The sequence below is a fragment of the Haliotis asinina genome, chromosome 6 (assembly GCF_037392515.1).
Source record: "Haliotis asinina isolate JCU_RB_2024 chromosome 6, JCU_Hal_asi_v2, whole genome shotgun sequence".
Taxonomy (NCBI): domain Eukaryota; kingdom Metazoa; phylum Mollusca; class Gastropoda; order Lepetellida; family Haliotidae; genus Haliotis; species Haliotis asinina.
Genome location: NC_090285.1, coordinates 53,315,948 through 53,576,703, shown reverse-complemented (window position 1 = coordinate 53,576,703; position 260,756 = coordinate 53,315,948). Strand labels below are relative to the sequence as shown.

The window sequence follows — 260,756 nt, the reverse complement described above, 5'->3', positions numbered from 1 at the left end:
AAATATTATTAGGTTCTCTTCAAATATATAGACTAAGACATTGTTATTGAAATTCAACTTTGAGATAAAAAAAAGAAGTTTGACTTTTTTCGGGCTAGATTCGTTGTCTCTTTCACAAAAGCCATGGAGTAAAACACAACTGAAGCGCCCGTCCAATCTTCAACATCTGTCCGACAGAATACTCGATGCGAATATTTTCCTTTCCAAACGACTAACTCATGTCGACAAGAGCCAAGTTCATGTCATCAATCACTGCTTTTCGTGGCACATTCTCGATTATTTCGAGACTGTCGTAATATCGGAAACACACTCCCAACTCCTGTGTAAATCAATATTCACTCGCTCGACTGTTGTGTAGATCACAGTTCATCGTGGATAAGGAACGAGCGTCTTTTCAGCTAAATGTGGTTTTCTTCAACGATATTATAGAATGTATTAAATGTTCCCCAAATATCACGAAATACAAATAGCAAAGAGATATATGTCATATTCACAATGGTTGCATTTTACGGTTACATTTTCGTCGTCTCACATACATTCTGCGAATGTCACTATGGTCGAGCAGAATCATATCATAATGGCGTCGTACGAGGCCGATATTAAACTATAACAGACATGCAGAGAGGTGCGTGAGGCCGACTTGCTCATGTCTGTTGCAGTCATCAGTGCCAGTTATCATTGTTTTCACAATATGGGGTCGTAAGTGAATTATAGCTCTCCACTTACTGAATACACTGAGATTGGGTTCACCATGCACTTAAGTTTAAATAACATGTTAACCACTTACTGGATTCACTTTTCGTGATGAAAGATACCTTTGTGCAAATGGTTATATGTACAGTGTGAACAAGAATAAGGGAAGAATGGATCTTGTGGAGGTGCATTTAGAAAGACTTCAGATCAACAGTCTCCACAGTGCGCGACGTCATTTCGAAATTACCTAGCGACCACGGACCCGTACACAATGAAGTAAAGGTAAATTTATATATTAATTAACTGGATAGTATAATGTATAATTTGTGTGTGTATCAGAATAAAACAATCTGTTATTTTTTTAGGTGAAAGAATCCCTTCAGCGATTGATGTTGATGGCGACCACCTCCTTGAAGGCCATGCCGTCTCTCTTCAACGAAGAGTTGTCAACCCTCAGAGACGGACCCTGGATAGACGAGAGCTGATCCCTGGTGGAGTACATGCCAACCTACCACAGTGTCAAGACCCTCTCTACCGTGCCAGACATTCCCTTTTCCCTGCTTTGCCTTCCCGAAGAAATACCATCACGACTCCGGATGAATACCAGAGGACACATTCTGGTGAACAGTTTCCGCTGATCGATGATGGTAATGTTTTTACACGCATCCAATGGTCGGACTTACGGGACCTAACCCTAACGTATTCGTGTTTCTATTAACAAAACCAAAAACACCACAAAATACACACACAAATAAATCAACCTATGTATAATCTGTAATTATATTGTACTAAGCTGAGTTTGATATCAATCAGTTCATGTGCAAGGTGCAGTTTGCCTTTCTCAAATATGAGTAAAACCACAAAATTACATTAATGCCTTAAACTTGTTTCGAGAAATGGGACAAGATCCCAGTAAATTCTGTATGAACACAGAATATACAATTAAATTTAGTTCTCATCTCTGCCTTTTAATAATCCATCTGTGGTCGTCTTGAAGTACTGTTCGTGTTTTTGGCACTACCTTTCTCATTTGCAAATGTTATATTTCTCAAACTGTTCATTGCATTTCTCACCTGAGGAACACGTTTTGCCTCAGTTCAAAATCATCGAACATCATCGCCTCATGATTTGCATTTAACATTTTGAAAGCTTTGACGAGGCTTTGAAAGAACAACCGAGTAGGTATACTATATTACGCTCCTTGAAATCTTGGTAAAATGGAATGCTTGATTGTACCTAAAGAGTTGTGTGCGGTGTGTGAAATAGGCATTTGCCCGTTAACCCGAAAATATATGAAAATATTCTTCCCCCTTGGGACCATGAGGAAGGGCTTTAGTTTGAGAACAAAGAGTTCTTGCTGGTGTGCATGCTTTAATCAGATCAGTTATGTATGGAGGGCCCTGATCGGACAGAAACTGGAAGACCAGACTAAATGATTTATAGGCGATACGCTGTTCCTCAGGGAACCAGTGAAGAGTATGGAGAGCAGGAGTGATGTGTTCCGATTTCAAAGTCAGTGGAACATTCCTTATTACAGTATTTGGAACTAGTTGCTATTTTGATGTCTTTAGTTGCAATTTGTTAAGCTGGTGTTAAGTTGCTCCAGACAGTGGGGAATCAAAATAATCGAGCCATGACACAATTAGTTAGCGACAGGAGTACTGGTATGGTGGTTCTTACGAAGTTTCCTATGGAGCTCCACAGGAAAATGTCCGGACAACAGCCATCATACAGTACTGACAGGACCAAATGTAGAAGTAGAGTTATATGGAAGCACTGGTACACGTTACCAATGTTCACGAGGACAAGAAAGGAGGTTTTGGTAAGATTGCTGACATGAAAATCAACTGAAAGATCCGAGTCGAGAGTGACCCCAAGATTCTTGACCACAGACAATAAAGGTACACAAAAGTCTCCAAAGTGGAATTCGTGGATTCCCGCCTGAACCCTTCTATGCTGAGGACCAGCGAGAAGACATTCACTCTGACTCATTCAGCTTCAGCTTGTTCTGAAATGCCCAAGCTTTAATATCCTGACAGCAACCAGCTACCTGTGACACTGCATGGTGAGCATCTGTAATATTGGGGGAAAAAAACCTTGTTCAGCTGTGTCGTCCGCATACTGCTGTCGGCTTCCTTTCAAGTGTTAGTTGTATGGCAACAGTAAAGCATGGCATTCCGAAAAGACTTTACCTTTACGGGAACACTGCGCTGATATTATTCACAAATGTCTGACTGGCGGAAGCTGACATACACCAGCTGTACCTGTGTTCGGGGCATGATTACTGCAATGTATGTACACAGTACTGATGATGGTTTTCATTTCTGAACTCCAATACACGAATGTGTACAAGATGTCCTTACGTGATCTGTATCGTTTTGAATCCTCGGCACTGTGACCTGCGAAAATTTCCTAAAGACAAAAGTATTATATTTCTCTGTAACTGCCTCTCGTATTTTATACAGAATGCAGATGTTAACAATAAGATATCGTAATTTCCAGCAACATAAACTTTCTGGTAATTTATCAAACCGTTTTTTTTGTAATATATGTACGATAGCAGTTCTGGGCTCGGATAGAGTAACTGCGGTAAGGTGAAAAGCGGGCATGCTTCCTGAAACCAGATATGATTTTCACACGGAAATGTCGGAAGGGGCAGTTTGGGCAAATTCTGGTAAGGTTTGGGATTGGTTTTCTTGCATTTTCGTAAGAAATGCAAACCTTTCGAACTGTTTCAAATGCCCCTTTAAGCTATAAAATAGTACTGTTTGCCTAAATATCAAAGCCAAATATCAAATATCAAACTGAACCTAATCTCAGGTGAGACCAACTAACACTTATATAATGAGGCTACCAGATCGCCTGACACATTACAGAAAGCAAAACAAGATATATAATATCAACATTTTATTTCATAACTTCATATGATATACATGACATTATTTGTCATACATGTTAAAATATTTTGCATGATAGGACCTGATACACAATACAACTATTCTGTTATCAACACATTTCCAGCTTCTGATTTCCACAGTGGAAACCTGCTGAAATGTGCTGACAAGGCTGTTGCAGTGACAAACACAAATAGCCAGATTACAAAAGGTCCATCTCTTTTACAGATAACAGTTGATAACAAGCGGATTTGTCTCGTTATCCAGGATAATAAACATCCTTTCAGAATATTAACCCAACATGATACATTGACTCAAAAAAGTGTTTGTTCCCATCAGAACCCCAATTCCCCCCAAATTCCACTAAATATATGACAAGGACCATCTGATTCTTTGATACACAGAACTGTCCAATTCATATATTACTCAGAAGAAACAAACAATAATAGTCGGAACAAAGACCCTTTCATATTACTATATTAGGTGGTATTTCACTTGTGTATGAAATGGTTATATGGGTAGTGTTTCAATAGTATATAAAATGATGAAATTCATGACATTCTGCCTCTGTCTCTCCCGTATCAGGCTCCATACTTTGCTGCAATATTTCAACTGAAGGATTAATATTGTTCGTCACATCATGGGTTTGAGGACATACTTATATTAATATTACTCTTTATGTTCGGTGGGAGAAAAATGTTTTGGAGGTTGTACAAGGTTCATGCTAATTTCACTGGGTTTCGTCAAATAACAATGACTAGATGGAGGTTGGTCTGAATTTCTGAGACTATCTCCAACTCTTAGTGATCACACTGGAATATGATGTGTTGATAAAGGAGGCTGAAATTAGATTTGACAAGAAAATCCAATCCGGAGGGGATTTAGAACAATGGACAAAAGATCAAACCTGGAATTTAACTTTCTGCTTGCAGCAGCTTTGGGCAGGTCCCAGGATTATTTCAGTTTCCATGACGACTAATGAACCAGTTTATTAAATGTGAAGTATTTGTGAATCTACAAGTTGATTTTAGGTGGAACATTTATTTTCACCAAGAGATCAAATTAGTGCAAAAAATGAGAGATCAACTCAGCATGCACTTTTGTATGATCTAAAATGTTTTGCCAAAATTTAATTTTAAGGATATGATATGCTACAATCTGTCATAGGATGTTTACCACTTTTTTAAAAACCAAATTCATGAGTATGCTGATAAACCTGGGAACAAAATCAGAGCAAATCCAGATTCAACCTGACAATGCATTTCTTGCATGTAAAGGGACATAACTTGACCTGAACATGCAGGGGGGATCGTATCACAAATTTCTGTCCATTTCTAACTGGTCCAGGTTTCTACGTTTGTTACTTTAGATAGCATTCATACAAATCAGTACATATAACAAAAAAAAGTCTACTAAACTATCAGTTTCACATGTGCAGTATCCATCATCTTATTGCTTGAGGTTTATGTCAATAGTGAAGACTATATTGAAAACATAATAGTACTGTCAAAAGGTAATGACAAGATAAAAAATGGCTTTGTACAAGGCCGATGCTAGTCTGTAGCTGAAGGCACTATATATAGAGAGACATTTCATCTCTGCATTAATTCTTCTGTTAAAGCAACAATATGGAATGAGTATTAATATGGAATCATATACACATGTCGCGCTAGAGTTCCATCATACAGTTCTATCAGACATTGGGTTCACCTTCTCACTTGTTCCTGGAACAGCATGAGCAGAGATACCAGCCCCAGAGTGATTCACAATAAGTGGGTCAAATTAAAAAAGTACTGAAATCAGTTTCAGATAGACAATTTCACTAAAATTATGTTTGTCACTTGGAATGATTCCAGTTCTAATAGGTCATTAAACTTAATGAATTGAAGGTACACTACCGAAAATGTATTTAATTGACAAGCATATGTTTTTGTCTAAATATCTGAATTTTAACAAATTTTCCTTAAAGTTTGTAGAATTTATAGTACAATCATATTGGTGTAGTTTGAGGCTTAAATTTGTAGAAACTATGATAAAATGTAGAGGTAGGTATCTCTGTGTACATCCCGATGAAGTAATGGTAGTTAACATGTCTATTACTAATGGTAAACAGTAAATTTATATCATTATCACATTTTATTTGATACTTTTCAATGCATGTGTTGAACTGTAAACAAGAAATAAACAGATGTTATCTGTACAATATCTCTCTGATCTTAAAAAATGCTGGAAGGCACATATGTTCAATATGGACAAAACCTATTAGACACCTTCTTGGACAAAACATAAGCAATGTGGAAATAGATCTTGAGGTACTTGCCTTTTTCTTTGTAATCTTTTTAATATTCCTTATTTGCACAATTAATATTGAACAACTGCAACATTTGTGAAAAAAATAGTGTGCATTTTCTTTAAAAATACCTTAAATGAAACTTTTCAACACTCTGATAGGTTTTGTTCCATCAGATATAGTAAATATGGAAGTGGAACTTAGTGGAAGAGTAACAAAGGCAGTTATTTAACCAACATTTACTTTCTATACCACACATGGAAGAACAGTACATGGATTGTCTCCCTTCGATAACCTATCCAATAACTAGGTTTCCAGCTCGAAGCCAAGAAGACTTTTTCAATGAAGACTTACTTTCACTAAGCATGAAAATACCTCAAATGATGCCTTATGCCTCACTCTACTCACAAAGCAGTGCTAAAAGTTCCTTATCATGGCTATGCAAAACATAGTACTATTTGTTATGCAATCCAGTGGAAAACCTCCAGATAATTTTTCATTCTTTGGAGGTCAAGTTTGAGTCTGTTTACCATATACAGTGACAACAGCGAGAAAGAGACACAATAAGAGCAGGTACTACAGACAACAGTGTACAAATATCAGTAACTTTACAGGCATAATGAATGGCACGATTCTTCTTAGAAAGGCACAAGATGCTAACATGACACTATATAGCTGATAAATAAAGTTACATGCAAGTGAATGATGTATTAAGCTGTTTTACTGATTTTCTAGCAGTATCAGGGCAATGAGGGGTCGACTGTTCTGACAATCATTGAGCACCACAAGCATTAAGGACCAAAGATACTGATGAAGATGTTGATGATACTGGGGATGGAATGATTGACTGTTGCACTGTTGTGTCATGACACTGAATCTGCAGTTGTATCAGGGCATATTTCTTTTATATGTATTTACAGCTGTAGCCAGTGAACACATAATGGAAATCCTCTACACAGACCTTTCCTCAGACCTCCTGACATTGAGTACCACTGCTGCCCCTTGTGAGACTACTTGCCAACTGCCCATCAGTGAATAGCTGTAATACCAAGCATGAGGTACCACTTATTCCTACAAGTAACAATTGACATTTTTTAATGAACTTATCAAACTGCTATATTTCCAGCAGGTAAACATCATTTGGATGATCTGGCCACTTATCTGCAGTTGAGCATCAGTCCAGTCCTAAATTAGAAACTGTTTTCATGTCAAGAGATTTTTCAGTGTCAATGCATTGAGACCCTTGATACCTGGACCCCAAATATGCGGTCCTTACAATCAATTCTTATGAAACTTAAAGAAGCTTGGCATTACAGCGGTCCCAGATCAATGACTGTAGGTACAAAAGTGTTCATGTGACAGATTCAGTGGGTTTCTTCTAAAACAAGAAGCTGTGGAATAAAACATTGAGGAATAAGTGACTAAAGCTGGAATAAGCAGGACAGTGGAATGCATTAAACTGAAACAATTGTCACTATACATGCTATAGATCTCCTCATCCTCTGAGAGAATGTAACATCAAAGATACTACATATAATCCACCTCAACAACATACAGACAATTTACAAGGGTTTCACCTGTGTGCAAGGAATGGAGTTTGAAGAACCAGAAATAAAGAAATCACAAGAAATTTGTAAAATTCATAGACAGCCTCAGCAATGTAAGCTGTCATGTCAAACTAACAGTAAAACCAAACTTTAAAATTAGTTAAAATTTCAACAAATCTTTTTCAAAAATGGGAACCTTATGAAGGTTCTGTATTTGTCATGTAAAGTGAAAGGTATTTACATAAGTAAATGACATCAACTCTTGTGAATCCAACACTATGTAGCACTAATACATGTACAACATCTTGAGCAATACAGACATAAGTAAAAGCAATGATATTGAGGTATCTGTACGGATATTTGCACATTGGGTTATTTGATTTGTACATGTTACTCAGCCATTTCTTTCAGAATACCTGGTTCACTATCCAAAAAATTCTTCTCTGACAGTTGACTTCTTTCAGAAAGCAAGAGTCATCACAAGATGACATATTCCCCTGGCCCCAACATATAAGACAGACGATATCATCTGACAGTTACTTGATGTATTTTTAGTTCAAGTTAGAATCGTTTTCATGGAAATCATGAAAACAAAAACGACAAAAATGTGTAAATAGCAAAAGGCACCACTTTTGGGCTTCACATATCTGACAAGTTTTTCTGAAAGATATTAAGAAGTTTTCGAGTTGTGGCTCTGGAACCGAAGTCCATCTCTCACTTTTGAGACCAAGTCCGAATCGTTTCCATGGAGACCCAGACAATAATCAGTCACAAAAGTCTGTATATAGCACAAGGCACCACTTTGGGGTCTGCCTCACATATATGCCAAGTTTTGCTGAAATATATTGAGAAGTTTTCAAGTTGTGCTCCAGAAATGAAGCCCATCCCTCAATTTTGAGACTAGATCTGAACCGTTTCCATGGAAACCAGGAAAAATAAACGGCATATATCTGCAAACAGCAAGAGGCACCACTTTGGGGTCTGCCTCACATATCTGCCAAGTTTTGCTGAAAAATATTAAGAAGTTTTCAAGTTCTGCTCCGGAAATGAAGCCTATCCCTCCCATTGGGAACTAAGTCCAAAACATTTCCATGGAAACCAAGAAAATAATAAATCACAAAAACCTTTAAACAGCAAAAGGTACCACTTAAGGTTCTTACTGATATATCTACCAAGTTTGGCAGAAAAATATTGAACGGTTTTCGAGTTATGCTCAGGAAACAAAGTGCACCTCACTCATTAGACTAAGACCACAACGTTTCCATAGAAACCAAGAAAAATAAAAATGTTAAAAATCTGTAAACAGCAAACAGCACAACTTTAGGTACAGTTTGTCTACCAATTTTGGTCTGAAAATATTGAGGGAAACAAAATGATGGATAGACAGACAAAGCAATGTCTCTCTGCATTACATGCCAGGGGAATAACAAAACAAAAACCCAACTTAAAAATTACTGAAGACAATGAATATTGGAAGTAGTGTTTAATTAACTCTAATATCTTCATTTTTTTTCAGCAATCAGTATTCTGATTACACTACATGTCAGCATTTTTATCAACAATAGATCAGGGAACCATGTAATAGAAAACAAAGGCTTGAGTACATAAATATAGATGATATATACAGACATACCATCCTAAACAACTACTGAATATTACCCATAATGCACTGTACCATTATGGTGCTTCCTCTCTTTGTGCTCCTATGAAGTACTCACCAATGGCTCACCTTAGTGACGTCATTTTATGTTACCATAATGATTATCCGAAATATTTTTTCGTACATTTTATCCAAAAATGACAATATGTAATAAACGAAATGGCCAGTTTGTCCCAGGTATTACAAATATTCCGTCTCATATGATTAATGCTGCTAGTTCCTTGCGAAATACAATGAAGCTTACTAATGATTCTATAGCCACCTTAACATCTAGGGATAATTAATTTTCTAAATTAAATATCATGAATTATGTGCTTATAGTAATAGTTCAAATACATTCAATCTCATATTCAAATAATACTGAAGCGTTCAAAATTTTGTGTCTGTTTTTAGATCTTTATTTAATTTTCACTAAGAGACTTTGTCTTTAAATCCATAACAATTTGTGGTATTTACTGTGAATTAAATGAACACTGAAATAATAAATATCAGGTTATGTATGATTGAAAATATGCTTTCATAAAAACAGTATGATTTGTATGATGACATGTACAACATTCTTCAATATATTTTTAAAAATCAATTTTCTTAAAAAATCCTAAAGAATGCAGATCTGATTAGCTCCAAACTTCAGAAACAAGACAAAAACAAGATAACAAAATAACACAGCCTTCCTCTTGAGATTTCCTTGTAGCAACTGTGGTTAAACATGGTGGCAAAAGCCTTTGTTGTGACCACACACTGTATATACATAAATAAATAATTCCATAGGTTTGTCTGTACAATTAGTTATAATATCACAATGGCACCATCGACTCATTCCCAGCATAGATCATCTTTCCGTAATGTTGTTTGTAATTTTTTCATGTCTTTGAGAACGTCCAGTGAAACTTGCCGGGAACTGGCAGTGTGTTGCCGAGATGCTCGACTTGTACAGCATTGAGTTTTGGGTTTGGAATTGGAATGTGAACTTTCACATGTTCTCCTGGCGGGAAAACTTGCCATGGCTGACTGAGGACGTGTTGGAGGAGCATCTTTAGATTTTTTTGTCTTCATTTTTCGTTTCATATCCTCAACCTGTAAACAAAGAATAGTTTCAGGTAAACGTTTCACATTGGACAGTAATAATTTCATAGTAATACTGCAGAAACAGACACAGACCCACCCATCTCAGTCAGTTCCTGAATAGCCCAAAGTTTCCTACTCTAAAGATACCATATTCATATAACACTTCACACATCCATGACGAATGGCTTCACTTGTGCCAGACACAGTACTTCTTTGAGGACCTGGGTTAGAACTGATCATCAGTAACAAGCTCGTGGTAAGAGGCAATCGAGTAAGGGATCACGGGTCAGGCTCAGTGACTTTGTTGATACATGTGACCGTATCCCAGTTGCAGATAGATGCTCATGCTGTTAATCACTGGATTGAGTGGTCCAGACTCCATTGTTTATAGACCGTGACCATATATAGCTTGAATACTGCTTAACAACAATCCAACCAACCAACATCTCTGAAACTGAGAGTCTTGTGCCAACAGTTTCCTACAAAAGAACCTAACATATGGTCTATGATCTTGATCTTCAGTCCCATAAACTACTCAAAGATCATGTACTTGTGTGCAACACACAATTTCGCAATTTTCTAAATCAAACATCTTGATAATTCCACATCCACTTTTAACTCACAGCCTCTAGGCACAAGTCTTATGTTAACCACTAAAACCTAAACTTCAATTGTCACATTTTTGTAGGGCTCCTACTTGTATCTTGCTGTCCAAATATTTCAACTAGACACCAGTACAGTGAGTGACTATGCAGCTTTTAGCAATATCCCAGCAATATCACAGCAGGGAACATCAGAAATGGGCTTCACACATTGTACTCATGTGGGTGATTGAACCCGGGTCGTGACTGGCCTGCAGCCAACCATGTATTCGCAAATTGGACTAACCTTCTGTTGATGCTGTCTGACTTTTGATATTTGCTGCCCTTTTACGTCCATCTTGACAATGAGACTGTCTAACTCTCTCTCCATATCTTCTCTTGCGCGCTGGTCAGCCACCTCGTTGATCTGCTTGACCAGTTCCTGGTGCTCACTGGTAAAGATTGTTTACACATAAGTCTTTAACAAATGAATTTCATTTTCGTACATTATCACAGGCATGGGCAAGGAATACTTACGGTTTGTGTGATAGTTTTAAAGGGACATAGTACTCACTAATGAATACATTCAGCTGATTAATTTCCATAAATTAGTTAAGGAGCTAGTTTTGCAACCCATGAATAACATGTTGGGATTTGCCTGACATCAACTGATGCAAAAGACTAAACTTTCCTTAAAGCAGACAGAAACCGAAACCATATCAATAACTGGGAAGCATGGCCATCATTGCTGAATATTCTTGCAGCAACATGGCAGTCAGCAAATGATGAAATCTGGGTCAGGCAATCAGTGATTCAAACATCTCAAACAAACATTAATTGCTGAAGACATGGATCTACTTCAAACATGGATCTCTTGGCACATAAGACCCGTGAAGGTCTGGGGTAGAACAGACCTTCAGCTACCTGTGCTTGCCATATAGGGCGACTAATGGGATCGAGTGGTCAGCCTTGCTGATTTGGTTGACACATGCCATCGGTTCCCAATTGTGCAGATCGATGCTCATGTTGTTGATCACTAGACTCGATTATGTACCGACTGCTGCCATACAGCTGGAATATTGCTGGGTGCGGCATAAAACTAAACTCACTCACTCACTCACTCTTGGAGCAGACAACAGGAGGCCATGTTATCTACAGGAGGTTGTTCTCACCAACTGAGCTGTCCAAACTCATCCTGCAGGGCTAGAAGGATGTCGGAGAGGTCGTTGTCAAGGCTATTACTGCTAGAGCTTGAGGAGGCGCTCTCTGTTCTGGGGATGTCACCGTTCTGGTAGTGCTCTGAGCACAGGGCAGTGCTGTGCGTCTTCATCCATGCCAAAACTCTTTGGACATTGGCTCCTACTGAATGGCTGGGGGTTGTTGCCTGTGTAGACAAAGTCATCACATCACATACATGGTGCCAAAAAACTTTGATAACACAATCAAACAAAATAGAAATACCCAATGCCTCTACCAAAACAGTTGTTGCATATCAGTTGGCACTAATTTACCAATGAGCTTTCACTGACTTCTGAAAGTCTGACTCCTGTAATGTTCTGATCTAACAGACTAAAAGAGTAATCCCATCAATGGAGTAGCAGTTCTGCAGCAGCCAATGAAATACCAGCAAAGTGGTAATAAATGGGCATTTCATGCAAATCAAAGTATCTTCAGTAAGGTGTGACCATACTAACCCTCCCAGCCACAAAGGGAATCTCTGCTAGATTTAGCCTGTAGTGCTTGGAGGGCTCAGCCTTCCTCGTGGTGTTGTTGCTCGTCTTCTTCGGGGCCACTACTTTCTTCTTCTTCTTCTTGGTTGGCTTCTTGGCTTTGACTGGCGGCCGACCATTGGACTCAGCAGCAAGGTATACTCTCTGAGCTGCAGCTTCTGTTTCCCGCTAGAAGATGAGAGGAAGACTATGTAATGGAGGAGGAATCATTGGTGAAAGCTATGAGCAAAGGTGTGCTGCTGATCAACAAGAGATCATACAGGCAGAGATGCCAATGCTGAATCTACTGAAAGCCAGACCGAACACTGAAGGGGCAAGGTGCGGTGAGTGCAGGCTATGACATGCACTTGGTTCAACTTCATCGTCAGTAACATGCACTCTACACAATTGAGAGCCGGAAGATCACATGCTAAGCTTCTGAATGTTTTTACCAATGTTGACTCAAATAAATAACTGATGACTTATGAAATTGTATATCATATAAATAAAAAATAATAAATAAATAAAAAATTTTGAAAAAAATCAACTTTTTAAGAAAATACAAAGTTGCAATGAATAAATAAATAAAGTAAGAAAGAAAGAAAGAAAGAAAGAAAGAAAGAAACAAACAAACAAATAAATAAACAAATAAATAAATAAATAAATAAATAAATAAATAAATAAATAAATAAAGCAGAGGCCGTCTTTTGTATTAGATGATTGGAAAAAATGCCAAAATTGGAGTGGTTGTCATCTCTGTAGTGTTCCTTGAATCACCAAAAAGTATAAGTGAAATGTTGCACATCAGACAACTGGCCTTCCACACCTAGAGATAATCAACCCATTTTGACCACTCAGAACATTAGTGTAACATTGCAAGTGTTCTGATACTACAGTCATTAAAATCTATGTTCAAAGGTTTAACTGACCAAGAGAGATCTGTAAAAGTTCTTTCTTATATATGGCTTAACTCTAATGGTGAAGTGAGTATTGTTCTCTTCTTTAATGCAATATTTGTGCACTATCACAGCAGCGGACACCAGAAATGGGCTTCCCACATTGTACCTATGGGGGGAATAGAACCCAAGCCTTCATGTGACGAGTGAATGCTTTAACCACTAGACTACCCCACCGTCAGGATAGTGAAGGGAGATGAGGCAGACTCATAGCACTAGTACAAGTAAAGATTCAGCTAAAACGAAGGCAGTAATCCAGTACCTCAGCGGCTCGCTGCTGTGCCATCCTCCTGTTCAACCTTTCATCCCTTAGTTTTTCTTCCAGTTCTCGTATCTTTGACTGCAGGAGAAACACAATTGTACATGTATTTAAAAATTGTCAAGAAATGGACATGGCATACAAGGAAATCCAGTTACTTGAGACACTACCATGATGAGTATAATGAATCAACTTTAGCATCTGATTTCATGCACCAACCAAAACAAACTTTCAGACATGTCTAAATGACCTCCCTGAAAAAGATACAAATACCCCTACAAGACTGCTGAATGTGTGCTTTTTGACACATGGCTAATTTTCAACCCTTGAAGATGACCACACCCGTAACAAAGATCAAAACAGCAATCCTGAAAAGTCTTAATCTAACATTTTCAAATGATGATTGGTTTTGAATTCACTTTGACATGATGCTACCGCCTGTTTTTGTTGTATGTGTACCTCCGCTAGATTCTGCGTGGCAGTTAGCTTGAGGTGTTCTCGTTCCAACTCAGAGATGCGTTCTGCCTGGATCTTGAACTTCCTGGGCAGCATCTCATCCCTCTGCTGTTCCACGACAACATTGCGGGCAACAGTGTTCAGGCGGTCACGCTCCACATTGTGCACCATCTTCCTCATGTAGTCCAGCTGCTTCTCCAGGATGTCACACTTTGTCTCCGCTGCCGACAGCTGTGACCCCAACTCTGAAAGAAGAGAGAGCAGTTACAGGCACTGAGGGATGAGCACCAGTGAGTGACTTAAGTTTTACACCGCATTTAGATACCCACCATTTAACGATGCCTTGCATGTTATTGGTTTGAAGATTCTAAAACGGAGGCATTTCCGCTGTTGTATCCTGTTACAAAGCGGAGAGCCTCTGATATAAAGAAATAGACAACCATCCATATCATTTGAGAAATCATTTTATAATGAGTGAATGCATCTAGTTGACTGGCATTGAAAGAGTTAATATTACTGCGCCAAGTATTTTTTTAGTGTGGTGAAGAGAAATGCAAAGTATAGACTGACGCAAAATATTTCTGGTTTACAATAGTCTGATAAAATAAAATTATTCATTTTGAAAGATAGTATCTAAGACAGGTTTACAGGATAGGTATCAGCAGAAAAAGGTACTAGCAATTTTACTGGAACATACAAATGATAGTATAAGTGAGTGTAAATCCATAGGTCACGCTTGTTTTTCTGCTGACAACTGCTTCAAGATGCCACAGAGGCGAGGTGTTATGTGTGCCCTTACCCTTGGTCTGTCTGTTGACGAGGATGCTGGTTGCGTCCTTATTGTCCTGCTCCCCCTGCAACATGTCCTTGTAGCGGGACGTCTCTGATGCTAAGGACTTCAGGTTGTTCTCCGCGGCTGACCTTTCCAGCTCCAGTTTCCGGACCTTCTCCTGAAGATTCCGTAGAGCAGAGACCACCGCTGCAGTGAGTGAATGAGTATGTTTGAGGTTCATGATGCAAGGTGAGTTAGCAAGGTTTTACTTTACTGTCATTTATAGGTTTCCATACAACAAAATCTGTTCCAATCAGCAATTACCTTGAGACAATATCACTAACATGAAACTGCACCACAATGTTTTGCAACCTTTTGGTTCATCATCGTAACAGATAACCTCAGTAGCATTGTCACAATCAAATGATGTCACTTATCCCTCAGTCACTTGTATGGGACAGGTTTACTTTCAAACCAAAGATACTGATTCATTCTAATCATACAGAAAATCTAATAAGACCTTGGTGCTTCAGTATTTAAGACAAGTTGTGACAAAATATTTGATATCATAAGATAAAGAAAACAATGGCCTCTGGAGGAAGTTCTTCCAACCAGATTCTTACCATCTCGGTTATTCTCAGGGTATGATGATGACAGTTTTCCCGCTGCTCTCCGGAATTCTGTGTTGATGAAGGGATGGGTGGAGGGGTACTCGTGGTACTGAGTAAGGCTGATGGAGTTGTCCTGGATGGACGTGTCGTACGGCGGCCCCGGTGACAAAGGAAACTTCTGACTGGTGCTCATTGCTTCCTGAAATACACCACAGCCATTGTTACAGCATGTAGAATTGTTTTTGGTATGGCGTCTTACACTCAGCACTCAGCTCAGAAAATACTGAAAGGAAATGAAATAAAATGAAGCAAATTTAGATTTCTTCAGATTCAGGATCTCTAGTCTCCCTGGCACTCCTTCCCAATTTAAATGGTTTGTTTGTTAGTATCTACAATAATATATATTCAGAGATTAGCATTAGTCTAACCCTGAAACAAACATATCCAGCCCATCCAGATTGTGTGGCAAATCTACATTTCCACAGTTTCTGAAAATGAAGGTGGTATCAGGGATCCTTTTCATTATAGTTTATGGGTTTTTTTTAAATTTTGAACGGGTTTTCTTTCATCTGTAAAAAACATCAATTTCTGACACAACCATTTCACCAGCACACCATCTACTGGCTATATGCATGCATTGTACACATATACTCTTGTTAAGTGAATTATTTTGAAATACCCACAAAGTAAATGTGAATCAACACCCAATTCATATGAATATTATCAGGACCAAACCCATGAAACAAATGCGAGCTAAGGATTGTCTGCTGTAAGCAATAAGCTGATCTGTTACAGCTTGCGAGATCTGTCACCTCATTGTGTAAACACAAAGGCTTGACTTATTAAACTATCAAATGTCCACAAAGGACACAGTTAATGTATAAACTTATCCAGAATTTCTGCTTGAACAGTCTAGTTACAGAAGCCAAATGATGATATAAAGAACTGGACTTACCCAAAATGCATTTAAGTATCTAGTTATCTGGGGTTTCTGGGATTATTTTTAGTGATAACTGTCTACTCATGAAGAGTCAGCTGTAATTCATGGCAGCCATCATTCGTAGATTGGTTAGTTTTCTAACTCTGCATTCAGAACAATTCCAGCTATATGGCAGTGGTCTGTAAATAATCCAGTGATCAACATCATGAGCACCAATCTACGCAAGTGGATAAGATGCCTTAGTCAACCAAGTAAGCAAGTCTGAACACCTGATCCCATTAGTTGCCTTTTACAACAAGTGTGACTTACTGAAGACCAACTGTAGAACAGTTAAAACAGAATAATTTTCAGTTTCATTAGATTTCTTTGTATATATAAACAGACAATATAAACCTATTGATTGTATATTGTTAAGTTCATATATTGAAGTTTGGGACACTATTTCCTTTTCATGATATGGTTGTCAATATTTTCGCTTAATCATAGTCATTGGTAACTATTCATTTCCTGAAGCTATGGAAATCTAGACTTGCCACATTTTCTAGACTTGCATGGGCTTTCTCGGATATGTATACTTCAGGGTCTGAACGACAGACTAATAAAGAGCTTGAGCTAGAAAACTGGAATTTGATAGTATCGACAGCTAGGTCCCACTGTGTCACGTGATACTCTCAAGTGCCCTATTACAAGAAGCAGTGGCAATAGTCATCTATTTACTTGAATCTTACCCAAATACTCAGCACTTGTACACATTAACATTAAACATTAACAAAAGCATCTTAGCATGCTCTTCTGTTACCATGGTTACTGTCGCTTACATTATAAACAATCTACAAAACATAAAGCTATACACCATGTTCAGATGTTTTAGATCTGCTACTTTAGGCAGCTGAGACAATTTTTGAAGTCTGGTTTATACCATCCTTGATAATCTCCGGGGTATGAATTCCGAAAATTATCCACTATAGCCTGGATGCATCTCGATAATTTTATTACCTGGACATTATCAAGGATGGGTTTATACATGAGACTAATGTACATAAAAATTATGGGAATACATCATTTCCAAGAGAAATTCTCCCAGACAATATTTCTCTGTACTGTAGACAGAAATTAGAATGACTGGATCTCTTGTGAAGTTTGCTTTTACGCTTTTTTTAGCATCATTCCAGTAAATTCATGGAAGGTCAGACACAAGAACACATTTTGCCTATGTCAGCAATCGAAAATGGGTCTTCACTGGACAAATGAACGCTTTACACCACAAAGCTACGTCACCGTCTTTACTATATTTCTACACACAAGCAACAACTCAAAACAACTTGATTATGGCCCCAATTTGCAACAGTGAAACATTTTGTGAACAAAGACATGCAAAGAGAGAAAAAAATCTTGTTTAAGGGCGAGACATTTGTCAACATAACTTCACATGTACAATAGGGTCATGAACACTGAAGCCAGATCACCTCCCACTCTACCACAGGAAATTCCACAACATCTTGTACGTAATTAGCCAACGAGGCCTGGATACCATACGTCTTCAACAACAAACTGAAACCAGGACATTTCCTTGGATGACATTCTTTAACATACTGAAGTGTTTTAGCAACATAATTCTGAATCTCAGAAACCGAAATAAGTTGAATCTATTTCCTGTCAGAAACTGTAAGAAACCCAGAGTATTGAACAAAAGCAGTGTTTGAACAGGAAACAGGAGTGTTGTCCCAAACTAGGAAGTATTGAAATAAGAAAAACTAACTCACATGACAACTTTAGCTGAGTGTGTTGTCCAACATGCTTGACACATCAGATATTGAACTTCACACCCAAATTTGATTTAGTGGACATTCAGAGCAATTTCACATTCACTGTCTTTCATCCGTTCCCTTATTTTTTTGGTCAGGAGATCTGATAACTGTATGGAGGAATCTTCATGTAATTACATTTTCTTTTCATGGTTTTCTTTCATTTTTGTTTCTTAATTTTATGTTACAGAAAGAATCTGACAACAGGCTTAGAGTTGAAACAGACAACACCATATTTTCATGAAATGTATTTGCAAAGACTCTCCAAGCTTTACATGTATACAATGCACAGCAATGTGATTGACATATTATATAAGGAAATAAAAAGTGCACTTAGTTGACAGAAGACTCTCTACACATGAAGGGACTGTCATTACAATATTGAACAGTCCATTATATAACATCCATTATGTTAAAAAATTTTGTAATGGAGACTGACAATAAAGTAATTTAAGTGGTTCTTTCAGACAACTGTCAGGACTTACAGAAAAACTGAATTTAAAAGTACCAACTTCAACATGTTCAATTTATCCAAAGTATATCGAGTATGTGTTCAGAACATTAAACCATGTTCAATTTGTTCAAGTTCTTGATGAAATTGCTGTTCTTCTCAGGAACAAATCCTCCTCTATTTAAGTTCAAGTACACTTAAGTACCTTCATGAAATCTGAGTGCTTCCTCGAGTTTGGACAAAATCTAAACATTGATTAAAAACAATTTCAGCTGAGTCAGCTGTCTGTGGGAGGACAATCTGGCACACAAACAAACATGGTGCATTGTTCAACATAGCACTCGGCAGTACTCCACTGATATCAAGGAAACTCACAAAGAACAAATATTTGGCAAGTTAAAGACTTAACAGAGTGATTAATAATCCACACAAACCATGTATAATAACTACACTCTAGACCTCTATTTAAGGACATAAATTCTACTTGCACCCAGTGCAACCTTATGTAGTAACCATGTTGCACCAGATGTAACAGGTTGCCCCTGCTGCTCAATATATAAACATTACATCAGTATTGGTCTTGATGACTTAGAGCATCACTATAACACATTTAGTCTGCGTCTTATCTCTATTTTATGTTTTATGATTTCATGACGTGAGCAGAAAGTTACTCCATCACTATTGATATCATCATCAGTTACCATTCAAAGCCAGTTCCTCACCATGTACTGGGTTCAAGAAGATATGAATAAATATGAAGTTACATTTTACAATTTTAGGTTGCGCCAGAGCAGGTTCTAATGTTCGAGTCAAGCCCTGATGATGTCAGTCGTTCTTCAACAGTGAAGGAAGCTGAACATTGAACTTACATCCAGACCATGTACAAAGAATAAATGCTAGGTGAGACAAATCAGTGCTTCAAAGCCAGTAACGCTGCATCACAGTTGCCAGTTAATCCAAACAAGTGGTTAAAATTATGAGCCACACCCAACATTGCGGAGTATTATGACGAGTCATTAAGTGGTCAAAACGTATTTTGGCCTGTTAGAAAATATTCTATGAAAAGTTCACTGAACCATGGACGACAGATTAATTATAATTAATCTGTTTCAAGTTATCTATCAATACTTTTTCAAAAACATAAACAAAATCCTTCTTCTTTGTCGAGTGGACATGTTGTGAGGTTACATTACATGTTATATAGATTGAAACAACTGCCCTTGTTTCCATTCTATCCTCTAAAACTGAAAACGTAATAAGTAATCTTGCCGTTTATGTAAAACATGCTGTCATCCTTAGAGGCAATATCATATCTTTACTGTAATATCTTTCTTCAATTGTCTGTAACATGTGCTGACAATATACCTGTATTACTTGTATATGGGCCAGAGGCCTTAAGCACAATAAATATCTTTGTCTTGTCTGTCTAGATTAATTAGATACAAATTATAAGACATCTTAAACAGTACTACCCAGGCAATGACTTTATGAAATGTTTACCCATTGGTAAAACAAACCAAACAGCCTCGATAAATGGATAAAAATATAATGAATGATCAAAGAAACACTCAATGTCTACATGAATTACCTTGAGCACTGTTCATGAAGTTCACATTTCTGCCTCAAGTGAACATCATACAGAGGACAGGTTCAGACCAGTAAAAACTGTGCCTCAAAGTGATCACAAGGTTCTTTCACCTTTGACTCATTAATAACATGTCCAATAAATTTATTCTGGAACCTAGCTTGTCTTGAACTCTGGCAGACTTGGTGCAGTCCAAACTGTCACAGTAAATAGGACTGTGCCTTTAAGAAAGTAATGTTTACGACATAAACACGATGATGTAATTATGAAAGAATAAATCAAAATGGTATTTGATGTTAATGTTTACTATACTGTTTATCGAGAAGTGATAAATAGCAAAGAAAGATAACTCTACTTTATTATCATTGTGATATTTAATAGCCACATTGTGAGCAGATATGAAATGAAATCCAAGTTATTATGCAGTTTGAAACCCTAAGCAGAAATTATCTAGCAGAACAGGCAAGTATGACATCATTCTTTGATTGCTTGAATTTGAAATGAAAACTGATGGACCCGGACGTCAGTGGTGAGATTTTTTTTACCCAGAGTAAAGTAACAATGGCCATCATCATGCAGGGTCCCAAAAATAGAAATGTAAGCTATACATTGCCATCTCAAAGAAAACTTGTGAACATGACACACAAATTATCTCAAATAAGTAGTGAATTTAGAAGCTTGGATCATTGTTGACACAGAGCTACTGGGCCATAAACTCGTAATTTACTGTTGTTTAAAACCACCACATTTAATATTTGCTAGTGCTTTACCTTGCTTGTTCTTATTAAACAAGCACAACTGATGTCTTGATGAAAGTTCCAAAGTGAAGTTGACTCCCCAAACAGGTTGATGATTCCCTCTCATCACACCAGGGAGTCACTGAGACAAGCAATACATTTTTATGTATTAAATGTCAAGCTTACTTTACAACTGTGAAACATCCAGGATCAGATGATGCATATGTATGTTCTCCCACCAACAAAATGTCACAAGTGCATGTATTTTCTCCAACACCTTTAACAATTTAACCAAAGCTCAAATACTGAAATGTTATAAGTTGCAATGTGAGCACACTAATACATGGCATCTCAAATGAGGCAAAAATCATTTAACCTTCTACACTCATGAATATGAATGGCCCACCCCCGAATATGAATAGCCCAACAAAAAATTCACTTTCAACCTGTTGAACACTTTGACAAACACTTCAAACCTAATCCTTTCACCAATGAGAACAGACAATGTGCATTCTTGACCTGTATAACAGGGTTTTATAAATCACTCAGTGTGTCTGTTTGTTTTTACTTATACCAACATTGACAAGAGGGTTCTCCATTATGAAAACTCTTCAGGTCGGGGTAAACACTCAAGTTCAGTCATGCCAAGGACTCCACAATGGAGGATTTACAACTGAGAGTTTATTATGCAAGGTATAGTGTTAGCTATTATCATGGGCAATGTATTCACTACATGATAAAGAGTACACCATAGGGTGGAGATTATCAATGCACTGAGCACGTATGTGGTTCTTATACAACCTGTTGGTTTGAAGAAAAGTGCATTCACACACGTACAAGAGATTGAAGATATTTGAATTATTTAGGATCTTGGATGTGACAGTAATACAGTGTTTCATTCATACTGTATACAAGATACACTTCTGAAGATCCAAAGAAAGTGTTGAGTATTGTGCAACATGTCTATATTTCAATTATTGACTTACAAACTTCTATATGCACTACTCATCAAAAGTTAAGCCTCACCTAAAGCACTCACTATAAGCAACATTTATATTTATACATTCAAGTCTCGTTAATCCGACATCATTCATTGCACAGCGAATTGTCAGATTAGAGAGGATGTCAGACTAAATAAATGAGACTAAATTATGTTAATTCAACTTGTTACCAACAAAAGTGTCTGAAAAAGCTATTTGTCGGATAAATGGAGGTTGGATTGATGAGACTTGACTGTATATGGTTACAACAATGATGACTTTCTCAACTAACTCACAAGAACCAACTGCAACGCTAATGCATATAAATCGTGCATCAAATTGTGGGAGAGCACATGCAAATATCATATGCTGCATTTTGGTATAACGGTTCGTTAAGAATTTGCTGATTCTAACTGAGGGACATTGCTTGTTGAACAAATGAGCCATGACAATAATCTGTACAATGTTGTGAATTTATTTACCTTTGAATAGTATGGAGTATTGTGAGAACTATAATGTAGAACAGTTGAGAGAGTTTGTGGCTTACATTTAGGCTAGTGAGTCTAAACTTTTGATGGATAGTATAACATGCTTGTGGGATGGCAGAGGTAGCTCTTCAAACTGTCATAGCTTAAAATAGGATATCCTTGTGAAAATGGTTACAAGCCAGACTTTGGAATTAGTAGCCTCTTAATACTGACAATAAGTGATTCTGCACATAAAAGTCATGGCTAAAGGATAAAGAGCTTTCTGAATTAAATGTTCATTTAGATGAAGGCTGTTCCATACCAGTCACTAAGATGGAAACGTTATGAACAAAGATCTAACAAGCTGTCAAATGACCACACTGCTAGGACAGGAATTGGTCTCAGACTACGAGAAGAACCGATAGTACTAGTTTCTTGATGGCACAATTTAGTATCATAGAGTTGGTTCAACATAAAATTGTTTTAATAAGAAAATGTGCACATAAATTTCACATCAATTTTTCTTTCTTCTTAGTACTCAGATCACAAGCTTTCACTTCAAGCATAGATTTCCTCTACCTCCCTCACATATCCAAAACAAATGGCTTTTGAAGGAATATGAGGTTTGTGTCCTGCCCTACAAGCCGTTCAAGGTTGACTATCCATGTGAATTGCTACCAAATTAAATGTCACTGTTACCTTCACCACAGAACCTCAAGAACACAGCAAGCACATACAGCTTGCCAAGTACTTTCAGGCAATGGTCATGTGTTGGAATGAAAATCCCTACTTCACACCCACCCTGTGCCTTGGCAAACTGACTTCCATTGTCCACCTACATTGGCAGCATGACAGAAAATCACTCCACACCTCCTTACAAACAATCAAACCCTTTCACAGAAGGCATTACAAACACCTCACAGTTTTCAAACCTTGTCACAGACGATTCATAGCCTCCGCAAGTTAGTATCCAGGTCGGGCAGCACACACTGAATTGCTTGTGGTTGACTGGATGAGTTGTGTAGTGTATTCCAGCTCACATACTAGACTACCCCGATCTTGCCCAGGACAGAGGTATTATTGCCTGTACCATGGTGTTAAATTGCATCTGGTGATCCTTTTAATCTACTTCTGGTCTGGGCGGATCATAAACATGCTGAAGATTTAATCAATCTGTTGGCATGTTTGCTTAAGAAGTTAAATGCTGTACACATCATAAATTTGATCAATATTAATTGTTACTAAGGGATGATAGTAATAGCTTAAGAAATGTTTAGGGTACGAAATCACGAAAATACTCATATTCACCCATCATCATCGAAAGGAGTGAGCTTCGTTTCTGCTGCTTTACACCAGAAATGGGTTTCATACAACATAACCCATGTTGGGAATCAAACTCTGATCCTCAGCATAATGAGCAAACTCTTTATCCAATTGGCTACCCTAGTCTCCACAGTTAAAACTACTGGCCATAAAATCATTAGGGAAACTTTAGCATGATGAGCAAATGTTTTAACCACTAGGGTACCCGAACAACCCCTCATGACTAAAATGACAGAAGTCAGTGAGTTAAAGTAGCTCTATATGATATGATGGCACTGTGGTCAATAGGCATTTCTGTTTACCTGTTCCATGATTTCATGTGTCCAATTGCCATGGGTTTGAATCCCAGGTCCATTCTAATTACGGATCTTGATCTGCTTGCACAAAAGTGTCAAATGTTCATGACAGCACAGCTTTTGGGTTTTCTCTTACATCAGGCTGACATGATGTGGAATGACTGAATCACTGTTCAAAGCATAATAAAAATTTACAACTGATTCAGTGCTTGTGATTTACGGAACAAGCCATTCACAGTGTACCTTGAATATGTTTCACACACCCCCTACCAAAAGAGATTAGGCAATGTCAACTCATGGACCATTTTCACCATATTAGCTGACAATGGATTGTTTGTTTATCCTTCCTTAAATATGAATAATTATTGAAGTCAGTTCTTAACAATAACATCAACATTTTGATTTTTTTTTAAAAATAAAATAGAGCAGGTTATGCAACCACCTTTCTGTGAAAAGGATTAAAGTTAAATGCAATCTCACACATAAAGTGCAACAAAACTTTGATTCCTTTCCCTAATATCTGAAGCAAGGCGAAATAGAAAGTGGTTTGGAGGGAGCAGCAAGACATCTGTAAACTTATCATTCAGTGGTCCTGATGAAGTTTTGCTAGACCAGCATAAATTTCACACAAAGTTTTTCTCAATTTTGACTGCATCTGTTCAATGCACTGACAAGTAAGCACTTGACACAAACCCGAAACTTCAAACAGTGGCATTTTCACAGCAGAATGAAGGATGCAATTGTATATCACTAAATTCCATGCATAGTTCTTGAACAAAGTAAACTTCATCAAATATACGTTCACAGGTAAGATAGAAATTTACCTGAACACTTGAGACACTCATGCTTGTTGGCATAGGGATGGTGAGTCTCTATGTTAAGAATTCCTCCGCTGTGAAGGTAATGTTCCTGAACTCCTCCACCTTGTTCAATGCGAGACAATACTTATGAGAGATTGATTTATTTTAACAATGAGAAAGCAAAGAGCGAGGCTTGTCAGATAGGGTAGTAAACAAACTCAGTTGGAATTGATGTGGTTTGATTACAAGGCCCTCCTGACTGGAAGAGGGGCCGTGAAAGGAGCGCATTCTGCAGGTTGGAACCCGTTTGTGTGGTGGAGAGATCGACTATTACAGCACACAATGTAGGTATAGTCAATAATGCCTAGGTCAACAAGGCGATACGGTGAATAAAGCACGCTTTCGGTGGTGTGTAAAATGAAGTGAGAGCTTAGAATGTAATCGGTGTTGGATCTAATTACGTTTGTCCCTTATCACTGCTTCCTTCCAGTACAGCCTGTAGCTGTTTATCATGTCTATTCTACATTTTGAACTAACCCTACAATGGTTGTTTGAAAATCCATGAAGCTGAGGTTTGGTTGAAAAATCTACAAGATTATGATTATTCCAGATCAAACTGAGATTAGGAAGGATTGCAAGAGCTAGGTCAGATATGAAGCAGATTATAACAGGATTACATGACTCCGTGAAGCATGCTGAAGTTGAAAGCATTGTATGACTACAGGGCGTTATGCAGTCCGACATAACCTCTGTCAGTGGATTACACATATCAACTGGCATGACATATTAAGCGGTAATGTGTTCCTTAAAGTATCAGGATAATATACCGTAGGAAGATAACAAGCAAAATCAGTTCTAAACCAGTTCCAGATATAGCAACAGGGTTAATCTGGTAATATAAGGCCACAAAAAAATTTCTTTCACAGATTTTCGTTTTGAAGGCCCAATCAGGAAGCAACTTAAACCAATATTGCTTGGTACGCTTTCACATAGTTTTCTGATTCATAAAACAATACGTAGACTAAAATCTAAATGTGCATTCATTTCATTTTGAAATTAACTTACTTCTAATCAAACAAAGCAGTTGTTTTCTTACTTTCTAAATGTTTGCTCCCTGGCTATTTCTTCCCCTCTAACAATTTATTACATTTGATTCAATGTATAACAGTCGGCAACTTAAGCCACTATCTTGAAGTCAGACTTATGACATCCTGTTTGGGCTACTACACTCAACTAACACTAGTTCTCAGGGAACCTATATCTACTTATAATGGTTCTAATAGTAAAGTTTGGGTTGGTAGACTTGCAAGCATTCGGCACAGAGTGATGATAGTTTGTCACTTAGAAGAACAAGCATCCCCAAAACAAGGTTAACAAGAGTCATCAGAAGATGAAATATCCCCCGGGCCCCCACATATTTGAAAGGGCAAATCATCTGACAGTTACTTATTGTGTTTTTAGACCAAGTCTGAATTGTTTCCATGGAATTCATGAAAAATATAAATGCCATATATCTGTAATCAGAAAAAGTCACCATTTCAAGATCTGTCTCATTTATCTGCCAAGATCTTTTGAAAGATATGAAATGGTTTTCGAGTTGTACTCCAGAAACGAAGTCAGCAACGTGTTCATGGAACCGATAAAATAATACATCATAAAAACCTGTAAATAGCAAAAGGCACCACTTTGGGGTCTGCCACACATATCTACCAAGTAACACTGACAGATATTAAGAAGTTTTTGAGTTCTGCTCCGGAAACGAAACACACCTCACACTTTGAGACTATGTCTGAAACATTTCCATGAAAACCAAGAAAATAATAAATCACAAAAAACTGTAAATACCAAAAGGCACCACTATAGGTTTAGACTGATATATCTACCAAGTTTTGCAGAAAAACATTGAACGGCTTTTGAGTTCTGCTCCGGAAATGAAGCCCATCCCTCCATTTTGAGACTATGTCTGAAACATTTCCATGGAAACCACGAAAATAATAAATCACAAAAACCTGTAGAGAGCAAAAGGCACCACTTCAGCTTCTCACTGATATATCTACCAAGTTTGCAGAAAAATATTGCACGACTTTTGAGTTCTGCTCCGGAAACGAAACACACCTCTCACTTTTGAGACTATGTCTGAAACGTTTCCATGGAAACCGAGAAGAAAATAGCAAGAGGCACAACCATAGGCTGAGATAACTATATATATCAAGTTTGGTCTAAAAATATTATACAGTTTCTGAGTTATGCTCCGGAAACAAAATGATTACGGATGGACGGACGGGGGACGGACGAGGCATGGACTATAATAAAAACTAGTTCATGTTTGAAAACTTTTGAAGCATGGCGTGTATTTTTTTGTTTGTGTTTATGGTTTTACTATCTTTTACCAATGTTCCAGCAGCAAAATAATGTGGGACAGCAGAAATGGGCACAATTTTCTGTCAAAACTTCAAAAAGTTTCATTTAGAAATATTAAAAAAAGAGTCATTAGAAGATGACATATCAACTCGGCCTCCACATAATTGTAAGGACAAATCATCTGACACTTACTTGATGTTTTCTTAGATTAAGTTTGAATCGTTTCCATGTAAGTCATGAAAAACATAAATGCCATATATCTGTAAACAGCAAAAGGCACCACTTCAAGATCTGTCTCATATATGTGCCAAGATCTGTTGAAAGATATGAAATGGTTTTTGAGTTGTGCTCTGCAAACGAAGCCTATCCTTCCATTTTGAGACAAAGTCAGAACTGATTCAATGGAAACCGGGAAAAATAAAAATGCCAAACCATTGTAAATAGAAAAAGGCACCACTTTGTGGTCTGCCTCAAATATCTGCCAAGTTTTGCTGTAAGATACTACAGTATGGTTCAAAATTATTGAGAATAGCTAAAGCATTTCATATTATTAAACGAGAACAAATCAGATAAAATTGAATGTATTGTGAAAGTGAACTGACCTTTTCATGTTGTGTAGGTAACAATTTAATATTTTATCAAGTCTCCTTGAGCTTCACGGCACAGTCTAAGACGGGTAGGCATACTTCCTATCAGAGAGGTTAGTGTCTCGTGAGTTATGCTGTCCCAGTATCGGACCACTTCTCTCTTCATGTCTTCAATTTTTGTCAACCCCTTTTGATTCACACATTCCTTCATCATCCCCCAAATGTTCTCAATGGGATTTAAGTCAGGACTATATGCAGGAAATGGTAATGCAGTCACATTTTTCTCCTGAAACCACTGCTTGGCATGTTTTGCGGTGTGTTTAGGATCATTATCTTGCTGCAAAATCCAGTCATTTCCATAAAACACATGTGCACTTGGAAGGGGAAAATTATCTAATATGTTAGTGTAGCGTTGACTTGTCAGATTTGCCTCAAACACACACAGCGGGGTCGTTCCTAATAAGGATATCCCTCCCCATACATGAAACTTTGGGCTGTATTTAGGTCGTCGATACAACGGTGCTGACGCAGACTTTGTCCATATTTTCACATTATTGGGATATACCCATATTGAGCTTTCATCAGTAAAAATCACATTTTCCCAGTCAAAGTTTTCATGTGCCAAACACCACTCAACACGCCTGTCTTTATGTTCTTGTTTCATGTGAGGAGAAGGAATTCCAGTCTTTTTCTCCCATCCAAGATCAATCAAATTTCTTCTAACTGTAGATTTTGATACAACTGTTGATCCCCTTTCTATCATTTCATACCTGATGTTGGAGATGCTTGCCCTTTGCTTTTTAGACGCTAAAATTCCCAGCCGGACGCGATCTGAGAAGTCCAATTTTCTGGGTCTCCCTTCTCCTTTCTGGTGCCCCAAATCCTTTCCCTCTTTAAAATTCCTCCTAATCCTATACACAGTAGAAAGAGGAGTTCCTGTTCTCTCTGCCAATGTATTTACATCATCAATTCCTTGATTACACAACTCAAAAATCAACCTTCTTTTATCTTCAGCAGACATTGTTGACAGTGCTGAGGAAAATGACGTCTGCTACAAATTCAGGGGAGGTAACTCTAATTGTACTATACTCAGTAGGCCAAGATGAGTTACCTCCCTTATACCATAACTTAGTTTTAAGTATCAGTGAATCAGTTGAGGTGTTAGGATAGCTCAAAGTAAGAAGAAAAATTCTCAATAATTATGAACCAGACTATAAATAGTTTTCTAGTTGTGCTCCGGAAACAAGCCCACCCTCCATTTTGAGACAAAGTCAGAATCGTTTCCATGGAAACTGGGAAAATGATAAATCACAAAAAATCTGTAAATAGCCAAAGGCACCACTTAAGGGTCTCCCCTACATATCTGCCAAGTTTTGCAGAAAGATATTTAGAAGTTTTTGAGTTCTGCTCCAGAAACTAAGCCCATCCCTCCATTTTGAGACTAAGTGCGAAACGTTTCCATGGAAAGACAGAAAATTATAATTCACTAAAACCTGTACATAGCAAAAGGCACCATGTTGGGGTCTGCCACATATATCTACCAACTTTTGCTGACAGATATTAGGAACTGTTGGAGATGTGCTCCGGAGACGAAGCCCACCCCACCATTACACTGACACAAAAATGTTCCCTAGAAAAACAAAACAAATAAAAATGCCAAAACTCTATAAATAGCAAACGGCACAACTATAGGTTGAGATTATTATATCTATTAAGTATTAAGATGACTTACAGGACCGGGTAGTCAGGCTCACCGACTTAGCTGACATGTCATAGGTTCACTGCACAGATTGATACTCAAGCATGCTTGATTATTTACAGACCTGTGCCATATATCTTGAATATTGCTGAATGTGGCATAAAACTAAACTCATTCACTCCATGCTGACCAGATCCCAAAAATGAACACAAATATGCATATCTGGAATAGTCACTCCCAATCAAACACAAACAATTGTTTTTCCAGTCCCAGTTTGAAATGTGTGGCCTTTTACACCCATGTACAGAGTGTATTAAACTATGTTATTATATAACAATACTCCGGGATAAGAACGTTTCAAGAATAAGGGTTCACATTATGAGAAACTGATCATCTTGTCTAACTCAGGCATTCTGTGACAAGCCACTTGTCCGAAACTTGAATCAAGTGAAACCGAAACTCTGGTAGGATCAGCTAAATGCACACAACAACACTAAAATGGAAAGAACCACAATACCAAGACCTAAGTGTGGATTAACTGACTTCATGAATACATTAGAAACTGCCATTTCACCATAACGTGGTTATGTCAGCTTCAAAAATCACAGGCAATGCTCCACTGAACATGTAAACTCAAGGACGCTGACAGACATGTTCAGGATGTAATGTGCTCAGACACTGCAGTTTTACTTATCAAGTTTATAATCAGTAAAATTGTTTTGCATAGTTCTGAATAGGAAGTTCTGAATGGATGAATGGCCACTGTGATGAAGACCGTCATACTATCAGTCAGGATAACCTGTTTCCTGCACTTAACATAATTAAACACACAATGGTCTGTTAAGTAGCATACAAGACCTTCAGCAGTTTCAAACAGCTGAAGATCTAAACATGAAAGAGATGCTTTCATATACAACAATCCAAGCTTAACTTTTCAGTCTTTCCTTGGACTTGTTGCTTGACATTAATAGAAGTCGAATTTAATTTTAATGGGTGGACTTTCATAAGAAATTTCCATCAATGTGAGTGAGAGAGAGAGAGTATGGCTTTTACACTGCAGTTTAGCAACATTTCAGCTATATCATGGTTGAGGACACCAGACATGGGCTTCACGCATTGTACGCATGTGAGAATCGATCCTGTGCCTTGGCTGGGACGAGCAAATGCTTTAACCATCAGGCTACCCCCATCGCCCTTTCCATCAAACGTACATGACCAAAAGACATTTCACCATACCTAGTCTTGGGAGTCGGACTAACAACTGAAGTCTTAGACTATTTCATCTCAGATACAATTTTTTTCTTCAATCTCACTGGCATATAAACCTACTAATGTCATCTGTGAATATATTTACTACAGAACAGCAGAAATTTATCAGCACTATCACAATCATGGTAAAAGGAATAATCATGAAATATTCATGCACAAGTTCCATACAGTAAAGAAACCAACCATTTCAACCAGGAATTCAACAGTATCCTTTCCACAAGAACAGAAAAAAGATCTGATCCATTTATTGATAATCAGTACGATCAATAGTGCAATAAGTTATTTGTATGGGCTAATGCAACAGACAAATGCAGAGGCTATTGACGGCAAACATCTGATATTGACACAAATGATTTATGACAACTGGTCATGCAACTCGGCCTCAGCTTGTGACAGGATATTGTCCTGTCAGTAATCTCAGCAGTTGGGGGCAAGGGGTTGCCTGGAAGTCTTCGACTGTATCACCCTCGTACCTGACTAATAATCACCATACCTCACAATTCATGATCATTTACAAACTACAGAAGTGATTTGTCTGGAATTCTTAACAAAATGTTGACTGCATGGAAATGCATTCAATACAAAAATGTCTATCTATGGATCAAAATATTTTCCCAATTATTACTGTTTACTGATTCTAATAGATGTTAAATAAATAAATGATACTTAGAAACATTACAACATACATGTAGAAAGACATTCATATTTTTTCCCTCTGCTATCTAACTATCATCTATGTGGGCAAATTGTTTAACAAACAATTCAATTAAAAAATGTTCACAGGCATTATCACTCACAGAAACGAAAATATGCCAGAGAAATTCTAAACAGTTCCAACAATGTGACTTATATTAATTCAGCTTGCCTATGAGGAAGGCAAGTTCTTTAATTCATACGCAAGTTTGAATACACAATGCCAAAGTGGAAAAATGGAGCACCTGTTAGGGATAACATTAGTTACATCGATGTTTGCATTTGCAACACATTGTTGTGTGTTTAACACTCTGGTGTTTTCTCTCATCTACATCTCCTAATTTACAAAACAAACAAATCTCTGACAAAATATTGTGATTAAATACATATTTTGGTATATTTACAACATATGGTTCCTTTTTCCACAAGAAATATCTTGAAAGCTCACAACTATAGTCCATTTGGCTCAAAAGCAGACCGATGAATTGTAATCTAACTTGAAAACTTAACAGACATAAAATACTCAATGAAACACTGATCTTAATCCATCATACCATCATACCAACTCTGTGAGTTATTTTGCAGATTTTTTGTCAAAAAAAATCTTAAAGTTGTTTTACTATCATGAAAATATTGACACAGTTAACTATTTGTTATGATGGAGGAGCGCAGAGAAAGGGACAGCCACCTCACCTCACAGGGCAATTTCTGCAACTTGGTTCAATTGAAGTACAATTAGGCATAACGAACTGTCATCTCATGGAATTGCTTCCTATGTATATATACTGAAGGGAAAAAATATGTGAGTGAGTGAGTGAGTGAGTGAGTGAGTTTAGTTTTATGCCGCTTTTAGCAATATTTCAGCAATATCACGTCGGGGCAAAGCAGAAAATGGGCTTCACACATTGTACCCAAGTGGGGAATCAAACCCAGGTCTTCGGCATCACAAGGAAACCTTTTAACCACTAGGCTAACCCACCGCCCCCCAAAAATAAGGGATCACATGAAAGCACAAGCTATGTGATAAAAAACTTGTGAAGAAACCTGGAAAAAGTTACAGGAACACTTTCATGTGGTCCCTTATTTTTTTCCCTCGGTATATTTCTTCATACATCATATATAGTGCAGATGAGGATGATCAGATTTGGACTACAACTGTTTTTCACATTTGTTCATTCTGTTCACTAACAAATCACATTCACAAACAAAGCAATGGAATCATATTCTCCTCAGCTGAACCTTTCAAAAGTATCAAAATCATGACAATACTATCTGAAACGGATGCAATTACAAATACCAGTTTTGAAAGGAAACCAGATTTACCAACTGACAAACCAAGCTGTATCCATGAATAAATCCAAATCTGTAAATATGGTCGTGGTAATTTCTGTCTTTACCAAGTCTTCAGTTTTCCATTAATGATGAAATTCCAAGCAATCAACTTGAGTGATGATTAAGCAATTAAGCATGACCATTAAGTCTCTTGATTAGATAGAAATACAATATATTTTATGTCAGGAACCACAAAAACAATTGATTATCTGTCTTCCGCATACTCCTGATTAAATAATTATACATGACAATGAATCTCTGGAAGATCTTAGTTAGTGTAAAATAAGTTAATCAACAGTCTGATCAGAGTCTATGTACTAATTAGACGAGTACTAAAAATAGAAATGTGAAAACAAAAGATTAACTATCAGTGGGACTGGGGATCCCTTTTTTCATTCCAGTGGCCAAAAATAAGGAAGACGTAAAAAAGAATTCACCTGCTTTCAGTTTAAATCATTACATTAAAACATTTTTCAATAAAACCTATCAAAAATATAACTTGAAAATTCATGCCCCCTTTATTTATTTTGAAAAAGAAATTCCTTAAGTTACATACCTATCATTTGGGATAATACAAACAACAATTAACATAGTTTCAATCTACCAACTCTACTTTCAAGTCATAAACTTGCTGAAGGTACATTCTCTAAAAGGTCTACATGATGAAAAGCATTTTAGAACATGATAACACAGCAAGAGATTAAGTGCAATACAATCGAAATCTTCAAACATTGACTGATTCATATTTCAATAACAACCTACCTCTATCAGTTTAAACAAATTACACATGTCAAGAGGTTGTATATAACTCACACAAGCATGAACTATTCAATCTACAAATATTCTGATCACTAAGCCACAATCACACATATTCACCACCCTTATCAATCCCTCTCTCAAAACAGCGACAGACAATACGACAGGGTTGAGAATAAATGGTTCATTTAGCAATGAGCAAACATTTCTTCAAACACTGATACAAGAAAGTGAAATTACAAACCTGTCTATGCAAACTCAATTCACACCAATTTCGTCTAAGCAAATAATTTGAAATTGACAGGGATCTATTTGAAATTGACATGGGACAAGCAAAGTGAACATCAGATGTCATTTAATAAAAAGGTGTACGAACACTGTCATTGACACGAGTACAAGTGAAACACGATTTCATACAGATCAGTAATAATCCAAACTTGCTGGAGCATGTCATGTACAATAAAGCCAGACTTCAATTTCTTCAGATCAACCGCTCTCTCACAAACCGCCAAACACCAATACATACTAGTTGTCAATGTGTCCAGTTATTATATGGACAGATAACACATACTCTATTCGTGTGTGATATGTATATGGAAACATTATGGCAGGCATCAAGTCCAATTTATCATAGTGGTAAATATTCAGTCTGTCATGGCAGGCAGATAACATTAACCTGTTTGTGATAAATTAGTAGAGTTACATTTTAAGAATACCTTGCAGAATGTGATATGGAAGACACAAAAGAAAGCTTAATTCATAACTAAATTATTCATCTGAAGTTATTGACTTCATTGGCAAAGACACATGGAACACTTGTCAGTAATGTTGGGAATCGGAAAGCAAATCCATCATTGATTATCAGAAGACTTGTGGTGATTATAACTGACATACATACTTTTTAATGTTATTACGATTTTAAGGGGTTTTGTCCAGGTGTTTTCTAATGTTTTGTTTGTTTTTTTTAATAACTAATAGTCATGTAATAAACACACATGTAAGAAAAACACTTGAAGTACAATTAAACAAAAAAAAGTGGTTTAAATTTTAGTAATTACATTCACCTTTTCAGTACTTCATCAGTGTATTTGCATATCACTGAATATATATACAATCATTCAGGAGTATCCAGAATATTAGTCAAATTAATGGTTAGTTTACTTCATGCAAGTGTGTTACACTACACCACAAAATTCTCATTAACCATTGTTTTTTACAATGAATAATCATTTTAAATGCTTCTTTTGAAGGACTCCACTACTTGTCACTTTCCTTTCCAAAACTAAGGAAACACCTATTTAATTCCAGAAAAATTGTCTTCACATATGACTTAAGAAAATTTCAAAACTACATTAACAGACTTCATTTGAGTTATTTTATTGACTTCAGGTTCAACACATTCATAAGTCACAATCATGATCATCAATGTATCAAAATATATATAAAACAGAAGGTGTGCTTTACAACTTCTTTGAGCATGGAGAGTTCTATGGATATACAACTTACATTATTAATGAGTGATGTTTCAGTGTACCTACTAACAGTTGCTTGACAACAATGTTACAATGTTTACGAATGGTGTTTCAAAGTAACAGGACATTGGGTCCTGTAAAATTCACAGGACCCACAGAATAAAATTTAGCACACATTTCAGATTTAACAGTTCTCATAATTGGCATTGAACATATTAACATTATATAATGACAAACATTCTAAACATAAACTTATAAACAGTGAACAAGTGTCACATGCCACAAATAACAACTTCAAACAAAGTCATTGTGATATATTTAGACACTGGGGCCAGCAGGTTGGGGACTTCCATCTGACCACTGGCAAATCTGCCAGATTTGTCAGAGGGTCAGACACTATTCGTGAACACTGATGTTAGTGGCTACAACGCAAACAAGCTCATATTAATAATATAAAGGCGTCAAATTCACAGATTAAATATATATCTCATGGTAAGCATGAGCAGAAAGAATTTGATGAATCACAATGAGCAAAAAACATTCAGGATTTTTCTCAGTAGCTATTTGAATCCAAGCAGTTTACAAACGTCAGTAAATAACCCTGATAGGAATTCAAATGTTCCCAATTCAGGTCATAATTCATAAATAACTGTCTTAGCTATACAAACACTAATCACACTTCAGTGATTATACTGCAGAGGTTAAAAATGTATATATGACAGGCCCCCCTAAGTAACTGAAGGAATTACGGCAAATTTGAAGGAACTGCTTCTCAAGGTTTCTGATGTTCAGACGTTAACAACCTCTGGGGGCATGACTTATGACATTCTTTTGCAATGACGATCTTTTCCCCGAGAAAATTATCAATAGCTCCGACAACACCTCATACCTAAACGTATTCAACATGGGTGGTCAAAGATGGTCAAACATGGATAATTAAAAATATGAAAACAGTAGAAACTAGAAACAAAACTCAACAAGACGGATGCTCCATCTAGTGACGCTATGTTTTGATGTGTGAGTTTCAGGACGCGACTGACAAATCATGGAACGGAGCTGAGAAATCTCTGAAGATGGCCGAGTGTGTTTCAAGTATTACTGGCATTGTTTCCAATAGGGGTGTTTAGGTTTTTATGTTATCATGGTTATTACCGCTAAACTACCAATATCGCTGTTATTGTTTCGTGAGTGGGCTGCGTTTGTTTGCATTTGAGATGCAATTCTTCAAATTTGCCGTAATTCCTTCCACTACTTATGGGGGCCTGTATGAGGTTATAAATGAGATACTGCACTATGGGATTTTACTGAAGGGAACAAGTGGAAGGTTGGATTTGTCCTTACCAATGAATCATATTACATGAAATGCTGGAATTTTACATATAAACAACAAACACAGAAACACATAAAGAGGTCTCCCGATGGAGTACTGCTTCTATGGTTACCGAAAGAGGCGAGTCTATCCTTTGACAGTATGGTAATTTAGAAAATCTGCAGTCAGAATACCAGCAAATAAGTTTGAATGTAAAAATTTGCCCATGAAAAGCCTTTTGTACTTTTAACATATGACACATAACTAATGACATCATCCAATAACATATGTGGTAATACAAACAGCATTGCTGGAAACTGTTCAGGTATATATATGTTATCATACAAATGGAGAACATCTTTCTTTCTGTCTTGCATTCCACAATTTAGTATGCGATACATTGTGACCTTTCACTTCTGTTTTCCCCTGTGTGAGAATTGTTTGCAAGGACTGTCCTGTCATTTACACAATAATCGTGAAATTATCTTGGATGGGAAAAGGAGACAAATTGCAGTTTGAGATCATTTTCGCTTTCAAAACAGATAACAGGGAAGTTTGTAACCACATGCCTTTTCATGACAGAAATAGCTGATATAGCTGTGTCTTCACCAAACATGCCAATCAGTGGCATCCCCATTTCTAGAAACAGTACCAATATGTGAGTGCAAGAAATATAGGGACATGTTCAACCCAAGTATTCTTTACTAGAACTGTGGTTTGAGAGCACTCATTGGACAATGGAAATTATCACAAATTATGCTAATTACTTCATGGTCAGCACATTTGTGTGTATAAGTTTTAAATAAAAAAATCTTTAGATGATGTACATACTTGATTTTGATATAAACAACCTTTTGAATAAATCATTCAAAGAGGTGAAACATTCTACAGGCTGAAAGCTTGTGGTAACTTATGGGTGTTTGACTGGAAACCTGTATCAGTTATCATGGAATGTAAGTGTTTATTCAAAGGGATACAAGGGTCAAGTTTTCAACCTGGCAAAAGTCAGAATTTTTTAACACTTTGGATAAAAGAGAGCAGACCAAGTCATTGAAGAGTCAGTCAGGAGGAATTAATGCCAAACAGTTGCACCAACTGAACTACAGCCTTGCTGTCATCTGTGTATGATTTAGTGTTAACGTCAAGTAATCGAGTGACATTAAAACTAATTTCCTTGTATTTTTTCAACTCATCCGACATTCACAATATAACTGAACCATGATTAGACTGTAAGAAAACCATGGTAAAACGTTTGACATTAACTTGAATTGTGAGTGTGACGTTTATGGCATGTTGAAACTTAAAAATCACAATCAACAGCACTTAATTAAACCTGAAACCTGATTGTTACAGCAACATATGATAGATTGCAAGATCAGACCTGTGAGTCGGTGTCAATAAAATGTAAATTCGTTGCGATCTGTCATCTAACGTGAGCACGCTTGACTCTAATGTCGTACATGGAACGATCAGTATGACATCTAACTTACTTTGGAATTAGAATCATCCATTGTGGAACGTTATCACACCAAATGATGAACTTATAACCATGCACAGAAAACTCATGTAAACATCAAGCTGACAGCATCCGGGCGACGGTATTACCGCTTAAAATGTAAAATTTCCTTTGATTGGCTGGAAGCGAAACTGATTGTGATGCTGGTCTTGATTGGTTAAAATTCTAATCAATCGCTCTATTATTGTGATTATACAACAATAATAATCCATTAACATCACAAAATAATTACAATGTACAAAGAGAGAATCATTACATGCGCTTTGGAACCAAACTGTAGTGTATTAGCCAAAATACAGAAAATGTCCCATGAAAAGCAAACCCGGTTAGACATGCGCAGACAGATGGCAGCGGAAATTTTCCACTTCCGTTTGAGGCCGTGAAGGTTTTGTGGCCTCAAAATTCATTTTAACCAAATTGTTTTGAAATTTTAGAATGGCTGCATTGTTTTCCTGTACGAAATGTCATAGTAGACACCCATTTGAAGAGTTATCTCAAGGCGAACAGTTATGCAAAGTGAGTGATCCCCCAATTCCTCAAAGTAAAACACATTTCCACTTGTCAAACAACACAAACAATGTTTAAATGTACATTCACATCATGAGGCGATTTTTAAAAACGGCTCAGAGGATTAATCCTTTATAAAATGTACAATATCTTGCATGTAATCACATCAATAATCCGATGTTATATATTGTCCGTATTAAGCTGATAATGTTTAAGCAGTAATAATCTCAACATTATTTATACCCTTCACTGGCTTCAGTGACAATAAATCTGAAAATTTAATTTTTAATAAAGTGATATATTATCTAAATATAATTCATCGAAAGGTCTTAGGGTCCAAACCCAGAGGAAACATACAATATGTTCATCACTGTTTCCATTGAAGTATTCAAGTGCAAAAGAAGAAAGTTTAGGCAATCCCACATTCGAAACGTATGTTTTGAAGAGGAGTAATAAATATGATTTTCCTGGTGCTCAACGATTTTGTTAACTCAAGTAGTTTTCAAGACTGGCTGTAATCTCAAGAATTTTTAGCAAACCCAAGGTTATTGCTCTTACCATGAACATGTTATTGGTTCCTTGATATATATGATGAGTACAAAAATTTAGAAAGCATCAAATAAATCATGGTTATTTACTCACCACAATAGCTTTTGTTTAGAATGACACAATGCTAAATTTAAATGGGGGGTCTTATTGCTCTCTGCTTTCGCGTTTGAAACCAGTAGCAATATTACCAGATCTTTTGCTTGCTGTCTTAGATACAGGTACAACATCTTGCAGTGTATGGAAATCCCAATAATACTCACATATATCTTTTCTAGGTTAATAAAATTCTTTTGTGTCGGTCTTCTGATGGAATCAATGTATTTTTATAATTATTATAACTAAACAGAATCTATCCCAAATAGATTCAGAAGAGAAATTTCATTATTTGGTATTTCAAGCTCACGAATGAAACTTTGAAAGAAATTCTGTGCAAAGTTAACGGTAATGGAGGTGAAAATGGTGAAGTCACAGTAGCAAAAAATTTCTGATGGTTGAATAGAGATGTAATGATAACTGTACTAAGCACAGTTGAAAATGGGGGAAATCCATGACTGATTTGACACATCAAGAAGGAGGAATATTATTTTACTGTCAGTAGTAAGGCAAACTGAAATGTGTATTGTCTTCAAAATAAGTGTTGTTATGGTAGAAGCACTTTTTTTTGCGTAAAAACAAATGACCCTGAAATCATCATATTCATACACCTTTGTTTTGGTCTTTACAATTTGTAATAATATAAAATTTTGTTTCAGGACTGTCGGAATAATTATCCTATTGTCAAGTGCACATATTGTCGAGCAGAATTCCAACAAGTCAAGTATGTATTAACATGATTGATTTTCATCTCTCATTTACCAGTTGATGCTGAACACATTGATTGCAGTCATTAGTGTTTGGAAACAAATTTAGTATTTATCCATGACAATGTTGTACCTCTTTCTTGTCTGAATGTATTACTGTTTGGAAAGCTATAGTTATTTTTGGAAAGCTATAGTTATTTTTGGAAAGCTATAGTTATTTTTAACCCTGATAACCATGGTTGTTATGAGAGATAGTCAATAAAAATCTTTTATCTATTCATATGGGCTTGATCTTCCATGCACAATACTTTCTTCTCATATTAAGTTTATAGTGGTTATAAAACCAGAATGCTGTTAACATTGTTTAAAAGGGAGGAAACCCAAGTTCAATATATCTGTCAGTTTTAAACTTTGTTTACAGTAATTGCTACACATCTCTGTGCCTTCCAGTTTCTTAAGTAATGGTACTTAAGTCTCTTTCCTGTGTTTGAGTAAACATCATGAACATAATAGTAAATCACTAAATGATATTCTATATTTCAGTAAACTCCTTTACCCTGATTACCACTAATCATAACAAAATTAGATTGTAGATCATGGTAGATATGTAGCTGAATCTCCCAGGTTTTGTCTTTTTCATTTTTCAGTAAAGGCAGCACCCACTCTATCTGTAAGAAATGTGCCTACAATGTTAAAGTATATGGGAAGGTATGTCATATTACACCTTGTACAATTTTGCATTGGAGATAAGCCAAGCAGTTCCACTGGAACATTTGAAGAATCTATTTATATTAAGTAATTAAAGTATATTAAGAAAAGAATCGATGGCAAGCTGAAGACAATTAGTCTAACTCTTTTAGTCACTACCAAAGCTCAGAAGGGTAACATAGATTTTGGTTGATAATAACAGTACCCCATGCTCCTCTCGTTTTTAGTAAAATGCAAGCAACCTCCTTTAAAACAGATATGCCCAAGAAAGGTTTCATGATTTTGCAGCCTTTTGTGACCATAGGCATCATGTGAATATGACTTACTGATGTTTGAAAATGTGAGGCCTTGGAGGTTACTATGCGGAAATGTAACGTATTATTTTGGGGATTACAGTTTCTCAATTGAGTACTGATTCTGTTTCCAGCCTACAGCCTGTGAATACTGCAGTGTGATAGCAGCCTTCATAGGTAACAAATGCCAGCGGTGCACTAACTCTGAGAAAAAGTGGGGCCCTCCTTCTACCTGTGAACAGTGCAAGCAGAAATGTGCATTTGACAGAAATGATGACAGTCGCAGAAAGGTATTATCATAGATTGTGATGTACCATTACATGATTAAGTGCTTGTAAAATTATAGCCATAGATGCATCCAAGGTATAGTGGAGATTTGTTGGAAGGTATACACTGGATATATCGAGGATGCATCATCATCATAACATTAGTAATAATAATAGAAGTGATAATAATAACTTTGCATTTGTTTTGGGCCATTGCTGTAACCGGACCTGATTCTGGAATTAGCAACTCCATGTTCAAATTCATGATATTGTGGAATATCCCTAAAGGTGGTATAACACCATACTCATTCACTCAGTTGTTTTGGTTAAATTTTGTGGGACATCTCCCAACTGTTTGACCATATACATATGCATGTCCCAGTTGATTAGATGGTCAATAAATACACATATTTCTTACTGGTTGCAATTTTTCAGGTTGATGGCAAGTTGCTCTGCTGGTTATGCACTTTGGCATATAAACGTGTATTAGCTAAAGCCAAAAGGCATCGAGAACACGATGCCCAGAAAATTGCCAGTGGAGCAAATCGAGCCAGTACTGACAGTCAGCCAGATAATTTACTGGCCAAGCTGGAGAGTAAAGTCAGTCAGAGTGAGAGTCGACTGAATGAAGCAGAATCTCGACTTGAGAAACATTGGAGCATTAACCGTCTGTTTAAACTGAGTGGCATTGACCTAGATAAGACCCCAACAAAGACTGGTTCTAGTGGTAGTGGTGGGGGTGGCGGAAGCAACAACCACCATAGCAACAGCAAGGAAGAAAGCCGTAGTCGGAGCAGTGAGAAAAAGGACAGGCACAAACATGCTCGACATCACGACAAACGAGACAAGTCACACAGCAAGAGTAGCAAGTCAAAATCACATCACTCAAAACATAAGTGAGTTGGTTTTGAGGAGCGAACAGAGATGAGATTGCATATTGGTTTAAGTTAATGTCAAAGCAAAGACCATGTACAGTGTGTGAAACCCATTCTTGGTGTCATCAGGGCTCTCATATAAAATGAAATCTGATTCGAGACTTGGAGGTTGTCAGTATGATTCTCATGAATTAAATGGTACTCAGAATGTGACAGTATAAATGTGAAGAATAGATTGTTTGTAATGAAAAATGCTTTTGTCAGTATTATAGAGTTTGGTTGTAATTATGCTTTCAAGTGTTTTGTGATTTTAGTTTTATTATCCATGTTATAATAGTGTGCACAAATGACATTTGGGGCTAAAAGGGGAGATAATTTGGACCTAACATGATGATAATCTTTGGTTTTTTCACTTAAACATGATGAGGTTACACTCATTTTGTGTTCTTTTTATTTCAAGGTCAGAAGATGCTTCATCTCCCACTAGTCCAAACAAGAAAGCAAGAACAGAAAAAAATTCCTCAAATGGTGTATCTACTCCAAAAAGGTAAGGGTATATCCAAGACAGTGCAAAAAGCTATAAATTCATTGTGTAAAGTATGCTGCTTTTACAAATAGTTTTCCAACAAAGTATCTCCCTTCCCACTGTTGGGACAGTATTGTCTGAAGTACCTGATTGGGAGATACATATTATTGATGCTCAGAAAGGTTATATGGAAACATCATGCAAAACTTAGGCAGTCACTTGTCCAAGGACAACACGGGGGTTAAAAAACTCCATTGCCTGAAATCAGGAACAAGTCAGTTTTCTTTACTGCCAATCAATCTTACTTGTCTGTGGGCTACTAGATAATTTCCACTTATGCTTTCTAACTGCAAATGAACTTGGATTTCATGTCATATCTGCTCAAAATGTAGCTATTAAATATCACAATGATAATAAAGTAGAGTTATCTTTCTTTGCTATTTATCACTTCTCAATCAGTAGTCTAGTAAACACACATCAAATACCATTTTGATTTATTCTTTCATGTTTAGCTCATCATGATTATGTCATAAAATGAGGGTTTTTCATCACGACAGGTCTGAACTAGATGACTGTAAAGTTCTCACTCAACCGGATATCCATTAACTCCTTGTTAAAGAGATCAGAGATCCAATAGTAGTGTTCCCCCTAGGCACATTTAGGAGGGTGCAGCGCCCTGCCCTTTGACTTTTGCGCCCTGCCCTTTTTCACCTCATTCGCTGTCGCTTACTATGACAAGTGTTTATTTTGAAGATGTGAAATGCTTTTTTCAAATTCTAATCTTAAAATACAAACTGAGAAGAGTAAAAACGAACTTTAGAATTGGAATTGTAACACAATTTGTTGTTTTTTCAATAATCCTCACCAACATGCCCTTTGAGGTTATAAAGTGCCCTTTTCCATGAATTTACCATGCCCCTTCTGAACCCTAGGGAGAACACTCAATTGGTTAAGACTTCATTTGGTTGATTGGTTGCCATCAGCTTTGGTATATTAAGTATATTCATCCAAAAACATAAACACAGTGTTTCCACCAGCGATGTTAGCTGACTAAGGCAACTGCAAACCAAGAAATGGGTTGCTAGGGAGTAGGGTACTGTCGGGGGCTGTTCAAAGCTGACATGTATTGTGACATCAGTTTCCAAGGTGGCAGACGTAGTGATGTCATTGCTGTGTGATGTCATGCAACAGTGTACAACAGTACAATGTTCTTCCACAACTTCTTTATGAAACCGGTTTTGGTTTGAAGCCATAAAAATTGCAAAAATATGCCAGTTTAATGCATGTAGATTTAGTATCTGACATCGCTTTTGCTATTTTGCCGTCTGCGATGTAAACAAACAAATGAGAGCATGTAGACACTACAGTGTGAGATGTTCCTGTTCTTAGTTCTGTTCTGCACCACACTCAGCAATGTTTCTGCATTATGATGGCATTAAACAACAAATCAACCAAACAACCAATTCTAAAACGAATCCTGAATCCTGTTGTTGTAGTACCAGCAGCAGTATAACAGACACAGCAGCTACGATGGACATTGGGTCCTCAGATCAGATGATTGCCATTACACAGCTTCGAGAACAGCTGGAATCTCTTAAGAAGCAGCTGCAAGGCAAAGACCAACAGCTCAAGGAGAAGGATAAAAAAGTAATGTGTTTTTATGTCAATATTGTCATGACCAGTAGACTTAACTGTAGGGTATGGTCAGTGGAATAGCCTGTTGGTTAATATATTTGATCGTCTTACTGAGAACTAGAGTTTGATTCCCCACATGGATACAATGTGTGAAGCCAATTTCTTCTCCAATAACTTAGATACATCTGTATTTACTTTAACATTAACTGTGTGAAGTTGATTTAAAAGTGTCCCCACTGTTTCCATTGAGTTTCTTATGTTGTTTATTTGCAATGTTATAAGTTGTTTGTTGCTTGAAAAGATGGTCCTGTTGGTTTCGAACTGTTTGCATTTTCCTTTCAGATTAATGAACTTAAAGCAGAAAAATGGGAATTTGAAAAAGATTCAAGAACAAAACTGAATACTCTACAAAAACAAAGTTCTGACACAATAGATACTTTACAGGTAAGTGTTTATAATTTCTCTGCTGGTAGAAATTACTCATATCACCTGATAAATGATGGTTTTGTCCACAAATGTTATGAAGAGCCATGAATGTACTCAATGTACCAGGGTACTCTTCTTGAAGTTGCAGGTGTGACAATAAACACTCTCACTCACTCTTTTAAGTAAGGAGCATTGTTCTTTTCTTTGTTTGTGTTTTGAAGAAAGTTCAATGAATGATTGTCATTTGTCTTGTTTTGTTTTATTCCAGGTCAGGAACCGTGAATTAATGCGTCAAGTTTCAGCCTTACAAAAAAACAACAAGAAGACAGTCATTGCAGAGAGTCCTCATTTATGAGGATTGTATCTGTTTTAGACATTACTGAATACCTCTGTGTGACCTTTGTAAAGTAGCAGATTACTTTAGTTTTCTATGAATGTAACGTATATTTAATGAACTGAGTTTTATGCTTACATTATTTCTTGCCAGCTCTTGTTATGATACTAATGAAGAACTTGGCATAAACGTGTCATTCACAGAAACCTTTTTCTGCTAACGTTTCTACTTTATGTCAACCCTTTTATTTCATGATCTTAGTCCAGTTTTACTTATTCCTATATTTTGTATTTTTTTTATGGCAACAATATTTGTTACATTCGTTCATAAATTAGTTCAATTTTAACTCATTTTATCAGGGACGTTATACATCTCTCATGATAGGCTGTTTGATCGACGATTGTAGACGTTTCATGACATACATAGAGCAACCATGAAAAATGGCTTCCATTATCCATTGAGGGTTAAGTTAGTAACCTTATCACCCCATTAGTTTCAGATAAGTGGTCAGTGCACAATGACAGGTCCAAAGCTCAAACTTCACTGTAGATTAGGGACTTGTATTTTTACATAAAGAAATCCTTTGGCATTATTTCCTGATTTGTGTTCACATGTGGCGGCTATGAGATTTGGTTTCTTAGAGTTATTGGAATTATTTTGGCTAAGCTTGAGGATTCCTGGGTAGACAGGCAGCTTGTTGATGTAATGATGAAACGTGTGACTGATTCTATGTTGCTGTTGCATGCAAGTGTAGGGAAGCCTTTACTACGATTATGACAAATATTGGCATTAACTTTGACCATTCTTCCACCTTGTAGGATGTCTCCTACCTTCATTATGTTCTTTCTGTTTCTTTGAGAAAATACATGACATGTTTAAGATTATTCATAAGTGAACAGTTCCTTTCAGAACCCTTTGACCCCTGTTAAAGTTTAAGGGTGTTGTCAGATTCTTATTGCAGAGGACTTGAGACCCCAGGAAACCGCTAATATCTACAACACTGTGTTCCCCTTTCATAAGGTTACTGAAGTACTTTTATTATTGAAACCTGTACTGTAACTTAGGCCTTTAGTACATCCCATTGATGGCTGTGGACATTGTCTTGAACTGGAGAATGTTATACTTCATTCTTTATCCTCATCCATCCTGGCACGATCTCATATGTTTTGATAGCCGTTCTTCACCTAGCCTTTGTTGGACACCAGGTGTTGTAATGTTTGGTCAGGATTCAGATACACTACACTGAGCAAGAGATGTATCCACTGGCAAGGAAGTCATAGACAGGGTCTGTGCTCAGACTCTGGGTCAAGTTAAGCATCTGGTGATGTGATATAGGGTTTTAAGGATGTATTTGAAGGAACTCTGGACTTTCATTGGTATTGTTATTCAACAATGCATCATGTGGCAGACATCAGTTCGAGGTAGTGTTGTGCTTCCTGCTGAAGAACCAACCCAAGGACGTCAGTTTGTCATCCAAGCACTATGGTGGGTTACAAACAAATTTTATACAACTTGGAAACACTCTTTGCTTGGTCAGTTTTAATGAAGGAGCAATTTACTATGTAACCATTTGTCTGTTCAAAATATTCAAAATGAACCCCTTGAACTATTTGATGTTGGTCTGTGAGACATTCAGATGCAGTTGAATATCTCCAGTTAGTAAACAGATATATTTACAGATGTGAATATTTCACACTTAAGTGAAAATCTGATTGTTTGGTGACACAGCAGCTGGCTATATATGCAGTTAGAAGTTTTCATTTGTTCTGCCCACTGACTAAAGTAGACAGGTCTCCTGAATTCATCACATAGTGTTAGATTTGGGTGGAATTTTGAGTGGGTCCAAATTGATGAATATAATGTTTCTGGACCCCCTCCAATGTTGAATAGATGGGCAGATGTAAAATAGAAGGGGTCCTCACTGATTTGATGAGTCAAAACACTCCAAAACCCTCTCTTGAGCCTACACTGCCTAGAGTAATTCATTAAGTGCATCTGAACTCCTAGCCAAATCACAAAAACAATCAGGAATATTATTAAGCATGAGTGCTTATATTTATCAACTGATAACGGGGGATCCTGGAAAGGATTTGTACATGCAGTAACAACAAAACTGCTGTAGTTTTCAGGAAGTACTGCATGCATCTTACATATTTTCATTAATTTTTCAACACGTAGGGTAGATTTTGCAGTCATGTGACAGTGAAGGTTATATTAAACCATGCCTCCATTTCAAATTAGGTCAGTTGAATGTACATTATTAGTCAGAATTCATAGAGCAAACATGTGGATGTATTATTTAAAATGCTATTGAGATGCATGCTAACTTTGTCAATTATTGCACGATATGGTAGCGGACAAATCCTGATATGTCTGAATGAAGGATTAGTGATCTTTGGCTTGAATGTTACGGGTATAGTGCAGCTGTGTGCTTCAGTTTGATCAGAGATCTGTATTGTTTCCTAGGTTCAGAAGGGTGGTGGGGTAGCCTAGTGGTTGAAACATTTGTTCATCACACCATAAACCTGGGCTTGATTCCCCACATGGGTACAATCTGTGAAGCCCATTTCTTGTGTCCCCTGTCATGATATTGCTGGAATATTGTTAAAAGAGGCATAAAACCTTACTCACTATTATTTTTTTATTAAGATAATGTTAGCCATAGTGCTTTTCTGCCAACTCATGGTACGGTGGTTATGTTTCATTGACTTGCAACGACTTAGTGTGTAAACAATTCACCTCAAAGTAGCTTTGGCTGTCTAGTAAATGTTTCAGGAAATGCATTTCATTTGCAATGTCTTCAGTGTTGCCTTTTTTTTTTTTTTTTTCATTTTATTTTTATTTTTATTTTCACCCTGGTGCAATTTTCCATTGATTGTTTTTCATCTATGTTCTTTTTGTGTTGTTGCCAAAAGCATATTAATATGACACTGGCCACTTAGGACATTATGGCTTGCTGAAGTGTTTAAAAGGTATTTGTTAAACAGAATATTATTTTGATCCCTTGATATTTATTTTAGCATGTGCAGCTAATAATCAGCGTTGAAATAGATAAAGTGTTTGATAACTTATGTCATAGGAGTGTTTCCACATCCCTTCCTCTCACATCATATTTCTCACATATCAGTAAGAGTCACAACTGTAGTTTAGTAGGGTTTGTCATGGCGGTCAGTCAGTCATTACTTTCACCATGTACAGAAACTGTAAATAACATTTTATTTATATCATTGTCAGGTGATACACAGTAGATTTTAGTGGACATATTGTTACTATAGAGGCATAGAGGTGTTGAAGATAGCCCTGTGTTACCTTGATGGAACCAAGCCTTGACCTCTCCTGAAGACCAGCTTAAAATGGCAATGAATTATGGACACCAGTATTGGATCAGTTGCTCACATCTTGGTTCTTGGCTATGAAAAAATGGCATTATGATTGGGTTTTACTGCCAGATACAATTTATTTTGTGTATTGGATTGTTGCCCGGGTTCATTTCAAACACAGTTAAATCAGACCTGTCTGGTTGTACAAATTTGCACATTTTGTAAACTATAGACTAAAACTATGACTATCCACCCTTCCTGCTTCATTTTTATCAGATCGATTTTAGTGGAAGAAAGAAATGTTACATTCGCTGTTCATTCTTATTCTTGTAATGCAGCCGTTCATGATGACTGAGTTGCAATGCTCAAGCCATCTCGTCATTTGAAAAGACTTCTCTTGGTACTTGTTTGTTTGTCTGAAATATTAAAATAACCAAAGGGTAATGTTATGAATGAAAATGGCAGCAAACAGAGGATGTATGACCATCCATTGAGAAAATAGTAAAAGGTTTTTATGTCTTGAATTATATACATGCGAGTTTAATAAAATCTGGGAATCGTTTGCTATGTTTGACGTAAAAGGACGGTAGATATGCTTCTCAAACTGTATGTAATAATGTTGATCTAGTTATTATAAAACAACAGCTGAAGTATGTGTCCACAATAGTTGTCCATTTGAAAGCAGGAGAAAGTTAACAATATATACGAATGTTTTAGTGACTTAGTGTTTTAGCCTTCCATGTCCCATTAATGTTTTATGAAACAGTAGTGCCAAATGATCGATGTACACTTAGGATGTTCAGTGTTAGATTTGGGTGAAATTTTGAGTGGGTCCAAATTGATGAAAATAATGTTTCTGGACCCCCTCCAATGTTAAATAGATGGGCAGATGTGAAATAGAGGGGGGTGGGGGGGGGTCCTCACTGAATTTGATGAGTCAAAACACTCCAAAACCCACTCTTGAGCCAACACTGGATGTTGCACCTGTCATCTACTGAAATTAGTTGCATGAAGTATATTTGAATAAAGACATTAATATTTAAAGCCAAGATCCTTTGGTTAGTGTAGTTTAATCATAGAAATCTGGACATGTTTTGTTCAGAGATGTGTGTACAAAGTTTGCCTTGCCTTTGTAAACAATTGCCCTTAAGATAGAGAGATGTTTATTTTTCTATTAAAGATGTACTCATTGCATACTTCATCAGTGTAGATTTACTTCTATCATTTCAGGTCAGTGCTATATAAGGGGATATCCAGACAACTGAAAAGTAGCTTTAAGAAAGTCAGACATTTCCTTTCATTTGTGTTTAGCACCTTACCTGTTCATGGTGTTCCCTTTGTGAAGTTGTTACTTTATATGTTCTGTATTAACTGCAGTTTCAGTGGTTCTCTTCAGATGAAGTCAGGAGCAAGTATTATCAACATTCTGAAACTTTGTGGTTAAAGATTATTACACATTATGGGTGTCACGATACACAAGTTTCATGAATCGATATGTATCACAATACCCATGTCACGATTCAGTATGTATCACAGTACCTATTTTTGAGGCTATATTGAGTAAATTTTGTTAAATTTTGAACATTAATATTCCATATTTAATAATTGTCCATGGAAATATCAACATTTTTCATTCTTAGAGGTTTAAGAGTTTTAATTTCCATCTTTATTCATTAAAAAATAAGCATTTATAATTCTCACATCAACAGCCATAAAAATTTCAAAATGTAAATGACACATAAACATATTTAAACTGATACATTCAAAACTAAATATCGATACAGTTTTAAATGTATATGTAATTATACTGTCTTAGAAAAAGTATTAATGTATTGTGGCATTAATAATGAGACATGGTTACGTGTACAACAAAACTGTTCTGAACTCCATACCAATCCACATGTAGTAATAGTGCTAAGACTATCAAAACTGCCATACTTTAACACTGGTCTACAGCAGGCCAAGTGTTGTAGTAGCCTTGTGAAACAGAGCTCTGGTACAATTTCCTAAAATGGTGTAATCAGTTAATTGATTATTGACCTTAAACGTTGACCTTGTCCCTTGTCTATTGGATCAGTACACATATTATTACACAATGATTTGTCACTCAATGATTTGAGGACATTTTTGTGAAAGAAGTACAATATAAAGCAAAATATTCTGTCTTTTCTACATTATTTTGTTATTGCTTCTGAGTTAATAAACCAATTAGCATAACAGTCTGTATTAAATTTCCTGTACAATTTTTAACAAAATGTTTTGAGACATGCAAGCAAATAATTATATTTTAATTGAGAAAGTTATAATATGTAAAATGGATCAGTTATTTGATGGACGTCTTTGTATCATATAAATTACCAGTTTCAAGATGTCTGTATCAAGTAATACATTGTATAGTATCAATAAATTTATATCAAGTACCTTTGTACAGCAATAGAACCACAGTACTTTGTATGAGGTTGACATAATTGTGTGTGGTTGCGTTAGCAAACAGTTTGGTCTTCATGGTAGTATTTGTTTATGTGTAAGTTACTGTTGTTATGCTAACAGAATTTAGTGTAATTTGTAAACTTTATAGTGATTTCTTATGTAAAAATTGATTTTATGATTTTTTTTCATCTCATTTCAAATGTTTGTTGCTGTATTGTAAATCTTCCCATAAAGTTATGAAAAAAAGAATTAATTGAGATGAATGATATGCTAACTACTATTTATTGTTAACTTGTACAGACTGTTTTTAATGGCAACAAATTTGCTGGTCAGATTGTTTTAGATTGAAAACTTCATTGGCTTAATTTGGCTCATTTGAAAGAGTGAAAATGTGTTAATGTTTCCCAGGAACTTCATTGTCATATATTCCCATTGACCATATTACCACTGCCATAGCAACCATCAACATGTTTGAATGTATGTAGACCATATTCATTATTGTCTGGTTGTGTACAGTGTAGAAGTTTTGTACAATAAACGAGAGATAACATAAAGCAGTTTTCGTTGTCTGAATGTTTGTGCAATGCTTTCCAGGTTGAATGTGCAACCTTTTTTGGAGTCTTTTGTTTGTTTATTGTTGAATGCTTCGATCAGTAATGGTCCAGCTGAGACTGCGATCTGTAAATAATCAAGCCTGGATCAGACAATCCTGTGATCAACAGCATGAGCATCGATCTATTCAGGTGGGATACATATGATGACATGTCTAAGTCCTCTGATCCTGTTTGCCACGTCTTATGGCAAGCATGTGTTGCTGGAGAAGATTCTAATGAGGATCTTCAAAGTGTTTTTCATAAGTATCTAGGATGGAGACCTGACATTAAAGGTACTGATGGACCAATCTCATGAAAGAAAAGTTGTTTACTTCTGATGATTCAAGCTAATTTTGTAGGGGTCATGAGCACTATAGTCTGATTTCAATGAGATTGCTGACAGGTGGAACTAAAATTTCAAGAACTCCCAAAGTCTCTTGAGAAAATATCCTCGACTACATTTGGATATCAGAATTATTCATGACTGTGGTGTAGTGGATAAGGTTCCGACTGGAAGGTAAAGAAATGGATGTTCAAGCCTTGGTCACGAAATCAAAACATGTGAAAAGATCCTTTCCTATCTTACTCTGCCTTACTGAATAAGGAGAAAAAAATCAAGGGACTGGCCAGCAACATGTCAAACCCTGTTTCATGGCACTTTAATGCAATATATGTTTGATGTTCTGGATCTGGCTTGGAGTCTCCCCATCATCCAGTACTTCATGTACTCGAACAGACACAGGTAGATCCCATATCACTGGCTGTCTACATAGTGGACATGATCAGGACACATTTGGAGTCTCCCCATCATCCAGTACTTCATGTACTTGGAACAGACACAGGTAGATCCCATATCACTGGCTGTCTACATAGTGGACATGATCAGGACACACTTGGAGTCTCCCCATCATCCAGTACTTCATGTACTCGGAACAGACACAGGTAGATCCCATATCACTGGCTGTCTACATAGTGGACATGATCAGGACACACTTGGAGTCTCCCCATCATCCAGTACTTCATGTACTCGGAACAGACACAGGTAGATCCCATATCACTGGCTGTCTACATAGTGGACATGATCAGGACACACTTGGAGTCTCCCCATCATCCAGTACTTCATGTACTCGGAACAGACACAGGTAGATCCCATATCACTGGCTGTCTACATAGTGGACATGATCAGGACACACTTGGAGTCTCCTCATCATCCAGTACTTCATGTACTCGGAACAGACACAGGTAGATCCCATATCACTGGCTGTCTACATAGTGGACATGATCAGGACACACTTGGAGTCTCCCCATCATCCAGTACTTCATGTACTCGGAACAGATACAGGTAGATCCCATATCACTGGCTGTCTACATAGTGGACATGATCAGGACACACTTGGAGTCTCCTCATCATCCAGTACTTCATGTACTCGGAACAGACACAGGTAGATCCCATATCACTGGCTGTCTACATAGTGGACATGATCAGGACACACTTGGAGTCTCCCCATCATCCAGTACTTCATGTACTCGGAACAGACACAGGTAGATCCCATATCACTGGCTGTCTACATAGTGGACATGATCAGGACACACTTGGAGTCTCCCCATCATCCAGTACTTCATGTACTCGGAACAGACACAGGTAGATCCCATATCACTGGCTGTCTACATAGTGGACATGATCAGGACACACTTGGAGTCTCCCCATCATCCAGTACTTCATGTACTCGGAACAGACACAGGTAGATCCCATATCACTGGCTGTCTACATAGTGGACATGATCAGGACACATTTGGATTCTGACAAGAACTCTGGAAATTTGTTCATGATGGTGGTGACCATTGATGTTAGCCTAGAGGTTAAAGCGTTCGCTCATTTTTGGTGTACCCTGCTGTGGTATTGCTAGAGTATTGCTAAAAGGGGCGTAAACAAACAATTCACTTACTCGCATGATGTACGTAAGACAGTCATAAAAGTAATATAAAGACACTGGAGAAATGTGATTACAGCCATGTGAAACTTTCACTTCCCATCACACAAGTTAGTGTAATGGTGGCAGCAGAAAGCTACTGGTGGGACATGGAGAAAGTAGCTGTGTTACATCCCTCTACAACATCTAGCTGGCACAGACTTATAACCAACATGTCAGAAATGGAAATGAACGATATAAATTCAAGTGTATTTTTATTTGCATTGTAACATTTCATAATAATATATAAAGATCATGAACAATTTCACTGATCTGTCATCATGTGTATTTACAAATATCTTTGAATATAAGTGAAATTGCTTGACTTCATGAACTGAGGTGTTCAGGCATAATCTAAACTTTTCTTTTTCTTTTTGTGGAAATAGCCAAATAACATTTACTGGTGAGCGATCTGTGAGGACATCTTTCATCAATGACAGGAACACAGTTAATGGCAAATACTGTCACGCCAGGTCTCTATACAAACTAAACATGCATATAACCAGTTAATCACTGTTTGATGCTTGGTGTTCATCTTTCTTTGAGGCTAGGTGTCCATAATTTTAAGAGGCTGGGTATCCATCATGATTTGAAGATCAATCTCAATCTCTATCTGCAGTTATATATTTTCCTCTCCATTTGTTGAGCCCTCCAGCTTGTTTCCTGACCTACTCTACACATGCATGACCCATTACGTCAGTTGGCACAAACGGCAGGTTGAGTTAGCTTCATTGAATAGGGGAGCAGAGAATGTACAGTGACCCTGTCTCAGCTCTTCGAACATGTTGACAATCAAGCTGAACAAACTGTAGGTGTCCCTCATGAGTTCAAGATCAGTCTCTCTCCATCAATGAGGCAATGTGTCCTCAACAGTGCAAGGTTAGATCTCCTTCACAGTTTGAAGGTCTGTCTCTATCACCATTCAGATTGTTCAAATCTGTTTTAGGTTTTAGTTCCATCACTGCTTGAAACTAACTGTCTGTAACTTTTCATGGCTAGATGTCCATAACAGTATGAGTTATGGTCATGGTTTGAAGATCAGTCTCGCTCATCACTGTTTGAAGTAATGTGTCCATTTCTATCTGAGGAAAGATGTCGATAACAGTATGAGGTGATGTCATGGTTTAAAGATCGGTCTCTGTCCATCACTGTTTGAGGCAATGTGACCATTTCTAATTAAAGGCTAGATGTCCATAACAGTTTGAGGGAGGTCATGGTTTGAAGACTGAACTCTCTCATCACTGTTTGAGGCAATATGTCCATTTCTACTACAGACTAGTTGTCAATAACGTTATTAGGCTAAGATCGGATTTGAAGATCGGTCTTTCCATCACTGTTTGAGGCAATGTGTCCATATCTGTTGAAGGCTTGGTCTCTCTCCATCACTATTCAAGGCATCACCAATAGGGAAGATGAGCTGTTAAAGCATTGGCTGGTCATACTGAAGACCAGGGTTCTGTTCCTCACATGGGTACAGTGTGTGAAATGCATTTCTGGTGTCCCTGCCATGATATTGCTGGATTAATGCTAAAAGTGGCATATTCACTTCATCACTGTTTGAGCTACCTGTCCACAGTACTAAGCTGGATGTGTTGAAACCACATCAGAGTTTCAGCAACCTTGTGCAAATTGGTGTCTCTGGGACCAGTGGCACCATAATAAGTGGTGCAGGGTTACCCCACTTTGTTGTACCAGGATCCTCAATCCCAGATTTATTATCATGATGCTTGGTGATGGTAACTTTCTTAACTGCAGTACTGTTCAGTAAATATGGCTCAATCAATCACTACTATGAGACAGACAACATCCAATGACAATCATTCCTCAGTCATCACTTTACTTCATATTAAAGCTCTCATTTCATCACGAAATAAGGTGTGTATGCCTCACATTTTCAAACTAATTCCAATTTATAGGGAATTTATTGAATCAAAGAGTTCAACTGTATCCATTATTTGGAAAAGTGTAAACAACTTCTTAAGGGTTTGATCACAGCTTTTGGGGTTCAAGGGAGATCACTCGCAGAACGGTCTTCAGATAACCTTAATAACTGTTTTGCCCCTGGAGTGACCATCGGCCAGTTTGTCAAAAGCATTTGGAACTTCTTCAAACTGAAACACCTTTTCTACCACAGGCTTGATCTGCAAAAACAAACTAAAATTCAATGATGCACTAATTCACAGAAGCTAGACACAGATATAACAGTGCCTCAAAATATTTTATCATGACAGGTTAAAGTTTCTGTGTCTGTTTATATTTAGCAATATCATGGCTGGATTCATTAGGACAAATCTGGACCTTCATCAACATGCGCTGTTGGCATTGCATGTATTTAATGTTTCTCTGCTCTCCTTCAAACCATCACTGGAAAACGTATCCTAAATGCCTATGTATAAACACAATGTGTCCTTATTATAATATTTGTTGAACTTTAAACAAGTGTCTCATATATAACCATATCATGGCAACAACAGAGCCCAGATTTTTTAAGCTCTCTTAGTGGTAAAATAGTCATAAGTTAATGCTAATGTATGGCACTTACAACTATCTTAACGCTAAGAAAGCTTCAAAAATCTGGGCCCAGTATCTCAGCATCTATCGTCAGAAAATTGTGACACCTATAAATCCCCTAAATACATACATAGTCCTGACATTTCCAGGATTGCTTTGGAGTCTAAGTAAACTTAGTCTCAGTGTATTTCGTTATACCCCACCACTAAGTCTAACAAAACCTAGTAGAAGGTCGCGTCAGGTAACCTTAGAGCGACAAATGACCATCCATTCAAACAAGAGACGGTTAAATAGATTTAACTAATCAGACAATGGCTACTATTTAGGGATCGGAGGGACTTTCAAAATGTTCAGGTCACTGACACAGATTTCTCCACAAGCAAAAATCTGCATATAACACAGTTATTTGACCTGCAGTATACACGCGTTGGGGTTTATGTTGACATGGTTACCATTAGCTAATATTTCCGCAAGATAACATCCTTGAATATTGCCAAAAACACTATTTTCAGCGACTGTTTACTCTCCATTGTCAAGGTTCTACATACGCCGTGTGCATCACCAGGAAGCGGCTAAATAGCATTTGGAATCGAGATAAAAAGTTCAGAAGGTATGTGCGAATGTGCACCTTCACGATTTGGTAAGCTGTGTTCTGATTGGTCAGTCTCAAAGGTTACCTGACACGACCTCCCATAAGGTTTTGTTAGACTCAGTAGTGGAGTGTAACAAAAAGTACTGAGGATAAGTTTACTTAGACTGAGCTAGTATGGAATTGAAACCGTAATACACATAAACAGGCAACACACAACATGCCATAGTATGCCTAGGTCAACCTACATCAGAGTTGTCCACCATCTCAGCTACTTTCTTTAGAGCACGACCATTAGGGACAAATACAGCCCAGCGATAGCTTCGGAGATCTTTGATGCCCTGTAAGGGAAATATATGTAACAAATATACTCACACACAAAACTAAGTCAAGTATAAAGCAGATATGTACGTTACTTTCAATATTAAAGACAAGAGAAGATGCAAACAGGGTCAATTAGACAAAACAAATGAGTGATGACATTTCATTAGCTGCAAAGAATGATGACATCTTGTTGAGGTGTTGTATCCCTTGGCCGACCACACCAATAAGGGTCATCTGTGGTCTTGGTAGCATTGTATTGATCACAGTTATGTTTACGTCGAAATGACATTCACCAGTTAGGGCAGTCACTCAAGGTTCCGAGCGTCTGTTAGCCTGGTTTCTTTCAATTTGAGTTAAGCATGGTATTGATGAAAAGGAGTAACAGACCCAATGTTTGTGCAGTCTTATACCCACATGATGGTGACAATTCGTGCATGTTCGGTTTCATGAGATGTGTGTGCATGATACCCACATGTTCATTGGGATGGTGTGTTTTAGTGATTCCTTCTATTAATGTGTTTTTACTCGGGCCTTCCAAAACACAACAAAATTATTGATAACACCATCAGTCTTCACTATATGCCAAAAACACGTATCCATTTATGTCCAAGTTTGTTTCCTATTTGGATAGATTAACTTGGGTTACTTATGTGTGTGAGTATAGATCCTCCAGCCAGTAAAACCTATCTTATATTTTGGATTACACTTTCTTAGTAAAGTACAGATTCTAGTACTCATCTTGGGTTGAGTCCCATCCAGGATAGTGGAAGTCATGGTAACTGAGCAGGTTAGGGTCTGAATTTTTGTGCTGGCGATTACAGACACCTGACTCTCATGGTATATGTACAAATCTTGGATGGGACTAAACCCAACAAAAGTACTAGAATCTGTACTTTACTAAGCAAGTAAAATCCCAAATATAAAGTATATTACATTTGACCACTTTCAAAATGGCTTTGTAAAATCATGTATTTTTAAAATTGTCATACTTAAGCTGTCAACATTTAACATACCCCAGCCACATCCTTGAGGAGATCGACTGCAGTCTTGACTGACCCCTTAACCAAACCATATGAATCAGCATTCCTCAGTAATGGTGTCACTATGGAGACATATTTGGCATTTCGATATTTGGTCAGCAAATCGAAGGAGAAGTTTGGTGTGTCACCTCCAAGAGTGTCCAACACTAAGTCAAATCTGAAAAACACCCACAAAGGTAACTCTTGCATTGTATGAGAGAAGATAATTTTCTAACAAAACAGGTCATTGTAGCATACTAAACTCTAATGTCATAAAAGCAATGCCTTGTGACGCATGTTCATATGCTCCAAAGGTGAAAAGCACATTGAGTATTAATTTCAATAATGTGTGAATACAAATTCTCATCTGGATTTTTAATGAGGTTGAAAAATGCAAATGATGCCTACTTGTCAAGTTTCTGTAGTTCCTCTTGTACATCCTGTGTCTTGTAGTCGATGACAGTATTGGCTCCAAGACTTGTAACAAATTCCACAGCATCTGTACTGCACGTTGTTGTAACGTCTGCTCCCCAGGCACTCAGTAGCTATATGTATGAATGTCACATCAAACTTAACTGACATAAGTCATGTCCGATAATTAATTTGGTCACACTTAAAAAATATTTATCATATGAGACGTTAATGACTATGGGAATTGTTAAGACGAACTCTCAGAAACAGATCATGAACACAAACAACAAACAGGAATAGGTGAGGTGAGTGGGCTTAATGTTATATTCAAGAAAGGTGCGTATTCAGCAACATGCCTGTGTGGGCCTCTGTTGATTCTCATAGTCCACACAAATGCCTGTTTAATACTGTTAGCTCTCTCACATGCCATGCCACAGTTAAAACGGATACCATACATAAGCCCAGTATACTGACTCCATTCTGATCAACACATGTCCTTTAAAACAGAGAATGCCAACAAAAACATGCAGTCTTTCTATTAAGAAAAACATGCCAACCTTCCATTCTTTTTCAGGGGATGACCATTAAAAGTCCCATGACCGTTGTAACTATATTTTGCAATAAAATATTTACAAACAAAAACTTAGTTTGACTTGACTTGTGAGACCACCCTTACAGGGCCCCACTAAGGCCCCCTACAGCCAAGAGCAGGTAACTCTAGCCATCAACCTCATACCTCACTTTTCATGCTGTTGTTCTAAGTGACTGACATGCGTGGGCCATTTCGAAGTTGCTTCAACCCTTCCCTTGAACATGAGTGAGAAAGAGTCTCAATCTGTAGACTTGCCCGCCAACAGGCGCAAGTTGGAATTTATAGGCTGTGTTTTTCATTCATGAATTGTTGTAACAAGGAACAAGAATTAATGCCCTGATGAGCCAGGACACTGAGTGAGTGAGTGAGTGAGTGAGTGAGTGAGTGAGTGAGTGAGTGAGTGAGTGAGTGAGTGAGTGAGTGAGTGAGTGAGTGAGTGAGTGAGTGAGTGAGTGAGTGAGTGAGTGAGTGAGTGAGTGAGTGAGTGAGTTTTACACCACTTTTAGCAGTATTCCAGTAATATCATGGCAGAAAAGGATGCCAGAAATGGGATTCACACATTGTACCCATGTGGGGAATTAAACTCAGGTCTTCAGCTTGACCAGCAAACACTTTAACCACTAGGCCACTCCACCGTTTGCCAGGGTGGAGGGTTTGGCAGTTTGGGGGATGCAAACTAAGAAAAAAGTCTACTCCAGCCAAGGACCAATGCTTGTTTAATACTGGATATGAAACTTCCCAAGATTTCGGCCAGACCACAGGACTGATTAGATGTAAAACTTGCCAGCTCTGACCAAAACTTGCCTGCCTACAAAATATCTTCACATACATGTCTTACTTTTAACCCGACCATCGAGTAGGTGAATTTGAGAATCTGGCACTCCGTGCTAAAAATAACCTAGCGCAGGCAGTCGGGCTGGCAGGACAATATTAACCATCTCCAAACACATATATATTAATTTCTTTGTTCATAATAATAATAATATGTGCATTTATACTGCACCAAACTCCATTCATGATGTGAATGCTCATAGTGTTAACAGGCAAAGCGGGCATATTATTACCCCAGATAATCCATGCTGCCTGTTAGGCACTAGAAGGTTATTGTCACATGACTTATCCCACCAGGTACCCATTTTATACTGGGTGAACTGAGGCAATTTTGAACAAACTCACTTGGCTGAGGTGAGACTGCATGTATCACATGTGCTTCATTGTGGGGTAGGACTAAAGTCCTAGAAACTCAGGAGTCAACATGATCACCCATCCAAGGACTGTCGGAGCTCAACAGTGCTTAACTTCAACTTTGTGACCTTAGGTCCATGCACAGGACTGTATGGGCATTAACATTGTACAAGTGTATTACCTGTATAGAAAATGTGCCTATTCCCCCAGAGCCCGCATGAACTAGGATCCTGAAAGTCAACATATACGCTGAGTAAAACTTAGTCGTGAAGATGACAGAAAATCATAAAAAAAATTAAATACAAATAAATTAAAGCGAAGCTCTTAAAAGAATGCTATGTCGGGTAGCTTGATACATGCAACATTACCTTTGATGATTGAGAAATTGAAGTCAGGTTTTTGGTAACATGAGGTGGGGGATTTCAAGGAATAATGATAACATCAGTGTTCATGAATGGTGTTTTACAGTAACAGGACTTTGGGTCATGTAAGTTTCAGATGTCTGTCTGACCCACTGGCAATTTACAGGACTCATGGACTAAAAATAAACACACACTTCAGATTCAACAATTCTTACTGAAATTATTAACAAATGCAAAACTTATAAACAGTAAACAAGTGTGATATGTCACATATGACAACTTCGGTCATTGTGAAACATACAGTCTGGTTGTAGACTTCCACCTGGGTCAGAAGCTATTTGAGAACACTGTATTATAGCTATAGTCCTATGCATGATGTACTTGTTTACTACCAACCTTTTCCCTGCTGTGTTGCTTTCCTTGAGTTCCCCAACCTCGCACAGTGCGGTCCATGATGTCACAGCCACATAGGGAATGGATGCTGCCTCTACATGGTCTAGTGTCTTCGGCTTTTTGGATATCTGAACAATAAAGATAAACATACATAAAGTGATGGTTTGAAAAGTATATGTAAGTTCACAAGCATATGTAAAGTTCAGGCGTGATTTGTCAGGTTCAGGTACAACAAAAAGAACCATACTGGTCTTCATAAACTTTTGATTGTTGTGTTTACTGTTAATGCCATACTCAATACATTCCAGCTACATGGCAGCAGTCTGTAAGTAATCAAGTATGGACCAGACAATCCAGTGATCAGCAGCATGAACTGATGAACATGATCAACCAAATTAGGATTATTGGAGAATCTCAACAAATGTCTCCCGGTACTAGGTAAGTAACAAATATCCGAGGCTTACGGAGGATACTTTTACCTTTATCAATGAGTGTTGATATAACTGATATCAGTAGACACAGATGTGAGATTTTATTTATTTACTTTTTAAATGAAATATTTACACCTCTGAACACAGTTACAGTACTGCCATTAGATTTGCAATGCAGCGATGTCATAGCATTGTGATGTCATCAACTTCATGACGTGATAGCATCGTCAGAGCATTGTACAAAATCTACTGTCAAAATGATATCTCCTAGGAGATATTGTCTCATATCACACAAGCGAAATCTCCTGTGTAACACTGTTTTGGATGATAAAATGATGTGTCAACCATTTAGCGAGTCTGAACACCCAATATTATCAATCGCCTCCTAAAAAAGCAGAGGTGCTGATCTACATATTTCATTTGGTGGTAATGAAAGTATTGAAGGTTTAATGCCACAGAAATCCAAGGATGTGATCTTGTATGAAGGTCATGTAAATTCTCAGAGGGGTAGCTGGTTTTAATGCCAGCATCCCAGCTATATCATGGCCACTCAGCTAAACATGAGGGGAAAGTGAGTTGGGTTTTACGCCACTTTTAACAATAATCCAGCAATATCACCACGGGTGACACCAAAAATGGGCTTGACACATTATACCCATACGAGGAATTGAGTCTGGGTTTCTGGTTTAACCAGTGAACACTTTAATGTAGGTCCCAGGGAGTACCCCAAAGAGAATCTCTTTTGAAAAAGAATTATCCACACATTAAAACCCAAAAGCACAACTATGGCACAAGCAAACCAAAAATGATAATCAGTGCACATGAAGACCTGGGCCCAGATTTTCTAAGCTCTCTTAGCGCTAAGACAGTCATAAGTTAATGTTAATGTATGGCACCTAAGACAATCCTAGCGCTAAGAGGGCTTCGAAAATCTAGGCCCTGAACGCATAATGATAAGTTTGGGACACAATTCAGCACAACAATATGCAGCGTCTTGGAAAAATAAGCTATCTCCATTCCCATCACATGGTGAGATATTGTAAGAAAGGTATGAAAGTTCATGGATGAGCGCTTCTTTAATTATTATTATATTATGACAGGGGATTTTGTTACAGATTTTTATACCGCTGTAAAGTCACTTACTGTTGACAGCATTATAAGAATCTATACCGAAACATCTCATCATGATATATAGAGGATACTATATGAGTGACCATGTCAAACTATGTTTATGACACGAATGTCTAAATGTTGGTATTTCCCAATCAAGAGCGAGGGATATACTAGTACCAATATTTAGGAATGATTGTCATTGACATAGTATGTTATGGGTACAAATATAATATTCTGTTTATTACCGAAATCACCAATGGACCCAAATCTACTTTCAAACACAGGCTGGCTACCCGTCATCGCTGCATGTAGAACACAACGTCACAGAAGAAACATGATGTTATAGCATTGTTATGACGTCATGTCACCATGACAAAGTGATATTTTGCCCTAGGGCATCGTGTGAAAAATATGAACCCCGATATGTTCGCCCTCGTAGGTAATAAAATAAAAACGATGTCATCCATAAAGTATGATAAAATCTAATTATTCATCAACTTCAAAAATGCTAATCAAACTGAGATATTGTAGTAAACATGTGATCCTAAGGTAACCAAGTGTAACCACCTCCTTCTGTGATGCGACCAGGAGCTCTGCATGAGTGCCCTGTCTGTGAGCTCCCAATGCTCCCCACACCTGCAGCAGAAACATACATACAGCTGTGGGTCTAACACTTTAGTCTTAGAAACATAAAGCTTTTCTTTTCCAGTGGCGCACACTTATTACAGTAAATCAACAAATCAAATTCCTAAATTTGTTCATTTTTCATTTTCAAAAGTTTTCAATCCACAAAAATATTGCAGGCTGCTCCCTTAATAGAGCTGGTAGTTCGTGTTAGTGAAAGATACTGTTTCTGTCCATGTTCATTTATCCTCTGGCTGGACTGACCAAGTCCAAGGACCGTAGACATGTAAGGTCTGATGAAACAACTGGAATATTTCACTATTCTATCCAGCATTTAGAATAAACTCTTACATGATTTTGAGATTGAACATTCAGAATTTTGGAAAATATGATTCTAAGCATATGATTCTTACTTGCTTTTAAAAGATGACAACATGAACTGGTGCTCTAATTCTGTAACTTTGGAAAGTAATTACAACTGAAAATGATAATAGCATAAAAAAGGTTTGAATAAGCATCCCACCTGATCTCCAGGTTTAAAGTCAGTGACACGTTTCCCTGTCTCCAGCACCACACCAGAGAAGTCTCGACCCAGGGTCAGCGGGAACTCACTCCCTGACTTGGGGTTCCCTAGCAGTTTCCTCATAGAATTCAGCATCACCTCGCCATAACCTCCTGCAACACACATTCAGAATGAGAATAGAGCAATCCTTTGGTTGGTTCTAAAGTACCTGATCTCATTCAGCATCACCTCACCCCAATGTGTGCAACACACATTAAACATGGGACTTGAGTAATGAATTACTCATTTTTCAGGAACCCTTCTCATTCAACCTCATCTCTCCATAAACTTAAGCAACACTCACAGCAGAATTAATGCATTGCCTATTTTTCTACTTATTCATTGCTTCTCTTTTAGCAAAGCAAAAAAACAATGATCATTAGATCTACAGAGTTTATTCTGGCCAGCTGTTGGTTCCTTAAACCAAAAAATGGGCATGTGTCAATGACCTGGGTTTACCAAAATATAATTGACTGTGTGTCCAGATTCATTCTGTCTGTTAGGAGAGGTACAGTGTCATTCCTCTGGGTGTTTGGCATGTATGGGACAACACAAGGACTGGCTTGTCTGATCTCAGTATAATGTTTCTGAGCAGGGCATCCATGTCAGTTGTGGCATAGTATCTCACTTGACCAGAACTAGAGAACCTTCATTTGTCTGGACTACTGGAATGAGTGAGTGAGTTTAGTTTTATTTCACTTTTAGCAATATTTCAGCACTATCAAAGTGGGACACACCAGAAATGGGCTTCACATATTGTACCCTAATGGTAAATGAACCTGGGTCTTGTTGACCTGGGTCACTGTGATGAGCGGATACTTTAACTACTAGTCTACCCCTTCAGCTCCTGACTAGTTGAAGCATCCACATACACAATGATATACACAAACAGTCAAATCCCACTGAGTCAAATCGCTGGTGACCAAGTGACCAAGTAATAAATTCGACTTAACAATGTATTTGAGACATGGGTATGCCTATGAGGGCAGAAAAAAGATGATCTAATATTGACCAACTCCTTTACTTAGCACATCGTCTCAAAATAAAGCACAATAATACATTAGGTGACATAAATAATGAAAAAATAGCATATAAGTATGCACTCAAATAAATACTAGCACAGTGAAATACAAAATACATGTACATCTTAAAATCCATGAACAAAATCTTTTGGCAATCAACAGATATACATGGCACTAATCTGCCTTTTGAACTCAGCTGTCAATAGCGGAAAGGTGTGAGCCACGCTGGTCTGTTAATTGGCTTGTTAGTTAGCTACACCAGTTAACTCCTCAGTGACTTGACTTAGGCTTATGTATACAAGATTGCTGTTGTTTGAATCTCATGGGACTGAATTTCCCTCTCGAGTCATCGTGTGTATTTATGAGATAAATAAGTGTAACAAGAAATCAAATGATGATAACTATAACAAGGAATGGCTGGGACTGAGAGATACGTCGTGTTATGCATAATACTAGTATTCGAGACACCGGCATTCGACTCATCAGAATTTGACTGTACATAGACATCAGGCAAAATAACAATGAACATGTTGCTATGATGGAACTGCTGCCCCATAAACCTTTTCCAAGGATTACTTTTTAAGCATCAAAGCACTGACATAATACTTTTAATGTGGATAGTCCTCATCATTAAGAAAAGTGTCCTGGCCGTAGATTTTCGAAGCTCTCCTTGTGCTAAGATAGCTGTAAGTTAATGTTAATGTATGGCACTTACCATTATCTTAGTGCAAAGAGAATCTAGGCCCTGACTAAATTCACAGATGATAGGAATTTCTATTGAAACATTTTACCTCTCATAAGAACATCAATAGGGTTGACACTTGCAGCATGAACTTCAACGAGCAGTTCGTCTGGGCTGCGAATAGTGGGCACCTTGGCTGTACGAGAGAGGGTGAATTCTTCATTTCCTCCATACTGGTGAATTTGCCATGCTGACATACTGGACCTTGTGCTCTTGTGAACATTTTGAATATATTGATTTGGGACTTGAGATCTCAATTTTGTCATGTGCAACATACGGACACTTTCAGCGCATTTACGACAAAATAATCCACTAAATGACTGCATCCTGTGTGTTTGTCCTGCTGGGCTTCCTCACCTATGATCTGAAAAAAAATGTCACCTGACATGGCTAACAACATACAGGCTACTTCTTGCATCATTCAATCATTGTCTTTAGAAATAATTATTAATAATTATATAAATCTATATGAATGTAGGAATAAATCTATTTATTTTCTGCATGGTTAGATCTTACCAAAATTAGTACAAAAGAAAATAGTTACATGAAATATTGAAAATGATGAAATTGAAGTTTGATCTCTAGTTTTAAGGCGGGTGTGGCCTGAAGCCAGCAGAGACAATGGTATCTGAGAGGGGCGGATACAGCTTTTTTAGAAAGTAGGGGTCCATGTTATTGAAAAAAGGGGCGGGGAGTAAGGAACAATACAAAACAAACGTTGAGAGAACATAGAAATGACACTCACAAATTAATTACTGGTTACGATGAAGGTCGAGCAGCCTCACGGTAGCCTCACAACCTTATCAAACCTGACTGATAGTTGGTAGTGATCTGCCCTTGTTTGGAGAACATTAACCGGACCAAAACGAACTCATCCAACCACGTGTTTCAAACAAACACAAAACTCTATCGTACTATTACTGAGCTAGTACATTGGTATGTGTCAGGAATAATCTTCGTTTCAATGAAATTATCTCATCTAGCAGCGAAACAAACATTCCTTCAGATTACAAATAGTACCATTAGTCCGGATTTTAATCAAGGAAAATGGCTGTTCATTTCATGCTGCAACACTTTTGCAACACGTGCAAGTAGATATTTGGACCTGAGATCGCTGTGCATGACAGATAAACAATGGAGTCTATAGAGGATATCATGAAAATGGACAAGGAACAACTGTCGGAGCCTATCCGTACTGTCAAGGTACAGGCATTGAATAATGTATTGTGTTGGCTCCCCGTGCACAGACGACATGATAAATCAAATGGAGGCGATTTTTCGGCTTAGTTACACACTATGGGATTGAATTACATGGTTTCAGTAATAGAATACCTCGGCCAGCTGTGAATTTACGAAAACATGAAAACAAAGTAACTCATTTTCACCAATCAGCTCTGTCCACAGACAGCTGTAACGTGGGCTAGCACTGTGGAACTTGTGTGAGCCTTCACTATGTGGCCCGTACCCCCTTAATTAAATCGGCGAGGAAGTATTTCTTTGAGTGTCATTTTGAGAAGTTGGATATGCGTTTCAGTATGTTCAGATACAATGAAAGAACCATGTTTAAACTAATCCATATCAGATGAGAAATATATATTCCAGTGGTATATGATTTGGCAGGAATGAAGTTTAAGTAGGGGTACAGGTGGAAGTCTTTCCTCCACATATACACCTGCAACTGAGGGAGAGGAGGTGCACAGTTTATTGTCACCTGTTTGAACAAGAGTATCAATGGTCATTTAATAAACTTCAACTCCAGTACCTACCCTCAGGATCTGCATGTGTACGACATGAGTGAAATTATGTTGAATGCTTTTGTTAAAATATTTTGTATTGAACTATGAATTTTATACAACAGTTAAGTTTGACATTAAATTCCATTGCATCTTGGTGAGAGATCCTAACGACCACACACCTGAAAAATCATGTAAACCAAAAATACTTTACTGAGAATAATATAATCATGAAATTACCATATGCATATTTTATACATATGTAAAATGATTGTAAGTGTAAATAACAGTATTGGGTTTTGATCCACTAAATAAACTGATAACAATCGAAAAGAAATCTCTCCTTTCACTGTTTAATTCAAGTTCTGATCTCCAGGACAAGTGGAAGCTACTTCCTGCTTTTCTCAAAGTGAAAGGCCTTGTCAAACAGCACATCGATTCCTTCAACTACTTCATCAATGTTGAGGTAAGCCGCCGTTCAATTTGTTCACTATTTACAATGATTTAATTACTTATCAGTAGTGAGATAAACATTCATCAGCAACTTAATTGATCAAACCTAATACTTCAATAATGTCATTTACCTTTTGACAAGCTAATTTTGCACACTGAATTTGTTGATTGTGAAAAGAATGAAATATTTGCATCCTTCAAACACCAACATCTTTCAACCAGGTAATTTAGCACTAGCTCCCTATTTTACAAGAAATGATCTTTGTTATGTTGTTTTCAGATTAAGAAGATAATGAGGGCAAATGAGAAAATTACGTCTGATGCTGACCCCAATTTCTATGTCAAGTGAGTCTTTCAGCTGACCTTAAAGATAAAGTCCAACTATTTATTTGTTTTGATTGAAAGTACTTAAATTTGTAAAGATGGAGTATTCAGGGAAATGAAAATGTATTGTCAGGGAAATGAAAATGTATTGAATCTTTGGATAGTGGACTCACTGTGGACATGGGCTGCAATCATTGAAATCTGTTAACTGAAAATTCGAAAATACTTTTGCCACAATCTTGGACATTAGTTAATGCAAAATCTTAAGAGCATATGTCTTGCTAAACTTCAGGAAATAATTATGAAATCATTATGAAATGTGTTAGTGAATGTATATCAATGCCTCTCTAGAATTTAAAATGTTGGTTTCATGTATCAAGGTACCTGAACATCTATGTTGGCATGCCAGATGTAGAAGAAGGGTTCAACATCACAAAGCCAATCTCTCCACATGAGGTCAGTATATTGTTTTTTTTTTATATTTTTCTGTGGAACTTAAAGGGGTATCCTGAGTCTGTAAAGTATGTAAATGTTAGCAATGCCTTGAATCATTGACATTTAACAAAACATAAAAGATTTATGAGGCCGGTTCAAAATATCAGCATCAGATTTTAGAAGAGTGAGTGAGTTTAGTTTTATGCCGCTCTCAGCAATATTCCAGCTACATGGCGGCAGTCTGTAAATAATTGGGTCTAGACCAGACAATCCAGTGATCAACAGCATGTCCATCAATCTGCAAAACTGGGAACCGATGACACGTGTCAACCAAGTCAGTGAGTCTCGCCACCTGATCTCATTAGTCGCCTCTTACAACAAGCATGGGTTACTGAAGGCAAACACTATAACCCGGATCTTCATGGTTGAGCTTACGAATAATACCCCAGATGCACATAGTCACACGTATGCTGATACTGAAGATACTAAAGTAAGACAAGCGAAGAACCTGTTTCGCCTTAACAAGATGAGTCTTGCGAATGCTTCAGTGTCGCCTACGAGACATGACCTACTCGGCCCCGGTCACTGTGGATATTGAGTACACACGAGGAAACCAGAGGATCATCCGTAACAGCCTGCCTATTGGCAGGTAAGTGTGGCAAGGGTGTTCAATACATTTTTCAATTTATTTGTTCTTTCTGTGTCAGTTTGAACTTTGCTAAAACCTTGCATGATATTGACTGTCACTGGGATAGTCTACTGCCCATTATGAAACAAAATGCATGGACATGCTTATTGCAGTAGACCTCCTCCTTGGTTTAGTCAAGAGATGAAGTTTTTTGTTGATGGACTGTGGTTTGATCCCCATCTGGGTCATGTCAAAGGATGGTACTTGTTGGGTACTTGTATGGCGCACAGAATTAGGATAAAACAAGGACTGGTAGCCATAGAAGTGCAGTACCATTGAATGTGACATTAAACTGTTTTACTTCAGTTTTATTTCAGAAATCAGGTTTGTTGACTAAAATGCCTTTACACTATCCAGAATGCCGATAATGCTGAGAAGTTCCAAGTGCGTGTTGAATGGGAAGAGTCCAGCAGAAATGGCCAAGTTAAATGAGTGTCCGATGGATCCTGGCGGCTACTTCATCGTGAAGGGCGTGGAGAAGGTCATCCTGATTCAGGAGCAGCTGTCTAAGAACAGGATGATCGTTGATATCAGCAGCAAAGGGACAATCGAGTGCTCAGTCACAAGGTGCAGAGGGAGAGCATTAGAACTACCTTCTGTGTCACATTTCATCGAATTTGATAAAGTTTTACCGAAAATATCGTTGCAGTGTGAATTAGAGGATAAGAAAAAACATAAACAACATTCTTACAGAAATAAATGGCATTTCTGGCAATTTGTCTTGGCTAAAAGTATTTCCCACATACCTGTATTACTGAGGTTTCCAATGGCTGAATGTTGATTTGTTTCTTCCAGTTCCACCCATGAGAGAAAGAGTAAGACATATGTTGTTGTCAAACATGGGAAATATTATCTCAAGCACAACACTTTTTCAGAGGTGAGACACACCTGTTTCTGCTAACTGATTTGGTTGTCTGTTTGTTTGTTTGTTTGTTTGTTTGTGTTTGTTTGTATATTCCTGCTTCATGATAGCAGTCCTTAGAAAATTGTCTTGATCCTAGGCTTGGCACCTTGGGAATCAGCCTTGCAGTTTGGCTGCAATGAATTACTGAATGTTTAGCTTTTACATGAATCTTCACCATGCTGCAAACAAGTATTTGTATCTCAAGATAAATTTCATTCACACAGGTGTTAGACTGTCTTGAACATGGCAGAGTTTGAGCACTAGTCTGTTGAGTGCAGTCTCCCTTGGATACTGTACTTAGCAGTTCCAATTCCTGTGGCTGGACACAAAGTTGTCAATGATTGTGCTTTTACTTCTTTGAGAGGTATTTTTGAAGTTGGAAGTACAACTGTTTAGGTTGTCTGTTTGTTTGTTTGTTTGTGTGTACAATATAGACAAACTTTATAGATAGCAACTTCTGTACAACTTTTCAGTACAGATTCTTGTACTGTTGTCAAGTGGAATCTTGCTTGTCCTGTGAAGACGTATTGGAGTGATTGCATGTAGGTAGTGCCAAGATAGATGTGGCCTCTGTTAATCAATGCTTGCTGGCTTCAAGGCCAATGAGTTTGATTGCATATACTGCTGCGATAGATGTCACAGTCAACATCTGTTGAGATGTCAATGTTGCTGGGCATTCATCTGTGGTCTTCAAGGACATTGAGGTTGAGTATAGATAGTGCCGAGGAAGATGTACAGAGTGGCTTCTGTAGATGTTACTGGTCCCATCAGTGGTCTTCATGTCAACTGAAGTTGAGTATGGATACTGCTGAGATGGATGTCACAGTGTAGCCTCTATTGATGTTGTAGGGCATTCATCTGTTTTTCAGGACCATGTGTGGATAGTTCCATGACAGACATTACTTTCAGTGTATTCCCTATTCATGTTTTAGGACATTCCAGTTGCTATTGCCTTCAAAGCGATGGGAATCGAGTGTGACCAGGAAATCGTGCAGATGATCGGCAGTGAGGAGGAGGTGTTGGCAGCCATGGCACCCTGTCTGGAGGAGTGTCACCGAGCGCAGGTCTTCACACAGAACCAGGTCAGCTCATGCAGATTTTATAAGGTCATTGAGGTTATTGTTTGTGTCAAACAGATACAATTAGTAACTCCAGGAGACAGATGTTGGAAGAGTGTGACATATCACTGTCAGCAGTTTATCAGCTAATTCAGGGTATTTAGCTTTATTTGCAATTTTGAGTTTTTTTGGCAGTGTTTTGATGCTTTTTTTTATGGGATGCAGTGGGATATCCTAGTACTTAAAGCATTCATTTGTCATGCCAAAGACTAGGGTTCAATTTGCTATATGGGTACAATGTGTGAAGCCCATTTCTTATGTCCCCCCACTGTGATATTGTTGGAATATTGCTAAAAGCAGTGTACAGTGGAAGCTGTAAAACAGGGCCCATCTGTGGCTTTTGCATTTATCATCAGCTCTGAAATCCGGCACATTGGCTAAAGCAGATTATTTAGTCAGTAACAGTCAGTGCCAGATTAGACAGCTTCCACTGTATAACTAAACTCACTCACTCACTCCATTTTTCCTGAGACTACAGAAAATCTTGGTTGTTCTGTCTTCATGCTATTCATGTTTTCCTTTGTAAATGAGGTTATGAGTTCTGTTTATAAGATGACTGATACTTTCTTTGCAGGCATTGAAGTTTATTGGAAATAAAATTCGCACACGGAATGTTTGGGTTGGTTCCAAGAAGACAAAAGTTGATGAAGCCCGAGATGTCCTACATGGAGTAGTCCTTGCTCATGTTCCAGTGAGTGGGACACTTGAAATGTATCATCATCTCACGTATATGAGTGAACGGAATAAGTCATTGGATGTAATATGTATAACTTATACAAACCAGAATTGTCTGAAAATTGGTAGTTGTTTACATGTAGTTGGTCAAAATATCTGTAATACAAAATTTAGATACTGCCTATTAATTTGTGACTTATTTCAAACAACACAGCATCGTACTCTTCTGCAGTAATGGAACCCTTAGAAAGCACTAAGTTTCTAAGAATGTGCAAACTGCGTTGAACTGTTGAATGTTTGTTTCACAATGTTATTAAAGGCAGCCATCAAGCAATGCTCAAGGACTGGAAGTGTCACATGAGCAAAATATTTCACAATGTATACAACACCAGCCGCTACTTATTTGTAAACACCCTACCCAAGGACATACTGATTGAAAACCCAGTGATGCTAAATATCACTCGCTTTTGGAATCATCAGAGCTTGAAATGAATGATTGATGGTTAGGTTTCTCAGGTCATATTTACCTTGTTCTTGACCTCAGGTTGTACAGTGGAACTTCAAGGTCAAGGCTGTGTACTTGGCCTTGATGGTGCGAAGGATAGTTCTAGCCGAAGGTGACAAGGTGAAGGTTGATGACAGGGATTACTATGGGAACAAGAGACTGGAACTGGCAGGGCAGCTTCTTTCCCTTCTGTTCGAAGATCTCTTCAAGAAATTCAATGCTGAGGTAATGTGCTTTTAAAAGATGGTACTGAAGAAATGTTAACAATAGACTGTAGACTTGACTTAGATAGGTTAGAGCGTTCGCTTGTGACTTCAAAGACCCAGGTTTGATTCTCCACATGGTACAATGTGTGTAACCCATTTCTGATGTCCCCACTGTGATATTGCTAGAATATTGCTATAAGCGAGACAACATCATACTTACCCACTCGTTTTTTGTTCAAGCTTGTGGGATTTGTGGGACTTACGTGTTGTAAAACCAAACTCAACTTGGCTGATTCTGTCAAAAAATGTAGCTTCCATTGGGAATCCTTCTTAAAACTGGACCCAGCAACTGTGCTGGTCTTAAGAGGTAACATAATGACTCGGCTGTTGAGGTGACTTGTCTCATACTGTTGAGAAATAAAACATCTATGGTGATGCCTGGATAAAGTTGGTGATGATGTGTCCTAGTATCAGGATGAATAAGATCATTGCTCAACCATGGATTTGATAATATACAAAAGAACTGAAAAGAGTGATCCGGATTTGATTATTTACAGACAGTAGTCATACAAGTGAAATATTCTTGACTGGGTGAAAATATATCAACTGACTAACATGCACACTGGAATTGAATCATTTACTGGTGAGATGCTTTCATACCAGTAATATATGAACTAAAGAAGAAGCAGTTACAACACTATAACGGATCTCCAGCTCTGATGATTTGTGTACAGAGGCCTATCTAACACGTTCTGCTGGTCCTTGAGACCATGATAAGCAGAAATTGGCAAAGGGCTGCTGGTACTAGACCAGTTGGTTGTCTATGGAATTCCCTAAAACTGTGAATTCAAATTTAACATGACTAAGTTGTGATATGTAGAGCTACTTGTGATGTTTCATATTCAGCTGAAGAAGATAGCCGACATGACTATTCCCAAGCCAAGAGCAGCTCAGTTTGACATTGTGCGACACATGAGACAGGACCAGATAACCAACGGCCTTGTCAATGCCATCTCCACTGTGAGTAGTTTAGCCAGTTGTACATGTCTCATTTAGTGTACAATGTATTGAACTTCATTATCAACAGATTCATAATGACTGTATTACAGTAGTTTTGCTGTCTGTGTTTAATTGACAGTACTGTGATTCTTCATGTTTTCTCGTTTTTGAAAAAGGGCTTTTTTAAATATATTGCATTGCTCTCTGGCAAATACTATGCACTGTATTGTTCGTTGTCAGGGTAACTGGACAATCAAGAGGTTCAAAATGGAGAGAGCTGGAGTAACACAGGTTCTGTCTCGCCTCTCGTATATCTCAGCTCTCGGAATGATGACAAGGATCTCCTCACAGGTATGATTCGACAGCAACACGGCGAGGTGCTTCGCTCTCCAGAGTTATGCTCCAAAGCGCCCCAAAGCCTGACATTGTGCCAGTCCCGGCACGGCCCTGTTATGTTTCAAGGTTTATTACCACCATGCATGCTCATGCTGATGTATTTCATCAGGTGGCAAATGTCACATGCTCTTCTCCAACACGAAGCCTACTGGCTGTGATGTAACTGGACTGTATATCGTATATGATCAGATGGTGGATACATGAAGTATGTATAAACACATAGTTGCAGGTAATGGAACATGCAGATGCAGTAAATGTGAACAAAGTACTGTCACTATGTGTCCCAGTTCACCTAGCTGTGAATGGGTGCCTCGTAAGGGTGAGGAAACTGCAATAATTCTCTGTGCATTGTGGCTGCAAGAGTTGTATGTTCCCCAGGGAGTTGATATTTATAATATGATGTAGTGCTGAGATTCAGTGATTAACTGTAAAATAGCTACCTCTTGATCATCTACTAGTTGCATGGATATGTGTGCTTTATAAAACTCCTGTCATGATAATGATAATACTCTTAAAAGCATCTCAACCCTTCTCGTGAACAAACAAATGAACGAAACACCAGTAATGACACTTCACCATGTCTTTATGAACAGTTTGAGAAGACCAGGAAAGTGAGTGGACCTCGATCCTTGCAACCTTCACAGTGGGGTCTGCTCTGTCCCTCTGACACACCAGAAGGGGAGGTAAGTCACCCAGCCACTGCAAGAGTAGACTGATTGATGTGATTGTGTAACTATATAATGAAATATTTGAGCAGAAATGGTAATATCTAAAACTGATGTTCTGATAGCACCAGTAAGCAAAAACCATGCGTCTACAGTACAATTATTATATCACTTGTATCTGTATTGTTTAGGCTTGTGGTCTAGTGAAGAACCTGGCTCTGATGACTCACATCACGACAGACATGGATGAAGCGCCATTGATCCGACTTGCATTCAACCTTGGTGTGGAAGATGTACAGCTGCTTAGTGGGGAGGAGATGACCAGTTGTTATGTCTACCTTGTATTCCTCAATGGTTTGTCTACATTCTGTTCTAATACATCCTGATGCCTTACATTATCAGTTTCCATCATGCTCTGGTCAACGCGTCTATGTGATATATACATGCAGTGTTCATGAAGAATTAATATGCAAGATTGATGTGCAGTGTTTTGATTTGAGACAAAGAAAGAATAAGAAATAATTGTCAGCAATGGTAAGATGAGATGTCTAATACTTGCTGATTACAAAGTGTTGGGGATCGTCAGTGCTTTGGGGAATATTTTTGTAATGAAGTCCGAGCTAGCATTTAGTGTTTTGGATCAGTGTATGTTAATGAGACTTCATGTTGAAAAAATAGCATGTCTTCAATGGCACGTCATGTGTATTTCTTACAATTACGACTTGCAGGAAACATCCTTGGAGTGATCCGAGACTACAAGCGTCTTGTCCGTACATTCCGCATGATGCGTCGGGCTGGCTACATCAGCGAGTTTGTGTCCATCTTCCCCAACCATGGTCATCGATGTGTGTACATCGCCTCAGATGGAGGACGAGTCTGCAGGTCGGTGTCAGAGTCAATGTAACAACAATGTCTCATTGAGTGCTTTTACGTGTGTACTGGTTTTGAAATTACTTTCATACTGAATTGCTAGGGACTAGAACATCTCTGACAGCATTTTGTTATTATTTCTTGCAGACCATACATCATAGTACAGAACGGAAAACCCTATGTGACGAACAAGCACATAAAGGAGCTGAGTCAGGGGTTTAGGTAAGAGTAAGTGATGGGCTTTTAGGTTTACGCTGCTTTTAGCAATATTCCAGCAATGTCATGGTGGGGGACACCAGGAATTGGCTTCACACATTGCACTAATGTGGGGGATCAAACACAGGTCTTCGGTGTGATGAGTGAGTGCTTTAACCACTAAGCTACCCCACTGTCCCTTTAGGTAAGAGTGAGTGAGAACATATTTACTTTGAATAGTTTTCAAGTCATATCTTGTTGTGGAATTTATCTATGTGGGAGGAAAGCTCAAAATAATATTGGTCACCGACAGTTGCCACTCTGGAAAGAGTTAGTGATAGAGGGAATTTAGTTTTACGCCACATTCAGGAGCATACCAGCTATATGATGTCAGTCTGTAAATAATCAAGTCTAGACTAGACAATCCAGTGATCATCAGCACTGATCTACGCATTTGGGATATGATGACAGGTGTCATTCAAGTCAGCGTGCCTGACCACCCAATCTGTTAGTCACCTCTTAGGACAAACATGGATTACTGAAGACAAATTCTAACCTGGATCTTCATGGGTCATGCTGGAAAGAAATACACATTAACATTTTTATGGTGCTGACAAACCTGGAATCATGATTCGGTCAAACCAATGTTCATTTCCACAACAATTGCTTTCTGGCATGCCTGAGGTACTCAACACAGCACAGTCAGTGTGGTGGTTTGTAAAGCTGGCCCACCTTTGTCTGTAGTATAGGTGAGAAATATTGAGAGATGTATATGTCTCACCAGTGTCTGAATCAGCATCTGTTTGATAAATCACTCATAAGTGTTAAAGATTTCCATCTGATTCTACTTATCATTGACTTTGTTGAAGAACTCTACTGTGTAGTGAAAGATTAGGTGGCATAAGTATTACTTTGTTGTATAAAACCTACTCTAATTATGTTCCAAAAACTGATGACTATTGTGGGACATCTTTAGTGAAATACAGTGTCTCTCCTTGATCATTCATTCACTACAAATTGCTACGAAACTGATGAATCATCATTTAAAAATATTCAATACTCGTTCCCTTATTTCAGATGTTTTGAGGACTTTCTGAAGGAGGGTCTTGTGGAGTACCTTGATGTAAATGAGGAGAACGACTGTATGATAGCACTGTATGAGAAGGACATTAATAGGTAAGCTACAGGAAATATAGTCTGATGTTCCAAATGCTCACTTTTGATTTACAGTTTCCAGAAAGTTGGGGTTCTCTTTGTTTAAATTTTAGTTGAAGACTTTCTTGTCAGTCATGTTGTATGTTATGTAGATAATATCATTCTAGGTGATTGTCATGCTGAATTCATGTGATACTTACGAAACATCATTGCAAACAGGTAGGCTGGGTGTAATGATTGTTTCTTCATTTTCTCAGTGACACCACCCACCTGGAGATAGAGCCATTCACCATCCTGGGTGTGTGTGCCGGTCTTATCCCCTACCCCCACCACAACCAGTCCCCTCGTAACACATACCAGTGTGCCATGGGGAAACAGGCCATGGGTAGGTGTCAAACAAGACCAAACTGTAATCACAATGTTTATGCATAATTAACAAACATAACTACTATTTTACTAAACGACTCCTTTGCCATCTGAAATGAGCCAGGTGGACTACGGTCTTTGAATTGCATTTAGAAGTGAATTCTTGCCTTTATGGATTGTGAAGATTTTTTAAGATTTTTCCAGTGTGTGTTAATCTTCAAAATATTAAAATATTATTCTGACTCTGCTTGTGATTGTTGGTGACTTGTTTTATGTGTTGCAGGTTCCATAGGATACAACCAGAGGAACCGAATCGACACGCTGATGTACCTCCTGGTCTACCCACAGAGTCCACTCGTCAAGTCCAAGGTCAGAGTCACCAACAGCTTATTTATAGTGATGGTTCTTTGACTGATGAAGATGTCAATCATTTGACTGTCTGGTCCATATTATTGACAGAGTGCCTTCGTATAGCTGGAATATTGCTAAGTGCTGTGGTAGACTTTGTTGAACAAAAAAGGCTCACAAAGATGTGAGCAGCATGTTTCTTGTAAACCAATCTCGTTGTTAGTCAAGCCTCAGGGTGAGGCTAACCAGCATCACTGTCACAGTGATGTCCCTTTGATGGACAGAATAGGTTGTTGATCACTGAATTGTAAAGTCCAGAATTGAGTATTTACCATCTGTAGTCACATGGCAGGAATAGTGCTGAGCACAAGATTTACAGCCAATAAAGTTATGGACTGAATATGTTCCCATAAACTATTCATTTGGGAGACATGAGACTGCATCCAGATCGATCCCTAGTTATCGCCCTTTATGTGTATTCAACCCAGCGACCTAAGCTTGATGGACAAGGTGAGTTGATGAACCAGGTCACTCTAACCTAAGGATTGTTGCTGAGTATGTCAATCACTAGTTTCAATAACTAGACTCGTATACGGGATGCCTTCATTTGCTTGAATATTCAGGGCCATAGGTAGACCAAAGAGGCAAGGGACAGCAGCTGCCTCCCGAGATTACTTTTTATGCACTAAAGTTCTTCTAATGTTGATATTGTTTCTGTTCTTAAGAAAAGTTACCATACATAACTACAGCCCTTATAGTGCAAGCATATTATGGGATATATTCAAATTAACCTTGACCAATCAGTAATCACAATGCTAGATCATGTGACGTCAAGATTTGAAAATTTCATGACTTTTCATATAGTCTGTTTTTTAATGATAGATCAATGAATGTATTTCCAGACTATTGAACTGGTGAACTTTGACAAGCTCCCTGCAGGGCAGAACGCGACAGTGGCTGTGATGAGTTTCAGCGGATATGACATAGAAGATGCTCTAGTGTTGAACAAGGCGTCACTAGACAGAGGTACAGTCATACGTAACAACATATGGAAAGTGATATTGTTGCACATAATTTGTCAGAAATGTAGTGCCAGCATATCTGTACACTCCATGGCATTCATTGACATGCCGCACCATAGCATGAGCCAACAGCTTATGGGGAGGCAAGGATCATAATACACACACATAATGTTTCAGCACTATGTCTTGACCCATTATCTGGTAAATGAGAGGCTGATAGAATGTGGTATATGTACATGTGCATGCATTGGAATGGATGAGAGTCAGTCTGTATTAGTAACATGTTCGTGAAACCAGTGGTGACAAGGTTGAAGTTACACAATTAAAGGGGCACTAATGCGGAGCAATTTCCGTGGACTGGTGTTAACTTTTGTTATTGTTTTTCTCCCGTGAGTACCCGGATGATATCCCAGAATTCGTGACTGGTTCGTGACCTCTAGCAGCAGTCCGTAGGCGCAACTGATAGTTTAATTATAGACAGATCAACTGAGGTGAAGTCATTTTTTACTTCATTACAAATGTATTATGAAAACAAATGAAACACTTTGAAGGTTAATCATCTGCCAGTGGTAGAAATGGTAAAAACTATTAGGACGGGAAAATAACGAAGCCAATGTACGTCTCTATATTTTGCCTCATAACCCTAATTAGTTTATTGTCATATTTGTATGATTCTGAAAATTAACAAAAGAACACACGATCTGCTTATACTCATAGTAAATTTCTAACATAACAGCAACATTTATACATTGTATAGATTGCCAATGTGGATCCAATTGCACACACATACGCGATCTAGTGTCTGTTTTCTGTCATACAGATTCTGCTGAATGCTACAATAAATACATTAAAACAAAATGCAAATACTGAATGTAAAACAGACTAATTTTATAGCAACAATGTCAGGCTACTACCTTGTTCAGGAGTGTATCCATCAATATCCACGTACAAGAAATCATATTCCATTCATCTGCAGCTGGTAAATAATCCTGCTCTGTGTCGCATGTCTTACAACTGTCTCATTTGCGAAAAAGTAACACATCGTTTCACGTCTTTCGTTGGTGAAAACCAGATAAACCTCTCATTGGTCTCCCAAGATAGCACACCTGGCAACTAATTGTATGACGTCCACTATTCTAAGTAATTTAGTTAACCAATAATGAGCAATCAATCAATCAACGCAAGGTGGTTAATTCTTTGAAGGGAGGATGTTGTTTTTGCACTCACCCTTTACGACAGGGTGTTGTCATCTACACACTCTGCCTTTTGACAAATCTGCTAGAAGATAAAAGTAATTAATCAATCAGTGTGTTATCGGTTAATCCTTTGATCGATGTTTGCTTTTGTAACTCAGCTGATAAAACCTCTTGCATCACTTACATGCACATATTACATAACATACAATACATTTGCCATTACACACCTTAATTTATAATGTTGAGTATTTACTCCAGACAGGAGAAATGCCAAATGGGAACCTTTGTTGAGTAACCGAAGTGGTGTTACTACTAATTATACCTGTTAAAAAATCATTAAGGGAATGATGACAAATAACACGTGTATTTACACCATCAAGCGCGAGTTACAGCAAGGAAGATGTAATCTCTGTGTCGCATGCAACCTGAAAACACTTATGGGCCGAAACTGTTTTGAGGATACCAACGGAATTTCGTTACATAAGGAATACACACTGGCATTTGCTGTGTACTTTGGTAAATAGGTGAATTAAGGGGTTTTTTACGTAAGAAAATTTTCAGATTTCTCTACCAAAGGCAAAGTCATCGGTTTTTTTTACGAATTCAAATAAATCAACTTTGTGTTTTTATTATCATAAATAAGAAACCACTGTAGCTACCATAGCTACCAAAATTTACGTATGATATTTGCTATCACAGCTCAACCAACACTCAAAGCTACCTAAATATAAAGCTTTGCAATCTTCCGTACTGAAACAAATGGCTTGCTACGTGCCTGTAGACATCATATTTTGATGTAACATGATTAAATATCGAGGTTAAAAACGCAGAAATAGGATCAAATTGGATCAGTAACTATACCATCCAAGCATCCTAAAAGTACTACACTGCTGGGATATTTGGTTACGATCGGACAAGGGATACCATGGATATTTTTAAACAAATGGCATATGATGGGCATCCGGCCTCCTGACTGTTTACGTGAAAAAATTCTGCTGATATGGACAGGAGCCCAGTTCCTTTGTCCGTCACGGTCGAAGGAGCGGGCGCTGACCAAATTGCAGTTTGGTTTCGTAATTAGACCGTTGGCGAGAAACATTATTCGCTCCGCATCAGTGCCCCTTTAAGTTGTTGCCCATTTTATGTCTCATCTTTAACATATAGGATGGTAGAAATAACATAAGTTCATAAGTAAGGTGGCATTCCTTTTCCTCCACCATGGAACAGGTTTTGGCCGCTGTCTGGTGTACAGGAAACAGACATGTTGTCTGAAGCGGTATGCCAACCAGACATTTGACAAAGTGAAGGGTCCTCTCCTGGACGCCACGACAAGGAAGCCTATCTGGAGACATGAAGCCCTGGATGCTGACGGGATCTGTGCCCCAGGTGAGGAGACATGTAATAAGGTGTTACAGGTGAGGTGGCAGGATAATACAGGTTGGTTTGATAGATACTCATGGTGAGTTAGGAGAATACCACAAGTGAGTTAGAAGGATACCACAGGTGAGTTATGAGGGTACTATGGGTGAGTTAGGAGGATGCATTGGCTGAGTTAGGATGATAGTACGGGTGCTTTAGGAGGATGCTATGGGCGAGTTGTAAGTTAGGAGGATGCTATGGGTGAATTAGGAGGATGCTGTGGGTGATTTAGGAGGATGCTATGGGCGAGTTGTGAGTTAGGAGGATGCTATGGATGAATTAGGAGGATGCTGTGGGTGATTTAGGAGGATGCTATGGGCGAGTTGTGAGTTAGGAGGATGCTATGGATGAATTAGGAGGATGCTGTGGGTGATTTAGGAGGATGCTATGGGCGAGTTGTGAGTTAGGAGGATGCTATGGATGAATTAGGAGGATGCTGTGGGTGATTTAGGAGGATGCTATGGGCGAGTTGTGAGTTAGGAGGATGCTATGGGCGAGTTGTGAGTTAGGAGGATGCTATGAGCGAGTTGTGAGTTAGGATGCTATGGGTGATTTAGGAGGATGCTATGGGCGAGTTGTGAGTTAGGAGGATGCTGTGGGTGAATTAGGAGGATACTGTGGTGGGCTAGGAGGATGCTATGGGTGAGGTAGAAATGTACTATAGGTATGTTGGGTGGATACTACAGATGAGTTAGGAGGATACTGCAGGTCAGTTTGGAGGACATCATAGGCTACATGTTGTTCGGATACTGACATTTCGTAGTGAAGATATCAGATGAATTATGATACTTCTGAACCATATCATTTACAAACTAGGATGTCTGTATTTATCCTGACTGCCTCATATTTCAAAACACAGATGTCTTCTCTCTTTTTGTTTGGAGCAGTGGTTCATGATAACATCTTATTTACAGGAGAGAAGATAGAAAATAAACAAGTGATGATCAACAAAGCAATGCCAACTATCACCATGACAACCCTCACGTCCACCTCTGGTCAACCACAGCAGCCAGAGTACAGAGATGTCCCAGTCACGTAAGCCACAATTACAGTTGAAATGTTTACCTAGTCATGAAGTATGTTCCAGCTGTTGTCTTTAGCCCAAAGTTACACATACTACTCAAAAAGTAAACGTTCTTGTTATCACTCATTATATAGCTTACAGATATGATAGACCAGTCATTATTATAGAAATGCCTTCTGAATAGGTTGGCTGACCTGTGTCTGACGGGTGTTGTAAGTTGATGTGATGTCACATTGACCCTAATGATATGGGCCCTCTACTGATGCCTAATACTCTACCAGTGACTCCCTCAGTTGGTTGTGGCATGACTTAATGTTGTGATCTTCAGCTGTGTTTTACCAAAAGACGTTGTGATGGTACTGTTGTTATTCCTCCAGGGGCTAAGGTTATAAAACAAGGTTTGGAGTCCAGGTAATGTGTCTAAAAAAGGTATCGATGCTAAACTGTAGCATGATATCACAACTGAGTGGGCCAGGACTTCACAACCAGCTTCACTCAAGACTAGTCCACTCAAGTATGATGTTATAGGAGCACAATATGTTTGAGTTATACCTGATTTCACTTCATTTATGTGGAAGGGAATTTACACTGAGTTCATGGCTACTTTCTGTTAACTGGTATGTCATGATGCAGGTACAAGGCCCCAGAGGCATGCTATGTGGAGAAAGTCTTGATCACAGCCAATCCGGAGGAAGCCTTCCTCATCAAGATCCTGCAGAGACAGACCCGCAGACCTGAGATCGGGGACAAGTTCAGTAGTCGACATGGGCAGAAGGGGTGAGGAGGAGGCAGTTGACCATGTAAAAAGAGCGTACAGTTTTTCCGACAGACTAACACTCTAAAATTGTGTACAGTTGGGATATTCTGGGCCAAATTAGGTCTTAACTAACCCTGGGTAGCAGTGTCAATGTCAGGAAATAATGTTCTGGGGTTATGAGGTACTAAAGATCAGCAGTGTCATGTTTCCAGAGGACCACTGGCAAACAGCACAGACACCTGCGGCTAATCATCACAACTTTAGTAGACAAATTGTTGTTACACGAAAAGACCAGTCTTCTGGCTCATCTGACTAGTTCTTACAACTAGTTACTATCACTACACCATATTCCATAAAGCTCATCATGGGAGCCAGTCAGAGAGGTTGCGGTTGGTGACCTGGCTGAGTTGTGTGTCATTGTAGATTGTAGCTCATATTTGTTGTCGATGACTTGATTGTTTTTTGTCACTGTAGTGCAGTTGAAATACTACTGACTCCAGCATAAAGCTATTGTTTATTGTTTGGCAACGTTCAGAAATATCGTTATGCTTACCATAAATATAGCCATTGTGTAATTCGCTAACATTTGAGTTAGTACATGTCAGCTGGCCTTGGAACGAAGTGTACATGGCACTTCAGATGTAATACAAGATCTGTATGAACACTGCAATGTTCATTGCAGAGTCTGTGGTCTCATTGTTCCTCAAGAAGACATGCCCTTTACTGATCTGGTAAGTCAAACTTCTGAAGAAACAGAAATGGTGAATATGAATGGATACATATCTATGCTGACTTCAAAATTTCAACATTTCTCAGACCTGTGCTGTAGATTAATGACTAATGAATGCCAGTCACATATTCATGTAAATCATATGCTGGGTTCACGATGTTTCAATCAAATGTTTATCTTTTCTGCTTCAGGGAATATGTCCAGACATAGTAAGTATTGACAAAGAATCCGCAGATATTTTTGCCATTAATTCAGATAACTACTGCAGGAAAACTAGATCCTGACATCCATGATTCATTTTTATCATAAGTCTTTTTAATTTTCTGAGTATTTGTCAGTCACCAAATGACCTAACTGCTCTTGTTAACTAGTTTAATGGGCAAATCCAAGGGAGGTAGGATGGGTAGCTGTTGGACACCTGTTCCTCACTATATATATGCTGGATATGCAGATCATGAACCCGCATGGCTTTCCATCACGTATGACGGTTGGCAAGCTGATCGAGTTACTTGGAGGCAAAGCCGGAGTGTTGGAGGGAAAGTTCCACTATGGAACAGGTGAGTGTAATCGACAGATGAAGTATCAGTGCCTCATGAGTTACGTTTTTTTTATTAAATATTCCAAGAAACTTCTGTGTGGTCTGTTGTGTGTGAGGGTGAGAGTATTAAGGTTGCTGTCAACAAGATTCTACTTCAGTTTGTGTGAGAAAAACCCTCTGCACAGGCATCGTTTGAGCAAACCTGGTTAGAGTGTTGGCAAACTTAAAACTGTAAATGTGGCAAAGTGGGGTTTGAACCCACAAATCAGGTTTCACTGTTTCTATTCTGTGATGATATGTTTTTCAAAACCAAATCTGGTATTTGAAAACCGAACCTGGTATTTGTTTTTTCTCTCTAGTTGCATTCAGTGACATAAGCTTTGAAATCAGCATCAACAACATAATAACAGGATACAGAAGAAAAGAACTTGACAAAATTAGGTATGCTGTTTGAGCTTGCTGTCATGATCTTGGTATCTACTTCAGCATTTGGAGGGGACAAGGTGACAGACCTGTCTGAGGTGCTGGTGGATCATGGCTTCAGCTACCTCGGCAAAGACTATGTGACCTCAGGAATCACAGGGTTAGTACTTTTGGTTATGCGCCAGTGTCAGTCTGTATTTTCGTGTAAGGTTCAGGCTGTACTGGTAGGTGTGATGTGTTGTTCTAGACTGTGGTACATTTAGTCATTTCCTTACCACATTACATGTCCACTGTCTACGATTTTTTATCAACTCATACAGTTTAAAAGACCACAGTGGTACAATGTTTCAATGCGTTCCATGGTTTTACAGTGCACCAAACCTTCAGTGACTTGTTACATCCCGTTAAGTACATGTTGCATGTGAAGATCTGGGTTAGAATAGATCTTCAGTGACTTGTTACATCCCCCTACGTACATGTTACATGTGAATATCTGGGTTAGAACAGATCTTCAGTGACTTATTACATCCCCCTACGTACATGTTACATGTGAATATCTGGGTTAGAATAGATCTTCAGTGACTTGTTACATCCCCCTACGTACATGTTACATGTGAATATCTGGGTTAGAACAGATCTTCAGTGACTTGTTACACCCCCCTACATACATGTTACATGTGAAGATCTGGGTTAGAACAGATCTTCAGTGACTTGTTACATCCCCCTACGTACATGTTACATGTGAATATCTGGGTTAGAACAGATCTTCAGTGACTTGTTACATCCCCCTACGTACTTGTTATATGTGAATATCTGGGTTAGAACAGATCTTCAGTGACTTGTTACACCCCCCTACGTACATGTTACATGTGAATATCTGGGTTAAAACAGATCTTCAGTGACTTGTTACATCCCCCTACGTACATGTTACATGTGAATATCTGGGTTAGAACAGATCTTCAGTGACTTGTTACACCCCCCTACGTACATGTTACATGTGAAGATCTGGGTTAGAACAGATCTTCAGTGACTTGTTACACCCCCCTACGTACATGTTACATGTGAAGATCTGGGTTAGACCCATGATTGTTGTAAGAGCCAGCTGACGGTATTGGCTGGTCAGACTCACTTACCACTTTGACACATCATCGTATCCCATTTGCACAGATCGATGCACATGTTGTTGATCACTGGATTGTTTGGTTCACCCTTAGTTATTTATAGACCACAGCCATATAGCTGGAATATTGCTGAGTACGGCATAACAAACCAAACAACCAAGTATAGTATTCCCAGAAATTATTGAGAATCATGTTGCGTCATGTAACTCATTACGTTTATTAACTTCTGGCGTTTTACTTACATAAACATGTTAAAACATCATCCTTTTACAGTCTCAGTCTTGTTTTAGTACTTTGTTAGACCTCCTCGCTCAGCAATGCATGCCTGAATACGCCTAGGCACACTACCCATCAAAGTTTGTAGGTAATCGTGTGACAGGGTATCCCAATATTGGACCACCTTGGCCTTCATATCTTCAATATTTCTCAGTCCCTTTTGGTTTATTCTGTCCTTCATGACTCCCCACACATTCTCAATTGGGTTTAGGTCTGGGCTGTAACTGGGCCAGTCTAAAACTTGAACATTTTCGCCCGACAACCGCTGTTTTGTGTAGCGCGCAGTGTGTTTTGGGTCATTATCATGCTGGAAAATCCAATCATCTTCATACAATGTTTGTGCTGTCGGAAGAAGGTGACCATTTAGAATGTCAACGTATCTTTCTTTTGTCAAGTTTCCCGTGAAAACACACAATGGCGTCACTCCGCGAGCCGATATGCCACCCCACATGTGAAACTTCGGGCTATGTTTTGGTCGCTGGTAGATAGGTTTGACAGTATCTTTGGTCCAAATTTTCACACAATTAGGGAAAAACCAAACAGAACTTTCATCCGAAAAGAAAACATTATCCCAATCTTGATTTTCATGAGCCCGACACCAGTTTAAACGTTTTTCCTTTTGTGCATCTTTCATCAACGGCGAGGGAATTCCACGTTTTTTCACCCAATTAAGTCTCTGTAATTCCTGCCTAACTGTTTCATTGCATACCTGAGGACTTCCTCTGCTAATCATTTCATTTCTGATGTTCTCAACACTTTTCAATTTGCCCCTACTCACAATCTGCCCAAGTCTTCGACGATCCACAACACTGAATTTCCTAGGCCGACCTGCCCCTGCTTTGTGCTCTATCCCGGTTCCTGTTTGAATATTCTTCAAAGTTCTGTATACTGTAGACAGAGGAATACCATGTCTACAAGCTAACACTTTAGCATCAGCCTCACCCCTTTCAAAATCATCTAGAATGAGCTTTCTTTTCTCTCTTGCTGTAAATTCTGCCATGTCACAACAGGAAGCCGTCTGCTCAGACAAGGGAGATAACTTTTGACGTAATGAGCTGCCTTCTAAGCCTTCAAGAGTTGTCTCCCTTATTTAGCATGCTTAGTGCTTAGTGAAAGCCCTTTTTCCAATCTTAGCATCATTAGAAAAAAACAAAGATTTTCTCAATAATTTCTGGGAACACTGTAGAACTCCCTGTAGTTAACTCCCTGCCATGTTCTCACAGAGAACCGCTGACTGCCTACATCTACTTTGGGCCGGTGTACTACCAGAAGCTGAAACACATGGTGATGGACAAGATGCATGCCCGGGCCAAAGGGCCCCGTGCTGTCCTCACTCGCCAGCCCACAGAGGGGCGGTCAAGAGATGGGGGTCTTCGTCTGGGGGAGATGGAGAGGGATTGTCTCATCGGATATGGTGCAAGGTAGGAGTCTGTCACAGTGTCAGATGTGATTGCTGTCATTGTTCTCGGAAATGGTTTAAGTCTTGCGTCAGTCATTTCAAAATTTACCAATGTTTTGTAGAATACACAATGTAGGTTAAATGTTGGCTCATTAACTTCTGCGTCTGTGACAGCATGCTGTTGTTGGAGAGGTTGATGATCTCCAGCGATGCTTTCGAGGTGGATGTGTGTGGCGAGTGTGGTCTTCTGGGATACTCAGGATGGTCAGTATTACTTTTGTTTATCTTTTCACAATTATGATGTAACATATTCTTCAGCTAACATGCCTAGAACTTACCAATTACTTATGAAGTTTGTCATAGGTTTTCAATAATTTGACTAAGAGTGTCTTAACAAAGCAAGTAAAGGCGCCTTCAGATTGTTAGGGAGAAATCTCCAACCCAGATTAACATTTAAACATAATACAGATGCAATATTGCTGGCTGATCATAAAGCAGTGTCTGCCAGTAGCTGTCAAATGAGACCCACGTTTCTGCCTGTTCAGGTGTCAGTACTGCAAGTCCTCCAAGGCCGTCTCCACTCTGAAAATGCCGTACGCCTGCAAGCTGCTGTTCCAGGAGCTCCAGTCCATGAACATCATACCCCGACTCACACTCAAGAAGTACAATGAAGTCTAGGGCTGGCCGAGACTATAGGGGGTTGTAATGCTAGTCCTACCACTCACCTGTCAGTGTCCCAAAGTATATGTTTACAAATTATCAAGAATGAAGATGATACAGACTGAGGTCTACAGTTCTGAGTACAGCTGTGACAATATTGCTGTATAATGGACTGGTCCTTTGTGAATGAGTCAGAGCCAAAGGTGAAAACTGTTGCAAGTCGCTGTCCAGAGTTGTGTCCCTTGGCTGTATGAGGAGCATATGATTGCAAGTTAAAGTCATCGATTCCAGATGAGTGTGAATTATTTTCAATTCCTAATCATTGGGATGACAATTGCTGTATTGGGTGTGAATGATGTCTGTGGATGTTTATGTCCTTCTTGATATTCTTGATTTTCAAATCAAGAGAGTGGACTGTTGAAGCAGTCAGAATGAACAGCTTCTAAGAGTTTATTATTATTCTCATTATAGAGAATGGGAAAGCTTGATCGAGATGCATGAATGTTTGACATAACATATCCATAACTTCATCTCAGGAGTTAAGGAGGTGTTTATATCAAGTGCTGGATGTGGTTTGTATGAATGTCAAGAATAATGCAGTCGCTTTGTTTTGTAAGATTGTCAAGAATATGTGAGCTTGTTGGTTGTTGTACTGCCCACCATCATTTAAATCTATATGGTGGGGTAGCCTAGTGGTATAAGTGTTAGCTTTTCACACTGAAGACCAAGGTTCCCTTCCCCACATGGGTACAATGTGGGCAGCCCATGTCTGGTGTCTCCCAGCGTGATATTGACGGAATATTGCTAAAAGCAGCTTAAAGCTAATCTCAATCACTTCATGAACTGAACATAGGTCAGATCTGATCAAATGCTGAGATCATTCTCCGCAACACTTGGCATGTTTAAGGAGTTGGTAAAGTACATGAGACAGCTGTGCATTCAGCCATGTCAACTGTTTTGTGAAGGAATTGTGAGTGATAAGCATATTTGTACTGAGAAAATGGTTTCCTATGAATGTACATAGTACACTTCATGGAAATGAAGGAAATAAATTATTTTGTTATAAAGTTATCATTGTTTGTTTTTTTATGTGAAAACAGTGACTTCTGTTTTCTCTATTTACTTTAAACTATTTTGACTGTGACATTGTTTACATACCTGGGAAACAAGACCGTGATCTGGTGACAGTATATTTAACAAGGAACACAGCCAAGTGTGAGCTGCCTTGTCGGGTTTGGTCTAGTGCTAAACTGTACTGGTCGTAATAGTGAGTGAGTTAAGTTTCATGCCGCACTCAGCAGTATTCCAGCTATATGGCGGCAGTCTGTAAATAAAGATGTATGGACCAGACAATCCCATGATCAACAGCATGAGCATTGATCTGACATAAATGGGAACCAATGACATGTGTCAACCAAGTCCATAAGTCGCCTCTTATCACAAGCAGAGTCTGCTTTTGTGGCAGGCATGGGTTGCTGAAGACCTATTCTACCCCAGGTGACCTGTCTTACTGTGAGTTATGGTGACAATATAATAACTGCTGGGGTGGTCAATCACTGTCTTTCTGGCTTTAATGAACAAATAGGTGAGGTTTTTTTTGCCAATTTCACCTCTGAGAAAAACAATGTTGTTATTTGTACTCCTATTTGGTCAACATTTAAAATTGAGCACCAGAACAGGTTTGGACAGATCAAAGGATGGGAGTAAACAACTACAAAGTAGAGGATAAACTCTATGGGTCATGGTTAACTTGCATGTGAAGTTTCATGAACCTAGCATGTGAACTTTAAGAGATATGCTCTGGAAAAAAACATCAAACACATTTGGCATTAAGTCGTGTTTCCATGGAAACAGTAAAAAAGCAAAATTCTGAAAAACTTCAAAATAGCAAAAGGCACATCTATGGGTAATGAAGTTTGGTGAACCTGGCATGTAAACTTTAAGAGACATGCTCCAGGCAAAGTTTTGGGATGGAAGGACGGACAGAATTAACGCTATATGCACCTGTTACTTCGTATTTGGGGAATGATAACTAAATCTGTTGTCATCTGGACAGTATATTTATTGACACTATGTTACCATACCATAATCACTATCAGAGGTTTGGCAATGACGAACCCTGATATTTAATCCTTGCTGTCAAACATGACCTGAATACAACCGATTTCCACTTCTCGATGTCTCACTGATTTTGGTGAGCGTTCTGTATCATCATTTCTGCTTCTCTCATCAAAGCCTGGACATGCTGCATGTTCATACTCTGGGTTATGCTAGTGCTTGGGAGGGGCATGCACGGTTCCATACCAGTAACCATGGCAACAGGAGGAGCTGTCGCCATGGGACCGGTCAGACCACTCAGATCTGCCCCTACAGACATATTGCTTGTGACCTGACTGTCAAAGTTTCCTGCTGGTCCTCCCAAAGACCCTCCATAGGACGTGGTGACCATGGAGTCAGGGGGATAGGACATGCCCTCTGTTGTAACATTTTCACTTGAGATGCCAGTCTGACTTGGTAAATCAGCTGGCAGTTCAGATGGCTTTTCCAAATGGGTCCCAACATGGTGCTTGAGGTCATCTGGGTGAGAGAACTTTTTACCACACAATCCACAACCAAACACATCAGTCCCCATGTGACCTCGCTTGTGTTTCTCCAGCTCGCCGCAATATGCAAAGGATGCAGAACACAGATGACATTTAAAGGGAGTGTCTCCAACAAACTGGTGACTCTTCATGTGGTTGTTGAGAGAACAGGATTGGGAGAAAGATTTGTCACAAAACTGACACGAATATGGCTTCTCTCCGGTGTGTATGCGAATGTGTTTCTTCAGCTGACTGTTTTCTGTGAAAGTCTTCCCACACGTTTCGCACATGTACGGTCTCCAGTTTGCATGGATCTTCATGTGGCTTTTGAGGTGAACCATGTTCGTGAACAACTTCCCACACATGCTACAGATAGCTGGCATTTTCTCGTTGTGGGTTTTTTTATGTTGCTTAAACTCATCCTCATCTGTGAAATTAACATCACATTTCTTACACGTATAGGTCTTCGATTTTGTTGATGTGATATTTTTAATTTCATATTTCTCAGGATCAACATTGTGAGTCACTTTGAGGTGGCGTTTGAGATTATCACCCCTCTTGAAAGCACTGTTACAAAGTTTACACTCGTAATGACGGACTGTAGAATGACTTTTCATATGTTTAGTGAGGATGTATCTCTCTGGGAAGGACTTGCCACAAACTTCACAACTGAATGGCTTCAAGCCCATGTGGGTGACCAGGTGTTTCTGAAGATGGTTGACGGTCTTGTTGCAGATATGGCACGTACTCCGACATGACCCGGACTTATTTAACCACGATGGTTCTCCATGTCTTCTCATATGAGCCAGCAGTTTCTCACATGAGGTGAATCCTTTCTCACATTTAACGCACAGGAAAATTTTCAGCTGTTCATTCTTATCAACTCTTTCCTCCAGAACAAGCTCATTGTTTTCTTTATGTTGAGATGGACATGATCGAAGATGGTTTTCTAAATCATCTGCATCTTTCAATCCCTCTTTACACACCATACAAGCATATGAAGAGTGTTTTTCGTCAGATGACTCAGGCTTGTCGGTCTTTTTGTTTTTCAGACCAAAATGGACCCTGCTTCTATGTGCAGTGAGACGACCCTTCTCAACAAACCCCTTATTGCAAATATCACATTTGTAGGGTTTGACAGAAGCATGGAAACTGGCAACATGCTTTTTCAGAGCCTGGCTCAAGCGAAAACGCTTATCACAGAAATCACACATCAATGGAAACTCACCTGTGTGAACACGTTCATGGTATCGAAGACTGCTAGCCAACCGGAAACATTTATCACAATGTTTGCACTTATGTGGTTTTTCACCTGAATGAATTGAGTAATGTCGACGCAAGCAGTTTTTTAAGGTAAACCTTTTTTCACAGATATCACATTTGAATGGAGCAGATTCAATATGGCTTCGCACATGTTCTTTCCGTGACGAATACGTGGGAAATGTCTCACCACACTCTTCACATTTGAACTTCTCGACATGAATCTTAAGATGGAGTTTGAGATGCCGCGTCTGTCTGAACGTTCGGCCACATACTCTACATTTGTATAAATCCTCTCCTCCATGAGTGAGTTCATGATCATCAAGCTGCTCCACTGTCGTGAAAACCTTCTCACATAGATCACACTGAAACTGTTCATCATGTGTTGCAATATGATCATCAAACTGTTGCTTCCCATTTACAGTTTTACCGCAGACATGACATGTAAATTTCTTTACATCATTCAATACTACATCAACAGCAGCATCGCCAAATGAGATCATCTCATCAAAATCATCTCCAGAAAAACTGTCATTTTCATCAGTCTTATCATTAGTCAAAGCTTCGGCTGAGGTCAGGGTGTCCTTTTTCTCTTGTGTCTGCTCTAAAACTGCCGTCTGCTCCTTGCCTGTCCCCACTGTATTGAGATTTTCATTTAATGTAGACATTTCAACATTGCGGACAATTCCATCAACACATTTTTCACCCTTTTCCTTGGATTCATCAACCTGAAACTCAACTGAATCGGTCCAGTGCCCTTTGTGATTAGACAGATGCTTTTCCAAATCAGAATGAATCAAAAACATTTTATCACAGTATTTACACTTTTTAAATGAATGAGTTTTCTTGTGATGTGCAACATTTGACTGTTTGCTGAACCCTTTCCCACAGATATTGCACAGAAACGGTTTCTTGACTTGATTGGTCTTCCAATCTGAAATCTTTTCTTCAATGACACCATCAACACATGTGCCAAGCTGAGATCCATGATGGCTGTTGAAATGTTCCCTGGCATGTTCAGATTCTGCAAACTGAACATTACACAACTCACAGTGGAACGCCTCTGTTCCAGTGATGACAATGACATGTTTGAGGCTGGAATAATCCTTATCTTTCCCTTTCAAAGAAAACTGGTGGTTCCTTAGGTGAAGATGCTGAAGGTGGTTGGTTAGTTCTTGGTAGGTCACAAAGTCAAGCTGGCACAGTCCACATCTGTAGTAATATGTGACTGAGTCATCCTTAGCAGGGCCAGCTTCGGGAATATTAATGACTGAATTCCCTTCCTGGTCCAGTCGGACCGTAACTTGGACAGAATGAGGTTCAGAGGAGCCAATCTCACTGTACAGACTTGTTATCAAGGAAGCATTTTCGCTGTCTGACATTTTTCTGTCTAAGATGTCATGACCAGATTTCTAACTTTGTGTGTGACACTTCTGAATCATCACATCATCCACATAATTTCAAGTTTATGTGGCAGGACATATTCTCCAATCCTAAATCAATCATGGCTTTGTATCTCATGGTCTTTTGTTCAATGTTGATATGATCCTGGAATAGGAAAAATGGGAAACTAATCAAAAAGGGAAATTGGGAGATTAATATTGGAAATTTGAAACATTCACCTTTCATACAACTAGAGTGAAATTTCATAACCACAATGGTATATGCAAATCAATGAGCTATTTAAATATTCTATGATGATAATAACAAATTGGTAGGGGACTGTATATGTATTTGTCCGGTTCCACATAAGAATATATATATCATTAAAGGTCACATGCAACCAAAAAAACAAGCATAATTAAAACACAATTATCATTTATTCATCACATATAATATACATGAAAAAAAGAAATAAACAAAGTTATAAGCGTACAATCGCAGATAAAAAATGCAATATGTTTGTACTTGGGTCTACTACGCTCAAAACGAAGGACTCGGCATACAAAACTCTGTCAGAGCCACTGGGTGTGCTCTCAAGTGTTACGAAATGTTTTCATTGGCGGACTCATTTGCCGATACACTTAGATAACAGGCTCTCTGTACATGGCGTATCAGTCCAATAAGTGTTAATTTCAAATTGCACTGTGGTCAATGATTGAAGCTGTGCATTGCATATTGCCATTAGCAGACAGGCAGGTAGACATATAGGTGTCAATAAAACAGACATTGAGTTTTCTCTGAGTCTGCTTATCACAATCAACATGTTTTTTGTTATGTAACGAGTAGATTATTTTCTTGCTTGTGTACACAACCAAGATTAGACTACTGCTAACGACCTCATACTTTGGGCATGCATATTGTTTCAAACTCTGCTAACCTATTCACTGTGCGCAGCACAGCTGGTGAAACACTTTTTCCGCTAGGGCTGGGGGAAAACTAGTGAATCGTTTGAACTCCGATTTCGTGGGGGTTTTTTATTGCAGTTTTTTTCAACTATATAGGTTGAATTGGCTTTTTTGATGATTTGTTTCGTTAAGTGCATGCCTAAGGTATCCAAACCTACAACATTGCGTTTTACGTTGCATGTGACCTCTAAGATTTATGGTTTAGAACATAACTTGAACAGTTGTGTTGAGTAACATATGCAAGAATCTCAGTCTCTTCACAGGAAGTGGGTTGTTTCATGTAAAATATCAGTCAATGTTTTATGTAATGCCCTTTCAGCATGTCTTTCCAACATTATTCTTTTCTCAAGTTAACCTAATTTTTTTAACATTTACCAATAAGTATGACACCTATCTATATCAATTTAGACTAGACATCATTTGTCGTTCTACAAACTTACCTATATATCTGCATCAAAGCTGTGACAGACCTTTTTAGTGAAATATAGAATCACGTAAAAACTATTTTTGTCCAAAATGTGACTCAGTTTCCAGAGAGTTCCGTCTGTACCTCCACCATTTTACATAGTAAATATCCTCTAGAGGAAGTGTGAGTGTGTGTGTGTGTACGTGCGTGCGTTTGTGTGTGCGTGTGTGTGCGTGTGTGTGTGTGTGTCGTCCTTCCAAGTGTAACATTCCAACACTGAAATAAACTCATTGATTGATTTTTTCACCTTTTTAAGTTTACTGAGTGCATATTTTGAGTGAGGTGTGTGGTACGCCTGTCAGTTTGTATTTTGATTTTTGATGGGGGTGGGGCGTCTGGGTGGAACTCTTACGCTCGGTTTTACCAGGGAGCCTATATAGAGGGGGAGAAGAAACTCCTCGAAAAGCCGCTGAACGTATGTGTCGGGTCGCTACATAACCAGTGTAGCCAATATGGTGGCAGTGTAGTATTTAAGATTGAGCCAGGTTTATTTTCAACAGCTGATTAACTTCACTGGCAACTGGCTTCTATTCTCAATTCACTGCGAAGATAGACTAAATTATGCCAGTAAAAACTTCTTTCACAAATTCGTTTAATTTTTAGAAGGGAAACATACCTTTAGTTGAAAGGTATTTGCATGTAATAATGACAGTTTTATGACTTAAAAAATTGTTAGGGTGTAATTGAGGTGTGTGAAAAATATGACATTTCGCCATTGAAATACTATACGCCGAAGTTTGAGTGTTTCTAGTTATTACTTCAAAAACATCTTTCACATACACCTTTAATTCTTATGAGGGGAATATACTATCAGGTGAAATGTTTGCAAGTAATAATGATAGTTTTATAATCTAAAAAAGAATGTTAGGGTGTATTTGAGGTGTGTGAAAAATGTGACATATCGCCGATCTGATCTGATTCGCCATTGATGCTTGAGGGTTATAGTTCCATAACTTCTTTCTTTCTTGTTGATCTTATTATTTGACAAAACTGGAAAGGTGTTTTAGAACGCTTTGTGATAGTTTTACACTTTATTTTTGAGGACAGTGTGTCAGTGTTAGTTAACATTTTGTTAATGTCCATTCAATTCCCCACATGCAATAAGATATCTGAATAAATTATTAATGTAAACAAAAATGTTTCAAAGTAGATTTTTTAAAAGGACAGCGGATGTTAACACATGTTCTCGCGATACTTTTGCGTTTTTTAACATGTTTTGGGAGGGAAGGCTGTGGTGTATCATTTATTCTTTCATTCATTCACATATGTACTTTCTTTATTTCATTCATTAATTCACATAATTCTTGCTCTTAATTCTTACTATAATTCATCCATTCATTCATTGTAAAATTCCGACTGATACAATAAACTGACTGAAGTTCTGTTAAACTGATAATCTACAACGTATATACTCTATATAGTCACCCTGGTTAAACGCAACTGAAGTTGCACGTGGAACGAGCCAAGTCACTGTGTGCGTTGGAGAATGACGAAGAACACGTTAATTAGTGCAAAAGGTAAAGGAAGCAAGCGAGTGACCTATCCCTGTTGTACAGTATCCCTAGTTTGACAGAGTTACATAATTAGCGATCGTGTCTTTGGGTAACTACGGTAGTTCACTGCAATGCAGTAATTATACAGCAGATGCGCGGAGGTCGTGCAAAACGACAGAATATCAGCTGTATTTTCAGTCGTTAGATCAAGCTGGGAAAGCTGTACACATCACAAAAGAAAGAATCACGCAAATACACAAGAAAGGTGTTAGGGTCAGTGAGAACTCGGCGAGGTAGACCGATGAAAGCAGGCCTCGTTCCTTGTCACGAGCCGTGTCTGTCGCCGGTGTTTAGGCGACTCAGTTATCGGGCTACACGGAGGAGATTCACAGTCATTTGCTGAGCTATCGTGGTGAATTACAACCCACTGCAGAACTGACATATCAACACTTCTCTACGTGACATAATACCTTTGAAAAGGAGCGATGTCTCGCGATGCTATGATTGCTTCCTATTCTTTCTCCGAACGAAGATGTCTAAATGCAGCCATTTTGGCAGCTGCGCGACCAATGAAAATGAGTCTCGATGTGAGACTGCGTTTTGATTGGTTGTGAGAAACAAGTCAGCACATTCCTATTGATGCTTAGATTCAGTGGAGTAACAAGTGTTTATCACAGCTATTTCACATGCACCTTCAGAAGAGGTTCCTGGGATTTGAAAATGGCACCTTTGTGATATTATCGACATTACAAAAAAAAATATACTAAAACATGACACAGTTATGACAACAAATAAATGTTAACATATTGCTTGCATTTTGACTGCATATCAGAATTCAGTGAGATTTGCAGAGTCTTCATTGTGGTATGGTTCCTGTAAAATATGAATTCTATAGCTATGTACGATTAACAGATGAGTTAGCGCAATATATGTGGGGTGAAAACAATTGAAGTTAGAGTCATACGTTCCTACGGAAAAAAATTATAAATCTATAGAATTTGCCTGTGTGAGTGAGTGGGTGAGTGAGTGAGTTGTGTTTTACGCCGATTTTAGCAATATACAGACAATATCACTGCGTGGGACACTCACTGTGCCCATGTGGGGAATTGAATCCACGGGCCCACGGCTTGAAGAGCAAACGCGTTAACCACTAGGCTACCCTACCGTTCCTTTGTTTGAGCATTTTGTATTGCCATTTTACTGAATGTGAAAACAGAGAATGTGAAATGTGAATCACACCGCAGAGCATTCTCAGCATATCTCCCTAAGAACCTCACTCACAATTGTATGAACTGATTGACTAGGAGGAGGAACTGCATATAGATTTTTTTCTCACTTCCATACGGTCTTCACTGCCTGCGTTAAGTTTTCCAAACCAAGTGTTAAATAAGATCCATTTGGTCTATAAATAGTCGAGTCTGTACCAGACAATCTGGCGATCATTAACATGGGATGCGATGACAAGTGTCAACCAAGTCAGTGAACCTGACCACCCGATCCCGTTTGTCTCCTCGTACAACAAGCAGAAGACTAATTCAATCCTGGATCTTCACGGTTCTGAATAGACTATAGATTTTCCGCAGTGATGAAAACTGACAAAACTGAGTCTCTCAAACCCCTACAGCCGTCCATATTCCCTCCTCCTATGGGTATAGGGGTTAAAGAAGTAAAACGAGAGCCTCCAGTATACATGTCACGACTTTGGATGGTTGACGACTCAGCACACAACACATAGGCAATATGGAAGGCAATTCTTAGGCCAGTTTATCACGTTCTGAATTAATCAGGCATGACACATAGGCTTCATCCAAGACTTCTGTCTCCTGATCAGAAGCGCCCAAGGTTCATCATCTCTCATGAGAAAGTTTGTCGCTTTGATGCAGAACTCCCAGTTGTGTAGTGTGATTTCTATCTCTTGGTGGATCGTGACTTTACCAACATGGACCAAAGACCACAGAACAGCCAAATCAGCGGAAACCCCAAACATCTACTCCAACTAAGTAGGCAAAGTTTGCTGCATCAGCTCACGTGAATGACTAGGTTTTCCTGCGATTCCAAAGGCGAGCTACGACCGGAAGGTTAACACCATTGTTGACCAATATTATGCTCTTCTCCTTAGGCACCCGCGTGAAAAAAATCAAGGCCAACATCGTGGAATCCTCACTAATGGCATATTGGCCCACCTGATGATACAGCAGTGTGCGAGGCCCCGTTTCACAAAGCTCTCGTAAGCCTAAGATCTCGTAACTTTTCTCGTAGCATCCGTAGCTCCTGTGTTACAGTACATAAGGTACAATGGCTACGAGAAAACTTACGAGATTTTATAGGTTTACGGGGGTTAACAATTTTTCTGGACTAAAGGGGGATGCACAGTCTTCCCGCACCTGCGTGCGCCTATGTTCATGAACTTTCAGAAATTTTAACACATTAAACGTTCAAACGTTTACAGGCCTAACAACGTCTTCAGTGTTTCATCTTGCCGTTTCATTTGTGGGATTTATCAAAATGGTGTAACACAAAAGGCCAGCAATGAGAACGTGTATTGGAGAATACATTCATTTTTAACATGACTCTAGATCTGTTTGCTGCAATTATTCTATAGTGAATACACGAATGGCATTTCTTCTATGCTTGAGGAACAACGTACCTGACTTGCGACATTTGTACCAGTGGTCGTCACTTATGGAATTATGAAGAAAAAAAATAAATAGTTTTAACAAAAACTTCTGTGCATAATCTGCATGATATATGTTTAAGAAACTGAAAGACTTGTAGTTATTAAGTTTAATGAGGCGTCGAGGTCAAAAGGGATTTAAGGTATGCATGTGTATGTGTGGCTGCTTGTACTAGCCCTGACTTAAACTGGTTTTATTGTGCTAGCTCTTTGAATATCATGTTAGGATGAACGCCCTACTCAGGCACATCGTACTGACTCAGCTGACAAGTCCTTTTTTACCCATTATATGTATGCCAAGGGCAAAGCAGGGACCAGCAAGTACCATATTTTAATGTTTTTTGTATGATGCCGCCTTGATGCTTTGAAATGATCAATATTTTTTGCGATTTTTCTGTCAGAATTTCTGTAATATTGGTCAGACACTGGGTGGCTACATTAGGGACCATATATCTGTGTTTCCTGCTGTGGCTGTAACATCAAGGATGGCAAAATGATTTCAGAACAGCTGTCATGGAAATCAGACTGACCACCTTTTGAGTTCCTTACAATGAACTGGCCACTGGCTTGACAGGAATCACATCAGAATCACATCCAGGGAAAATCTGTTATACCACATGTAAAGCGAAATCAGACTGACCACCTTCTGAGTTCCTTACATTGCACTGTACTAGAAACATATAATCACAAGTCTAGTGACCGAGTGAGTTAATATTTAACATCACATCAACAATATTTCAGCCTTATTTTGACCAATCATTGGAGTGATCCACGGACCATGAACACGCAGGTACTGCCTTAGTAGTCACTGCCTTTGTATATCTAAAACTGATTTCAATAACACAAGAACTTAGTTAAGTATCTAAAATACTTTATTCTGATTCTAGGAATGTTGACAGTACATATGCACACAGTATAACCATCACAGGATGGTCACTCTAAGTCAAACAGCACTCAATGAGCTAAACAATCTAAACAAATAAAATGATTACAATGCGAAATGTACAGCCCCATAAAATCAAACAGGATGATGGATGAAGTCCACTAGGTGGAGTTGTATATTATGGTAAAATCAGCAACAATGATCACATGATCAAAATAATATGTAATAATAAAGATAATATGATATGGGGTATTAAAATCTGTTATTAACTTCATTAAAAGGAAATTGAGAGATACATGTGGCTGCAGTTTCACTTAGACCGCAGTTTGTTTCTTGTCTAAAGGACACTTAATTACACTGCAATGTTGAATCATGAACAAACTAAGAAGATTTTTTTGTCTTAAAAGCATTTATGACACTGACTTCAGATGTGAATAGTGATGACTCATGCGAGTAGAATAATAATGAAAATAAATAATTTAGCCATACTTGCAAGAATGGTAACAATAGAAATAATTTGTATGGACTTCCTGGCAGTATTAGAAAAGCTTTTGCACTGAACATGTCGTAGACATTGCTGTAAATATACTATCGGAAGCTAGATTTGATTCCTGGATCCACTACTTTATCAACATTTTAAACACATGCCCGTGACATTATTTCTATTAATCTACTTAAGTTATCATTAGAAATATTATTCTTTAATCATAATGTCAATCTCTAGTTAGGCCAGACCAATTTTATTTCTTGTTTCACATATCCACCGGTTGTATTTTTTCAAGCAAAAAAACCAAAACATAAATTGAAATCAATTAAAAGTAAAATTGTAATGTCTTTATTGGTAAAAATTGTATACCTACATGAATTATTTTTTGCCCCGTATACACTGAACAAATTGCCAAAAGTAAAATACTTTTAGTATTTAGAAGAAATATTACTAGGATGATTTCACTTCAAATTTCCCTTCCTTTAAGTTTTCTGGGGACACAAATCTGTAAAACAAGGAATAAATTTGATCTGGCCTTAACTGTTTTCATGTTTGGGCACAAATACAACTAATTGCTAGTATAGGTAGAACTACTATTATGTGTGATGAACAAGCAGCAGCAATGGCAATGTGATGATTTGATGAAAAACTGTGAAATTACATTAAATTATCATTGTGGCAATATACTGATGATCATACTCAACTTAAACTATTTACAAATCAACCTATGAGGTATTAAAGCTGAATGCTATTTAAAAAGCATGAGTTGGTTTTGATGAATATGAACAAAGGATACACGTATGTTAAAATACCCAATATTAATCTTAAATAGTTTTGAACCATTCCCCCAATAAGACAAACATCATTCACAATCTTTGCACCTAGTCTTACATAAGACAAGATTCATCTTGCTATCAATATCAGATACTTTAGATTCAGTAACCATTAACTAAATACTAATAAATTTACATGTCCTTGCAATTTGATAAAAACTGAACTTTCTTCAGTTTAGATAATGCTGAAGAATCTTAAATTGTGTGCCCTAACCACACATTTGAAATGCCAAAATGTATATGATCACTGTTTTTTTTCAAAACAAACATTTCTTCTAATTTACATTTATAATGAAGACATTACAATCAGAATCAACATGTCTTTATGGACACCTGAATCAAGGGTGTTCAATATACATTCAAGCTTTCTGGTTACCAAGTTTCTTAACTTAATCACTAATATGTCAAATACTGCACCAGTACAAACTTGTTAACAAGACTATTTAAACTTCCTGAAAATTGTCACAATGTTCACAATTGTCACAAATATCTTCCCTTCCTATTTACACTTTAAACAAGCCAAACAGGTATGACAAAAGCATCACATGGCATAACTTGTTGTCAAGACAAATACTCCCAACCTAAAGAATCAGCTTACATTTTACTCACTGATGGAGGTGTTTTTTCGTTTACATTATTTTGGATGTCATGTTCATTTCAGATCTCATTCTGTATCATTTTACAAGTATTACCACCATACACCACTTCTATTTAGGCCATGTACGAAAAAAAGTATTTACCCACACATTTTGGCTTCTGTGTTACAAAATGGAGATTTGATCTCAACCATCATCCAGGAGAAATGACTTTGTCATGGATCTTTCATCTTAGGAGGAGGGTAATTACATGTACACACACTGAAACCCATTGGTAGCAACAACCTTGACACCCACCAGTGACTGTATAGGTTGAAACCCACATAATCTGGACTTTGGATGATACCTTCTGGATAATTACTGTTAGGACCTTAACATGAATCCAAAGGAACAACAATACAAAGTAGTCTTGAATATTTAATCTAGAAATTTATTATATTTTAATTGAAAATGGACTGTCCAGATTAACAGGTTGTCACTGTACATTCTGTCTGCAACCCTCAAATTTCTGAAGCATACTGCTGGGCCACATAATGGCTGTCCTCTTTATCAGGACTTCGACCAGAAATAGATTTTATTGTTGACTTAATGCTGTCTAGAATGGACATAACAGCTCTCTCATCTACTGGTTTCTTGCCATTTGAACCCTTGTTTTTCCCTACAGGGCCTGGAGCTTGCAGCTTCTTCCCTAACAAAGGACCCTCCTCTGTGGTCAGTGTCTCGCTTGAGTGTGATGCAGAAAGTGGACGCAGGGATGACATGGATGGTGCCCTAAGCGTGTCAGAGGATGAATTGAAGAAGTCCTCCTTGTCCTCAAAGATCGGATCGAACCTGATGTAAGTGGATGACCTTGCCTTGGCATTTTTCTTGTCCTTTTCTTTATCAGCCTTGCTTAACTTCTTGCTGCCAGTGTCTGGAGACGGTGTTTTGTTTACTTTCAGCAAAGATTCAATGTCTGATTTAGAACTCATCTTCTTCTTGCTGGAGTTTATAGTCGCAAAGAGCCCTACTCCATTCTTTTCCTTTGCCCGTTTGGTGGAATCATCATCGGAATAGCACTTTAACTGATCAATATCTGTGATGCACATTCTACGGAGGTCCTTACCACTGCCATTCCATGAATTTAAAGCATCAAGTCTACTGTCTCTTTCTCCTTCGGGGAGACTAACACGATAAGAAGTGTTCCTTTTATGAGAAATGTCTACAAGACCATTAGTATTCCTCACTGCAAATCTGTAGGAATCAGCTCTGTTAACAACCTCTGGTTCAACTGCTGGAGGCGCTGAGTTTGTCTTCGTAACGGCAGCTCCATATGACGTAGCTCTGTTTGGAGTTGATGGTGATCCCTGATCATATTCTGTCTTCATGGCTACTCTGTAAGAGTCACTTCGATTACTAGAAGCATGTGAATCTGATGACCTCACACTGCTTGGTGATCCTTGAGAGTAAGCATTGCTGGGTGATCCTTGGGAATAGAAGCTACTGGGCGATCCTTGAGAGAAGCCACCATTTGGTGATCCTTTAGAATAGGCATCATTTGGCGAGCCTTGAGAGTAGAAGCTGCTGTGGGATTGTCCAAGGAGAGGAGCTGATCTGCGCCTGTCTTTAGGACGTTGTGACTGTTGTATTGGTGACACTGCCAGATCAGATGGTCTCTGGACTGAGCTGGACTGACTAGGGGGAGGATTATTAACTGGAGTTGATTGATGAGGAGATAGGGAATGTCGATGAGATTGGTTGGTTGAATTTGAATGAGGTATGAAGGAGCTTGAAGCAGGAGAAACACTTTGTGAACCACCTGAAATTCGAGGATTTGTGGAAGATCTATGCATGACCATTTTAGGTGCTTCAACAGTGGGAGATGGGGATAAGCTTGATGTGAATGATCTGGTATTGGGTCCATTAAAACTGGAAAAGGTTGGTGGACTAGACACTGTGGGTCCGTTCACAACAGCCATGTCTCTCATAGATTTCACTGGGTTCTGCCCAACAGTGATATAATTGTTCTTATCTTCTAACCCTGACATATCTGACCCTGAATCCTGTGTCAAGGTGAGGGTGGAGTTTGTTGGGGTAGAGTTAGCACTGGACATGCTGACATAAGTCAAACTGCTAGAGTCAATGTCAGATAAGGCAATGGAGCTGCTACTGCTTAAAGAGTCTGATTGGTAACTCTTGATAGTTGCAGACTTCATGTCCATGTAGCCACCATCAGATGATGAAGAGATGGATGGAATGGAGGATGAGCTCCCTGAACTCTGTGACATGACATCTGTAGATGCATAGTGAGCTCGTACTCGATTGTTGCAACTTGACGAGCGATTTCTGAAAGGCGTTTTTGATGCATTTGGTGTAGAGGTAGATGGCTTGATGACACTAGTGGGGTATACAACTTGACTCTGTGGTGGTGGCTGGGAACCAGGGGAGAGTTTCACATAAGCACCAGGTTTCTGACCTGCATCTGTAGCAGATCTAGGTCTAGGTTTGACTGTTATGACAGGTTGGTATTTCATTGGAATCTTTCCATGATGTTTCTTTACAGTCTCTGGTGTACCTAGAGGAATAGCAAGCTTGTAGAAGGACCCATCATCTGAGGCACTTGCAAGTGAGTTTGCGGACGTCTTTGTTTCATCCGAAGATGAGGAGGACATTTCAGGCAAAGGTAGCTGCACACCATTAGGGGACTTTGGATCAAACATATTAATCATAGGTGCAAAGTTTAATGTTTTCTGGGATTTGCCATTGGGCGATTTATCTCTCTTCAAAATACCAGACCTTGGCCAAGAATTGGTGGTGAAATCCTCGTCATCCATCATCTTTGTTGAGGACTGTCTCTTGGGTAGAGTATGACCTTCCCAATCCAGATCCATCTCTTCTCCCTTTCTTGACAATCCTACCATGGTAGGATTACCTAGGGATAGATCCTGTCCGGCTGTCATCACAATTGATGTCGGCTGAGACATGCTTCTAGAAAAAGGCGAAAGTTTAGAAGCATTTCCATTGACATCTTTGTGCCCATTCATCAGTTTCTCTCGGGAACTTTCTGGTGTGGAGTCTTCATCAGAAACAGAGCACCAGGATGGATACATACCTGACGAAATTCTGGTTTTGGTTTTGAGTCTTGCATAGATGGTTTCTTGATCAGATTCAGAAAAAGAAGAATCTAAGCCTTTCTGCCCAGGTTTAGATCCATCATTGTTGAGTGTAGAGGTGCTACCTCCTGAACTACTACTGCCGTCGTTCTCAGGAATCTTAGCACAAACTTCCATACTGCTCGTTCTGCGGGGTGGTGGAGGAGGGCACTTACCCCCTCTCTTAACACTTGTGGGGGATGCTAACATCTCTCCATCTTTAGGTTTATAGATGACACTCTCCACGGTGTTAGTGCTGCACATGCTTAGCATACTCTGTGCCTCTTTCACAGGTGACATTTTATCCACATCTCCATCCAGTGTGGCAGTGCTACGCCTCAAGCCACTATCATTGTGGAAGGATGTGTAGAAGCCTTCCTGATCTAATGAATACACAGATGAGGCCTCATCATCTAACTTCTGTGGAGGCTTGAGAGCTGGAGACATCAGATCCAGTGCCTGGATGTTTTGTTTGGTGAGCTGGGAGAGTGACTTGAGAGTGTCTGCGCAGTCGGAGGTTACATCATCTCTACTTGCAGCTTTCATTGCTAACATCTGCAGCCAGGCGTCAGTGTCCATCTTGGTGAAGTGGGACTTGGTCCCAGTCACTGACTTTATTTCATCATCCTCAAGAGCCACATCCTGGCCAGGACTGTACTTCAAACCATCGGGTCTGAAACATTTGAAAAAGATGTTATCTTGACACAACCAAATACCTTTAAACAATTTAAGACATTTCATATAATGAAGGAATTAGTCAAGAATAAACATATCTATTTTTGATATTCGTCGTTCATTTATATGTGAGGGTTAGACCATCAAATGATACTCTTCGTTCATTGACATGTCAAGCATAAACTATCAAACGATATTCTTTGTTCATTTACATGTCAACTGACCCGTGACGTAGACTAGTCCTTCAACAACCCATGCATGATATAAAAGGCGTCTAACATGATCAGGTGGTCAGACTTGCTGACTTGGTTGACACATGTCATCGTTTCCCAAATGCGCAGATCAATGCTCATGTTGTTGATCACTGGATTGTATTGTCCAGACTTGATTATTTACAGACCGCCGCCATATAGCTGTAATATGGCTGAGCGCAGCATAAAACTCAACTCACTCACTCACATGTCAAACTTCAACTATCAGATGATATTCTTTGTTCATTTACATGTCAAGCTTAAAGTATCAAATGAACGATTTCCTGAACATTGATTCATACCAGTCAGCAATTTTCCTGCTGTGTCATGGTGTCCTGTAAATAGTCAAGTCTAGGTCACATAAACCAGTGCTTAATACCATAAGCAACCACATGCCCTATGCAATCAGAAAAGGAAAAATCAAAATCAGTGGGGAAGCCTAGTGGTTAAAGTTTTCACTTGTCACGTTTGATTTCCCACATGGGCAAAATATGTGAAGCACATTTCTGGTGTCACCTGCCATGATACTGCTGGAAAATTTATAAAAACGGCATTAAACTAAACTCACTCACTCAAATACCCAAACTGTTGATTCCTTCTACAGGTATGAGATATGGGTATTTATTTTCAATGTATTTCCTATCAGCTCTAATTCAGTAGGTTGCTGACCTGTCATCGGTGATGGAGGGCGAATCTCTACCGGAATCCTTCCCGATGGAGTACTGAGATGTGGATGACGGCATGCTGGACTTGGCGGAATCCAATGACTGACGATTGCTGCTGCTCCCACTAGCACTCCAGGCACCTGTAATAATACCATACCGACTACAACACTGTTGTCATATTACCATTCAATAAATAAATTATAACCACTTAATGTTACAAGTGTGTTTGGCATTCAAAATGTACCTTGTGGTATAACAACAAGGTCTGTCAGAATCGAGTATGATAAATAAAATCTGTCAGAAATCTCAAGTCTTCAGTAAGTACACTTAATTGATTTAATCTACAATATTGCCAATCAATAAATAGCAGGGTTGTCATGAATCCTCAAGGAAGTGTGTAATGAGAAATGGAGGAATGATTTTAGCATATCTCTCTCTCTCACACACACACACAGACAGACAGACAGACAGATAGACACACACACACACACAGAACAGGAACAAAGAAACACCTACTCTGGCTTTTTGTCGGGTTTTTAAATAAAAGACAAAAACATGAATGCTTAATTTTATGATTCTTCATTTTTTAATTTCATTTTCTTCATTGGGTTTGTTTTGCTGTTCTGTATATTATGTATACTGTATCTGGGTTCTTTCATTTTTAGAAATACAGTTTGCTATTTGACATATATATTTTTCTAAATAATCAACAGTTGATAAAAATATAAAATATAAGAATTAAAAAAGAAGAAAAATACATTGCAAACCCCATTACCTCCAAACAAGTTTACTCAGAGTTGATGAAAATAACAAGTACCCAATTTAAAAACCATAAAATTCCTCTTTCAAGTGAAAGAGGAATATCAGTAGCTCAAATTTCAAAATTGGATAACACACTGAAGTATTTTAACACTATGTATCTAGATATCAGAATTACAAGGGTGGATAAAAGGTCAAATAGCAAAATATGGGTAACATATATACCTAAAATACTGTCCAGTTCAGATGTACTCACCAAAAAGGCATCTATTAAGCCTGTTGAATATTTATGTACATGCTTCAGACAAACAGACCAAATTTCAAACATGTGAAATATATGTTTTCAAATGATGCATGTTTACAATAAACAGAGGCTGAATGGTATGTGTGGACTCATCACGGCCTGACACAATCTAATCTGGACAGGAAGGGCCATGACCTTAAATTACTTACTTGCCATGCTGGGGACCTACCCTGGGATTAGAGCTAATGACCAATTTGTTAAATCCTTTAAGCTGTTCCTAATCCTGTGTGTCAGATTAGGATTACTGGAGCTATTCTTGTGTACAGCAGATGAAAGATGTGTGGCATACTTTGTTATAAATTATGCAGATTAACCTAAGCTAATTGACATGAAGTGGAATGTGCAACTGATATGTGTAGATGAGTCGGTGGGAGACTACACTATATACAATTGAAGCAGGTGCTTGATTTTCATTTGTTGGTGTTGGTCATTATTTTCCTTCAACAGACACAAACGGATGTTATTATTTGAAACCTTTTTGTTGAGTGACATTTTTAAAGACAAACTGTTTACATAACGTATCATGACAGAAAGAAATCAATCAGTTAAATTTCAGACAGAAAATTATTCTGTTGGATGATCAGATGTCTTTCTAATGAAAACACACATGAATGCATCATAATTAACTCACTAACTGACATTCTAGAAGGAGGTAGGTAAATATTACAACATACAACATTATGGATGAGAGTTGCTTGGTGAGCCTTTGCATGTGTTTGTGACAGATGCCACCAACTGTGCTCAATTTATCGTGAATGCCTGACTCATGTTTTCTTGTTTGGTAAGCACAAATGTTGCAAAATCAACTGTTGACAGAAATAGTTAAAGTCTGTTGCATGCAAAGTAACTCTTGTAGAACTTTCAGTAGATTGTTGACCACTATAGTAGTTAAATACAAACACTGTCTTTTGATGGCATACCTGAAGAAGAATTACGTTCTTCCATTGACTTCCTCTTGTTTATTTCTCGCAGTTTCACTGAAGTGGTCCAATCTTTAGGCAGACTCTCCCACGGGAAGTCATATTTCTTAGCCTGGGCTCGTGGAATGGTGTTACTCTCGAAATAGTAGTATGTCCCAGGTCCCACCACACTGTCTGTGGAAGACGTTGTCTGTTCTATATTAGCAGGCATACTGGGAGATGTGGCTTTTCTCAAGTTCGTTTTCTTGTTGTTTTCTGGGCAGAGTTCGATAGCATCCAGGTCGAGGGACTTCGGTCTCTGTCGCAGCCTAGCATTCCCAGCATTGACAAGGGACTTAATCTTGTTGCTGATGATGCTGGACCGCTTCGTTGAACGGGAAAACCTTGACCCAGTTGAGTTCTCACTCGCGAGACTCAGTGTACTGGCGTAACTTCCCGCTGAACTGCCTTGCTGAAATCGCTCGATACTACGATGGGACATTTTCACACACCTCGGAAGTGACCTTGAACGTCTACATGGTAAGAATTTCAGTATTTTGGGTTCTTTCTGTGCTGTTTCTTCTTCAAGCATTTCTTCATATTTTGCATCAATTTCATCAAAATACTGTGCTAGGATTTCATCTCTTTCAGTCTCAGTCTTAGCATCAAGGTCATCAAAACTGTAAGCTCTTGGTCTGTCTCGAGGAGCACTGTCAAATGTGTTTCGTTTCTTTCGTTCAAACTCACTTATTTCATACAACAAGTTCTCAGGCACACCAGAAACGGTTCTTCTTCGTTTTTTCTTCTTTGCATCAGAATCCCGAAGTGAGTCACGGAATGATGACATTCTCTGGAAGCCTGCCCCTGATGTATCAATCTGGACTACAGAGGGTTCACAGAAATAATCTATCCCTTCCTCTTCAACCTTGTTGCTGTCCTCCAGGTCAAACTCATGTATCGTACGTCGACATTCGGGCATCTTGAGGACCTTGTAGCCTTTGTTACAAGTTGGACCCGTCCGATCCTAAAATTTGCAAATAAAATCCATCATTAAAATATGCAACGGTTTATGACCATGACAAACATGTAAACCTGTTGAAACTGAACCAATTACATTTGGTTAATTTGTACGACAGAATGTTTTCAAATAAAACATTCACACTGATATTTACTGGGGAAGACACAATTTGTTACATATAACTAGTCCCTAGCTCATTCAGATAAGTTGTAAAATAGGAACAGTTTGGGAAAAAAGTAAGTTCCTTAAATGTCAGTTTTTGTGAACAATATGAGATCATCGTCTAACCTTGTATAATTGTATCTAACAAACTTTGTAAACATTTAATGATTTAAACATACAAGGCAGCTAATGATTAAAGCCTAAGCTGTTTATTTTGAAGGCAGTGTGACCTTTCAATGTGGAGGTGGCCCTTACATGTAAATAGTCTACCATTGTTTTTTTTCAGTGAAAATACAGTGCTGTCATGATGAGATGCTTTACTGTCACAGACAGTGTTTGTTAGCCGTGATCCAAGTGCCTCAGGCTCTTTATAACTTGAAAGCCATTGCATATACCCACAGATGTTTTCTGAATGCATTTGCTGCCTTGGGTCCTGCCTACTGGATATAATAAGTAAAATTTGTTAGAAAAACCCAGTATGCTTAAAGACTGTTTCAAGAGACTCTTAATGTCTGTCTGTTCAACTGTTGTGTAGAGTATGACACATACTACAGAAACTCAGTCACACGTCTCAGTCACAATAGACCCGTGAAGGTCCCGGGGTAGAATAGGCCTTCAGCAACCCATGCTTGCCATAAAAGGCGACTCAGCTTGTCGTAAGAGGCAACTAACGGGATCAGGTGGTCAGGCTCGCTGACTTGGTTGACGCGTGTCATCGGTTCCCAATTGCGCAGATCGATGCTCATGTTGTTGATCACTGGATTGTCTGGTCCAGACTTGATTATTTACAGACCGCCGCCATATAGCTGTAATATTGCTGAGTGCGGCGTAAAACTAAACTCACTCACTCACACGTCTCAGTCACAATATGCCAGAAATTTTCTTTTGCAGTATTCACTGCAATGGACCTGATGAGTAGGTAGGTGACACATACAATTGTTTAGTAACTGAACTTGGAATTTCACTAAGTGTAATTATAATATTGCAAGCTTTAGAAGTTGTTATATATGACCAAGATCTTTTATGGACAAATCTTCAAAGATTTATCCATAAAAGATCTTGGTCATATTTCAAGTTTGATTTTTTCATCATATATGTTTAATGCAAGCACAGTCAAACTGTTATGATTATCAGTATGATGATAGGGTAGGATAAAATCTTTTGAGGGTTTTTTCATGCAAACATCTAACTTACAAGAGCTAAGTAGCTAACAAAATCAAATTTTAATAATTTAAGATTTCTAAGTCCTTTCCTACTCTTTTCTGAGGTGGGGTAACATAGTGATTTAAGTGTTAGCTTTTCACACTAGAGACATGAGTTTGATTCCCAAAATGGGTACGATGTGTGAAGCCAATTTCTGGTGTCCCCTGCTGGAGTATTGTTAAGTGATGTAAAATCATACACACTCACTCGTATACTTTTCAGTAAGCAGTCAAACAATACCTCTTCTACTACACTCCAGACAGCCTAGACTCTCCCAGAGCTTATATCACTTTCACAAATTTACTGCCCACAAATATCATTTTGTTCACAACACATTTTAGAACTGAATTGGAGATTTCTGAGATAAATAACTTTTCATGGCCTTTGTTTCATATTCCATCATTTAATCATTGAATGTGATATTGAAGAAGAGCATTGAACAAAATGATTCAGCACAAACATACCAACAGTAAACTTCATTGTTCACACAAAGATAATGAGATAATTTGCAACAGTCATGGACTTCAATTTTAAGTACTTTCTCCAAGTGTAACTACTATAGGCAGTTTAAATCGCTGTTAAATGTAGAATCATATTTGTCAGATTATATTCCTTATTACTTATGATCTTCAGTTTTTTTATTTACATGTTAAAATTATGGTCTTGCTATAGAAACCGGTGGACACAATAAGAAAGAATTTAAGGATATTTTGTAAATGTGAAGAAAAATATTTTATTGAAGATGAGCTACATGTAATGTTTGTCAGTGAAACTTATGATAATCTTAGAAAGAAACATATATACCCGCTTATACCTTATGTTAAATCTCACTATGTGTTGCAAGATATGGTGAATTTACTGACATCATACGATGTTTCTTCCTTGCATAGTATATGTTTATATTTCTATAAAGTTTGGAAATTCAGAGCCAACACCACTAGTCCATAAGCAGTTAGCCATTGCAGTTACCACTGGTACACAGCCATGCCCCTATCTGGCATAGTATGCGCCTGTATTCATGTAAAGCATGGTCACTGAAAGCCAACACTATAAATACATGAGCACTTAGTCTTTCACTTTTCATTACTGACACACTGTAATATTTCTGTGATGTATAGTATTTGTATGTGTTCATATAAAGCATGGATACTGACAGCCATCACTATATATTAATAAGCACTTAGCTTTTGTAGTTACTACTATCTCACAGTAATGCCCCTAACCTGCATGGTAAATTCCTGAGTATTTATATTAAGTATGGAAACACTGACCCACTGCTATTAACCTACTGTCATACCTGTGTCTGCTTGGTAGTTATATCATGACACGTGGGTAGTATATACATATATCAATAGTAGTGTATATATCATGGGCCCATGAATCTGTTTGTCTGTAAACTTCACTGCGGTGAGAATTAATAAATGTCAGCTTTATTCGTGGAACTTGACATTTAGGACTATATATACTTACTCCCTTCTCCCCTCATCTCTAAATGCTGTTTAAAGACACTAGACTTCATTATCAGTAATAAATGAGTGGCACAAGGCCCTGTTTTGAGCTAAGGTTATCGTAACTCCCACACTTTAACACTGGCTAACAAACTCTGCTTCACAAAGATTGCTTTGAGAACCACATGTTTGAAAGATACTGGATCTTACCCTGCGTAACATGCTAAGTTGTGGGCTTTCAACTTTGTGATCATTGAGAACGATTGGCCACAGCTTGAAGAGATTTGAGCTGCAGAGTCCATCCTTCCTGTAGATGTCAGCACCACGAAGTATCTTGGTCGGTGTGAGATCAGACAGTGTGTAGCTGTCCTTGATGCAGTGAGGCCGCGAGTCCGGGGTGAACATATAGCAGTCAAACCCATGGCGGGCAACATGGTGGTCGGTCACTTTACTGAACTGCTTCAAGTTTCCAACAGCTGGAAAACAATTGTCAGAGCATAAGAATATTGATTGTTGTAGCATTCTCTGAGTTGGTATGATAGATAACTGCAAAAACACTTTTAAAATGCAGTTATCAAACATATAAGTAAGATATGAAAGAAACTGAAAGGTTTATGAAGGGAATGTAGCCAACAGTAATGGATGGGTAACACATCAAGGGAGATAACTCTTGCAAGCTTTTAGACCAGATCATGTTTTGTTGATCAGCAAAATATTGTGACAAAATCAGTCAGTTTGTATACAAAAATGTCTCTTTTTGGACTAGACATTTCATAGCGAATTGTTAAGGAGGGGAGGTAATTGGTTTTGACATATAGCTGTCATCATATGCCAAACTATGTCATCAGTAATACCAGAGATACAGCAGGGTTAATGGCAAAAAGACCCCAGATAATTATCAGCTGTTCTAACTGATAATGAGATAAATGTGATGGATGACAGTTTTTGATGTCTTGATGAGCTTGATTATGATAGTGTGTCAGACAAGACGACAGTGACAGCACTTCAAAAGGTGGACTATGTTTCTGCAATATATTCTTATTTTCCGAACACCTAAGATCATTTGTACTTTAAAGACTACGAGAAATTTCATTAAATAAAATTTCAATTTTTCACTATAGACTGCATCACGCAGGCAGAAGACACTACGGTACCCATGTAGGTGACAAACTCGTTTTGAGGTACCGCTATACTGACCACTTGGCCTTCTCATCAACTTTTCATGTGTTAGTAGGACATCAACACAACTTACTCAAAACTTAAATGATTTAAAAAATATAACCTTATAAGTCTTATAACTTCCTTACAGAATATAACTTATGATCAATATATTCCAAATAAGACTCCATAACTTTCAGCAAATTTGTAAGCATATTCCCGTTCTCTAATCTATTTCAAACATGCTCACACATCCACAAAAATAACGCCTTGACACGAAAGTAATTCTTTTCAACGCACCAGCTCGTAGCAAGATCTTATCAAAAGCCATTGGCTATTGATGAGTTGGCAGGCCATACAATTCTCCAAACCAGTAAACACGAATGACCTAGACTGCTCATTCAGTGAGGCAAGTAAGTGACTCTACACCTACATGTCAGTTAGCGTCTTATCTTACACCCACCCTTATTCAAGGGGAAGGAACAAGGCAATCCATGTTTTCATGACTTGAATTCCTGTCATGCCTATAAACACTCGTCACGATGACACACAAAAAAAGCCCCAAAGTTGTAGGTGGTATAAATGGAAATGACGCTACCACACATAGATTTGTTACAAAAATATAAATCAATACATTGTACCTGTGTGGGAAATCAAACCCAGATTTTCAGCGTGATGAGCAAACACTTTAACCACTACCCCGACTCCTAACAATGAGGTTAGTTCATCGTCAACACAGACCTGAACATTTTAAAGTCTAGCGGTTCAGTGCTTGCGTTGAAGTGACTTTAAGCACATAAAAAGGTCTGGTCTCACGGATCTAACTATGTACTTATCACCCTGAATATGAACACTTCATCATATACGAGACAATTTGTGCGTGACATGACAACAGTCTAAAGTATAAAACAGTGTTTACTTTTCTCAAAAAGGTCAGCTTTGTGATAATTTTAACTATTTTAGAGTAATATCATGAATGTGGTGTTTAACAATAAATTTTAAATATAAATATGTGCTTTCTCTTCTCAGTGGACTTATTTCCAATATTACTACACTCAGTCCCAAACAAAAGTAACTTACTTTTGTCACAAATAACACATCCGTAACAGCTTAAATAAAGTTTGTTCATCTAAAATATTATAAATACCTACTCATGTAGTTCCACGTAGTAAAACAAACAGTACTTTATCCTACCTTAACATTTAAACAATTCAACCTACACAAACTAACAGTCTGCTATGAAAGAAAAGGCAAACATCTATTTTTAATGGCTTAGTGCACCAAAATGGCTGCCAGTGTTAACATCCCCTAACATGAAAGAGGGTTCTGTGGCGAGACGATTGGAGTCATCATGTGTGCACAGTTATCTCATCTTATTTAAAGTTCAGAGAAGGTCCTCCACATCAAAGTGTACAGGTTCACATTACATCATGTATTCAATTAATTGTGTAGGTGGTGGATGACACTAAGTAAAGGATGTTTAAGTTGATATATATGGTAAGGTGGAAAAGATAAAATAATTTGTCATGATGGCAGTGGTATGTGTCCATCTCCCTGGCTAAATGGATAGCATAGGGATTTGTGTGTTCTGGATTTCTCATTTTCCTAATATCTACATCACACATTTTGAAAGATTGATTTAGTGACACAATGACTTTCATACTGAAACTACACAGAAATGTGTATCCAGTATGCACAAATGTGAAAATAGACATGTAGGATCATGTACTAAAAACACTGATCAAATCTTACAATACTCACAAAGGTTTACCTACAGAAGTTTGAGTGTAAACATACCTTTTAATTGCTGGACAGAAATTTAAACTACTGCTAGCTGGGTTTATCATGCTGAACAAAATGTTTAAGACATTCTCTATTCCAAAAGAGATTTGGCAATACATTGATAATTCAGTTAACACTGACACTTTAGACATGATCAATCACACATAAATTTAGAATTACATTAACTGTCACACATAAATTTAGAAATAAGTTAACTGTCACACCTAACCATGAAAAGACAATGACCAAGAGCTTAACCTTGTCATATCCCAAGTCATTTGTATACATAACTGCTCATAAGAGAAGAAGCTAAGTAGGTATGATAAAACAAATTGAAAATTTCAGGTTACTCAGCCTTAACATAAGGTGACAGGTCACCTGTGGACTGTAACCATCCTCGTTTATCCCATATATATTAGTGTTTTAACTCAGAGCTGAGTGTATAAAATGTAATACCAGGGCTTAGTATTTTGTCATGCACAAAATACTAACACCTTCTGTGAATGGTAAAATCGTGGCAGTCTAGTACCAGAGTGGCTTATCATGTTGACTATTGCCTTTTTAAAATCACTGACTGGCTGTCTAAATGCCACATTAGAATGGTGAATATCTACACAAACTGGCACATTTTTTCTGAATATTACTTTGTTTACAGATCCATGACTGAGAAATTCACAAGTGTGAAATACATTTAAAATCTTTATTCATCATTTTTGCCCCTAAGCTAAATGTCAGATATCAAACCAAGGAAGGGAAGGTAGATAACTCACTTCTGTAGTGGAGAATCAGGAGTTTTTTCGGCATTGTAAACATTTTTTAGGATCCAATGTTAAATCTGTCTTTTTTAATGTTACCTTGAACTGTTTACTGTTGTAAACATAGTTTATGTTTTTTTCCATTTGAGTAACAAAAAACAAATTATTGTCTTTCACTTAGAACAAAGAACAATGAGCATGACCGTTTATGCAGCTTTTCTCTATTACTTCACATAATGTGATATTCATCATGTACATATGTGTTGGAGAGATAATCACACTATATGAAAATGCACTTTTAGTGCACATGTACCTGATTTGAGTCATAATTTATTAAAAAATAAATTTTATAGCAGAAAGATATTGATATAACTATAAATTTCTGGGGGAAAATATGTTTCTGGAAATGATGCGTCATCAGCAAAATCAACAAAAGTTGTCACTATGACAAACACTTGCTGCTTTGAGAAAACCTTTTCTCATGAAGTCTGTCATTGAATCTAATCTTGTACTGTTTAAAAAGCAAGTTTGAACACTCAAGCTATCTGGGCTATGCCTTGGGATACCTTAGCAAACTCTGACAGTGTCAGACTTCATGGACAGCTAAGGCCACATGAAGTTATTCATGAAAACAGACACAGCATGAAGAAACCATATAGGGCTGTCATGTGTCGTGTGTCGTGTGCGTGTGCGTGTGCGCACGAGTGTGTCTGTCTTTTTCTGTACCTGTGCTTAATGATAGTAGCAAGAAAGACCACAAGTATCTATCCCTCCTATGCAATTGTGGATAGGATTCACAAATTCATCAACAGTTATAGCTAATTTGTCTTTCTCCCAAGAAAAAAGATGATCTTTAATTGCACTGCCTGGTCCATGTGTGTTCTGGAGATGGATGGGGTTGAATCTGAATATCAGATTAGATACAGTTTTGATACAAACAAACAATTCCTTTTGAAAAGGAGCCCCAAGGTATTTTCAGAACCTGAACCTGACAAGATCTTCATTTAGGACTTTTGCATTGAGACATGGCTAGGCTGAAAGTAACATAACACATTTCAGGAACTGAGACTTACTAGGGGCAGTGGGTTAACATAGACATCAAAGAGATCTAGTATGATGCATAAGTAACATGCTTGTTCATCACATGACAACAAGGTGTGAAGCCAGTTTCAGGTGTTAACCATGATGGTATCGTTAAAGCAATTCTAAAAGCTGTGTTACAAGTACTCACTCGTTGAGAGATTATACATGCTAAAAGATCTATTGTAAAACCATGACAAAACCTTTTCCATGCAGATTTCAAACAGAAAAAGTAACTTGATGACTGCATAATTTACATTCATGACTGAAGAGAACCAGAGCAAATCACTGCCATAGAACATGTTGACTGAAACACCATTAGGCCAGTAGAGCTGACTCAAGTTAGTTGTTTCATTGCTCCTTAACTCCTTAGACCAATCTTCATCCAAAACACTATCAATGGGATACAAAGAGGCACAATGAATGATCATTCATGAATAGAAAACAAAAGCATTGTTTGTGAAGTGGATAATGAGTTTTATGCTGGCTTCAGGCAATGGCGCCAAGATGATTGGAATCACTGCTTTCACTCACGGAAATACCAGATCAAAACAGTGGCAGTCATTTCCGATGTCAGATGATCGCAAAAGAGCATTCAGTCTTCATTTGGACTCTATTGAAGGATGATTTAAGGCACACAATAATGGTATCTTTTTCTTTATGGTTTGATCGTTGAGAGGTAATGAGGATGATTTCCTATAGACTTATCTCCATTCATAAACTACACTTTCAACAATGGCATGGTGATTTCAGTAAGTACTTAAGTAATGCTGAATGAAATTCAAAGAGGATGAATTGCCTGTCTTTGTGAATGTATGACCCATAAGGTCTCACACGCTGGGCTGTAAGGCAACTCTCACCCGAAGAAAAGCAAGTACATGCCACAAACTGTTCTTGTCATTGTATGACTGAACTACTGCCTATCTAACACAAGATTTTAACTCATCCATTGACACTTGTATCTAACATTAATACTTACGCTTTTCTCCACAGAAAATTGTTTTAGATAAATTGAACTGAGTCAGTTTGACTTCCACAACATCTATCTTACTTCACAAACACTTGCATTTGAAATTTTTTGGAAATATGTACTATTTATTTTTTTCCATTTCAAAGGAAATTTGTTTGACAAAGTGACGTATGTGTCTGTTTGATTATTTACTCAATGACATTTCCTTTACCAACAAAACTCATATTGAACAAGTTCATTAACTAAATCTTCTTACAAGTAAAGTACATCTGCATGTTCTTAGTTATTTAGAGGGGTGGGGTGGTGTGGCCTAGTGGTTAAAGTGTTTGCCCATTATACCAAATATCTGGATTTGATTCCCCACATGGGTACAATGCATAAAGCCCATTTCTGGTGTTCCTCTCTATGATGTTGCTGGAATATTGATAACAGTGGTGTAAAACCACATCCAAACTTTCTTATTAAACGTTTATAAGTTGTCAACTGAAGCACAAGGGTTGAATTCAAAGCCTGATTCTTCATCATCCATTAATATCATCGCCAAATGAGGAAGATAGTAATTTACTAAGTCTTGTTCTACTTTGTATATCTGACAAAAATTTTCACCTGTTTATTCAGAACTTGACCTAGGGTGGGTACTAAGAACAGTTGTTGGAGATATAACCTTCAGGTAATTATTACCAAAGTTAACGAGATAAAATCAATAAATCAATCAAGTGACAATCATGGACTGTCAACGTCCTGACGAAGAAGTAGGGCACCTGTCATACATAGACCAGCCCACAGACAGAGCTGTCAATCATCTCTCTGGATACCATGTGATTGTCAGCTGTTGAATTAACCTATAGGTGTTAATGCCCTAGGGCCAAAATAAGCTAATTGTGATTATGTTTTCACTTAAACTACAGGAAGCAGGCATGTTTTCTAAATGTGCCTCTATGGGAACTTTTGCACCATGCAGTCAAATGGAACTGAAACCATAGAAAGATGAATGGTTACTAAATTTGTAGTATGACTTAAAAATATTTAGATTTAATTTTATAACTGCATATTTCTTCATATTGCATGGATACATTTAACATTTTTATCAGGGTACAGTTTACCTCACATAGAATTAGGACTATCTGAAGCTTAACATTTTATTTCTGATACACACGCCATCAGCAAAGCAAAATAAATGTACATCCGTTTGTGAGTTTCTTTCATAAGCATACTTCTATACATATTATAAAGAACTATGAGATGAGCTAGACAATATGAAATATGAACTGTCACATTAATGACTGTAAAGTAGGAAGGCAGGCATAGAGAGAGAGTCCAGTGTGTTACACCTATATATGAGGTATGATAAGGTAAGTGTGAGTCATATTGCTACCTGTGGCGGCAGATGTTCAGATCAATACACACCTGTGTCGGATGTTATATACCATAACAACTCTAATAACACACAGTTCTTCTTATACTCAACACCAGGCATTACAAAAATACTTCTCTTTTAAACCTTTCGCATCCAGTGTAAACCAAACCATCCAGAAACCTCTATTTAACAATGAAAACTTATCCAATGCAATGACTGCTTTTGATCTATAACAAAGTGAAACATTGTAACAAACAAATGAATAAACAAATCAATCTGCCAGTGTTACCTGAGTGGCCTCATATCACTTTATGCATGCTTAAGAGCAATATCAGGGCAAGAGTACCAAGTATATGTGTCACACATTGTATCCAAACCTGAGCTTTATGTTATGAGAAAATAATACACAATACTACTACTGTCTTTAGATTTTCTGTGGCATTACTGGTAACATTTAGAAATAGTGATCATCCACGCTTACAATTCCACTGAGGTTATTTTTTATGGTTACTAACATTACTGGATTAAGTACGGTAGTACAATCAAGTAGGACACCATGTGATAGCATACTAAGTGCTATACACCTGGTGACGAGGAAATGGTCATCTTCATTTCTAGAATATCATACACACGCTATAGTTTGTGCCTTTGTGTCCGTTTGTGCAGGTACTTTAACATTATCACAGTATATTTTAGTCTCATTATATTGACCAGTATACTATTCAACAAAAGTTTAAGAACACATACCCTTTTTCATGCCAGTACAGTTTATCAAGGATTTCTATGACGTTGACAAAAACAGAAACGCGACTCAACAAAAATGAAAGAACACCTACTATTTTTCATATGAGTGTCATGACTTGTGTTTTCATATCCCAACTGCATAGATCTTTGATCAGTGGACTGGTCTAGTCCAGACTCTATTATTACAGACTGCTGCCATAGCTGGAATATTGCTGAGTGCAGCAAAAACTCACTCCCTCATGACTAGTGGTAATTGAAATGCCGTCTTCCAGAACTGGATGTTCCTTAACTTGTTTTGAGTAGTATGCTGACCTTACCTGTCCAGGTGATATTTCACAAGACCCTGGTTTGAGACATGTTGTTACCATAATTTTCTAAAACTCTAAAACATGTTTCCCTCAAAAACTAAAAAAGCATAACAGTTAATAACAGGGACACATAATATTTCTCATACAGAACTTGCTTAAAATTATGAAAAAAACCCGTGATGACAAATTACTATACCTTAAAGGTGAAAACTATTTTCTTACTCTGACATCAAAAGTTAAAAGAATAAACTCAAATGATTGGAAAGGAATTTAACTGTAAAGACCTCTGTTTGGATACACCTAAGGCAACCGAAAAGTTAATGCAAGAAAAACGTATCTGTACCTGTGGCCATGTGACATTTCACTTTAACTCCCATAAAACCTAGGTAAATGTCAGACTGACACTTGCTGAAATTCAGGCGTCAGATTACAGTACAGGTAGGTATCTTCACTTTGTCGAATGTGTGGTACCCGAGACATGTTAAACAAACACCATGATAATTAGATTAAGGTCTCAATAGAAGTATATAATGGGGGAGCTACTCTCCTTTGCCTCAAGGACTAAGTCAATACATTTTGTAAGAATATCATTATGTCTGTCTTATCGAGGCAGGCCTTCTTTACTCCCACACACATTCTTCGGGGCAAGATAAATATTTCAGGTTCAGACATCAAGTAAATGTAGTAGTCTACAAAATGTTTGAAAGAGAAGGATGATCAGACTTGAAAACAGGACCTGGATATTTGGTGGATGATTCTGTAAATATCTGGAGGTGGTGTGTGTAGTCTAGTGGTTAAAGCACTTGCTTGTCACATTCACAATGAGTGAAGCAAATTTGTCATACTCGCTCACTCACTCACTCATCATACTCAAGACTGGGCTTGATTCCACACAGTACAATGTGTGGATCTCCTGTCTAGTGTCCCATCCCATGATATTGCCGAACTATTGCTAGAAGGGGGGTAAAACCATACTCACTCACTCACCCACTCATCACTCTCAAGACCTGAGCTTCATTCCATACAGTGCAATGTGTGAATCTCATTTCTGGTGTCCCTTGCCATGATATTGCTAGAACATTGCTAAAAGTGGGGCAAAACCACACACACTCACTCACTCATCACTCTCAAGGCCTGTTCTCAATTCCACACAGTCCAATATGTGAATCTCATTTCTGGCATACCATGCCATAATTTTGGTAGAATATTGCAAACGCTGTGTAAAATCCATCCTCGATATCTCCAGGGTATACATTACCATAAGTCTTCACTATACCCTGGATTCATCTACGGCTCAGCCCGATAAATTTATTCCTTCCCTTGGCTGGCTTTTTATCCAATCATGTGTCTACACAGGGAAGTTGAGTTGAAGTTGAGTTTTTTTAAAAAGTTTCGAACCTATTAATTTGTCAGTATGATTTCCCTAAAATCTGAGTCGCACTGCAAGCAAACCCTTGCAGTTGAGCCCGCTACCTTTGTTGACACTGGAAAGCTTGGTTATAACGGCGACCTACCTGATTGGCTACTGTGAGAAAACAGAACCAGGAAAGGGAGGTAATAAAATAATCAGGCTGAACCGTAGATGCATCCAGGGTATAGTGGAGACATATCGAAACGTATACCCTGGAGATATCGAGGATGTGTAAAATCATACTCACTTTAAACGTTTGAGAATGGTGACATATTTCTGACATCTATGTCATAACAAACCCGTTTGTTTGGCTGGCATTAGTTAATAATACTGCATGACCCATAAACCTCCCTTGCAAGATGGGATCAAACTGGTATCATGAAATTCTTTGTTCTTACAGCAGACCAAACACGATATTTCTGCTGTAGTAGTTCCTGAACTGTTAACACTTACCTAACAGCTTGACAATATGCTAGTTGATTCCAACAGTCAGTAAAATTTCATCCAGTAAATGTTCCACTTACTGATATTGACATATTACATATAGACGTACTGATTGGCTATAAAACAGCAACAGAACTTTAATTATCAATGTGCAGATAACAACGAAATTGAGCATGTATCGTTTAACAATGCTGTTACCAATATTCCAGCAACATCACAACAGGGTGACACATGTCATACTTGGGATTACACTTTCTCGGTAAAGTACAAATTCTAGTACTTTTGGCTGAGTCCCATCTGGGATTTGAACCCATACCCTCAGAGTCATTCACAACAAGGTACACCAGAAATAGGCTTCGCATTTTGTATTCATGTGGAGAACCAAACCTGGGTCTTTGGCATGATGTGCAACCACCTTAACCACCTGGCTACTCCACCATACTTCTCCTTAGAAGCCACTGAAGCAACTGTAAGAAAATGATTAAACTTCCCTATTTTGAAATATTGTATACATTTGCTCTTTTCAGAATCTTTTTTCCATGTTGCCGTGGGAACACATTTTAAAGTCTTTCACACAATAGGGAGGATATTCTAGGCTTCTTTCTGGACTTATTGGAGAGATAAACCTGGACTATAAACCACAATAAGCAAACAATACCTATTGGGCCACTACATTCCTACATATTCAGTATACGAAGTATACAGTCTTGTTCAGTATTGCTCAATAACTAGAGATCATATCTGCTCATAATATAGATGAGTTTCAAAATGCCAAACATGCCTGGCATATCATGAAATACGGATCAATTTTCATACCTCCCAAACTGAAGTGAAAACTACCCCACACAACGAGGTGATTAGCTGCATTATGAACCGAGCAAACAGTTGATTGTCAGCACAAGTACTTAGAGCATATGAAATACCCAGCATAGATAGATATCTGTTTGCTACCTCACGAGAGACTTATCAGTGATCTGTGCTGGTTTAATCGGTAGACTGAGACAGGTGTGCTGTCATCATACCAGTACACTGCTCAACATTTCACAAGGACAATGAAATACTTCAGTGAGTGAGTGAGTGGAGTTTCACACAGCTTTTAGCAATATTTCAGCAATATCATGGCAGGAGACACCTGGAATGGACTTCACACTTTGTACCCATGTGGAAAATAGAACCTGGATCTCCAGAAGGACAAGTGGATACTTTAACCACTAGGCTACCCCACTGATCCTTGAGTTTTGGAGAAATACTTTTCTTTTTTTGACAGTACGGGACATGTAATGGACCTGAAGCTTTACCACTGCTCAGCAGTATCCAATATTTTTCTTATGTGAACATCTATGAACAAGCATTTACACACAGTCAAACCTTGAAACTCAATTCATCTTTATTTAAGGGAAAATTAATATTTTACTTAACAATTTATGATAACATCTTTAATAAACCATTATACTGATGCTTTGGTGTAGATCCTTACACTCTTGTCTTACTTGAAATGCATATGAAAAATGATGATCATTTTACAGATATACAACTCTTTTATTCTGTGAAAGGCAATGTTTCAACATAGATACTAACATATCCCTTCAAACTCTAAAATGTCCATTAAACAAGTGGAATCTATTTACCAAAAATGTATTTTTAGCATACATAAAAGAAGGTACTAGTCATAAATTGAGTCTAGTTTGATATCTCAAAGTTATTTACAAGTAGACCGGTGACAATTGCCATATATAATTCCAAAACATTTTGAATGCACCTTTCCCATTTCCTTACCAGTCTGAACCCTAAGAACAGATATAAGGGCATAATTATATCTATCCAGACTACCATCTATCATATCTGTTTCATGATGACACCCTAAATGAACTCTGTCACAATATGACAATCAATCTTTCCTGATTACTGTCACAATATGGAGTAAACTGTATGCCTCATTCCCTTGTATTACACTCTGATTTATCAAAACATGACAGGTCCTCCTTCAAACCACATTTTCTCCTTAATGTTTAATTCACTGATCCGTAATTCCCATCCCTAAAGGTGTGATAAAAGTTCTTCAATTCTTGTTTTCTCTACATAGAATAATTTAAAAATTTCAGATTGGCTTCAAGGACACACGTTTCAGTTTAGTGAATGAAGCCCCGTGTTACATATGTAAGACAAGACTAGTTTGTTTTATGTGTTTACAGACAAGGCTGTCCTGAAAACTGGATGTGAAGGCCATTCTTGTGTGTCAGCAACAATCTTCTTGTAAACCGTCACTGCTACCTGTAGAAAGCATATTTAATTCAAAACCTTTTTCAAACAAATCATATTTCCATATCAAAATAGACACAGTTTCAAAATATACTCCTACATTTCTTCATGAACAATGTTGATCACAAAGTAATATATATTAGAATCTGAGTGACAAAAAGAAATTTAAAACTGTTTTTTTTACTACAAAACATCTCCATTCTTTAACTGTCCAAGGCCATTGAAATAATTTATCACAAGGGCTATACCCTACATCCCTGTTCAGGTAAAAGATATCAATGTGAAAGTAGGGACATGCAAATTACTATCCCTGGCTGTTCCTTCTTCCTCCCCACTGAATGAAAGTACCCAGTTCTTGTGAAGGGATGTGTGACAGGTATAGCGTTAGTGTATGTATACACTCAGTGCCTGCGTTCTCATTGATCAGACAATTGGGATTGTGTATGAAATGTAAACAGAGGACAAAAGCCATAGGTTATAGTCAATACTGCCCTTAACACAATGACACTTCTGTGAAACATGAAAAAATGTCTTAGTTGAGTTCCTTGTGTGAGCTAAGGCATGAAAGTTACTTTCAAGAATGACATCCTGAGTTGTATGGCTGAGACAGCCAGCATGGTATACGTAGTTGTTAACAAGTATTTCACCTCTGAATATGGCTATGCCAAAGTTTACTGTTACTTAGGGTGTAGTCCCCACTATTGTTTGCTGGATACAGCGCCTTGTTGTGTTGTATACTGAAAGCCCCATGACAGTAACGTGGATGCTTTGAAATGTTTATCTGGTTTACAGATGCCAAAGCTGCAATTTTTATTTTTACCTGCAAAGGGTGCAGAATTGATCAAAGTTCTTAGCTTAAAGGCGATGAGCATGTGTAGTCTTGCATCCAATATGGAAATCCAAGACTAATTTATTTGCACAAGATGTAGACTGATAACTCTCATCAGCATCTTAAATTGAATGCCAAGAAAAATTTAGTGTTACTCTAAATGCCAACAAAGGGCAGGATGCTACCATCATTACCATAAACTAACTACCAGTAACTATCCAGTCTTCCGAAATACCAAACATGATGTATAAATTTATGTCGAAACTGCTTCATGTTCTGATTGTATCAGTCTCACTAAATGTTACAAATTATCCCTAAAAATTCATGTTCCCCAAACTAACATGACACATATAAATGCTACTACTTATTATGGATGCCAATTTCAATTTTCTATTCACTTGTTGCAGGATTAAAAAATTTTTTTTTCAATAAATATATAATTCCTCAAAATAATGAAGCTGACATTGTTAATTTTCAAAACATATGGGTTTCTGCCTTCCAATAGCTGTTCAAAGAATATAAAATGATTCAACGTGAAAATTAATTTCTTTTCCAATGCAAGACACCCAGTGACAAGGCCAACAGTAAATGAAGACAACATGTTGAATATGCTACAATTCTCACCCCTCCCAAACAAATACATTATCCCCTTCTTCATCACAGTGGGGTACAGATTAAGCGGAAAGAGTGACCATCAAACCTAACTACCACCCATGACTAGATGCTGTTTACCCCCACATACTATCTGGCCGACCACTCCTCATTGCTTTGTTGCTGAAATCTATTTGGAGATGACTGTTGCTTTCTTTACAATCCCTTTGGACAGTTTCACAGCTCTTACAATTCATATTTGCTACAGGATTGCTGAAGACCTCATCTGAAGGTCATCTGCCCCAACCTCTGCCCATGTCAACATAATATAGAGAGGACACTACCAAAAGAAAATGCAAACAAACGTAATTTAACCTTTGCCAGTTGGCAGGATAAGGTGTTCCACCCTAAGGCAATGTACTTTTCAGATGATGATAACAAATTTGGTCAAAAGTAAATAGTTCATTTGGTTGTTGAGGCTTGTGAAAATGATAAAGATATTTTCCATTCATGTTTTTTGTGACATTTTTTGTGTGAATCTACAGACCGAATGCAAACAATGTGGATAGTTCAATACTTAATTGAATCCACTGTATACAAGACATCCGTTTTCTAAGAAGTGATTTATGCAGATATTGACTTTCTTCGGTATTTGCATATCTTACAAGGTCACACATATTGTATATCCAGATAGAGATGTTCTCTTATCATCACATACACACATACCATACTATAATGAACACAAGCTATGTGTCAGTCAAGTGGTGATAAAGTGTCAGATAATCAATTTGGGTTCAATTACCGAGACTGGTAAATTTCTAGTGTCCTGTGTTGGAATATTGCTGGAATATTTATAAAGAAGTTTAAAACCGTACTCAAACTGCCTGGTTTTGAAACATAAGTTAACGCTATCCACTAACCCACTCTTTCTTCACAAAGCAAAAAGCATGAGCAAAATTTTCAATATCAGAATTTGTGAAGTGAAGAAAACAACTTCAAAAAGATTAAGAAACATTGCTAAATGTTCAATTAATTAATTTTACCCAGAATGTATACGTACATCGAAAAAAATCTGTTTGACCAAGCAGCTCAATACTATCCATTCAGTAATGGAGACATATCACCTCAGTGATAAAATACCCCATTGCACCTTTGATCTGGTTTCAGACATAACTCACACGAGTTCTGCTGACTGAGCATAATCATCTCAGGACCAGTTCATTGATGAGATGTAACCTGGGCAACAGTAACAATATTGCTTCATTGCTATTGTATATTGTTCCTCCAATCAATGATAAATCAGCCCCAGCTGACAGTACACTTTTCATACATTGTTTCACAACTATTATTTATTTAAAATAAAAATAAATGAAAATTGTGATATTTTGGTGAATATTTTGCTATCAAGAAAAGATGATGTATGTGTTGAAGATGCTATAAACATTAATGCCTGTTGGCCATTTTCAGCATAAGCCATTTTCAGCATAATGTTGTAATTAGTCACCAGTCTACCTGAACGACTGTCTCCATTACGTTATTAAGTAAAATCATCTTTAATGGATACTATGAAATACATTACAGAAATTTGAGTTAGCAGTCTATGTGTTCGTTAGTTGTTTACCCTTAACATCACATTCTAGAAAATATCAGTTCGGCAATCTCATGGCAGGGGACTCTAGAAATGGGCTTCACACATTGTACTCATGAGGGGAAACCAACACGTCTCCTGTGTGACGAGTGGGCATTTAACCATTAGTCTATTGTACTGCCCTGCTGCATCTTACAAACACCAGATATTAGGCGGGGTGGGGCCTATTCTAAACTGGTATTCTGGAAGGAGAAAAAAAAAGTGAAGTCTGATATTACTTATATAAATTATAAACTATACAGGACTGCTAGTTGTTTATCTTCCCAATCATTTCATAATTGATCAGAGACATGATGGAACATTATGCATAGCATAGCATAGCATAGCATAGCATAGCATAGCATAGCATAGCATAGCATAGCATAGCATAGCATAGCATAGCATAGCATAGCATAGCATAGCATAGCATGCCATTAACTTTCCTCACTTTACGAAAAAAATGTTTTGATTAAAAGTGTTTCAGCTGCCAAAACAAATCAACCAAACAAGCAAACATTGCCAGAATTACTATGTAAACATCATTTGAAGAAGTGCTTTGAGACCAACTCACATGGACCTGCGTACAACACGACCTAAACCACGAAATGCCCCAACAAATATACAGTTCATGAACAGGAGCTTGGCCTCATGTCCCACAGGGTCTGGCGCCCACCATGTCTGCCCAGCAAGGTATCCCTCATGGTCAAGGTACTCAAACAAAGGATATTTGATCACTGTCTCCGTGGTTTTGTAATCAAACATTTCACCTGACTGACGTTTACCCCTTCACACGCTGGTCAGCAGATCAAAGACGATCTTGGAAACACTTCACTCACCAGCTGCAACCACAATGTTTAATGCTAGGGACTAGGACTGCAATGAATCCACTACTAGGCGACTATGATACTATTGGGTAACAAAGTCAATAACAGCAACAGATGTCACAGCAATGACCACTGACCACTGACCACATCACAGTCAAATGAAACGTTTGCGGGTGTTGAATACTATCCTCTCTGGATAGGACATATTCTATTTTGCATGCTCAACATTGATAAATAAAACCAAATTCAAGTAAAAGTATACCTTTATAAAAGAAATCATTTATATTTGGTTCTAGTGATCACAAATAAGAAACTGAATTCCTAATACATGAGAGAAATGAAACATCCCTTCCATGGCCATTACACACAGATATAGGCCTGTCTTTGTGTGAGTGTGTGTGCTTGTGCGAATGTACATGTATATGCATCCATGCACTATTATTGTATATTCCAATATTCTTTTCACATGATGGCTTCATATACTGAAATCTGACCTACATGATCTAATCCTGATATTTTTAACCATGATCTATATCATCGTAAGACGTTCACATTTTATTAACTGCCCCTTAAGACCAATATGGCCAGCTGGAAAAGCATGTCTTGAAAAGAGTGTCCTGCAAATTTGTTCTTCCTACAACAACAATTAGAGTCACCAAAGAGCCAAGTTCTTTATGGACACTCCAGTTCCTAAGAGGGTATTGGTTTATGATTAAAAGCTGACCATTACACAGAACCTCCTTACATTTGACCAAGAGCAATTAACATCCTCTCAGGTTTCACCCTCAGGACTCTAATGTATCATCCATCAGTTAGTCCTAAGTGCAATAATTATAGCACCATTTACTTTATACACACAGGTAAGTGCTTGCTGGATGGCCAGCATTCACACACCTGGACACATGCTTTTCCTCCCCCATCTTCATTTGTACTAACATCAATGGTGCTGGAAAATTGATTGGACAAATATCTGGATGACCAGAGTCTGCCATGATTCTTCTGGACTCAGAATGGCAATTAAGTAGTTGTAGTGGTGCATTTAGTCTGTAGTAAATGCTCTTTGTTTTCCTTTGTTCTGTGGCTTGACTTCATATTCAAAGACAAACAAAGAATAGTCTTGGGGCAGGGATCCAGTTTCATAAACAAATCATTATCTCTTTATGGTGTTTGTGGTATGTGAGTGAGTGAGTGAGTTTAGTTTTACAACAGCTATATAGCGGCAATCTGTAAATAATCGAGTCTGAACCAGACAATCCACTGATCAGCAGCATGAACATCGATCTGCACAACTGGGAACCAATGACATGTGCCAGCCAAGTCAGCGAGCCTGACCACCCAATCCCGTTAGTCACCTCTTGCAACAAGCTGAGTTGTGTTTTACAGCAAGCATGGGTTGCTGAAGACCAATATTCTACCCCGGGCCTTCACTGGTCTTGTGGTATATGAATCTTGTTGTCTGGTCTACTGACATTAACATGACTCTTGTATTTCTTTGGATGAATCTGAAGACTTGTAAGAATTTTGATCCCGCTTTATCATTTTGAGTGGCTGGATATGTCACTTTCAGTAATGTTCCAGCAATATCACTGAGAAATGAGCTCCATACACTGTAGCCATGTGGGAGTCAAACCCAGGTCTTCAGTATCACAGGTAAATGCCTTCACCACTAGACTACCCACTACAGGTATTAACTTGTGACTGTGTGTCATAACGTAAGACATTTATGAATACATAATGCCATTTCAGATGTGGTAAAATGTAAAAAATGTAATATTAGGTATTACACTTTCTTAGTAAAGTACAGATTCTAGTGCTTTTGTTGGGTCATGCACAGGACGGACCTTACTCAAAGCCTTACTGACTTATGTTATGTCAATAATACTGGTTACGACAAACTTGACTACAGACAGGTTAGGTCTTGTTTTTACCATCACTGACAGATAAAACAAGTACACGTACATTCTTAATCCAGACATATGGATACTAGTATTTGTCTGGACCTGTCTATCTTGTCAAGACATGAATTATCAACAAGATCATTGATTATCACATCAGTCTTCACAACTCAGTTAGGATCACATATATACCTAGACGAACAACTACCAGGTGTTATTAATCAATCAAATGAAACTAGCCACAATTACAGATGATTATGTTAGATTTTCTCCAGCTATCCATGTATCAAGTTCAACTGCTTTGTATGGAAGTTTTAGAAGTCCCTATTGACATAAAATAAACACATGATGTAATGAAGTGAATGAGTGAGTGAGTGAGTGAGAGACCGGAGGGTGGCTTAATAGGGTTTCATGCTGCTATGGAGAGTATCCAGTGCCATCATGGTGTATCACCTAAATGTGGGAGAAAAACTTTGAGTATGCATATGTAGTTCAGATACTTTGAAGTATAATGAGGGAAAAACAGGTTTCAAACTCATGACAACACGTTTGTTGCATACACAGTGGATGGAACACTGCACAGTAAACTACAGTGCTTTGGATGATTCATTACCAAATACAAAGAATAGAAAACTGGGATTTTCAAAATTTCTTCAGCTATATAAGGAGTTGACATTTGTTTACAAGTAAAGATTGTTGGTAGGTATATTTCAAATTAACAAAAATGAATATATAAAATAGCATTTACCTTTACATTTCCTTTTGAACTTTTTAAACATATTTCCACTTTTGCCCATGTCTTCAAACCATGCCACACTCAGAGCAACTCTACACAATGATCAGTGATGGAAAACAAAAGTGAAATCTGTGGGAAAGTCTTTCTAATGCACTTCATTAAAGATTGCCTCTGGGGCTTGATCTCTGAAAACCTTTTGTAAGCTTCCTGATATGCCCCCTGGCAATAAAATGAAACTGAAAAGATTTATTTTCTGAATCCAAAATGAATGAACAGGCCATAAACTGCAACAACAGCTCTGCATCATATTTATCAACTTAAAAATGGTTGAGAATGGGAAAATAAATATAAAAACTGATGAACAGACCTGCTTCTACTTATTTCTAGTTTTAAAAAAAAATAATAAATAAATAAAAAAAAAAATACAGCATACAATATGTGTCAAAATAAGTTACATTTTGTATGTTATCAAATTTATACTCTCAGAAGAAAAAGTGAATTCAAACATAGGTTTCAAAAGGATGCTTCATGCATGAGGACTTACAAACATGAAAACAGATGATGATGTTTTTTTAATGTCTGTCTGTGTGTCATGAAAACAGTAGATGCAATTTTCCATGTTACTGACTAGCTACACACAATGACTCGGCCACATGTTAATGTAAGGACAAAGTAATCCTTAGTTTATATGCAGGCAAACTGCCCAAGGGGCCAGGCAAAGCCCTAAGGGATATGCTATGGACATTGCTGACTGTGCATGGAACTGTTCCTAGTGACTGACAACAACTAATGACAAAATACTGCCTTTCCATAGGTTTTCTTTGTGTAGCAATGGGTTCATCAATTAGTTACACTAATAATTGCATGGGGGGAATATTAGTTAAACTGACCACTGGGGGATTAAGTATCCAGAATTACTGCTGAATGTTCTAAATAGATTAACAGTGCTTATAATGAATTGTGATGCATGATATAAAACTGTTTTAGAAGACACTGCTTGCTCCAGATTACATAGAAGAAACAGGACTCTTCTGCCAGATAAATCAACATATTCAGTTTGATCTTTTGTCATGCAAGACGCCTCATGCTGAAATTAATTCAGAAGGCTATAGGTTAATTGCCAACTCCTGGATCTGATATCCCCCATTGGCACAATGTTGTACAACCCTTTCTGAGTGTCCCTCCCTCCCTCCTGCAGTGATTTTGTTGGAATATTGTCTCAAGTGACATAAAATTCTTCTCACGCTTTGAAGTTAGCATTCTATGGAAATAAAATGTCAGTACAGGTAAAGAACATCATGTACCTATCGCTGACCCCCTAAAAAATGTGTGCGTAATTATGTTGCATTAAGTAACCCAGAGCAAGCACCTGTTTCTTTATTGTGAGTCTGTGGCATGTTTCTCCTTAAAATGTGCAGTAGATACTATAAGCCTTTACACAATGGTAGCAATTACCATAACCTGCTCGTAGTAAAGCTGAGCAACAACACTGAGCTGTTGTGGCACTATTGTCAGCCAGATCTAGGTCAAGAACTTATGCAAACTGTGTGATCCAGGTAACCACACTACAACCTTACAGCAGTTCGGTTAACCTGAGTGAAAGGTCTGAATCACAACCTGAACCGAATCAGGAACTATGCTTCGACCATGCAGAAAAACCTAGTGATTGTTCTTGTGTACTCTAAGATCCATGTTTGTTTGGTACGATGACACACAATTATCTGGGGATGGATAGAAATGACCTTTCCTGATGTTGCAGCTGAATATTGCAATATAGTATGTGCATTTGTTTCAGTTTTGATATCACCTTAAAAGTTCCGTTACTTAATTTCACAAAATTTTATGCAATTGTATGCATGTTTGTTCCAATCCTCAGACACTTTAAAAGATTTTGTTTCAAACCTTTTTTTTCCAAAGCAATAAACTGAATTGTTTTGTTCATAATAAATTTATTTGTTGTGATCCTTACGAATGACTTCGCAGAGATTTTTCGACCGTGACCCTGCAGAATTTCTAGGCGTTATCTGGTTTCTTTCAGGAAGTGTATAAACTTACCAAAGCAGTAAATATAATTTGAATATATGCTCCTCAATTTCTCTTCATTATGTTATTACAAATATTATGATGATGTGGTATATGCAGCCGTCTGTAACAAGCCCTCAGAATTACTGACAGCCAATCTCTCCAAGAACCTCCACAGAGTTGGTGGTAAAAACTGTATGTTTGGACACTATTGGTATCAAGGAAATGATCAAAAACTAAGTTAACAAAGAAGTAAGATCGTTGGAGTACAGAAAGAGCTGGCAGACTGCCTCACTTAGGAGGAGCTCACTGAAAAACTGTCACAGGTCTTACAAGAAGGAATGATCGAAGATATGTAAACATCAACCAACCTCAACTTATTTTACACACAAACATCAGTGTCTGACAGTGGGTTCTGGAGATTTACTGGTGAATTTATAAGTCTCTTATTGCAATCAGGAACAGGTATTACTGTTTCCAGGTGGTAACATCTGATTCAGGAACAGAAAAGTATTGACAAACATTATCTACACACAGTGAGCCTTTTATCTTGCGTAACAGCACACCATGGTAGTGTCATACACAGGGAGAGATGCATGCTTGTAATACCTGAAAGCAAAATCAATTACGCAAATAACCTTGGCTTTGTCTAAACAGTGCTTGCTAAGAACTTGTAATCTATAACACAGGCAGAGTAATGGTATTTGGGACATGCAAGTTTACGTGTCTGTGGATCACTGCGAAAAACGCTGTCGTCACATGGAGTACATAAGATCAGCAAAATCATCAGGTACCTTGTGTTTACGAAGGTAAAACATGCAATTTTGAAATGAAATAATCCTTTGATAATAATGAATATATTAAAGCAAGGACATGTCGGGACTAGAATTAATGTTCACCATGTTTATTATCCTCTGGGATTATGGTAAAGCTGTTTTCTCATCTGAAAATTGAATCAATATACATGTTGCATTAATTATGAATAGCTGTGTGTTTGAAGGCTCAGGAGGATCATACAGACATGATCAAAGCAAGGATATTCTGATTTAATTGACACATATTGGTGTCATGTACCCACTGATCCGAATCAGAGACCTTATACTGATATTGGTATATGGTCTCTGTCCAAATACATCAAAATCACTCATTTATTTGGGCTTTCAGAAGGGCATATCATGTACATCCCATTATCCAATACATCAACATCACTAATTTATTTGAGTGTTTAGAAAGGGCATACCATGTACATTCAATGCTATTTTATTGTGTCTAAGCAGTATAAGAAATATTTTGGTTATGCTATCAACATCTGGGTGTGGCACTTCTGCCAGGCTATGTATGATCATATCTGCATCAAGCCGGTATATAATACAGAGCAATGCCTATCAATACACCTTATTACATTAGCACATAACAGTGGGAGAATAATTAACTGTAAATGGCTGATGTCTTAAAGAAGAAAGTGACTTCCTGAAAATGATCGCCTCATATGAATTTAGTTGGATCTAAGACTGACACATGAAAAAGCAAACGTGAAACATAAAAAATATTAATATATGAACATGACAATATATTACTTATGTTCTTTATCCCAACTTAAAAATTCATCTTGGTATCTATTAGCATTCAAGATGGTCAAAGTCAATTTTACACTATAAATCGCAAAACCAATAACTGGAAGTTGAAGATGTAAAACAATATGCTTATCAATCTAGACTGAATTTTAGCTCAAATGTGTTTTAAATGTACTAATTTAAAATAGGAAGTGCACATTAACAAGAACATCAAAATTTACTTTGCTGAAACATGTCAAGAGCTCATTTTGTAGATAGTTATTCATGTATTCTGTGATACTGGATCTGTTGCCATAGGAAATTGCTCAAGCAAACATAATATATTTACTTAAACCCAGTGTTTAACATTGAAAAATCCCTCTCATATTTATGCAATGATCTAGATAATCACCCTGACACACTTCCTACAAAAAGCATGTATTATGTCACACACAAAGTGCATGATTCGTTTACAAACATATCCTGAGTTCAGGGAGTTCATCGTGTAATACATATTGATGGTTCTTTCAATCTGTCTTTCAAACAGGTTAAGACATAGAAAATGGAGGCCTATGCTCTGTTTGAGACAGATCTATTTATCTTGTATTTACCTTTAATTATCATGATTATATATATCAGGTTTAGTAATAACAACAGCTTTAGAATCTACAGGATAAAGTTAGAAATATAATAGTATAGGAGCTGCAATGATTGACTGAACTCACACAAATGTTTGTTCCTCATATATGTCAGTGTTAAAAGTGCGTGGGTATGGTGATGACATGTGTTGTCCAATGTCATTGATAAATACTGTATTTCTGGCTGAATGAAATCATTGAGTGAACAGAAAAGAGTATCCAAACCCTACACAAGATGATGTACTGCTGTGTCTGTATGCCATGGAACTCCCATCGTTATGTGGGTAGATTATTTAGTAACGTATGTCAGCTGTCTCACAATACCAAACCATAAAATGCCAGGTGACAATATGAGTGGAAATGATGTGAGTCAACATACTTTGAAATGAACACTCCATGTGAGTTGCTGAGATACTAAAGTTTCCCAGGAGTGGAATTTGAATGAAATGTATGCTCACTGAATCATAGAAAACATCTTGACAACTAATTCATAATATCTGGGTCATGAATCATTTTATCATAGCAACACACACATCATATTGTACTTATTTTATGTAAATTTATGACTGGTTTCACACAGAAATGAAAGTTATATTTTCAGATTGGCGTCCTTACTTCTATTTATGATGAATACAAGTACATTGTACAAGATACAAATATGCATTGTTGTCTCGAGAATGTTTATTTGTTTGATGTCTTTTGTGCTTATGAGTAACAATCTTTCAAATATTCTTTTAACTCACTCTGTCTAAATTATTAACCTTGTATATTTTTATCACAGGTTAACAACAGATCAGCCCCTTCATGTGTTTGTGCTTGGTGGTGCTAGTTGGGTAACATTCACTGACCTTTTCATGAGTGAGTGAATTTAATTTTCCGCTAATTTTAGCAATATTCCATTAATATCATGGCAAGGGACACCAGAAATGGGCTTCTGTCTTCGGCATGACGAGTGGATGCTTTAACCACTAGGCTACTTCACTGCCCCGACATTTTCATGAACAACTTACATTATTAAGATTTGACTAATTTGAGAGTGATTCAAAAACATGTTTATCATCGAGTTTGGACAAAGAACTTGTTATGATTATTGAAATGGTTTTGTCTATTTTGTCATTTTGTCTCTCAGGACAATACAAGATCCTGGTACTGGATGTTAATAGCATTTACAGTAAATGAAATCTTTGTTTTCATTTAAGTCAATGAATTCTGAATGTGAAGTTGACTGTGTGAACAGTATATTTATGATAACACCCCATTACCATAACAAAAACGGCCTTGATCTACACAGTGCCCTGACTTACTGCTTATACTCAAACAGATTGAGTGAGTGAGATTAGTTATATGCCACACTCAGCAATATTGGCCACAGTCGGTAAATAAATGAATCTGGACAACTCAATCCAGTGATCAACACTATAAGCACCAGTCCATGCAAATGGGATACCATGACATGAGTCAACCAAATCAGCAAGTCTGACAGCCAGATCCTGTTTGTCCCATCCTATGACAAGCATGGGTTACTGAAGATCAATTCTAACCTGGATCTTCATGGGTTCAAATCCAAACTGATGAAAATTGTAGCTCACATCACAGTGTAGAATGGCCACGGTTCTTGTTGACACAATATATCAAACAGGAGCAGGTTAGCATCCTTTTTATTCAAGAATCCTTTTGAAGATATGTATCACAACGATACGTAACTGCCAATAAGCCAAGTCTGTATGACAGGATCTCAACCTTCAAAATGGATTCAGAACCAATCCATCCCATGTTAGAGAGATTCTTTGGAAAGGCTGTTAAGTTAATGCATATCCTATCAACACATCAACACCTTGCTTGGTTAATGTTGCATAACAAGCAGTAACACATCCCTCCCACCACATTGTGTTCCTGTGTCCCCTGTAGCAATTGTTCTCTCTAACTGAAGTTCTAATTCCACCATGGATCAAAGGATTTACGGGGCACTGACCTCCAGTCTCTGTCACCCTGTTGTATAGAAAGGTGACTTAATGGTACATAATGGCCACAATTAAATTAAGGCAGCCATGTGGTTCCTCTGCTGGGTGTCAATAATAGAAAACTACTATTTCTGCCATCATTTTGCCCACAGTACCATATCAGCACCTATTTGATAGCTAAATGTTTAGTTTCAACATGTAGGTGTCAAATTCCTTGAATGTTCTGGCAATGCACTTTGAGCACTAATGTGGCTAATAATGATATCCTGGGGTCATAATGATACAAAATGGTACATGTTCAGATGCAGCATCATTGTCACATAAAACATTATCCTTGGTAATTAGTATTACATGACATAAACATAGTGAGAGTGTATAACACTTATACAAGTTAAAACAGGAGGCAATAAACAGTTTATACCATAAGAATGCTGGTTTATTCAACCGTTGATGTATTATCACCATGTACTATCTTATCACCTTAGTTGTTCTATGACTGTGGTGCAAGTACTACATCTGTCCATCTCACTACAAAGAATACACCATTGTGGAATCCTAGAGGTAATGTCTCATAAACTATGACTGAATAGTAAATTACATCCAAAATTGGTTTCAAGGTATTACCTGCAGCAAGTATCTGTGCTGAAATCTGAAAGTCTACCAACCTGAAATTGCCCTTACCATTGCTTCCAATCGGTATGTGTTCCTTTACAGAATATCTGTATTTAGGCAAAAATAAACTACTGAACTAAAGAGAATTTGACAGACTGGCTTCAGACAGAGACTTTATTCACACACAGGATTGCTTCACGTAAACGACTATTCCAGGCGTCTGCCCAAACCCTACATGCTAAGCCTTCCCAACACCTTATTCCTTCTTATCTTCCAATCTGCATCTAATCTCCATCAGCTCGCATAACTGAGGTTTCGGTAATTGTGCCTATGTACATCTCAAACCATTCTTTTCACCCTTTCTTCAGTTTTGAACTTGAGCCTCTCCCATTTCCTCCTAAAACATTCCATCACACTCCATCCCCTATCATGTCTACCCGTCAAACCCTTGTCCTGTCATGGACTTGTGATTCAAATCACTGACAATAGAAGGCAGTAAGTTTTTCCTGGATTTACCAACACTTGATTACAACAATGATAGCTGTTTGACAAAAAGAAACTGATCTTCAGATAGAAACCTGGCATTTTCAGGTCACAATGCCCACAATAGTTACATCCCAGATCCACAGATAAACTGATATGAATCAGTTTTTTGTGGCAATTGAAGCCTGCGAGGCCTGTGGCCAGACAATATTCTTGTCATCAATGGCCTCAGGGTACTCCCCGACTAGAATCAACGCTGCTTAGATCTGCCTATAATACAAGGGTAAGTCATAACACCAGGGAAGTGGAGTTCTACCCTGTATTTATCCCGATAATGTCCTTGATGAGGACCTCATCTGTTGCCTTGAGTAAGCTTTAAAGTGCATCACATCTAGTGCAGGCATTAATAATGATTATTTCCTATTTTTTTGCTAATATGAACAGATGGATGGGTGTGCAAGATGAACAAATGTTGGTTAAATGGTATGCAATTACAATAAAAAGAAACTAAATGCTGAATTTTGCAGTCCTAAAGTTAAGGAATATATTTTGGACTTCCAGAGAAGCACATCTTGAACACATGAGGGAACGTGTCATATGAACTGATGCTAAAGCAGATCAGAGCTTTCCAGACAGATCCATTACTAACAGCAGGCATGCAAAGAATTTGAGCTGAAAATCCTTCCCAACCATTACCATGATTACAACAGCTGATCACAAGATCTATAATGATATACAATCTTTGACAATGACGAGTGATAATCATAGCAAAGATACTTGTTGTCAAACATAAAGAATCCAAATAAAATAGGTAAATGAAAATGAGACAAGGTTAGAAATTTGTCAATCCAAATGAAACTGCAGAATGAGGGAAAGTTTAGCATGGTGAAGCTGAAACGGGCTTCATTCATTTACCCATATTGGGAATAGAACCAGGGTCTTCAGCATGATGAGCAGACACTTTAAACCTTGTTAAGGCTGCCCCACTGCCTCAGTACAGATATGAACAGAAGGGGACTCATAAATTCCTATCATTTTCTTTTGATGGGTTGTTGAAGAAATCTTAAACAGAACATACATTTATAATTTAATAATACTTTTCAGTTTTTCAGCCAATCAAAACATGACATCTCTTCATGAACGGAACCTGCCAGCCTTACACTATTAATGAAGACCCTTTATAAAATCATCCCCCAAATCTCTTCCACTACACTATCATGAAGATGTATCTATAACATTTCATTGTTTCTGAGCCCTTTAGGCCACTCCCTTCAGGCACAAGCATGGCTGATTATTGAAGAAAGACTGACACCAGTGTCACTTGATGACACAACTCCAAATAGCAAGAGGTCAAATCAGTATAATCCATCACTACTGTGCTGGGTATTGGAAAGCGATGATCCAGTATATGTACTTATCTGTTTAGAAGGCAGATAGTGACCTAAAAAAACACATAACTGTTACTGGCATTTACCCATTTTGAAATCATATCATCCATATCAAGAAGTTTTTCAGAGCAATCATCAACAGTTTGAGCTTGTTTCTTGGATGTTTTGGCTTTGCACAGATTTCATAGGTTCTAAGATAACAGGAACGAAATAGTATCATCCATAGCAATGAGATGGAATGTTTGTATTAGGAGCCAAGACCTACGGCATTCTTTCAGTCATCAATAGCAGATCAGAAACAAAGATAGAGATTTTCTTCAGAAACATGGAATGTAATGATACAAAAAAAAAAAAAAAAAAAAAAAAAAAAAAAAAAAAAATGACACCAAAAAATGTGCCAAAGCTTGTGTTCAAGATAGATAATGAGCCTGTGAGATTATCTACTTGACAAAACACCTGTATATCTAAGATCACCAAGGTTCTGCTATGCTTGTGTAGACACATTGTCATCAAACAAATGATTCTTTACTCTGCGTAGTCCTGTGCACCATTAAAGTCGAAAAAATCATTTTTCTTCTACAACTAGGATTTCACATAAGGATCATCTCAAAACCCTCAGATGTTCAAGTAAATCTGATTCATCAGCGTCTTTACTTGTTGCTTGAGATAAAATCTAGCTTAACTGTTCACGTTGTGTAGTAATAGAAAATAAACATGTAGATTAAACCTTAGAAATTGTCAAATTTACTAGTAGTTCTTATGGCAAGGACTTTTGAACTATGTGTAGAACCAGTCTCTACTGGTGCTCTGCATAAAATGTTTCAAGACTTTTTCAGAAATATCTTTGAGACAACCCCTGGATAGGCTCAGGTAGTCTATTGTCTATAATCTATAATCCATATCACATTATGCATGATTTTATTGCTGCTGATATTGAAACACAACATAGTGAAACATATGCCACAGGACTGCGTTGATATTTAATGGAAAACATTAATAATAGCATGAGGTTCTAATCTGCTCATCAAGAAACATGCAAAAGCAAGGTGTGTACCTAAATATCAGATAACCTGGAGTATGTCACCGAGCCAAAGTGAGTTTTTGAGGGAGCTGGATCAACGGAACATTCAAGAAATAGCAGTGGGTCACACATCCATCTGGGTATTGAACCCAGGCCTTTAGTGAGATGAGTGAATGCTTAACCCACTGACAAATATGTAAAATGCCCATTATGACTTAAAGCTGACACAGATCCCTATTTTCATGAATATGATGACTTTAAATCATATAGCAATTTGGGATAATACCACTTGTGGTAAGTTCACTAGAGTATTTACAGTAATGTCTGTGATGCTAAACTCATGACTGGTACAATAACATGAACATGATGAAAAATGTGTGTAAGTGCAGAATACGTTCATTTATACAGTGGGGATAAAACATTCCCTTGTGGTTGTATTAGATCATGGCTGTAATCCAAATGGGTTAGTCAGCCTAATGAAATGTAAACATGTGTTTTCTCATGTTTCGTGTCATTCAAACACTGTCAAACCAGCAAATAACATTTTGTGTAACCCTGCATTTCTGCTTCTAGTGACTCGTCATTTGACATTTAAAATTACACAAAGGATTATGCATTATACCACTATTCCTAAATATCAAGTTTTTAGCATGTCTAATGAAACTTACATTAATTATTTGTTAATTATTTTTAATGATACAGTTCCTACAATGGATTCAAAACAATTAAACATATGTTTCAAGTTTTCTAAAATAAGTATTTCACTTCACATTGAAATGTACAATTTTAACCTTGTCTTAAAAAGGAAACACTTGTGAAATGCACCTGACAGGTAACAAGACACACCTGTACAGATATGATATACAGCATGTAACAAATGGCCCAAAGCGTGACACATCTGTCCATAGGAGCTGTTGAATAAAGCCTTTATCAAAACTAACACTCTTCGAATTTTTCTCTGATTTGGACTTAGAATTAGAATTTGAAGGGTTGCAAATTCTATATCACTACACCCTACCACCAACTAATCATGTTATGTCGTCCTGAAGATTAAACAGTCGATGTTTGGGTGACGTCCTCTGTTGTTTTATTCAATTTTTCTCATTAAAGTCAGTATTTTGCCATATCACACTCTGAACCTCATGTTCTTCAGGTTTTTCCTACTTTTATGCACCTAATATTCTAAATATGGCATGGGTAATTTACAGAGATTGCCAATGTGACCTTAACCTCACTTATTCTTTTCCAAGTGACAGAAAGTGATAGCTGATACCATATTTGACTGAAACTCACTTACGCGAAGGGAGTCAAGTTCATGAAGATGTGACGTAGTCGATTAGGTAACAACAGTTATCCTGTCATTGTCATCATCAGGTGTACAGGTACTTATGGACTGCATGATAGGTAAGTGTTAGCTGTGAGGTAAACAAGATAAACTATTCACTGATGATATCCTTGTCATGTGACTGACACGGGAGACACCTGATAATCATGATGTACCTCCCAAGTCATCTCAGCACTCAGGTACATCTTGTTAACCTGTGGTGTCCACGACCACACTTGGTGTCCTTGACACACAGTGATGTCCACGACCACACTTGGTGTCCTTGACACACTGTGGTGTCCACGACCACACTTGTATGGTTGATTAAATTGGTTTTTATGCTGCTTTTAATAAAACGCAGGTAAGATTACGATGGAGGATTATGATGACTTCATTTTTTGCTGGGGATGGTACCAAGACCTTTGGCATGACAGGCAAATGCTTGACCACTAAAACTATCCCACCACCCTAACACCCAGAAATTCTGGTTTAGAACTGTTATTAAACTGTAAAATAAGCATATGCTTGTCATGAGAGGCCCGATTGCAAAGACCATGATGTCAATTAGTGGATTGTCTGGTCCATACTGGACTCTTTTACAGACTGCTGTCACATAGCTGGAATATTGTTGAGTGTACCACTAAACAAAACCAAAGAACCAAATGTAAGGAGCAACAGTTAGGATTTAGTCTTAAGCTTGACTGGTGTCAGCAAATGTCCACAAATGCATGTCATTGTATTCTGATTATATAGCATGCTCATGATGTCAATCACTGGATGTTTTGGTGCAGGCTCCATTAGCGATATGGCTAATTTATTGCTGAATGAAGTTTCAACAACTTCTGGCACATCTAGAACATATCTGGCTGTCCATGTGTTCAAGAAGGCAAGCCTAGATAATGAACATGCTATTCACACGACAATGTAACAATAGGACTTGTGCATCAGGTGTTAATGTTAAATAGCAATGAACATGAGCCTAAAATAACTACTTTATGTATACCATGAAACAGGTGCTCATACATGTTAACAGTAACTCTCTCTCTGGAATTACCATATCCCAAGCCTTCCAGACATGACCGGATAGCTAAGTATGAGGTCTGTTTGCCATGCAGTTATATTCTAGTGACTAGCAACAATATATTGTCTCTGATTTATTTAATTTGAACAACAACATTCCAAACACTGCTTACATAGAGAAATGTTTTTTTGGGTTTTTTTAAAAGAAGTTTACCAGTTTTTCAAAACTGGGTAGATTATATGGCAAATGTTATAATTTGCCACAAGTGATAAAATAACACGCACAAAATATAAGTTAGTACAAATATTTATCATTTGAAATACAATAATCCAACTTAGATTTTCAGCTTCATGTATAATAATATTTACTTTATCAAATTGGCTCATAAAATTCCCTCATGACTTGGTTTCAATCAATTCAATGCATTCTTAAACATGTAACTTTCTTGTTAATAACTTACAACTCCAGTCTCACAATAGGCACACAAAACTAGACTTAATAATATCAGACTATGTATGAAATGGAGACAGGCAGTAGGACCATAAAAATATTTTTACAAATAACAGACCAAAGCCATTTGACAGCTTTCACTGACAACCAAATCCTCTTAAGGCACATGTGGACTAAAATACCAAATCACCAATCATATTCCCAAACCACCTCAATTCATCTATTCTAATTATGGACACACCATTTTTTAAGGACACCTGATACGATCTATCAAATCTCAGTAAATCATTCACTAACACATGCTCCTCACTGAGTCCACACATACTACCCTGATTCAAACTGATATCAGCCCTAATTTAACTTCCTAGACAAAGCCCCACCTGCGTAGCTGACAAAGTTGACCTGGCCATAATAAGCCAGTAATTATTGTTACTCTCACAGCTGAAACTGCTGATAGTTGTCCAGCATCCAGGTAGCCATTGTTATATGATAATAACTTGCAATTGTCATTTGGGCAGGTTCTCGTGATGGCTTATCGACAGGTCTCCTCCTCCAGCATGGCTTATCCTGACAGCAACGGACAATCTTGATCATGCTGGACAATGCCTCAGCTTCACTGACCATTGGTTGAACTACAGGTAAATTACCGGTGGTCATCCAGGTGCCCTTGATATTGATAAAGCTGTATGGATGAACTATGCTTCTGTGCTGCACTACTTCCACACAGTACCATACAAAGACATGATCTACATGTCCTGATGTATTGACGTATTGAATTTCAGTCAAAACAATGCTAAACAAATAAACAATTCAGTGTGGAAACTATTCAGTGTAGTGTTACACAAATATAACACCATTTCACAATTTTGTAGAGCATATTATCACTGTTTTCAACACTTGATCTAACAGTAAATATCGAGTGATGAAAAAACACCTACAGTCACCGATACTGAAAATGTTTGCTGATAGTCCCCTGTTTTATTGCCATTTAGTGCTATGAAAACAATAAAGATCACTGTCCAGGCACCTGCCCTTTGCAGTGTTTCACCTGTCATAACGGATGGCCTTAGAGTCATGATCACACAACAGATAGATGTATCTGATCAACCAATCTGCATGTGTTGAACTGAATATCTTTTATGTGACATATGATGGCTTGACATGATACATAGTAGAAGATAAGTTCACTAGAATGCCCTCAAGTGTGTTGCCATTATCATTTACCTTCATTTTTGAAGTATTAAAAAAGCCAAGGCCAATACATAAAAAAGAAAAATAAACCCAGTTATGTGAATTATTAACACTAGGAAATAACCAGCTGAATTAAATTCCACTGAGCATGTAAAAAAATAGGTAAAACTTTCATAAATAGATCAAAGAATATAAAGGTGTTTGCTAAAGAGATTTTCACAAAGTTTAGTTAGCATTCACTTCCAAAACACTAATTACAAAAACAAATGGTTCTTAACTGTCTTTATACACTGCCTTTAATCAGATTTCAAGTCAACTTAAGTGACTGTATTGGTTTCCAAATCATCAAAGGATGAACTAGGGCGTATCAGCATCTACATTTCTCCCTGAGGGTTGTAGACCCATCACATCAACTGATGAAGCTGTTGGTACTTGTTAATTGTGAATTAATAAGTCCTCAATGAGTCTAGCCTGAATTCAGGTCTATACTGACGGCCTCAGATGCAAGGCACATCCTCTTCAAAGTGCTGCAGGGCACTGAATTATGTCCATCTTCATTTATTGGTTAGTCAGCAAAATTGATTAAAACAGGTAGCCATTGTCTGGGAAGCTCCTGACCTCTCACTAACTCCATAAAGGGACAAAACCAACAAAGGCTGTTAAACTGACCATGTTTTCTTCATGACAACAGGCCGTTGGGCACGTTCTTTAAGAGAGGATATGTGAGATCTGTCTTCTCAATTTCATGCTTAAATTTTGTACAGCTGCCGATTGTCTTCAGCTTTCTGTATTTGTTTTCTTCAGGAATATTTTAAATAATACACACATTCCTTTGTTTTAACAGCTTTATGTCCAGGGCTGATGCTTAGTTACTATGAACAAAATCTTACTTGCTTTAAGAATAATTCTTTTCTTGTCAACAAACAACAAACAAATACCAACAAAATTACTAGTCTCAAGACAACAGAGTGATTACTTATAGGACAATGAGATTGTTTTCATGTGCCACATACATAATTAATTTATCAATATTCTTCCTGGAACTATCCTGAGACATTTGACAGCACATGACTCTTTACTCAAATTCACAATCCCTGTTCATTCACTATGGCACACGTACAGTATTGATCTTGCATGAACAAAATGCATAAATTAGACTTTAGGAAATCCAACCGTCCACTTATCAACAAGATAACAATCAGTGCTATTTGAGTTCCAGGATATTCATTTCAGGACCCATAATTAAATATTTTATTTTCCAATGTCCAGTCAAGCGTGTCAAGTCGCTCCTGTCAAATGGCAGTCACTGAATGATTGTCACACCCAATCAATCATCACGAGACATTACAACAAAATATGAAGCAGCGATCTGCTTGAGTAACCCTGAAGGTCTTGTCGTACAATGAAAACTAATGGTTGACTATCAACATGATCATGATTATTTCAGCTGTATGCTATTAATAAACAAACCAATAGTATTGATAAACTACTGTGTTTATATACGATCTTAATAATAATTGTAAGTCCATTTGTATAGCACTGTATATCCAATTATCAAGTGGTTATTCATGGTGCTTGTGTCTAATAATGTAGATTACATTACAAGACCAGTCAATGTCTTTTGAATTATAAATTATTCATTAAATCATTGTCCAAGAAGCATGTGTTTAAGCTATTATAACAAATAAACCATTAGATATATTTTTCTCATATGTAAATTTAAACAAGCATGTACATTTTAAAATGTAAACATCACCTTTAAACTACTTTTCTACAGCAAACACAAGTTCACTTGTTTGTTCATATTTTTTTAACTTGACATGTTCTTATACCAATTAAACTTGTTTTGTTGCCACTATGGTCTAAAATTGTTTCAACATTTTAAGTGAGGCTCCAGTTTTCATTTTCCTCTTTATTCTGAGTTTCTACAACCTTTCTGGGTTTTGCTGTAGAAGCCTGTATGTCGGTGACACAGTTCACCCAATGTAACCTATTAATTCTACATTTTTTAGCTACAGAATATTCCAAATAACCTACATCCTATGCAGGCTGTTTGCAACCAAAGTACAGAAATTCCATCCCTTTACCCACCAATCATGTAAGCTGTTTTTTCTTCTGACTGACTAAATGCTCCTTAACACATTTTAGTTGAATCACTGGGGCAGCAGCACACCACCTTGCTGTACACCACTAGGGTGGCTCAGTAATCAGTGTGAAGGATGAAAGGTTACCCTTCATAATTCAGTCTGGCTTCTATTTACCTGGGGTATGAACTCCTAGGCTTGTTTCCATGGTAACCAGTTACCCCTATTATTACCCAGGTCAGAGGTTCTTGCACTGGGAGTCAAGCTTGTGACACAAACTAACAGGGTGACATTGTACTCTACTTTTATACCTGATATATGAGACCAATCTGTAAACACTGTTTAAATTCGAGAAGTCTTCTTAAGCATCATAAGTGAAGCTGTGTTATTTTTATTACCATATTCTTTCAGGAAAAAGATAATTAAGAGCATTTGTTAGGACATTACAGAAAGCATCATTATATAGAGGAAGGAGATTAACTTTGATCACTATAAAGGTTCAAGAAAACTCATAAAAAGTAATAACCTATATTTCTAGATTGCTTCTTACAGCATTAGAAATATGAATATTCAAGATATCATCTGATTTACCATGCATAAAGGGTTATTCAAATGTTTTTCCACTTTTCCTAATCTATTTTTTCTATAAAGAATAAATGAGCCTTGACATATCTCAACATGTGTGACAGCAATTTTCTGTTTCTTTCCCTAGCTGATGTCTCTTTTGTTCAAACAATATAATACAAATTGGGGAAAAGAACCATTTTCCCTCTTTAGAACCTTAACACCAGATGTTGCCTCCTTCATACACAGTCGTTTTCAGAGAGCGACATTTCAATAATCCTTGAAGCAGCATCAGAGCTGATTAACAGACCATTCATTGCAAAGTGGAAACTGCGGGAAGCTTCAATATTTAATTCAGAAAACTGCCTGTTAATTCAAGATTCACAGCTGAGTGGGCAACAGCCAATTCAATAGTTATTCATAAGCAAATTTGGGGGCTACAAACCACTTTAGAAAACTGTTGAATGTGATATCTTCTTTTCAACTTTGTGTCACACTTTTCTTCCATAGTTGTGACGACTTACTTTTCCAACCAACACAGTATTAAGTAAGGATATTTGATACTTGTTGTAATAGAATAAGATTATCAACAGCAGCAGTGTTCTATGAATAATGAGCACTTTGTCACAGTTAACCTTGAAAGTCAAGTTATTGCAAAACCTACATTGTATGCTGAAATAGCATTTACATTCATGCTTTCCTGTAAAATAATTTTGTTGATAAAGTAGTGTGTTATGGTGACAATGTGCACTACCTGCTTGAAAGAAGGGAACTCCCCTACGAAATGTAACCCTATGGCCAGAGGGCAAGAAACTTGTCTCCATAATCTGGTTCTGTCAGAGACAGCTCGTGTTTGAAATCATTCTTGGCGCTGAGAATCTGACAGAAACTTGGAGATGATATACAAGGAATACCAAGTGTAGCATGTAAAGTCAGAGCGACCTGTCCATCCCATTGTACCTAATCGAGAAGATTGGTAGGGAATACAATGTGTACAATACATTGTCATTCATCCTGCTGAAGTTTCTTCTATATACACAGTAGTGGGAGTGAGTGAGTGAGTGAGTGAGTGAGTGAGTGAGTGAGTGAGTGAGTGAGTGAGTGAGTGAGTATAGCTTCATAGCAATATTCCAGCAGCATCATGGCAAAAGAGAGAGAGAGAGCAGAAATGGTATTCACTCATTGTACATACATCGGGAATTGAACCCAGGCCTTTGGCATGGGGAGCCAATACATTAACCACTAAGCTACACCACTGCCCAACACAGTATTATGGTGAGTAATAGAATACACTGCATGACACGGATGTAAAAGATGATAAGGTGAGCTTTTAAATAACAAACTTATGTATCCATGTGTCTAATTGGATTACTCCTCTAAAGATTTGTTACCAATCTCTGGTGTAACATGCTGGCAGTAATGGCATCACTTTTGTGGGTGAAGAGTCTCCTGAGTAATACAGAGATAATTATACATAAGGAATATGGTACACACATTAATGTCAGCAATGAAACATCGAAAAAACTGGATGTGTCTATCTGTTAGGTTCTTTTCTAAGTGACGGAAATGGAAACGTTATGTATGGAAGTCAGAAAAAGGTCCTTGCAACATTACACTGACTTTTATGTATTTTATCATTTTTATGTCATATTTATGCAGAAATTGTCTTATGTCTCTCTGTGACATATGTGAATAAACTTGCTTTCCACAGTCTGTGGCTAGCCATAAGTTGCAAATGGCTACATCATTTGGATGGTATTTTGTATTATGAGACAAAAGAAGACAAGATGTGTTTACTTAACACTGACACGCAATTATTGAATAAGCCTGTTCAAGACAGTACTGAAGCACATTCTAGTTGTGCTTGTGCTTCAGGTATAAAATAAAATAAAACATAACATAAAATTATAGAACTTTAGAGGTAAACAAATTAAACAGCTGGTGTACACATTAGCGAAACACTGAAATAATTACAGCATGGACAGGAACAATAAATCACTGACTGCAGCAGGATTTGACAGTTGTCCAGCCAACACTGTCCAATGGCCATTAAGGCATGTGGTATGGCGTGATATGCACCCATGACCTAGGCGTTAACATCCGTATGACATGCACTAAATTACAATGGAACCTATTACCATGCAGCTTTTGTTACAGGGTGGCCATAATTAAACTGCCCACTGGCTACATCAAGGATTATTTTACCATACCTTTCATGAGGGCAGTCTGCTTTAATGAACGACCCAGGCAAAGCATGCAGCAGAGAATTTTATCATTGTTGTTAATAATTGAAACCAAAAATTGATCATGGATTATTACAATTTGTTTGTTTAACCCAGTCATTTTTGTGAATTATATTGAAGCAGCCAAGAACATGAAGAACATAAAATGTGAACAGCATTTAATAGCAGTGAGTACATGCTCACTTGGCAATAGGGTCACATTCCAAGAGAGCATCAAGTTTTACCCGAGTTTTATACTTTTATCAGTGCTCATTTCTTGAAAATGCTGGGTCAAGTCTCAGTCCTGTAGGCAATCAAATAGTTCTCTTCTTTTTCACATTCCTACATTTAGATAACCTAAATCCAATTCAACAATCTTTGCATAAAAAAAACAAAACAAAAACACACCCTGCCTTGTTCCCGTAGAACAAATCAACAGGGTACCACACAACGCAAACATTTATCAATTTCAAACTAAACCATTTACCACAGCTAAACTTAATCTGGTCAAGACGCCAAGCTCAATGAGGTATATCAGTGTTCATGCCCTCCCTTTCATGGCAACCAGGACGCCAATAAAACATTCTGGAGTATCTAGGAAACCGCAGAGGACTACAAGCGGATATGAGGTCGTACGGCCTAGACTTAGGCATTCATCTTCAGAGAACCTTTCCATAACTCTCTCCCACACACTCACTGCTGCATGATGTCTCAATATCTCTCAATATATTTCCTTCATGTCTATTGTGCTGGGATGACGGATCTTGTACAGCACTGTATGTGTCCTCAAGGACCAAAATCAGGATTGCTGTTTCAATTGTTGCATTGTAATACATAGAAAATAATCCTTAGAAGCGTGATTTCGGTGTATTGTTGGACAGGATGTGATTTATGAATATCATTTCACAGCCTCATGGTTCTTACAGTTTAAAGAAGGAAACAGTGTATGCTAGAGTGTATTATGGGAAAAATGCCACAGACACCCTCATGAGAGTAAATCTTTCCACATCAATGGCACCTTTTTTCTAACGTCACCTGCACGGGTATTTATGACCTCAAAGTCAATGAGTTTTGAGACCTTTCATGTCATGTGGTGATGATTTATTGATTAAGAATTACATTTTTATAGTCGAATATGATAACTTTTTACATGTTTAAAAATGTCAAAGAAAATTTGAAAAGATCAATGGAGTGAGGGTTTAAAAGCCATTTCAAGGAATATCACAGCAAGGATCTCAGGTGCGGGCTGATGGTCGACACACTGTAGTCAGTGCATCTATGCAACCATATGAGCCATGATGGCAACCAAACTGTGTCTCTTGCTTGCAAAACTAACAATATTTCCATAAGACTACCTATATACTGACATTAAATGTCTGTACAGCTACAGGAAGAACAGCATGTACCAGGCTGTAATGTAAAGAGGTATACAGATAATCAGATTGCTTCACTTTCTGTCTCAGCTATGGTGATTTCGCCATCAGAAAAACTGTAAAATGCAACATTAAACTGGAAACAAATCCAGTGAACTCCAACATCAGTGCTTGACTCCAATCACACATGCCAAATACAAACGGGTTTAATTGCCCAGAACCAGCGCCATTTATTGAACGTATATCAAGGTAGAATTACGATTCAAATTAAACCTTGGTGGCCAATGCTAATAAAGTTGTTATGCAACTGTATACACAATCCCTTGCAGAATACTGTCTTCTGTCCTAAGTAATCCATCCCAAAAAGGTCCTAACCCCAATAAACCCTTAGTCACAATCCTAATAAACCCTTGTTACCCTACCCAAGAGACGCCCACCATGTTCAGATAAGCTGCACAACAAACCATTATTAAGCTCCAGCTCCTACTCCTCCAGAATCCATAGCTGGCCAATTATATCACAGTTTTCCTGTATATATATATCATCCTTCACACCTTTATCTCACAAAACTGGGTGAAGGGTTTCACGAACACTGAAGGCAGATAAAACCAGGGTGTCACACTCTCTCACATAACAACTCTGTAACCTGACAACTTACACATACTGGAGGTACCTTATGGGCTTAATAAATTTTGAATTCACTTAATAAATTTTAATTCACTCACACATTGCGAAGTCATGAGAACTGTATTAAGAAAGTTAACATCACATTTAAAATATCTTCATAATATATGATAGTTCTTATACACTTTTACATTCTTGAAAATATGATTTCTTATCCTGAATAAGGCCTCTTTAAAATATCTAACTTCTCTCCTCGATATATCTATCAGTGATCTTCACATATATTTTCCTTCAACCACTTACGTTCATAGTCATGAAAGCTACTATAATTTAAGACCCAAAAGGTTTCACATTTATGTGCATGGCAGACTTCTAAAAGGAGTTTCATGCTTAAAGGGAAATTTCTAAAAGGCTGGTCCTGGCTTTGTGAGAGATACACTATCATAAATGGACCAACGGTGGGAAAAGTTCACCAGACAGTTGTCCTGAAGCTTGACTGTTAGGTGATTGATGAGAAGACTATTGAAGAAATATGTAATACTGGTTCCAATTGTTAGATGGCAATCCATGCGGATTAATTCTAATCTCACATGAACTCTCAGTTGGTCATGAGATCTGAGCAAGGTGTGTAAGCTTGTTGAAGCCACCTCACCTGATTGTTTAAGTTGCCTTACGAAACCAAGGTACATCAGTGTCATCAGGGACCCATGAAGAATAGGTCTTGGGTAACCCATACTTGTCGTAAGAGGCGGCTAATGGGATCGGGTGGTCAGGCTTGCCGACTTGGTTGACACGTCATCGTCCAGTTGTGATGCTTATGCTGTTGATGACTGGATTGTCTAGTCCAGGCTCGATTATTTGCAGACTGCTGGAATCTTGCTGAGTGTGACATTACACAACATACAAAAAATGTCATCAGGACCATCCGCCTATTTTGGCAGCAATGGTGACAAGGGGTGGGGGTAAAGTCTCTTTCAATATTCACAACAAAACTGCACCAACAACGTCAACTGAAACTTATACTGTTTACAAAGAAATCTCAACATTTGATAAACAAATGAAATAACACTGTGGCCCATAACCCCATACCTACAACAGTAGGACATCATGACCTACTGTCTGGATCTAAGTGAAACTGATCAATATGTCAAGCTGATGTTTTCACAAAGCTAATATGTGAAACTGTGTAGCAATGCATGCAGCCATCCAACACCTGACATCTTCTCCAACCAACTGTCTGAACCTCATTAGTTTTCATGACAAGTATTCTGCCCTTAAATTCAAACTCAACATTAAGTCTACAGTTCAATTTCAAGCACTAACGCTGGAAAACGTATGACCTTTGCACACTACATGATTGACCAAAACGGTTGATATTCTGATTATAACATATGATACAGTGATTGATAGAAACCTAGTCTCTGACTGACCAAAATACAAAAGGCACTGACCCAGGGTATCTGTAGGTTGTCTGAAATATTAATATGGACATTTAAAACCTTTCCTTCCAGTCTGTGAAAAGTTAATTTCCTTTAAATCGACATAAGATGAAAGTTTGCCTTGTTTGGGATCTTCAAAAGAAAGTTGGCTTCCTCACACGCTGGATGGTCACAGTTGGCCATGAAAAAGAAACAAAATCGCCAATAATGGCCATGTTGGGTTCTCACATTACGATATCAGTTTCTGAAGGTCTATGAGCTTTTCCCATGCCAAACTGCAATACTAACAAGCTATTCCTCCACAGAGACCAAGCAACTCCAATAAAAGATCAAGTTACCTTCAGAGTTCACTTCACTGCTACACCTGTGAGTAACCAGGGAAATTGTATTAGTCACAGAAGACAGGTGAGATCCAAGGGGTCCTCTCAAACCTTTCAATAATGCTCTGAGCCCCTATTCTCGAACCATTCGTAGCCCTAAGAATTCTTAACTTTGATCGTAGCCAATGTGTTAAGAATGGGCTTAAGAAGTTCGTAGTGCTACAAACGTTTCGAGAATAGTTAGCCAGATTTGTGAATGTGTGTCCATTACCTAAAGAGATGACTGACATGCCTCCAGTGTGCTATGCCTCCAGTGTCTCTGAGCGTATAAGGTAAAATGTTGCACCACTTACATTAATACCAGTAATGGATTTCACATGTTTTAAGAAGGTCCTGAACTGTAACCTGTGATGCTGTAGAGACTAACATATATGTAAATATCCTTTCAATTATCTGTTCAATTTTCTGAAGTTAAACAAATATCATCTCAAGTACTTAAGCTAATTGCCTCAGTTGTATGATAATAAGATAACAACTATCATATTTATGACCATAAAAATTTCTTTCTGTGGCATTTTAGAAGCTAGGACGGACAAAGTGACAACTTTATAGATAGCAAACTTCTTTATTACGAGAATATGAAATTTTGATACAGATTATTGTGCGGTTGTCAAACAGGGAATATAAATATTATGTTCATACAACTGAATTTCCAGAAGCCATTCCACAGACTATGACAGTTTCAACTAATACACCATATGAAAACATTTTGCTGAAGTTCTGTTCTGATGTTTAGTAAATGTTGCAATATTTACTTCTCTAATAAATCACAATCCTTTACAGATCACACAATGGTACACAAATGTAGCAAGGCCTTGGATACAGATCATCTGACCAACATAATTACCTTTACACTTCTATAATAGACTTGGAAGATAAAGTACATCATGAAATAATCCTTGTGAGACTGTCTCTCCATGTAATGGGATATGTTAATGAATGAAAGGCAGTTTAAACAGAGGAAACAGTTGAACAAGACTAGTCTCCACAAATGTCATTTCACAATCATAGACTTAATAACGTCTGATTGGAAAATCAGGCAACAAGATTTTCAAGTAGACAAGATCAATGTAAGAGCACTGGTCTAGCCAACATTAATAACAAGGTATTAAATGTGTTGGTATTAACTTTAAAACACAATGCTGACATAAAAACAATCTGCTGTATGTCACATGACTTTCATGTCTATTAATGTTTACACACGATCTTTGCAGGAAGCGTCAATATGAATTACAAATTTACCTTAGCCAAATCCTGATTTAATGATCTTTCAAGCTAGTGCATGATTATAGAATACTAAAACGTTACCACTCTAACACGTGAGCACTGGGTCACACTGAACAATGCTGGTACTGAACAACTCCATATGCAATACTGTCTCACTAAAATTCATGTCAGACTTTCAGAAAACAGCTCTATGGACTCAACACAATGAACATTAGGGGATGTGTCACAAATTACTAGAGGAAATGTGATGGAGTGAGTGAGTGAATTTAGTTTTATGGTGCCTTAAGGATACTGGAAGAATATCATGTCAGGAGACACATGGGCCAAGAATTTTTAAGCTCCTTAAGTACTAAGATACTCATAAGTTAGTCTTAATGAAGAGTTGCCAACCCCAAAGTGTTGCAAATAGTGGTTTCAATGTTCAAAATTACCAGTAGTAGTTTGACCATAAAATTAGTAGTCAACTACATAAACAAAATCATAATGGATTCTAAGAAAAAAATAATATTATGGTCATGTGGTTAAATTATTTCCGCTGGAACTAAATGTGTCAAATTGCAAAGGTATTGAAATCAGCTTTGCTAGAATTACGTTGGTTATTTGCAATCATTCCAGTTCAAATATGTCATTAAATTTGATGAATGGAAGGTATGTGAAGTCCAAAAATGTATTCCATCGTTGAAAATATATGTCTTTGTTTACATAATACAGCTTTGAAAATCTAGGCCCTGGCATGGGCTTCACACACTGTACCCATGTTCAGAATCAAACAAAACAAGCAACAAGTGACTTTAACCTCAAGGGAGCATAGGCCAAAATGTACTGGAGATTTTCCAATAACATTTGCTGAAAATTGAAATCAGTAAAATACAATCCTGTTGCTCTCCCAGTAAGTGTATTCTCATCACCTGTTTTCTCTCTTCTGATTCCCCGATTCTAACATTGACTGAATTTGTGGAAGACGAGTTGCACACTGATTTACCCTGAAATCTGACCTGATTGCTTGAGTATGTTGAGTATGAAATATGTGTCTAGAATCCATATCCCTGAGGAATATTATAAGATATAACTGCAAGTTGGTTGGTACACGTCCGCTTCAACACCTGATGACGTGTTGCATGTCATCAATCATGCATTGTGCTTCCATTAATTCTTCATCCAAAGGCACCTCAGAGGTCTCAACCAACAGGTCACACATGACAGTGGTAATTAGACTGTATGTAAGCACTTATAGGAAAATATTGATTAACTCTCTAGAACTTACTGCAGACTATGCAAACAAGCCACGGGATAAAAGGAAAGAATTGCACCACTCATACATGAGGTGTCACCTCCATGACACTTTGATATATACTAATGTAATAATGCTTGTATAAGAATAATTATCAACTTCAAAGAGCATGTTAAACATGCTTTCTGCTTAGTGCTAATGTTTGCAGGTTAATCCTATGAACTTGTCTTGAAAATGAACTTTAAGGACAGTTTCAGATGTAGCCTAATACAGGTTGAACTGTTATTGCATACACCTGGTTGTTTCTGAGAAATGTGACTCCTCACTCAAAAGAGTTTACTATCTTGGTAACAGTGTTGTGTGGGCGTCATCTTGTGATGAGATCAAGTTTGAACAGAAAGCCGGATCGTTTTAGAAAGCTGACATCAGGGGTTGGCTCGTGGACTCATTTATTAATCCTTTGTTTCATCTGGATGTAAAAATTTGCAACCACTTCACCTGATATGACGTTCTATTAAGGTTCATCAGATCTTGACTAACAGAAATTCTGAGTACACATGATTTTTATTGACCCTTGGAGTCAAACCCTGGTTGTGTCACAAAAAGTGCATGAACTAACAACTGTCCTAACTGTCTTTGATACATAATATCATATTTATGATGGCATAATTTCAATAACACATTCTCACCAAATCCACCAATATTATTTCCTATAACTCCACAGTCCAACATTATAAATGTCAAATGTCTCAATCCACTTAAAACTGCATTCTTGGCATACCACTTATAGCACACACTACACCTGAAGAAATACTAGAAAAGCAGAACTAAACATATTCATAGAAGCTTTCATCCAAACAATTGTACTTGCATAGCTGCTCTCAAAAATTAATCATAGGTTTAACAAAGCTTTCTGAAGACAATTCAAGCTTGACAATCGCTGTTCTTGCCGACAGCTGTGCAGAGTTAACATTATTCAATTTCAGCTGCCTACTTCATAAGTGAAAATATAATTTTGTCATTATACAATGCATATAGCAATAATGAACTGACGCACATCAGGTTGGGATACATATGAACCAGAGGTTAGTTCAACATGCACAATCCTGTCTCAACACAATCGCTTCATTTATGGGTCATCTATTGAAACTGAGATAGCTCAGTGTTTAGGGCATTGGATTCACATCAACAAGGTTTGAAACTGAACATGGATGTCTTCATTGCTGTTCCCTGTCATGACATTACTAGAATACTGAAGAGCGGAATATATAAAATGGTGTAAATCCATACTCAGTTGTTGACACAGTCGTTGCTGTCAATATCCACAAATGTTGACCTGTTTTTATTTGTTCCATTTCACTATGTGCCTTCATTGATGTGGCATTTGCTGCTATTAACAGATGTTGCTAATGATGAACTTCAACAAGCGTTAAGTGCATGTTTGGTCAACCGTAGCTGCTTATATATTTAGATCCTCGACAAATAATATACTGCATCAGAAAAAGTGGGTGAGTGAGGTTTGTGCTGATTTAGCTATATTCCACCAGTATTACAACTTGGGATACAAGAGATGGGCATGTACCCATGTTTGAAGTCAAACCCAGGTCTTCGGCATCATAAATGTCAGGCTACCCCACAGCCCCACCAGCAGAAGTTATCAATGTGTACAAGTGGAACATGAACACGAGGACACATTACCAACCTAAAGAATCATATTTACTGTTTGGAAAGTCGAGTTCGAGGTTCGAGTTCACCTTGAACCTCTCTTCTTTCTACATGTTCAACATAAAGCCTTCAGGTGATGACATACGGATCAAGTCTGATTTTCAAACAATTAACACAAAAGTCACCTGAAAATGTTTTTCACATGGATGAATGAACTGCAAATACATGACATGATGTGGTTCAGGCTATAGGTTCACAACAGAAAGGATTACTAACAAGCTTAATTTATATCTTAATTATTATAATGAGGTTTCTTGATGAACATTGTCATCAAAAATATGTGACAAGTATTATCACAGGAATGAATGAAGTAGATCTTTATCAAGAATGGTTTAATTCCTGCCAGGAAACTGAGAGCATTGTCATTTATTACTAAATCCTAGAGTTGAGATCAAACCTTTCCCTGGTGAGTGTACATATAAGAGAAACAGTGCATACACTCGACACAACATTAAACTGAATTTGCCAGAAGCCTTAAGCCAAACCAGTTGTTAAAAAATCTAAAATGATTCAAGTGTAATAGAAACAAATACACAATAAAATTATATCAGTGTCAAAATCTGAACTTTATAACTTAATAACCACCATTAACACTGACTGAAACAATGGAAAAAAGCAATCTTGATCAAAAGCAATAAACCCACAACAGAAGACAACTTCAAATGAGATTTCCCCTAAAACTGTGCACACCCAGCTCGTGAACCTGAGGGACACTTTCCATTTCAGCCTCAGGGTGTCGTGAATCATTGGCCAATGCTTGAAAACCAAAATGCCATATCTTAAGGCAGGACACGCTGAGTTTTATTGCCCACCACTAATACAAATAACAGATCCAAGAGTAAAGCCTATTTCCTGTTCAGCAGCTGAGCTTGTCACTATAGAGTTATTGCTTTAATCATGACCTCTTTCTTAAGATATGAATCGAGGTAATAATACCAAACGATTTGCTGGATGTGTTGCAATAACGACATACAGATAGTCATACAAGTATGTTAGTGTTTAAATAATTAGGATGAAGGAAAAAGGTTTATATATGTACATGTAGTCATAAAACTAATGGCTGAAAAAAGGATTTAATTTGCTAAACAGCAGACCATACATCCAAACATCAAAGCAGCTCCTTATAATTTCTCACTTTATATATTCAGAATTATGAGTCTCATCAGAACTCAAAATTAACCTAGAGATCAGATGTCTTGGCATCTGAGAAAAAACAACACCTATTCACCCAAAGTAAACAATGACTATTTTATATCTGTCAATTACCCAAATATCTATTTTTCAGTCGAGGCCAGTTCTCAGAATAATTTTTCATCAATGAAAACAGGAAGTCTTTTGATAGTGATTATTCAACCTTATCGCCATGGTAATAGCATTATTTTGTTTATGGATAATGGTATATTATCAAAATTTGGTATGCCACTTGCATGAATTATTTCTCAAAGGAAGCCATGCTTACATAGTCAACAAGCATTACATTCTTTAAATGACACTTCAGGTTTGATACCCCAAAACAATTAGTTGATCGATAACTACCTTGATAAACCTCAGTTTAGTCTCAACATGACACTGTTATGTGTTAACACTTGGAGAAATCAGCTACAATTTCTCAGCATATCTAGAAACATGTTTAATATAGGATACTAGTAAGTAATTTATAAATAAATGCATTATAGTTCAATAATCACTCCCACAAAGTAACAAGTGATTGATTTTCACCTGTAGAAAGATCAATACCAGGACCTAATAATGTTATAACAGCAATGGATGTGTGTGCTTGGTAGATAGACCACAGGTGTGACAGCAATAGCTTCTATTGACTGTACAACAGTCGTATTAACAAAAATGTAACATGTTGCAAATGAAGGTTGCAAGAATGTCGCACAAGCATGTCAGGTAAATTCAACCTTTACAGGTAGAGTAGAAAGTCAAATGAAGCACAGCTTGTGTAGCAAGACATTCAGACAGTGATCAATCTCATGCAACAAATTACCTTTCTTTTCTCCTGAGGTAATACAACACATTACTTCACATGAATGTTGCTTTTGGCAATGTCAGACATACAATGAATGAATGAATCATTCACAAACACAATGAGTTCAAATGCAAAACCAAACCTGTAGAAAGATATGACTTCAAATGATAATGCAAAAAATATCAAATAAAAAGTAAGTGAAATCATTTAAACTTTTCAAAATCACCTTCAGGATTACTGATTAACAATACTGATTACAAATTGCGCTTATTGATAATTTAAGTCCATTGTTTGACATAATGTAATGATTTCGATGATTAACTATTGTGATATCTTAATCATTTGCTAAGACTAAGTCCATCTTGGGGCAAGGAAATATGGTATTGTCACCTGACCTGCCATGGCGTACAACAATACCCGAGGTCACAAGAGGTCCAAAGTGTATGTGTCATGTAATAGGATTGATTTGTTTCAAAAAGGGAATTAAATATCAAAGAATCCTTATGAAATATGGACCAAGTCTTTGTTGTAAATAGCAACATGGGGCATTATGGTAACTTTAAATATTAACTGTAAACTCGATACATTTTAACTCTATCAGCGTGAGAGATACTCAGTGTTCTAAAGGTTACTGGAATGAGCCATACAAAGGCAAACAGTTTTACCAATTTTGAACATAAAATTGAACATTAAAATATCTTGTATTAAAAAAGGTTGTATTGAAAAGTACCTGCAATACTAGGCAAATACCAGCTGAAAATTAAGCATATAATAATTACTATATAAAAGACTGAGATGAGCACATTGATAACCCTTAAATATTTAGCCCAAAATGTACAACACACATTATCTGTGAAGTGTTATCATGTTATCACAGCTGATATAGTGCACAAGCAAAGGCTTATTCAACAGCACTGAACTGGCAATGACTAAATTAGCAAAGGCAGACCCAATAAACAAACATTATCTTAATTAGCTCTTTCAGGCTGGTGACACCAATTGATTCTGTAAACTGCTACCTAAACAGGTAACAGCTTGACCAATACATTAGAAGAGCGCATGTCTTGTCCAGTCTGGTTTTGGTAAGCTTGTCTGATATGTGGTGCATGAGATCTCAATGTACCTGATAACACTTTTCATGAATTCAGCAAAGAATATTTTTTTGCTCTACTAATGTTACACACATGTTAATAACTTTACTTCATAACTTTACTTCATCACTCGCTAAAAACAAAGTATATGAAAAGAACAAGTTTAAATCAGGATTAAGTATTATATGCCAATAAGTATGTATAACAGAATAACAACACAAATGAGTGCGTATATATTTTTGTGAAATCACCACACATTTTGCACTCTTTTTCCAGTTTTCAGAGTAAAATAACGTAAATTGTATCTTGGACACATCACTAAGAACAGCATGAACATGTCCAAAAGGCCACTGTGTTCAACTGTCTTTCAATATGATAGAGAGCAGCAAGCCTTCATTCATTCCACTGGAGTTGAGGAAGCAAATATTTATATTTCATGGCATTTCCGAGCGGAGCAAGAGACAAGCCTGTTGATTTTGGTTGGAGAGTAACATTCACTCCTTGGGAGGGGACACCTCCTGTGTGTGGGGGCTTGTGAACTACACACAGTAATGTTTGGGGCACTGGGCTTGTATCGCCATTAGGGTGAACTCACTGGCTATCATTTTGAGTGTTTTCATTACTTGGGTTAATTCTTATCACATGTCCAAAATTAAATCCAATACTGAATGAATTTGGAAATCGATTGCAGTAAAGGGGCCACTGGCCTATTATAGTGCATTGAACAACAGACTGCATTGACTTTGGCAGGAATTCTGCCAATTTAAACATGACATATTTGAAACTGGGTTGTTAAATATGGGTCAGATCCAATATTTTGCATAATAAATGAACAAATTAAATTGTTATATTTTTTTCTGAATAACTTTATGATTTGTGTAATTGTGATATTAAAAAATACGACAATGTAAAACATTAAGTCAGTAAGTTTCAACAAGGTAGTCAATAACATCTCGGTGTTATTCCCCTCAAGTATCATACAGATGTTATATCCCCTATATTGCACAACCAAGCGTTACACTGTACAACATAAATGAGATATCTGAACGGGTGCATAATGTAATATTGTCTGTGTTTACTGGCCTGAACACTGAATGTAGCCTATGGTTTTCACTTTGTTGCAGCCCTTGGAGGCAGGCTGGTTTTGTCGTTTACCTGGTTTACGCCACAAACTAAGGCCATATAACATCTAGACAAAACATTCCTAATAACTTCACATAATTCCTTGTAGCTGTAACACGACTACGATTTGCAGTCTAAGATTTGCTACACGGTAAATGCTGAATACTCAATGTACGAACTTTCGCGCGTGAATTCAATACTGATAACAGGCATACGATCAACTGAAAGTCAATTCAAAATCGAGTTGCTCTAAGAAGTGAAATCAAGCGTGGTCTTCGATCAGAAATAAATAGGAACAACTCACGTATTTTCACTTTTCTAGAATCCAATTTGTCGACATGATCCTTCACACGGGACAACTTTTCTGTAATTCTGTCTGTTTTCTCAAAAACTTTTTGACACTCTTCGGCCAAATCACAAAACAGATCGTCTGCGTGTCGCACGAGACTCGCGAGCTGGTATAAGGCTCCGAGCACAGTGTTATGGGAAACTGCAAGTTGGGTCGAGACGGGATCCTCATTTTGTTCAGGTCGTAACGCTTTCCTCCCCAACTTTTGAGGTTCGACAATCCTGTTAGGCAGCGGCATGACATCAGTTATCTCCAAATTTCTCCTACATTTCGTAAATCCATTTCAGGCCAACACCTGGCCCGTCCGTGTTTCAAACTGTCGCCATGATATCGGCACACGTAGCTGTTCCGTTAGCCGTGTCACCTCCCTTGTACTGTAAGAGGGGGCGTGGCATACTGCAGGTAGGCTTAGCCTGAATAAGATACGTGACGTGTGCAGTCCTTTGTTGCTACCGAGAGGGGACGTAACTCAAGAAGGCGAAAATCTCATACAGGTAGCAATCAACAATGGTTGCCGATTGCAACGACACTACACGTGATATGCGTGCGAGAGATGCACGCGGAAAGGAAACTCGAGCGTACAGAGTAACTGACACCGAACTGTATTACTTGAATGATACATATCGACCCAAGACTTGATCAGAACAGCATTACCTGTCCCGCCGACTGTTTCCTCCCATACAGCCAATCACACGCCTTTGTTATATTGATTTATGTCTATAAATAACCTTAACTTTTGTTCGGACTTTTCAAATGTCCCACAGGTTGTATGTAACAATTTCTGCATAACAGAGAGTAATATGTTACCTAATTCAGACTTCCAACAGAGTGCCTCTCAGACAACCTAATTAGCTGACTGAGTGTAAGGACAAGGGATTGTCATGGGGGTGGATAAGTCCCAAGCGTTGATCCTAATTGTACAAAGGAACAAACGACTAGTTTCCATGTTGCAATGGATATTTTATCATAAAAGGAAGTTATCACCCTGGCTTGATTGGCAATGCTCATGTTGTTGACCACTGGATTGTCTAGACTCTATTATTTGTAGACCCCGCCATATTGCTGGAATATTGCTGAGTGCGGCATGAATCAATCACATGACCCAACCCACCATAAAATCACAAAGGAAACAAACATCATGTTTAACGAACAAACGAGCGAGAGAACGAACTTGAGTGCACGACTGATACTTTTTACACTGATGGCTGACTGTAGTTTGGCGGATGCACCTGCATCCGTAGTGGATTCTTTTTCTAGATGTTCTTTTTCCCATAATTATCTACACTCCTTCAGAAATTACCATGGTTCTGTGTGAAACACTGGGTTTACAGTGATAGTTCCATCGAGCTCGCAAAACGTGCAAAGAACAAAAAGCAGGAAACATGAAATTAATTATTTTGTTTTGTAAATTCATGCTAAAGTTTGTACTGATTTCATCCTTACACGCCGCAGTTAGCAATACTCAATGTGTAACGCAGTGCGTAATCGGCATGGAGCTGACAAACCTGTGATTTAAATATCCTCGGGGCAGCGTCCAACGCTGTCGTGGTACGATACATGCAAAGAGCAAGTCAGTACCGCGCTGTCCACACAATCCACTTTGTCGCCTCCTATGACTAGCAATAGCGTGCTGTGGGCGTATTTTATAGCCCTGATTCCCGGGTGATGCTCAGAACACGCTGAAGTGGTTTATTTCATATATGTATGGACTCCATATTTCCGTGTCCTTTGATTCATCCCTCATCCCTGCAAGCGTGCACTTCCTTGTCAAACTGCACGCATCTTACACGAGAGAGTCAGCCGACCCGTGAAGGTCCCGGGGTAGAATAGACATTCAGCAACCCATGCTTGCCATAAAAGGCGATTTTGCTTGTCGTAAGAGGCGACTAACGGGATCGGGTGGTCAGCATAGCTGACTTGGTTGACACATGTCATCGGTTCCCAATTGCGCAGATCGATGCTCATGCTGTTGATCACTGGATTGTCTGGTCCAGACTCGATTATTTACAGACCGCCGCTATACAACTGGAACATTGCCGAGTGCGGCATAAAACTAAACTCACTCACTATATCAGTCGGTCATACCACCATAACACGTCCCATGAAAACAGTGGTGTCGTGAGATCATATTCTGGCGACTACTGCACATGGCATTAGTTTATGACATGCGTGATTAAAAGCAGTAATAATATTAATAGTCTTCATTCTCGTCATGCTTTCGGTTTTGTCCTTGACTGAAAGGTATCGATCTCCCTTGCTTCTACGTGAATGTTAGCTATGCACGCATCTGTCCACTAGTTCGAGCGTCTATCGAGGTCTCAAGGTCCGTGGTTAGATCTCCGACTGCGACTTACAAGAAGGTTTGAAAGATAACAGGTTACTGGTGGAACAGGTGTTCTGCAACCGCAAAAGGCGACCATACTTGTCGTAAGAGGCGCCTTGCGGGATCGGGTGGTGGCTTGTTGTGTTTGTTGACACATGTAATCCGTTCCCGTTTGCGCAGAGCGATGCTCATGCTGTTGACCACCTGGTCCAGACTCGATTATTTACAGCTGGAATGCTGCTGAGTGAGGCGCAAAACTAAACTTACTGCCTCCCTCACTCTGTTGTATCCGTCGTATCACAAATCGTATATGGGTTCAAATACTGATACAGGTTTGGCTGCTTCATGGCAGAGTATGAAACTCCCACAATTTCAGCCAGATCACGGGTGTGGTTAGATGTAAAGCTAACCTTAACCCAAACTTACCTGCCCACAAAATATCTCCATAAGTTTTAACCTTACCGTCGGCCAGGTGAATTTGAGAATCTGGCAGTCCGCATAGTCAATAACCTGTCCCGAGCGATCGGACAAGCAGGTATTTCGAACGCTGTTTATGCCAATATGGGTCGGGTTAAACTGGCTGACCGTTTTCCCAAACAGTGGTTTGTTATGAAGAGTTGCGTTCCTTGGGTCAGAAATCTCTGTTCGTGGGACCGATTCTGGTATTCGCCCTTTCGAGTCTTGGTCTGTTAGCACCACGGCCGTAGCGAGAGTTAATCAAAGTGTTAAACACCAAACATCTGCATCTCGGACTTTCCTCCACATTGACCAAAAATTATTGTAACACGACATAGCACGACTGTAATAATTATGTTCAACGCATCGTCATAATCCCAAACACACTCAGTAGTCCATTAAGATTTTAGCTCGTGCATGGAACTGCAAACAATCCCAATATTCGTTTACTTTTAATTGGATGTATAGTTTATGAAGAAACCTCTCAGTTCCTGTAATATATCACTAACACCCCGTGCTACCATCAACCATCTTCCCGAAGCAAGGGAGATAACTGACTATGCAAGTTCACGTTCCGCGGACTATATATGGTCAGTTAACTCCCTTGTCTCGAGAAAGCGATCATCTCACCGCTTATCTCGCCATGTTGGTTTACGGTGACTACACAATCAATAGTGCAAGTTAAGTATTTTGTCGTCGCATAGGTAAACCATCCCACATTTCCCCCTATTCTTTGAACAATATTCGGTAATTAGAGACCGGTGCTAACTCTTTGAAGTAGCTCCAAAATACCACGGTAATTAGACTTTAACTACAGAGGAGTAAATAGCCACACATGAAGAGACAAACAACATTATGACTGTTGAGACGTTGCGCGAAGACGCTAACAATTTGTCAAGCAAGTGATGCCAGCATCTACACCGAAACGTTGCACTAATTGCAAGAAACACGCTGTCTAAAAGTGTTCCTCGTCATCATATGAGCTTCAAATCCCATATAAAGAAGAAATATACTGGTTCTTGAAGCAGAATCTACTTCAAGACAAAATAGTGAATTAATTGCTAACGTTTTGAAATTGAAACACGGTGGCATGTAACAATCCATTTTAACTCAAAATGAGATAGAATGGAGATTCGACCCTCAGTACGACATTATGTGGAGATCAGGTCCAAACACTAAGAACAGCTCAATATAATTATATGGCCATCTTTATAGAGTATTAAGAAGGAATCGGGGGTTCACTGACTTATTTTGAATTACAGCATCTGCATGTTTATGACATAATGGGCTTCAGTTATGATTCGCTTGATATTCTCTATGATCTACATAAATCATATACCTTTCCGCAATGTTTCCTGTGAAAATATGTCAATATACTATTGGCCTCATGACATGTTGCGAAAGAGATCTGTCCTCCCCTCTCTATTAAAGTATGACCAAGAAAGATTGTGATAAGCTCTTTTTAAAAATATATTTGTCCCAACTGTAATATTCCTAGTATGTAGAAACGGCTGTCCATCACAACAGATATGGTAAGTTTGTTACACCTCTTGTCACAGCAATGCAGTGATGTATCTACATGCATTTATAATAGTATTCTGATAAATTATCTAATTATCTTCATTATATACAGGTGTCTACCACGAAGGTGTTACATGACATCGGAAAAAATGTGTTTGATACACAAGTCATAGTGAATTGTAAGTGATAAAGTAATTATCAGTAATTACCACTTTATGTTTCTGTCTCGTGTCAAAATGTCAGTGGATGTGTCAGTGTACATTTCGTGTGATAAACGCCATTACCTGTCTCAATGAATGTATTTTCCCACCAGGGGTCTCTGTTCAATCAATTAATAGACCGATTCTATCACAGCATAGTTTGACGAATCAAATACATCTCCTGGTTGAAATATCAGATCAAATAGTTTGTCAGCTGTGTTCATTGTAACAGATTACTTTTCATGTCTTTAAACTGAAATATTTGGAGTAAATATGCTTATAACTTGGTGCGCCTAAATGGCTGTAAAAGTTGTGTGATTTTCAATCAAAGCGCCTTTGAGCAGCTGAGCTGGGATGGATATTGGTAACAATATATACTATACAAATATTATATGATAATAATCATCCAGATTTACATCTACAAATCGTTGCTGTTTTAGAGATTAATGCATAGTTTGATAGATCACTAGATTTCATGATTCAATATTGGTCCGGTACAGGTTGATGCTTAACACCCGCAGTACTAAAATAGGAACTTTACAAAAGAAAGTGTAATTTCCAAAATAGCATATGCTATAAAAGCCACAGTGTATTCACATGTAAGTTTACGTTTTCGAATAAAATATTTTTGGTATTTATCTTACCGGTTCCCGTTGCCATGGTTACAAAATCAAATGAAACCCTCTCACGTGGATCGTTCTTGTCCCACGGAGATAGTACATGTAATAATCTTCATTTCCCCCTTGTGTTAAGAACCATTAAACACGATACATACTTTATCCAACTGTATACACGTTCTTAAGACAACATATTTAATCCTGCTATTCATCTCGATAGACTTAACACCCACGGTGTCAGTGAACAATAGACACTTTCGGCTGCCTGTTAGCTTTTGTAATGTTTCTTTAATTTCTTCTTCGTCAGATTAACTCGTCAAGGAAAAAGATGACACGGATGTCAGCTCAAGTTTTTTTAAAGACGATTTTGTGACCCGTTCATGCAGAAAAGAGGATTAAGCAAAGATGTGACTTGACATGGTGGGGCATTGGTGCTTTTTGTCTTGCATACTGATGGAGTATGGGCATGATTTGTGACCGTTGTGACGGCATCACAGTTTAAAGTTCATTTATCACTGTCAAGGAAATCTTTACGGCGTGGAATCACTGTTTTACTCTGGATAACGATCGCTAATGCATCTACGAGTCTAAACGCAAGAGAAATAATTAGTTTTGTATCAGTAACTTAGCAATATCTAATATTTGCATGATTTAAAAGTGTAAGAAAGTGCGTTCCTCGAAGAAAATATACCGAAAAGGTTAACCCTCTTATGAATTTTTTACTGAGTCTAAAACATGTGTAGGTCTCGATATACTCTTCATGATGTATAAATCATTCAAACGTCCTATACTGAACAGCAAAAGAAACGCAACTCTGGTTTTTAAATAGAAGATATAATTATGAACTCTTATTTTTATGGGATTTCATTTTTTAAAACATGCGTTTCTTTTGCTGTTCAGGATATATTGATTACTGCGAACACATTTGTGCAACTGCAGTGTTGCCCTCCTTCAAAGGGTAGCCTCTGCTGCTGTTGGTTCTACGTTCCAACCCACTGTAGTACACGGACATGTTTGTCATAATTCATACCGTGGTTTCAGTACGTCAGTCACGTACATCGTATCTGGTGATTATGTTTCTCGAGAGGTAAATACACATACTTGCGAGCCATGCTCGGGACGGGCGGGCGGTGCCAGTGTGTACTTTACCTATTTGCGAATCGCGGCTTGAAGATTATCACAAATCCTTCCTCATATATGCACTTCATAAGAACGCATGTGTTAAACCTGCACGACCCAGGCATGTGCCCATCAAACACAGGAGGGAAGAATCACCGAAACTAGGCTTATAACGTTTTATGCCGTTGCGAATGTCTCGACATCGGCTCTCGACCACGGAATCTCGCGTGGTGTTGATCGCTATTCAGGTCACAAACAGGATATATGGGGCGGTGAGATAGTGGTTAAAGCGTACACTCGTCACGCCTAAGACCCAGTTCGATTCCAAACGTGGGTACAATATGTGAAGCCCACTTCTGGTGTCTCTACTGTGATATTGCAAGAACATTGACACCCCTCCCCCCAAAAGAAAAAAGAAATAAAAGTTAAACAAACAAACAAACAAGAACAAAACAAAACAAAAAGACAATCAATAAATAAAAACCAACCAAACAACAACAGCCAGACTCTTACAGAGAGATAATATTATGTATTTTATTAAGGTCACACCATATGTACACCAAAAATACTCTTTTCACAGACGAAGTAACGAACCGTTCTTTATAGGAGTGAGTGAGCACTCAGCAAAATTCCAGCTATATGGCGGTCTTTACATGAATACGAGAGAGACAAACTGTTTATGTTATCAGCCACTGAGATATAACACGTTTCGGAACTGAGCTAACGTATGATACAGGATTTAGGCTGTATAACCAGTTACACGTATATCATTGAGTGACTTTATAAAGCAATTGCATACATCGCTGCTCATGATGTTGATCAGTGGATTGCCTGGTCCAGACAGGATTATTTACAGATAACCAAAATAACCACCATATAGCCAGACTGCAGATTTACACAGCAATCAAGCATAATACAATGCAGAAAATTTGTACTTCCAATAAAACACCAAATTAATAACATCAGCTGTTGCTAAACATTCTGAATTAAAGTGTTGGCCTGAATTCTCAGAACAGTTGAGTATGGAGCTCAATCTCAAGAAAACTGTTGCAGCACAAAAGGCGAACTATTTATAAGAGGTCAGTGGTTCTCACTCACTGCCATGTCCATGCAAATAGGAGCAAATTCATTTCTGAAGCTGGCCAGGACACGATGATAATGCTTGTGCACATTTTGCACATCACAATGCGTTACACAAAATGAAGCGGCATGTGTGTAATTATCTAGTTGTCACAACCATCAGGTGAAAGATACGGAGCATGTCGATAAAACATGAAAACATTTACATCAAAGTGACCTCGGTTTTTCGTTTTAAAAACAGAAGTACTTTAAATTCCGACTTATGGTACCGACTTCATTGACACCTTTCTTCCCACAAACACAAAGCTTTGTTTTGTCACCTTTGATTAATGATATCTAATCTTCGCCTTTGGCTTGAAACTGATGTTCACAGAGAGACGGCAAGAAGAAGTCAAACCATGTCCATTTGCTGTGTCATTCGTGGGTATTTACAAACATCCACGGAATATCTGCACTAAAGTGAAACACGTGCATGAATAACAAATAACGTTATAACAAATATGACCAACCTGGAATAATAGAACAGAATAACCATACCCTGTGCTTTAATGCCACATTTAAATCTAGCTGTTCAGTGAGTGAGTGAATAGAGTTTTACGCCGATTTCAGCAATATTTCAGGCGGTAGTCTATAAATAGTCGAGCCTGGACCAGCCAATCCAGTAATCAACAGCACGAAAATCGACCTGCACGTGGAATATGTTGACATTAATCCTCTCAACGAGCCTGACCGTCGATCCCGTTAGTCGCCCTTTTCGATAAGCATGAGGTACTGAAGACCAGTTCTAACCCGGATTTTCACGGGTCTACATGTTGATCCAAAAGTAGCCCTAAATAGTATTTGTACTTTCTATGTATAACACGATATCTCAACGTTTCAAAATATAGTATTCTTGTCACAAAGTTACTAATACAGAGAATATTTGATTTGCCTGACAAGCATCAAGTTGGCGATGGGTAGTTGGTAACAGTAAAGGTAAAGGAAGGTAAATATTTACTAACGTCAGTCGAGAAGGGTATGACATCAAGAATCACTTCCTGGGTTCCGATCCACAAAGGGTTCGGGTCGGTGGGGTAAAAACGCTTGCTTGTCACGCCGAAAACGCGGCTTCGATTCCTCACTTGGGTATGATGTGTGAAGCCCATTTCTAGCATCCCCCGCCGTGATATTGCTTGAATAATGCGTAAAACAAAATTCACTCAATCCCTAAAGCGTTCGTATTGTTATCGTAACTGCTTAATTTATCGTAAGCTCACAAATGACGAAGTGCTACGAACACTTTGAGGATCGGGGCCCTGATAATAAAACTCTTAACCTTTTTTTTAAATCTCAGCGGCAATGCCAAAGCACTCAATAACTTGAATCAGCAGAACAATCTGTTTTATCTCGAAATAATTCCTCAATTGTTTAATGATTCTTAAGAAATGAGAAATAAGCATCACAAACATATCTGCACCTAAACCTAATACATTGAATCGTGTGACAATTACGTAGATCTATCCTCATGATATTGATCACTGGATTGTCTGGTCAAGACTCGATTAATTACAGAACGATGCCATGCACATGTAGGTGGAATAGTGCCGACTGTGGCGTTAACCAAATTAGCAGTGATTCTTTGAAGGAGCAAAGAGTATATTATACGACTGCTTCAAACAGTTCCTTTGCCACAACACGGGATAAAACCGACCGCGCGTCAGATGCCGCAAAACTAGGAATATGTTCATTTCAGAAAAAAATATCCCTGGTCCACGGTCAGCTTATAATGAATATTATATCACCAAATAATCTGCGGAACGCATGCAAATATCTACTATTTGCTATAGTTACGATTTACCGTTGCAGATGTGTCGGCAACAATAGGCCATGTTTTGAAGAGGGTGGTGGGGTGGCGGGGTGAGAGAGTATGACTTCCAACAATTTCTACCCTACAATCCAGGAGGAACGGTTTACCACAGACCCTTTTTACAGGATAATTATTGGTTATCAGACGGACATATTACATATTTCAGAATATATTCACCAGCTTATAATACATATCATATGACCAAAGAATTTGAGGCACACACACAGCTGGTTACCGTTTACATTACAAGGTGTAGTGTTCATATTCTGCCCCTCTACTGTGGAACTCTCTCCCTTTGAACATAAAATCAGCAGTTGAATTTAACCTATTCAGGTTTGAGAGAACCGAATGTATTCCGAGCTCTTAGAACATCGTTTGCAAATTGTAAGTTGCATGCTTTTAAAGATAACGATTTGACGTTTGAAAATGACTTTAAAAAGTCGCCAGTAACATTTCCGAGTTTGTTTCCAGATAAGTCAACATGACTTACATTTTTCAAGCCCTTGACACGAACAAGATCATGTGGTTTGTTGTATCCAAAGAGCAATGTGTGAAGACTTTCGGTGTTTTTAACGTGATTTCATCATATGTATCTGTTAACATGAATGTGACGATTGCATCATAATACTGAAGATTCTGGGGCAGCATAATGGTGATGTTCCATATTGTCTCCCTTCTGCCTGTTCCCATCTTCTTTCAGTTTCACCAGCCGCATGGTGTTGATGGCTTCAGTCAATATATCTCAGTTTTGAGAACACTGCAGCAAATAACACAAATTTTGCATCTCCAGTGATGTGGTTTTGTGGGAGATCGCCCATTCACGAATGGGGGACTTGTTGAGGGAACCTGCTTCAATTAAGCTTGTCCGGTTATCCTTAAAGGACAACACCGAAACGCAAATCTGAGCGTGTGCCAAAAAGCGTGTGCTGTGTTCTGTAATCATGCAGTCTTCCTTGACGCGAACCCCTTGGAGTTTAAATGTATTGTTCAACCAAATTCTTGTCATGTTCCTTCCAACGAAGGGATAAAGAAGACTCAAAACCTTATGGATACCGATTCCATTGTTGGTTAGTTCCAGATGTTTGAGGTGGGGCAAAGACTCAAGAACGCCAGTCTCACAAGAGGTTAAATGGTGACAATGATTTAGAAGGAGTACCTCGAGGTTTGTTCCATTTAAACCTCGGAATGTTTCATTTGTTATTTGTTCTAAAGAACAATGGTCAACGTCCATGTTGAGAACTTTAAGATTTGTCAGTTCGGAGAATCCAGGTCCGAATACAGCACCTGGAACTGGGTCTATGTACAGACTGTGGAGCTTGGTAAGGGGAGCTAACACCAAATCTGGATATTCACCTATCTTATTATTCTGAAGATTGAGCGTCACCAAGTTGACAAGGTCACGGAAAAGTCCTTCAGTTAAGGAGCCTTTGTGGAGTTTGTTGCTAGCAAGAGACAGATTGGTCAAGCTGAAAACGCCAACAAAGGCATCAGGTTCCATCTTGGTAAGCAAGTTATTGTTCAGGTTTATATACCTAAGATGGGTAAAGGTTTGAAAGGTCCTGTTTTTCACAGCTGTTATCCATTTCTCACTGATGTTAAGAGAGGTCATGTTGATTGGGAGGTCGTTAGGAATATGCTGGAGTTGCTTCCCTGTACAGTCAACAGAGAGTCCGTCATCTTGATCTCGGAAGGTACAGATGTGAGCGTTGACAATGGAGATCCTCACTGCAACCACCACAAGATTTTCAATCCGAGCTTCCAAAATGACTGTAAAAGAATAAAAGGGGTTTCTGTCAATGACTGCATTTACGCCCGATATCAATGAGGGGTCCCATATTTGAGGATACAAGTTTTAGCTTCTTATCTTAAAATACTGAAGCAATAACTCCTTATCATAAGAATTGGGATGCTTAAGTCTGTACCAAAGCATTGCAGATCAGGAAAGTTATTATTTTTGTTAAGTCAGCTTTTGTTTATAATGAATCAAGTTCTAATTTAAAACTGGCATTTTAAAGTGTCGTGTTTGTAAGGCAATGTCGTCGCACACGATTTGCATAAAGCCGCTGTCTGTTCCAAATAAGTCACCTTGGACTCAAAAAAGCCTGCATTGTTCATTTCTGCACTTATCTCTCCTCAGTAAAGTCCTTTGTCCTATCACCCTAGCACTTGAACTGTAGTTAGGCCGAACATAGTTTAACACATATTTCCCGCTTTCACAAATCAACTACATCAATTGTAGAGACATAAATATACAGTGGCATATACTTAGAGAACCCATGGACGTATTCATACTATAATAAGATTCCAGCCCTTAGGTACAAGTATATGACCCAAGAACATATCCACACTAAACGAAACTTCAGTCCTCCTTACGCACGTATACACTCCAAGAACATATCCACACTAACTAAACATCGATCCTCCATATATAAGCATACGACCCGTGAACATATCCACACTAAACGAAACTTCAATCCTCCTTATATAAGCATACGACCCGTGAACATATCCACACTAAACGAAACTTCGATCCTCCTTATATAAGCATACGACCCGTGAACATATCCACACTAAACTAAACTTCAATCCTCCTATACACGTGTATGACCCAAGAACATATCCATACTAAACGAAACTTCAGTCCTCCTTACACACGTATATACCCCAAGAGCATACCCACACTAAACTAAACTTCAATCCTCCTCATACAAGTATACGACCCAAGAACATATCCACACTAAACGAAACTTCAATCCTCCTATACACGTGTATGACCCAAGAACATATCCACACTAAACGAAACTTCGATCCTCCTTATATAAGCATACGACCCGTGAACATATCCACACTAAACGAAACTTCAATCCTCCTATACACGTGTATGACCCAAGAACATATCCACACTAAACGAAACTTCGATCCTCCTTATATAAGCATACGACCCGTGAACATATCCACACTAAACGAAACTTCAATCCTCCTATACACGTGTATGACCCAAGAACATATCCACACTAAACGAAACTTCGATCCTCCTTATATAAGCATACGACCCGTGAACATATCCACACTAAACGAAACTTCAATCCTCCTTATATAAGCATACGACCCGTGAACATATCCACACTAAACGAAACTTCGATCCTCCTAAAACAAGTATACGACCCGTGAACATATCCACACTGTAAAAAACTTCGATCCATTTGATCCAAATATACGAAACATGAACGTTTTCACAATAAAATAAACTTCGACCCCCATGCACGTATACAACCAATGAATGTACCCACATTATTATAAACATATTGCCAACCGTTATAGCGGAGAGAAATGGAACAGAAATGGACTCACAGAGGTTCACCCCTCTGCACACTTTCTATTAATTTCGACCTCAGAGAAGTTTTTTTACATGGACCAGTGCACTACATGTGCGTGTGTGATAGTGTGGTTTTATGTTCAGCTACACCACCTGGGTCAGCTACTTCCCGCGAGACTTCGTGCAGACACTTTGGTATCACGAGAACTTGGTTCCTTTGTAAAACAACAATAGGATCAGTGGTAGGAACCTTTGTAAAACTAAATGGGTGAAAACACGCAGTCCTCCTTCTCCCCGAGAACACGTCCTCTAACTTATCTCAGATTACATCCGGTTTTATATAACGAGACGGAAGTTGTTTGCTTATTCTTCATTGTGACTGGGCTATAAACACAGCCCAACGTGACTGGGCCGCTTACAAAAACCCAGGAATGTTTCCTCATTGTTGTGAAACCACGGCCGTATTGCATAGGAAATGTTTAGGTTTGGTGGTCATAGCAATCAAAATCCATTTTACACACTGACTGAATACTGAAGAATAGAAATGTCTGATTTCGACATTGATCAAAAGATTGCGAAGTTAAGTTGAGAATACATACAATGACATCCACCCAAGTGCATACGTGAGTGCTTGGGTGCGTGCGTGCGATTACGCGTCCATATGTAGTGTTTGGATTCGCTTTAAGCAATACTTCAGTCGTATGACTAACATTAAGTGACATTACCAGAAACACACCCATTGACGGGATAGTAAGTGAGTTTATTGTTATGCCGTTTTTAGCAATATTCAAACACTATCACAACGGGAACACCAGAAATACGCATCATACGGGGAATCGAACCTGGGTCTACAACGTGACGAGCGGACGCCTTAACCACTAGACTACCCCACCGCCCCCATAAACGGGATAAGTTGACACATGGGCTGCTTGGTCCAGGTTACAATAGTTCCACAGTAAATCAAACTTGAAGCAGTGCTACGAGACACATTTGAATCATCTCTCTGCAATTGGACTTGAGACACTGATACCAGTCAGGCGTGTAGGCCAGTGACTGAAGTCATGCATGGGCTGAGTCGAACGTGAAAAAGCCTATAACGTCAACATCTATGAGACGTCTGTAACAATGGCCTAACCCTTGAATCACGAGTGCACGGGTGACAATGGTTGTAGAACGTGAACTGTTGTCATTGTGAAAGATAACACTTCGCTTTAGTGAATGAGTGAGTTTAGTTAACGCCACACAATATTCCACTTATATAACGGCGGCCTGTAAACATTCGAGTCTGGCAATCCAGTTACTGGCAGCATGAGCATCGATTTGCGTAATTGGAATCCGATGACATGTCAACCAAGACAGCGAACCTGACCACCCGATCCCGTTAGTTCTTACAAAAAGCATGAGTTACTACCGAAGGTCAGTATTCTAAGCCGGATCTTTTCGGGTCACTTCTACTTGAAAAAACATTTACCATCATATGATCAGATATGCTCTATGCCTTTGTTTATATGACGGCGGCCAGCCCAGCGATCAGCAGCATCGATGACGTGTGTACATACAGTTTGTGAGCCTGACCACCCGATTCCGTTAGTGACAAACATTGGTTGCTGAACACAAGCTCTAACCCGGACTTTTAAGGGTCGAGAACAGGGAGAACGCAAAATCGACCAGGTTGACTTAAAAAGTGCAAGATAAATAATAAACGCCAGTCTCGATCCAGCAATGTTAAGGAAAAAGAAGGATCCACTTTTAGTTTACAGTTTATTTTTCACCTTTGTTGACACTGATTACTGCTTCCGTAATAGATAGCTTTCCTCCAGATGTCAAAGCCACCGACTGACGAACATGAGAGCTTTGCTACAGTGGATAACAAGAATACCCCCTAATAAGTATTTTGTATATTCTATAGTCTGGTTCATAATTATTGAGAATTTTTCTTCTTACTTTGAGCCATCCTAACACCTCAACTGATTCACTGATACTTAAAACTAAGTAATTGTATAAGGGAGGTAACTCATCTTGGCCTACTGAGTATAGTACAATTAGAGTTACCTCCCCTGAATTTGTAGCAGACGTCATTTTCCTCAGCACTGTCAACAATGTCTGCTGAAGATAAAAGAAGGTTGATTTTTGAGTTGTGTAATCAAGGAATTGATGATGTAAATACATTGGCAGAGAGAACAGGAACTCCTCTTTCTACTGTGTTTAGGATTAGGAAGAATTTTAAAGAGGGAAAGGATTTTGGGCACCAGAAAGGAGCAGGGAGACCCAGAAAATTGGACTTCTCAGATCGCGTCCGGCTGGGAATTTTAGCGTCTAAAAAGCAAAGGGCAAGCATCTCCAACATCAGGTATGAAATGATAGAAAGGGGATAGAACAGTTATGTCAAAATCTACAGTTAGAAGAAATTTGATTGATCTTGGATGGGAGAAAAAGACTGGAATTCCTTCTCCTCTCATGAAACAAGAACATAAAGACAGGCGTGTTGAGTGGTGTTGGCACATGAAAACTTTGACTGGGAAAATGTGATTTTTACTGATGAAAGCTCAATATGGGTATATCCCAATAATGTGAAAATATGGACAAAGTCTGCGTCAGCACCGTTGTATCGACGACCTAAATACAGCCCAAAGTTTCATGTATGGGGAGGGATATCCTTATTAGGAACGACCCCGCTGTGTGTGTTTGAGGGAAATCTGACAAGTCAACGCTACACTAACATATTAGATAATTTTCTCCTTCCAAGTGCACATGTGTTTTATGGAAATGACTGGATTTTGCAGCAAGATAATGATCCTAAACACACCGCAAAACATGGCAAGCAGTGGTTTCAGGAGAAAAATGTGACTGCATTACCATTTCCTGCATATAGTCCTGACTTAAATCCCATTGAGAACATTTTGGGGATGATGAAGGAATGTGTGAATCAAAAGGGGTTGACAAAAATTGAAGACATGAAGAGAGAAGTGGTCCGATACTGGGACAGCATAACTCACGAGACACTAACCTCTCTGATAGGAAGTATGCCTACCCGTCTTAGACTGTGCCGTGAAGCTTAAGGAGACTTGATAAAATATTAAATTGTTATCTACAAAACATGAAAAGGTCAGTTCACTTTCACAATACATTCAATTTTATCTGATTTGTTCTCGTTTAATAATATGAAATGCTTTAGCTATTCTCAATAATTTTGAACCATACTGTATGTGTTACAAGAGTTTATTTTCTGTAAATAATATTACTGATTAAGTGATAATTATTATGGGTCACTTAGTTTAGAGTTTTGAGTGATATGGGTCACATTTTTGTTACATTATTATGGGTCACATCGTAAATGTTCAGTGCTATTAGTATTTTAGCGGCCGGCCTTTAAGGTAACACTTTAGTGAGTGAGTTAATATTTAGCGTCACATCGGCAATATTGCAGCCATATCGTGACGAGAACAGTTTAATTTATGTCAAGATTAGAATTAATAAATTTAGAACATAAAAACCTGCCATCGAAGGACAGTAAAACACTAGACTATCACAGATATGAACATAAAACTAGCATGTAAAACTAAAATACTGTAATCAGAGAAGACAATACAATATAAAATACGGACTATAGGTCACCAACAACTGAGGGTAGATCACCATACTAGGGACCATGGGGACTTACATTACTTTTGCTACCTGCATGGATCCTAGCTGGATTTACATCATCCCCTCAGCTGCCGGCGACTGTAAGGCAATTTAGCCAAAAATTAAAATAACAAATATACTACGTTTAAAACCTTGGGACGTGAAAATATTACTTTGAAAGTTCTGGCACTTACGTACCTTCTCAGGGGGACAATAATTTTACGATACTTTAACTCCCGTTGAAGGCACAGCCACTAACGATCTCGGTTTGCCAATTTACACTACCAGTAATAAAATAACATTTATCTATATACAAAACATATTGTTCAAAATTTATTCAACAATTCTATTTCTTTTAAGAAAGCAATTATTAGATGATAATTTACTTTATTAAAAAGATCCTTAATTGTTTTGACACTGAAATATTTATCCCTTGTGATAGCAAAATCAACACAGTCAAGCAAGACATGCTTGACCGTGATTCTTTCATCACAAGGGATACAAAACGGAGGATCCTCGCCTTTTAACAAACACTCATGAGTGTACCTTGTATGACCAATGCGACATCGTCGCATAATGACCTCTTCAAATCTGGACTGACAACCCAAGTAAGTATAACCGATAGTTGGCTTAATTTGGTGTAATTTATTGATACCTACTTGAGTATCCCACTTCTTTTGCATGAGATGACGGATATAAGATCTAATAACAGCTTTATAGTCAGAGTATGGAATCAGAAGTGGTGTTACAGATTTTTTCAGCGCTGCCTTAGCAGCAAAATCAGCCATCGCGTTACCAGAGATTCCAACATGGCTGGGTAACCAACAGAGGACGATGTCGCATTGGCCAGTAGCAAGAGCATTATACAGTTCAATAATGTCAAATACAAGTGGATGCTTGCATGAAAGATTCTTAATAGCCTGAAGGCACGGAAGAGAGTCAGAAAAGATTATGTATCGTTTACATTTGGGGTGTCTATCAATATATTTAAGAGCCGTTAGTATTGCGTTTGCTTCTGCAGTAAAAATAGAGCTATTATCCGGTAATCGGGAAGATATTGTTCTGGATCCAATGACAGTGGCACAAGCTACGGTGCCACCATCCTTGGATCCTTCTGTAAATAATGATTTGTATGTATTATATTTACTTTTTAGCTGATTAAATTCTTGTTTATATTGTAATTCATTAGTTTCGGATTTTTTAATGCTGTCAGTGTCAGGTCAACTTGTGGCCTAACAAATTGCCAAGCAGGAGAAGAAAGCAGGCGGAAAGGGGCTATATTATCTAGTCCAATGCCTGCAGCAGAAAGGAAAGGTTTGACTCTTATGCCAAGAGGCGGAACTAGAGAAGGTTTCTTGGTGTACAAATCTGCATAGAGAGGAGTAAAAACACATATATGCAGGATTTGATTCGTTAGCGTAGAGGTTTGTAACATATTGTAAAGCTAATTTTACACGCCGTTGGGAAAGAGATGGCTCATCGGCTTCAACATAGAGACTGTCAACAGGAGAAGTTCTGAAAGACCCAAAACAAAGTCTCAGACCTTGGTGGTGGACAGAATCCAATAGTTTTAGATTGCTTTTGCAGGCTCCACCATATACGATGGAGCCATAATCAAGTTTGGATCTGATGAGTGATCGATACTGATGTAGCAGGGTAGCTTGATCTCCTCCCCACTTTGAACTAGACACGACTTTCAACAAGTCAAGCACCTTCAGGCATTTATGCTTCAGGTATTTAATATGTGGTAAGAAAGTCAGATGACAGTCAAAAATAAGTCCCAAAAACTTGGCCTCCTTACAACCTTGATAGGAGTGCCATTTAAAAATAGTTCTGGGTCTTTGTGTGGTTTATATTTCCTTCAGAAATGTATACAATATGTTTTGGATTTAGAAAATTTAAAACCGTTTTCAAGACACCATTTATGGATTTTATTTAGACATAATTGTAGTTGCCTCTCTATTGTATGCATATTTTTACCACGACAAGAAACATTAAAATCGTCCACGAAAAGTGATCCATCAACCGAATGATTTAAAACCCCTGAAAGGCTGTTTATTTTAATACTAAATAATATCACAGACACAATACTGCCTTGTGGAACACCCTGATCCTGATTGTAATGATCAGACAGGGTAGAACCCACTCGAACTTGAAACCGTCTGTCATTTAAAAAGTTTGCTATAAACTGAGGTAAAGGACCTCGCAAGCCGAAGTCATGTAAGTCTCTTAAAATACCATATTTCCAGGTTGTGTCATATGCTTTTTCTAGATAAAAAAGATAGACACAGCATGTTGTTTATTAATTAGTGCATTTTTAACAAATGATTCTAAACGCACTAAGTGATCGACAGTACTTCTGTTTTTACGGAAACCACACTGAATATCTGTTATGAGGTTATTTGTTTCCAAGTACCAAACAAGTCGATTATTTATCATTCGTTCCATGGTTTTGCAAACGCAGCTTGTGAGAGAAATTGGTCGGTAATTTGAAGGATCGGCAGGATCACGTCCAGGTTTAGGTATTGGGACTACTATAGCTTCTCGCCATGATGATGGAAATTTTCCTGATGTCCAAATGTCATCGAAAATATTTAAAAGGGTTTCTAAACATGATTCTGGTAAGTGCTTCAGGAGTTGATAATGTATATCATCAGCTCCTGTAGCAGTATCATGAGCCTGCTCAAGAGCAGTATGGAGCTCATGAATAGAGAATAGTTCATTATAATCTTCTCCATTATCAGAATTGAAATTTATAGCTTTCTTTTCATGTTGATTTTTATATTTTTGAAATTCAGGTACATAATTTGAAGAAGATGAGTGTTTGGCCAGGGTTTCACCAAGTTTATTTGCAATCTCTGATTTATTAGTCAGTAGTTGGTCCCCATCTTCGAGGTGGTGAATGCCCTTACCTTTGATTTTCTGAATCATGTTCCATACCTTTGATATCGGCGTACGTGCATTGATCTTTGAAACATACATTCGCCAAGAATGGCGTTTACTTTGCTTTAGCATTTAGAATTTTAAATTTATTCAAATTGTGGACCAGAGGATGGCGACGGAAATAATGTTCAGCTTTTTTCCGAGCCTTTCTAGCCTGTTTGCAATTATCATTAAACCACGGTTTTCTAATATGTGGAAGTACAGAGGACATAGGAATACATTGATTGGCTACGTTATTCAGTTCATCAGAAAAACACTTTATGGCGTCAGCAACATCAGCAACATCAGCAAAAAGTTCAGGTTTAAGTTTGTCAGCACAAAGGGTTTCAAATAAAGACCAGTTAGCCTTCTTAAAATTCCATCGGGATGATGGAGGAACATCAGAGGGGGTTACAGGTGTTAGAATTGTTGGAAAGTGATCACTTCCACAGAGGTCGTCATGGACGCACCAGTCAAATTCATTCAAGAGATTTGAGTCAGTGAGTGACAAATCGAGATTAGAATATGTACCAGTACCAGGATGTAAATACGTGTGTGAACCATCGTTATAAATGCATAAGTCATTATTTGAAATAAATTCCTCAAGTAATTTACCTTTATTGTTTGTGTGGTCACTGCCCCAAAGTGGGTTGTGGCCATTTAAATCGCCCATTATGATGCATGGTTTGGGAAGCTGATCATAAAGTGCTTGAAGATCAGCTAGCTGAAACGTCAACGTTGGAGGAATGTAAAGTGAGCACAAGGTAAAAACAACGTGCATAGTTATCCGAACTGCGACAGCCTGGAGACTGGTATGAAGCAACACAGGACTGTGGATCACACCCTGCTTTACTAGAACAGAAGATTGTACTGACGTAAAACAAAGCTGTCAGTTTCTTTTAAATATGTCTCCTGGAGACATATTGCTGACGGCTTATAATCTTGTATTAGTAAGTGTAAATCATTAAAATTGGTCCTGAGACATCTGCAATTCCACTGTATTAATGAATAACTGGAAACGCTCATGTGACAGGAGGTTGCACGGGAGATCTATTTTTCCCTTTTCTAGGCGACTTACTTCTGTTGCGCCGAGGGGGTAGAGGAGAGACATCCATGTCCTCCAAAGATTGAAACCTATTATGTATCCGTATAGGATCACGTTGACCCTTCGGTACACGATCTGATTTATCTAGCTTTGGGTTGGTCGTCTTCACAACAGGAGATGGTTGTGATACCAATGTAGGAGCCAAAGGCGACGTTGGTATCTTTGTAGATTGATCTTCAGTTTGTGATGAAGAAGAACATGATGATTGTTGAAGACGTTTAGTCTGAACTGGAGTCGAGGACTCAAGCCACGTGTACTCGGTCTGGCAAGCTACCGAATGACATGAAACAGGTCTGGAAACATTTTGGACTGAGGCAGAAGCGGTGGCCGCATAAGATGTCCCTGGTCTTTCATGAGCCAGAACATACGTCTTCGCTTCTGAAAAGGTGAGATTGCGGTCATGTTTCAGTTTTGAAATTTTTGATTGAAATGCCCATGTAGGACAGTCTCTGGAAGATGAGGGGTGATTCCCTGAGCAGTTTACACATGAAGGAGGTTTGTCACAGAGTGTACTGTCTTCACATTTGCCACCACAGCGATGACAGGCAGCTGGGTTATGGCATGATTTTGAGCCATGACCATACTTTTGACACCTGTAGCACCTAATGGGATTTGGGATGTAAGAATCCACCCTTAAATGACAATATCCAGCTTTTAGTGATTCTGGGCGTTTAGGAAGACCGAATGTAAATAAATACGTGTTGGTGTTCCTTGTTTCGTTTTGATGAAAAACGTTTAACAGCTGTAACTCCTTGAGAGCTTAATTCCGAAAGAATGTCATCTTCATCCATGTCTGAAAGACAACGACTTACATCTCGGACAATACCTTTACTGCTGTTAAGAGTCCTGTGAGGTGACACCGTTACAGGAACATTCGCAAATGACCTTGTTGATAGTAGGATTTGTGATTGAATCTGCTTTTTGCATTCAATCAGTAGACAGCCAGAACGCAGCTTTTTAATTTCTTTCACGTCACCTGCCAGACCTTCAATACCTTTTGCAATAGCAAACGGATTCAGTTTCAGTGGACCATCATTTGGTGAAGACATGACTAAAAAGCGAGACCAATTTTCAAAATTAACAACGGCAGTGGGAGTCTCATCTTCAAACGATAATGAGTCATCAGATTCATACGATCTTTTTTTGAGTGGGGGCGCCATGGTTGTATTAAATATAGTTCGCCCTCATAGCTCCCCACCCACCATGGAGTGTCAACAAGGACGATGCCTTATGTCCATGGACCTCCAACAGACGGCACCAGGGATACCAGGAGGGTATACTCAAGCAGGAGAATATCTTGAAAAGATAAGTCCTACGAGATTGGCCCATGAGCCATCGCCTTCTGGGCATAAGACTCTAGGCAACTTCAGAACATCATATTCCAAAATCAAAAAAGTTTGAGATGAACAATTAGGCCAAGACTCAAAATAACACAGTTCCAAATTAAATTTGTGCAATGACATATATAAATGTAATCCATGCACAGGGCTTGGCATGACCAGCCGATTGGTCGAACCGGGCCCATTCGACCACCCGTCTAGGCGAAGTCAGGGCCAAAGTGGTGTGTTGAGCAACGGGAACACGTTTGCAGGCCCCCGTTGCTCTCAACCACCAGGATCCTTTCCTCCGCCGACACAGGGCCGCAACCCACGGCAAACGGGTTGGTGGACCAAATATCCAACCGGGTCCACTACGGGGGCGTCGGCGAGCTCTTAGCATTACACAGCACCCACCACGAGGAGGTGGCTCGCCACGGGTGCCGGTAACACTTTAGAGTTAGCTCCCTTTGGTGTGACGATCGTGAAACATGGCAAAGGTTCCATGCTTCATGAACATTCAGGCATCAGTGACTATGTTAATAAAGGCTGGTTGTCGTGTTGATGACACGAACATTTGTGAATATTTGTGACCTATTACTTTAGACTTCATTCAGTTGCATTGTACTAGAAACGTTTATTGTGAATCTTTGTATCGTGCTCTTTGTTCAGTACATATTACTGAAACGTTTACACATGTCAGTGTTATATACTACTAAAAAAAGAAACGCATAGCTGAAAATTGTTACCAATTTATACACTTTAGGTTCAGTAATACAGGGCAGTCTTGAAGAAAACCTGAATGAACATTAACGGCCCAATGCTGCAAGAAAACGTACATAACACATGACAAGTGTTACAAGGTCAAGGTCGCAGAGCAGTCAGTTTCTTGTGTGGCCACCATTAGCATCAATGGTTGCTTGGCATCGGTGTCCCATAGACTGGACGAGATTCCGGATGAAGTGCCTGGGAATGAGTTGGTACTCTTCCCTCAAGGCCACAAACAGAGCAGGTAACGTCTGTGGGTGAGGGTCACGTTGTCGCTCACGACGATCCAGTTCGTCCCACAAATGTTCAATAGGGTTAAGATCCAGTGATCGTGAGGGCCAATCAAGAACCTGAACATTGTTCTTGGCAAGGAAATCCTAGGTTGTTCTTGCTGTATGCGGCCGAGCGTTATCATGCTGAAAAATGACGTTCATGCGGTTCATGAAAGGAAGGCCACGAGGCCTGAGGATTTCATCACGGTAACGTCGATCAGTCAAATTGCCATGGGCCTGAATGAGATCTGTCCTGCCACTGAGATTCCAGACCAAATCATGACACTCCCACCAGCAAATCTGTCCACTTCCTGTACACAATTTGCTTCGTATCGTTCGTTCGATATACACGTGCTCTTTCGTCGGGATGTCGCAGCATGTAACGTGACTCATAACTGAAAATAACAGTTCTCCAACTTTGCATTGGCCATGGGAGATGTTGGCGACACCACTGTCTGCGTTTTTGGCGATGTTGACGTGTAAGGACAGGCCATCGCAAAGGTCTTCTGGAACGAATACCAGTCTCACGTAAGCGGTTCCTCATAGTCTCATAAAAGATTGTTCTGAGCACTACCGATGTTGTGGAGGATGCTGTGGTGAACCTGTTCCACAAATGTAGAAGCTGAAGAAACCTGTCCTGAGTGTGCGTGGTCACATGGGGTGGACCTGACCTGGGTCGATCACGTGTTGGCCCTTGCTGCTGGTAGCGATGTCAAAGTCTTTCTATGGTACTCTGTGGTACATTCAGTTGCCTTACAACCGCAGACTGAGACTCCCAAGCCTCCAAATGACCAATCGCATTGTTGCGCTGAGTCTCAGTAAGTCTAGGCATGACTTTAACACCAAACTGTCAGCTGTCGCAAGAGCATTCACACACACACACACACACACACTCACACGACCTATATTGGAAATGATGTGCATGGAATTTGCGTGCAATGGGAAACACAGTCATGAATTTCTTCCCGTTCACAATTTATTGTATTTACTGAGAAAAACTGATTTTGATCCTTTTGGCGAATTGTGCTAAATGGCAATGGGTTCAAATTGAGAAATGTTTGCAGACAGCATAGATTTCACTGATTACATAGACACCAATGATTCAAATTCGAAAAGTTGCATTAAGAAATACTACCTATGCGTTTCTTTTTTTGTTTTGAGTTGTATATTTGTTTTTTTTCCGAGTGAATTTCTTACACCTTTTGTCACGGCAATTTTTTAACGGTAACACATGTATGACACAGTATCACCATTGAAATATAAGCAGAACGGTCTTGTTACCGAAAGGTTACATAAATACAGAATATCTGATTTCGTTTGAATACGAAGTATTATACATGTGTTCTGATGGGAAGTGGGTCGGAGTGTTTTAGAAGGTGAATATTTCCTCATCCCAGTCCAGAGGGTTGTGACGTTGCAAGTTCCTATATATTAGTGACAAAAGTAAAATATAACACCTTCTTCAATCTCAGCAACCATGCCTAAAATATTCATCGACCAATTTTGGCCGCAGAATCAATTGTGGACGTATCTGCAGACGACTCGATGCTTTGCAGGAACAGAAAGTATATTATACGATCGCCACAACACATAGAAGATGTTGTATCAAAGACTAATTTTACAGGATTGTTATTGGTTATTAGGTAGACATCCTTGAGTATTTTATACAACCTTATATAAAATGCTTCATGGGCATTTAGAAGTTGTGAGGCATGAAAACAATGAATGGATCTACAACTTATTATTTACAGCGGGTTTCTGGATTATGTCTTGCCCCATCATTCACTTGAAACGTCTTCTTGTAAATAGACTAGTGGGCTAAATAAAATGAACACCCTTTTTAATGATAGATGAAATCAAAGTAAAACATACAATCATTATGGGACATTGTAAATCGACTTTTGACAGTGAAAAACACTCCCTACCAAAGCCATACCAGGCAGCGACGTGCAGTCTTTACCCATTGGAACCTACGGTGAGGATATTCCTGGGTAACCACGATGTTCCTTGTTTCCACACAGAGGACGCGAGCTCTGATACTTGCTGCACATAGACGTGGAAGCACGGTAAGTCGACTGAGACGTTGTCGCCGTTTCCATTACCGTGATGACCGGTTGCACAGATGAAGAGTACGCAAATGGCGGTCTTCCTGTGGTGTCGTCACACGTGGTCTGTTTGATCGTGGCATCTCATTGGGTGCTGTCAACCTGCCTGTAACACTGGAACAGCCTCATGATGGTACCACGAGAACAGTTCAGGGCACTTGCAATATGCCTGTTGTTAGCGCCCACCTGCCTCCTACTTGCGGCCCTCTCTCTACGTGGCATAATTTCGGTGGCTTTCTGTCAGCTGAGCTGTATGGCCAGCTTTTTCATACGAGTTCTCGACAGGCATTTTGTAAAATCTCCGAGAACAGGCATTCTTCGCAAATTTACTTGCTTCTACATATTTTCTGTTATTTGTATTATTATTGAATATGTTCTGGCTATTATTAGGTCACAGTGTTTGGAGTTTTGAGTGATAGTTATCATGGGTCACAAAAGAAATACTAGTTCCTAGAGAAAGATAATTGTCTGCAGTAGTTTACATCTTGTAACTAATGAATGATAATCGCCAATTCGTCAGCACACAATGTCGGACAACTGATTGTCTAGACTGCAGACTTTGTATACCCCTCTGATAAATGTAAATTGGGACGACTCTCACTGCCAAAAGTCATGAACATACAATGCCACTTTTTAAATCGCATTGCGTATTCATAGCGTAGAAGATATTGGCTGCCATTTCAGTTTTAAAGTCATTAGTGTTCCAGATTTGCAATTTGTCTCAGATGTTTCCACAACTCTGTCATAGGATAGTCATGTACATGAATTATGAATTCCTCTTCAACCACGTTCAACAGACACAGGGGTAGGTCCTGTGCTTGAACTTCACCCATCAGTAGGAGCAGTATCCGGTTAGGAATGAGAGCATTCATGGAGTATATTGCTGCTTTGGTGGTAAAATGTGACCACGCAGAGTGATCTTCGAGGAAGTCGGATGATACAAGAAGAACGGTCTTCCAGCTATCATTGATACCTTCTATAATTCCGTCAGCAATGTCATGACCCGGAAGTACTTCACGATCCTTTAGGAAGAGACGCACAGGGTGCTCACAATGCTCTAATGCAGGCCGAAGTCTCCGATATACAAATGCAATGTCAGCATCACAATAGCCGATGTAGAGTGTGAAGGAAAAATCGTTTTCAGTTAAATACTTAACACTAAACCCTAGTGTCCCCATGATTATATTTCTAAATCTGGTTGGATTCTTGGAAATAAGGTATATTGTTAAGGTCGACGTGAAAAAGACCGCCAAACAAGTGACAGTGAGGGTGAGGATCCATTTGCCAGTACAAGAACGGTAGATGCGTGTGTAATCAACAGCAACTTCAGCGGTTCCTGTTATATGTCCATTGTCCTGAATGCAAGTGAAATTCCTGTCAGACTCATAGACTACCGGTGAGTCCATCAGCCACATTATGAAGTCCAGAGTATCACAGCCACACGAAAAGATGTTGCCATCAAATGCAACTTTCAGATTGTTTCTTAGAGCTGAGGAATCCAAGTCACATCGTGTAAACCTGTCTAAATGTCCTATCATATTAAACGTCATGTTCAGACGACGAAGGCGTGGAAAATGTTTGGTCACAATGGGAATTGTATCAAATTTGTTTTGCGAAAGAATGAGATGAATGATTTTATTTTGATTTAGGATGAATGGAAATAACTGAAGGTCATTTAATGAAAGATCCAAATATTCCATCAGTTTGAGGGCACCAAATATATTCCGAGCTCTTAGCACATCGTTGGCAAATTGTAAGTTGCATGCTTTCAAAGATAACGATTTGACGTTTGAGAATGACTTAAAAAAGTCGCCAGTAACATTACCTAGTCTGTTTCCAGATAAGTCAACATGACTTACATTTTTCAAGCCCTTGACACGAACAAGATCATGTTGTTGGTTGTATCCAAAGAGCAATGTGTGAAGATTTTCGGTGTTTCTGAACGTGATTTCATCATATGTATCTGTTAACATGAACGTGGCCGTTGCATCATAATACTGAAGATTCTGGGGCAGCATGAGGGTGATGTTCCCCTTTTTTCTCCCTTCTGCCCGTTCCCATCTTCTTTCAGTTTCACCAGCCGCATGGTGTTGATGGCTTAAGTCGAGGTGTCTCAGTTTTAAGAATGTTGCAGCAAATAACACTAATTTTGCATCTCCAGTGATACGATTTTGTGAGACATCGCCCACTTCCACACATTCACGAATGGGAGACTTGTTGAGGGAACCTGCTTCAATTAGACTTATCCGATTACCCTTAAAGGACAACTCTGACACGCAAATCTGAGCCAAAAAGCGTGTGCTGTGTTCTGTAATCATACGATCTTCCAGATCTTCCTTGACGCGAACCCCTTGGAGTTTAAATGTATTGTTCAACCAAATTCTTGTCATGTTCCTTCCAACGTAGGGATAAAGAAGACTCAAAACCTTATGGATACCGATTCCATTGTTGGTTAGTTCCAGATGTTTGAGGTGAGGCAAAGGCTCAAGAACACCAGTCTCACAAGAGGTTAACTGGTGACAATGATTTAGAAGGAGTACCTCGAGGTTTGTTCCATTTAAACCTCGGAATGTTTCATTTGTTATTTGTTCCAAAGAACAATGGTCAACGTCCATGTTGAGAACTTTAAGATTTGTCAGTTCGGAGAATCCAGGTCCGAATACAGCACCTGGAACTGGGTCTATGTACAGACTGTGGAGCTTGGTAAGGGGAGCTAACACCAAATCTGGATATTCACCTATCTTATTATTCTGAAGATTGAGCGTCACCAAGTTGACAAGGTCACGGAAAAGTCCTTCAGTTAAGGAGCCTTTGTGGAGTTTGTTGCTAGCAAGAGACAGATTGGTCAAGCTGAAAACGCCAACAAAGGCATCAGGTTCCATCTTGGTAAGCAAGTTATTGTTCAGGTTTATATACCTAAGATGGGTAAAGGTTTGAAAGGTCCTGTTTTTCACAGCTGTTATCATATTGTCACTGATGTTAAGAGAGGTCATGTTGATTGGGAGGTCTTTAGGAATCTGGTGGAGTTGCTTCCCTGTACAGTCAACAGAGAGTCCATCATCTTGATCTCGGAAGGTACAGATGTGAGCGTTGACAATGGAGATCCTCACTGCAACCACCACAAGAATTTCAATCCGAGCTTCCATAATGACTGTAAAATAAGAAAAGAAGTTACTGGTAAAAATAACACTTACGCTCGTTATCAATGCAATGCCAACAATTCGATAAGACATGTTTTATACTCCTGTCTTGGAAAACTGAAACAATATATCCTACACCATACATATCAATGGTTGTGTCTTTGCCATTGCTTTTGCGATGTGATATATCTGACGTTGATTGTCATTTTCTAGTTACGCGGCGTAGTATGATGATTTGTTAACAGTGTGTAACTCTCTGACTAATCCATCTAAATTTCCATAAAACGTCTCCTTGGCATAATGCTACATATTGTGTACTCGGTCTCTCTGGATTTTTTGTGTGTAATAGGATGTCCTTTTCCTTTTCTGTTCTTTTCGCTTGGTTTCTTAAACTATCTCGACGTCTACAATCACGTCTAAGTTCTGAATCAAACCATGGTTTGTCGTTTGGTCTTATAGTAACTACTCCTTTTCTAATCCCTTTTCTTATCATCTCATGTAATCTCTTACAGACAACAGTACACGTCATCTACATTATCATAACAGTTACACAATCCATTCCAGCCTAAACCATCTATAAAGCTTTGATGAAATCCGCCTGATTGTAACACCATATCTCTCGTTTGTAACACTGCTTATTATTTCAATTTTCCGTCATTGATATACAGGTTCCCTTGTGGTGAGATATGTTTCAATAAAAGCCATTCACACAATCGCTGACATTTACATAATTGCGACCAATTGTAATCTTGTGGGATATTTCCAATGCTCTCTGAATGCATGCATCCGGGCGATTCCAAAATTGAGTTGTGCTCTGGTTTATACAATGTGCACGGAATAGGTGTCTTTTCTGGAAGAAATATCCAGATCCAGATGGATAAGTCTTTTGGAAGTTAATTTTTTGGTCACGTAACCCATCATTCCACTTCCAAAACAATTTCTGTCTTTACGAATTAGCAAGTGTACGGAAGCGTAGTAGGGTCACGGTGAAAAAGTTTTTTGGTGTCACTATCTCCTACGTAGGAGACATCTGCCACCTAGTACTTAATATATCCTGTTAAAGGTTCGGATTATGAAGTGTGGTTATTAAATTGAGAAATGTTTGGTTATGTAGGACGTTAGATAGTAGAAATGCACGTCAAAGCATATTTATGACACTAACGCAGTCTTCACAGTGTTATTACACAGTGTTAGTTGTTAGTGTGTGTGTGTGTGTGTGTGTGTGTGTGTGTGTGTGTGTGTGTGTAACATATAGGGTAAACTGAAGGCGAGGCAGTGAAGTGCAACAGTCGGTCCAACACATGAAATTAATATGCAGCAATTATACTACCCTTCAAGAGTCTAGACTCACTTAAAACACCCACCCTTAAAACACTCTCCTGCTGCGTTTTGGTGTAAAGTTTTGATAAGAATTTGCCATTTATCACCGAGTTTGATCATTTGTTGGACGGATGACAATAAGCTTGTCAACGTTACAAATTGAATAGTTCAGAACAGTTGAATGAAATATGCGGCTACATTTACACTGGTGAGTCTAAACTTTTGATGGGTGGTATACTTGAACACACGAGTCTAATGGTGAAGGAAACAGTAGACTCTTAGAGTAAGTGAAACACATGACAGTAGACGCTAATGATAAATATAACACATAACTGTAGACTCTAAACGTAAAGGAAACACACGGCTATAAACTCTAAAACAGTGACTGAAAGATACACATTTCCGTGTCTGGGGGAACTGAGTTGACCATTTCAGATTAATATATATTATCATATATCGAGCATCTCCTACAGAGGATACTAAGTCCTACGTAGGAGGACTACACTATTCTTACAATAATTACATAGCCGTTTTTCCAGAGGGGTTTTGGCCGTGAAAACGACCAAACTCAATCTCCAGAGGTAAAGTTCCACATCGTAGTTTGGCCAAGGTACTTCGTTGCGACTATTAAAAATAGTGCATCATATGCTCATCCTGATAAGTAAGTCTTATATATGAGACATGAGGTTTCTTTATCTAAGCAGCAAAGTCGTTATATAATATGGAATAAATGAAAGTGCTGTAGTAGAATTTCTCATGAATCCCATTATGTAAAATTTACAACGAAGAACCCCAATCGCTACACCATATACAACCCATGTGGAAGTTCTACAATGTCAACTCTTAAGCAACGCGTGAAAAGCAATTGGGTAGTTTTAACATGATGTGATTTGGTGAATATTATGGACACAATGTGAATAACGAGAGGTTGTAGGTTGTCCCTATTACATGTCTCTGGTGTGCGACTTCACAATGTGAATACATCAGCTGCTTCTGGCAATTGCAACCTCGCGTGAACAAGGTTCTTATAATTAGGTCTTTAAGGCGGCACGGCATCAAGTGGGGAAGATAATGGACTCTCTTATCGCTGCTACTCCGTTCAGACCTCTGCTTACCCGAGTGAGTGCTCCTGTTCTGTCTTCCTCGTTGCAAAGGCATAATTTAGGATATAACTCTCGAAATCTAGCTAGAACTCATGTACGTGAATGTTATTCACCCAAAAAAGAACACAAACTTTAAGGTTATATTTGCTTTCAAATAATTCACAGCACAGGGAGCTCTCATAATGCCGCCAGAAAGTTCGATTCCTCAAACAAGTATACAACCCATGAACGTATCCATTCTCTAATAAACATATTGACAACCATTAAAACAAACGAAAGAAATGAAACAGATATGGACTCACAATAGTTCCTTTAGCACACTGTCAAGTAGTTCCGATCTGAGATAAAATGTTTTACATGGAGCAGTGTACTATATAGCTGTCTACACGGAACAGTGTACGAGATGACACTGTGATATTGTGCTGTTATGCTCAACTACTTCACTCAGGCCAATTACTTCCTGACAGACATCCTTATGTCGGCTTTGCGTCACGTGAACGTGGTTCCTTTGTAAAACAACAGTAGGGTCAGTGGTAGGAACCAAATGGGTGAAAACATGCCTGAAAATATCACAGCTATTATGTAAACACATGCATGATACGAGTAGCCTCTCTCTCTCTCTCTCTCTCTCACACACACACACTCACGTTCCTTGGTCTCCTCGTGAACACATCCTCAAACAACCCCATCTCAAATCCGGTTCTCTATGGCCAGAAGGAAGTACTTATTCTTCACTGTGTCCGGGTTATTTACACGTCAAAACTGCCGCAATATTTCTCACCTTTATGAAACCACGACGGCGTTGGCAACTGTTTAGGTCTAATGGTCCACGCTGCTTGCCATAACAATCAATGGATGGTATGGAACAGAATCCACGTTTACACGCCGAATACACACAGAAGAGTGTAAAGAATATACATTGATTTCTGATTTTAAATTGACTAACGATTTAGAATTTAGGTTGAGAATACATACGATGACAGCCATCCCAGTGTGTAGGTGCGTATGTGGATGCGTGCTGGCGATCACACTTCAGTCTGATGACCACCAGCTAAATGATATTAAAAGCAACATACCCATAAAGTGGAAAGTGAGTGAGTTTAGTGTCACACCGCTTTTAGCAATATACCTACAATAGCAGGATGGGGGACACCAGAAATAAGCTTCATACATTGTGTCCATGGGGGGAATCGAACACCTTAACCACTATGCTACCCCAGGGTCCCCATAAACGGGATAGTTTGACACATGGATTCCTAGGTCCAGCAAAAAACCCAGAAAATAGTTCCACAGTAAAATCAAACGCGATGCAACGCAATATGAGATATCTGGAATTTTATCTTGGCCATTTGGACTTGAGAAACTGATACCGGTTAGGAGTGTAGACCAGTGACTGAAGCCATGGGCCGAATCGAACGTCAAAACGCCTATGACGTTAACAAGAATGCTGAAGTGAAATGTCTAAAATAGCGGCATAACCCTTGGATCACGAGTGCACCTTATCGTAATGCTTGGATAAAGTGCTTGGTTGTCATTGTCAAACATAACACGTCTATTTGGAAAAAAAACCACATTCACCATCATATGATCTGGCGGCGGCCAATCCAGTGATCAACAGCATCGATGGCATGTGTCAACCCAGTCAGTGAGTCTGACCACCCGATACCGTTAGTCACCTTTTACGACAACCACGGGTTCCTGAAGACAAAGTCTAACTCGGATTTTCAAGGGTCATAACAACTGCGAGAACAGGAGAACGAAGGGTAGACCAGATTCTCTTAAAAAGTGCAAGATGCATAAAAAAAATGTCAATCACAGTTCATCCCTCTTACGAAAAGAGACGCCATCTACTTCCTTCTTGGCAACACAGTATTAATTATTCATGTTGACATTGTTTACTTTTTTCTGTTATAGATAGCTTTCCTTCAATTGTCTAAGCCTCTGACTGACAAACATGATAGCTTTGTTCATGTACTCTATAGAAGATAACAGGAATGCAAAGTGAGATTTGGAAAAGGATGAAATAAGTACAACAATAAATAAAACAAACTTGAAATTGAAACAATCTACCTGCAACCTGAGAGAATTACAGCCAATTACTTCCTGACAGACATCCTTATGTCGGCTTTGCGTCACGTGAACGTGGTTCCTTTGTAAAACAACAGTAGGGTCAGTGGTAGGAACCAAATGGGTGAAAACATGCCTGAAAATATCACAGCTATTATGTAAACACATGCATGATACGAGTAGCCTCTCTCTCTCTCTCTCTCTCTCACACACACACACTCACGTTCCTTGGTCTCCTCGTGAACACATCCTCAAACAACCCCATCTCAAATCCGGTTCTCTATGGCCAGAAGGAAGTACTTATTCTTCACTGTGTCCGGGTTATTTACACGTCAAAACTGCCGCAATATTTCTCACCTTTATGAAACCACGACGGCGTTGGCAACTGTTTAGGTCTAATGGTCCACGCTGCTTGCCATAACAATCAATGGATGGTATGGAACAGAATCCACGTTTACACGCCGAATACACACAGAAGAGTGTAAAGAATATACATTGATTTCTGATTTTAAATTGACTAACGATTTAGAATTTAGGTTGAGAATACATACGATGACAGCCATCCCAGTGTGTAGGTGCGTATGTGGATGCGTGCTGGCGATCACACTTCAGTCTGATGACCACCAGCTAAATGATATTAAAAGCAACATACCCATAAAGTGGAAAGTGAGTGAGTTTAGTGTCACACCGCTTTTAGCAATATACCTACAATAGCAGGATGGGGGACACCAGAAATAAGCTTCATACATTGTGTCCATGGGGGGAATCGAACACCTTAACCACTATGCTACCCCAGGGTCCCCATAAACGGGATAGTTTGACACATGGATTCCTAGGTCCAGCAAAAAACCCAGAAAATAGTTCCACAGTAAAATCAAACGCGATGCAACGCAATATGAGATATCTGGAATTTTATCTTGGCCATTTGGACTTGAGAAACTGATACCGGTTAGGAGTGTAGACCAGTGACTGAAGCCATGGGCCGAATCGAACGTCAAAACGCCTATGACGTTAACAAGAATGCTGAAGTGAAATGTCTAAAATAGCGGCATAACCCTTGGATCACGAGTGCACCTTATCGTAATGCTTGGATAAAGTGCTTGGTTGTCATTGTCAAACATAACACGTCTATTTGGAAAAAAAACCACATTCACCATCATATGATCTGGCGGCGGCCAATCCAGTGATCAACAGCATCGATGGCATGTGTCAACCCAGTCAGTGAGTCTGACCACCCGATACCGTTAGTCACCTTTTACGACAACCACGGGTTCCTGAAGACAAAGTCTAACTCGGATTTTCAAGGGTCATAACAACTGCGAGAACAGGAGAACGAAGGGTAGACCAGATTCTCTTAAAAAGTGCAAGATGCATAAAAAAAATGTCAATCACAGTTCATCCCTCTTACGAAAAGAGACGCCATCTACTTCCTTCTTGGCAACACAGTATTAATTATTCATGTTGACATTGTTTACTTTTTTCTGTTATAGATAGCTTTCCTTCAATTGTCTAAGCCTCTGACTGACAAACATGATAGCTTTGTTCATGTACTCTATAGAAGATAACAGGAATGCAAAGTGAGATTTGGAAAAGGATGAAATAAGTACAACAATAAATAAAACAAACTTGAAATTGAAACAATCTACCTGCAACCTGAGAGAATTACAGACACATCGCAAATTCAGTATAGTATCACCTGGTCATAATACATCTTAAAGTAGCTGCTTAATGGGTGTTTAGAAGTAGGAAGGTAACAAGACAACGTCTGGGGAGGATTTACTTCTCCTTTCTTTTACAGAATGACTTTTCTGGGCTACGTCTTGCCCCTTCATTTGCATGAAAAGTCATGAAAACATAAAACAAGTTGCAAGTACATACCATACGTTGTTACATATTTTACATGTATTTAAAAATAATTTTAGACTCTCATGCAAATGGTTACGATTTACAATACAAGGTATATTTACAAATTGTACATATCTTCTGTTTTGTCACTAATGTCATATTATACATTATTATGTTTTGCAGATTAAAGATAACATGAAGTAGCATATAGATTGATGGTTTTGGACCACCTGGCCTGTGAGCTTCCAAACTGCCACCTCGGCTCCAGCGGGAAGCGTTCCTGGGATGTGTAGTCCATTGCTTGAAAAAAAACCCCAGACTAATGGTGATTCTACAGAATTCTTATGAGAATGTTTCTGAATCTAGTTGGGTTCTTGGAAATAGGGTATCTTATTAAGGTCGTCGTGAAAAAGACCGACTGTGAGGGTCCATTTGCCAGTACATAAAGGATAGATGCATACGGAATCAACAGCAGCTTCAGCAGTTGCTGTCATTTGTCCATTGTCCTGAATGCAAGTGAAATTCCTGTCAGACTCTTTAACTACTGGTGAGTCCATCAGTCCAGGGTGTCACAGCCACACGAAAAGATGTTGCCATCAAATGTGACTTTCATTCAGCTGAGGAAGTCAGATCGTGTAAACCTGTCCAAATGTCTTATCATATTAAAAGTCATGTTCAGAAGACGAAGGCGTGGGAAATGTTTGGTTACAATGGGAATTGTGTCAAATTTGTTTTGTTTTTTTTTTGCAAAAGAATGAGATGAACAATTCTAGTTTGACTGAGGATGAATGGAAACAACCGCGGTCCATTTAATGAAAGATCCAAATATTCCATCAGTTAGAGGGAACTGAATATAGTTCTTAGCTCATCGTTGGCAAATTGCAACGATAATGATTTGACGCTTGGAAATGTACTAAAAAGGCGCCAGTAACACTGAGTTTGAGAGTCGACACACGACTTACATTTCCAAACCCTTTCACACGAATAATATCATGTTGTTGTTTGCATCTCAGTGTTTCTGAATGTGATTTCATCAAATCTTTCTGGTAGGATGAAAGAGTTTGTTGCACCAAAGTATTGAAGATTTGGGGGCAGCATCAGGGTGATGTTCATCCCTCACCTCTGCCTGCTCCCATCAGCTTTCAGTTCCATCGTGTACATGGCGTTGATGGCTTAAGTCGAGATATCTTAAGTTTGGGAGAAAAATGACAACAAATGAGACTGGTTTGTGAGAAATTGACTACTTCCACACATTCACGAATGGAGAACCTGTTTTAATTATGCAATTATGCAGTTACCACGTAAAGACAACTCTGAAACAAAAATCTGAGACAAAAAGAAATCATGCAGTCTTCCTGGGAACGAACTATGGATTCAGATGTGTTCCACCAGATTCTGGTCATGTTCGTTCCAACGAAGGGATAAAGAAAACGTAAAACCGGATGGATACCTATTCCATTGTTGGTTAGTTCCAGATGTCTGACGTGGGACAAAGGCTCAAGAATAGCAATCTCACAAGAAGCTAAATGGTGACAATGGTTTAGAAGGAGTACCTCGAGTGCTGTTCCATTTAAACCCCAGAATGTTTCCTTTGTTAAGCTTCCTAAAGAACAATGGTCAACGTCTATGTACAGGCTGTGGAGCTTAGTGAGGGGAGCTAACACCAATTCTGGATATTCACCAATTTTTATGGGTCACATTTCGTATCATAAATGTTCAGTACTTTTAGTATTTTGGCTGCAGGAAGTTAAGGAAGTGCTTTAGAGTTACCCCCCCCCCCCCCCCCCCCTTGACTTTGTGTTTTGATTAACTTTTGACTTCTGGGAGACTACTACTGTTCTAGAGCATTTTTCGTTGATGGCGATGGTCGTATGTGCTCGAACTTTCAGGAAAAGTTGCCTGTATATATGAAGGCTAGTTGCCGTGTTGTCGACACGGATACACACATATTAACTGGTATTGTATATGAAACCTCTCCTGTGAATCTATATATTTTTGCCTTTGTTTATATAGTATCATTGAAAATATTAAACGTGTCAGTGTTATATTTTGCTGGTTCTGAGGGGATTTTTCACACCTTTTGTCACGCCTTCTGCTGAAAGGTGATGGTGGTGATGGTGGTGGTGCTGATGATGAAAGTGTTAGGGACATCAGGGACTGTTCAGATAGTATAGGTAAAGATGGGAGAGTCTGGCATTCAATACCGCCACCCCAATAACGTATATAAACACGTAGGAATAAGTCCTCGGGACGTGTGCAGTAAAACATCAATTGTGACCATGTTGCACAGGACTGTCTGTCAGTTGGTGTCATACAGAGGCAGTCTGTCAGTTGGTGTCACACAGAGGTAGATGCTCTTTTATCCAGTGCATGCCAGTTAGGCCAGGTAAATATGGTCTGAATTGGTTTTTGGATCGTGGACTTTGGATCATTTCTCCCACTCAGTCGTATTCCCTATCTTGGAAAAGGGGGCAAAGACAGACTGGTTAATTTGGGCTTGTGTAGCCCTTTCCTTTGGACAAACAGAAATGTGCAAAATGAACAGATGCGTTTGTCTTCTGAGCACAATGCTTTCAACCAAGGATGTCAACAAAATTGCAAAGCAGAAGCCAGGCATAGGTCTACACTACACCTCAACAAACGGTGGCGTCGATGTTGCAGAAGAAGCAAACTTCGCTTGAAGTTCTGAATGCATCTGTTTGAGTGACATTTTTCTTATTCCTTTGTTATTCTGAATTATTAAGTGAAAACACGAGAATGTGACCAATAAACCAGTACAAATGTAGACCTCCACATATTTTTACTTTCATTAAATAAATAGAAACTTAGTGACCGGGCCTCATAGGCCTTTGTGGCGGTAATGGATATGAAGAAAACTTGGTGGGATGAGGGTCAAACTTCAATCCGTCGTATGCATAAATCTGTCACCTGTGAAGGTACCCATAAATAATAAACTTAGATCCTTCTTAGGCATTTATCAGTCACTTGTGAATGGACTGAAACACTAATAAACTTCGAACCTTCGTATGCATGTATCTCATCCATGAACGTATTTTGATCGTAACAGACTGCGGTCACAATTGGCAATTATCAGGAACGGTGTTTAAGATAAATGAAGGGAAATATAAACAGACTCACAATATTGCCAGGTAGTTCCGACAGGTGGTTTTTTTTCACACGGACAACATGGCTCTGTGTAAGTGGCATTATATGCTGGCTCTACGTCTCCCAGGTAATCCCTGAGAAACTTCCGTCTTTCGGTTTTGAGTCCAACGAATTTCAGGTTCCCGATAAACTTACAAATGGGTCAATGATAAAAAATACATATTGTTAAAAAAAGAGAGTAAAACGTATGAAAACATCACTTTATGCATATAGTGTGTGTGAGAGAGACGGAGGTTGATAATGGTGTAGTAAAAATCTGTACCAAATCGGCACTCAAGAAGTATGCTCTGCAATTTCTCTTCCTCACGCATGTAGTCGAATAAGACTTTTATATCAAACCTGGTCTGTTGTGTAAACAGCACCATCATCTTCCGTCTGTATGTCAGCTTTACAAACTTGACTTTACTCGTGTAGAACATAACGGTACTCGTGTATATAACTGCTTTGCCAAAAGTATTGTATATTACTTGATAACGGCGTTCGCATCTACACTGAAACGTAACTTCTGCAACGGAGAAGCTGCATGTCCATACGAAGAAGAAGAAGAAGAGGAGGAGGAAGAATTTATTCTCATAAATCCCACGTTGTGACACAGAGGACATATATATAAATCAGGTATATTACAATGTAAACTGCGTTTACACATGGCAACAGTACAATATATACATGATTTCATATGCTCAAACATAAACCTTCCTTGATATATTTGGTGAATTTCCAAGTAATGGGTTTATAACTTGATTTCCTGATTCAAGCGGATGTCTCTACTGAGGGATTATTGCAAAAATACTTAGGTAGGTATTTTTAGTACAATTGCCCGGTTAAGTGGTATAACGACACTGTCAGACTGATATGTATTACCAGCAATTTAGCACGGTCGCTTGGTGCAGGATCGAATTTGTCGTGAAGTGCATTGATGAGAGCAGCATTAAATAGTAAACAAGCAGCGCTACGTGACAAATCCCTTGGCCATTTTAACTTGAGATGCTGGTTTCAGTCGGATGAGAAGACCAGTCACGGATGCCTGTTGATGAGTCGAAATTACTGTTATATGGTCTACTTCAGGACAGCCCTGTCCAAATATTTCTACAGACCAAAAAGGAATATGTAGCCAGGCTATATGATATGTAGTTATTATTATTCAATCTGCAATCTTATCTTTATCACTACCGCAGAGTACATTGTTTTGTCAGCTACCTTGTTCCTCTTTGTCACTTCCATTAATTACTGTATATGACATTTATGGCCTTTATTGGTCATCCCCCTTGGCTGTGTCTGCCATCACATCAACTGTAGAAGGAAGTGCTATTAGTTTCTCTATCTGTCCATTGTTGAATCTTTGCCTGTCTATTGTTGTTAAAAACTATATATATGTATGCTCACATCTATACTGCACGTGAGATGTGGGATGTAAGTGTGGAGTCCGGCATTTCGACTGTCCGGCATTCCGTAGGGACGACCGCTCGCAGGATCATGCCGCACGCAGGAAAGGCCCTGGGGTTGAGCTGGAAGTCCGCTCACCTCATTCATGTATACTTGTTTGTCATGTCTTGTGAAACCAACTAAAGAAGTTTGAACAACTAAACTATGCATTTGTCTTCGTCAACGTATTGTTGATCTAATAGCGAACTAATTCTCCAGTCATCCTATCCATGAGCTGATCCCCAGTCGACGCATCAACCAACCATATATGCCACACGTTGACATTACTAACGCCCATGATTCATTGACTGAGTATGGTTTTTATGCCGCTTTTAGTAATATTCCAGCAATATCATTGTGGGGCACTTCAGAAACAGGCTTCACCCATTGTGCGCATGTAGGGAATCGAACACGGTTTTCAGCGTATCAAACATTGGGCTCACAACAAACATTTCGACTCACACTATTTCTTAGAAGACTGTGCAAGGAAGACGTTTATGTTACACAGTTTCTAAGCATCGGAGCTATACGAGGTGAAGTCGAGGGTTACTTTTGTCTGGAAAGGTTTACATCTCGAAAATCGGTTACACTTCAGCAAACTGAAACTTGCACTAAATTTGTCCCCGCACTGCCGCGCAGTTGGTTGTGCCAATGTGTGTAATTTAGATGGCATGTGTGAAAACGTAAAGCCTAGTCTGCGCACTGTTCGAGTCCTGTTTATGCATAAGTAACAAACTTGGCAGGCAATGCGTGACCGAAAATGGTGCGGCTTGCAATTGGCTTAATATCGCACAACTTATTTACGACTAGATCAAGTATTGTTGGCGCATTGTTTACATCTAGTGCGTACATCTACATCTAGTACGCACTATTCGCATAATTCCAGCATGGGCATGTATTGCCAAAACCCCTTCGCCCATGCGTGAAACAGTCGTGGTATTATTTGGCCCCTCTTTGTCCCGCTTGACGTCACGCTATATATAAATAGCAAGCATCACCACCAGCTTCATGCATTGCTGTGGAGCTACAAGATGTTGTACACCAGAGAACAAGCTTACTGCAGAACAGACAAGGTGTCTATCTCAGAGGTCCAGCACTATTAATTATTGAAAACCAACAACTGCAGGAAGAGCAGGCTGAAGATGTATTGAAACTCTTCTAGCATTTCATTTTGGTTGAATAATTTACGTAAAACTTCCCTCGTAATATCCTGCTACCACCAGTCTCTTTCGGAAAGTTATGGTTTGAAGTGTGCGGAATCTTAGAATAGAGATAGGACAGATATAGGTAATAGTAATCATTGATCAAATTGTATTGGATTTTTTAAAAATGTTACCTGGTATGGTGTGGAATCTCTGAAAGGGGGTGTAAGCTCGATTTTTAAGAAGGAGATAAAAAATGTTTCTTGACCTGTTTGTGAGCCAGCTATATTTAACAGCCGCTTCATCCACTTTCCGTTAAACACTTTAAAGAATATGATCAAGGCTTATTGTTTTGTGACCGAGACAGATTTGGATAAGGGTGTGCATTTGTTGATTTTTGCAGTCAGGGAGTCAGTTCAGGAATGTTTACAATTTAGGCCCCTTGAGCTTGTATTTGGTCATAGTGTGCGCGGCCCACTTCAACATCTAAAACAACAATGGCCCAATCATAACCTTGTGATCAACCTTCAAGACTATGTTTCTACATTTGGGAACAGACTTTCTAAAGCATGGGGGTTTTCATCCGAACCACTGAGAGTTAGAAATCAGGGTCCATAGGTTGTGTTATATGGATTGGTTACGAAATACCAAGACAAACAGGACAATTGTATTGCCTCGCTCTTCCAAGCTAGTGATAGTACTGTAGACACGCGTGAACGTGTTGACAATGCTGATGCTGGCGTTAGCAATGTGAACATTGATGACCTTAGTGATAATGTTGCACCAACGTTACGAAATCAGGATGTTTTAGTTCTTCTTGATGAGACATTTTCACGTGTATCCCCTGAACAGAAAGCTCAAATGGCAGATTTGATTCATTCTCTTGGGTTATATAATGAGAACCCTGTCCGTATATTTCACTTCCAATATTCCAGGATCGCCAGCATTTGGTGTTTGGTAAGTTCTCTGATCTTGCTTTTGTGGGGCGAGACCTGTAGCCAGGCATTAAAGGTCAGGCGCTGCAAGAGTGGCAAGGCCATGGACCATGTGGCATTGCAATAAATGCTGTGGGTAATACTTTGTTTTTGTTAAGATGCGATCTAGATCATGGTGTTGTATTTTGACAATGATTTGTTGTCAAGAATGTATTGCTGTCACATGTAAGGACTGGTGAGGAAATATTAAAATATTTTAAAACTTTTAGTCTGAAACCAAGTGTATTATTAGTGGGTGTGTGAGTTAATGTCACATCGGCACTATTTCAGTCAAGAACAATGAGTGTATTGAATGCAATCTTCTGTAAGAGCTATGTTCTAATCCATCATGATTTGAATTCTTTCTGAAGGTATAGGATTACATAAATGGACCACCTCAAACTACATCAAAAGGATAATATTTTCACCATGGTTATCAAACCTATGCCTGTTTCCGAAGATTATTGTTTATCCACAGTTGCTCAGTGAATATTACATTATCACTCTTACAACTGCTATTGTAATTTTATAATGCCATTGTAAGTGTGCTGCATCTCTATATTGGATTTCCATTACCTTTGTATATAAGTGAGTGAATGTAGTATTAAGTGGAGGGCAACACAGTAAAAGCTTTGACAATGTTGCCGTCATAAATAGAGGACATTAAGACCATGGGAAAAAACCCTCAGCAATGATCATAAACAGTTAGACGAGTGGAAGAAATTTTCTGTCCGATTCTAAAATCGGTAGCGTCTTTAATTTGCGATATAACGCAGCCTTTTGCTGACTCGAATCAAAATGCAGCAGTGGTCTGTAGATTATATAACATTCCAGTTTTGCAATGAATGAGATACTTTCATATGTTTCCAGTATTATTTACGAGAGGCTTTTATCGTTTATTGCCGACTGTGTTGAAGAATATCAGAATTATCTCGCACATGCCAAGAGTTTATAACGTGTCACCGGTGAATGATACTACACTTCTTGCACTTTCAATTTAGAATCTATTTTCCGAGTCTTCTACTTCTATGTCAAATTGAAAACTACTGAAATTGTAGGTGGCTACGCATCATTAACTCACCACTTTTACCTTCCTAACCCGCTCATTGGTGCACGAGCGGTGAGGTAACCAAGCAGTAAAATCGTTCGCTCGTCACACCGAAGAATCGGGTGTGATTCCCCACATGGGTACAATGTGTAAATCCCATTTCCGGTGTCCTCCGCCACGATATTGCTGGAATATTTGCTGATTTCCCGACTGAAACAAAGAGAATCGGTGTCGGGTGATGGTGTCACCATGAACAGATTTCCACCGGATCCCTCATCCCTTTTTTAAAATCGTAGCGTCACTGTGTAAAGTCACTTTGAGAATCAATTCGATTATGGTTTGTTTTCATCAAGTTAAAAGATCAAAACTACTTCCTACTCGTAGTTAAATATATTTTTGAATCATGACCAAAAAGATTTTGCATGACACCGCTTGTAACAGAACTAAAAGAACTATATATAGCCATAATGACAACAAGCCATTTTGACAGACTCGTCTATGAAAACAAATTGTATCTCGGAAAATAGAAAAAAAAGGTGACAAGATTAAATGGCAAGTAGTTTGTGAAAACATAGAGCCTTAATTTTTCAAAAGAGCTGTCACGATTGCAGGTTTAATCTATCACCGGAAATGTACATGAATACTACAGGAACCTGCACAGATTGGTTGAATTTCGTTCGCGGGAGAGAATTGGGCTCTATTGTCAAAAAGGTCGATTGAAGGTAATTAAATGTCGAAATCAAATGAGTATATGTCACATCTTCTCCGTGACTGCGACTAAAACATATTTGTTTTTGACAGCTGAACGTTTAGCATGTGCGACCCGTGCACGACGCGACTCATTATTGTATATGCGCTATACAACCTGTGCGCTAATATAAATTTTAAAGGACAAGGACTAAAATTCATCAAAGTGGCACAGCTTTGACCTTCACTTCAACGTTACCTTTAACGTTTACCTTTAACGTCTAGTTCGTGTAGTTATCAGTTTTTCCTTGTGTTTTTCTTTAGGTTGGCTGACCCTGTCTTAACCCTTCCCCACCACCACCTGCCGCCTGACACGTCCTTCACAGTCAGCGCCACAGCAATGATCAGTAGCAGAAATTGTAAACAGAAAATAAAGACGTGTTTTTTTAAAGATCTGGGTACATCTTTTTACGAACAGGTGGTCCAGTCCGGAATAGTCCACCAGTGTTCGGCCGCACGAAACAAAATATTGCCAATTTGTAATATCTCTCTGAAACATGTTGGTGGAAGGCATTTAGACAATAAAAGGCTTTTACACTTTGTTTAATTGCATTCCTGCAAAACTTGGACACAAGTATTATACATTAACACACACACACACACACACACACACACACACACACACACACACACACACACACACACACACACATACACAGAATGAATCAACAGTAATTGTTGATCATGTCTGTTGCATGAATCTTTCGGAATAAATATGATGCACACCGTAGTGATAGAAAAATGCCTCTTGAATACAGAACAAAATTTCACAAGCTATGACCCGTGAAGATCCGGATTATTATTGATCTTATTTGAAATTGAGCAAACCATCCATGTCGTAAAAGGCGACCTACGTGGTAGTCAGACTCGCTGACTTGGTTGATACAAGTCATCATATCTCCCAGGTGCTTAGAGGGATGCTCATGATGTTGATCATTGTTTTGTCTGGTCCAGACACATCTATTTACACACCGACGCCACATATGTCAGGCAGTTGCTGAGTGCGGCGTTAAAGAGCAACATTGTTGGATAAATACATGCGACAAAACCATTTTTACATCCACAAGAATTCTCAGGCAGCCGATTGTACGTATTTTTCCAACAAATCTGCACGATTTTGAGTAAATCATCCCATTTAATGATTATACCAGTTGTTTATGAAATGGTTGGCGTAAAGCTATGTTGCAGCAACGGACAAAAGTTTAATCATACATATGTACTTCATTACGATTATCGGACGAAATGTCGCAACCATCCTAAAGCAAATAAGCTACCAGGACACGTGCATGTTACGAGGCTGTGGATCACATACGCCATCATGTTCATGTTGCGGATTGTTTAGGTAACAACAATTACCGTCCAAAATTAAAGCAGAGAGTTCAATATCAATTCCAAAATGACGAAGAGATTCATATGTATCCAAATTTATGAAAGCGATCCCATGAAGTCAGCGAATATGGTTTTACGCCGTTTGAGCAATACTCCAGCAATCGATCCTCTAATCACGTCAGAGACGTAAGAAATAGGCTCCGCGAATTATACCTACGATCATTGTGAAAAGACTTACAATTCTCAATAATCAGTTTCGAAATTATGTGGACCAAGTAACTGCTTAATTGAGATAAGATGCATTCGAGTTTTAATTAGACACAGCGACATAATTTACTCTTTTTCACTATTCGAGTTCATTAAATTATCATTCCTATTCACCATAACGATCATCTACTAAGTTGATTATTTCTGCAGTCTGAGAAGTGTCAATTGTAATTGTCTTCTTCACTCATTGTTGTTATTCAGCGACCTGTTTCCATGGAGATGAATTGGGAATGCTGAATATTTGTAAATACTGCATGGTGCCATCCCTGCCCGAAAGTATTGATTTGTTTTCTGAAGTTGGACTTGAAAGGGTCTGTAGTTATGTCAACACCGACATTCCAAATGTGAAAACAATGAAACAAGACAGCCTTCGGTTTTTGGGTATCCAGGTAGCTCATTTCAGAAGTAGGACTTGAAATGGTCTGTCATTATGTCAAAAAACGACATTCCAAATTTGAAAAAAATGAAGCAATGCAACCTTTCTTGGGTATCACAATGGCAGCGGAAAAATAAAATTGAGCAATAAACAATGTTTTACCTAGAAATGTGTTGTTGAAATATACCTTGCCGGATAGGAGATGATGTTCTTAGTGAGCAGGATTTATCATTCTTATATATATAGACTAGATGTTGTGAAAATATTGATTTACGTAAGGTAACACATGTATCAAAACTATTAAAACCACACATGTACAGTGTCTCCCAGTAGGATCGTGACATGAATCACCCACCAGTTCTGAAGGTGCCAAAAGGTTTCACGCGTACGCGTGTTTAGTAGGTCTACACTTCCTCATGAACGGTACGTGTCATCCATTGGCGGAAACTGGATTTCAGCCAACTCTAACGCATGTGGCTTGTGACTGGATGATTTTCTAACTAAAATATATCCAACCTCAGCAATATTTCAGCCAATACCAAGAAGAACAACCAAAGTTGATACAAATCAGTGTCTATACTGCGTGGCAAAAAATTACATTCACAGATGTCTCCACAATGTTCAAACAGTTTCATTTCTAATAGCATCATCATGATTATTTTGGACTGCAAACACTACGGCAACTACCTGCTGTTGTATGATAAAAATCACATCATGGTTGCATCACCTCACAGAACTGGATGGAGGTGCAAAAAGCTTTATTCGTCATTAAATTGTTTCTCTCCTCTCATCAATTCTGGGTATTTTGTATTGCTTTTGTGTTTTTTGCAACGTTACACATCAATCAGGACGTGCGTTCAAATGGATACTCAAACCTCATTTCACTTTGTCAAGGTTTTACAAACCGACAACATATTCATATAATTTGAGATGAACACCTCATGTGTTTTTATTTTGGTACAGTTAATAATTTGACAAAAGGTTTAAGAGTCCCTTCTGTACAAGCAAAATGTAACACAGTGTTATGGAGTCTCAAGTCTAAACTATTGGGTCACGAATCTAAAATATTTACTAAGTGTGAACTGAAGATTGAAGATTTATTGACAGCGTTATAATCCTGAAGTAGTTCTAAAAGCCGCGTAACACTAACTTCACTCACAGGGTGAAAAAGGTGCACACTGTGAACAAGCATCATGGATTAAAGCGATGTAAAGGAAGAGTGGAGATCCTAAAAGTGACAAATAACGCAGAGAGATGTGATAACATTTCACAGATGTTTCAAAATCAGTCTATTGTCCTGTAGGGAAAAAATTACGGCTGCGTTCTTTCATGAGTTTTAGCAATAGTCCAGAATTATCATGGCGGGGAACATCAAAAATGTGCTCCACACAGAAGTGACCAAGATCGTCAACATGATGAGCGAACGGATCATTGATATGTAGGCTGCCCATTTTTCCCTCGACAGAGTCCTTGGGACTTGTACAAACCCGTCAGAGGTCACCGCCGTGTTAGCGGAACGGATTAAAACGTTGAAAAAAGTCATTGAAAATTATATATGCACATGAGCATTAATTAAGTACAACCCATTTTCATGCTACATGACTGTGTTTAACACAACACACTGGCCATTCATGGTATGGAAACCAAACACATGGTTATAATTTCGTTAACTGAACTTCTAAAGTGTCAATCCATCAACTACCAACACTGCTGCTACTTTCGGCTGTAATTTATTGACGGTCGTAAAACGACACTAAAAACGTTATCAATAATCATGTCCAAAACTATGGTCACACAGACAATGTCTGTGCTCCAACGCACAAGTTTAAAAAAACGTTCACTGTTCAATCCTAAGTCAACAGCAATGGTGACAGCACTACATCAGTAACACGAAGAAGAAAACGGCTGTCATCGGACCAATGGATCCTGCGCCATGTCCTCAGACTATGGGTTTGCCGTTGATTACACCACGCCAAACACGTTGAGCCTTGTGTGTCAGTGAGTGAGGGGCGTCTGACTGGACGACGTGCATGGAGTCCAGCGGACCTGAGCCTCCTTCGGATGGTGCTGATTGAGAGACGAACCCACTCTCCATTGTTCTCTGAGATCTTTGTTATTGGTCATGGGCCTGCGTCTCACTAGGCCAACTGCGGCACAGTCATCACGTGGAGTGGTCCTTCCCGGCCTTCCTGATCGTGTACGATCCTTGACGTAACCAGTGGCCGCATGTTTCCTTACAAGACGACTAATGACAGTGTGATTGATATTCAGCCTGGACCCAATGCTGCGACAGTACAAACCAGCTTTATGCATACCAATAATCTGTCATCTGGTATTTTCAGAAAGTCTACGCCTCCGCATGTCAAAAAAGTTCAATTTCAGCAATGTTCACTTATTGATGTGTCGATAAGACAGCATGGAGAATACTTCATGTTACCTTTTCATACCCCTCAGTCGCTTGTACCGTGACAGAACAGTATGCATTTCAGGCAGCACGTGAATTTCATGCTAACTGCATGTGTATTTAGATATAACTGGCTGTCTTCCCTGTTTTGATCCCATTTCAATCGTCAATTATTTTTGGTGGTGCTTAATTAATGCTGATGTGTATTTTCATTTTTCATGTGAACCCAGTTTGGTGTGCGAATCACCAGTTTTGTCCTGAGAACGAGAGGTGTCATAAACGTGTGAGTATCAAACCAAATGTGTAAGAGTTGGTGGATATGCTGTCATCTTTCTTTCTTGTTTGGCAATCTCTTACACTTCATCCTTAATTTCCTTATCCATCCATTGCCACCACTCGTTACCTTCTTGTGTCTATGTAACATCCAATGGTTTTGGAAATTTTCGTCAGTTTTGTTTGGTGATGATATTAATTACAAAACAGGTATTATTAGAATTGTATTGGTTTCTTGCATGAGGTTTATTTTAATCATTAAACACTTGCTGGATTTCAATAAATATTTGTCTTCTTTAAGTTTGATGGCAGTGGATCATTTTATTTCTCTTAAAAGTTTCATTATTGATGTCAATACATGTGTCACCAAATAGCAAGTATCAAAACTTCGACTGACATATTGCTTAAGCACGTTTGACCAAATCAGAAATGAGATAAGTGAGGAAGTGATTGTCTAATTCTAACTTACATTTACTCAACTGGTAGGTAAAACAACCCGCTGAGACAATGGGCTACCACATCGAAAAACACTCCATGACGAAATCTTTCTGTACATCCTTTTTCGTAAAAAAACCCCAAACGGTGCAAGTTTTTACAACGTTTTAGACAGAAGGTTACAATTCATTTTCCACCAATGGATGGCGCGTATCGTCCATGAGGATGTGTACACCTATTAAAAACCTGGGGTGAAAGCTTTTGACACCTGGGTGAATCATATCAAGATCCTGTTGTAACAGACAGTGCATATTTTATTTTCAATTTTTTGATACACGTTGCTTTACGTAAATCAATATTTTCACAACGTCCAGTCTATATAAGAGTGACAAATCCTGCTCACTAAGAACATCATCTCCTATCCGACAAGGTAAGAAAGCCTTACTATTCCAACAACATGTTTCTAAGTAAACCTTTTCTATTGCACAATTCTATTTTTCTCTTTCATTTTGTTACTCAAAGAGTGAAGGCAGTCCCACTACACTTTTTTATACCTGGCTGGTGGTTGTTGAAATTACCGCAGACCATTTTATTTGCATGGGCGTGTTCACGTACAACTGCTGAAAACAAATCAATAATTTCGGGTAGTGGAAGCAGGCCGCTGAATTACAACAATGAGACAAAAAAAAAAAAAAAAAAAAAAAAAAGAAAAAGGCTGGGACATTGCTGAATACAGAGATAATCGCTGACCTCACAAGGATCACTTTTGTAAATTTGGTTATATATGAAATACTTCGTCATTTTGGCATTAATTTGGAACAGTAATTGTTATTACGTAAACAATGCACAAAGAAAACATGAAAACCATGGCGTATGTGACAGATGCTTGTGAGCATGTACCATATTTGAATAAGGACGGTATCAGTGAAGACCTTTCGTAATGACGTACATATGTATAATGAACATTTGTCCGTTGCTGTGTAGTTTACGTCTACCGTTTCACAAAGAACTGGTATGATAATTAATTGTGGTGAAGTACTCGTGTACATTTGAAGGAGAACAGTACAATTTGCAGGCAATTTCTTGTGGGTGTAGAAATTATTTTGCTACATATGTCTATTCGCCGTATTTGTTGTATTATCGCCGCATACAGAAATAGTCCAGTGACATTGAGTCGCTCTGTAAATAATCAAGTCTAGACCGGACAATGAGTGATCAACATAATAAGCATCTCTCTAAGCACGTGGGAGATGTGATGACATGTATCAAACAAGTCAGCGAGCCTGATCACCCGATCTCACGACATGGATGGGTTGCTGAAGACCACCTATAATCCGGACCTTCCTGGATCATACCTTGTGAAATTTTGTTCTGTATTCAGGTGGCATATTCCTATCGTAACTCAGTGCTCTATATTTAATCGAATATACATGCAACAGTCGTAACTGACGATTGTTGTTGATTTCTTTTGGAATTAAACCTAAATATTTTATTGTGTGGTCTTGGTGTGTTTGTCATGGACATTCTTGTCAAGTTTTAAAGTCAACCAGTAAATTCAACCTAAATCTTTAACCATCCAGCTTGGCCCATATGTATGTATGTGTGCATGCATGCATGCATTAATTTGATATCAATTATTTGTAGGGGGCATTGCGAATGAATACGTATGCACAGTTGCACATATTCTCCAGAGTTGGATTTTCGGCTAAGATTTGGTCCCAAGCACGTTTTGGAAGATAACGATTCAACGTGTTGGATCGCCCTTATTGAGAGTCAGATCTCATGAAGGACGAGACCGGTGTCGGGTATTACAGTTGGATTGAGTTGAGTGGAAGCTCTACGTCGTATCGTCGTATATATTTCAGCCATATGCCGACGAGATCAAGTCAGAGTATCATTATAGTATTACAGTTACACTATTTGCAATTGCCAATCCCATAGCACCAAACTTAAAAACAACCCAGTCAATTCGTGGGTATTACAGAACAGCTAGAATAAACCAATACTAAAATGTGCAAAAAGCCTAAATGGTTTCAAATAAATATTTCATATCAGCAATATTCCATGGCACTCCTGTGCTGCCGAAGACTGGTGGACTATTCCGAACTGGAATACCTGAAAGTCATTTGTTCCATTCGACAGACAATTGGTATAATGAGATTAAATACATGTATATGGGTGAAAAGTAGCAAAGGGAAATATGTGCCCGGTTTTGACAAACCCTTTAATATTTTCTGTTTACAGTTCCAGATGCCTTTTCTGCTACTCGTATTGGGTTGTTCCAAACTCATGTGATAATATGACTTCATATGATGTATTTGTTCCGAGTAACGAATATATACTTAAATAAAATACGAGAATGAAAATGGGAAAAACAGCCCCTGAATTTCAAAACATGTTTTTATTTTCGATTTACAATTTCAGATGCGTTTTCTGCTTCTGGTTTTTATTGTGGCGCTGACTGTGACGGACGTGTCAGGCCGATGGTGGAGACGTTTTAAGAACTGGACAGGCGAGCAATGGCAAAGACACAAGGGAGCAATCATAGGAACTGCAGGTACTAACAATGCGAAGGATGTATAAGAACAGCCAGATTCATAGATGTCAACGTCTTTATTGTGAATAATAAGATGTTATGTTTGCTCCTTCATAGGTGATCACCTTTCACCTTCATCACCTGATGAAGGAGCAAGCATACGCTCCGAAACTTTCGTGCTTTTCGTATTCATTTCCACTACTAAATGCCCTTATGTTGTACCTATGTTTGTACGGCGCCAGTATATTTTCTTTTCTGTTGAGTTTGTGCTTTCGTCCCCATGTTAAGCATGCAATAGATGAAGTTTGAAATGTACTGTTAGAAGTACATTTCCTACTGCAATAACGCTGTTGGTAACTTTAAGTGCTGTACTGATACTGAAAAAATATTGTTCGCTCTACCAGCAGATATTGTGTAATAAAACGAGAACGCTTTTGTTCGAGTTCCTGAACGATGTGACATATCGTACAGGTCAAATGTATGATTCTATACAGGGTGGTAGAACTAATTGCATTTCTGTTCTAAGATGCCAAATAAATTTAAGGCACAAAACAAACAGAAAATCGACGGTTTGGGGGCCTAAGTTACCAATTCTTGTTCAGAATTTATTGGTGCGTTGACATAGCTATTGATGCATCTGCCTCCATACGTTAATGCGCACGTTACCAGAAAACAGAACGGCTTACGTTCGTTTCAAATATCTTCTTTAAATTCAATTAATTATATCTGTGTTTACCGTGTAACATATGTCTAGATCAGTACATTCAGAGGAAGTTGACTGGATGCATTGTGGGAGAGCGTAAGACTGGTAAATTAGCTGATCTGGGCATACTCATAAAGTCATCATGATTAAGCTCAGCATCCTTTCAAAAACCTCTCGGATCATTCCACGCAATATTTGGTAAGCACGTTCATTTTATTGAGATAGTGATATCAGCAGGTACCAGCGCACAATGAAATTTTATCTTTTTGAATCATAGCTGAATGGTGAACGTAACATACCCTATGTAATATAGTGAAACTGCTGTTGAGTGGACGTAGTATTGATGACGTTGACCAGAACGGCGATGGTGTCCTGACTAGATCCGAATTGCAGCAGCACATGGATGAACGTGATGTGGATGAACTGATGGATATGCTAGATGAAAACGGTTGGTAAATAACTGTACAAATGTGCATAAGTATAATGCTAATGTTTTCCCTTACAAAACGTCTTGACCCCCAAAATCCTCTCTGTGACTAGACGTATCAAGTAACCATGAAACAAACTTTCTGTGCATGACAAAGTAGAAGCTAAAAAAAGGCTTTAGATCGCCAGGAACTGAAAGTAGCTCACCATTCTGGTGACAATGAGTGTAATTTTCATTCCCAAAAGCAGGAATAGGATAATTGTATCTAGAAATATTATATTTTTTACGTAATGGGAGATATGGGTTTCTGTAGTGAATTACAGGTTCGCGTGTCACATTTGCTGATCATGACCATGTTTCACAATTGTACAGATGAAGGACACGTCACACGAGACGTTCTTGAAAGGTACGCTAAGGAAGCACACACAAACAGCGAGTGAGACTGTTCAAGGTATGTGCAGCGCGTAATGTATCTATGGCTCAGGAAGGAGCGGTGGGGTAGTCTAGTTGTCTGCACGTCACAACAAAAAGTCGGGCTCTCTTCCCCACACAATGTGTGAAACCCATATCTGGTGTTCCCCGACGTGCTATTGTAGGAATATTGCTTAAAGTGGCGTAAAAAACACGCTCACTTAACCTCTGGAAGTAACTGTATTATTGTCTGAATAAATACGCCTTCCCGAGATGAAATCTTGACACCAGCTTTTGTTTAACAAAAGTGTTGTTTATAATTCACAAGTTTTGTTCACAGCAGATATCAATGCATGTATTCTCTGTTCACATTGTTTTGCTTCTGGCCACTCAGTTAGTGTTGCTCAATGTTGCTTTTCTTTTGTAGAAACTGGACTAAACTGTAATCGCACTTCGATTCTGAATAAAGTGACGTCATTTGCATTGATATCTCATTAGCCTATTTTGTAGTTTGAATGATGACGAGCAAACGTGTGCTTTTATTTGACGCGTTCGAGTCTGTGAATCATTAAACCCTGACATGTTAATGGAATGACGAGTGCTTGAGGGTAGGCAGGACATGCTTCTGCTTTACACGAGCACCTGGTGTCTGATTTTCAGGGGTCTATTTACCGTATTCCCTCCGTTAAGGACCCGTGAAGGTCCCGGGGTAGAATAGGCCTTCAGCAACCCATGCTTGCCATAAAAGGTGACTATGCTTGTCGTAAGAGGCGACTAACGGGATCGGGTGGTCAGACTAGCTGACTTGGTTGACACATGTCATCGGTTCCCCATTGCGCAGATCGATGCTCATGCTGTTGATCACTGGATTGTCTGGTCCAGACTCGATTATTTACAGACCGTCGCCATATAGCTGGAATATTGCTAAGTGCGACGTAAAACTAAACTCACTCACTCACTCACTCACTCACCCTCCGTTAAGCGTCGGGGTTAAAGCAGCAATTTAAGATGTAATTAATTAAACCCAGTAAGCGCAATATGCACCTGGCTCGGGCACTTATTAGAGGAAATACGATTTACTTGCTATCTCTTTCTTTTGCGTCCAGCGCGACATTAAATGGTATCATAACCCGCAAAATTTAGTTTTCGCATCAGCTGATATGAATCCAAAAAATTGAAGGTGCAGTCACATGTTATAAGCTCAAAGGACCTGGGGGATATTTCTGATATCCATCAAATAAACACTGTCGGAAATAAACGATAAAAGCCTTTTGTGGCTGATATTTGTTATTATCTGATTGACTGTGAAATTGAAATGCCAGATATACTGCAACATTATATTAAGGAGCAAGTTTCGCAGTTGTCACGAATGAACGCAATCAAGCAAACGATTCATTTGTTCATCACCGACGACCAGTCAAAATTGCTGGGAACCAGGTATAGCAGAAATCTTTGCTGATGTCACTGGTATACTGAACAGCAAAAGAAACGCAAAAATGACATCAAGTAAAAGTAACCGTTCATGTCTTTTATATAAAAAAATCGAAAAACTGAGTTGCGGTTTTTGCTGTTCAGTATAGTTTCGGTGTTATAAATGTAAGCTTCCATCATTGTAAGGGGGATTCGAACATGTACTGACCGTCTACAATTATGTGTGACGTTCTAGACCACTGGGCCACTTGTACACTATATACATGTACTTGGAATAATTTTACTTGTTTACCTCTGACCGCTGTTGTTACTACGTTTCAAGAGGGTCTTCTGCTCGTTCCACGTTTTAAGAGGATACCGAAGAACTCTTTCAGAAGCCCTTCCCCGTTCATCCTGTGGTCACTCGAAATCACTCGGTGGGTACACAAGAGCTCAAGAGCTCTTTCCCTGGCCTGCCCCTGACAGCTGCTGCCACTGACCACGTGGTTCCCTGGGATTGACTTTGTTGCATCACTCTGCTGCTATTATGTTTGGTAACCATATGTTTGGTAACTTTACTCTTTTCCGACGGGATCCGTCAAGGTCCCGGGGTAGAATAGGCCTTCAGCAACCCATGCTTGCCATTGTCGTAAGAGGCGACTAACTCGATCAGGCTCGCTGACTTGGTTGAATCATGTCATCGGTTCCCAATTGCGCATACCGATGCTTACTTAGAGACCGTCGCCATATAGCTGGAATATTGCTGAGTGCGGCGTAAAACTCAACTCACTCACCCACTTTTCAGACGGGTGATTGGTGCAGCTGATTTAAGTTTAGAATAATAAGAATTGGAGTAATTTAATTGCTTTTAATTGGTTCCCCAAATGAAATTAATACATATGATATGCAAGTACAGGGCTGTGATACATACGGCTTAAAGTAATACAGTTACATAATAAAGAGATGAAATATTACTGTAATGATTACATATTATGATGTATTAAATAGATGATGTACAGGTAATGTCAAGTACAAATCAATACAGTCATTGAAGTACTGGGGTAAGAGAGCTCCATTTATGATGGAGCCTGTATGTATAAGGTTAAATTTGGAAGCATAATTGTAATGTTGCATATGTGAATATGTTTCTTTTTAGCAATGATGATGTGATTTAGAAGACTGTTTGTACCTTCCGTACCAAACCAAATCATGTTTTTGATATTTCCAATGGATGTGGATAAAATTGTTAACCCAAAGTTTTAAATTTATCCAAAAGGGTTGAGTTACCTGACATTCCTAGTAAACATGAAACAAACTCTCATTTATATCTGTGCAACAACAACACAGACCGTTGTCAACTTTTTTCATTCCGACCAATTCCATTTTTGTGTAAATAATCCCTTGTAGAAATCCATACTGAAAGCTTTGTATCTTGCAATCCTTTTCTATATACTGTAAATATGTTTTCCCAATCAAAGTCAGCTTCGGGAAATAATAGTTGCCATCTATTGCAAATGTTTGGATATTTGTCATTACAAATAAGCTTATCATAAAAAAGTTCTGCAGCCTTTTGACGCTCATACTAAATATTTCTGGAATTGGAAATATTAATATTTCAGATTTGAATAGAGGGACAGTGCTTTAAAGTATGTTTCCAAGATTCAGGTAATATGTTCAGGAAGTATCTGAAATCTAAACAAGCACCCTTTAAATAATCATTCTCTTTAAAAGATTCTATAGATAGTAACCCATTCTCGTCGATTCTATATCCCTAATATTCATAATCCCATTTTTTTGCCCATTTGTTATGAAATATGTAATGTTGTTTGGGTCAATATAATGTTGTTTGTGTCACAGGTTCCATGCTTGTGGCACATCATGCTAACAAGGATTTTCAATCAGAATATAAGTTTCAGAATTTTCCCCAAAGTTAAATATATCTTTGAAAGGTACGTTGCTTGGATTTTTATTTTCACATTTTTAAAAATATAGTCTTAAGGTTGAAAATTTCATAGCAGTAATAAATCTGCTTGTATCAATCATTGTCAACCGTCCTTCTTCATATATATTTTTCATTACATTCCTCTTTACTTTATCATTTTTATGATTCCAAATGAATTTAAAAATAGTTTTTCAAGCAAAGTAATAAATTCTGCTGGTGGGTTGGGCAAAGAATTGAAAATATGAACTAGGTTGTACATTGCTAATATTTGTATTACTGTTATTGCACCAGTAAGTGTCTTTCCCTCCAATGATTTCATTCCTTTAATGTTTTCATTCTTTCTTTTCATACAACTAAGAATCTCAGGCACAACAACAACAACGAAAAAAACCCCCAAAAAACCCCTAAAAACCTAAGGGGATGTCGGCTGACACAAGATGCAGTTTTCAAATTTTCAAAAGTCATTATAATTATCATGATAAAACGTATAGAAACAGTGTCAAATGCTTTTTCAAAATCAGTTAGAGTTAACAAGCCAGGTATGTTTGTTTCCTTGTTTCGAACATTATGTCATGTAGTAGTCTTGTATTTTCGCTAAAAGCGCTACCTGGTATAAAAACAGGTTGGTTACAATGAATAAGATTATCTAAACTACTTTTTAGTTTAGTTTATCAATAAAGCAGCTGATAATATTATTAATGGCGTTGAGTAAAGTGATAGGCCTCCAGTTTTTTTAAATAATGTTCTGTCTTTATTTGATTTTGGAATACAGGTTATGACACCCCCTTTAATGCTTGAAGGCATTTAATTCATGGTTGATACATTTTAGCGAATCTATAAATCCATACTTTTAATTCCTTCCCAAAAAACTTTAAAGAAACCAATAGGAAATCCATCAAATCCTAGGCTTTTATTATTCTTCATCTTGAACCGCATTGCTAATTTCCTCCATACTGATTTCTTTTTCAAGATTCTCTCTTAGTGTTTTGTTTAGAATTGCAGCTTTTATATCCTTTAGCGAGTGATTCAAAAAGTCTTCCTCCTTATTCTGTTCCTGAGCGACCCGTGAAGGTCCCGGGGTAGAATAGGCCTTCAGCAACCCATGCTTGCCATAAAAGGTGACTATGCTTGTCGTAAGAGGCGACTAACGGGATCGGGTGGTCAGACTAGCTGACTTGGTTGACACATGTCATCGGTTCTCCATTGCGCAGATCGATGCTCATGTTGTTGATTACTGGATTGTCTGGTCCAGACTCGATTATTTACAGACCGTCGCCATATAGCTGCAATATTGCTAAGTGCGACGTAAAACTAAACTCACTCACTCACTCACTCACTCACTGTTCCTGAGCAGCATAGAGATTTTTGAATAATAACTTAACTTCATTAAGTATTGACTTACTGTCGGCAATTTCTTTATTATCGCTGGTTATCAATTTATTGATTGATATTTTGGAGTAATTTCGATTTTCGAGATGGTAAAAATATCTTGAAGGTTTTTCTCCTTCTTCATGCCAAAGAATTTTGTTTCGGATTTGTATTCCTTTCATTTCCTCATTTTTGATTTCGTTTCTAAACTTTGATAATTCTTTGAGAAGTTTTTCATCTATGTTTTGATAGTTTTTTTGCTAATACTGTCCTCAACGTGTTTTATTTTTGGTTCCAGTACTTGTCTATTTTTAGTTTTTGTTTTTTTATGTAGGACGAGGAAGAAATAGTCGTTCCTCGGATTTTCATTCATAAAGTTTCTAGAAACAAAGAATCAGAAATCTTAACTTTAATATGATATATGTTTTTACAATCATAACGTTTTTCTGTTGAGTATTCTTGAATAGTATCATTTAGGACCGCTCTGACTAAATTACCATATTCAGGGTTTAACAGTATGGAACGATTACACTTCTAGCAGCCCCTTCCTCTTTCCTGGTTTAGAGTGTTTGAAAAGGTTAATGCTGAATGATCACTTTTAAAGCCTGCAGAATATCTGAATCCAATGGAATGTCGAAAATGTCTTCTGATGCAATAAAGAAATCAAGCCTGACTTGTCTTGTTTTTTTTCCCACGAGGTGTATTTTCTAGATGCATCATTTAACTTTCTCCAAATTAATTTAAATCCTTCCTGAAGTGATTAATTGTGCACATCACTCTGCTGCTGCAATGTTTGGTTACCATTTGTTTGGTAGTTCTACACTTTTCAGACAGGTGAACAGTGCAACTGACTTGTGTTATGAAAGAATACAAGATATTCATGGTGTGAAACTAGTTCAACACCCTCTCTTACTGAATCTCATATCAATGCACTATAAGGCAGAGAGTCATTCGTTTTACTGTGATAAAATGACGCTGTGCGTGACATATCCGCAACAGTGTTTGAAGCACTGCTAAAATATACTGTGGCTTGATGTTGTGCAACAGCCTCCTCTCAAATTCAATGGTATATGTATTCTGCCATTTACTTTAGGGGACAACTTTAAGCTTATATGTTTTAATGAACATGTACTTGCAAGTGTCACACTCTGTCTGTAAGTCTCATTTATCATCTAGGACAGATTTAATTTGGTTTAACGGTATTTAGTTCTGAACAAGATGGTGTGTCATCGCACATTTGTAAAAATTGGACCGATCATCAGAATTTGCCCCATTTGCGTGAGTTTGTGAGTGAATATTGTTCTCTGTAGAGATCGCCATTTCTTGAATTTATGGCGTAAAGTGGTCTTTGTCTCTTACTATAAAAACTCACCAGTTAACTCAATAGTTGCTTGTTTTGACGGTTGCATCTTGCCATGCCGATGTATCTAGTATGAATACCTACAAGCACACAGCGAGTCAGTTAATTACTGGTGTTCCTCTCCGAGATAATGCTAGAATATTGCAGCGTGAAATAAATCACACTTGGATTATAGTGGTTTAAACATATTTATTTCATGAAAAGAATGCAACGACAGAATTATCATGAACTGGATTGGTCAACAAGCTCAAGAGAACTTATGTGAAGACCGCTCCAATGTAGACACACACACACGCACACACACACATACACACACACACCCACACACCTACACACACACACACACACACACGCACACACACACACATACACTTATATATACATGTATATGGAATATTATCGTAAGGGAAAGATGATATCTAATGAAAATTGACGTTACAACATGTAGTCAGAAAATTAAAATCATGATGGTTTTATACATGTATGTAGCTTGCAGTCGGGTTTCATGGCATTAAGTTCTTGTTATATATAATTATAGATTGTTTCAATCAAGGTTTCAATTAAAATAGATGGACTGATTTTAATATATTTGATTGAGTTTGTGGATTCAAGGAGGACGTTCAGTATAAGATTGTTTCTAATGAAAAGCCATTGATACAATACAATTTATTTACTCTTAAAGTATCAAATCTGGGACATACAAAGACATAACGACGTAAATCTGCAGTAGGGTGGCCACACTGACATTCTGCTCTCTCTGATATATATATATGTTGTATTTGTCGGCATTGAGATCGCGACATCCTAACCTTAAGTGACAGTGGAGGATTTGACAAACTCTTTTACCTATGTTTGGATCAAAATGAATAGCTTTAGCGATAAAATTATACAAATATGTCAACTGAAGACTCAAGAGTCCGCTGGGATAAAACCTGACTGTAAACTGGATAAAATGTTTTTGTCTCTAAGATACTTAAAACATGTTTAAATATAGATCGCTCAAATATTTTCAATACACAGCTAGTTAAGGCTACTGGTATGTAATTTGTACGCCTCCCTTTTTATGAATCGGTATGACGCTTGTTTCTTTCCAGACTACCGGGAATAAGTGTTTTTGAAGTGATAGATTAAAAAGTCTCCTTGAAAAGGGTGCAATACCGACCGCGATTACTTTCAGAATTTTACCAATTCCATCCGGGCAGGTTGCTTTCGCAATGTTAACATTCATTAAGATGTCATATACTTCATTATTAGTGAGATTAATAATCTTCATGTTGATAGTAGGTGGATGGTTAGTAGGGGGTATTGACTCCGGATTTTCTATTCGCGATTGACGATTGAAATAATCATTTAAGGAATCAGTTATCAGTAATCTTGTAAATTATCGCATGCGATATCATTGAAAATCAGCGAATGAATATTAGAATTGTTATTATTTCTCTTTACGTAATTATTGACTAACTTCCACCAACATTGTCTGTAGTGGATTGATTTATCGTTTCATCTAGGTTATGTGCATACGCCCCTTTCGCTTTTCGGACAGCCGAGATTACTTTAATTCTATTTTGTCTGAACCGAGCCCAACTGGTAACAGAAGTTTTGCTCTTAGCCTGCTGATGATGTCTATTGGGCTTATGTATTAGTGATCTAATTACGTTATTCATCCAAAGTGGATCCGATGGTCTTACAATCTTATTTGGGATATTCTTGTTACAAGTATTCCTTGTTATAGTCACTAAATTATTTGCTATATTGTGCACATTATTGTTTGAGAATAAGTCATCACCGTCAAGATGATTGATGTTGGAAATCATGCAATTAACGTCCATATGTTGATATTTATATATTGTACGTTTAAATGTACCACACCTCGGTCTAACACATATCCGACAAAATGGTCACTACAAACAGGGTCTAACATAGAGGATATAAATATGAGATCAATTAAAGTACTGGAATGGGGGGTGATTCGAGTCGGTATATCAATAATCTGAGTTAATCCGTGTAGGGATTCCAATGACTGAATTTTACGTTTACTTTCATTTAAAGGTCTTCATTAAAGTCGCCAGAAATAACGGTAAATAAGCTAAGATCGACAGCATTTCCAATTAACTGATCAATTAGTTCCCAGTACGCATTGCTTCGGTCAGCTCTGTAGAAGGTACTTATGAGGTAATTGCGATGTTACATTTAACGCGAACCCATATAGTTTCAAGTCCAACAATGTCCAGTTGGTGCATATGCACATACAAATTGCCCGTGACATAGATAGCCTCACCACTCCCGCGACTCCCACAATCTTTACGGAACGAAGGTTGATATCCCGGTATGTGAATATCATCGTTCGGAATGTCTTTATGCAACCACGTTTCAGTTATACAAATAACATCACAAGAATTAAATTCAACTTCTATAACATCTAGTTTGTCTTTGAGACTGCAAACATTTAAGTGGACTATTCTCAAAGTATTCAATACTGGGCGGCCAGGATTAGTGTGTACGTCTCCACAACAGAGTATTAGAAGAGATGCGATAATACTAAGAGATTCGCTGAAAACGCAAAGATTTCGGAATAGACAAAATGAATGAAAACATTTAGTTTACAAGCTGCATATGAATGAAGCTCGACCATAAATGTCTCCACTGCTTGTCTGTATTGACAGATGTCAACCGGCATCTATACATTCAGATACTACATTGTAGGCAGTGGGTAGATGTATTCCAAAACCATCATATACCTGTTTCAAATTAACAGTAAATGTCATTTCTCTCAGAATATCAGTTTGTAAATATATATCAAAATCAACTGAGGAAGCACGAAAGCATTCAGTTATGTCGGAGAAAATAGCGTTCCATAAACTTGAAAAAAGAAAGAAAACATGTAAAAAAGAGGAATTAAAAAGTCCAGGGTTAGGGTTAGGTAAGGCTTAACCCTAACCCTAAACCTAACCCTGATATGGAGGAAATAGCATGGTGGAAACAGTATGAAAAATAAAACTGAGCAACTGGTGAAGTACTTTGTACAGAAAGGAGGGAAAGTACTATTAACCTTCTGATGCAATAAAAAGCAATACATGTAGTAGGTAATACAATTACCTGGGAATAGTATTTATGTCTACAATCAATAGGGGAGATTTATATTAACGTACAGCAGAAACAAGTGTGTATATTTATCTGTGATATTAACCATAAATTGAATAATAATAGCAATCAAATAAGATCAATAGCACATACACACGTGTATACAACTACACACAATAAATATATACACACCCACCCATGCATACATATACACTTACACATAACCATTCATACACTTACACACATATGTATACACATTAACACATATGTATACACATTAACACACACATGTATACACATTAACACACATATGTATACACATTAACACACATATGTATACACATTAACACACACATGTATACACATTAACACACATATACGTATCTAGATGTAACAATAATAATTAGGCGCGTGAAAAACATACATAAGCATATATTATAATAATATCAAAGCCAGTCAGTCAAAATGAACTCTTAAGAGCAATTGCATGTTCACGACGACAAGAGCATTACATCACTCGTGCGCTGACGTCACAAGGTCTTGGGGATACCTGTCGGTTGTTCAATATTCTGATCATTAATAAGAGACGCAGCAAATCAATAACATCGACGGGTTGCATGATTTGCACGTAAAACCGTAGCTGATTGTAACGTAAACACACAAAAAGGTTCCTGTGCAGACAAATCTTCTATTGTCTGACGTTAAAGAAAATTTAAGAAAATACATAATGTGATTCGGTGCAACAAGACAAACGGTTCACATAGTAATTGTCAGTTTGTGAATGCCGAGGCAGGCAGATGCGGTATTACATGACAAAGTAAAGGCAATGAAATTCAGCTGATGTTAATTTACCTACGACAAACGGAATCGCAATACAGCATCGCAAAATTGAGAACCAATTATGTAAGGACACACTTTGTAGTACTATAGCTATGATCAGAAAACACAAACACTGGCGTGTTTTATACGTGCAACCATAGTTAATCACAACGCTAATAAAACAAGAGGTGTCGATGTGGACCTAAATTCTATTGATTGATGTTAAACAAAATTTAAGTAGATTCACAATGGTGTGATCCTCAGTGTTACTTGACAAATAACTAGGTAGATGCAGAGCATACATAAGCATATATTATAATGTTGTGATATCAGAGCAAGTCGGTCAAAGATGAACTCTAACAGCAGTTGCATGTTCACAGCAACAAGAACATTACATAACTCGTGCGCTGAGGCCACGAGATCTAAACCGCATGGCTTTCGGTATGCAGGCCGGCTGTGAGTTCAAATGGTTATAGACATATGTGAAAACAGTGCTAAGACCTCACAAGTCACCTACCATGATTAATGATTAATTTATTGTATATGTGCTTATCGAGTGAGTAAAACACAATCGTTTAATATTGTGATCATTGATAAGAGATGTAGCAAATCAGTAACTCCGGCGAATTGCATGATTTGAACGTAAAACCGTAGCTGATCGTAACGTAAACACACGGAAAGGTTTCTGTGCATACACACCTTCTTTTGTCTGATGTTATGAAAGGTGTCGATATGTTCTATTGATTGATGTTAAACAAAATTTAAGCACACACACAATGGTGTGATTCTTAGTGTAACTAGACAAGTAACCTACTTCGTAGTCTCCAATACAACTGCTTTATCGACGATAGCATTGGCAGTGTAATCCTCTTGCCTAGGTAGACGCTATATTAAATGATCGGGTAGTAGCAATTAGGGTCCCAATAAAATATCATAAATTACGAAGCAATTACTCAAGAACACACTTTGTGGAACGATAGTTTTAATCTATGTTGTCAATAGAATCGGTCATTGCAAAATAGTCTTGCCTTGAAATACTTTTCACTATTTCATGCTCCACTGCTTACTGACTCCACAAAGTGCGTGAAGCATAGTAGCATATCCCTATCTCACATACAAAGACCTAACTGCATTTAAAAACCATTAACTCTGCAAAGAGTATCTAAATAGCAAAACATACTAAATAATTACACCAAATAATCAGTGAATGAAGGAAAAGTGCACTTACTTGAAAAACTAGCGCTGCTTGAAACTTTATTTGAACTAAGAAACAGAAGTTACCTGAAGAATAAACCTCCTAACACTAGCATGTTCCAACTCTTTTCTCCGCCGACAATTCTGGCAGCGCGAGCTGTCGGCAAACTGGGCTCTGAATATTCATAGTAGAAAACCTGACGGTATACCCGGATAGTTAACCTAAAGTAAAGTTATTTAAATATCCTAACATAATGATCGAAGATATATTTTCTCACAAACAAAATTAACACTTTAAAAACAGTTGAAAATGCCATTCGATTCAAATCAGTGTGGGTACTGTGTTATATTTAGTATTAGTACTGGAGTGAGCGAATGAATGAGTAAGTGTTCTGAGTCATTCAGTACGAATGTTTAACCAAGTATAGCATAGACCTGATAAACCTACTAGATCTTAACCTACTCTATGTTAATCTTAATCCTCGCATTCGGTAAGCTGACAAACGTGTCAGGAGGAAGAAAATGTGTAAAAGAGATTAAACGAACAAGAGACAGTCAGACATAAATAAACAGGCACAGAGAAAACCCGGGAATGTCTAAGGTAAGTGCATAGCTTCAGTACATTCAGCTCTTATTGATGCACTCTAGCGGCCCTTCATCTCCAGAAAATATTTTACCTTTACCGAGCAGTGTTTAAAATATTAGTTTCCTGGGTTCATGTATGTTGCCTTTATCAACTTGTCGACTGATCAGATGATGTTATGGAACCAGAAACGTGGAAACACACCTCTTCATCTTCGTTACACCCAAACGGGCTGTTGAGAGCTTATCTGATCTGACAGTGGGATGATGCGTTAGTGAGCCCGAAACACGGAAACACACCTCTTCATTTTTCATGATCAGGTATGGTGGACAGGTGCTGCAGATGCTGTTGGTGTCAATTACGTGACTGAACATCATCAGCAAGCTGGGACGGCAAATGGGACGATACGTTAAACTGGAGAGTCGAAAATCAGAAAGGACACAACGTTGTGTAGAGCGGGGAAGAGAAGATAGGGTGTGATTTGTATAGTCATTGGCGTTCACTCATTAGTAACTGAGTGGAAAATCTATCACTTAAATGACACATATTAGTGTTAACTATGCAGTACAAAGATGAATTCAAATAAGCTGTTATACAATTATTAATCTAAAAATGTCACACAAGTAACAGGCTTAGTCTAAACTAAGTGTCAAATCCAATACAAACTTCTACCAATGAGTACAGTGGAAGTACAAAAAGAAATACAGTGCAGCATAAAATAGAGTAACCTTACATATACAGGAGCAAAATAAAATATACCCAGTGGTAACAGCAGTAATGACAGTGATGATAATATTCGACAGTCATGGCTTGTACTGTAGGTCTGGGCTGGGGATCCAGGGTTACCGGAAATGTGGAAGGTAACTGCTGGTCCAGGTGTAATGTGAGATGCTGTATGACATCACAGAGGAACACGTCTACAGAATTCCAACTGAAACAGAGTAAAACACTCATAACGCTGTTCCACGATAATTAACACTGCCACGGGCAATATTTCTGGTTGATAAGACCTGTCAGTGACACTGGTAATGTACTGAGAACACATCTGATTTAATCTAAATAAGACAAATCGCTTTACTATAGTGTAAAATACGTTGATTTTAGAATTTTATATTAGATTAATTGGCAAGTCTAGATTGGCTCCTCTCCAGAAAGAAAGGATTGTTCCAGGCTCCATTTGGGATTTGTTTTGTAAATGTTTTTTGTATATCTTCATGAAAACTTTATTTCTAGGATTTAAGAGGTCTTGACTCCTACCTGGTTCAAGCTGCAAGGAACAAACATGCGTTCGGTACGCCAAAGTCCTGAGATTCCGGATACAATGTGTGAAGCTCATTTCTGTTGTCCCCCTCCATGAAATTGCTGGAATGTTGCTAAAAGCGGAGCAAAACTAAACTCACTCACCCACTCTTTAGCAAACGGGGCAAGACACTATGTATATGACAGGAAATCTCGTGCTTATTGTAAAAGGCGACTATCGGTATCGGGTGACCAGGGTCGCTGACTTGGTATACACATGGCATCGTACCCCTATCGTGGAGATAGATGCTAATGATGTTGATCACTGGATTGCCTAGTCCGGGCTTAATTAATTACAGTACACCGTCATTTTGCTATAAACTTTCTAAGGTTGAACAAAATAGAAATGCCACAGCTTCACAGCGTGTTCATAATTATTCAATTATTCTCTAAATGTAAAATGTGGTTAATTAGTTTTCGCAGTATTGATGATCCTGTTAGCATTCAGTTAGAAATTTCACAACATTGCATCGGTAATGCTTGATCCTAGAAGCTTTACGTATCCTACTTGTAACCACACTGGTGCAAGGGCCCTGCACTGTTATTAGATTGGTATCATACTTTCGATTTATTATCAAAATTTTGTTAACTCACCAATTCTTTCTTTAGGGGGAGGGTGACGTGACGCATATGCCCACCCGTCCTGTGTGTTTCTTAACAGTACAAGGGTTTTTGCTCGGTCAAGTATGTTAAGTATGTCATTTTTAATATGTTATTATGTGTCCACTTTCAAATATAAGAAGAATTCTTCTTGGGGTAAAAAGGTATTGTCAATAAAGTATTGTCAATGTCATGTCATGTCATGTCATTAATTAAGAATGACTGGCGTCCTGTCATTGTCTTTCACTTTGTTCACCATGTCTAGCTACCGATCACATAACCACCACGAACACAGGATATGAGACTAATATATAGTTGGTATCAGGGAACAACATGATATTCTACACCTTTTCAGGTTTCACTACTTGTCAGTGACAGGTGCGTGCGTGATGCAACAGGTGCCAGATACATGGTCCGGCATAACAAGTTTAACCGGTCGAGTGGGACGATGTGATACGATGGAAAATTTATGTCAAATAGAAGATAGTGACAAAAACCGGTTAGCTACCCACCATCTCCTTCTTCAGTATTAGAAAGAAACTATTTTGAAACCGATTAATGTACACAGACTGGTAATTCTGGTTTTTAGTTTTTGTGGTAATGCTAAGATATATAGTTACCAAGAAACAGGAACGTACCAATAACAACAGATGTGAAGTTTGGAGACTGTCATTCTGTCAATCATCTCCAACGGCTGGAGTGTGTAAAACAAAGTTTCATTTTTTGTCCGAAAATACATCCAACTGAATGTTTTACAAATATATAGTAAGGAAAACACGGCAGTCCTTTGAAAGGTCATTGTTACGTTCTTTTACGATTTTTTTATTCAAAGTGTCAAAATAGAAATTCACTTGCCACTTTATGTTAATGATGTGCACGTAGAGGTCACTCTATCCATGGAAAGTGGAGGACAGTATTGCACTGATGCTTTTTCACTGTCGTTCCCTGTTCAGGTACCTCTTTGAAATAGCAGCTTAAAATGAGACGTTTTGTGACCGTTCCCGGAAAGGGACAGGTTATACGCCTTTCGGAATCTGGCCAAATTCACTTACTAATGCACGTAGACCAGATCGTCCCGAGTCACATCAGTCCGAAATGATGGGTACATAATTAACACTGCACAACGCAACAGATCTTTAGACAGAACATTTCGATGTTAACAATGTAAGGATGTCCAGGAGCACCGTTCGTCGACGTTTAAGTACAGCCGTTCAGGCAGGCGCGTTTGAGTTTGAGTAGACATCATGGCCGCTGGAATCAACGTCAATGATCTCGTGAGCTCTTCACGGATCAAAACACGTTCAGTTAGTCTTTCCACAGGATTTATCGTCGTAATGGATACAACTGTGGCACCCATAACCGTTTTGACTAGGTGTCGGTCATGGTTTGGGCGGGGATATCTCCATCTTCACATTGTTGACGGTTATCTTACGGGACAGCGTTATTGGGACGAGATTCTGGTTGATATAGCAAGCTATGCGTGGCTTCTATGGTCGACCCTCTTTACCGCAGGACAACACCACTAGGCCACTGAGGGCAGGATTGTCACGGAATTCCTGAGGCAGCAGGGTGTGGAGCTGATGGAGTGGCCAGCATGCCTGCTTGACCTCAACCCAGTTAAGCATATGCCTGGAATGAACTCGGTCGACGTGTGTACAGACGTCACCCAACACCAGAGGATCTCCCGGACTCCTCAGGCCTCTAGTAGAGGAATGGAATCCGATTCTTTAAGCTTTAAGCACGAGAATAAGGTGCACCTGTGTCTTGGACGCATGGATGGAACACAAGATATTGAATGACAGAGTGCTTCATGTTTGTCATTTTCAATTTAGGGGTTGGTCAATATAAATGATGTTTGCTGGTGCTGTTTGAACTTTCTATCTTTATGTCACGATGTGTCACGTCTTTCAGCACATTGTAAGTAAGCACAATGATGGTCCTCTAATTATTTCGGAGAAGGTTTCCTTAACATGTGCTATGCATCATTTGACGCTTTATTAATGACGGAAAGTATATTATCTTACCATTCAGAAAATAAGTTTGCTTAATGATTTCTCCATGATCAGTACCTAGTCATATCTACCAAAAACAAAATCTCACACACACTGAACACAAGTATGTGGCCTAGAGCTTTCTGTAGTACTCCATTGACAGTGCAATGGTATGGTCAACAATTGTCAATCTTCACGGAAACATCTAAAGTCTACGACAAATTTCGTGATGACAACAGGTGTTTGCGAAACTTTTGCTACCTACCTTTATATTAAATATGCCTAAGGCTCCGGAATTAAACTTTATTGAAAAATAAATTTTAATTTCGTAAAATTAGCGTTAACATAAATACAAATGTAACAGAGAAAGGTGCTTGTTAATGGTGTCATAAAAAACTTAGCTTTATTTACTCTGTCAAAACATCAACAACTACAAAGAAACACACAAGGTGGCCTTCCCTCCTGACACCTCAATCTCTGATTCTATTACTGTAAAGTCAGTCTGTACGTAAGGTATTGCCAAAGAGTTCTGAAGTGAGGCTTTAGTATTCAGTGAAACACGTGTCCTGACTGATTTCATGCATAGAGAACCATAAAGTTATAAAACAAACTGTTATACCAGGTGATGGGAGGACAACAAAAGAGTCAGTGACGAGTGAAGGTTATTGCACCTCTAACAGATTATGAATAGCCTTAACACAAATATCTTTCATGTACATATTCTTTTGTTTATATTCTTCCTTAGAAATGTCGATAGGTGACTGATTCTGACCATGTTACATAGTTTAAACGAACTTATATGATCAACTGTTGAGGCATTCCTCACTGTTTTGATAATGTCACCTTAAACGGTCATCTTTTGACTTCATGCCCAAGTGACTTGTTGTTTGCTACCTATCAAACCATCGCCAACATGTGCTGTCGATTTTCGTGTTTCACGTAGTCCATACTTTTCCTTCACTGCCATTACTCATTATCTTGTGCATTTCTGTAACACTGCATGTTTTAATGTCTGCTTCAGTTATGGTTTATGAGGACATTAATTGGTAATGCTACCAGTTTCTTACGTGATGGTTTAATTAAAAAAATATAGTCTGAATTTCATGAAACTGTCTATCTCAATGTCGATAAAATTGGAATTTTCGAATTTTGATAGAATTACATTGCGGATGGTAATAGATGGATCACTGAAAAGTAAAAGCAAGTGTTTTGATTTTGATATTGCCCAGCAGTGTTCGGTCAAATCAGAAATGAGAAAACTGAAGTTGAAGTTGAAAACTGCAAAGAAAATGGTCTAACTTTAAATTCAATTCGCTCAGTTGGTAGTTATAAAGTAAAACAGTCTGTTGAGACAACGGAGGTAACAAAGAACACGTCACTACCAAATGTTTCCCTACAGCCTGTACTGTTCATGAATTGATGTGAAGCTTTGACAGAGTTATTGTTGACAGAAGGTTCGCTAATCACATGTGGGCGTGTTTCTGTGGTCATGGGTGGTTAACATCTAGCATGAAGTGTAAACCACAGACGTGCGAAACCATATGACACTTCCAGAACCATACTTGTCACGACCCTTCTGTGACGCACAGTAAAGTTGTTAGTTGTAATTATTGTGATACACATGTTACCTTTTGTACATCAATATTTTCACAACTTCCCGACTATATAAGAACTAGATATTTTGTTCAGATGGAACATCATCTTCTATCCGACAAGGTAAGAACACTTTATTATCTCAACAACTTATTTCCAAGTAAAACATTATTTATGTTTCATTTTTTCATTTTATTTTTGCCATGTCAGCTTGATACTCTAAGACAGAGGGCAGTGTTGCTACATCTTTTAAAACTTAGTATATCCACATGTCGTTTAAAATAACGACATATCATTTCATTGAAGTCCCGTCGATATGTACAACCGTTGAATAGAAGTCCCTTCAACGTATGTACAACTGTTGAATAGAGGTCCCGTCAACGTTTGTACAACTGTTGAATAGAAGTCCCGTCAGCGTACCTACAACGGTTGAAGTCCCGTCAACGTATATACAATTGTTGAATAACACGAATGGGTTAAAATTGTTTTGATGCAATTATGCCGTCATGAATTGCTGTACAATATAATTACTTCTGTCTGCCAGTACCTAATACGATATGAGCGATAACGACGCATATGCTGTTAAAACAACTTCGATTGTTCGCAAACTTGAGAAATAATCAGAAAAACATATGGTCATTATGATCATGCCCACTACATAAAGAACGATAGTTTCTTGAACACTTGTGAAGAGTGTTTACTATACAAGTATGTGTATGATATTATGGCCGCTTTAATTTAAATCCTTTATACCATGATTAAATATTGACAGCGGCCACTTGCACAGCAGGGGTGGTTCTTAATATCCGTTTGTCTGCGAAATTTGGTACGAGGAGAAGCACCTGACCTTATTCCGAAACTGATGATGAAATGCCCTCAAGCAAGATTAAGATAGACATTATATATCATACATGCTGTATTTATCGTACTCTTGTGCAACAGGGCACTCGTTATTCTGAGTAACCAATACATAGTGAAGGTACGTGCAATGGAAATCATAGTCCATGAATTCCAAAACACGTTTTCATTTTCTATTTACAATTTCAGGTACCAATCAAACAGAATTTCAGATGCTTTTCTGCTCGTGTTGGGCAAATCGAACTAGAGTTCGTATGATCTAGTTTGTTCTGAGTAACCAATATATACTTTAAATTAATTACAATGAAAAGTAGCGAACGAAAAACACAACCCCTGAATTTCAAATATGTTTGTATATTCTATTTACAATATCAGATGCGTTTTCTGCTACTGGTTGTTATTGTGGCTCTGACTGCGACGAACGTGTCAGGCGGGTGGTGGAGACGAGTACAGAGATGGGCAGGCGACCAATGGAGAAGACACAAAGGAGCAGTCATAGGAGCTGCAGGTACAATCAATGGGAAGGATGAATAAGAAAAACAGGATTTATGAATACCAAATTCTTTATCGTGAATGCCACGACGTTTTTCACCTTTCACCTGATGGTGTGTGTGTGTGTGTGTGTGTGCGCGCGCATGTTACGTTTCCATATAGGTTCATTGCGGCGCTGGTATATTTTGCTTTCTTTCTTTCTTCTGAGTTTGTGCCATAGATGACGTGTGAAATGTACTGCCAGAGATACATTTCCTGTTGTAATAGTACTGATATTTAAGAAATAATGGTCGCACTACCACCATGTGCAGTGTAATGAAGCGAGTTCTTGTACGATATAACATATAGCGCATGGCGAATGTATGATTCTATACATGGTGGTAGAACTAATTGCATTTCTCTTCTAAGATGCCAAATAAATCTAAGGCACAAAACAAACAGAAAATCGACGGTGTCGGTGACCTAATATAAACTAACAATTCTCGTTGAGGATTAACTGGCGCGTTGATCTATTGACGCCTCTGCCTCCATTCGTTAAGGCGCAGGTTACCAGAAAACAGAACGGTTTCCGTCCTCGTTAAACATCTTCTTTAAATTCTATTAATTATATCTCTGATCAACGTATACCAACATAAGTTTAGATCATTACATTCAGATGAAGTTGACTGAGCAAGCGACATTGCATTGTGGGAGAGCGTTAGACTTTTAAATTAGGTGATCTGGGAATACTCCCAAAAGTCATCACAGGTAGGCTCAGCATCCTTTCAAACACCTCTCGGATCATTCCAAGCAATATTTGGCTAGTACGTTTGTTTATTGAGATAGTGATATCAGGAGGTACCAGCACACAATGAAATTGTACTTGTTTTATCTTTTTGAATCATGACTGAATGGTGAACTTAACACACCCATATGTAACACAGTGAAAGGGCTGTTGGCTGGACGTAGTATTGATGACGTTGACCAGAACGGCGATGGTGTCCTGACTAGATCCGAACTGCAGCAGCATATGGGTGAACGTGATGTGGATGACTTGCTTGAGATGGTAGATGAAAACGGTATGTAAATAACTGTACAAATGTTCATAAGTGTCATGCTAGTTTTTGTCCTGACAAACGTCTTTAGCCCCAAATCATCTTTTTGACTAGACTTATCAAATAATAATGAAACAAACATTCTATGCATGACAAAGTAACAACAGCAACAAAACGATATCGATATCCAGCGCAGTGGCAGAATATTCTTCATGAAAATGTCTACACGTTATGATTATGCCAAACGTTTTGGTGTGTATAAAGAAAAGTGGAAGGAGAGCAATGGAAGGTTTTAAAAGTCATTGCTCCCGAAAGGAGCACTACCACCAATTTCAGCCTAACTTGCTGCCAACGAAACGCTAAAATATTTTAATCAGAATTCAAAACTTTTCACAAAGCACCAGTCCACCAATAGACCAAGCTATGTGCAAAGTTTGCTAAAGAAATAGTGAACAGGCTTAGAGTTCTGCTCCGGAAAAGTCCAGCAGTGCTAGCAATTTCAGTCGATGTGAAAGTGCACTACCACCAGTTTCAGTCGAATTCAAACTTATTGCCATGAAAACGCGAAAATTATGTTATTCAGAATGTCAAAAGTACCAAAATGGCACCGATACACCAGCAGAGTTATCTATGCTCCACGTTTGGTGAAAAAATAGTGAAAGGTTTTTAAGTTCTGCTTCGGAAAAGATAAATGTGGCCCCCGTCCCTGCTCCGGAAAAGATAAATGTGGCCCCGGCGTTGCGGGGGATAAAAAAACTTTAGCTAGCCAGGAGTGAGTGAGTGACACATCGGCAATGTCTCAGCCGTATCGTGACGAGAGCATTTAATTCTGAAATGAAATATATGTATAGTATAAAATCCTGTCAACGAAGGACAGTAAAACAACTAGAATATCACAATTTCAATTAAAACTAGCATGGAAAATTAAAAATAATACCACTATTCGGACAATACAATATAAAATCAGGCTATAGATTGCCAACATCTGAAGGTAGATCACCATACTAGGGACCATGGGGAGTTACAGTGCCTTTGCTACCTGCATGGACCCTAGTCGGATTTACATCATCCCCTCAGCTGTTAGCAATTTAGACACATCTAGCCCAAAATTAAAAATACACATATGCTACGATTAAAACCAGTGGAAGTCTAAACGTACAGGAAATGTTTAGGGACTTACGTACCCTCTCAGGAGGACAATAATTTTACTATACTTCCACCCCCTTTGAGGGTACAGCCACTAACAATTCAAGTTACTAATCCAAACTTCCAATAATTACAATACATCTATTTACACAACAAGTTTTCAAAATTCAACCAAAAAATCAATGTCTTTTAAACAACCAATAATTAAATGAGATCTAACGCTGGTAAAAAGATCCTTAATTGTTTTAACGGTATAATACTTATCCCTTGTGATGGAGAATTCAACACAGTCAAGCAGGATACGCTTGACCGTGACTCTCTCATCACACGGGATACAAAACGGAGGATCCTCACCTTTCAATAGGTATGCATGTGTATATCGTGTATGACCAATACGACATCGTCTTAAAATAACCTCTTCAAATCTGGACTGACAGCCCAAGTAGGTGTAACCAATATACGGTTTTATTTCATGTAATTTATTTATACCTACTTGGGTGTCCCACTTCTTCCGCATCAGATCACGGATGTAGGTTCTAATGCTCGCTTTATAATCAGAGTATGGAATAAGAAGTGGTGTCACAGATTTGTTGAGTGCTGCCTTGGCTGCAAAATCGGCCATTGTGTTACCAGAAATGCCTACGTGGCTGGGTAACCAACAAAAGACGATGTCGTATTGGCCAGTAGCAAGATTATTATACAATTCAATAATATCAATTAAAAGTGGATGTTTACATGAAAAAGTTTTAATCGCCTGAAGACAGGAAAGAGAGTCTGAATAGATTATATATTGTTTACGTTTAGGGTGTCTTTAAATATATTTAAGTGCTGTTAATATGGCGTTAGCTTCTGTTGTAAAAATAGGACTATTATCTGGTAATCTAGAAGATATTGTTCTTGATCCAATGACAGTGGCACAAGCCACAGCGCCACCATCCTTGGACCCATCTGTAAATAAGGATTTATAATTGCTATATTTATGTTTTAATTGATTATATTCTTGGTTATATTGTAATTCATTAGTCTTTGATTTCTTAAATGTGGTCAATGTTAGGTCTACTTGAGGCCTGACCAACTGCCAAGGAGGAGAAGAAATAAGACGGGATGGAGGTATGTTTTCCAGCTGAATCCCAGCAGCAGAAAGAAAAGGTTTAATTCTATGTCCTAGAGGCGGGACAAGAGAAGACTTTTTGTTGTATAAATCCTCATAAAGGGGATTGAAAACACAATTATATACAGGGTTAGAATGATTAGAGTATAATTTAGTAATGTATTGTAAAGCTAACTTTATACGGCGCTGCTCAAGAGAAGGTTCATCAGCCTCAACATAGAGACTGTCAATAGGTGAAGTTCTAAAAGATCCAACACAAAGTCTCAGACCTTGATGATGGACAGGATCAAGAAGTTTAAGATTGCTTTTGCAGGCTCCACCGTAAACGATTGAGCCATAATCAAGTTTAGAACGAACTAGTGATAGAGAAGGGTAGCTTGATCCCCTCCCCATTTTGAATTTGAAACAACTTTCAACAAGTCAAGTGCTTTCAGGCATTTAGTTTTAATTGATTTAATTTGTGGTAAAAAAGTTAAATGTGAATCAAAGATTAGACCCAAGAACTTGGCTTCCTTCACAACTTTAATGGGCGTCCCATCTAGAGACAGTTCAGGGTCTTTATGGGGTTTGTATTTACGACAAAAATGTATGCAGTTAGTTTTCGATTTGGAAAATTTAAAGCCGTTTTCAAGACACCATTTATTAATCTTGTTTAAACACAACTGTAGTTGCCGTTCAATGGTATGCATATTTTCACAACGACAAGAAATATTAAAATCATCCACAAATAACGATCCATCAATTGAATCGTTTATAACTTTTGATAAACTGTTGATCTTGATGCTAAAAAGAGTGACAGACAGAATACTGCCTTGTGGAACACCCTGATCCTGATTGTAATGATCAGGCAGGGTAGAACCCACACGGACCTGGAATTGTCTGTCATTTAAAAAGTTGGCAATAAATTCAGGCAAACGACCTCGCAAGCCAAAGTCATGTAAATCTCTCAAAATGCCATATTGCCAGGTTGTGTCATATGCTTTTTTAAGATAAAAAAAGATAGACACAGCATGTTGTTTATTAATTAGTGCGTTTTTAACAAATGATTCCAGTCGCACTAAGTGGTCGACAGTACTTCTGTTTTTACGGAAACCACACTGTATATCTGTTATGAGATTATTTGTTTCCAAGTACCAAACAAGTCGATTATTTATCATGCGTTCCATGGTCTTGCAAACACAGCTAGTTAATGAAACGATAATTGATAATTGACGATAATTGGATGAATCGGTATGATCACGTCCAGGTTTAGGTATTGGTACCACTATGGCATCACGCCATGAAGGAGGAAAGTTACCCGATGTCCAAATATCATCAAACCTATTTAGGAGAGTTTCCAGACAGGATTCTGGTAAATGTTTCAGGAGTTGATAATGGATGTTATCAGCTCCTGTAGCAGTGTCATGAGCTTGATCAAGAGCAGTATGGAGTTCATGAATAGAAAACGTTTCATTATAATCTTCCCCGTTATCAGAATTGAAATTAATAATTTTCTTTTCTTGTTGTTTTTGATATTGCTGAAATTTAGGTGTATAATTCGAAGAGGAAAAATGTTTAGCGAGAGTTTCGCCCAGTTTATTAGCAATATCTGACTTTTCAGTAAGTAATTGATCTCCATGTTTATGATGATGGACAGAAGATTTAGTACCTTTACCTTTAATTTTCTGGACCATGTTCCATACCTTGGACATAGGTGTCCCAGAATTTATTTTAGATACATAATTTTGCCAAGATTGGCGTTTGTTCTGTTTAAAAGTACGCCGCGCTTTAGCATTTAAAATTTTAAATTTATTTAAATTATGCACCATAGGATGGCGACGGAAGTAATGTTCTGCTTTTTTCCTTGCCTTCCTAGCTTGTTTGCATTCATCGCTGAACCATGGTTTTCGAATATGTGGAACTACAGAGGATTGTGGTATACACTCATCAGCTATGGAATTCAGTTCATCAGAAAAACATTTGATGGCATCAGGAACGTCAATAAAACGTTCAGGTTTAAGTTTTTCAGCAGACAGTGTTTCATATAAAGCCCAGTTAGCCTTTTTAAAATTTCGTCTTGATGATGGAGGAACATCAGATGGAGTTACAGCTTTTAATATAGTAGGAAAATGGTCACTTCCACACTGGTCATCGTGGACTGACCATTCGAATTCATTTAGTAGTTCTGAATTTGTGAGTGACAAGTCAAGAACAGAATAGGTCCCTGTCCCAGGGTGTAAATATGTGTTGGAACCATCATTATAAATACATAAATCATTGTCAGAACAAAACTCCTCCAACAATTTACCTTTAGTGTTTGTATTTACACTACCCCAGAGTGGGTTGTGCCCATTTAAATCTCCCATTATAATACAGGGCTTCGGGAGCTGATCATATAGAGCTTGAAGATCGGTTTTGACAAAATCCGAAGAAGGTGAAATATAAAGAGAGCATAGCGTAAACGCTACATGTAAAGTAATTCTCACTGCAACAGCCTGCATATTAGTATTAAGTGAAACATGGCTTTGAATAACGTTTTGTTTGACTAGAATGGATGATCCACCAGTGGCCCCATCACCCGGAGGTGAAAAACAATGATATGCATTAAAATGACGAAGGTCAAATGTATCCGTTTGTTTTAAATATGTCTCTTGGATACATAACGCTGAAGGTGTGAAATCTTGGACTAATAGCTGTAATTAATGTAAATTAGTCCTCAATCCTCTGCAGTTCCACTGTACAATATTATTGGAATAAACTATCTTCTGGGGGGATTTATTGGGGATCTACCCCGCACTCTTTTCGAGGGCGACAGGCTATGTGCCCTAGAATGGACGTTTTCTGAAACGTCCATATCTTCAAGAGACCCATATTTATTAAACAGTTGAATTTTATTTTGTGACCCCTTAGGAGCTCTGCCACTTTGTTGTTTTGAAGCATCAGACTTAGGTTTGGGTTTAGTTTTAACAATTTGTTGTCTATCAGCTCTTGAATGAGACTCAGAGCGTGACTGTGAAGATGACTTATGATCAGAGTACTTTGATGTAGTAGGAAGTGATTCCTCAGTCTGGGATGATATAGCAGGGTATAAAACCTGTGGGGAGTCGGAACTGACCCAAGTCAAGGTAGTTTGGCATCCTGTGGATGATTTTGTTATTTTAGAGCTGGATTCAGATGATGATTTTGCTACTGTAGCATAACTTTCAAGAAGGTCAGATCTCTTCACCAGTTTCCTTGCCTCAGAAAAAGAGATATTTTGGGTGAACTTTATTTTGTTAATCGCCGTTTGCTCTTTTCATATTGGACACTGTTTTGACGAAGATGAATGGTCGCCTGAGCAGTTAGTGCATTTTTTAAAGTCACTGTCACAATCTTCTGTTGTGTGTGTCTTCTCTCCACAGTGAGCACACACAACAGACAATGTGCACGTAGATACACCGTGTCCATACTTCTGGCATTTAAAACACCTGAGCGGGTTGGGGATGTAGATTTCAACTTGGATATTGCAGTACCCCGCCTTTACTGATTTGGGAGCATTCGGCGATGAAAACGAAAACAGATAGGTATTCGTTTGGAATGTTTCATTGTTTTTTCGGGTTGAAAAGCGCTTCACTTACAGCACGCCTTGATCCTTCATTTCGCATGCTATATCAAGTTCGGACATGTCAGCAAACAACCGATCACGATCTCTGACGATACCTTTACTTGTGCTCAAGGTCTTGTGAGCAGAGACCGTGACCGGAATACCCACAAAAGATTCAATGCTCATCAGATTGGTTGCTTGCTGTTTCTTGCCACACTCAATTAGCAGTGCACCCGAACGTAAGCGTCTAATGTTCTTAACATCCCCAGCAATACCTTGAATGCCCTTAGATACTGCGAAAGGGTATCACAAGGACAGTGCTAAAGCAAGCGGGCCTCCAGCTTGCAGCACCAAGGATACCCGGATGATATACTCCAGTAGAAGAATTATAAATAATTAAACTACCAGATTGGCCCATGAGCCATCGCCTTCTGGCATAAGACTCTAGGCAAAGTTCATATTAGAATTCACAAGCAATTCACAAAGATCACAAGTAGTGCCAAAGCCGAAATTCAAAACAATTCCAAATCAAATTGGTGCAATGATACATATACAGTCCATGCACAGGGCTTGGCATGACCAGCCGATTGGTTGAATCGGGCCCATTCAACCACCCGTCTAGGTGAAGTAAGGGCCAAAGTGGTGTGTTGGGCAATGGAACGCAGTTAAAAGTCCAAATGCCCTCAACCACCAGGATTCCGTCCTCCACCGACACGGGACGCAACCCACGGCAAACAGGTTGCCCAATTTAGTCGCCTCTTACGACAAGCAATGGGGTGCTGTGGACACATTCTGTCCCGGGTCCACACGGGAGAAGAGCACTTAGCGTTACCCAGCACCCACCACGAGGAGGTGGCTCTTCATGGGTGCCAGCTAGCCAGGAACTGAAAGTAGCTCACCTTGCTGCTGTGAAGAACGGTGTGGTAAACAAATGGTTAGAATACTTGTTATTTTAATTCCCAAATACAGGAAAAGGATAAATTCTAGATACCTATTATATTATATCAGTCAAAGGTGTCTTTAGTGAATTACAATCTTATGTGTCACATTTTCTGACAGTATACATGACCATGTTTCATAATTGTGCAGATGAAGGACAGGTCACACGAGACGTACTGGAAAGGTACGCAGAGGAAGCAATCACAAAAAGCGAGTGAGATTGTTCAAGGTATGTGCAGCGTGTAATGTATCTATGGCTCAGGAAAGAGCGGTGGCAGGCCCCCCTAAGTAATGGAAGGAATTACGGCAAATTTGAAGGAACTGCATCACAAATGTAAACAATCGCAGCCCACTCGCGAAACAATTGCAGCGATATCGGTAATTTAGCGGCAATAACAGAAACAACGCCCCTATCGGAAACAATGTCGGTAATATCTGGAACAATCTTTGGAGATTTCTCGGGTCAGTTCCATGATCTGTCGTTCGCATCCTGAAACTCACACATCAAAACATGGCGTCACTCGAAGGAGCACCCGTCTCGGTGAGTTTTATGTTTAGTTTCTACTGTTTTCATTTTTATAATTATCCATCTTTGACTACCCGTGTTGAATGCGTTTAGGTGTGAGGTGTTGTCGGAGCTATAGAGTATTTTTTAGGAAAAGATCGTCACTGCAAAAGAGCGTCATAACTCATGCCCCTGGAGGTTGTTTACGTCTGAAACAACACGCAATCAACACGGGTGGTCAAAGATGGATAATTATAAAAACGAAAACAGTAGAAACTAAACACAAAACTCACCGAGACGGGTGCTCCTTCGAGTGACGCCATGTTTTGATGTGTGGGTTTCAGGCCGCTAAACTACCGATATCGCTGCAATTGTTTCGCGAGTGGACTGCGATTGTTTACATTTGAGATGCAATTCCTTCAAATTTGCCGTAAGTCCTTCCATTACTTAGGGGGGCCTGGGTGGGGTAGTCTAGTAGTCTGCACGCCACACCAGGGACTCGGGTTCTATTCCCTACATGGATACAATGTGTGAAGTCCATTCCTGGTGTTCTGCGACGTGATATTGCGGGAATATTGCTTAAAGCGGCATAAAACCGTACTCACTCACTCACTCTGCCTGGAAGTAACCGTAGTATTGTCTGAATAAAGACGCCTTCCCGTGATGAAATCTTGTCAGAAACTTTGGTTTAACAAAAGTGTTATTTATTATTTGTTATTTATAAGTTATATTCTCAGTGGATATCAACTGTTCAGATTGTTTTACGTTTAGCCACTCAATTAGTGTTTGCTTAATTTTGCTTTTCTTTTGTAGGTACCGGAGGAAAAGGACATGACTAAAATGTAATCGCACTTCTATTCTAAATAAAGTGACGTCATTTGCACTGATATCTCTTTAGTCTATTTTATAGTGTGAATGATGACGTGCAAACGTGTGCATTTGTTTGACGAGTTCGAGTCTGTGAATAATTAAACCCTGACATGTTAATGGAATGACGGGTGCTTGAAGGTAGGCAGGACATGCTTCTGCTTTACACGAGCACCTGGTGTCTGATTTTGAGGTGTCTGTGTACCGTATTCCCTCTATTAAGCGTTAAAGGGTTAAAGCAACAATTTAAGATATAATTAAAACCCAGTAAGCGCAATATGCTCCTGCCACGGGTACATATGAGAGGACATACTGTACATACATTTACCTGCTATTTCTTTCTTTAACGTCCAGAGCCACGTTAAATGGTATCAATACCCGCAAAAAAATTTGCTTTGAAATCTTACTTTTCTTTAATATTGTAAATACTACATGGTTATTTGTCAGCCAAACGTCAATGCCTTCGTAAAAGAATGTCCCAAACTTTAGTTGTGTTCAGTTAGGATTGAAATTTAGTTTTCGTATTAGCTTATATGATTCGAAAAATAAATTCTAAATTGAAAGTGGAACTACCAGTCAAATGCTATAAGCTCAATGGATCTGCGGGATATTTCTGATATTAGACATAAGAGGCACAAAATGAAAAGTTTCGCAGTTATCACGAATGAACGCAATCAAGCCAACAATTCATTTGTTCACCACCGACGACCAGCCAAAATTGCGGGGAACCAGGAATAGCAGAAATCTTTGCCGATGTCACTATACTGAACAGCAAAAGATACGCAAAAATGACATCGAATAAAAGTAACCGTTCTATTTAAAAACTTGACCAAAAAACTGACTTGCGTTTCTTTTGATCTTCATTATAGTTCAGGTGTTATAAATGTAAGCTTCCATCATAGTAGTGGAATCATTTCACTTGTTTATCTCTATCTGTGACCGCTTTTGTTACTGCGTTTCAAGTGAGTGAGTGAGTTAATATTTAACGTCACATCGGCAATATTTCAGCCATATCGTGACGAGAACATTTCCATATTGAAATGAAATATGTATACATTTTATACACCTGTCGTCAAAGGATAGTAAAACAACTAGAATATCACAGTTAGAATTAAAACTAGTGTGGAGAGTTAAAACAAATACCACTGTTTGGACAATACAATATAAAATACGGGCTGTAGATCGCCAACAACCGAAGGGAGATCACCATACTAGGGACCATGGGGACATTACTTTTGCTACCTGCATGGACCCTAGCTGGATTGACACCATCCCCTCAGCCGTTGGTGATTGTAGGAAAATGTAGCCGAAATTTAAAATGACAAAAATACTACGATTAAAAAATTGGTCAGTTTAGATTTCACTTTGAAAGTTTTGGGACTTACGTATCCTCTCAGGAGGACAATAATTTTACGCTACTTTAACCCCTTTGAGGGTACAGCCACTAACAACCGCAGTTGACAATTCTTACCACCATGGTTAAAATATCAGCTTTCTATTTACAAAACATATTATTCATAATTTATGTAATAATTCTATTTCCTTTAAAAATTCAATGATTAAATGATAATTAACATTAAAAAGATCCTTCACTGTTTTGACATAAAATATTTCTCCCTTGTGATGGCAAAATCAATACAGTCAAGCAAGATATGCTTGACCGTGATTCCTTCATCACAAGGGATACAAAACGGAGGATCCTCACCTTTAAGTAAATATTCGTGAGTGTATCTAGTATGGCCAATGCGACATCGTCGCATAACAACCTCCTCAAATCTGGACTGACAACCCAAGTAGGTGTAACCAATATACGGTTTTATTTCATGTAATTTATAACCACGGTCAAGCATATCCTGCTTGACTGTGTTGAATTCTCCATCATAAGGGATAAATATTTCAATGTGAAAACACTTTCGGATCTTTTCAACACAGTCAATACTCATTTAATTATTGGATTTTTAAGGGAAATTGATTTCCTTGTTGAATTATAATTGATACGTTTTGTAGATAGTTGTATTTTAATGGTTGGTAGTATATATAAGGAACATTGATCATTAGTGGCTGTACCCTCAACGGGGGTTGAAGTATTGTAAAATAATTGTCCTCCTGAGAGGGTACGTAAGTCCCAAAATTTTCAAAGTAAATTTATACTTTCCAGGACTTTTAAGTGTAGTCTTTGTGTTATTTTAATTTTGGCTAAATTTCTTACAATCGCCAGCGGCTGAGGGGATGGTGTAAATCCAACTAGGGACCATGCAGGTAGCAAAGGTACTGTAAGTCCCCATGGTCCCCAGTGTGGTGATCTACCTTCTGTTGTTGGCGATCTATAGCCTGTTTTTATATTGTATTGTCCATATATCGATATCAGTTTTACCTTTCCACACTAGTTTTAATGCTAATTGTGATATCCTAGTTGTTTTACTGTCCTTCGTTGACAGGTTTTATAATGGACACAATAGTCGTTCTCATTGATGAATGTTCTCGTCACGATATGGCTGAAATAGTGCCGATGTGACGTTAAATCGTAACTCACTCACTCACTCATTCATGTAATTTATTAACACCCACCTGGGTGTCCCACTTCTTCTGCATTAGATCACGGATATAAGATCTAATTGTCGCTTTATAGTCTGAGTATGGAATCAAAACTGGTGTCACAGATTTGTTGAGTGCTGCCTTAGCAGCAAGATCGGCCATTGTGTTACCAGAAATGCCTACGTGACTGGGTAACCAACAGAAGACGATGTCGTATTGGCCAGTAGCAAGATAGTTATAAAGTTCAATAATTTCTATTAAAAGTGGATGTTTACATGATAGGTTTTTAATAGCCTGAAGGCACGAAAGAGAGTCTGAATAGATTATGTACTGTTTATGTTTAGGGTGTCTTTCAATATATTTGAGAGCCGTTAATATGGCGTTAGCTTCTGCTGTAAAAATAGAACTGTTGTCTGGTAATCTAGAAGATATTGTTCTGGATCCAGTGACAGTGGCACAGGCCACTGCGCCACCATCCTTGGACCCATCTGTAAATAAGGATTTATAATTGCTATATTTATGTTTTAGTTGATTATATTCTTGTTTATATTGTAATTCATTTGTTTCTGACTTTTTAAATGTGGCCAATGTTAGGTCCACTTGGGGCCTGACCAACTGCCAAGGAGGAGAAGAAATAAGACGGGAGGGAGCTATGTTTTCCAGCTCAATGCCGGCCGAAGAAAGAAAGGGTTTAATTCTATGTCCTAGAGGCGGAACAAGAGAAGAATTTTTGTTGTATAAATCCTCATAAAGGGAATTGAAAACACAGTTAAAGGCAGGATTAGTGAGTGAGTGGGTGAGTTAATATTTAACGTCACATCGGCAATATTGCAGCCATATCGTGACGAGAACAATATAAGTTACAGTAATGTTAAGATGAGAAAAGAGAAAAAGTAAAACCTGACAGCGAAGGACAGTAAAAACACTAGAGTATCACGGAACATAAAACTAGCATTGAAAGTTAAAACGTTGGAATTAAAGAAGACAATACAACATAAAACCGGGGCTATAGATCGCCAACAACTGAAGGTAGATCACCATACTAAGGTCCATGGGGACTTACATTACTTCTGCTACCTGCATGAACCCTAGCTGGATTTACACCATCCCCTCAGCTATTGGTGATTATCCTGAAATTTAGCCATTACTTAAAACAACAAATATTCTACGATTAAAAACTAGTAGTAGATTTAAATTGACTATGAGAGTATTGGACTTACGTACCCTCTCAGGAGGACAATAATTTTACAATACTTCAACCCCCTTTGAGGGTACAGCCACTAACAATCTAAGTTACTAATTTAAACTACCAATCATTAAAATACAACTATCTACAGAACATATCAATTACAATTCAATAAGAAAATCAATTTCTTTTAAAAATCCAAGAATTAAATGAGTACTAACTGTGCTAAAAAGATCCTTCATTGTTTTGACATTGAAATAGTTATCCCTTATGATGGAGAATTCAACACAGTCAAGCAGGATATGCTTGACCGTGGTTCTCTCATCACAAGGGATACAAAACGGAGGATCATCGCCTTTTAGTAAATAACTGTGGGTGTAACGCGTATGGCCAATGCGACATCGTCGCATAATGACCTCTTCAAATCTGGACTGACAGCCCAAGTGAGTGTAACCAATATAAGGTTTTATGGCATGCAATTTATTTTTTCCCACTTGGGTGTCCCACTTCTTTTGCATCAGATCACGAATGTAAGTTCTAATGCTAGCTTTATAGTCACTGTATGGAATAAGAAGTGGCGTCACAGATTTGTTGAGTGCAGCCTTAGCAGCAAGATCGGCCATTGCATTCCCAGAAATACCTACATGGTTGGGTAACCAACAAAAGACGATGTCGCACTGGCCAGTTGCAAGATCATTATACAATTCAATTATGTCAATTAAAGGTGGATGTTTACAAGACAAAATTTAATAGCCTGAAGGCAAGAAAGAGAGTCAGAAAAATTATATACTGTACATGATTAGGATGTCTTTGAATATATTGAAGAGCTGTTAATATTGCGTTTGCTTCTGCAGTGAAAATGGAGCTGTTATCAGGTAATCGATAAGATATTGTTCTGGATCCAATGACAGTGGCACAAGCCACTGTGCCACCATCCTTGGACCCATCTGTAAATAAGGATTTGTATGTACTATAATTATTTTTTAATTGCATAAACTCTTGTTTATATTGTAATTCGTTTGTGTCTGATTTTTTGAACTTTGTTAATGTGAGGTCAACTTGTGGCCTCACTAATTGCCAAGGAGGAGAAGAAAGAAGACGAGAAGGCGCTATACTTTTCAGCTCAATGCCGGCAGCATAAATGAATGGTTTAATTCTGTGCCCAAGTGGCGGAACAAGAGAAGGCTTTTTGTTGTATAAATGCTCATAAAGAGGATCGAAAACGCAGTTAAAAGCAGGGTTGGATTCGTTAGAGTAAAGTTTTGTAATATATTGTAGAGCTAATTTGATACGGCGCTGTGTAAGAGATGGTTCATCGGCTTCGACATAGAGACTGTCAATAGGAGAAGTTCGGAACGACCCAAGACAAAGTCTCAGACCTTGGTGGTGGATACAATCAAGGAGTTTTAGATTGCTTTTACAGGCTCCACCATAAATGATGGAGCCATAATCAAGATTCGAACGGACAAGTGAACGGTATAGGTGCAGGAGAGTAGCTTGATCCCCTCCCAATTTTGAGTTTGACACAACTTTCAACAGATCAAGTGCCTTCAGGCATTTAGTTTTCAGGGATTTGATATGCGGAAGAAAAGTTAAATGAGAGTCGAAAATCAAACCTAAGAACTTGACCTCCTTAACGACTTTGATAGGAGTGCCATTTAAAAATAATTCTGGGTCCTTATGTGGTTTATACTTACGGCAGAAATTGATGCAATTAGTTTTTGTCTTAGAAAATTTAAAACCTTTCTCAAGACACCATTTATTGATTTTGTTTAAACATAATTGCAGTTGCCGTTCAATAGTATGCATATTCTTACCGCGACAGGAAATATTAAAATCATCCACGAAAAGTGATCCATCTATTGAATCGTTTAAAACCTTGGATAAACTGTTGATCTTGATACTAAATAAGGTCACAGACAAAATGCTGCCTTGCGGAACACCCTGAGCCTGATTGTAATGATCAGACAGGGTAGAACCTACTCGGACTTGAAATTGCCTGTCAGTTAAAATGAGGCAAACAACCTCGCAAACCAAAATCATGTAAATCTTTTAAAATTCCATGTTTCCAAGTAGTATCATATGCTTTTTCTAGATCAAAGAATATAGATACTGCATGTTGTTTGGTAATAATAGCATTTTTGACGAAGGATTCCAAACGTACTAAATGATCAATAGTACTTCGATTCTTCCGAAAACCACACTGAATATTTGTAATGAGGTCATTCGTTTCCAGATACCAAATTAATCTGTTATTTACCATTCGTTCCATGGTTTTACAGACGCAGCTAGTTAAAGAAATCGGTCTGTAATTTGATGGATCCGTGTGATCCCGGCCAGAAAGGCAGGATTAGATTCATTAGAGTATAATTTAGTAATGTACTGTAAAACTAACTTAATACGGCGCTGCTCAAGAGATGGTTCATCAGCCTCAACGTAGAGACTGTCAATAGGTGAAGTTCTAAAAGACCCAAGACAAAGTCTTAAACCTTGGTGATGGACAGAATCAAGAAGTTTAAGGTTGCTTTTGCATGCTCCACCATATACGATGGAGCCGTAATCAAGTTTCGACCGCACAAGCGATCTGTATAGGTGTAGGAGAGTAACTTGATCTCCTCTCCACTTTGAGTTGGATACCACTTTCAGTAAATCGAGTGCCTTCAAGCATTTTGTTTTTAGTGATTTGATATGCGGCAAAAAGGTCAAATAGGAGTCGAAAATTAGACCCAAGAACTTGGCCTCCTTTACAACTTTGATGGGAGAGCCATTTAAAAATAGTTCTGGGTCTTTATGCGGCTTATATTTTCTACAAAAATGTATACAATTAGTTTTTGACTTAGAAAATTTAAAACCATTTTCTAGACACCATTTATTTAGTTTGTTTAAACACAACTGTAATTGCCGTTCGATTGTATGCATATTTTTACCTCGACAGGAAATATTAAAATCATCCACAAATAATGATCCATCAATTGAATCATTTAAAACCTTGGATAAACTGTTGATCTTGATACTAAAAAGTGTTACAGACAAAATACTGCCTTGTGGGACACCCTGATCCTGATCGTAATGGTCAGACAGGGTTGAACCCACTCGGACTTGAAACTGCCTGTCTTTTAAAAATTGTGATATAAAAAGAGGTAAACGACCCCTTAAACCGAAGTCATGTAAATTCTTTAAAATGCCATGCTTCCAAGTGGTATCGTATGCTTTCTCCAAATCAAAGAATATCGATATTGCATGTTGTTCATTTACTATTGCATTTTTGACAAAGGATTCTAGACGTACCAAATGGTCAATGGTACTACGATTTTTCCTGAAACCACATTGAATATTTGTTATAAGGTTATTGGTTTCCAGATACCAAGTTAATCTATTGTTTACCATTCGTTCCATGGTTTTACAGACACAACTCGTTAAAGAGATTGGTCTATAGTTTGATGGATCAGTATGATCCCGGCCAGGTTTTGGAATGGGGACTACAGTGGCATTACGCCAGGAAGATGGGAACTTCCCTGAAGTCCATATTGAATCAAAAATATTTAGCAGTGTTTCCAGAGACGATTCAGGCAAGTGCTTTAGGAGCTGATAGTGGATATTGTCAGCCCCTGTTGCTGTATCATGAGCTTGCTCAAGGGCGGTGTGTAGTTCATGTATTGAAAATAATTCATTATAATCCTCACCGTTTTCTGAGTTAAAATTTAATCTTTTCCTCTCCTGATGTTTCTGAAACTTTTGAAACTGTGGGACATAATTTGATGAAGATGAATGCTTGGCGAGAGTTTCACCAAGTTTATTGGCAATGTCAGATTTATTTGTTAATAAATTATCACCATCTTTCAGATGGTGAACAGTAGATTTGAAACCTTTGCCCTTTATTCTTTGAATCATGTTCCACACTTTTGACGTAGGCGTGCGTGAATTGATTTTTGATACATAATTTCGCCAAGTCTGACGCTTATTTTGTTTAAAAGAACGTCTAGCCTTGGCATTTAAAATTTTAACTTTGTCAAGATTATGTACGGTAGGGTGTCGGCGAAAATACTTTTCAGCCTTCTTCCTACACTTCCTGGCCTGTTTACATTCATTGTTGAACCATGGCTTACGGATATGTGGAACTGCGGAAGACTTAGGTATAGTGTGGTCAGCAATGTCATTCAATAAATCGGAAAACAACTGTATTGGATCTTCGCTGTTTAGAAAAACATCAGGTTTTAAGTTATCATTACACAATATTTTATACAACGACCAGTCAGCCTTGGCAAAGTTCCGTCTAAATATCGGTGGATCATCACCAGGGTCAACTGTTTTGAGAATGGTGGGAAAGTGATCACTCCCACATAGGTCGTCATGGACCATCCAGTCAAATTCATTATATAAAATGGGGTCACCAAGTGATAGATCCAGGGAAGAATATGTTCCCGTAGCTGGATGGCTGAATCATCATTGAAAATACATAAATTGTTATTTGAAATGAATTCCTCCAGGAGTTTACCTTTGGTGTTAGTATGGACACCTCCCCAAAGTGGGTTGTGCCCGTTAAGATCACCCATGATAAGACATGGCTTCGGAAGTTGATCAAAGAGTTTTTGAAGATCTGATTGTTGAATACTGGAAGAGGGATGTATATACAAACTGCACAATGTCAGCACAAAGTGCAGAGTCAGACGAACAGCAACAGCTTGAAGATCCGTTTTTAGAGTCAGAGGGCTATGAGTGACGCTCTGATGGACTAAAATAGAAGAACCTCCAGTAGCCTTATCTCCTGGGGGAGAGAAAGAATGATAATCAGTATATCGCCTTAAGTTAAACATATCAGTATTTTTAAGATAAGTTTCTTGAAGACATAATGCTGACGGTTGAAGGTCTTGAATGAGTAATTGTATGTCATTGAAGTTATTTTTAAGCCCTCTGCAATTCCACTGAATTATATTATCCAACTGAGTCATGGTGGCTCAATTGGCGATCGTTCACGGGTATTTGAGGAGGAGCTGTTCCTCCGACTGCCTTGTGAGGAAGGAGTAACCTCCATATCCAGAGGTTCAAACGAGTTTTGTAGAGGGACCTCTGAAGGTGATGGGGCAATAGGTGGGTAGTTTCTATTTAACCTTTTTCCTTTCTTCTTTCCTGTTTGGTCAGTAGCTGTTTTTGAATGAGCTGGCTTTGAAGCAGACGTCTTTGATGTCGGAGGCTGAATTTCAGTCTGAGACCCGGTAGCAGACTGAGTGACTGCTGAAGTAAGTGGTTTTTCCTGAATTAACAGGTCTTTCTGTCTGAACCCAGGTCAAGTCAGTCTGACAAGCAGTTGAGGATGTAGCTACAGTGCGGGTGACTGCCGCAGAATAAGATATATTCAACGCAGTTGAAGTTTGACTTGTAAACAGTTTCTTGGCATCAAGGTATGAAATGTTCTTTTCGCATTTGATTTTCATTATTTTAGATTCCCGTATATAAACAGGACAGGACCTGGAAGAAGCTGCATGTGGGCCTTCACAGTTTGCGCATTTTATGTCATGCTCACAGTCTGCACCCTCATGATGGTCACCACAGCAATGACACACCACAGGGTTTCGACATGAGTTAGACCCAGGGCCGAAATGCTAACACTTATAACACCGTAGTGGATTGGGGACATACACATCCACCCCGATGTTAACATACCCTGCTTTTATTGACTGTGGAAGAGAAGATCGCGAAAAGGTTAAGAGGTAAGTATTAGGTGGAGTGATATTACCATCTTTCTTGAAAGTGAAACGTTTCACCGCTGTAACTCCTTGATCCTCAAGTTCAAGAGCTATATCCTCCTCTGACATATCACAGAGACAACGAGCTTTGTCCCGTATGATGCCACGGCAAGAATTCAATGTCCTGTGCACAGACACAGCAACCTCGATATTGGCAAAGGTCTTGACAGACAGCAGATTGAGAGATTGCTGTCTCCGTGCACACTCAACCAAAAGCGAGCCACTATGAAGACGGGTAACGTTCTTTACCTCACCACAAATTCCAGAGATTGCGAAGGGATTGAGTTTGATAGGTAGAAAGTCCTTAGACTCAATCACTAAAAATCGAGCCCAAGAATCGACATTTACAGGAATAGTTTCAGGTGTACAATCTGTTTCAACCAGACGCCTCTTTTTTTCATAGCGAGATGAACCAGCTTGTTGGGAAGACATCATGAAAGGAAGAGTATTCAGCACCCCTGCTCCCCACCCACCATGGAGTGTCAACAAGGACGGTGTCAAATAGCACCGGATCTCCAAGATGCCAACACCAGGGATACAGGGATGTTATACTCCAGCAATTATGACGCAAAAAGCAATACTTGTATACCGGGGTGGTTCTGCCCGTGACAAGTAATTGGACACATATTGAATTTGGAGGTCAATATTGCCAGATTGGCCCATGAGCCACCACTTTCTGGCATAGGACTCTAGGCAATTTATAGTAATCAATGAATGTATCTTACAAGATCAAAATATCCAAGGCCCAAAAAATAAGGACATGTGCAAATAATATATCTACCATGCACAGTGCTTGGCGTGACCAGTCGATTGATAGTACCGGGTCAGTTCTACCACCCGTCTAGGTGAAGTAAGGGTCGAAGGGGTGTGTTGAGCAAAGGGAACGCGGTTACAGGCTCCCAGTGCCCTCAACCCCCAGACTCCCGTCCTCCACCGACACAGGGCCGCAACCCACGGCCAACAGGTTGGTGGACCAAATATGCCCCCGGATCCACACGGGGGTGTTGGCGAGCTCTTGGCGTTACCCAGCACCCACCACGAGGACGTGGCTCGCCACGGGTGCCTACTGCGTTTCAAGATTGTCTTCTGCTCGTTCCGCGTTTTTAGAGGATACCAAGAGCCTTTGCAGGAGCCCTTCACCGTTCATCCCGTGGTCACTCGATGCTCCTCACAAATTCAATGACATATATATTCTGCCATTTACCTTAGGTGACAACTTAAGCCTATATGTTCAAATGAACATGTACATGTAAGTGTCACACTCTGTAAGTCGCAGGAATATATATATATTCTTTATTCCTCCAGAGGAGAGTTACAAGGGAAGTAAGTTATAACAGCTTTACATTATATCGGCATCTGAATTTTTAGTAACTTGTAGATTTAAAAGCTGTGATTATAATACTCCTTCTCGAGGACAGTTATTTTTTAAACTCGAGTAAGCCTTTCATTATTACTTCAGAGAATGTGTGTCCGGATTTGGCACAGGAGAATGACAGGACAGTAGACAGCATACTAATTCCACATCAGGCTTCTGATGTAGAGCTGCACTGACCTCCACAGAACACCTGTCCACTATGTTGCACCAGAGGCTGTCTTTCTGTTTTTCTGTTTCATGACACATGCACACAATGTGTACCAGTAAGTCTGTGTGACTGTTCCTGCACAGCCTGCACACACCCTGGAGGTTTCCTGGCCTTCACATGGCGCACATCTGGATCACAAAGGCTGCAGCTTCCTTCATACCTGGAACTCTCTTCGCCGTTACCCACGCTTTGTGGGGGGAGATAACTGGATGAATCTGTAGGAGGTGTCTCAGGTCTGGGTTGGTTTCTATTCGTTTTTTTCCATGTGTCGAGCTCTCTCCCTTTAATAGCATCTTTTACAATCCTCTTCCAGGTAAGTCTATTAGGGAATGTTCCATGGCTACTGAAGGCGTTAAGGATACTTGTGAGGTTGTATTTCTCTGCAATCCGTTTGATGTCCGGGACAAAGCCAAGAGGATTTTTTGAATACTTGTACTTAGACAGAACCAGTCTTGTTGACAAGATACGCCTGGGGAGGAAGTCTGTTTTGCCTTTACACAGGTTTCCAAGGAACAGCAGCTTTCGCTTGTCTATTTCAGACTCCAGTGATGTCCACCCGAGCAGTGCGTTGCAGATATCTGTTCTCGTAGAACGAGGTAGGCCTTGTGCTATCTTGAGGGCTGCTCTCTGGGAGCGTTCCAGCGCTAACACTTGTGCTTTGCTTAAGTTGTTCCACAGTTCACATCCAAAAAGGGATCTTGGGACACAGATAGATTTAATGATTTTAGAGCTGACTAAAGGATTTAATCCTCTGACGTGTAGCCCTGTTTTTAACAGTGACATTGTTGTTGATCTCATCTTCGAGCAGGCATCGATGGTTCTATTCCAGGAGTTGTATTCTGCTGAGAGAGTTATTCCAACGTGTTTTATTTCTCTGGTAATTGGGATTTTTTGACCATACAACTTAATGTCCAGGTTAGAATGGCTGACTGGTCCAATAGTTAGAACTCTGCTTTTTGATGGAGAAAATGTAAATCGCCACTGTCTACTGTATGATTCGCACATAGCTACCATGTCTTGTAGATGAGATTTGATTGGTGATATCAGGGTTGTATCATCTGCCTGGGTTGGAGCTGTTACACTGATGTCCATTATGATTGATCCTTTTCCACTCTTGTGGAGGTTTCTCAGAAGTTCATCTATATACAGTAGATACAATTTGGCAGATAAAACGCTTCCTTGGCGGACTCCTCTATGAAGCTGGAACCAGTCAGATTTCTCGTTGTTTACTAGGACACAACTCTTCATGTTCTGGTAGATGTGATTTAGTACTGACCATAAGTGATGAGGTACGTTCATCCGATGGAGCTTCAGCAGGAGACCAGGCTGGTACACAGTGTCAAAAGCCTTAGAACTATCCAGAAAGGCTGTACGGAGTCTGAGCGCTCTGAATGGTGGTGTGCAGTTTCCTGTACTACAAACGATGTGTGAATAGATGACATGCCTTTCTGGAATCCAAACTGTTGGTTGGACGGAAAGCTGTCTGATTCAGTTATTTGTGGAAGTCTTCTAGTGATGACCAGTTTGAAGAGTTTAAGTATCGCTGGTAGCAGAGTGATACCCCTATAAGGGTCTGGGTTCATTCTAGATTTATCTCCTCCTTTGTAAATTGGTACTATTACTCCATTCTTCCAAGCCGTCGGTATATAGCCCGTTTGCAAGACAAGGTTAAAAAGTACCGAGAGACATTTGGATAAGTATTTACCGCCATACTATAAGTGTTCATAGGTAACTCCATCTTCTCCAGCAGCCTTGTTGTTTTTAAGGGATCGGGAGAGTTGAGTTATCTCCTCTTGAGTGGTGAGAACAATGTCTGACAGATTCTTTTCTGTCTCTATTTTCTGACGTATAGCTTCGACTTCTTGTACAATGTGTAGCTTGAAGGTTTCACAGAAATGTGGTTCTGACTTGTCCATGAAGACGTTTTTAAGGTGATCTGCAAGGACGTTGCATATCTCTTTTGGATTACGAACATGCTTATCCTTGGACATTAAACATGTTATTTGGTGTCTTGTGCTTCCTCGCCGCAGCAGGGACCAGAAAAGTTTTTGGTCGACATCGCTAAGCTTGTCCAGCTTGCTGTACTCATCAGTCTCAAACTGCAGGGCCGCCGTCTTGAGAGCAGTTCTAAAAGCATCCTTGTTCCTCTTATACTGACGAAACACTTCGTGGTGCATTCCCCGAAGACGCCCACTCTTGATCCACGTGTCTCTTGCCCTCATCATAGTGCGATGATGATCTTTAACCACGCCTTTCCAATATGGCTTTAAATGTTTTGAGAAGTGGGATTGTGGAATGAATTCGTCGTACGATCTCTTTATGCAGCTCACAATTTCAGTGTAGAACATTTCGATGTCTTCTGAGTCGCACTCACTTGAAGGAAGTTGAATCGTCCAGAGTAGATTGGAAACACTGCAGGTGTAGTCAGTCAGTGTGCCATCACGTATTGCCTTGTCCCAGGATGGTCTGGAGAAGTTGTACTCTGGAGGAACATCTCCATTGATGACGTTGGGTACTGAACATATAACTGGGTGGTGGTCTGATATGTTGTATGGGTTGTCGTCCTTTACCTGAATACTCTGGGTAACACTGGCTATGTCTTCTGGGACTAGAATATAGTATAAAACTGTTCTAGGACCACCTTCATAAGCTTTGAAAGTAGATGTTGGTCCTCTGCAATTGTTCAGCATGTTAACCGGGATTAGTCTGTTCTTCTGAATGAATGCAGTGAGAGCAACTCCTCTACTGTCTAGTGTTCTGCTGTGTCTGGGTCCACAGAACTAAACTCGTCCTCTGAGTGAGTAGGCATCATATGTATCTTGTAACTGTTGGAGATAATATATGAACAGATCAAGTGATCGGTTGGACGGAGGTAAGTAAACACATATGAAGTATGTATAAGTGATGTCTTGATTGTCGATTTCTATTCCTGATATACGGCCACTTTCACAGTCCAGTTTTAAATCAGAGACATACCGCTGCAGCTTTCTGTGGATCAGTAATGCTGTCCCTCCACTTGCACATGCACTAATTATGTTGTGAGCTGGTTCTGGGGCAGGGCTAGCAATGGCGTGGTAGTTTTCATTCAGGACATCAATAAACGCCAAGTTATACCCCCTGAGTTGGTGATCTGCTATAGCGCATATGTCAATGCAGTGTTCTTCTAAGCACCTGTTCAGGTATGGTGCACTAGACATGATGCCTCTTGCATTCCAACACATCAGATTTAACATGTTACTTTTGTTCATGAGCAGGGTTTGGTGATGTCTTTCCTCTACTGTGGATCTTCTGCCAGAACTGATCTCTGGACAGCCATGGTTTAACTACGATATGTTCAGGCCAAAAGGAAGCATCTTCAAGTTTTTCTTTGTCCTGCAGAAGTACATTCACTTGGGCTGAAGCAAAGCGTTTGTCTGGCCGATTAAAGAACCTTAAAAACGTAATGTGTACGTTTCTATTTTCCAAGTACTGCTTGAGTGATTCCATGGTGTTGGATTTGTTGATTCCGCCTATGTAGAAGCGCGCTGTCCTTATCCTTGGGGGAGCAGCACAGACTTCTTCAGGTACGTCTCGAGTAGCAGGGCACTGGTCCCTGCTCACAATAGTTTTGATGTGTGATACTGCCTGGTTAGGTTTTGCGTGCTGTTCCGGCTGCAGATCGCCTGGAGTCTGGGCTTTGCCTGGGTTTGACTGCAAGCACTCACTGTAGGACGGAATGTGAGTGGACTCTTGGACTTCTGGAGTCAAATATGATGGTTGAGTTTTATCTTGCGTGAGTCCATTGTTGATAGGGTGTACGCGTTTTGGGGTTGATTCTGTCGACTTCTCTATGACCTGTGATGTAGCGTTGACAGAGATACACTGTACACCTCTTTCAGTCGAGTCCTTCTTATTCACGCACTTTTTGCCTGCCGTTTGTTTCAGTTGTTTTTCCAGAGTCACTACTTTCTTCCGGAGATCCACCATGGCATGTTCTATTGATTTGCATGACTTGTCTACTTCCACTATATCACTCTCCAGTGAGTTCACTCCATTGGTTAGTAAGGAGACTTTTGATTTCAGGTTTGTGATACCGAGGCTTCTGTCATCGGAGAAACGAGTTATCTCTAAGCTCTTCTCTTCCAATTTCATATTAGCATCAGACACATGCTTTCGAAGGTCAGTTACTCTTTTATCCATTCTTTTATTTGAACTGTTTAATTCCTCTATGCTTTCTTTTAACTTCGATGCTTCTGTGACAATTTCATTTTGGAGTTTTACATACCTATCCAGTTCTTTTCTAAGTGACAACATATCTGTATGAGTGGATTGTAACTGTGACTTAGATGCTTCAACTTCTGTTACTCTGTCATTGTTTTCCTTGCGCATGCGCTCTACGGCCTTCACGGTACTTTGTTTTAGTTTTTCCATGTATTCGTTTGTTTTCTTAAGCTCATTGTTTACGCCGTCTCTATCGCGCGTCAGCTGCTTATTGTCACACTGGAGTTGTGTAATCTTCTGATTGAGGTAATCAATTTCTTGTATCAGTTCACCCCTCAAGTCGGCGAGGTCCCTTTCGAACTTTGCCATTATCTCCTTGATTGGTCCTAGTGTTTCCGCTTGGTGTGTTTCCTGTACATTGTCTTGTAATCCCTTTTTCTTTGACCCAGATAGAACTTCATATAGGTCATCATTGTGATTTCCCAAATATCCCCTGAATAAAGTGAAGATATCTTTTGCTAGTTTTTTTTTGTAGAGGGGTTCACCATATCTTGATCTCCTATCCATTCTCCTTTTTAGACAGCCCGTGGGGTGAGGAAAATCTTCCCGCTGTTTACACATATTCAACAAGACATGTCTCAGAGCGTCTAGATCGCTTGTGTTGTTGTTTGTCCTTTCTAACAATTTTGACACAAAATCATCCTTCGGAACAGAGGACAACTCAGAAATGATGTACTCAATAGTATCAGCATATCCATTCTGATAGTGTAAATCGGGTACAACAAATTCACACTCACCACCGTTGTTTGTTTCGTCTGTCGAGTTTGTCATCACAACATTGCCCACGACTTCACCAATATGCATATCTTGAGTTTGTGCCAGATCACCGGATATATCCTCGCCACTACAGTGGTCATTTAGTACACTTTGTACGCCTTCTCCGCTAGTATAACCATTCAAGACACGATTTGAGTCGGACAGCAGTTTACACAGGTCTACCCCTGACGCCATCTTGGCCAGTTCAGCATATCCGCAGTAGTGTTTGAAGCACTGCTAAAATATACTGTGGCTTGCTGTTGGTGCCACAGCCTCCTCACAAATTCAATGACATATATATTCTGCCTTTTACCTTAGGTGACAACTTAAGCCTATATGTTCAAATGAACATGTACATGTAAGTGTCACACTCTGTAAGTCGCAGGAATCATGTTCAAGCACACATTGAGTTAGTTAATTACTGGTTTCCCTCTTCCAGATATTGCTAGAATCAACATATGTCAGATTTGGGATTTCACTTTCTCAGTAAAGTACAAATTCTAGTACTTTTTTGGTTGAGACCCATCCGGGATTCGAACCCGCACCCTCGGAGTCTGGCACCTAATCGCACGCACACAGAGTCAGCCGCCCAGCCCGCTCAGCCACCGCGACTTCCACAAAAATGAAAGTCGGACAACTGGTAGTCTAGACTGCGTACTTTGTGTACCCAACCGATAAGTGTGAATTGGCACAGCTCCCACGGTCGAAAGCTATGATTACACGATGTGTGCTGGTGATTAGTTGCCTGACTCTGGGGGTGCGGGTTCGAATTCCGGATGGGGACTCAACCAAAAAAGTACTAGAATCTGTACTTTACTCAGAAAGTCAAATCCCAAATATGACATATGTTGCATTTGACCACTTTCTAAAAGGCATCGTGTAATCATAGCTTGAGATCTTCTTTGCCTCACTAATACCAAACTCTTCTGAGTAGTAAAAGTGTCTGATACTTTCGCATTCACCGTAGCACAAAGAAAGATAAAACAGATAATTCGAAGCATCTAACAATGGTGAACTTTTGTGTACTTACCTGTTCATTTTATTACTTCCATTATGTATTATTTCAAATCTATGTTCTTGCTTTGCGTGTCAGGATTACAGATATCAAATCAAGGATATATTTTGTGCAGTGTATGATGTGCCTCTAAGACGTGGCCTACAGTGTGACAACCGAGACCTCTTGCTGGGATAATGTTACATATTGTTACCAATGATTGCTGCAGTTGAGTCATACACGGTATACATCTGAACCCACCTTTGTCAAACATCAATTTATTGTGGTACATTTCGGTAATGGTTTTCGAAAGTTAAATGGTTAATACTACATCACTGGATACAAGTATTAGGCAACCAATAGTTGCTGCCATGTAGAGTTCTGCCTTGTGTATTTTGATACAAACAGAGCAAAAAGTAAACATTAAATGGACCCTATCACTTATAGAAATGCTCTTGATGTTAGTCACTGACGGTTAAAACAGACAATGAAGAAATATGTATGAAAAGCCAACTCTGGAGATACACTGAAGACAGTTGTTCAAATGACATCATCTATCAGTTTGTTCATTTTCTCAACATGGGGCATCACGGCAGAATTTGGCTTCAAATGACTGTTCAGCATTACGAATCAGTCAAATACGTGACAATGAGGTAAATATAGAGAGTGTGATTTGAATTGGGGTAAGACAACTCGCTAACACCTTTAATGCTGGGCTTCTGTAAAATACAGACATAATAACAAAATACCAACAGAATTGACATAAATCTGTGATAGGTCAATATACCGCGAAATAGTCTTGCCTTGAAATACTTTTCACCTTTCCTTGCCTACTGCTTACTGACACCACATACAAAGTGCGTAAAGTGCTAGTAGTATATCCCTATCTCACAAACAAAGACCTAACAGCTTTTAAAAAGCCTTAACTCTGCAAAGGAAGTCTAATTTGCAAAACATACTCAGCAATTACACAAAGCAATCACTGAATGAAGATTACCATGCGAATTTAGACATACAATGTAAAGGTGATATGTTATTGAAACTATGAAACAAAAGTTACCTGAAGAGTGAACCTCCGAACACTAGCATGTTTAACGCTTTTCCCCGCGAACGATTCTGGCAGCATGGGCTGTCAGTCCATACTAGAAAGTTACATAAAGTTGCAGATTTAGTGGGGTGCGCAGCTCAAACTGAGCTGTGAATATTCATAGTAGAAAACCTGAGGGTAAACTCCGATAGTTAACCTACTGTAAACCTATTAAAATATCCTAACTTAGTAATTGAAGAGATATTTTCTCACAAAACAAGATTAACACATTTAAAACAGTTCAATCAATCGTTTATCCAATACTCAAGGGCCACGGGCCTATAGTACAATATATAACAGTATTATATAGAAAAAGGTTTACACATGTATAAAGTTCAGACGATGTTCATCGGCGATTCTTCTTTTCTGAGTTTGACAGCATGTTTACTGCATGTTTGTAAGGAGTAGAATTTATCTATGAATGAATGGACATAACAAAATTCTTTAAGGTACTTTTACGTAGTTTATCATATAATGGACATACGAGCAACAAATGACATTCGTTTTTTTAAGCCATTAGTATTGCATGATTTACATAACCTATCTTCTCTTTTTATCTTTATGTATCTACCTTTTTCAATCCACAAAGCAGCGGATAGATAGATAATGTTCAGGATACATTTATGGGTTAAAGGGTGCGTAGTAATCACATTTAGTAGGAAAGGAGTGTTTTTCAAGGCAGTTATGTTGGTATGTATCTTTCAGTATTTGTGTAAATAGACTAATAAACGTTGAGGTTAACTCAACATATTGCCCATACCACATGTAATTAAAGGCTGTTGCAAATGAAAGATTTTTTTACATTTGTAACCCAATTTGTGTGTCTATCTCTATCATTTAAATCATCATTTCATAACATTTCTATGTTAAATGAGCGGACACACGTAAGAGTCTTAGCCAATATTTGATTATCTTAATTTGAGAATATATAATAAGATGAAACCTACCACATTCACTATGAATCATTACACTAGGCGTGCTGATCGTTACTCCAGCAACTTTTTACATGCGAATAAATGAACTCTTTCTATTTGGTCAAATTATTGAGATGCCGAAATGTCAGCCCGGTGTAATAGAATTGAACTAACTTTAACATCAAATATTCTGAAAAAGGATGCTAAATTTACATCTCCAAGACGTTTTAGATTTTCAGTATACCTAACAAAGAAATTTAAGCTTTAATAGATGCGTGGTGTGCATGGGGTGACTAGGAAGGATGATTCGTAAAATATATACCGAGGTATTTATATGATGTTGTTGCCTTTATGATGCCATTTTTCGTGTCGAGACATTTTACCTCCTTTCTTGAAAACAATTTCTTTTCTCTCAGTCATTTTCACATTCAGTTCAGACTGTTGACCAACAACTAGAAATACAATGCAAGTGCGATGTCATCTGCAAACAATAAGAGAAAAAAAGGTTGAACCACATCTGGGCTTAATCGAATACCATTTCTACAACAGTTTTCAATTTGCATTGCTAGCTCAATGATAAAGAAGGAGAATAAAAAAGGAATGAGTACACAACCTTGTCTAACACCAATTCGTACATCAAAAAGAGTCTGATAGTT

General features: G+C 38.4%; 8 protein-coding genes and 2 pseudogenes across 9 annotated transcripts; 3 read left to right on the top strand and 7 right to left on the bottom strand.

The window, feature by feature from the left end:
• Positions 1 to 9,831: 9,831 nt before the first annotated feature.
• LOC137286391 (centrosomal protein of 57 kDa-like) lies at positions 9,832 to 37,963 on the bottom strand. Its single transcript, XM_067818230.1, has 9 exons — positions 37,849 to 37,963; positions 15,509 to 15,695; positions 14,913 to 15,092; positions 14,117 to 14,358; positions 13,661 to 13,738; positions 12,428 to 12,631; positions 11,906 to 12,117; positions 11,041 to 11,185; positions 9,832 to 10,161 (listed from the first exon to the last, which is right to left on the bottom strand). The coding sequence occupies exons 1-9, from the start codon at positions 37,867 to 37,869 to the stop codon at positions 9,901 to 9,903; spliced, it is 1,530 nt and encodes a 509-aa protein (XP_067674331.1). The 5' UTR covers positions 37,870 to 37,963; the 3' UTR covers positions 9,832 to 9,900.
• A 253-nt stretch (positions 37,964 to 38,216) lies between these two features.
• On the top strand, positions 38,217 to 45,699 carry LOC137286613 (protein FAM76B-like). Its single transcript, XM_067818563.1, has 9 exons — positions 38,217 to 38,390; positions 39,683 to 39,747; positions 40,378 to 40,438; positions 40,866 to 41,021; positions 41,433 to 41,893; positions 42,333 to 42,419; positions 43,895 to 44,045; positions 44,376 to 44,477; positions 44,728 to 45,699. The coding sequence occupies exons 1-9, from the start codon at positions 38,310 to 38,312 to the stop codon at positions 44,812 to 44,814; spliced, it is 1,251 nt and encodes a 416-aa protein (XP_067674664.1). The 5' UTR covers positions 38,217 to 38,309; the 3' UTR covers positions 44,815 to 45,699.
• Positions 45,700 to 53,309: 7,610 nt separating this feature from the next.
• LOC137286449 (reticulon-4-interacting protein 1 homolog, mitochondrial-like) lies at positions 53,310 to 65,845 on the bottom strand. Its single transcript, XM_067818320.1, has 10 exons — positions 65,732 to 65,845; positions 65,036 to 65,350; positions 63,184 to 63,335; positions 62,604 to 62,672; positions 60,496 to 60,620; positions 59,919 to 59,967; positions 57,958 to 58,094; positions 57,544 to 57,727; positions 56,455 to 56,547; positions 53,310 to 55,247 (listed from the first exon to the last, which is right to left on the bottom strand). The coding sequence occupies exons 2-10, from the start codon at positions 65,310 to 65,312 to the stop codon at positions 55,140 to 55,142; spliced, it is 1,194 nt and encodes a 397-aa protein (XP_067674421.1). The 5' UTR covers positions 65,313 to 65,350; positions 65,732 to 65,845; the 3' UTR covers positions 53,310 to 55,139.
• A 167-nt stretch (positions 65,846 to 66,012) lies between these two features.
• Positions 66,013 to 88,657, top strand: LOC137286884 (DNA-directed RNA polymerase III subunit RPC2-like). The gene is made up of 30 exons (XM_067818898.1): positions 66,013 to 66,189; positions 67,096 to 67,185; positions 67,453 to 67,517; positions 67,877 to 67,952; positions 68,480 to 68,580; positions 68,977 to 69,186; positions 69,415 to 69,496; positions 70,456 to 70,605; positions 71,216 to 71,332; positions 71,861 to 72,046; positions 72,934 to 73,047; positions 73,267 to 73,377; positions 74,016 to 74,105; positions 74,279 to 74,441; positions 74,816 to 74,969; positions 75,105 to 75,179; positions 76,230 to 76,328; positions 76,565 to 76,692; positions 76,957 to 77,042; positions 77,924 to 78,047; positions 80,467 to 80,625; positions 81,573 to 81,693; positions 82,316 to 82,459; positions 83,122 to 83,170; positions 83,361 to 83,378; positions 83,621 to 83,726; positions 84,194 to 84,290; positions 86,751 to 86,948; positions 87,101 to 87,190; positions 87,472 to 88,657. Exons 1-30 carry the CDS (start codon positions 66,121 to 66,123, stop codon positions 87,602 to 87,604), a joined length of 3,405 nt encoding a protein of 1,134 aa, XP_067674999.1. The 5' UTR covers positions 66,013 to 66,120; the 3' UTR covers positions 87,605 to 88,657.
• Positions 88,658 to 89,634: 977 nt separating this feature from the next.
• Positions 89,635 to 96,312, bottom strand: LOC137286538 (zinc finger protein 595-like). The gene is made up of 2 exons (XM_067818458.1): positions 96,206 to 96,312; positions 89,635 to 92,976 (listed from the first exon to the last, which is right to left on the bottom strand). Exon 2 carries the CDS (start codon positions 92,808 to 92,810, stop codon positions 89,769 to 89,771), a length of 3,042 nt encoding a protein of 1,013 aa, XP_067674559.1. The 5' UTR covers positions 92,811 to 92,976; positions 96,206 to 96,312; the 3' UTR covers positions 89,635 to 89,768.
• Positions 96,313 to 99,263: 2,951 nt separating this feature from the next.
• Positions 99,264 to 161,941, bottom strand: LOC137287232 (serine-rich adhesin for platelets-like). Of its 2 annotated transcripts, none has more exons than XM_067819425.1 (5): positions 161,519 to 161,941; positions 111,934 to 112,199; positions 107,914 to 108,916; positions 105,935 to 106,070; positions 99,264 to 105,012 (listed from the first exon to the last, which is right to left on the bottom strand). In XM_067819425.1, the coding sequence occupies exons 1-5, from the start codon at positions 161,799 to 161,801 to the stop codon at positions 101,709 to 101,711; spliced, it is 4,992 nt and encodes a 1,663-aa protein (XP_067675526.1). In that variant the 5' UTR covers positions 161,802 to 161,941; the 3' UTR covers positions 99,264 to 101,708. The 2 variants fall into 2 exon arrangements, with proteins under 2 accessions (XP_067675526.1, XP_067675527.1); XM_067819426.1 differs by lacking the exon at positions 161,519 to 161,941 and adding an exon at positions 130,506 to 130,544.
• Positions 161,942 to 167,590: 5,649 nt separating this feature from the next.
• On the bottom strand, positions 167,591 to 182,852 carry LOC137287953 (toll-like receptor 3; annotated as a pseudogene).
• A 3,966-nt stretch (positions 182,853 to 186,818) lies between these two features.
• On the bottom strand, positions 186,819 to 189,299 carry LOC137286480 (toll-like receptor 4). The gene has a single exon (XM_067818371.1). It carries the CDS (start codon positions 189,297 to 189,299, stop codon positions 186,849 to 186,851), a length of 2,451 nt encoding a protein of 816 aa, XP_067674472.1. The 3' UTR covers positions 186,819 to 186,848.
• A 6,660-nt stretch (positions 189,300 to 195,959) lies between these two features.
• Positions 195,960 to 197,779, bottom strand: LOC137287952 (uncharacterized; annotated as a pseudogene).
• Positions 197,780 to 230,463: 32,684 nt separating this feature from the next.
• On the top strand, positions 230,464 to 241,061 carry LOC137286312 (uncharacterized). The gene is made up of 5 exons (XM_067818090.1): positions 230,464 to 230,650; positions 231,761 to 231,893; positions 232,801 to 232,935; positions 239,820 to 239,898; positions 240,988 to 241,061. The coding sequence occupies exons 1-4, from the start codon at positions 230,624 to 230,626 to the stop codon at positions 239,885 to 239,887; spliced, it is 363 nt and encodes a 120-aa protein (XP_067674191.1). The 5' UTR covers positions 230,464 to 230,623; the 3' UTR covers positions 239,888 to 239,898; positions 240,988 to 241,061.
• The last annotated feature ends 19,695 nt before the right edge of the window (positions 241,062 to 260,756 follow it).

Bases quoted from the DNA above. Each gene is read 5' to 3' on its own strand.
- LOC137286613 (XM_067818563.1), top strand. From the start codon at position 38,310: ATGGCTGCATTGTTTTCCTGTACGAAATGTCATAGTAGACACCCATTT. The intron at 41,022-41,432 runs GTATTATCATAG...GCAATTTTTCAG, and splicing joins ATGATGACAGTCGCAGAAAG to GTTGATGGCAAGTTGCTCTG. The intron at 44,046-44,375 runs GTAATGTGTTTT...TTTTCCTTTCAG, and splicing joins TCAAGGAGAAGGATAAAAAA to ATTAATGAACTTAAAGCAGA.
- LOC137286884 (XM_067818898.1), top strand. From the start codon at position 66,121: ATGGAGTCTATAGAGGATATCATGAAAATGGACAAGGAACAACTGTCG. The intron at 71,333-71,860 runs GTGAGTGGGACA...TCTTGACCTCAG, and splicing joins TAGTCCTTGCTCATGTTCCA to GTTGTACAGTGGAACTTCAA. The intron at 76,693-76,956 runs GTAGGTGTCAAA...TATGTGTTGCAG, and splicing joins CATGGGGAAACAGGCCATGG to GTTCCATAGGATACAACCAG.
- LOC137286449 (XM_067818320.1), bottom strand. From the start codon at position 65,312: ATGCAGTCATTTAGTGGATTATTTTGTCGTAAATGCGCTGAAAGTGTC. The intron at 58,095-59,918 runs GTAATACACTTG...TCATACATATAG, and splicing joins TAGGCACATTTTCTATACAG to CTACTGAGTGCCTGGGGAGC. The intron at 57,728-57,957 runs GTAGGCATCATT...GGTGTTTTTCAG, and splicing joins GAACTACAGAAACTTGACAA to ATTTGACTTAGTGTTGGACA.
- LOC137286391 (XM_067818230.1), bottom strand. From the start codon at position 37,869: ATGGATGATTCTAATTCCAAA. The intron at 14,359-14,912 runs GTAAGGGCACAC...CTCTTCTTTCAG, and splicing joins CGTCAACAGACAGACCAAGG to AGTTGGGGTCACAGCTGTCG. The intron at 11,186-11,905 runs GTGAGAACAACC...AATCTTTACCAG, and splicing joins GAGTTTGGACAGCTCAGTTG to TGAGCACCAGGAACTGGTCA.
- LOC137287232 (XM_067819425.1), bottom strand. From the start codon at position 161,801: ATGCCGCTGCCTAACAGGATTGTCGAACCTCAAAAGTTGGGGAGGAAA. The intron at 108,917-111,933 runs GTAAGATCCAGT...TGCAAATTTTAG, and splicing joins AACTTAGCATGTTACGCAGG to GATCGGACGGGTCCAACTTG. The intron at 105,013-105,934 runs GTCAGCAACCTA...CAAATGTTTCAG, and splicing joins CCCTCCATCACCGATGACAG to ACCCGATGGTTTGAAGTACA.
- LOC137286480 (XM_067818371.1), bottom strand. From the start codon at position 189,299: ATGGAAGCTCGGATTGAAATTCTTGTGGTGGTTGCAGTGAGGATCTCC.
- LOC137286538 (XM_067818458.1), bottom strand. From the start codon at position 92,810: ATGTCAGACAGCGAAAATGCTTCCTTGATAACAAGTCTGTACAGTGAG.
- LOC137286312 (XM_067818090.1), top strand. From the start codon at position 230,624: ATGGAACATCATCTTCTATCCGACAAG. The intron at 230,651-231,760 runs GTAAGAACACTT...TTACAATATCAG, and splicing joins ATCATCTTCTATCCGACAAG to ATGCGTTTTCTGCTACTGGT. The intron at 232,936-239,819 runs GTATGTAAATAA...ATAATTGTGCAG, and splicing joins TGAGATGGTAGATGAAAACG to ATGAAGGACAGGTCACACGA.